Genomic DNA, 288358 nt, shown 5'->3' with positions numbered 1-288358 from the left:
TTTATCAAGCATGCTGCACCTGAGAAAAGCTGAATCAGTATTAATTAATTATTCTGTTAACACCTGTGACTCATGCATCCCCAGCAAGAGAGAAAGCAGAAATTGGAGTGACATCTGTGACCAGTAGCAGTGGAGGGAATAAGGCAAAGGAAGTGGTCTCATCCTTACTTTACAGGTGGGGGAAACTGAGGCACAGAGTGATTTGCCCAGAGTTAAACAGGGCAAATGTGTGGCAGCGTAAAGAATCAAACCCAGATCTCCTAAGCCTTCATCCAGCACCTTAAGCACAAGCTCATGCTTCGTCTTTTACAGTTGGGATAGTTTTGGGGAATGTGGACGCCAGTCAGAGAACTGGACTAAAGCCATCAACTTATTTTACATAGGCCACCGATCACTCTCAGTATAGGTTTACAAATGGCGACCTACTAATGAATGATGCCAAAGCCTGTGCCCCTGATCCAGCTGACCTCCCTGATCATTTTGATTTCTGAGGTCTCCCACTGCCATTATGGGCACACAAAATATTTTTGGACTCATCTAGTGCAATCAGAGGATACTGACTCCCGCTACATGGTAATGGAATTCCTGTAGCCTTGCATATTATATCCCACTGAGCCCCAGAAGAGGTGGGGATGATTCACATTCTTACAATGAGCATGGTAGGAAGGAATAAGTATCTGTTACTTGGAATCAAGCATGATTGCGACAGCTCACATTAAGTTCATGCAAGCAAAATTGATCTCGGAGTCACTCCATGCCTGCCAGTGACATTTGGCTGAAAGCTTGGACCACGCTGCTCTCCATACAGTAAAAGGAGGTCACTTATTGCCAGGGCCTACTGGGTTTCATTGTGTTCGTGCTACTCGTGATGAGCTGCCCGTGTGGGCACACTGTGAATTACAGAACTGAGCTGCACAAATGAATATCGGTGATGGCTAGTGGCTGGGGGAGAGGGGATCAGCAATGGGCTATAAAGCTTTGCTCTTCTGAGGCCTGGTCTACCCTTAAAACTTAAAACTGGCCTAGTTATGTCAGTCAGGGGCCTGAAAAAACCCACATCCCTGACCAGTGTGACTAGGCTGAGAAAGCCCCCAGTGTAGATGCAGCTCCGCTGACAGAACCGGGCATAACTCATGTTGTTTGGGGAGGTGGTGTTCCTATCCCCGCTCCTCCCCCCTCCCCAACGCCTCCTGCATGCCGCTGAGCAGCTGACCGCAGCGGGCGGGAGGTGCTGGGAGGGAGGGGGAGGAGCTGATCGGCGGGAGCTGAGCACCCCCTGTTTTCTTCCCGTGGTTGCTCCAGCCCCAGAGCACCCACGGAGTCAGCGCCTCTGTCTACAGCACTATCTTATAGGTGGGACCTCTACTTCAGGATCAGTGGCTTTGGAGTGTAGCTTGGCACACACGCCTCTGAAAGGGCAAGAGACTCCAGCCTCGTCTACACATGAAAGTGAGGTCGGCATCGCTTCGGTGCGCACAATTTACCCCCCTGAGCACCGTAGCGGTGGTGACCTCACCCCGCAGCATAGATGTGGCTGGGTCTGATAACGTAGACATGGTGTAAAGTTTGTGCCTTTCACCCACAGGGTGACTGTAGGGTAGTGGGTGGTCTCATCAGCCAGGCAAGGGAAATTAAGTTCCATGCATTAGGTCTTTAGTCAAGGCCCTTTCCTCAGGGCTTGTTTTATTATCCACAAGCATAGGTGTTGACTTCTGCTGGCACCAGTGGGTGCTCGACCCCACTGTGCCCCCGGCCCTGCCCCAACTCTACCCCTGCCCCGCCCCCATTCTAACCCCTTCTCCAAAGTCCCCGCCCCAACTCCGCCCCCTCCCTGCCCCTATTCCAACCCCTTCCCCAAATCCCTGCCCCGGCCTCGCCTCTTCCCTGCCTCCTCCCCTGAGCGCACCGCGTTCCTCCTCTGCCCCCCTCCCTTCCGAAGCTTGTTACGCCGCGAAACAGCTGTTTTGCGGCAGAAAATGCTGGGAGGAGAAGCGGGGACACGGTGCACTCAGGGGAGGAGGCGGAGGTGAGGTGGGGTGGGGAAGAGGGCTTGGCTGCTGGTGGCTGCAGAGAACCCACCAATTTTTTCCCGTGGGTGCTCCAGTGCCAGAGCACCCACGGAGTTGGCGCCTATGTCCACAAGATGGTCACAAAAACAAATCAACTGAGAAACCCTGGGCAAGAATCTCCAGAGGCTTCAGGCAACCAGGAGAAGAGAAGACACATCCTTCCCCATTGACCCAGCTTCCCTTTTCCTTTATACTCTGCCCCAAGCAGTGCCTTTACCTTGCCACATTGACATTTCCAAGAAGGGAGCATCCTTTCTCCTAGCACTGCCCTGTAGCAGCAGCACTGGTCCACTTGAGACTTCTACCCCAGCGCTACCAACTGAGCGCTACCAAAGATGACCAGGTTTATACTTCTGAGCCTGGCTTGTGCACTGAGTTTCTTGGAACCCTTCTTGGATCACCACGCCAAACACCCTGCATCAGCAAAGGATACTAGATGCTCTTCTGCAAGAGATGCTTTAGTCAGACAAGATATTGGGGTCGATACAGAGGCAGCAGGGCTGCATTTCTATGGCCTGTGTTATGCCAGTTGTTAGACTAGACAAACTGATGGTATTTCTGGCCTTCGTCTATTCCATTTAGCTCTCAATAGTTCCTGCAGAGTAAATCATCAAGGAAAAGGAGCCAGAAGTAGGAAAGAATCACTAAAAATGAATCACTAAAAAAATTGGGTGAAATGTTTGTAAAGAGCATGAGGGAGAAATCACATAGCGGAAAGGACATTGGGCCTTCAAAGATGGGCGTTCCATGCTGTTAAAATACTGGGTAATATCCCTGGTCCTGCCTGAGGGTGGGCAAATTTGAACTCTTGAGTATTGGTGACAATATGATGGAGGTCTATAAAAATCATGCCTGGTGTGGAGAAAGTGAATAAGGAAATATCCTCCTTTGCATAAGCCAATAATCAGAGATCTCCCAATGAAGCAGGTTTAGAACAAAAAAGGAAGTATTTATTCACACAACACACAGTCAACCTGTGGAACTCTTTGCCAGAGGATGTTGTGAAGGCCAAGACTATAACAGGGTTCAAAAAATAATTAGATAAGGAGGATGAAGGGTAAATCCATCAATGGCTATTAGCCAGGATGGGCAGGGATGCAACCCCCTGCTCTGAGTGTCCCTAGCTTCTGACTGCCAGAAGCTGGGCATGGATGACAGGGGATGGATCACTTGATGATTGTTTGTTCCGTTCATTCCCTCTGAAGCACCTGGCATTGGTCACTGTTGGAAGACAGGATGCTGAGCTAGATGGACAATTAATCTGACCCAGTATGGCCGTTCTTATGTTCTTATTCGGAAGAATAGGGCTGAGAAATTTTGACATTTTGAAAAATTGTCTCATTCTACTTTGGGTTGAGATGGCAAAATGTCAATTTTTCACTAATCAAAAATAATAATAATAATAATAAAAAAAATATTTCAGGGACAATTGAAACGTTTCATTTTGATCATTTCTAAACATTTCATTATGGTCATGACCATTGTAAAGCTTTTAAAGGGTAAATTAAGCTAAATGTCTAAACAAAATGTCATTCTGAAACAAAAAATCTGAAACTTGTTTGTTTTGAAAATGTCAGAACGGGACTTGCAGACAATTTCAAAACTTGGTTCTCAAAATTTTTTTCAAGTTGGGAAATTTGCCCAAACCAGTCCTGTTTCACTAACGAGTTCAGCTTAGGAGAATCTGCATTTTTCAGTGAAGAAAAAATGTTTCATAGAAAAATTCCTAACCAGCTCTAATGAGAAAGTCCCCAGGGAGCATGTGCAATTGTAAATTGGCAATGCTCCACTGCGTTAATTGAACTGAATTGCCTTATAGAGCCAAGACTCAGGTCCCAGGTCTTGATTTGTGGAGGGTTCAACATCAGTCCCATGGAGTGTTTTTCTTAACAACACATACGTCTATGGGATGCGTGCTGTGCCCTTAGAGCACATGGTGTTTCTAGCAAAGAACCTTGGCTGATGTCACAAATGTTGGGAGGTTCTGAGGGAAGAGTTCGCTGCCGATGGAAGATCAGCAGCACAATGACCCGGGCTTACAGAGGGAAAACAGAAAAGATTGTAAGGAAAAACAAGCACTCTCGGAAAACAGGAGGCCAGCGTTGTGGGCTGTTAAAGACCATACAGCGCCCAGCTAATCCAGAAGAGAAAACACATGCTGACCTCACTCAGGCACTGAGAATCCCAAATCACTGATTACTGCAAATCGCTTCTGATTTCACCGCCAGAAGCAGAAAGAAAATGAAATTCGTCTCTGCAGTGTCTTCAAAGCAACTGTGAACCCGATCCAGCTCCCACTGAAGCCAATGGAGTTGGGATTTGGGCCATATGTTTGTGGAGTGTTTCTAAAAGAGTCACTCGGTGGAAAACACATTTGTGGCTTGATATCTGAGTTGGTCCAGAAAATGGTATCTGAAAAGCTGCATCTGCCTTATAATTTACTCCACACCATTGTAAGAATTGATTCTGCCAGTCTTCCTTTGCTTCACCAGTATATACAATGTATCCTGGGACAGCATCTTCCTCGGATGTCTTTGCTCTGTTATGTTGCTGGAGAGGGTTAGGCCAGGGGTATCCAGATTACCTCTGGCGTATGTATCTTACCTGTGCTGGCAGGGAAGGATGGAAGGAGAACAGTAAAGCAAAAGGTTTCAGAGTAGCAGCCGTGTTAGTCAGTAAAGCGAAAGCATTCCATACTGAGAGAGAGAGTATGGAATGCTCTGCCCACGAAGTGGTCGGCAGCATTGGGAGGAGAGCTGCAAAGAGCCATGTGAGGCTGGTTCTACACCATTGCCACCCCTGGTGAGGTTTAGAGCAGCCTCAGTTCTCCAGCTATGCCCACTCCCTCCAGGCCGCACCCCTAATGCTCAGTCAAGCCTTCAGCGCACCCCGAGGAGGGGATGGTGTGGAGCAGGCTCTGTAGCACTCAAGAATTGCCCCAGGTCAGCTGCAGCTCCCAGCTGACCGGTTACACAGGCTTTCTGGCCTCTCTGCACCATCAAAACGGTGCAAAGGGCCAGGGTGGGACTGAAGATCTAGCCTCATGTTTTTACTAGAGCTGGTCCAAAAACTTTGAAATTTTTGAATGAAAAAGGGACATATATTTTTCCACTAAAAATATTGAAAAAAGCCCTTTGCCCCTTCCTCCCCCGGCCCCCAACTAGTTCTAGTTTTTGCATCAGTTCCAGGAACCTACGTTCAGCCAAAAAAAATTATGTTTAACAGCTGCCTGGAGTAGCTTGAAGAATACGCTGGAAAGTATCTCTGGGATATTCCAGAGCTGATCAATAAATGCCAGTCATATCAGGTTTGAAATGAAATTCTTAGTGAAATAATTCATGCAATGAAGGTAACAGGCACATGTGCTGGAGGTCAGACTAGGTGATCAAGATGGTCCCTTCTGGCCTTGAAGTCCAGGTGATTTTCAATGGTGGATTCTCTTTAGATTTTACGTGTACAAGGAACAGTGTTACAAGTACTTAAGTGCCCTTGCACAGAGAACTCTACATTATACGTAATAATTTTTTTCTCTTGGTTCTCTTTGGCTTTTCTCTGTGTTAACTGCAAGACCATTCTTCCGCTTGCTATTAAGACAAGGCTAGGAGATCTGGGTTCTGTTGCCCAGCTGCACCATAGACTTCATATGGGACCTTGGGTGAGTCTCTTAAGCTCTAAGATATAAGATATCTAAAATAGAACTTAAGGGATATTTAGGTTATTGGTTTCAACGGGAGTTGGAATAGAAATCAATGGGAGTTAAATGTCTAAACGCTTTTGCAAATTCCACCCTCTGGGTCCTGGCCTCCCCATCTGTAAAATGAGGGTGGTAATTCCATGCTTTGGAGGGGTGTTCGAGGTGCCCAGATACTGCAGTGATGAGCATAGAAAAAGCCTATAAATAAATATAAGCTGAATCATCAGAGATGGCCAGGGCTAGAGATGAGACCCTGGATGGGGTGAGCTGGTGGTCTGGTACTGAGAAGTCTCCTCCTCGGGTGCATAGCCGGTGGGTCTTGCTCAGGAGCTAACTGATCGCCGTATGCAGGCTTGGGAAGGAATTTTCCCTTACGTCATATTGGCAGGGATCTTGGGAAGTTTTTGCCTTCTTCTGCAGCATGGGGGTGTGGATCTGCTGCTGGGATCATATGGGTGTATCTCACTTAATCAACATCCGGCCATTGCAGGGGCCTCGGGCATTGGTGCACCTCGGTCCGTCCTGTTCTCTGGGGGTGGAGTTGATCTCCTGAGGGCTGTAATGCTTTGGTATGATTCTGGTGGTTGGGCTGGGTGTGGAGGTGCTGCGGGCCTGTGAGGAGGTCAGACTAGATGGGCTGGTGGTCCCTTCTGGTCTTGAACTCCATGACAAAATACGATTGACATTCCTCGGTGAGTTCTCTACCCACAATGGAACTTGGGCTGCTCCAAACTCTGGTCCCGCAATGGGGAGCACCCCAAGTTCTGTGTGAACTAGAATGCATGTCATTGAACGGGAGGTGAGCAGCAGCAGCCTGCTTGGGCCAGGCATCAGCGAGGCCGCAGAGAGTCCTAGTCACTATGGTCCCAAAGCGCTGAAACAGGTACTTTAAGACTCAGCATATGACTCGTCCCATCACACACTTAAGTCCCTGTTGACTACAGCCCGTGCTGAGCTGCATGGAAGCCTAGAGCCTGAAACGGCAGGACAGCTGGGAAAAGCTTGCTCGCTGTTCCTGCGTGTGCCAGTACTTTGCTGGGCATGAACAGAGATGTCACTCCCCAGGGCTGACTTCTCCCCAGGGCTAATGTCTCCAGTCCACTGAGCCCTGTCCCTCGCCAATTCACCAAAAGAAATACGTCACTTTTAATTAGCAGTGAGATAATTAAGTGATTCACAATCGACAGCTTCCCCTTGATTTTCAGGAACTGCTTCTGCCCTGGGCTGATTTCCCAGTGAACCACGTGTGCCTCTGAGGACAGAATTTGCACTTTTTGTTCCTGTCCGTTTAGCCTCCTGAACGGATCGAAATGCGCCACTCCGCAGTTGGAAGCTCCCGAAGGGTAGATGTCAAAAGGGGTATTTCAAACTGGTCAGCTGAGGAGCAGCAGTTAGTCCAATTTCTTACGTGGGCGGCAGTTTGCCTACCTTGCTCCATGCACTTCAATACTGATGTCACGGGGTGCTCACCTCTTGAGTGCCTTCTAGTGGCTGGGTATGGTACCGCAATCCTTTTCTCTGCTCCTAGCGTCCCCTACAGGTTGCTGACCTTGCTAAGTGGGTCTTCAGTGGCTCAACCCTCCGGCCAAGTCACACAGTCAAAATGAATAAACCCCTTCTGGGATTACAAAGAGTTCAACAAACTGTCAGCCCTCAGCAGGGTCTCTGGCCCTTTTAAATCCCGCCCTTTATTCAGGCTTCTTGTCCCCTTCTTGGAGCTCAGCCCACTTTGCCAGTGGCTGGAGAGGGAACCTGGGGCCATGCACTACTCCAGGACCCAGCCCCGGGACCCTATAAACAGTAGTGGCGTACTGCTTCTTTTAACTAGTGGTTGCTACATTCCCTGGACTTCTTCCCACTTGTTTTTTTTTGGGTATGTCTACACTGCAATGTCAGTCCAGGGTCAGAGGGACTCAAGTCAGATGACCTGTGTTAGGGAACCCTGGGCTTGAGTGTTTACATTTTGTTTTAACCCTAGGTTAAATGTTCTGACCTGTGCTCGAATCTAGGGCTCCAGCATCCACACTGCAGTGTGGAGACCCTAGTCAAGGTAACCATATCCCAGCCTCCCTAGTGCCCCCCCCCCCAAATCAGGTTGCTCTAGCCCTAGGAACGTGGTGCACTGTGGGAAAACTTTCCTGGTTGCCCTGCATGTTATCAGGAAGCAGCTCGGTTTGCAAAAGGCTTGATCAGTTCACTGTCCACAGCAAACCCAGGAGGCTGTCTTGTTATCTGGGGTTTTCTGAACCCAAAGCTCTTGGTAACTTTACTCTTTGAGAGGTGGTGTCAGGAAATACATCAATGGGGGCACAGCACATCTGTCTGATATGTGGTTGGCATAAACAACACAGACAAGAGTGCGTTCACTGAAAGCCTTTACTTTATTCATTTCTAGCACCTCCACAAGAGTGTTTTTACTTAAAGCTTTTACTTTATTTAGTTTCAAGCACTTACGTCCCCAGCAGGTTAATAGCACATCCCCAAAATCAATAATTACCGAAGTCTGGAGTGGTCTTTGAGTGCGTAGTGAGGCGTAGTGGCCACCCACTGAGCTAGAGGGGGAGGGGCCCCTCTCTGCTCCCTAGTGGGTGGAGCCAGTCTGGGCCCACCCCTCATGCTGGAAGCTAAGGGATGGGACACGAAGTATAAGAGGCAGGGCCCCTACCCCGGTTGAGCTTGAGCCAGGGAAGGAGAGAGACGTCCCAAGCCTGCTGCAGGGCCCAGGCTCTGTTACTGAGCTGAGGAACACCCTGATCCCAGAGGAAGCCAAGAGCAGAGAGGAGCAACCAGGATTGCTGGTGGCTGAATACCCCGACGAGACAGAGGACCCGTGGACTGTGGAGCCCCTTGCTCAGAGTGTGATAGGAAGTAGCCCAGGGAAACCAGACTTTGGTCTGGTTTTGCCGCAGAGCCTGAGTCAGCGTGTTTCAGTGGGATCCCCGCTGACGCAGTGGCCGAGCCCTCTACCACTGTCAGGGCCCTGGGCTGGGATCTGGTCGAGTAGAGTGGGCTCAGGTCCCTCTACCCACTGCGGCTGCCCCACCCCTGGGGTGGCTGCCTATCCCCCTGAGTCCCAGAGCCCTGCATTCATCTGCCATCTGCCTGAGCCAGGAGGTCAGATGAAAGACTGCCTATGGCTCTGCCCTGCCTGAGTGCCTGATCTCTTTAGACTGTTTGCTGCTCTTCCCTGCCTGAGGGCCAGAGGTCCCTAGACTGCTTTACTGCTCTGTCCTGCCTAAGCATCAGAGCTACCTAGACTGCTTTGTTGGTCTGCCCTGCCCAGGGGTCACAGCTGCCTAGAATGCTTTGCTGTGCTGCCCTACCTGCAAAAGGGGCCTTGGGCTCTGGCACTTGATTTGCTAATTCCCCGATACTGGGCGGTGCCCCAATGACGTAGTGAAGTGGAGGGTCCTCCCACTGAGCCAGAGGGGATGGGTCGATCGCTAACCCACTACAGAGTGATACAACAACAGCTTTCTGGTGGCCAGTCTGCCGTTGGGGACCCTAAGATGTGTCCACGAAGTGTCCAACTAACCCAGAGCTTTTCCCCTATTTAAGTGCCACATAGCTTGTCAATCACCAATAATCGTTGAGCAAGCAGTTTGTTAAGCATGACGTTTCAAGCTGGTAGTTAAACAGATGTGTTTTTGCAGAGTCTGCAGTCTCCTGGTCCCTGACAAATACTCATCAGAAATCAACTATAGATAGACTTCCTGTATTTCAAAACCACATGCTTCTGCAGCTTAAAGGAAAGCCCAGCAGACGGTGCAGGGTCATGCTCAATTATCATGGTAACCCCCTTCTGGCCTGTCTAGTTATGCTACGGCTGCTACAAAGGCCTACTAGCTTGGCTGCTTTTGGCCAGAAGCAAAATAATTGATATTGCAGTTACTGGCGGTGGTCTAAAAACATTCGGCATCGTGCTGTTGTCAGAATCTCCCCTATCACTCTGACGGTGTGCATGCAGATTGGTGATCAGAACACAGTGGGTTAACCCTGACCTGCTGCCATTTGCCAGGGGTGGGGGGGCAGGCTTCCATTGTCACTAGAATGGATTGCAGATTGTTGGGATAGAGAGGGCCAAGGAAGTTGTCCCATGGACAGGCCTGCTGATGGGGGGTAGGGGACGGGAGGGAGCAAAGGGGGCAATTGCCCAGGTTCAAGCACAGGTTTACACTGCAGTGTAGACACACCCTGTACCTCCATCCAACTTAGGGCTAGAGCTCTCAGGGCCTCTCACTCTCACTTTGGCAAATGCAGCCAGCTGAGCTCCTTTGACTAGAGCAGAGCATCCTTCCTTGCCCCTCTGACCCCAGCCAGGAACTGACCAGCTGAGCTGCTGGGCCTTCATTTAGCTGAGCCTGCTGGGCTCAGATTGGCTACTTCCACGAGGTCTGTCTAGGCAGGCCTGGACAACCCACCTCCACTGCTCCTTCCTGGGGCGGGGTGTAGTAGGGCCTCCAACGGGGTCCATGAAGGTCCGGGTACACCCCGTCACCACTGGTTTTATAGACCAAGTCCTAGACGGAGCGCAAGCCATGCATAGCAAGTGGAGTGCTCTGTTTATATGGTCTTCGCATTCACTTAGCAGCAATAGATGGGATCTGCTTTTCTTGCTGTTACTGTGAGCAGAGAACAACGCTTTAACCAGTGCGGAGGAGGTGGAAAGGTAGGAGGAGAACTCATGATCTCTCTGTAATGGCCTTCACGCCGAAATGGAGATATATGACTCAGAATGCCCATTAAGCACAAACAGGCCCATGGTTTATTGATTGCAGCCCGTCGCATGAGCGACCGTCTGCTGGTAATGCAATACCAGTGTACATTATTACATCATAACAACAATAAACAGCGATGCAAACACCAGGGGGAACAAAATCAAATGCAGCAGCTGCAGCGGGAATGGTGTGCATTTGTTGTACATCAAACCTTCTTTATCATATAAGCAGTGGTGAGCTGGAGCTGGTTCGCACCGGTTCGCGCGAACCGGTTGTTAAATTTGGAAGCCGGTTTAGAACCGGTTGTTCAAGGGGTGGGGAAACTCCGGCGGGACGGACAGGATGTGGCCCGCGGGACCGTCCTGTCCGTCCCGCCTGAGCTCTCGGCTGGGGAGGCTCCCGTGTGAATTTTTCTGACCCGGCGGCACTCCGAGCCTTCGGCGGCATTTCGGCGGCGGGTCCTTTAGTGCCGCCAAAGACCCAGAGGGACTGAAGGACGTGCCGCCGAAGTGCTGCTGAAGACCCGGAGCGAGTGAAGGAACCGGTTCTTGAGCTTCTGGCAGCTCATCACTGCATATGAGCCTTGTGGAGTCAGCGTCTCAGTTATTTGGAAACCAGTGCAGACAATGGAGAGAGGCCATTTTGCAGCAGCTGAAGATCTGTCCCTAAACTGTTAATGCATGTTTAATTGTCTGTGCAGATTTTAATGGAACGAATCACAAAGGCTTTGACTCCAGTAAAAGGCATGGGATGCCTTGGATCTAATCAAGTAATTGCATGTAATTGCAGGTAATTTATACAGAAGTCTCATGGCTAGAGAGGTTAGCTGCAAATGTCCTGCCTTTTAAAAGGGCTTCCAATCAAGCAGAATTGGAGTCATCAGTATTTTTGCAGAGCTGTTTGCTTAATAGCTAGGAAGGGGCTGGGCTCTGGAATAAGGTCCTTGTGATGAACTAAGAACAACAAGCATCTTGAGTCAGGGCGGTGCTGCAAACAAAAGCAGAGCTGTGATTATTTTTCTCAGAAGCTGGCTTTCTTGGTGTAAAATTCTGGCAAAGAGAAGGCACAGGTCTTTTTCACCTCCATATAGCTAGTCAAGCTCATTCTTTATCCCCCCACACCCTCGCCCCCCCGGTCCCTGGAGGCAAAGACTCAGTCTTGTCTCCTCTATGTTTCTACACCACGAGAGCTATGTCAGTTTTAAAAGGCATGGTTTTACATGGAAGGTATAGCCAAAACCAGGCAAAATATAGAGGAAGGGCTTGTCTGTGTAACCCTTCTACCAGGTGGAGCCGGGTTCAATATCTAGGGGTTCCTTTTCAATAATACAACACAGAGCTGGTTTGAGTAACCTGGGAAAATTATACACCACCCTTGAGTGCCTTGGAGACGCAATACTGCCCCACTCGCAAGCGCAGAGTCTGAGTGTAGAAAAGAAACTTCTAATGAAAGGAGGGAAGTCACCCGACATTAATTAGGGAAAATGCCACAAGCAGGATTCATAAACCTAAAACTGTGAGCAGGACGCCCACCCCAGAGTGGGTGGGGCGGAGCCTTCTGCCTCATGTTCTTGAGTTTTACAGCCAACAGTTCCTTTTCTGTGCCCCTCTCTGCTCCCTCACCATACCCCACTCACGGCCGTTGACCTTGGTCAGAGAAGACCCAAGGTTCTGAGGCACATTTGAGTGAGTTCACCTCCCACCGGCGGAAGAAGGCATCTCGCGTGCTCCACCATCTGAGCACTTGCACTGGTTGGCCATCCTGCGAGCTGCTGTTCCTCGCTGCCTGGCCGCCTCGCCAGCTGCTGTTTCTCTCCACTGGCTGCCCTGCCCACCGCTGTTCCTCTCCATTGGCCACCTCACCAGCCACCGTTCCACTCACTGCCTCGCTAGCCACTTGCTTATTGGTCCACTGGCGGCCCTTGCCAGACGTTCGTCAGTCACCTTCTGCTGCTACCTACCTCTCTGCTGTGACCTCTGCAGGACAGTCTCTTAAGGGTCCACCCAACTCTTAGTGATTGTCAGCTCTTAGTGAGCACTTAACAGAACAAAAGACTCCTAATGGAGGCTACTTAGCTGTATCTTTGAACAGTGGGGAGGAACAGGTTAAACCAGACCAGGGACCCTTAGGGGGAGTCCACACTTCCTGGCAGGGACACCTTTCCCCACCCCTCTTCCTTTCACAGGGGTCTGGCATTTGAGTACCTGGCTTAGCGAGTACCCGTCAGCTGAGAGTGACCCCCTCAGCTGGGACAGGTTAAGCACAATTCTGCTCCCCTTTACTCATACAATAAAGATAACAACATTGATAACAACACATCACGACCCCTGCACTCAGTACTAAAGTGATTTGTACCCGCCAAAGTTGATCACTGTGAGCAACACAGCTTCTGTCTGCTGGATACTTAGGTAGAGTAGCTGTGTTCATGTAAATACAATTTGTTCCTGAACTCTCTCCCCATCCCTAGCTAGTTGTCAGGGAGGAGCTCTTTCAGACTCTGCTTACGTCTACACTGAGTGTATTGCACTACTGCAGCTGCACTGATGTAGCTGCACCAGTAGAAACCCCTAGTGTAGACGCCCTGTACTGATGTAAAAAGTGACCTAGGGGTGTGTCTACACTGCAGTCCAAGGTGTGATTGCAGCCCAGGTAGGCACACCCGCACTAGCTTTGATCTAGCTAACTCGCTAAAATAGCAGGGAAGATGTGTCTGCGCGGACTGCAGCCTGGGCTGTACAAGCCCATCCAGAGCCGTGGGTATGTTGCTAGCCCGTGTGGCCACGTCTGCATTGCTATATGTAGCAGGGTTAGCTAGATTAAAGCGAGCGGAGGTATGCATTCGCCCCTCGCATTGCAGCGTACACATCCCCAGAAACGGGTGCAGCTTACTCCGGCTTTTAGCTACGTCGGAATTCCGCAGCTCCCCCGTCACAAACTTCCCAAGGGGAGAAAGGATGAAGAGACTGGATGAGGTTACGCTTTTAAATAGTATTATCCTCCTATCCGAATATGGATTTTCCCCGTTGGCCTTCCTTGCAGCTTTTCAGCACTGGAAGATCACAGCGAATATCCGTATTCTGGGTTACCTGAGCCTGCAAATCAGTCCTCAGGCTGTACTGGTCCGGCCTGTCTGTCAGCCATGCCTCTCCATGCGCTCTGAAAGCCGCTGGGGCGTCTGCGGCTTGTTGCTGTCTCTGGAAAACCAAAGGCAGTGATTTCAATACTCGGGTATTATAAAAGATCTGAAATGATATCCCGAGTGAGCGGCCTGGTTTACAATTAGAATGACTGGGGAGACTGAGTGGGGATGGTTCATTCATTATTTATCCCCACGAGGCCATTAATTGTATGCGCGCTGCCTGGGCCTTAGCAACGCGGGCTCTTTGCTGCTCTGAGGGAATGCTAAACCGCCGTCCCTGGGAGCCCACTGAACTCCTTGTCCTTCTTTGATCGGGGTCTGATCCAGTTCTCACTGAAGACACTGAAAGGCTCCCAGGGGAGGCCTGTTGGATCAGGCGCATATGATGAACATAGGTTCACCCTCGGGTCTGGTGCTTACCCCTCCCCATTCAATTTCTCCTGTTCCAACCTGCAGCGGTTGCTCCAAATCTCTGTCGTGCATGCCCTAGGATTCGGTGCTGCCTTACCAGCTGCACGGCAGGGTTAGTAGTGCAAACAGGCCCTGCAGAGTAGGAGCGTGTAATAGATGTAGGCTTTGGTGCTCCACTACTTGGGCCTTGTGGTTTGCTCCACTTCCTTTCATGCTCCCTCTGTTTGGAAGGGTCTCCCTGACCCCATGTGCTATGCAAGCTATTTCTCCTCCTCCAAATCCCTCCTCAAAACCCACTTTGCTCTCATATTTTCTCCACAAATGATCCACACCATCACGCACCAGCCGTATTCCATTCATCCTCATTTACACTAGAAAAGAAACCGGGACTAGCATGCTGCAAACGTCATGTGGATAAGCCATCTGAGAAGTTTTGTGGAAGCCTCCTTCTCTTTCCCCTGCCCTTATTACCACCTCCCCTTGCATCATGTGTTATCCTAATTAATGAAAAGCAAAGAATTGGGAGCGTTGCAAGGTTCTGCCATCCACTCGGTCAGCCTGAGGCACTTGAAAATGTGGGGTACACCTGATAATGAAATTCTAGGCTTTAGAGCAAGCCCTGCTCCATTGTGGGGGAGAAGGGCATGATCCAAAGTCCATTGAAGTCAATGAAAAGACTTTCACTGCTTTTCCCTCTTACCCTAAGAGTGTTCCCAGCTGACAGAGAAGTAGCAGCTACACACCAGAGCTCAACACAGAATTCAGCACTGGTGCTTCGTATCACAGCTTTCCAGCTATCTACCATGTAGCACATCCTGTTCTGAAAGGTCCATATTTCAAGATGACTTTTAATCATGTGTTTGTTTTTACCCAAGTTCTTCACAGTCATGAGGCCCTCTTTAAATTAATCCAAAAGCTTATTCATAGTTACAGTGTTCCAGACCATGTAACTCCTGGTCAGACATTCATTTCAGTGTGGCTGGGGACATTTTCTTCAAATGTTAAGCCAATATTAGAGAAAGACTGACGTTTCTTTTGACACTAGGCTCCCACCACAGGCAATGTTCCTTCAGTAGCTGGATGGTTGATGCCAGTAGAAAGCTTAGAAATAATAAGAGCATGATCATTTAAACACCATTTCCTTCTGAAAGGTCCTAAAAGCACTTTGCAAAGTGGGGCATGCTGCAACCACTCCCGGGGTGAACTGTGGCATTCTTCAGTGTGCAGCAACACTACACGACAATGGAGGAAAGGAACTGAAGATGCATCAAGCAGCCAATTGAAATGAGGGGAATATTTTAAGCAGGCCAGCCATAATTACCCACATTGGAATTTAGGCAGGGTGAGCACTCTTGCAATAGTGCCAGGAGAACTTTAATAGACATAAGTGGTCAGGACCTTTGTTTTGCATCTCAGCCCAAAGGAAGATCCATCCTGTGGCATATTCTCCTGACTCAGTGACCATCAGGGGTAACCCAGAAGAGGGAAGTATCACCTACTGACTTACCAGCATCATCATCTTGCATCACCTAAAGCGGGGGCTCCATCAAACTGCAGATGAAGGGCCACTTGGCTTAGTTTGTAAGAGCTGGATCATGGCACAAGGTCGCATAAAATATCAGGATTGGAAGGGTCCTCAGGAGGTCATCTAGAACAACCCCCTGCTCAAAGAAGGACCCATCCCCAATTTTTGCCCCAGTTTCCTAAATGGCCCCCTCAAGGATTGAACTCATAACCTTGGGTTTAGCAGGCTAATGCTCAAACCACTGAGCTATTCCTCCCCCCCAGGCAGCTAATCTTTTAGGGAACTGAGCAGACTGTAAGACCTCTTGAGTAATGAAAACCTTTTGCCTGCCAGAGATTTATGCTGGCGTACAGGACGCAAGGCATGTTACAAGTGTATAGAATGGATACAGAAGAACTGATGGTTTCAAGTAGAAAAGAGTATATTTGGCTGTATATTCAGTGCTAATCTTGTTCTCTGCAGGAAAGCTGGCAGGCTGGTGTATGTCCTTGTCATAATAATTACTCAGCAGCATGCATGAGGCACTGCCTTTTTGTCTTCATTTTTGAATGCTTCCTTGAGCACGAAAGAGCAATTAATCTTTTGACTCCTGGTTTTGCATTTAACAACCTGCAGATCATGTCACTCTGAGTCTATTCCTGCAAATCTTTTCTGGAAGATATGTTGCAAATGGCACTACTGCTTCAACAGATGCCGACAATATGTCAGGTAGCAAGAACTGGCTGTCAAAGCAGAAAATCATCCACTGCCTTAGTGCATTACACATCAGCTTGAGCAGAGAGTCTGATTATAGTTGACATTGTGATTAATTGAGGGAATGGGCCTCTGGCCCGTGTGTGGTTTGTTGCTGAAGGAGGAGCCTGGTGGGGAACAATTGGGTTAGGAGAGGAAATCTGGGATTTTCAAAGAACCAGGGACAGGGGTGCCCGAACAGGGTGGGCCAGGGAGCCTCGGAAGGAAAGGGCAGTGCAAGGGTGGGGGTTTTGGGGAGAAGGGGTGGCGTGGGACTGGGTCCTCGGGGGAAGAGGTGGGGTGGAGGTGGGGTCTTAGGGGAAGGGGCAGTGCGAGGGCGGGGCCTCAGAGGGAATGGGCGGTGTGAGGGTGGGGCCACAGGGGAATGGGTGGCACAAGGGCATGGGATCAGGGGGCAGGGGTGACATGGGGGTGGGGCCTTGGGGGAGTGGCATGGTGGGGGGGCGGGGCCACAGTTAAGGCACCTGTGGACCCCCCACTTTTAGGGTGCTTCTGCCACTCCTGACCAGGGATCTTAAGGATAGACAAAGAGGGGAGAAAAATCTGACCCACTGCTATTGTAACAGTAATATTATGTACAATAATTGTGCGAGGTGCTTAGGCTGTGAACTGTAGATGCCAAGCTTTCTGGGACAGAGACAGTGTTTTGGGTACAGTATTTGTACAGCGCTTAGCACAATGGAGTCCCAATGCAGGACTGAGGCTCAGACACCACAAGACAAATAATACGAGTTGTGGGAGTCAGCCCGTGCCCTGGAGAGCTTCCAGTGTATAGAGATGAGACAGAACAAGGGTGTATTGTCATCTGTGTCACAGATGAAGTAAAGCCTTAATCACAAGGCCACCTCTTCCTCTGTTAGGCTGTGAGATAGACATCCAAGGAAGCAGGTGTAAGCCCTGTCCCTTTAAACAGGACGGAGCCCTGGAGAATGTACTGTAGGGAACTATCCATTACTAGCAGGTGGATGGAAAAGATGGGACCTCGCCAGTGTTTTCCACCTCTTGTGCTAGATTCACCATCCCTTTATACCAGTTTTACACCACTAAAATCAGTGTAGTTACACTGGCAAAGACGTGTAACAGAACAGAGAATGGGAGCCCTAATCTATAGGGCAACGTCTACACTGGCAACTGGACCCAGGTACAGAGCCGTGCGTATGCCCCATACCCGCACTGCGCGCCCACATATGTTGTGCTGGAAGTGGGTAAACGCACTGTCACCGGGTATACCCATGTCCACGCTGCCTTTTTCTTTTTTTGGTATGTGAGGTTAGCACTAGCGTTTCAGGGGCAGTATCCCGGAGTTCTGTGTGTGACAGGAGACAGTCTAGGATCCGTCTTGCTGTGTCTCGGGGGTACTGCATTTACTGAACCTAGAACACACAGTGTAACGCGGACCATTGTTAAAAAAGGAACTGTGAGTGAAAACAGAGCTGATCAGACACCCCAGAGACAGTTAAAACTTCACTGCCCAGGGCCCTGTCTTTTTCGCCTTGATTTCCCCTTCCCCTGCACAAGGGGGAACAGCTGCGGAAAACATTTCGGGGGACAAACAGGGGCTTCTCCTGCATGAGGCTTGGGGTCCATGCACATGCTGGCCTGCAGGCACAATCTCAGGCTCATTCCCCTCCTGCACAGTCACAGGGCTCCCCCTGGGAGGGGGTTTCAGGTGCCAGTGCAGGGTGCAGTGGCCCAAGTCCTGCAGCCTACCCCTACCATGGGGGGCCGGGGCTGAGTTCTCCACCTCAGCATCGTGGTGAGCTGCAGATCCAGGAAGAGGAGGAGCCGGAGGAGGAGGTGATACTGGCAATGGCTACTGCAGCAGGCGGGACCCGAATCCGTTCCACCACTCGTATCCGGGACTGCAACAGGGTCCCTTTGGGCAAGCTCCCGGTTTTTCACACCTGCTATCTGGTCACGCTAGCTCAGGGATTCTTAAACTTCATTGCACTGCAACCCCCTTCTGATAACAAAAATTACTACATGACCCCAGGAGGGGGGCCCAAAGCCTGAGCCCGCCTGAGCCCCACTGCCCTGGTTGTGGGGGCCAAAGCCCGAGCCCCACTGCCCAAAGTGGGGGGCCAAAGCTGAAGCCCAAGGGCTACAGCCCGAGGCGGGCGGTGGGGGGCTGTAACCTGAGCCCTCTGTCTCTGGCTTTGGCCCCGGCTGGTGGGGCTCAGGCTTTGACTTTGGCTCCGAGCCCCAGCAATTCTAAGCCAGCCCTGGTGACCCCATTAAAATGGGGTCCTGACCCACTTTGGGATCCCGACCCACAGTTTGAGAACCACTGCCCTAGCTGCTTTGGGCAGAGGTGCAGGATAATGTGCTTCTCCAGCAGGGCCTTCTCCTCTGGATCTGCCATAGCCTCCTCTTCAGTGGTCCCCAGTGCCTCCGTGCCCTGGCCTTTATTGGCCTCCCGCCGGAGGATAAGGCAGGTGGGGATGAGGCTGGTGGGGATGCATCACCTCAGGCTCTGTCCTGGCGCCTGTGGAGAGCATCTGGTGCAGCTGCGTGAAGAACGGGCATGTTGGAGGACCATCCTGGAGTGACTGCTGCAGTCTTTTGTCCTTTGTTACCAGAGCCTCAGGTGCCTTGTCCATTCCCAGCCCTGGGCCAGAGAGTGGTGATTGCCTGCCTGCCCCAGCCTCTCCAAAACTTCCCGGTCCAGAGGTAAGTTCCTGGTGCTGCAGGAGAAGTCATGGAGGACGGTGAACTCCAACCACACTTTTGTCAGGACTGGGGTGGGCTCGGCTGACTGGGTGGCTGCTCTCAGAGCATGTTCCATGTTCACGTCTGCTGGTGAGAAGGGTGCAGTGGCAAACTGTGGTGAAGTGGTGAGCGCCGCTCACTCCTGTGAATGAAAACGGGCGGACAGGGACCTTTAAAGATTTGGATAAGGGTCAGGCAGGAAAGGGTTTGGAGCATTGTGGAATGGGGCTGGAGGGCTATTGAACTGGGGGCATGGTACACGTGTCTTAACCGTGTCCTCACGTGGGGACCGTGCCAGTCCGAGGCAAGTTCATACCCACACCCTTCAGGCATGCTAGCATTCTCGTCCCATACAGACCTTGAAACCCACGTTCCTGGGGTTTAGATGTGGATGGTAGGGGAGTTCTGGCACAACCATGCATTTGGTCCTGTATCTAGTTGCCAGTGCAGATGCGGCCTGAAGTGTGGAATCTGCCCCGGGGCAGAGGGGCCAGCCCAAGGTCCAGGCACTACCTAAGTCCCACTGCTTTGAGGGCATAAGGTGTGGCCACCCAAGAAAGAAGCCGAGAAACTGAATGGGAGACTGGCAGGATTCCACATCCCAAAGCCTCTCACGCAGTCCTCCGCCAGCTAGAAGACATTGGCCAGTCAAGGTGAAGGCATGGACACCAGCTTTTCATAACCCCCCCGATGAATAATGCAAAATGCATGAAGGTGAGATGAAGGGAGAGTTAATTTTGTTGCAGGAATGAAAAGTAGGCACAGCCATTTCTTGTAATAACATCCCTCAGGTGCTTACTGTATGACACGGGGGAATTAATGATTCATCAGATTCTTTAAATGAAGTCTTCCCACCGTCATTTATCTGAGCACCTCAAACGGTGGTGTGGAATTCTGTAATTTGATTCTTGTTTTTTTTTTTGGCAAAGGCACATTTTATAATTAAATAGAATAAAAAATGACCCCCTTGGAAAAATCATATCCCACCCCCTGTTTGGTGATTACAAATGAAACTGATCTCCCCTTATGAGTTATTAATACTAACACCTAGCTCTTCTGATGTTCTTGTCGTCAGCAGATCTCAAAGTGCTTTAGAAAGTGTATTTTACAGATGGGGAAACTGAGGCACAGAGAGGGGAAGTGACTTGTCCAAGGTCACCCAGAAGGCCAGTGGCAGAGCTGGGAATAAAACCAAGTCTCCCAAGGCCATGCATTGCTTTATCCACTAGATCGCACTGACCATTAGAAGTGGCTGGTTGTGCAGTTAACCACTGGGATGGTAATTTCCTCCACATTTGTAATAAAGGTCTTGTATTTGACAGGTGACTTCGAGGTCACAATAATGTAGGCATTTAATTGATCCATTATTCCTCAGCCAGGTACAGCTTCACTTGTTTGTATTAATTCTGTAAAATCCCATTCACCCGCTCACTCGAAGCAAGTAACTCATTTTTGGATGGCTGAGTGAGATATCGTTACTTTTTTCCCACTGTAGTTGTTACCATGGTAAGAGATTTATTTATTTATTTTTTAACATCTGGCTCGGTAAATTGTCCATGCTTCATAGGATTTATTTATTCATATGATGGAGGTGTCCAATGTGTACTCAACATGGTACAAGCGCAAGGGGTGGTGCCATGGGGTAGCAACTCAGCTTGTGTAAACGGTTGTTGCTCAGTTGACTTCAATGGCCATTACATTATCTGGCTCATGGTATGAGGTTTAGAAAGGGCTGTGATCTTGGCCAACGCACTGGGGCGTTGAACCAGGGACCTCCAGCGCTAAAAGGCTTAAGCTAAAAGGCACTATACAAGGGGGACTTGTAACACCCATTCTCCAGTGGGTGACACATGTATTATAAAGAATAGCGGGATTGATTCTCCTTTCACTGACACCGGTTTTACATATAGAATCATAGAATATCAGGGTTGGAAGGGACCTCAGGAGGTCATCTAGTCCAACCCCCTGCTCAAAGCAGGACCAGTCCCCAACTAATGATAACATATGCATGATTCCAGGGATATGCATATATATATGTATGCATGATATGCATGATTCCAGGGATTTTCAAAGGAGTTACTCCAGATCTACATGAGTGTAAACCAGTGGAGAACCCACCTTACCAAGTGTATTGTCATGAGTAATAGCAGTGGTAGTAGTTATCAGTGGTTCACAGTCAAGCTAGAAGGGCCAGGGCTTAGGGGAGGGCGACAGGGGTGATTGCCCAGGGTGCTGTAGACAGGGGGGTGCCACAGTGTTTAATTTGTAGTGAAAGCGGTGGAATTAGGCAGTGGCAGGGCGGCCGGAGACTGGCGGCTGCTGGCTGGGTGCCCAGCTCTAAAGGCCAGCGGCAGTGCAGAAGGAAGCATGGAATGACTGGTGTGGTACTATCCCCTTCCTTCTGCGCTGCTGCTGGTGGCAGCTGGGTGGCTGGAGAGCGGCGGCTGCTGGCCAGGAGCCCAGAGGTGCTGGGGCTTCACAAATTAAGTACTGGGGCACCGGGGTCAAGAGGCGAGGAGTGGGGGCAGGCCTGGAAAAGCTGCAGAAGGGAGCTCAGGGCAATGGCAGGGGGAGGTAGCGGGGACTAGGGGGGATGGGTCGGGAGGCATCAGGGACTGGGAGGAGTGGGTGGGGAGCCCTGGGAGGCAGTGAGGGTCAGGAGTGATGGGTGGGGAGGCAGCAGGGGTCAGGGGAGCCAAAATACCAGTTCTCCCAGGGCACCCTTTTCCCTAAGGCTGGCCCTGGAAGGGCATATTAAGTGAGGTCCCACAAGGATCATCCTGCATCCGGTTCTCTTCAATACCTTCATCAATTATTTAGATAATGGCACAGAGAATACACTTATAACATTTGAGGATGATACCAAGCTGAGAGGAGTTGCAAATGCTTTAGAGGTTAGGGTTAAATTTCAAAATGGTCTGGACAAATTGGAGGAAATAGGATGAAATTCAATAAGGACAAATGCAAAGTACTCCACTTCGGAAGGAACAACCAGTTGCACACATACAAATTGGGAAATGACTGCCTAGGAAGGAGTACTGCCGAAAGGAATCTGGGGGGTCATAGTGGATCACAAGCTAAATATGAGTCAACAGTGTAACACTGTTGCAAAAGAAGCGAACATCCTTCTGGGCTGTATTAGCAGGAGTGCTGTAAGCAAGACACGAGAAGTAATTCTTCCACTTTGCTCTGAGCTGATAAGATCTCAGCTGGAGTATTGTGTCCAGTTCTGAGCGCCACATTTCAGGAAAGATGTGGACAAATTGGAGAAAGTCCAGAGGAGAGCAACAAAAATGATGAAAGGTCTAGAAAACATGACCTATGAGGGAAGATTGAAAAAATTGGGTTTGTTTAGTCTGGAGAAGAGAGGACCGAGGGGGGACATGATAGCACTCTTCAAGTACATAAAAGGTTGTTACAAGGAGGAGAGTGAAAAATTGTTCTCCTTAACCTCTGAGGAGAGGACGAGAAGCAGTGGGCTTAAATTGCAGCAAGGGTGGTTTAGGTTGGACATTAGGAAAAACTTCCTTACTGTCAGGGTGGTTAAGCACTGGAACAAATTGCCAAGGGGGGTTGTGGGATCTCTATCATTGGAGGTTTTTAAGAACAGGTTAGACAGTGGTCCAGTTATTACTTAGTCCTGCCTTGAGTGCAGGGGACTGGACTCGATGACCTTCCAGTCCTACACATCTGTGATTCTGTGATTGTAGGTCAGATCCTCACCTGGTGTCAGTCAAGGAAGCTCCACTGAACTCACTGGGTAAGTAAGGCCTGAGGATATATCCACACAGAAGAATCTGTGCTTGGCTAGCTGCTTGGGCTAGCTTGACCCCACCTAGCCCGAGGAACAGTGTAAGTCTGGCCTGGGCCCTGGGCACCCACTCCACTTGTCAGCCCGTGCGGTGTTGGCTTAACTACTATTGTTACCCGTGCTCGCTGGATTCACGCTAACCTGTGCGCAGCTTCGGCTATATAGACATACCCGGAGTCTCTTCGCGCTTACGCTGATGTAAATCGGGAGGTACCTGTGTGGATTGGGCCCGTTGTGTTTTATAGCAGTAAAACAAGGTGCAATTCAGCCCCTTTGCAAAGGGCTCAGCACAAGGGTCTGAAGAGGTGCGGGGGAGGGGACGCGGGCTGTGGTTCGGGTGTTCGGCTGGGACTTGGGAGAGCTGAGTTCAATTCTCGGCTATGCCCTCTGCCCCTTCGGGCATGTTGCTTGGGCCTGAATGCCCAAAAGGAGGTGGGTGTTGTGATGCTTTCAGGCATCTGGGAGCATCCCTGTGATGCACGAAGCCTGAGGCACGTGTCTAGGCTCCTCTACGCTGCATGGGGAGAGAGAGAGCAGGGCCTTAGGCTGCAGGCCACAAAAGCCAGCGTGCTAGGAGAGAGCCGCACGCGCCAGCCAAGGGGAGGTGCTCACCAGAGGGGGATGCACTAAGCGCCGCCCCTCTCAGGCTGCTAGATGCCTGTATCTGCTTGGGAATCACAGCCAGGAGCCTTCTCTGGAATGAGGTGCCCAGTGGCGCTGTAGCGAGCAGGCGAGAGACTCTGTAGTTGGGTGCTTAGAGCACTCACCCAGGATCCACTCCCCCGGCTCCAGGGACTCTTTAGTTATCGAGCCACAGCGTACCCGCTTCCATGGGAGAGACTGAGGGATTCCCCGCATCAAAGTATTCCCTAGCCCAAAGGCGCGAGCACTCAGCTGAGAGGTGGCACATCCCAGTTCAAATCCCTTCTTGCCCTCAGGTGGACGCAGAGACTTGAACCAAGGGTCTCCGACATCCCCGGTGAGACCCTAACCACAGGGCTAAAAGTTATGAGCGAGATCTACCCTCCCCCTTCTTGTGAGATCTTGCAGGAAGGGCCCAATTACATGGGTGGTCTCTGAGCACACCTACCGGATCCGGAGGTGGCCAAACACCCATCCTCCCCGGGTTTGTGATTCGCTCTGCGGCTCGGGCGGGAGACAGGTGGCCAGACACACACCCTGCGGCTGCTCAGAGGGGAGGGGGTGTGGGGAACTTTTACTGTGAAAATGTAGGCTGCATCCCTGCTCCTCCGCCTACCTCCCAGCGCTTCCCCCCGGCTGCCGCAAAACAGCTGTTTGGCGGCATGCTGGGAGGGAGGGGAAGGACCGGGAACGTGGTGCGCTCGGGGGGGGGGGGGGCGAGGAGAAGAAGGGGCAGGGAGTGAGGGGAGCTTGGCTGCCAGTGGGTGCAGAGCACCCACTAATTTTTTCCCATGGGTGCTCCAGCCCCGGAGCACCCATGGAGTCGGCGCCTATGGCCAGCGCTATCTGACAGACAAGACCCAGCAGGGAAGAGTCGGAGCCAGGGTGGGGATTTGGGGAAGGGGTTGGAATAGGGGCGGGGCAGGGATGGGAAGAGGCGGGGCAGGGGTGGGGCTGCATGGATGGGGTGGGGTGGGGGCGGGGCCGGGGGCAGAGTGGGGGTTGAGCACCCAGGGGAAAGCGGGGAAGTCGGCGCCCATGGCGCAGGGCTTTGAGGAAGGATGTCCCAGTGGCTAGTGCACAAGCTGGGGACTTCCTGTGGTCCATTCCATGCCCAACTAACTTGGGCAAGTCTTTAGGGTTCATCTACACTGCAGTCGGGAGGTGTGAATGCAGTGTCCGGCGGTAGCCCTGAGCTAGCTGGCTAAAAATAGCAATGAAGCTGCAGTGGCCAGGGGCTGCAAGCCCACCCAAGACCCTCAGTACATACTTGTGTGGCTAGTCCTCGCTGCCACAGCTTCCAGGCTGTTTGGAGCTAGCTAGGTCAAAGCTAGCTGGGGCCTGCCTACCTGTGCAATCGCACCTCCTGGTTGCAGTTCTCCAGAACATAATATGGGGATAGGAGCTTATCTTGGGAGTGGGGGAGAACACTGGTTGGGAATAAAGGTTTATTTCAGAGAGAACGCTGCACATCAAGGCTCCTGGGTCTGGCATCCACTAATTTTACTGGGCTTTGGATCAGTTCCCAACAGGGGTCTGTAGAATCACCTAAATCCTCAGTGCAGAAAATATTCCCTTACTTGCAATTGCCCCTGGAGATAAAGAGCTTCCGTTTTATTTTACAGTCAAGGCTGCAGGGTAAATATCCTGCCTCGGCCATCTGCGTATGCTGAGTCATCTTAAATTATGGGCCAAGCGGGAACTCGGGGACACCCAAAACGTAAAGTTACCATCGGTCCTTGTGGAATGTGACTGCTCTGCTGAGTCAGCAGATTCCGCTGGCTTCTGCGAGAGGTGAGGTCCGCAGAATTCGTTACTTTCCAAGCTGAAGTTGCTACATCCAGTGTGTTAAAAAAACCGTTGAATGAATCTGGAGCTGTGACAGCTCTGGCACCTACCGTCCTCTATCCAGGCCTGATCCCAAGCCTGTTGCAATCAACAGGAGACTTTCCACTTATACCACTGACAGACCATGGTTGTCGGTGGGCAGGATTGAACTTGGGACCTCTGGAGCTTGGTGCATGAGCCTCTGCCGCATGAGCTAAAAACCAACTGGCTGTTAGCTCAGGCTGTAGAGCAGACTCATTTTATCTCTCTCTCTAAGTGGTCTCGGTGCCACTAGATGGGACAGAACCCCACACCCAGAAGGTGTGGGGGGTGACACACTGACATCAGTGGGCTGTGGATCAGGCCCTTTATCCACACCCCTACCCTGCTCTGCCAACGTTCATCAGCTTGAATCCAGAGGGAGCCCACGAGCTCTCCGCCAGGAGAGCTGCCAACGCTGGTGCCAGTGTGTGAAATGGATGCCTGCCCGCTCAGCAGCGGTCTTACTGTACATGACCCACCAAATGATGTGTACACTGGGGCTTTGCCGTTCATGGCCAAATTCAAGCCAGCGTCCTGGAGATGAATAATATTTGTATCCTTTCGGGCCATCAGGGCTCTCACAGTGCACTGAGAGTGCCCAACCTAGATTAGGGCCCCATGGCACCAGGGGCTGTACGAGTGCACAGTGGGAGACAGTCCCTGTCCTGAACAATCCCAGCATCCCATCTTCCACCAGGCCTAAACGGAAAAGTGGGGGGATGGGGATAAAAAAAATCTTTCCCTGGTGCCTATTCAGGGCTCAGAGTAGGTGAGGATCACAAGAATCCACCCATCTCCAGGCTGAATGGAGGAGGTGACAATTCTCCCATGGTGCCCCATCCTTCCCTCCTGTCTCTCGTCCTCAGGTGTGTGTGTGTGTGTACAGATACTGTCCATGCACACGCCACTTCCCCATCAGCCTGGGAGCGTACGTGTGTGGGGGTGAAGTTCCCAGCGTCCCATCCACAGTCAGGCCTGGAATGGCGGGGGGGCTACATACATGTGCCAGTATCATAAGGAAGCAAGATAAGGCAATTATTTGCCCTTTGCAGGCTCCCTTGACTGCCCTGTTTCTCTTCCAAGCCTCTCTTCAGTCAGCCTGCAGTGCAGAAACTCCGAAGGCACAAAGGGGAGTCAGGTGCCCAACTCCAAAGTCACTCTTTGTGGGAATTAGATTCCCTAACTGCCCTTTGTACCTTTGAATAGGATTTATTTGTGCATGGCAGGAAAACTGAAAGAAAAGAGGCATTAAGTGAAAGTATTTGCAAAATAGGGTGAGGAAATATATATACATTTCTGCAAAGGGTGCTGTTTATAAATCTCTTTGGCCATGTAAGGTGTTAGATAAATCCTAAGAATTATTCTGATGCTGCTGCACTTTGCTCCGAGGGGACCAATCTCTTGGGATCTAGTTGAACAGATGGATAAATGACAGTCCCTTTGCTCTCAGCCAAGCTAATAAGGGAGATGAGGGATTGCGGGGGTTGTAACATGCATACATTAGTGTATACTGTTTACCAGGAAGGAGGAAATGAATAATTCCCGAGAATATAACTTAATCAGGTATGTTTGTAAAAGGAAGATGTCCATTTAATTGTGTTTGATTCAAAGGGTAATGCAATCAAATGCTAATGTGGACTGGTAGTTTGTCACCTGCTGTAAACTGGTTACCTGAACAGGGGTCAAAAAAGCCTTTCACACGAAATGGCGACTTTTCTATCAAACAAGGCACCTTTCCCTGGGAGTGTGTCTCCTGATGGGATGAGACCGGATTTGTTTAAGACAAGTTAATCTTTCACTTCTCAGGAAGGCTAGAATTTAGAGCTAGTCTAAAGAGAGCGGGTCTGATTCTGATCTGAGTCACACTGGTGTCAATGGGGGGGTAACCCTACTGAAGATTGTGGGAACAGCACCGGCCTTAAATGGGCGGCAGGTCAGAATGGGGTTTGCTGATCATCATCTTCCTTTAGGTTTACAGTCCTTCTTTGAGGCTGCCTGTTGCCATGCCCTTGCCAGATGGAGATACTCTTTTCTCTCTCGCCTGTGATTTGCCAGAGAATGCCCTCCTTTGTTTGAAACTGATCCAGTTATTGGTGTTGTGGAGGCTACTACCTGTCAGTGCTTTCACAGGGTATGGGTCTGACCATTAAGGTGACTGATTGTTGAGTCAGCAGCCCAGAGCAGGCCAGGTCTCCTGCTGGAATGGTGCACCAACAATTCTAAGATCCCATCATGGCCACAAATGAGGGGTCAGATGTCCCAAGTGGGTACAAGCTGCCATTAGAAGTGACAGGAATATAAATTCTTGCTGCTGGAGGATGTTTATAGGACAATAGCACTGATTCCCCATTTTATGAAGCAGTAAACTTGTTCTTAAATAGATTAACAGTGAAACCAGTGTGACCCTAAGAACCCCTCAATGCCAACTGGCAAGGGGGGTTACAGGCATGTTCAGATCCTGGTATGAACATTCTGGTTCACCAGAGAATACCCTACCGGGTCGTGAATGAAAGCCAGAGTCAGGCTGATCATTAGTATTGTTGGGAAATGTATGTATCGGATGTACGGAGTTATATGTGTATACTGAAAAAAGGTTCCTAAAGTCTGTATCAAGGCAGAGTTGACAAACAGGTTTCCTGCCAGATAAAAGAGGTTTATCCATCCATCTTTCTCAGCCCATGTGCAAATGAAGCATTGGAAGCCAACATAATGGAAGCCATATTTACATATGAAGTCAACGGGAGGAGCGGGGTGGGGGGACGGTTGGGAGTCAGCAGGTAGGCACATACTGGAGAATAAGCTACAGTGATCCTCTTGGCTCTAGGGACAAACAATGAATTTTAGGGGTATAAGGAGAAGGCAAGGAAAATACCCTTTTATCCTGCACCTAGGAAGTAAATGGACAGCGTGTTTATGTTAATGACAACAGGATCTCAGTGGATAAGGGGCTGGACACTACAGGGGAATGGACTGGGGTGTACCTGTTGTTAACCTGCAAGGCAAAGACAGGGCTGGCATTGCCCAGAGGTGTGATCACAGGCTGAAGGCATCAGGGAGCAGACATATAGTTAAGCACAAGCATCTCTCTCTTTTGCTGGAGGCAGGGGGACTCGCAATCCCGAGTACCCCAAGAAATGTCACAACCAGAGGACCAAATTATTGCTCAGAAAACAGGACACCTCTCTGTCCGTCTGTCTGTCTGTCTGTCTTCAACAAGCTGAGGCTTCACATTGGGTGAAATGGTCCTCTTCATAGAAAGCAATGTCAGCCCTTCTGTTTATCAGAGAAACATCAACCCAGACAATATTCCAGGGACATACGGGGTCATTTTGCAAAGTTTAATTAGAGCTCAATTTGAAAGAGCAAAAGCAAAATTACACCCCGCGTTCACTCTTCCCGAAAACAGGTCAGCATCCTTCTGATAAAGTTTGCATAAGGAGGGAATGAGTCATCTTAGCAAGTTGGTGCACTTCCCGGTGCAGGGCCAATGGACTAGAAGTTGTTTATTTTGGTTAGCAATTAGCATGAGAACAAGAGACTTCGTACTGTAGGCGTAGCTCCTTAAGCATTTGATCCAGCTACCTTGTGCTATTTAAACCATCCAGACTTATTAGTATGTGGCAGAGAAGGATTTCAACTGATGATAGCTCAGGAAATAAAAGCCAAGATTTTCCAAAGTGACGATTGAGTTTGGTTGCCCAGCTCCAGACACCTTAAAGGGGCCTGTTTTTCAGGAAGTGCTGAGCACCCACCTGCCCTTTGAGAATCAGACCCCGCTGAGGTATCTCAGTCTAAGCAGCCAGAATCGAGGCACCCAAAATCATTGGTCGCTTTGGGAAAGCTCGGTCTTTCACAAATCACACTGGTGTCCTCATTGACTCTGGATGTATCCAGTCATGTCACTCCCTTTTCCCAAAGGCCACTCCCCTATCCAGTCACGGCTGAGCTCTGCCCTTGAGCCCTGCTCCCAAGATCATGTCAAGGGAAGATCCAAGCATGCACAGCATGGAATTTTCATCACCTTGAGGAGCAAGGGGTAATTTCCCTGGTTGTTGGTGGTTGCGGGGTTTTTTTGTGCTACAATTTGAGCTTTATCATCTTCTTTCAGAGTAGGAGAAATGTTCTTGGCATTTGGAGTCGTCAAATCACTTTTGCAACAATCCCCTACAAAACCTGTGCATTGCTTCTTTCATTCCTTTGCCGTCCACGTGATCCTTTTCTGAAGGAAAGTGCCGTTCTGTACCCGGAGCCCACAGGAAATAAAACCAGAATTCAGCCCTCGTGCTGGTATCCCAGCTCCGTGTTCTAGTCGCAGCTTGTCGTGAGGTGGTGTGGCCTCCCTCTGAGCCAGAGCGGGAGGAACCAGGTTCAGCGCCTTGCTGGGTGGAGCCAGGCTGGGCTAGCCCCTCCCACCAGAAGTTGAGGGGCGGGGCAGGAAGTACAAAAGGCAGAGTCTCCAGCTCAGTTGGAGCCGAGCTGGGGAAGGAGACAGACGTATCTTGCTCACTGCAGGCCTCTGACTTTGCTGCCGAACCTGGCAGCGCCCGAGTCCATGGAGGAGCTGCTGGGACTGCCACTGGCTGTATCCCCCGGCGGGAACAGAGGACACCCATGGAGCCGAGATACTGAATGAAGGGGTAGTAGGAAGTAGCCCAGGGACACTAGACGATAGTCTGGCTGTGTCGTTGCCTGAATCCAGGTCAGCGTGTTTCGGCCGGATCCCCGCTGACCCAGTGGCAGAACACTCCACCACTATTAGGGCGGCAGTAGCTCGCCAAACAGCCCAATCCTGAGAAGTGTTGAGTACAACTATGTGAAAATCAGATTTTGTTTTAGTTTGCTGGCAATTCAGAAAAATCAGGGGTGAGAAAATATTTTGGCTGGAACCAAAAATGAAACTTTTCGGTGAATTGAAAGTAAAAAAAAACCCCTCAATTTGAACTGGGTCAAAGGAAACGGTCCCTTTGACCTGAAACAAAATGTTTAGTTTTCGTTTCAAGCATTTTTTTTTGTTTTCTAATTGTTTATTCATAAAAAAAGAAGGAAAGTTCAAAAAAAAAAATCCTTGCCAGGCAAGAAACCAAAAAGTTTTGGTTTTGAAAATGTCAAAAGGAAACATTTTGATTTTTTCAGATTTTCTTTTTTTTTTAAATTTTTTGGCTGAAACAATTCAGCGAAACAGCACACGTTTGTGAAATGCTTTGGTGTCACGGCATCTGCAGTTTTCGCCCCAAAAGAGTTTCAGCCAGAAAATTTCCCCCAGGTTTAGTGTTGAGCACCTGCTTTGAGGTGGTGAGTGGCCTTGGCTGGCAAGATCGGGCCCTTACGGAGCACATGGGCATGTGAATTACAATGCCTGAGGTGAAGTTGGTCTTGTTAAACGAACAAGATAAAATCCATGTATCAGATCCACAGCTCAAATCCAGAGCTGCACTGATTTACACCTGCTAAGGTTTTGGCCCAATACCTTAAAATAAATCCTTGCTTCTGTTATTTAGAATATGACATGAGATCATGACATCTGAACCAGTGGTAAAAAAATCAAATTTTCTTTTCACCACTGGTACTGCTTGCATATCACTCAGCGGGGATGATGGGAAAAAAGAGATCGCATTTCAGACACAATGAAGTCCCTTTGCACAGAAATGTAAGCGTGCAATTGCTTGCACATTTTTCTTTCTTGCAAGAACTCCTCCATGGAACTGACCAGGTTTTTGAAACAGCCAAGACTTCAGAGTTTACATGAGACATATTAAATGGTACAACAGGAGGGCTGGAGTTTCGGTTGACTCTCGCCCTCAGGCACAACTGGATAAAGTCAATAAAGCTGTTAGTTCTCATTGAAAGCTCTCAGCAACCTGGACACACGGCAACCAATGGCATCTTCAGTGGGTCAGTGGTATATAGGGTGACCAGAGAGCAAGTGTGAAAAATCGGGACAGGGGGTGGGGAGAAACAGGACCCTATATAAGAAAAAACCCCAAATATCGGGACTGTCCCTATAAAATCGGGACATCTGGTCACCCTAGTGGTATAATAAAATGCACTCTTGGGCTGCAGCTCCACACATCTGAGTGTCCTCCACATCCTTAACTCATTCATCGACAGGCTACGGATACACCTTCCTAATGACCAACACGTGCAGTTGCCTTAACTGACCCTCCTGTGGCTGTCGGTCTGAATTCCACCAGGACCAGCTCGTCCTTCAAGGAAAGTTGTTTTTTCTGTATGGAGATCTTTTGGATGGGACGTTAACAATGGAGGTCTGCTGTGCTCTGTACGGGCCATGTGTCACTGTCTATAAGCCATGGGGCTTGCCGACGTACCTTTGGGTAAAACAGATTTTTCTCTTATTACAGCTGCACTTGAGGTCTCAGCCAGGACCAGGGCCCCATTGTGGTAGGTGCTGTACCAAAGTGTTGACTTTCCTCATCTGTCTCATTCACATAGATTGTATCATTTATGCTCTTTGTACAACCGGAGAACTGAGGCACAGAGAAATTAAGTGACCTGCTCAAAGTTACACAGGAAATCTGTGGCAGAACCAAGAAGTGAATCCAGATCGTTGAAGGTCAGCCCATCATCTTAATCTCAAGATCATCTCCCAGTCTTGCACAGTGTATGATGCATCCGCTGACACGGTCTACCACGGAGGGGGGGGGAGGGGGGGCTGCGTTTCAGTGTTGGGGGTGAATTCAGTTTGTGGAGCACTTTAAAGTTAACCAGCTGAGTTTACCCCGGCAGCACTTCTCTCGATGAAACTACCCTACCGATGACCGTATTCTGCAAAATCCCATATCCCCGGGGCTTGACTGACTCACCCTCAACATGCCATACATCCCAAATCTCAGTTGTGCCCCTGAAATGCAATAAAGCGGCTTTTCCTGTTCTGAAGCTCACTGTTTTTTATAAAGGCCACAAAACAACAGCAGCAATAACAATACCGAATAAACACCCTCCAGCGTTATGATCTGACTCAGTTGATGTAGTTACTTATCCTAGCTGACTGAAAACCTTTCCAGAGGTTGGAAGTGCATGACAGATGCCCATAAGGTTTCCTAATGTATAAGCAAACCAGGCAGCCTCAGCCAGAAGTTGAGATGCCCGATAAAATGGGATTTTACTTGTCACTGGCCAGCTGACCCTGAAGAGGAAGGATGGTCTCGTGGTTAAAGGCGGTAGCCTAGGAATTAGGATAACCAGGTTCAATCTCTGCTCCTCCACAGACTTCATGTCTGATCTGGGCATGTTCAAGGATATGTCTACACTGCAGATCTCAAGCTCACTCAACCCCACAGGCTTGAGAGCCCAAGCCGCAACCACCACTCTCCCAGCTGCAGTGTAGACAGACCCTTAACTCTTTGTGCCTCAGTTCCGTCTGTATAATGGGTATGGTGAGGATAAACACAGTCAAGCTTGTGAGGTGCTCCGACGTGATGGCGGCCATATAAAAGTACCTCACATACATATATTGATTTTCCTCTGTCTACAGTCTACATTCTTTTGGCCAGATCCTCAGCTGGTGTAAACTGACATAGCTCAGTTGAAATCAGCCTGGCAGTACTGATTCAAACCAGCTCAGGATCCGTGGCCAAGCCTATTTTTCTGTTGCTGCGAAGTTTAATTTTTCTTGTGTGCCTGATCCTGAGAATTGCTGCCTGGCAGCCCTCCCATTAGCTGGTCCTCCTGCTGCATTACATTTACAGTCTGGGCTTTTCTCTGGCTTGCTTTTATTTCTGTTGTCCCCCTGCAGGCTGGAGTGGAGAGGCAGGTGCCACTAAGACCAAACGCGAAGCGTAGTGCTCTGTAAGCAGCAGAAGCCACATCTGCATGACCCATCCCACCTGGCTTGCAACAATACAGGGTCACAAAAGAGTAGGGCTGTGGGGGGGAATGGGCACATCTGAGCAGACATGTTCTTGAGTAGCATGTTCCTGAGGTCCTTTTAGGCATGCACTCCGGCCTTATCTGTCCAGTAGGCCAGATCCTCAGAGTTATTGAGGGGCCTTGCTCCTATTGAAATCAATGGGTGATAGGCACCTAAATATCTTTGAAGGTGTGGGCCAAATAACTTTGTGGCTGCTCTGTAGCTCTGTCATTAATGCAGGTCCATATTGCACTTATAGTCCGCAAACCCGCACTCGTGTATCTTGTCACCTTCTAACACCCACTTCTCTAGAAGATAACTGCCTAATAATGCTGCCTGCTAATGGATTTACCCTGTTAGCTCTGGTGATAGGGATCTGCGCTGCATTGCTGACAGACTTGGATTCAAGCCGTGAATTAATTTTATTTTGTAATCTGCAAAAATGTTTGCAAACGTGTGTGTTTGAGTGTGTGTCTGTGTGAGTGAGAGTATGTAAGTGCATGAGTGTGCGAGTGAGTGTGCATGTGAGAGAGGGAGCATGCGTGTGAGTGTATGCGTGTGTGTGAGTGAGTGAATGTGTGTGTGTAAGAATGAGTGTGTGTGTGTGTGTGTGAATGTGTGTGTAAGTGTGAATGTATGTGTGTGAAAGAGAGCATGTATGACTGTGTGTGTGAGAGTGAATGTGTGTGTGTGTGAGAGTGAATGTGTGTGTGTGAGTGAGTGTATATGTGAGAGTGAGTGCGTGAGTCAAATTTTTCTCTTCCTTCAGTATTTCCCAACCAGCTTTATTCTGTTCATCACACCCTGCCCTAAACAGCTTCTTTATGATTCCAAGAATTCCCGCTGCCAGATTCTCACCTGGTTCAGATCAGTGCAGCTCCACTGACTTAGATGGAAATAAATCAGTTCATGCCAGCTGGGGCTCTAGTCCCCAATTCCTAAAGTTAAAACCACAGTTTCTAGCGGTGCAAGAGTTCAACTATCAATTAAATTATTTGAAACAAATGGGTTTTCCTTCTGGCTTTCCTGCCTGTGGGAAATGCAATGTGGCTAAGTGCTGATAAGTTTCAGCTCTGTGAGGAGGAGGATGGCCAGTTGATGAGTTGCTGGCTGATCAACAAGCCCTTTTGCATGGCAGTTACTCTACAACTAGGAGCTGATGCGACAGAGGCTCAGCTGGTGTAAACTAGGGACAGTGCAGCTGCTCCGTCCTGCACCAGCTGAGGATCAAAACCCAAATGAGACATTGCTGGCGTACTATGACCGTATCTTGTTTTAAGGAGAGAACTGGATACACCTCCTGTTTGTTTGGACATCACGCAGTGCAGTCTGAGCACCGGGTGAATGTCTCCCTTTTGCAGTCATCAGGCCTGAGCTGCCCTTCAGTCCAGCTAAGTGGGTCTTTAATCATGCATTATTCTTGTCCTGGCCCTCTACATGGGATGAACCCCACCTGGGGAAGTTTGAACCCAAGATGCAGTGTGTGAACCCTGTAGCCAGCCTGAAAAGGAAATTGTCAGGAGTAAAAAGCCGTGGTGAGGGGACGATTATGCTTCATTCCTTGACTGCCAGCTTAGACCAGGCTAGGGGCCAGATCCTGTGGAGAGGTGTAGCCCCACGGGCTGTACTGGAGAAAGATTGACTTACAACAGCTGAGGACCTGGGCCTAAGTCTTAGGCAGACCCTGGGCCTGGTTCTCCTCTCACGTCACACCGGTGTGAATCAGGAGTAGCTCCCCTGCAGTCTGAGGAATTACCCCGGGGTAAAGCCGGCAGGGGTGAGAGACCATATTACGAAGCAGAGATCTGGTTACATCCTGCCCCCAGCAATGCCCCTTAGTGCTTCTGGGGGCATGTGTGCACAGGAACCATAAAGCTCCTCTCAGTAGGCAGCTAAAGATTCTCCTGGCTTGGGGGAATCTCTGGGTGTTGCCACATAAGGAGCACGTCAGGAGCCATTAGGGCAGGGGTGGGCAAACTTTTTGGCCTGAGGGCCACATCAGGGTTCCGAAACTGTATGGAGGGCCCGGTAGGGAAGGCTGTGTCTCCCCAAACAGCCTGGCCCCTGCCCCCTATCTGCCCCCTCCCATTTCCCGCCCCCTGACTGCCCCCCTCAGAACCCTCAACCCTGCTCCTTGTCCCCTGACTGCCCCCCCAGAACCCCACCCCCTATCCAACACCCCCTGCTCCCTGTCTCCTGACTGCCCCCCCCACCCAGAACCTCCGCGCCATCCAACCGCCTCCTGCTCCCTGTCCCCTGACTGCCCCGACCCCTATCCACACCCCCACCCCCTTACAGGCCTCCTGGGACTCCCATGCCCTATTCAACCCCCCCTGTTTCCTGTCCCCTGATGCCCCCCCCCGAACCTCCACACCATCCAACTGCCCCCTGCTCCCTGTCCCCTGACTGCCCCCCCAGGACTCCCTGCCCCTTATCCAACCCCCCCTGCTCCCCACCCCCTTCCCATGCCACTCAGAGAAGCAGGACTGGCAGCTGCGCCACCCAGCTGGAGCCAGCCACACCACTGCACTGCCCGGCAGGAGCTTGCAGCCCCGCTGCCCAGAGCACTGATGGCACGGTGAACTGAGGCTGCGGGGGGGGGGGACGGGGACGGGGGGGACGGGGGGGCAGCGGGGGAGGGGCCGGGGGCGAGCCTCCTCGGCCGGGAGCTCAGGGGCTGGGCAGGACGGGTCCCGCAGGCCGGATGTGGCCCGCGAGCCGTAGTTTGCCCACCTCTGGATTAGGGTGTATGTGGGAGGAACATGACTGGACCACTCCTGCAATCCTGCCATCCCCAAGCTCCTTTGGGGGTCATTACTGTCTGGAAGAAATTAGAACATCTCTCATGGCTTGGGCTCACTCAAACAGCCCTCTGCAGCCCCGGGAGAATGCGCACAGGGAGATCACTGGAGATCCTAGAGCCCTACCGGTCAATAAAGAATCTCCTCCACAGCCACTACAAACTCGTATAAGGTGCATAATAAACCAGCCTCTGGGCGGGGGGAGTAGGCAGATCGTTCAACAAGGAAACGGGTGGCGGTTGCAGGATTCCATTGTGCGTCGTTGGCAGCTGTGGGTCTGCGGAGCTATTGCCAAGTCGGATGCGTGTCGCCGGAACAGGAAGACTGTTACTGCTCTAAGACTCTGGAGTACGTCTGGTTTACACTACCGCAGAACTCCCCAGAACGGGAAAGAGAAAAGAAAGAAGGAAGGCTGGGAAATCATCGGTGCGTAAGGCCTACAAACCCCTACAAATACAGGGGGGAATGGCTGCAGCACTTGGGACTATTTCACCATTTACGGTGTAACACCAAATTTGGGAAGAATGCTGCGAAATATTATCTTATTTTCTCACTGCTAATGGTATTGCAGATGCCGGTCAGCAGAAAGCTATCATGCTCAGCAGGGTGGCGGGCAAGATTTACACTTTACTGAGAAGCCTGGTAACCCCTGAAAAGCCTGGAGATTAAACTTTTGATAAGCCAGTCAATCTTTTAAAAACCCATTTCAACCCACCACCCAGTGAAACAGCAGAATGATTTAAGTTTAACTCTAGGTCAAGGAAATCCAGGAAGACTATAGGGGAATTTGGGCATAATTGACTCAGCTCTCTCGAGATTGTAATTACCGTGGGACTCTGACACAAATGCTTAGAGACAGATTAGTTTGTGGCATTAATGATGACAAAATGCGAAGGCGATTGCTGTCTGAACCACAATTAACATTTGCAACAGCTCTGAAATTGGCCCAGGCTGGGGAATCTGCAAATAGAAATGTACAGGAGTTACAAACACAACCAACAGGAGCCTGGATGTACGAGATGGAAGTAACACACAGGAAACACAAGGTACTGTGCAAGGCAGCCTGGGAAACATTAGCTCGCAGAGAATGTTGTCAAACACATGGTCGGCAGATTTTAGAATGAAAAATGTCACATTTGCAGATTGACTGGGCACATTCAAAGAGTGTGTCGAACCAGAACCAGGAAAGCGGACACCCCCCCATCATTAAAAACAGCCTCATAGCCATGCTACCTTTCATGTACTCGAGGAGGAAAGTAGTGAAAAAGAGGAGGGGGAAGTAGCTTATAGCATAACAGAAACAAATATTCCTCAAGTAGGTCCCATTCATATTGGGCTGACTGTACATGGAAAAAATGTACGATTTGAGCTCGACACGGGATGTAGCGTGAGTGTTATGAGCCAAGAAGTGTACGACACCATGTGGAATGGTAGTGAACCACCTCCATTGCAGAAACGTAGGATAAAATTAAAACTATGCTCTGGAGAAGTAGTAAAGATACTGAAAGCCACCGATATGAAGGTTTGCCACTGAAGCCAAGCTGCAGGCACTGGCCCTAAACTGCTTGGTAGAGGGTGGTTGGCTTTCCCTGGATTGGAAAGGTCACCTGAAATCAGAAGATGATCTAGTTCTGGAAACTCTTTTAAGTACACAGAAGATGATCTGGGCCCTTTAAAAGCTGCTACTACTAAAATTTATGCAAACCCAAATGTCACACCTTGTTATTTCAGACCCAGATCTGTATGCTGGGCCACGAAACAAATAGAGGGAATTGAGTTAAAAAAAACTACAGACAACTGGAATTATTGCACCTGTGAAGTTTTCTGAACGGGCTGCACCAGTGTTGCAGTCGGATCGCTCCGTACACATACGTGGGGACTATAAATGGACTGTAAATAGGGTTTCACAATTAGAACAGTGCCCAGTTCCAAAAACCTGAGGATCTGTCTGCAGTTTTAGCAGGGGGCCAATTGTTCACAAAGTTAGACACGAGCTCTGCCACCCAACAGACCATCCAGGAAGAAGATTCCACGCAGTATGTCACCATAAACAAAGGACTGTTAAAATATAATCGGTTGCCTTATGGTGTGTCCTCAGCACCTGCTGGTTTCCAAAGAACCATGGAGGGCGATTGAGTCCGTGAATTCTTCGTGTGGGAGTATATCTGGATGCTGTAGTAATCACAGGTACCACAGATAGAGAACATCTACAATGTTTAGCAGAAGTGTGAAGCAGGGCAAAGGAAGCAAGTCTGGGCCTAAAATGGGATAAGTGTTCCTTCCTGGCTCATAAAGTGATGTACGTGGGATATAAGCGGATTTCCAGGGATGACAATCAATGAGAGATGAAGTGAAAGTCATTCAGGATGCCCCGGCACCTAGGAACGTTTCAGAGCTGAGGACTTACTTCGGCTTGCTGAATCCTACCGTACATTTGTACCAAATTTATCCACACTTCTACTGCCTCTAGGTATGTTACTTAACAAGGGGATTAAATGGTATTGGAGATCAGCTCAGGAACAAGCATTTCAGGAGTCTAAACTATTGCTGCAGTCCGCAGAAGTCCTCATCCACTATCAAGCTGACAAAGAACTGACCTTGACTTGTGATGCATTCATTGCCTTATAGACCTGGAGCTGTTTTAACTCACCGGATGGAGGATGGGTCAGAGAAAACAACTGCATTTGTATCCCAGTCTGATGGGCAGTGACATTAAGACCCTATGACTATACCATTGTACACAAAGTGGGTAAGAAGTTGGGAAATGAAGATGCTAGATGCTTTAAGTCGTTTGCTTTCACTGGAAACATACGAAAGAGACAAAAGTGAAGAGACCGTATTACTAATGGACTATCTTGATAAACCTCCAGTGACAGCCTTACAGGTAAAATCACAAACGGGTAACTTGCAAAAGTTAGAGACTTTGTGCTAAGGGGATGTTGATCAGGAGCTTGCACCTTATTATATGCAACACCGTGAACTTAGTGTGCAAGATGGGTGTGTATTATGGGGAGTAGGGCTCATCTTTCCAAAGCAAGGACAGGAAGTAATAATGGATGACCACCTGGAGTTACATGTGCTGGCCAAAGATGGATACTGATATTGAAAGTAAGGTACAATCCTGTCCTATCTGCCAAGAGAGTCACAAATCTTCTACAGTGGCTCCACTTCATACTTGGGAGTGGCCGGAGAAGCTCTGGAGGAGAGCAGGTACTGATTATGCTGGACCATTCCTGAAAAAATGTTTTTAGTGCTAATGGACGCACATTCCAAATGGGTAGAGGTCGACCCCAGGAATACGTCCACTAGCGAAGCCACCATAAAAAAATTAAGGACCAATTTTAGTAGCCATGGCTTACCTAAAATGCTTGTGTCAGATAATGGAATTATCTTCTACTAGTGTGGAATTCCAAAGATTTATGAAGCAAAACAGCAACACGTTACATCCACACCTTACCATCAATCATCAAATGGGTGAGCTGAATGGGCAATTCAGTCATTTAAAGAGGGTACTAAAGAATATCTGGAGGTACCATAGATACTTTCATACCTTGTTATCTGCTTAATTGTTGGATAACACCACTGTCTGCCACAGGCTTGTCCCCTTCATTAATAGGAAGGAAACTAAAGACAAGGTTAGACCTTAAGCATCCATACTGAATGGGAGAAATGCAGCAAAACCAGCAGAAGCAATAGCAGGAACATGACCAATACGCAAAGGAACATAGTTTTACTTTTGGAGAAGCTGTTTATACGAAACCCTTTTTGGTCCAAATTGGATGCCAGCTACCTTTCAAGATATTACAGGAACAGTCTCCTACGTGGAAATTCTGGGAGATGACAGGGTAGTGCACCGACATGTGGATCAGCAGAGAAAAATGATTGGTGTTAACTCTGGAGATGTTAGTACAGCAATGGTGGAATTATCACCTGAGAATGCCAATTAGGGTCAGCACACCAGTTTCTGGAAGTCTGGAGGGGCAGCCGCTGGACACAACATTAACTGTTACCAATGGACCTCACAGACAGACTGTTCAAATTACCACATGGTAGAATGACAGGTTTGAACCAATGGTCGGAATTACCTTCTGCAGCAGTTGAATTGAGGCTTTCTATACGGCAGAAATGTCCATCTACATATTTAAAAGCTTATACAGTGTAACAGGGACTGAATGCCTATTTATTCATTATTTTTATGTGCAATTTGAAATGCATTACTAATCATTATTGTTTGGTTTGTAGGTTGTGTAGTAAATCCTTAAAAAGTGGGAACCGTTATAATGTGTATAATAAACCAGCCACTAGGGGGAGTAGGAGGGTAGTTAAATAAGGAAACGTGTGGCCGTTGTGCATTGTTGGCAACTGTGGAAGGTGTGGGTCTGTGGCACTATGACAAGTCATATGCGTGTTGCCTGCATAAAAAGACTGTTAATACTCTAAGAAGTTGGAGTACGTCTGGTTCACCCTACAACACAAAGGCATCCTGTGTTTTCTTTAACACAAGCAAATTTTCAGGGGCTTGGGCGTCTCCTCTCCGCCATGCCTGCATGTATAGTTTGACAGTTGCGCCCAATTATTCCACTATTGCCACTGTAATGAGCTCTCTCCTGCCATCTAGTGATGAACTGGAGAAAAAGAACTCATGAGCAGACCTTATTTGCATAGACACCCCTACTTTGCCAAGTAGTGAATTTTGGCCATTTGGGGTTAAAATTCACCTAGGTCTAGGATTCAGGGGTAACAAGATGTTGTTATCTTTATTATGTGAATAAAGGGCATCAGAACTGTACTTCATCTTCATCATCATCATCATCATCATCATGTTCTGAGGCGGGTTGTATGGAATGAAGGCAGTTTGGACATGTCAGACTGTCTCATTCGCCAGCATTCTGCACTACAAAGTAGTGTTGAAAGTACACAGCTCTGCTAAATCTTGAGTTTGGTTTTGGTGTTGTGTTTTGATGATTTCCAGACTGTATTTAAGCTCCTGAAGGTGTTCCTGGCTTTATTGATTTTGTTCCGGATGTCCTGGCTTGTTCCACCATCCTAGTTGATGGTTCTGCCCAAGTATGTGAATGTTTCTACACTGTTGAGAACATATTCCTCTATCTGTACTGGCGATGGTGAGGCAATATTAAAAGTCATGATCTCTGTCTTATTGCAGTGGCTTTTCAGTCCAGTTTGCTGGCTGAATGAGTTGAGTCGAGTTATCCTAATGGAAGGGTCACCATAACTTAACTTACTTAGAAGGGGGCGAGGTACCATTCCAAAAATGTGCCTTCTTACTTGGGATTGAACCAGGATCTTCTGTGCTCAAGGCATGAGCTGCTGCAGTTTGAGCTAACTCACCTCAGCTGAGACTGTGACACATTCAGATCTGCTGTGGATCAGGGACCTGTAATGCATACTGACCAGTGAGATACATAAACACCACTATGCTGTCTGTTATTCATTTAAATGTAACATTGGGTGCGGGAGGCCTCTTCCTGGATGTACTGGGGTGGAGACACTGCTTTACTCCAGAGCTGATACTTGCAGTCTCAGAGCCTAGAACGGTCATTTTCAGGAAGGGGGAGGCATGTGAGTCTTTATTGAAGAAACTTGAAGGAATTCACTCACAAGCAAAAGTTTCAGGACAGTGGGATTAGTGGTTTCTCTGGAGGATTTTTAAATCTGCTTCTCAAGAAGGATGTTGATAAACTGGAGAGGGTGCAGAGCACAGCCATGGGAATGATTAAAGGAGTAGAAAGCCTGCCTTATAGTGATAGATTCAGAGAGCTCAACTTATTAAGTTTAACAAAGAGGAGGTTAAGGGGTGACGATCACAATCTATTGTCTCCACATGGGGAACAAATACCTACTAATGGGCTCTTCAGTCTAGCGGAGAAAGGTCTAACACCATCCATTGGTTGGAAGTTGAAGATAGAGAAATTCAGACTGGAAATAAGGTGTAAATTTTTAATGGTGAAAGTAATTAACCACTGGAATAATTTACCAATGGTTGTGGGGATTCTGCATGAATGACAATTTTTAACTCAAGATTGGATGTTTTTTCCTAAAAGCTCTGCTCTAGGAATTATTTTGGGGCAGTTCTCTGGCCTGCGTTATGCAGGAGACCGGACTCAATGATCACAATGGTCCCTTCTGGCCTTGGAATGGATGAACTCCTGTGTGCAGTAGGTGTTGTCAGATGGGGAAACTGAGGCACAGAGCACTGCTGTAACTTACCTCGAGTCACGCGGCGAGTGGGGGTCAGAGCAGGGGACCAGAACCCGAGTACCTTTGAGCTGTTCAGCTAACAGCTGAGGTATGGAGCGTTGCCAGAGCTGCAGCCTTTCGGAACAAGCGCAGGTGGATTTCTGAGACATTCCGGCTTCTCCTGGGCTAGGAGGATTCTGGGAGGGGACAGAGCAGCGGTTAATTAACTGCAGTGTGAGCTGAGCTACAGTGCTGGGGGCTGCTTCCTGAACAGTTTGGGGGCAGCTAGTCTATCAGATTTCAAGTGCCAGAGATGCTTTATGCAGGACATGCTGGGACAGACACTTTCCTTGGGGTTAGTCTGTCAGCCCAGGGGGCTAGCAGAGAGGTGTGGGGGGAATTCCAGATCGGCAGAGGTGTAATAACAGAATAACTGGCTTTCACAGTCTCTGAGCCTCATGACCCTGCCAATCAGGCCCTAACACTAGAGAAGGCTCACAAAATATTTAAAGGGAAACTACCCCAATTCCTGTTCACTACTCAGAGTTGTGCCTATCAGACGAGGGGCCTGATTCTGGGACTAACTCCCCTGAAGCCAGTGTTCGACTGGTGTAAGTGCGAGCAGAATGGGACCCCTTCACGCTCTACACGCCCATTGGGTGCAGAGAACTGCCTGCGACCTGTAGCTCACTATAACCTCTCTGCCCTCTGGGATGGCAATTTTTTCATGCTTGCTATCATTACCGGAGGTGGGAGCTGGCAATGGGAGGTGCTAGAAGGTGGGAATCATCCCACTGCCTTTCGGAAGTGTGACAATGTGGGAATTTTCAGTAATATTTTTCTATGCCTAGGCCTGCCTCAGTTTCCCTTTGTACATTGCACTGCTATCCAGTGGGTGCAAAAGGGCTAACATGGCCCCTGGAAGAGTACAGGAGGCATGTGTGTGTCACCTTGCTGTCTGGGGGGAATGAACGCAGTCATTAAAGAACTCAAACTAACCCAAATCAACAGAGCGTCCAGCAGGACAAAGAGATGCTCTGAAGACTGAGCAATGAACACCGAACAGCAGGAAACCCTGGCGGGTGGAACTGGGAATGGAGCTGGAGAACAAGGTGTTGGGTGACTGGAGAAAGGGGGTGTTTTTGGAGAAACTCAGGAGCCACAACCGAGGGAAACAAGAGAGGGAGCTGGAGATGGAATCACTCACAGGTTGGTTGGTCATCATGGCACTAGTTTGACCAAGATGGACTATGGCTGCTGCCTCACTGTGCTAACCTAAGGACTTCTAGATTGCGTAGCCCGCTGATTAATAGGTAGTTCCTTTGTTTGGAGAGGCTGCCTGGCGTTGCTATAAATACTTCCCGAGAGTGCCGAGCCCTGAAGGTGGACAGTACAAGCCCCCTGCAGGACTCTGGCTGGACTGGATTCATGGCAGGGAGCCCTGGAGAGAGACAGAGATAGCTGGTGCGGGAGGCCCAGTCTAGGAGTTGAGTCGTGGAGGCCACGGGCCTGCCCCTGTGGAACTGTGTGGGTCCTTGGGGCCTGGCCCACTAAAGGGGTCCAGGGACTGGTGACAGGCTGGGGCCTAGACTGGGCCCTGTGAGTCCATGACAGGATTTACAAGGGCGCTTTGCTCATTGTGGAATGATTGCGCTTGTCATACAGATATAAGCTAATGAAAGGTCCCAAATCCCGGGCAACGGGCAAACTCCTCATTGTTACAAGAGGGGTAAGATCAGGGCCACCTCACTGAGTGGGGATTTTCAAAGGCATAAACGCCAGTTAGGTGCCAATGGGAGTTGGGCACCAGATCCTCAAAGGTATTTAAACACCTAATTCCTAAGCATCCTAAATACCTTTGTGGACCTGGGCCTTAACTCCTAAATGCAGGGGCTCAGGGCCTGGCTATCTGCAATGTTTGCTCTAGGGGAGGTGAAAGGATGGTCTTATGGCTCACGCACAAGATGGAGTGACTTTGGTGGACCTGCAGCTGTCTGCTAGGGAGCTGAACGTGGGCCACGTGACACAAAGGGGTGGAAAGCACCATGGGCCAGGGCCGATTTGGTTTGTTTTCATATTTTGTAACCCTACAATAATACTGCTATGTGCCTTCCATCTGAAGAGCTCAAATCACTGGCTAATTAAGCCCAACTAAGACTTCGATGGCATGCAGTAATGCAGGAGCTGCTATTGTCTGTGTGTCTGTACAGTGCTTAGCATGATTTAATTGACCGCTAGGTGCCCCTGCAATATAGATTTAAAATAACAATAATCAGTGACTCGCTTCTTTACGGGAATCCCCTCATCAGACGTTTTCCAGAACAGGAAAATGCCTGGCAGGGATGGTCTAGTTTATTTAGCTGTGCCTAAGCACAGCGGGATGAACTACTTGAGGTCCCTTCCAGCCCTACATAGGGTGAGCAGAGGTGGGGCAGGCATCTGAATGTACATTGAGGGACATTTCAGTATGGGCTCTAGAATTTGGCTCGGTGGCTAGTCCCATGGAAGGAGATGGGCCCGTTTGCAGCGATGATGCCTCTGGGGTACTCAGTCTGGCACTCCACCTGCCAGTTTCCAGAGAGCAGTCTTTGGTCCACCTAGTGCCGAGACTGCAAACCTTCTGACTCCGGTCCTTCCCCATCCCATAGCTCCCTTTATCTGATGCATCTTGCTTTCTGAGCCAATGGCCTTACCTGTGCTGTGGCAGGCGGGAAATGAACATAGGATTTCACTGGAGTATCTTGTTTGATCAGTAACTAGCCATCATTCTGGGCATCCTGGCAAACTCTCAGAGGGCACAGATTCATGGCTATATTTATAGGGGAAGACTCCAGCTTGCATAAAGCCACATAGCTCCATGGCAGTCAATGAAGCTATGCCAAATGGCACCAGCTGAGGACTGGGCCCGTGCCATGCCTTCCACCCACAAGGACCACACCTGCTTTTCAAACTAGCCATGCTGTAAGCTGGCCCAGGCCATTTCTTTCCGGGAGCCCGGTGAACAGCAGGAGACTCTGTTAAATACCTGGGAGCTTGCTAATTGTACCATGAGGTTGAAAGGAAGCACTCCAGGCCCTCAGACGTTAGACATATCCCCTTGGCACATGCCCAGGAAACACTCCCAGCTCTATTGAATTGAAAAGAGCTCTTTGCAGGGGCTGGCAGGGGAACAAAAGTTTGCAAGTGTAACATGATGTCCCCGGTTGCGTTGTCGGCAGAGGGAACCAAAGCTGGGATCTCTGGCTCTAAAGGCATGACTATCTCTTATGCCTGAGCTAAATGCTATAGACCAAGATGTCGGTGGCCTGGCCTAGTGAGCAGAGCAGGAGTCAGGGCTAGTAGGCGGAGCAGGCATTCAGGTTGGGGAATGAAGTCCAGGGTCAGCGCCAGAGTCAACTGCCAATTAATTACCAGAGCCAGGGGGTGAGCCAGAGTCAGAACGAGGAATCGAAGCTGAGGGTCAGAGCCGAGGTCATATCCCAAATGTCGGAGTCAGGGTCAGAAGTCGGAGGCTGGAGTGGGAGCCAGGACTGGTAACTGGTGATTGGTAAGGCTACCTTTTAATCACAGGTATTTTTAGTAAAAGACCTGGACAGGTCACAGGCAGTAAACAAAAATTCATGGCCCATGACCTGTCCATGACTTGTACTATATAGCCCTGACTAAATCTTGGGGGAGGCAGGGGCAGCTGGGGGGTGCTGCGAGTGCTCATGGGAGGGCGGCCCAGGGATGCTGCAGGTGCTAGGGGGGGCAGTCTGGGGGGCGTCACAGGTGCTGGGGGGAGCAGCCTGGGTTTGCAGATGACACTAAGCTGGGGCGAGAGGTAGATACGCTGGAGGGTAGGGATAGGGTCCGGAGTGACCCAGACAAATTGGAGGATTGGGCCAAAAGAAATCTGAAGAGTCCAATAAGGACAAGTGCAGAGTCCTGTACTTAGGATAGAAGAATCCCATGCACCGCTACAGGCTGGGGACCGAATGGCTCAGCAGCAGTTCTGCAGAAAAGGACCTAGGGGTTACAGTGGACGAGAAGCTATGAGTCAACAGTGTGCCCTTGTTGCCAAGCACGGCAACGGCATATTGGGCTGCATTAGTAGGAGCATAGCCAGCAGATGGAGGGACGTGATTATTCCCCTCTATTTGACACTGGTGAGGCCTCACCTGGAGTATTGCATCCAGTTTTGGGACCCCCACTACACAAAGGATGTGGACAAATTGGAGAGAGTTCAGCGGAGGGTAACAAACATGATTGGGGGCTGGGGAACATGACTTATGAGGAGAGGCTGAGGGAACTGGGCTTATTTAGTCTGCAGAAGAGAAGAATGAGGGGGGATTTGGTAGCAGCCTTCAACTACCTGAAGGGGGCGGTTCCAAAGAGGATGGAGCTTGGCTGTTCTCAGGGGTGGCAGATGACAGAACAAGGAGCCATGGTCTCAAGTTGCAGTGGGGGAGGTCTAGGTTGGATATTAGGAAACACTATTTCACTAGGAGGGTGATGAAGCACTGGAATGGGTTACCTAGGGCGGTGGTGGAATCTCCATCCTTAAAGGTTTTTAAGGCCTGGCTTGACGAAGCCCTGGCTGCGATGGTTTAGTTGATGTTGGTCCTGCTTTGAGCAGGGGGTTGGACTAGATGACCTCCTGAGGTCTCTTCCAACCCTAATCTTCTATGATTCTATGGGTTCATTATTTGTCTTACCTTAGTGCCTAAATGGATTTAGGCCTCACTGTGCAAGATGCTGTACATACACACAACAACAGACTGTTTCTAACCCAAAGAACTTGCAATCTAAACAGTCAGGACAAACAAAGTATAGGAGGGGAAACCGAGGTACAGAGAAAGGATGTGACTAATGTTCTGATGACTTATCTAAGATTGTACAGTTGGTTATAGGAATAGAACCTAGCTGTCTTGAGTCCCAGTTCAGTACCTTATCCACTAGATCGGGGTGGCCAAACTTACTGACCCTCAGAACCACATATGATCATCTTCAGAAGTTCTAGAGCTGCAAAACACTCACAGCCTGCCCTGTGGGGTTGCGCCTGTCGGGTTTGGGGCTTCATCCCTGTGGGGCGGCGCATGCCAGGGCTTGGGGGAAGCCTTCCGGAGGGGTGCACCTGGCTGAAGCCCCGAGCTCTGGCACCTCCCCGCCCCCTGTGGGGCTAAAGCCCCAAGAGCCCCTTCCTGCAGGGCAGAAGCCCCTAGCTTCACCACCCTGTTGGAGGGCAGAAGCCCCGAGCTCCCTCACCCAGTCTGGTAGATGGAGAATGGGGGCAGAGTTCAGGGGGTTCCCTGAGCTTCACTTTAACCGTAAAAGAGCCATATGCAGCTTGTGAACCGCAGTTTGGCCATGCCTGCACTGGATCCTGCTGCCGAGAAAGAAGGGGCTACGAAAGTGGATAGCCGGGAGTAAAAACCCCAAACCATTTGGCTGCTGCCTGACATCCCTATAAAGTTACCGGTTTATTATCCCACTGGTGGAGTCCTTCTAATCTTATCACCAGCGTGTAAATCACGTTTCTAGCTGCATTGGCTTCATCTAGAGTGCCCAAGCGCAAAGGGCAGCCTGCTTGGCATTTGTGCCTCCCGTAACAGTCAGGCCTAGAGTTACAGAGGCACGTTCAGCTCTCAGGCAAGGGATTCCCAAAGTAAAGAGCAAGGGCTAAAAATAAGCCGAGCGGTAACATGATTGCAACATGCTGCCCACCACCAAGCTGGGGCCTTGCGCTGCTGCGAATCCAGCAGCTTGGGAGAACTGGATGATCATTTTGTTATGATTTTGACGTATAATATCAATGTTTATCGTTAAGCATATTTTTCTATTGAAACGTTCGCAGTTTTCGAAAATTAGGGCGGGGGTCATCAGACAATGGGGGTGGGTCAGACAATAATGATTTTGGGTAAGTAAATGTTGATTTCAAAAAGCGAAAGCTTTCTCACCGTTAAACACGCATGGGCAGCCTCGCCTGTCAAACCAGACAAAGTAAACCTCCTTCAATCCAACGCTAATCAATTCTCGAGCTGCATTTTCTTTTCTTTGCCTATCTGCAAATTTCAGTTACCCTTGAGAGAAATGCTTTTTGGGCAGTCTGTGTGCGAATGGTGAAACTGACGTTCGCTGACATTTACCAACAAAAAGCTAATCCCGTCAACCCTACTAATAAATTACTCACTGGGCTTGGATTGTTTGGCCCCTGTGGCTGGATTTAGTTTTCTGGCGGGAAGTTCATGCTTATACTATCCCCACTTTTTTCCAGTGCTTCCTGCAGTGGCCATTAACCACAACAGGGCAACTCATTAGTCTTCTGCTCAGATATCATGTTGATGGGGAACCCTCTCGATATCAAGCTCGCTGGCTAGATAGGCTCCTCCGACTCCACCTTTATATTCATCTGGCATTTATTGACCCACGGGAGTGACCCCTTTACACCACCATCCACCCCTTTTGGGGGAGCTGCCCTATAGCCCTGGTGCCCCCTCCTGATCCTCATCTGTGGGGTCTCAGGGATGGAACAGTCTGCCATGCCCCCATCCTTCTTTCAGCAGCAGCAGCAGTGTGTGTGTGTGTGTGTGTGTGTGTGTGTGTGTGTGAGACTTCATTCTCTGCTCCTGCCTTCCTTGTACACAGCCGTGATCAGGGGCCCGGATGTGCCACTGAGCTGCACCTTGCTCATTGCTTACACCTGGGCACAGGGCTGGCCTTAGGGAAAATGGCAGCCTGGGAGAATGGGGGGAGCTCCCTGTACAGAGGCCCCTTCCCCGCTGCCTGGGAGCGATGTGGGCAGGACATGGGGGGGGGGCGGAGTTTCCTGCAGCCGGGGGAGGTTCCCAGAGGAGGTCTCACCGGGCCCCCGGCGTGGCCCCTGCAGGGGAAGAGGAAGCCCCATCCCTCCCCAGCCCGGCTGGGACTAGCAGATGGAGCCTGGCTAGAATCCCCCAGGCTCAGCACTCAGGAGTTAAAGGGGCCTTGGGCTGGCTGTGTGTGTGTGTGGGTGGGGGGGAGTTGACCACGGTGCCCCGGGCAGTCGCCCACTCGTAAGGCAAGCACTGCCTGGGCAAGGCGAGTGCCAAGTGGCTGTAAAACACTCCCCTCAGTGCGACCGGACCGCTCTGATCTGGTAGCATTTTGTGCTCATTTTGCAGTGGTGTGAATGACAGCACAAGGTGCCAGGTAGCCGGGGGTGAGGGGGAGGGGGAAGGAGTTGGGGCGGGGGAATCAGGCCTGCTTTGTTCATGGGCTTTGCTGGCCGAACTCCCTTGACATCGATGGCCAGCGGCGCAACCGACACTCCCAGCCCCAACGTTTCCAAAAGCGGCTCCCGATTTGGCGTGCCTGACCCGAGACACCTTTGGCCACAGAGCTCCTGACCGGCCATCTCCCTCTAGTGCCGCCTTTTACCCCCCTGTTCAGTGAGCACACAAGGGGTTTAAAAGGCTCCCCCATCACGCGGTACTGTTTTTTGCACCCGCTTTGGGCCGGGGAAAATCCACGACGCAAGGTGCGGCACGAGGAAGAATCAGTCCCTGCATGTGTACACCGCTGTGTCTGACTGAGTGGCACGCGTGGGTGCCTGTGGGTCCAGCTCTGCACGTGGGGATCCGTGCGCAGCACAGCGGAGGTGTCGGTGAAGGCGTTTCGAGGCCTGCGCTTGTGCAGCCGTGTGGCCCCGTGTTTCACGCTGCGTGCACAGGTCGGCATGTGCCTGGGATCGGGGGATGCTAGCAGGGCGTGCGAGCGGCACGGAGTGCCTGAGTACCTGCACGTAGCTGTACTGACCGAGCCCAGCGTCTCTTCAGCTCGGCTGGGACGTCCCTGAGCCACCGGGGAGGATTCAGTCCGGGAAACCACAGCTTGTAAAATAAACGTCTGCATTTTACAACACGGCCAGAGTCAACCGAGAAACCAAGTTGGGGGACCAGGGCGAGCAGAGCTTGTCCTCTGGGTTATTTTATTTCCTTGGGTTCCTGCAGGGAGGTGGGTTCTCCAGCCTCCGCTGCCTGTTTACAACACATAATTTGAATTCATCTGCTCTTCCCAAAGCCTCAAGCCTATCCTCAGCTTCAACCCTAACCAGCCGAAGGCCTGGGAGAGAAAGGAACTATTGAGAACGGAGACCTGCAAGTGGCATATGAGATCAATTTGGGTTTGTTTGGCCGAGCTGCAAACACATCACTGGCTCTCAATGGCACTATCGCCTGCTGCTGCATAGACACCCCCCGCCCCGATATCTAAGATAACGTGTGAGAGCTGCAGAAAACCCCCAGCACTGGCCCCTTATCCCCAGCAATTTGGGAGGAGGAGGGAGAAAGGGGCTGCTGGGCTCAGGGAAGATGGGGATGCAAACTGTGAACCTCGGTGGGCTGGCTTTGTTTCAATTGTCACGACTGGCAATAAGATGCTGGCTGGGTCTTATTGTATTTGACGGCACTGACCCTTTAAGGCTCGTTGTGGAGTGGGAGGAGTTAAAGCGGAGGCAGGTTTGCTTGCCCCATCTTCATGTCCAGATGCTGGGTGGTACCATTGAGAGAGAAGGGGCGGGAAGGGGAAGCGTGGGCAGGACCTAGCAGGGTTAGGAGCACTGCTTGGAGGGGATGTAGAATTTATCCTGTTTGGATCAGTCCGTTGAATCTGGCACCATGCTTCCAGCAATAGTGCCAGAGCCCTCTCCAGCATGCACGTGGCAATTCTCCACGGGACGCGGGCGGGTTCCTTCTAACCCTCAAGGCCGTCAAGCTAACGTGACGGGCCACCGTCTTGGCCAGCACCAGAGACTGAGCTCCGTCTATTTCCTTTGCCCAAGGTCTGATTGTACCGACCTTGGGGCTCATTAAAGAACAAACCAGGGAGTGAGAAAAGAGCAAAGCTTTACTAAAACAAACTGGAGAGCATCTCTGGTGACCTGCTGCCACGCAGCCATGCGGCGTGCCCAACCCCCGCCGCCAGGCCACATCTCCAAATTCCCACGCTCACCACACAGTCCCTGAGGAGGGAGTGTCTCCAAATCGCAATCTTTCATAAACGGGCCTCGACAATGATTAAGAGGTGATTTGATCACACTCAGCAAGGACTAGGGTGACCAGATGTCCCGATTTTATAGGGACAGTCCCGATATTTGGGGTTTTGTCTTATATAGGCGCCTATTACCCCCCACCCCCTGTCCCGATTTTTCACACTTGCTGTCTGGTCACCCTAGCAAGGACCGACATGGGGAAGAGATTTCTGAGAGCCGGTAGCCCTATAGTCTAGCAGGGAAAGGCATGCCGAGATCCAAAGATTGGAAGCTGAAGCTAGACACATTCCTACGAAACTAATGTGCAGATTTTTAACAGGTAAAGTAACTAACCATGGGGGAAACCATACAGTACGAGGAATGCAGTGGAGTGTCCATTGCTTGCAGATTTTAAAGCAAGACAGGGTCTCTTTCAGACAGATATGCTCTAGCTCAGCAGCTCTCAACCTTTCCAGACGACTGTCCCCCTTTCAGGAGTCTGATTTGTCTTGCGGACCCCCAAGATTCATCTCACTTAAAAACGACTTGCTTACAAAATCAGTCACAAAAATACAACTGCCACAGCACACGATTATTGAAAAATAGCTGAATTATTTTTGCCATATAACTATAAAATAAATCAGTTGGAATATAAACATTGTATTTACAGTTCAGTGTCATCGGCTAACCCTTGATTTACATTTCAGTGTATAGTATATAGAGCAGTATAAACAAGTCATTGTCTGTATGAAATTTTAGTTTGTATTGACTTCACTAGTGCTTTTTATGTAGCCTGTTGTAAACTCGGCAACTATCTAGATGAGTTGATGTACCCCCTGGAAGACCTCTGCGTACCCCCAGGGGTACGTGTACCCCTGGCTGAGAACCATTGCACTAGCTCAGACAAAAGTTATGGGCTTGATACAAGAATAACTGGGTGAGGTTCTATGGCCTGTGTGATGTAAGAGGCTGGAGAGGATGGTCATAAGGGTCCCTTCCGGCCTTAAAATCTATGCACTAAGGACCTCCAGAGTGAAGAACGTGAGTCTTTACAGCTAGGCCCTACAGCTGGGCGCTGTAACAGATCAGGCACACAGAGGGATGCATAACAAACTCTGACAAGTGGGTAACACTGAAAGTGTGAGGTTGGATCACCCTCATTTTATCTTGATTAGCAACGAAGGTGAATATTACTGGCTTACAGAGTAAACAAAGAGGAGTCCAGTGGCACCTTAAAGACTAACAGATTTATTTGTGCATAAGCTTTTGTAGGTAAAAACCCCACTTCTTCAAATGCATCTAAGAGTACTAAGTGATCAAGTGGGGAAGTCCAAAGATGGCCTGACCAAGCAACAAGGAATTAGGTGCTCAGGAAACTTTGTATCCATCTACTCTAGGAAAGGGACCCCTTGCTGACAGACATTGTGGTCTCCTTTGCTCACCCTTGGCGGGTGTTGGAAAGGGTGTAGCTGCGAGCATGGATATCACAAAACTATTTTCAGCCCCACTGAAGCATGGTAGAGCCCTGATCTGTAATGGTGTAACAAAGCCATGTGATGGTGGCAAGAGCCACAGCTGATATGCAATCCTCTCATACACCACCCTGCTCCGATGACCCAGGGCCCTTGCCCCTAACGCTGTCACATGCTCCACTTGGTTTCCTTCCCCTGCTCAAATCAACAATTCCCCCCCATACCACTAATTCCCTCTCCCCACTCCTGGACTGTTTTCAAATAGCACCACCAAGGTAGCTAGAGAGATGCCCTCTAGAGTCTAGAGGCCGTCAGCTGTACCGAGAGGTAGACAGCATGTTGCTTTCATGCAAAGGATAACCAGAACTTGTCTTTGACAATTAAATAAAATTATTTGACAATTAAATAAATTGGAAAGAGTCCAGCGAAGGGCAACGAAAATGATTAGGGGTCTGGAACACATGTCTTATGAGGAGAGGCTGAGGGAACTGGGATTGTTTAGTCTGCAGAAGAGAATAATGAGGGGGGATTTGATAGCTGCTTTCAACTACCTGAGAGGTGGTTCCAGAGAGGATGGTTCTAGACTATTCTCAGTGGTAGAAGAGGACAGGACAAGGAGTAATGGTCTCAAGTTGCAGTGAGGGAGGTTTAGGTTGGATATTAGGAAAAATTTTTTTCACTAGGAGGATGGTGAAACACTGGAATGCGTTACCTAGGGAGGTGGTAGAATCTCCTTCCTTAGAAGTTTTTAAGGTCAGGCTTGACAAAGCCCTGGCTGGGATGATTTAATTGGGGATTGGTCCTGCTTTGAGCAGGGGGTTGGACTAGATGACCTCCTGAGGTCCCTTCCAACCCTGATATTCTATGATTCTATGATTCTATGAATCTCTCTTTGCTCAAATATCACATGACCCAGTGTCCGGCGCCTGCTGCAGTCTGCATGTCCCTGATCTGCCTCTGCAGTCCAGAGCCCCAGCTACCTAAATAGAGGATGATGTGGGGCCCTGGAGACATACACAGGTAGTACCCTGGAAGCACAGGTTGATGAAACCTTGGAAGCCCGAAGAGACAAGAGAGCTCGTTTGGTGTTGACAGCCCCAAGTGTTCAAAAATCACAAGTCAGCCCCCACCTCCTAAAACCATGAGATTCAAATAATAATAATAATTAATAATAAATAAATACGTACATACGTTTGGGGATCTTTATATTTCCCATCAGTTTTGATGTGGACACCACACGCTGGGAGGAGCAAGCCACCAACTGACCCCAATGACACCACATCCTCCATCAGGCACTGGTCCACTTTGAGGAGAAGCACCTTGCCTCAAAGTGAAAAGAGAGAGAGAAGGAAGTGAAAAGAAAGAACTTTCTCCCAGCAGGCAGCTGACCCATCAGGAAATGTCTGTACCTACAGCGGGTGGATCTGTGGTTCCCGGATCGGACTTCTGAGACATCTCCGGACCCATATGTAAATCTGTGGGAGAGATCATCCTCGAATCGAGGGCTCGCCGATGATGATGATGTAGGTCACTTTTTCCAGCTTTTCTCTGCAGCCATGAGGGTTAGAAATATACTATTGATTTTCAGCGACAGCTGGGATTTGCTCATGATCAAAACACTGCAGGAATTGAGGCCTTGGGGAAAAACGCCAAATATCATGAGGCTTGCACTAAATGTGTGAGAGGTGGGAAGCCTGCGTGTTTAAGGACAGCAAAGAGATACTCCAGGGAGCGCCCTCCGGTGAGAGAGATCTGAAGCCCAAGAACATCACCCCAGAACTAGTCCTGAGAGATGCAGCGAATCTAATGTCAATTTAGTTACTTTTTATTTATTTTATTTTTTTTTGGTAAACTTCTATCTCGTGGCAGGAAGCCAGGCAACCCTAATCTGCATAGTTGGGAAAACATGGTTTCATTGCATTCTAAGTCTTTTCCCTTGACAAAAGAGTCCAGGATCTTCAGAAAAGAGGGCTCAGGTTTCTGCAAAAACTCCTCTAAACATCTGGAATGTTTCAAACGGGTTTATGAACACAAAGCCTTCCCTGGGTCCCCCGCTCCCCTGGAACAATGGTTGGAGGTTTCACCTTCCTTTGGATTTGGTTCAGATGCGCCTGCATGCTCCTTTCCCCTCCTCCTGAGTCTCGCTCTGAGATTTTGGGTTCACATGAACCTTCACGGGTAGCAGAAGCCACCAAATTTCACCTGGACAGCCATGAATCATGCCGGGATCCCTTCAAGCTGGGCCCAAGTTTGCTCACACGTTGCTAGTGAGCACGACTGACAATTGAGCAATGGAGCACTGAGGTTTTGTGCCTCTGGAATCCTCCCACCTATCGTCAGTGATATCCCGTCATGCTTGATTTTACATTCTCTGGATTAGTGTCAAATAGCCCTGCCTGGGTCGAACTGACTCTCAGGGTCCTGTCCCAGGATGCACTGGGCTCAGTGTAAAACCAGTGTTTGGATTCTTCCATCATTCTGAAGTCCTGGAGCCTGATTCTCCGTAGCTCGAGTCACGATTCACTCCCCACATGGGTCATCGGCAGGGTTTGAACCTGGGACCTTCAACAGTGCCGCGCAAAGAAAGTACGCTAAAAGAATAACTCCACTACCCCACAGCAGTAGTAGGTTGTTATCCCCCTGGTGCCAGACACACAAGCTGGGGTGGCGTGTTACACTTGCACATTGCACTGTCCTGTACCCCTGTGCAAGTGGGTGTAAAGGGCGACCAGCTCAGAATGGCACCAACTACTCCGCAGGAATGTAGTGACAACACAGGGCACAAGGCTGTGGAGGAGCAGGCCCTCAGGTAGCAATCTGGAGGGGAGTTTCCAGGACATCATAGTCTTGCTCCTTGGGAAGCACAGGGGCTTTCCCGTGAGGATGCTGCCCACTACAGCAGAACAGGAGGAAGATACCAGACTGATGGGGCCTCTAAGCTATCAGCGTAGATGGATACAAAGTTAGCTGATCTGGCCCCTGTCATCCTGGTGTCTGAACACCTCCCATCCTTATCCTCACTGAGGCTGGGCAGTGCTATTGTCCCCATGGTACAGGTGGGGATCTGAGACATCAAGAGGCTAAGGGACTGGCCCAGGGTTACACAGGATGTTGGTGGCAGAGCAGGAATGGAAGCTGGGTCTCCCATTGTGCAGGCTAGCGCTCTAACCACTGGACCATCCTTCCTCTCTGCTGCAAGCCAGGAGATGGGTGGGCAGTGAACAGGGTCTTCCCCGCTCTTTCACTTTATAACATTAAGGGCTATTGCCAGATGCCAGCAAAGCTTTAAACGCTGTCATGGACAGCTACGATGTTCTTTCTCTGCCTTCTCCCTTCCCCCATGATTGCTAATATCTATGGCACACCCGTATGAACCAGATCCTCAGGTAGTGTGAATGGGAGCAATTCCATTGAATCAGTGGAGCAGCACCCCTTTTATGCCAGCCAAAGATGTGTCCTTGCTCCTTAATAAATCAACCGTGTCCCCAGGCTTGATACACTTCGCTCTTTGGACCCAACGCCCCAGCTGGTATAAATCAGCTGCATCGATTGCACTGGCGCGACGCTGATTTACGCTGCTGAGGCTCTGGCCCACTGGCGTTTGATTTAAACCGTTGGTTGGCCGGTTGAGCCTTATGTTAACAGATGACGCTTGGCATTTCAGAGGGGCCCTCCTGTCTCGTGCTCCCGATGACACATTTCGTAGGCTAATTTATTCCATCTTGTGCCCCGCCGGGGTGTTCTTTTCCTTCTCTGATCTCAGCTCCATTGTGGAAACATTTCCAGGCCTCCAGGAGATGTCCCGTGTGACGTAACGCCTGCTCTGCCTTATCCCCGTCCCCAGCAGTGCTTCCCACTGACCATTATTCCCTGAGCTCTTGCTGTGTTTATTGCCAGGTGGCTGCCAAAATGTCAGGAAGGGCTGGGCGGCGGGTTGGACCATATGCCCATACGAGCCTCCCCATACACTTCGAAACTGGCTAAGCCTACCTTGTGGTGGGACTATTTGACCTCCAACGCGGAGGGAGAGCCTATGAAGGAGCCTGCCCATTGATCCATGATTGGTCACTCCCTCAGAGAGAGGAGGGGCCAGCTAAATAGAGAGAGCGAGGGGTGGGGTTAGGTTGTTGGGGTCCGGGTGCACAGGAGTAAGTGAAGTGACTCAACCGTGTCCTCCCAGTACGGGTGGGCAGGGCATGGGCGGGACCTCGGTTTCACCTCCGCTCATTGGACAAAGTGTCTGAGCCTGTCCAGTGGGGTTGTGTCATTTGTTGCTGATATCGGCTATTGGGAAATGACCCCCCACCCTGTGGGAGCCAGGAGGAAGCCGGAGAAGAATTGTGTGTCAGTGGGGTGAATGAGTCTCATGGCAGCTACCACGCCAATGCTTGCTCAGGGCCATGTCCAACGACACAGTGTAGCCCTCAGTCAACATGTTTAATAGACCCTCTTGCACGACTAGTTTCCATCTTTTCCTTACCTTAGGTAAAGCCAGCGGTCTACTTAGAAGGCCATCTTTCCAGCAGAGCAGCTCATAACCTTATCCTCACAATGCCTAGCCAGGCAGTGAGTAAGGTTATGTCCATTTTCTAGATGGGGAAACTGAGGCACGGTGCGGGGAAGTGACAATCTCACCACTAGTAAGTCAAAAGCTTTGTCTTCTGCAGCTCTGGCTAGCTGAAAACTAGCCTTCCAGTATCCTGCTGGCTTCCTGCCTCTTTCCATAGCTCAAAGAAGCCTCTCTCGCTCGCCGAGTGTAACTGTTCTTCTGCTGTTTACTTTTGTGAGTTTGTTTCTAAACTCTTCAGAGCTTTTTGTTCTGTGATTTGCATGAAAGAGACAGGTTGGACAAACACCTGTCAGGGATGGTCTAGGTTTAATTGGTCCTGCCTCAGTGCAGGATGACTTCTCAGCCTGACGTTCACTGTACCAAGAAAATAAGTGTTTGTGTAACTTTTTTGTAATTATATGTTTACTTGCAGTACATTATTAAGCCACTAGGTGTCTCTGTGTAGTGCATGGAGTTCTGGGCAGGGCATGGTCCATGGTAAACAATACAGATGTGGTTGGCACACAAGCTGTGTGGAAACCTGTTTGTGGCTGCAGTTGCCTCCTATGTAAAGAGGTCACTGATTCTATGTATGTATCTAGATATTGCAGGTACTTATATGGCTCCCATGCCCATATTACCTGAACACCTCAAAAGATTTACTGTGTTTAGCCTCATATTCCTTCTGTGAGATAGGAAAGTACTATTAGACCCATTTTGCAGAAGCACACAGAGGCCAAGCCAGGTCTACACGAGGAACACTTTGCTGGTTTACTATTCTGGCAAAGCACTCGCTGGGCTGTGTCAGTAAAGCTTTAGTCTAGCACCCCGGAGTGAAATTGGCACTAGTGGTATAACCGTGCCTACACCGGGACCTTTTGCCTTAATCAAACCCCAGACTGATGTAGCTTTATAGCGCAGACCTCGGCCATGCAGGCCGTCTGCGTCCAAACAGGAAATTGACGCATGTCCTAGCTGGCACCCTACCCTGGGATCCACTCTTCTCCCATCTATAATAAATGCTTTCTTTCTGCCGTTGGGTTGCAGTTCATTGATGTGGTTATCCTGGAGTAATGACTGGTTCTTTCCCAGTGGCTCTGGACAGCGCTCTCCAGACAAGCTGTGAAATCCTGGCCGTCATTAAACTAGCCGGCCATACTCTGCCTCGCAAGCCAATATGTATTCATTTTTGGCATGTAGCACAGGGTTTATGAACCAATCCTTTCCTTGCTTTCTGCCTACGGCTACGTACGCCAGTTTAGTTGAAGAAGTTGGTTGCAGCTGCAGTGGGGAAGTCATTCTTCATGCTTTCTAAAATGATCCCTTAGAAGGAAGGATGGTTCAGTGGTTGGGGCACTAGCATCGAACTTGTGAGAACTGGGGTTGACTCTGCTCTGCTACAGGCTTCTTGTGTGACCCAGGGCAAGTCACTTAAGGTATGTCTACACTTCAATTAAAGAAAGCCCCTATGATGCCGAGTCTCAGAGCCCAGCTCAGTTGATTGGGGCTTGGGCTGTGGGGCTAAAAATTGCAGTGCAGACATTTGTGCTGGGGCAGGAGCCTGGGCTCTGAGGACTCCCCACCCCGCCACCCACCCCCCGCCACAACCGCGAGGTTTTAGAGGCCAATTATAAACATCTACACTTTAAGTTTTCGTCCTGCTGCCCGAGTCATCTGACCCAGGCCAGCCATGGCCATGCTGTGAGTCTTTTATATACCCACTGAGGTCCAGATCCTCAAAGGTATACTCCTATGGGAGTTAGGCACCTAAATATCTTTGGGGATCTATGCCTCAGTTTCTCTGTGCCTCCGTTCCCCATATATAAACTGGGGAATGATAGCGCTTCCCTACCTCATAAATATATTCATGAGTGTAAGATGCTCAGACACAATGGTGATGGGGACATATAAATGCCTAAAATAGATGTGTTGAATAGCATTATTGGTGGAGAATTACTGTAATGTTCCACTCCATAGGTAGCTGCATTTTAGAAGCTGATGAGTGATCCATTACATGCCATTCGTAAAATAATTTGGGATACACCTGCTGCTTCAGATAAATAACCCATCATGGCTCCATCCAGGGCTTCTCCTACAAAGAATTTATATGGTAGTAGATATAAAAGACAGCTGTTTGCACTTGGCAAGCATAAACCCATCTACTTTTCCAAGGGATAGCATTTCCAAACAGACATAGTTTGGGGTTTATTTTTTTGTATTTCACAAAGGTTGGCTGGCTACAGCAGAGCTCAATTTTCCACGACAGATGACGGTGCTTTGGGAGCTAATATTCCGTGTTAATCTCTTTGGTGTCCAGGCAAATGGAGCGCACAGAAATGGAAAAACTCGCCACAGAGCATTTCTACGGAGAGTGAAAACACAAATGTTTTGGAACCTTCAGTCGCGAGGTAGGTGGTGAGCTGAGATTACCGTTTATTGTGCAAAAAAGAAAGGCCTGTTTTTACTGCTCCCCAATAACTTTCTTGTATGTCCATTTTGTACACCTATTGTGGTTTGACACAACCCAAGATTGTGAGCTCTATGGACCAGGAGGGTCTTGTTAATCACTGTTCTGTATAGCATCTAGCACAATGGGGCCCGACACTGGATTTGGGCCACTATACACTATCCAAAAAAAAAGAAGTCATCAGCAGGATGAAATGGGAGTCATCACTTCAAAGGAGTGTAAGGAACTGGCAAGTGTTTACATGTGCACTGCCCTCTATTGGATAGAATCAGGACTGTTCAGTTGTGGGTCATAGGTCCTATACTGTGAATGGCTAAAGGAGAGTCCCCTTGAACCCAAGAAGTAGGGAAGTGCTATACAAAAGTGATGTGTATATAGTATGTACACACACACACACACACACACACGGTTAATATGATGCATGCCACCTATTGTCACATGATTACGTAGCATTGTTCACAAGTGAGCAGGCTCAGTAGAGTTATTGTGATACACAGCAACCGGCTTGCTAAGTCCAGCTCTTCTGCGAGGCCGGTGCATTTGGTGCAGGAGACCCTGGGTTCTAGCACTGCCCGTGTTTAAGGGGGAGGGGGTGGCTGCAGACCCAGTAAAAGGAATAAAATTAGCATAGAACCAGGTTGCTGAGGGGCACACTTTAAGCAAATAGATTTCTAGATTCCAAGGCCAGATGGGACCATTGTGAGCATCTAGTCTGACCTTCTGTACAACACAGGCCAGAGACCTGCCCCACAATAATTCCTAGGGCAGAGCTTTCAGAATAAACATCCAAGCATGGTTTAAAAATGGTCGGTGATGGAGAATCCACCGCCACCCTCAGTAACTTGTTCCAATAGTTAATTGCTCTCACTGTTAAAAATGTGTGCATTATTTCCAGTCTGAAGGTATGTAGTTTAAACTTCCAGCCCTTGAACTGTTCCAGCTCCGTGTTATCAAAGCTGCTACCCTTCCCTCCACCCCCCTGCTTTTTTCAAACCACTTTGAGACCTACTGTGGTCATCGTGAAGGTCCAAGTGGCTGCAGTGAAGACAGAGGAGGCCACAGGCTTGCTGGATCTGACCCTGGACATGACAGAATGGGTTGCAAGTCTGGTGCTATTTGGTGTTTTTCTTGAAGTCCCAGCTCCTGGAGTCATGCTGTTACGGAAGTACGAGTTCTCATTTAAAACAATGGTAAGCTGTCACAGTTGCACAGATACAGCCCTCCAAGGAGAGAAGTTGGGGGGGGGGGATCTCCTGAGCTCTCTTCCAACTCTAATCTTCTATGATTCTATGATGCTTCCAGCAGCCATGTGACTTGCATGCCGCTTGCAAGTTGCTTGTAAGTTACAAGTGGGGAAAAAAACCCCAACTGGGCACATCGCAACCAGCAACTGACAAGCCAGTAGAAAAACTGGCCAGCTGGCAACTGTAGCCAGATGTTAACAAGTTCAACAATTTAGAATTGGCTAATAGCCTACACATTAAAAAAAAACACATATCTGTGGGCTGACTAGCAGGCCACCCTCCTTTGCCAGCCCTGGTGTGGTCGTGGAGGCTGAATTTCTCCTCTATGCTGGGCATGGATTGAGCATCTCCCCTTCCTGCACTCCATGTTGAGGGATTAGAGGGTTCTCCTGTGGGTATAGAATCATAGAATCATAGAAGATTAGGGTTGGAAGAGAGCTCAGGAGGTCATCTAGTCCAACCCCCTGCTCAAAGCAGGACCAACCCCAACTAAATCATCCCAGCCAGGGCTTTGTCAAGCCGGGCCTTAAAAACCCCTAGGGCTGGAGATTCCACCACCTCCCTCGGTAACCCATTCCAGTGCTTCATCACCCTCCTAGTGAAATACTGTTTCCTAATATCCAACCTAGACCTCCCCCTCACTGCAACTTGAGACCATGGCTCCTTGTTCTGTCAACATGAGGGGAACGGCAGGGATTGAACGGGGAACCCCTCGAGGTGAATGCATGCACTAGTACAGTTTGTGCTAATGCACTGGGGGCGTACAGTATCGTAACAGACGCTCAGCCTCTGTGGAGCAGACACACAGAGTCCCTGTAATACACACTGGACAGTGGGTTTCAGTAGCTCCCGTCTGGGCTGGCACCTCATAGTGTCCTGACTGTTTAAAGCCTGCTCAGCGTGGCGTTTTGGCTGTTGTGTTTTTGTGTCAGCAGCAATGCCCTGTGGCCCTCAACACAGCTGCCTCTCCGGCCTCCTAGCCAATAGGCCACAGCAAAGCAGCTGAGTTAAGTGGCCAGAGCAATGCATCAGGCTGCTTTGAGCAGGGGGTTGGCCTAGATGACCTCCTGAGGTCCCTTCCAACCATGATAGTCTATGATTCTATGATTGTGGTGCAGGGTCAGGAATGGAGGTGAAAAAGACAAGAGGGAAAACACTCCACCTGTGCGATTTGCTGTTGCCTCGCTGTTCCCCGGTGTGCTTCCCACTCACAGATGTGGAAGGATCTGGAAGGTCTGCCCTATGCTTGTGCACAATCACTAGAGCACCAGAGCCTCACTGAACTCTCCTGGACACCAATGGGAGTAAGAAGACACTGACATCCCTTTGGGGCTCAGGGCCTATGTGTCTCGCTGTGCTGGGTGAGTGAGTGTCAGGGAATATGCTTAGGGCCCAGCTATACAAGGGCTGTGTTTGTGGCTGGGCTCAGCTTGGGGGGTGCACAAGGTGGCACGAGCTTCTCCCTTGCCTCTGTCCCCGGCACAATCCCACAGCAGGCCCTGAGCGGAATGAAGTCAGTTCCCATGGAACCAGCTGCAGGTTAGCAAGCCTTGTGCGGAACGGGCACAATCCGTCTGCTTCATTAGGACACCTGCGTGTGATTGACACGGCACTCAAAGAATGGTACCCAGGGTGAGCCTTAGAGGCAGATCTTGGTTCATCTCCCTGTGCCCCATACCAGCTCAGCATAACAAATTTGCATTAGCAACCCTTTCAGACCCCTTTGGAATCTAGGGCTGTCAACTTTGAAGTATTTAAAAACCGGACACTCCAGCAGGAGTGTGGGAACCATCCCTTCCCCGCCCCTTCCTCTGAGACCCCGCCCTTGCCCCGCCCCTTCCCTGCAGGCCTCACCTGTGCCCCGCCTCTTTCCCCCTGAGACCCTGTCCTTGCCCCACCTCTTCCCTTGAGACCCTACCCTGGCCCCGCCCCATCCCGGCAGGCCTCACCCGTGCCCCGCCTCTTCCCTCAAGGCCCTACTCCTGCCCTGCCCCTCCCCCTGAGGCCCTCCCCCCATTCGCTCCTCTTTTCCCCTGCCCCCATCGGTCGCTGCTCTTGCCCTCTCTCCCTGACCTCTGCCCAGGTCGGGGAGGGATTCACCTGCTGAGCCAGGGCAGGGAGCTGCAGCCACCCGACGCAGGTAGGAGGTGGCCCCGGCTAAGTAGGGGCTGGCGCGGTTGATGACTTGGCGCCTCTCCGCTTCCCCTGCCTGCAGTAACCGGACTTCAGGTGTCCGGTCAGTAGATACGATCGGACACTGTCAGATCCCCTTTTCGACCGGACTTTCCAGTCAAAAACCAGGCACCTGGCCACCCTGTGCCGTTTGGAGGCGTGCCTCCACGGGCTGATGCTGCAGGAGCACAAGCTGGCGCAGAATGCCATTGCCACTGGATTCCTCTGGTGCGATGTCATCTCAACGCAGTTCGGGGGGGGTGGGGGTGGTGGAAAGCCTCTTTGTTTAGATTGTCAGGTCTCTGGGGTAGAGAGACTTTTACTGTGTTTGTACAGCACCTTGCACAACGGGGCCCTGATTACAGTTGGGGTCTCTGGGAATGTCCATAATATAAATATAATCATTTGAGGCCAGACTTGCATAACAGTGAACTCTAGATGGGCAGGAAGGAAGGCATAACATTTTGAGTCCCTAACGGATGTCTCTTGTCGATCAGGAATTCCAGCAAATTGGGACAAAGGCCTGCGAAGCAGGGCACCCCCCCCATCAATTGGATGCTACAGAGTTTGCGTGTGTTACTCACATAGACTAGCATTCGCTCATCTCGAGTTAGGTCTTTTACACTAAGCGTTTGAAGCGTTCCAGAGACGCCACTCTGCATTGTTCGCTCCCGGCTTACTGAAGGCATGGCATAATTCTGAATGGAAAGAGACACCTACAGGATATTGAGAACATAAGAATATCAGCTGGTATGAGTGCATCTTTCAAAATAGCCACTGCAGCCACATGAGGAGAATAATAGAAGCAAGAGGCACTGCTACATAGAAGGGCTGACCGTGGGAAGGGAAGACAAGGCGGGATCTCCTCGTTTCAGCCTATTACTGCAACTGCACTTCTTCACCTTGGTTTTGTCCATTTCCACCAACCGTTGCCTTCGCTGGGGGAATTCAGGGCCTGGATCCTGAGGGATGCTGGGCATCCCCCAGCTCCAATTAAGTCAACAGAAATTGCTTGGGTGCAAATCCCCAAAGGCACTTAGGCTCCTAACTTCCATTCTGGACCTTGCTGCTCTAAGGGTAAGCATGGAGCAAGTTGCGAGGGTGTGTTGTGGATTGTTCTTCTGCTCAACATGCTGAGTTGGGCAGTGTTGTGGATTCTTCCATTGAGCACTGTCAGGGTGGTTTTCTGGTGGAAATACAGACAAGCTAGGTCTTCCAGTGGGACTCCAAAGGTCCTTGCAAGCATGGAAGCCTACTGTCCAAAGGCAGCTGTCCTCTGTGGACCTCTGTAGTATGTTATCTCATTCTTATATTGAAGTTGTCATATTGAATCAGATGACTGGTCTATTTAGTATCCAGCCTCCTTTTGGCAAGGACCAGAACCCAGCACTTCAGAAAATTCATCCCTCATGCACCTAACCAATTATGTGGGGTTCTGTCTCTGCTTGGTGTGGACACCGAAAAGTCTGGGGAGCTTTGCACAGAAGCAAGGATTTGTCCAAGTGTCCTTGGTCAAAACTGTCCCCATTTGTCACCATTAGGAGCTGCAGGAACTCAGCAATTTTGAAAATCAAGCAAACAACTCCATGTATATCCACCTATATAAGTTGCCTGGTTTTCAGAAAAGCCAAGGGCCCAGAGCTCCCACTGAAGCCAACGGCAATTTAGCCCGACTAAAGACTTCTGGAGTTTTCTCGATACATTAGCATACCAACTGTCATCCTGAAAGCATCACTGAAATACAGCCACTTCTGGGGTGGAGTGTCACAGCCAACCAGCGCACACAGCACACTGTTAAACAGTGGCGGAAGGGAACAGTTTTGCCCAACACTTGTTCCTACACAAAACTCAATGGTGCATCATATGGAATGTCCTGGCACATGCAGGGGCAGATTCTTAGCTGGTATAAACGGCATTGCCGTGTTGGAGTCAATAGAGCTACACTGATTTGCACCAGCAGGAGAATCTGGACTGTAGTTTCTTGTTTTGCATGCACATTTAGGCAGATGGAATATGTAGCACTGGTCCACCCAACAGGGTTCAAAAAAGAACTAGATAAGTTCATGGAGGATAGGGCCATCAATGGCTATTAGCCAGGGTGGGCAGGGAGGATGTCCCTGGTTTCTGTTTTCCAGAAGCTGGGAATGGGTGACGGGGGATGGATCACTTGATGATGACCTGTTCTGTTCATTCCCTCTGGGGCACCTGGCATAGGCCACTGTCAGAAGACAGGATACTGGGCTAGGTGGACCTTTGCTCTGACCCAGTATGGTTGCTCTTATGTTCGTATGGACTGGCAGGCTCGAATACACAAGTATCTTCAGGGTTGAGGGAGAGAGAGGCACACAAACAAAGATCCTTAAATGTTCACAAAATCAATAAAGATTTCTTTTTATTTTAATTCCCTTTTTTTTACATACACCTGTGGTTTTTTTCATTTTCCTGTCATTATTTTGGTCCATACAGAAAAGTAAAGGTGGAGGAATGTAAACCATATGCATTATTGAAGACATCACAATGCAGTGTCTCAATAGTACATAGAAATAAATCACAGTTTTGTCCTTTATATTTCCCCTGCCCCTTTTATGTGAAATGTGATCTAAAAAACAACACACAATGCAAGAGCTCCTTGGTCAATGTCCGCCCCTTTCCCTCCCGCTCCAATCAGAAAAAGGAGCCAGCGTTTGGAGAGGAGGACATTGCAGGCTTATGGGAGTCAGGATCCTCTCTAGTGCCCATATCAGGTCGCCGATGGCCACCCTCCACTGTTGGCTTAGCATGGAGTTGCTGAGAAGTAGCAATGGGTTTTAGCAGCAGGTAAATAACCTCCCGTCCGTTTCGCTTAGCTCACCAGAAAGACAAGCAAGTGTCCTGGTGCTTCTGTAGACTGGGGCCAGGGCAATGTGCCCTGGCATCTGCATTTCTGCTGTAGCTTCTTGTGTGTGCACATGTATATGGACCCAAATCCTCAACTGGCATAAACTGGCAAGCCCCAAGTCAGTGGGGCCAGGCTGATTTATACCAGTTGCAGATTTGGCCTATTGTGCTATTCTTTCCCTTTATTAGGACCCTCACTGGGGGAACTAAGCCACCGAATGACTTGTATCTTACCACACACCCCTAGCTCCCCATTCCACATGCCCCGTGACCTGAAACATTGCTCGTTTGGTATGGATGGTCACTGTCTTCGTTTCAGAGGAGGTGGGCCCACTTCTACAGGAAACCAATGGACAGGAACAAAACCATGTATTCAACCCACTTTCTTCCCAAACACTCTCCCATTCAGATGGCCCCCCTTATCCAGAATCACCTGTCTACTAATTGCCCCTGATTGCCACAACTAGAGATCTGACCTCTCCGAAGTTCTGTCTCTGAAACCCCATTTCAGACAAACGAGGCTGTACTATAGTCAACACTTGCCCTCCCGCTCTGCTTTCTGGGCTACTTCAAAGCTTGTGTTAATTATTTTTCCAAAGCAGGGGAGGTTAGGGGAGATTGTTCATTGGAATAATGATACTGAGCCTTTTACCTCTTCAAAAACAAAAGCGTGACATCCCCCTCACTGAAGTCAATGGGAGCCTCACCATTGAATTCAGTGGGGCCAGGAGTTCATTTGAAATTGACTTCAGTGGAACTATGCTGAGAGCTACCAGTTGAGAATCTGGCCTTAAATTATTGACCGTCACGCAGTCCCAGAGAGGTGGAGGGGTAAGCAGTCACCAGAGCTCAGAGGGGGGTTAAATAGGAGAACAAGAACCCCTAATTCCTGGATTTCTCTCTTTGTGCTCAGACCGCTGCAGGGGACATCTTTCTTATCTGTGCTGGAGGACAGAAAGGAAGGTTGAAAAAAGTGATCTCTGCCTTTGCGGGGGAAGGGAGAGAGAAAGAAGAACAGATATTGTCAAAGAAGCCATTTGATCTCGGAGTGAGGCCTCTGTTCAGAACAGAAGTCACTCATGTGCTCACGTCCATCTCTATTCAGAACAGCATTTAAACATGTGCGTAGAGTTAGGCCCTTGCAGAAGTGTCGTGTTGGTATGTTCTCCAGAACTGGTGCCAGAATTATATTCCTCTCTGGTCCCTGATGCTATTCATTGAAGTGGACTCTTGTTTAAACTTTATTCACTGCAGCATTTTCACTTGCTCATGTTTCCTCAAGCTAGAGCCAGATTCGAAGCTGAAGCTCATGCGACCGCATTAAACGGAATTGCACGGTTAATTGGGGCTAAATTTGTTCCGCTATGTTCTTAGAAGCACTGGCTTTGGCTCCAATACAAATGCAAGAGCTTAACCTCCAGAGGCTAGCACTGTTTCTTCTTCTTAAAAAAAACAACCCACCCCAAACATCAGCTGATCCAGTTATCACAGAGCAAGGGGTCCCACCTATAGCTGTAGTAAGTAGAAATCAAAGTGGCTAGGCCAATCCCTAATTATTTGCAGAGAATGTTCATAGGTAGGAATAAAGGCATTGGATTAGCAGCATGAAACAGAATTCTCTATGAGCCTCCAACAGAAGGCTTGACTCTGATCTCTTTTACATGGTGTAATTCAATGACTTCAGTGGAGTTACTCCTGGCGTACAGCAGTGGCTGAAAGATCAGAGACAGGCCCTTTTTCTAACTGGCCCTGGCGACCAATTATGAATGGCCAGTTGTCTCAATGTATTACTTCTATTCCATCCACTGTTGAGAACTCTCTTCTGCTCAAGAAAGATCGGACAGCCAGGCATCATGCAGAAATTAGAATAATAATGACACTGAAAGTAACCCGGTGAAATAAATACATAATTACTTATCAGCCTGGCTCAGTGAAAATAAATGTTTAATTACTATCTGTTCCTGAGAACAGTATTTGCCTAATAAATCCACCCTTCCAAAAGCAAGAGACCAATTTGGCACTGCGGTACTTCAGTTTTTCACTGATGTAATGCCACAGAAATCATTGGGAAACTGGAATACTGCCATGCTGAATTAAGCCCATTATGGCTCCTTTCAGATACTCTGAATTGGCTTTGTATTAAAGCTGTAGAATGGGCTTCTAGCCAAAGCATGAATCTGAGTCCAGATAAAAAATATTATTGCATGAAAAACTAACCTCTAAAATTCTCAGCCAGATGAACCTCCATCCATCCATCCATCCATCCATCCATCCATCCATCCAGAGAAGGGATTTAGTTAGTTAGTGAAGGTATTTAGCAGTATTTTCTAAACAATGCCACCTGATTGGGAGACCCCTTTGATATCATTGGCTTTTAATAGATAGTTGTAAAGTTAATTCATTTGGGGGTGAGGGGTCAATTGCAACCCATTACCAATGTCTGTGACTCAGACTTTTGTCTCGAGTTGTTGTTTCTAATCAAATTGAGACAGAAATTCTTATGAGTTGCTTTGAGCCCAGAAGCTGTTCCTGTGAAATGGAGTTGGGTGGGTCTTAGTCAAATTTTAATGGACAGGTGTCTCCATCCAAACTGGCCTTTTTGGCATTTCCAATGGAGACACCAAGGATCAAATGGGCCATAAAGACCAGACTTGCCTCTCAGAACTTTTAGGCAAACGTCCATTAAGGGAAAAGATAAGAAGGCAACCCTAAGCTACTTCTCTCTTGTCAATGAAGCCCACGTCAAAGCCAGGCTTGTGTGTCTTTCACCAGGATTTTATGAATTGGTGCAGATGAGCTACGTTTTAGTCTCTCTTGTTCTGTCACATGGGTTTATAGCAACTCAGCCATGATTTCCTTTTCTGCTGCAGCCTTAACTAAGAGCTCTGCCCACTAGCCAAAGCTCTAGTTTTGATGTTGAGGGAGGTCAGAAAATGGGTTTCACGGCATGGTGATAGGCCAGTGAACTTTTATAAAGATGGCAGGATTTGCTGTTTTGGAAACAGGATGTTCTTTCAGGCCAACCATATTTGCTGTCCAATAGGGCCAACCTTTTAATTTCACAACAATATAAAAGCTGCCACACAGTCCAGATCACTGAATAGGGATAGACGTGTTCTTTCCTTTTATTCATGCAGTTTACGAACCATCATGTTTTCCAGGCAAACCAAAAGGCCACGGCCATTCCTACAGGACATTATTTAGAGGGTCTTTTGCAGACTCAGCTCCTTGGCAATTTACTACATTTCTCATTTCAAGACACCCTAGAAGAATAGGCTACAAACCCCACTCGGTGTGGAGAGATGTAGTAAAAGCTTTACAAGCTCAGTAGCTTGATGCGGATTTTGTGTGGGTCCTTCACTCACTCGCTACAACATGGCAACCCCTCAGAAATAACAGCAAAATTAAAAAGTCAAATGGCAATACGGTTCCAGCACAGGTCTCATCTAGGAATGTCTAGTCTCCAAGACACACCACTGGGCGCAATACAATCTCTCACCCAGAGGGTGTAGTTAGATAGAGCTGGCATGGTGAAGACCTAAGCCAACATCCTACGAAATGTTTTACCCACCTGCCAGGCAATTACAAGTTGCAGATGGCAGCATGTTACCCCCACTTACAGAGGATTAGAAATCCAAGAGATGGACACTGAAGCCTTCTGGCTCCCCGCAGAGTGGTTTAAATTGGAAGAGACTGCTCCGATTGTCATTTGCTTCCATCAGAGCTCAGATAGGCCAAGACTCAGAAGAGGAGATGGGGAAGAGATGGATTTGGCTCTGTGTTTGCTTAGAGAATCGGCAGTTCAGTGAACATTATAATTAATAATTTTAATTTTGCTTAACCCCTTTTGGCTTTATTCCCTTGCCTGAGGAGGACATCCCCCTCAGTTGTCAGAGTTATGTACTTCTGACACCTTATTCTCATTTACCCTAACTGAGCACTGGCATCAAAGACGACACAAAGTACAGGACAATGGAGAATCAGGCTCCAAATAATTTATATACTCTCCTTCCTAATGCTTCCTGGCATCTACTTTCAGTTCATCGGGCACCATCAGCCCACCCTGAAAGAGATGCCAGGTGAATGGAAACATGGTCTTCACATAATGCACTAGAGACAGCAAACTTGATGGAGGAAAAAACCTTGATTTATCCAGATGGACAAAAAGAAGCAGCCCAGAGCTAAGTGCACTGAATTGTGCAAGAACCTCCAGACTCCATGACTGCAACACACATGAAACACCTAGGTCATGAGCTAAACTGTAGCACTGGGCATTCAGCTCACACGCTTTCGTTCCAAAGCATGGGCTTCTGCTCAACGAGCTACAGACACAACCAGATGTGAAACTCATGAACACTCCAGCCGGTAGAGGGCAGAGCTGGGCACAGAGCAGTTTCACGTATTACTCCAACATACGCTCTAGGGGCTGACTCATACAGTGCTTTTTCTTTTTTCACACATTGCTTTCTCAGGAGAAACTTCCATTGTTCGGAACAGGAGTTTTGGCTGAGGAAGGGCCAGAACGACCCGTTTACTCTCGTTGAGTTGTATTGGTTGAAGCCACGGACTCATTCTTGGTGTCGCTGAGTAAAGGTATCAGAAGTTACAGCTGGTTAAAAGAACCCACAAAGACATTTTTTCCCCTTAATTTTTGAAATTTCCAAATTTTAAATTATTTCAGTCATCTCTCGGCAAAAAACAAGAGAATGCATTTTTACAAACATTTCATCACATTTTTTCCCCCGATACTTTTTTAAATCGAAAACTGTTGCCAAAAATTTTGAAATTCTGATTTCCATCAACGCTATCAAAAACTGCCCCAAGAACGGACTGGGTAAGGACTACAAGATCTGGCTCTAAAAAAGTAAGAACTCCAGGAAGACGAGATGAGACAAAGTGGAGGAATAGGGAAAAAAGACACCATCTCTCAGGAACAAAGATGAAACAAGTTTATAGGGCGTCTACAAACACATGCACGCAGAGCAGAGACGATAGGAGATTACCCACATAGAACACACCTTCTGCCTTCCAAGAATCACAAGGAAGGGGAAGAGCAACATCTCTGTGTATTTCAGAGAGGAGGTAGATTAAACCGTGAAGAGCTCAGATTGCATGGCTGTTGATGGGAGGGAAGGGAGTAGGGAGCCAAGTGGAAACAAGAGCAAAGCTTTTGGACATGAGATTGAAGAGAACCCTGAAGGGGCTCAATGCTGCAGATCATTTTTCAACACGGTTAAGCCGACAAATAAGACATCACAGAACAGACATCAGGGAGGAGTGCAAGCTGGCTCAGATAAAAAGGAGGACAACTGTCCCATCCTTGGAACCATCCTAGAATTGAACTCTAGAAAAAGCTTATTTTTCTTTTCGTGGTTCTGAAGCCCTTAAGTATTTCCCCCCTTGCATCCACTATTTGACCCGAACTAGAGATGGTGACGGCACAAGGAAGAATATTGTTGCAGTGCTAGTGGTGGTCACCAGAAACGCCAGAGAAGAACAAGCCTTTTCACCAGATTATCAGCCCAGTTTGTATGGACTCAAATTCAGACCCTCACTGCAGATTAATTTGGCCAATAATCCAACCATGATATCTCCAAAGTGGATCACAATGCTTAATTTTGGAGGCTTCTTCCCCTCTTCCCCTTTGCAAGATACTATAGGCTCCATCCAAAGCACACCTCCCACTGACTTCATTCATCATTGTATCAGGCCCTAAAGACTCCACCCTCAGTTCTCTGCAACTCTTGCTTTCAGCACAGGTAGGATTTGAATAGTATTCAACAACAATACAGTATGATTTGCTTTAAAACCAGAGAAATTCCATTTTTTATGTTCTTAATTCTTACATGCAATTCTGTTCATGCATATGAACACTCAAAGGAAAAAAATTACCTATCATTACATACAATTTGTGTTGGAAATGATTAAGAATAGATTTCCCTCCCCATCTCCATGTAATTTTTGGTCATGTTTAGCAACTGACAGCAGGTTCTGGTCATTAAATCCAGTGACAATTTTACGTTTATTTATTATACACGTTGTCTTTACAAATAAATTAATTTCATAGCTCTCGTTAATTACTTGAACTTTGCGAAATGATTTCCAAACCCGTTATTAATCTCGAGCTGTCTTCAGCAAACACGAGTAAATCATGAATCACCAGTAAGGAAACGTTGCTAAGTAATTTCTTTCTTTGAGTGATACAGTCACAAGGGTCAAGCGTCCACTTGGTAGGTTTTAAGCACAACACATGTCCATTGGGGATTGGAGGGGGGCAGATTGAAAGGGTCCATGCAAGGGTTGGCAAGCCAGAGCCAGCATACTTAATGCATCTCTCTCTTGAATTGGGATTACACGTTGGCAGCTCGACTCAATGGGATGCTAAATAACTCAAGTGTACACATGCTGACAGCTGACTGGCAATAACTTCCGCTTCCTCCAGAGGATATGCCAGCATATATGGCTAAGATGCAAGCAGTGAGCGCTTCAGACTGACCCAGATTTATGCAATGCTGGCTTGCTCTCAGTGCCAGACTTTCACTCAGTCCATCCATTTTTCCTCGCAAGATTACTTAATTTCTGCATAGTATTATTAAAAAAACAAACCCCACAACCAAACCGATTCACCCTTTGGAGACCTGACATTTCAATAGCTGCCATTTGGTGGTAAATTGCTAAGAATATTTGGACTTATTCTAACCACACAAAACAAAAACAAACATCAAAAATAAATATTGTCACCTTCCAACATTTATACCTGAAATGGGGAGTACAGTTCCTTCAGAGCCCTACGGGGGGCGCCCTCTTGGTCACCACAGTCCACATCCCAGGTTCCGATCTGAAGCCCAGCAAAGGCAATGGGAGTCTTTCCATGGGCTTGGTTGGGCTTTGGATCATGTCTTAACCTGAGAGGTGGTACAAAGGCAGGTGCAGGACACTTGAGGTCGAGTCAAGGTACCAGCTGCTCTTCTCAGGGCCCCCAACAGACTCCATCAAGACAGGAGCTTTGGGAATGAAGGTCTTAAGCCCTGAGAGGAGCAGCGGATTCATTAGTCCATCTCCGGTGGCATGGATACGTCTCTGAGCCACCAGTCAGTGGGCTTCACCAGCTCAGCTCTGAAAGAGCGGGACAGAGAGTTGATTATCCGATAGGTGCACCCTTGGGTCCCCATAGGATCATTGCACCCAGCCATGACACCTCTTTCTGACTATGTTTTGACTGCAGCCAGATGATTCCTATATGGGGCCAACAGGATTCACGTACTGGAAGCACTTCCAAAATGTACTATTATGGGCTGGATCAAGGCTTGAGAAACCACAGCTCACCTGGGGGCACTGGGAGCCCAAGAAGGAATTTAGCCTGCCTCAGCCATATTTCCCCCTGAGAGACTCTGAGGATGCACACACTGGAATGGCAGCTGTCATTATCACCTCATGGCTCTAAATCATGGCATCTACAGAGACACAAGGCAATAAGCTCAGCTGGTGTGAAATGGCTTGAAGGAAGCTATGCCAATTTTCAGCAGCCAAAGGTCTAGCCCCTGGATTTTACCACTTGACTTCTTCTTGGCAGGTAAGTCAGATAAAAGTACCACGTGTGGTGGAACATGACCACCACCTACTTCCATGGTGACAGCAGGACATCAACAGAATCCACCAGCAAGGGAAACGGTAGATTGTGAAAATATTTCCCTGATCCCTATTTCTGCCAGTCATGCAGACTCTATTTTACAGTTTTCCCTTTTTGGCCAATCACTGTGATGTCCGGACCCTCGGTCTCAATAGGTAGTTTCAACCACCTCAGAGGAGCTACAACCGTACAACCATTTCCACCAGCTGAGGATCTGGCCCACCGTATGTGTGTGTGTTCTAGATGGTCAAACCACAAAAACTCTGGCAAGTTCGGCAATGCATCCAGAAGTCTGGAATTCCAAAGTATCCAAATGCCTTAGCTCTGCAAAACTGGCCTGCGCATCTCATGAGAACAGGCGGTCTTGTCCAACTCCAGCTCCTTCCTGCTCCTGGCTGAGATGGGAATACCGCTACAACAGTCCCTCTCAGGACAGGTTGGCCTGTCCAGACCCAACAGGAAGTAGGAAATGCAGAGGTGAGAACAAAAAATAATTTAAAGATTTTTTTAAAAAAGTCAATTTTCCTGAAATTCCAAAAAGAAAAGAAAGAAAGAAAAGGTTTGAGTTGGCTTTACGCATGCACGCACACACACCAAGGCAGCCACAAACTTTCCTTTCCATCTCTACCCACTTAGAAGCCGACAGAATGGGCTTTTTTCTAAGCTTGGACAAGCTAATACATTGCATTCTGATACTTGCATTTTAATCCTAGGATTGTACTGGCTTCTCTCTTGTTACTTGGGCTCTGGGTAGGAGCACGGGAAGCCCGTTATGCACTCGCATCCAGTAGCTGTGAGTCATTTACCACAAAAGCATGCTGCATCATCAAGGAATCAGAAATAAGACCGCTCCGGGAGGGAACTTGCACACAATAACCCCAGGGGGGTTGGGTTTTATAACGAAGGGGCAAAACCATCAAACACCAGAGCTGTCCATGCTGTGTTCTTGAACTGTCAGACATGGCCAGTGGGACATGGCCAGTCTGGTGTGGGTGATTGGAGAGTGGCTAGATTTCTTCAAAATGAATGAGAAAACCAAACCCAACCAAGCAGTGATGGCAACACCCTGGGGCAGCTTGAACCACTGAAAGAAAATGGCATGTCACATTCCTCACCAGACCGTCTCATTTCACTTGGTTGAATTCCCTGGATCTTTGTGCTGTGGACACTCTCCGAGAGGCGAAACTACAGAGTACCATTTGTACATCCCCTTGTAAACTCTGAATATCCCCGTTGTTCAACAGGTCACAAGGACCGCGGGTCTGGAGAAGACTGCCTTCATTCACACCTTGGAGACTAGACCACTACGTAAATGCGTGTGATCAACAGCTGGCCACATCTGTGGTCCACTTTTCCCATATAACTTGACCTCTTGTTCCACAGAACAGAGAAACTGTATGAAAACCCTTGGCATCTGATTTGTGGCCTGGCATTCTTTTGCCCTCTAAATGCTCTCTGGGAGATGTCTTCTTCTTCTTCTTCTTCTTCTTCTTCCTTTACATCACTGTCTCTCTTTCTTCTTCAACAAGTACCGTTGGTCTGTCTCCATCATAAAGTCCAGAGCCATTCAGGTACTCCTCTTCTTTGTTGTACTGCTCTGGCCCAGAAGAAGGCATGGAGTTTTCGGAAATTGAGCCATTTTTGACATAGCCTGGCAAATTTCGGTGTCCGTTGAGGGCACCCGGAACAAGTCTCGTATTGAGATGCAGGGCAAGTGCCCCTCTGGTGGTTACATTAGTTATGCTGGTATGGGAGACCATGGGTCCATAACTATATGTCGTGCTCCCACTTCGTGCTTTCCTTTTAAAGTCAAGGGCTAAAGTCCACCTGCTCCATGACTTCTTTATTTCGGCTTGAACCTGAAGAGGTGGAGAGAAAAGAGAGGGAAGATCATGAGTGAGGAATAAAGGGATGACGCTGGTGACTGGGCTGCAGAAGGAGGTAGTGTAGATAGAGATGATGGCTGGGGGATTACTAGTAGTAATGGGATGCAAATGGGGACAAAGGGATAGTTATGCTGGATATCATGAACCACCCCTTAGTGGCAGGATAAATGAGACTGTGGAATGGTCTGCTGAGGGAAATGGTGGAAGTCCCGCTGGTTGCACCATGTACCACTCGACTGGGCCAAGTGGCAGCCTGGGATGGACTGGAAGGCCTGTTAGGTCTTTCCCATCTCTTAGGTGGCACAGCTCCCCTGACTTCAATGGACTTTGGTGGACATACACTTATTTACACCACCTAAGGATCTGGCCCCATTACGTGTCCCTAACTGATTGGTGCTCTCTCTCCTTCACTTTATCTCTTACTGCTGTGGAAGACGCGTGACCTTCCCCTCCAGATTTCCCTTCCCAGCTGTCTATCTGGATTCCTCTCTGAGCCGTAAGCAACCAAACCACTGCCTGCTAGCTAAAATGCCGAAAGGCTCAGTCCCAAAAGAAGCTACCTTACCTTACTGCAAACTCTTTTCAAATAGTATAGTAAACTTCTGATATATTAGGATCATTCAAATCGTTTGTTCTCCATATCCAAGCCTATCCCCCCCCCAAAAAACCTGGCCAATCAACCAACCAGCCAACAACACCCAGCCCTTAATTTAGAGCCAGCATCGGTAACACACAGTGCAGTAATCAGTGGTCCCATCTGACCTTGGAATCTCTTAATCTTGAGTGAATGTTTTTACCATGCCACATGGCAGTTGCTATCAGGCCATGATGAATGTTTCTCCATTAGGCTTTCTGAGCTAGGCCACTAGTTTTGTTCTTTGCCTCGGGTCCCATTGCAGCATTAGTATTTAAATTAAGCACTTGGTCTGGACTAATATGGAGATTTAGGATGGCAGAAAGTCATTATCCAGATTGAAACATGGCCAGGACGCCTGCGTTAACACCTCTACTCTCCAGAAACAAACGTCCTTGGATTTTGAATGGCTACAAGTTGGCAAGGCCTGGGTTTTGTACCCTCTCCAAAGAGTGGCAATATCAACAGTAAAACTGGAGAGATGATCTACAAGAAGAACGAGCGATCTGCAAAATATGCCTTATCATGACAGATTGCGGGAGCTCAGTCTATAGGTAGTTTATCAAAGAGAATGTGAAGAAGCAAGCTGATCATGGTCTGTTAAATACTGACACAGGGAGAAGGTATTGGGTAGCAGAAGGCTCTTTAATCTAGCAAAACAAGATCTAATGCCTGGAAGGTGAAGTCAGCAACGTTCCAACTGGAAACAATATGGCCATTTTTGACACAGACAGTAATTAACCGTTGGAGTAGCTCACCGAGGGATGGAGTGGATTCTTGTCATTTGGAGTTTTTCCATTGAAACTGGATGTCTTTCTAAATGATTACGCTCTATTTCCAACACAAGCTACTGGGCTTGATGTAAGAATCACTGGGTAAGGTTCACTGGCCTGTGTTATGCTGCAGATGATGACAGTGGTCCATTCTGGCCTTAATCCCTATGCATTTTACCAGAGGGTAAAATAGCAGCCTGGTGATTCAACTCCACCTGAGCGCTCCCTGCTGCTCCAAGAAGAACTACAAACAACAATCCCCCAGAGTGGGCATTGCTGACGATGCAGGACAAGAGTGTGAGTGACCAGAAGGATTAGAGGCTGGTGAAGTAACTCAACATTAACAAGTAGTGGGCTACATTTCAAGGGCAAGGTCACAGTGGCACTTATATAGGCCTGTGTAGAGGGCAGAACAGCTTCTCCCAGAAGCTGTGGGAAGACTGGGCCCGGGCAGACACAATCTCACCTGGTCCATGAAGGACAAGAAGCAATGGGCTTAAACTGCAGCAAGGGCGGTTTCGGTTGGACGTTAGGAAAAACTACCTGACTGTCAGGGTGGTTAAGCACTAGAACAAATTGCCTAGGGAGGTTGTGGGATGTTCGTCACTGCAGGGTTTTTAAGAGCTGGTTAGACAAACACCTGTCAGGGATGGTCTAGTTATTATGTAGCCCTGCCTTGAATGCAGTAAACTGGACTAGAAGACCTCTCACAAGGTCCCTTTCAGTCCTACACTTCTATGATTCTGAGGGTACGTCTACACTACCTAGTGATTGATCCCCGATCGCTCTGCCATCGACTCCTGTACTCCACCACGGCGAGAGGTGGAAGTGGAGTCGACGCGGGAGCGGCGGCAGTCGACCCTGGAACGTGAGGACGCGAGGTAAGTCAACCTAAGATACGTCGATTTCAGCTATGCTATTCTCGTAGCTGAAGTTGCGTATCTTAGGTCGATCCCCCCCACTAGTGTAGACCAGGCCTTAGAGTGCCTACTTTGCTCCAGTCATTCGGATGGACCCGACAGCTCACCCTAATGTACCGCCCCCCCTGTGCTGAAAGAGTGGGGCCCTGGCCTCCCTGCCTCCAAGAATCTGCAAGCGGGGAGGAAGCGAGCGGATCTGGAGTTCCCCAAAGCACAGAGATTGCTGCTGTGGGAGGCTCTTCCATCTGGGCTGCCAATAATCTTCCCCTAAATGGCTCAGATGGTATAGGCCTGATTCTCCACCATCTTGTCCCTGGTGCTCTCATTTACCCTGGTGCAGAGGGGGTGCAAAACGTTACCGGATCAGAACAGTCATGATTTAGACCCAGTTTGAATGAATTCTCATTTGGCAGCATTTTAGATCCACTTTGCCCAGGGGGAAATGACTATGAAAGGCGCAAAGCAGTGGAGACATTTCTATACCAAGGGTCTAAGTCTCTGCTTGCCTAACTCCATTGACCTCAGTAGAGTTAACCCCAGGAGGACTAGCTGACTGTAGATATTTGGACTCTATTTCTAATGAAATAGGATCATTAAGAACCAAAGACACTCACCTCTCCATTGCAAAAACAGTATATGATGGCAACCAAGAATCCCTGGAAAGAAGATGAAACAACACATTAACATTTATCCTGCTGCATCTCAATGTCTATTCACTGACACCGTGGCCCAGATCCACATAGTTTCACTGATGGCCATGGAGCAACACCAGCTTACCCCAGCTAAAAACCAGTGCAAACCAGGAAAACTCCTATTGTCTAGCAGCCTACAAGAAACAGGTGACCATTAATGACTGTCCTCCAGGCTACCAGCTAACCCGCATTTAACGCATCCTATGTGCACTGGCTGGTTGGCGCATCTGTTCTGGGCTGTGGCAGAAAATGAACATTTGTTTCCTGTTGCAGATGTCCTGTAAAGGCTTTGGAAGAGCAGCTGCTCACCACTGTCCCAGGTCATTTTCCTGCCCTGGGAAAATTTTTCAAGCTTTCAGAAATGTTCCTGGTTCGCATCAGGATGAACCCAAAACCTTTAGAAATTTTTTGCAGAAAAACCTAGAGCTCTAAGAAGATCCCCTAGCTCAAGTGATTAGGGCCCTTTGCGGGGAGGTAGAAGTCCCACGTTCAAATCCTTACTATGAACCAGGCAGAGCAGGGACTTGCACCTCAGTCTGCTAGGTCCCAGGCGAGTGGTCTAATCGCTGCGTCTATGGACTACTCTGGGGTGGAGCTTTCTCACACTTGCTTGTTGGAGCTGTTCCACTTTGTATAAATAAATATTTGGGGGGAGGTGGGGAGAGACTGACTGCATAGCCCAGTGTTCGGACAGTCAGTTGGGATGTGGGAAATCCAGGATCAGATGAGATAAGAACCCAGTTTTGGGACCCAGTCATGCATTCCCTTTGCACCCAAATGGGAGTTCTGGGTGTGCAAAGAACGAAAGGCCAGGTCCTCCCATTTCAGGTCCCGTCTGAATCTGCACTTCCCCGCCCTTTGGATCCAGAGTTTGTCTGAGCCCAGCTCTACCTTCCCAGCTTCATGTCAGCCATGCTAGTCAGTCACTTAAGATTTTAAACTATGGGTCAGTAGGTTGTCCTTAAGGGAGGGCTGTGCAGTGGGCATGTAACACAATTTTCATCATACGGCTGCACTCATTTTGGCTAAAAGATCCCAATCCTGCACTCAGATCTGCATTATGCCCCTGCTTATCCTCGACTTCAGTGGGCTGCTGCAGTTCATGTTAGCGGATCTGTTTGTAGGACTAGGATAAGCTACTTTGAGGCCAACTGGTTTAAATCCATGCAGCTCTCTTGACCTATCCCAGCTGAGGATCTAACCTGGATCTCAAGGGCTTTTGGTCGACAAATGACCATAAAACGATAAAATTATTTGCCTGACACGTTGTCCCAAAGTACCTTAACACGGTTTGCAAATACATACTTCACCCAGCACCAAAGTAGAGCCATTAAGTCTTGGGAGTGTAACTTGGCACCTACTAAAAATCCTTTCCCCCAAAACAGAACACATTTGATGTCCATCTTCCGTCCCACCGAACACCACTACTTTGCTCTTAAAATGCCCAGAAAGTTTAACAGGGTACATTACCTGGAAAGAGTTGAACAGCATTTCATAGTGCATTTGAACTTGCCAAAGAATCCCTGACACCTCTGTATATGGCAAAGCCATGAAAACTATATAGTGAACTCCAAACAGAGGCATAAGGACAAGGGTAGATTTCAGCAGCTTCCTGTAGGAACAGGAGAAGGAGAGAAACACATGGAGAAAATCAAGAGTCTGAATTATCCTTTGGGCCTCCTTAGGGTCTGGATTGAGGTGAGGTGGTGAAATGGTGCTGGGGGGAGAGGGAAGCTTGCACGGCTGCTGCCCATGATGTGCCTGATTGTGGATATCCAGTCTCCAGGCCCGTCAAGCCGGTACCTTCCACCAGCAGTAAAAATCCCTGGAAAGGAAGGATGGTGCTGCTCCATATCTAGGGCCAGACTGCCTATGCTCAGATGGGACAAGAAGGGAGACTTCCAAGACTGTGCCATGCTTGCATCCCCTGGGGCACTAGCATCCTTGGTGGGGGATGGAATGGAGATCAGCAGAGCTGGATGGATGCTGACCTCCCTGGTAGGGGCACAGGAGAGAGAATGCTACGCCATCCTATGGAATGGGGCAGCTTGTCTGCTATCACCTTGTGTTTCCCTGGGGTGGAATGTGCGCTGGAGGTCCCCTAGCCTAGATGGAGGTGCAACTCCACCTCAGCAGGAGCCTGTGCACCTTAGTTACAACCCAGACCCTAACATTTGGCTGGGTTCATCCCTTGAATCCCACTGACTGGAAATGATGCCAATCCAGGGATTGAAACAACTGCCAATGGTTACGGCAATTGCCAAATGGAGGCAATTAGCGAGGGGGCAGCGTTGCCAGGAGGCCTGGTGCTTTCGCTGTCCAATGACTGACAATCTCTGTGAGGATTAAAAAATCAAAAGAGCTGAGCCTGTCCAAGCCATAATTAATAGCAAGCCTCTCCAAGTGAGAAATAAACAAACAGATAAGTCTTGGCTGTGACATGGCAGCAGAACAAACCTTTGCATTTTGATGCCAAATTCCAGCCCCACTTTCCAATGAAACAGAATCATAGGACTGGAGGGACCTCGAGAGCTCATCAAGTCCAGTCCCCTGCACTCACATTAGGACTAAGTATTATCTCACTTTTGGATACTCTTCTGGGAGCAAGCCGGTAGGGGCGACCTTGGAACCCTGCTTTTCAGTGATATCGCCCTGAATTATTTTGCTCTCTCTCCTCTGGATGTTGTGTGCTGAATCATTTGAATTTGAGCCTACAAACGCCCTGGGAGTTCTCTAGCTGTGGAGGTCTCACAGCTCTTTACTTTCACAGTCAAACTTTGACTACATTGCAAATATGCTTCATTGTCAAGGGGAAAGGAACAGAAAAAAACCCAATCCCAAACAAACAAGAAAACCCAAGATGAAACTCCAAACTTCCTGTGAATAGTTGGGAATCTTTCTTCACTTGAGCAATCGCCAGTCAAGGTTTCGAAAACAAGGGAGGGAAAAAGTATAAAAAGGAAGGATGGGATTTTATGGTACAGCCTTTTGCTTTATGCCATTGGTTCAAAGTCAACCCAGGGCGGTAGTGATTGAAAATCATTATTATTAATTATTTGGGTCACGGTAAAGGACAGAGGCACTATGGTGGTGAGATCGGGACCCTATTGTGCTTGGCTCTGTGCAAACATAACATAAGAGACAGTCCCTGAACTCTAAATAGACAAGGCAGACAAAGAACGGAACTTCCCCAGCATCACACAGGAGAGCCAGGACTAGAACTGAGGTTTCCTGAGTAGTAGCCCAGAGCCTTAGCCACTGGGCCAGCCACTCTACCTACCCAACAGCTGTTGGTGGTCTCCTCAATAGATGGTGCAGGTGTCCATATCACAAATACCACTGTCATCGTTAGCCCTTGATGGCCATGCCAGCAGAGAGGCCATGAGCCAAACTGACTTTGGAGGCTGAACTCCCCTCAGCCTATCAGCTGGTCCCTCCAGGCTAGGATCTACCCTCTTTAAGGGAGCACTGAGAGGAGGCTTGCAATGCCCCTGGTATGCCACGCACTGCTGCTCCATTGGAACTCTAGCTGGCTCGGTGGAAAGCAGAAGGAGAAGGGCAGTGACTGAGGCTGCATGTGCGCTGTCCCTGCTCTGTAGGTGATTATGAGACTTTGATCTCCCAGGCTATCAAGCCCATCCCGTGCTTCTCACTGTCTCATGCCAGAAGGAAAAGGAGACTCACCTGTACTGTTGTCTCGTATCACACCTCCCTGCGTTTGTCTCCCGTAGCTTGGTTGCTAGGACTCGGATAATATTGATAAAAAGAATAAAATTTACCTGGAAAAGAGAGAGATTTTTTTTTAATCATAAAACCAAAACCTGCGGCGCTTCTGGATCAAGATGGCGCCTTTCCCCAGGGCCCTGTCCTCCCAGATGTTTCCAGAGAGCATCCTCAGCTCCTACTGGAGGAGGTGAAGGTACACAGCTCCTTCGCGAGCAGCTCAGCAATTTAGCAAGCTCAGGCCAACTGTGTCTAAGCTGAGTGCTCTCTGCTTGATCTTGTGCCATGGAGATAAGGAAGGGCCACCCCTTTTTTCTGGTCCCTAGCAGACCTCATCATGTCCAGCCTTGTTATTGTCTCATGGTGGTAACAGGCACGTGTGACAATATCTAGGCAGTTAAGGTGAAATTCACTCCTGAGCAAGGAGCCCACGCAACGGCCACGGCTCTATTTAAAAACCACGTGACTACAGGGAATTTTTCAACGGAAAATGCTGATTTGTCCAAACCAAAACTTTTCCTGGAAATGTATCGGTTTCAATGAAGCTTTCCCAGCTGCAGGATGGAACTTTTGATCAAAACTAAGGACAGAACCAAAACCATACCCCAGAATAGCCAATAGCTAGCCCCTCACCTGGGAGATGGAAGACCCAGGTTCAAGCTCCTACTCCACATTGGGACGAGCATGGAGGCAAAACCTGGTCTTCCCCATCCCACTCCAATGTCCTAACAATGAGGCTATAGAGTCGATTACTTTTTTTGTCCCAATGAACATGTAGTTATTTACATACAATAGAACAGCTCCAATAGGAGAGATCGAAAGAAAGCCTGACACCAGAGCCCAGCGGGGTAGGGCATTTGCCTGGAGTATGGAAGACCCACATTTAGGAAGTTCTCTTCTTCACCCCAATGCGAAAGAACAACAGATTTCAAAACCTGGGAATTGTTCACAAAGTGGAATTTTTGTTTTCCGGCCAGCCCTACTTCAGTGAGATTTGATGGGGCACTGGGGTGAATTTTGTCTTTCCACCATGCTCATCACTAGGGCCCTACCAATTTCAGGTCCTTTTTGGTCAATTTCACGGTCATGGAATCTTAAAAATCGTAAATTTCATGATTTCAGCTATTTAAATCTGAAATTTCAGGGTGTTGTAATTGTAGGGGTCCTGACCCAAAAAGGAGTTGTGTGTGAGTGTGTGTGTGTGGGGGGTGGGGGGTTTGTGGCACTGCTACCCTTACTTCTGCGCTGCTACTGGCACCAGTGCTGTCTTCAGAGCTGGGCAGCTGGAGAGCAGCAGCTGCTGGCCGGGAGCCCAGCTCTGAAGACAGAGCCACTGCCAGCCGCAGCGCAGAAGTAAGGATGGCCTGGTCTGGTATTGCCACCCTTACTTCTGCGCTGCTGCTGGCAGGGTGCTGCCTTCACAGCTGGGTGCCCAGCCAACATCTGCCGCTCTCCAGCTGCCCAGCTCTGAAGGCAGCCCAGAACTAAGAGTGGCAATACTGTGACCACCCTAAAATAACCTTGTGACCCCCCTGCAACTCCCTTTTGGGTCAGGACCCCCAATTTGAGAAATGCTGGTCTCCCCCGTGAAATCTGTATAGTACAGGGTAAAAACTCACAAAAGACCAGATTTCATGGTGGGAGACCAGATTTCACGGTCCATGACGTGTTTTTCATGACTGGGAATTTTGTAGGGCCCTGCTCATCACTGAGCATGTGAGTGCCTCAAAATGGCTGAGAGAACAGAGCCTTCCAAACAGGTGAATGAAATTCATCCTGAAGTCTGAGTGACTCTTTCCCTCCCCACACACCAGTCAGGTGCCTCTATATGAGGATTGAGGCCTGCTGGCAGGACACGGTGGAATGGAAGCAGCTTGCACAGCCTCTGCCCTTGCTGGACCTACTCTGTGCATAGGGGTTTTAGTCTCTGTGGCTGTCAAGCCAGCATCTTTCAACAGCCTTTAAAGCAAGTTCAAAGATAGATCACGAGAAATGTGGTGCGAAGGAAAAGCAATAGGGAAAGGGATAAAGTATCTCCATGGGCTAGGGCTCTGTGTGAAACTGGTCTACATTTTTCTGCAGAGTTTATTACTTGGGCATAGGGGCCCCAGCAGAGATCAGGGCCCCCTTGCGCTAGGGGCTGTGCAAAGGCACAGAATAAGAGGCAGTCTCTGCCCTGAAGAATATGCAATCTAAATAGATAGGACAGACTACAGAGGGAGGAACGGGAATCTTATTACTGCCATTTTACAGATGGATACACAAGGCACAGAGAGGTAACTGGCAAATCTTGGCCCCATAGAAATCAATGAGAGTTTTGCCATTGACTTCAACGGAGCCAGGATTTCACTCTTAAGTGACGGACCCAAGGTCACACAGAAAGTCTGGGCAGAGGCAGGAATTTCACTCAGAAATCTTGACTCCTAACTCAGCGACTACGCCACAAGGCCATCCTTTCTCTCCAGCTAACAATGGCCAAACCATTAGACCGTCTACGACTTGTGTTTGTTTCTTTGCAGTCCTTCACCAAACCTTGTATTTCCTGATGGCTACTGTATTGCCATAGAACCTGTGATCCCAATATGAAGGAAACAAGCAAGGTAATTCCTCTTGTTTTTCCTAAAACACCAGCAAAGCTTTGAAGGAAATGCAAACAACTGAATGACTTCTAAGTTACCAGTGCAGTGGAGCCCCTTAGAACCAGAACTGTCTGAGAGCTCATCCAGAAAATGCAAAACTTTGTCCAGAAACAGATGACAAGCCAGTGTGGAGGCTGAAAAAGCAGACAAGTGTGCAATAGGAACTCACACAGACTAAATGGAAACAACCCACAGAATATGTTTGCACGATAAATAGTTGCATTTGTAAATAGCCCTGTGGAACCTCATGAAAAAGCATTCTCTTTACAAGGAGAAACATCTATTCAGCCCTTTGTCGTCTACTAACTGGGCTTTAAATTAAATGCAATGGGGTTGCTGGCAATCAACCATTTGAACGATCTGAAGTGTGTCTTCCATCCTACAGTTTTATTTCAAATGATCATTGTGTGGTCTTGGCACTTTGCTCCTTCCAATGCACAGAAGGAACCACCAGAGCCAGTTGGAGAATTTCCGTCGATACAAAATTTTAACAAGGGAAGAAAATAAAAAATAATTTCCTCGATCAGCTCTGCTAATTACATTTACTTCAGAAGGTTCCATATGCAGAAGGCCTGAGTCTCCTCTCACCCACACTGCTCTGTCATGTGATCTGTAATTCAGAAGAATCAAGGCCATTTGGACTGATTCAAAGCTCTCTGAAGTCAGTGGAAAGACTCTTTAATGCAATATGCACAGAGAATTGTATGGATGCACAGAGGAGAACTAAAATGTGTGGGTAGAGAAAATCTCTCTCTTTATCATCTATCTGTCAGAAGACAGGGTGGAGGGGAAAAGTTGGGGAAAGAAAAAGGAGATCATTTATACAATACAAATTGAGACAGATTTCCCAGGATAACTAAGGCCCTAATCTTGCAAACACGAAAGAACCAACATTACTTCCTTCAGGTGAGTAATCCCATCTGTATAATGCTGACCATACCTGCCTCATAAGAGGTCTGGGTCATTCCTAGACCTTGATGTTTTCCATTCTATAACTCCGTCTGCTGCCCTCTGTGTGGGAGGCTGAGCTGCTCTCCTACTGATGCTTGGTTAATGACACCTGGAACCGATCAGCAGTGATTGTTCTGAGACTTGCTATTCCCCTCCTTTAACAAGCTGGGTCAGGGAGTAAATCCAGCATAAGCACTAATGGCAGTCAAAATGCAAAGGTTCAGTTTGCATGAGGACCCTACATTGGAAGGTTTAACTGGATCTTCTTTGGTGCAGATGCTTGGCAAGATCATCCTCTTCCTCTCCTGGGCTTTCCGGTACCATGTGGGCTGGAAACACCTTGATTCTTAGAGGACAGGAGCTCAGCACTGTCTGAAAATCAGGCCCCTTTATGACTTGTCAAGTCAACCCCCACAGAGTTGAGCCCCTACCCCAAAATCACTAGTCACTTTTGCAAATCCTGACCTATGTGTTTATTTTATTAAAAAGTTTGGGATCACAGGCTGAGTTTCTTTCTTCCAGCCGCCTAGTTTGGGCTCCCGTCCCCCTCGCCACCCCAAATCAAAATCCAGTACTCACCACAATAGCTACCAGGAGGGGCACCTGAAAAATCCATTGTAAATTGCTGGCACTCAAGTCCCAACACCTAGGAAGAGATTGGCACCACATCAGTAAATCCTCATCTGCCCAGGCAAATAGCCTCATTTTCCTGTTTGGAACTCAGTGCTGAAAACAGGAACCCTGCAATGCCCTATGCGTGTGTGGAACCAACCCAAGCCCAACCCGAGCCATCCCTTCCCCCTCCCATCAGCAATGATTGGCATCAAAACCAGCCTCCTTTTATCCCTACCGTCTGCTTTTAAAAGCCAATTATAAATGTATTTAAAATCTTAGGCCCAGATCCTCAAAGGTATTTAATGCTTAAGATGCATTGAGATCTGTGGCAGTTGGGCATTACTCTCGGCAGATTTCAGGGACTTGCTCTTTTTGCATCGTCAAGGCTGGTGTCCGATCCTCTTTGAACTGGAATTCTCCATCCCAGTCTGTAATGGCCAGGGTTCAGCAAGCCACAATGGGATTCATTTCCTTAGGCCAGGGCCTACACACAGAAGCTGCACGGATCTAACTAAAGGTGGGATTTTAAACCAGTACAAAGCCCTGTGTGGACAGACTTAAACTGGTTTAAAACTGGTTCCATCTTGTGCTTGCAAATTTACCCACACTAGTTGTTAATTACACAGGTCTAAATTAAAGTTAAGAGTGTCCACAGAGGGCTTTAACTCAATTGGCTTTAAAAATCAGACCTACAGTTAATGCTTTGTGTGTAGACGAGGCCCACGTAGATGCTGCGGTGGTAGAAGTTTCTGCCCTCGCTGAACCAGCAGTTGAACCAGCACAAGGCAGCTACTCTACACTCAGCCCCCTCACCCCCAAACCCACTGCCGATTTCAGCACAAGCTGAACATACTTAGCGCTGACTTCTGAAATTTGCAGGATGAAGCCCTCTGTTGAGAACAGCTGCATGTATCCCCTCCTTCTGCTCTGCCAACGAGCCTCAACCCTACCCTGCAGGAGGTTCATTCTCCTTGCCTAGCCAATCCTTGGCCTCTCTGCTTCGGCTGCCAATAGCGGGAGGGAGCACTGATTGAGGTGGTGGGTTTTCTGATGTGGTCACCTCCCCTCTGCTGGGAACTGGACGGAGGCCTCCAAAGATATTTGATATAGGCCACTGAGTGAGACCGTCCGATGGTAATCATGGCTTCACACGCTGCTGTGGACTGGATGTGCTCCAGCAATCAAGAAATGAAAGGGTCTGTAGCCCTCTATTGGCACCACACCACAGCAGTGGTTTTCACGTCCGGGGCCAGCGTCTGCTCTGTGCGGATGTTTGAGGAGAGCAAATAAAAGGGGTGGCGAAAGCCCCGACAAGAACGGAAGGTTTTTACACGGCGTGTGTTCGCAAATGCCCCGCGTCAAGGTGACGAGGGATATGTTGTCCTCTAATGAGCTGAGTGGTGATCTAAGTCACAGGCACTAGGGAGTGCGGTTAGGTTACGCTGTGCTTGTCGGATAGGCACGTACTGGTAGCAGGGTTTCAGATGTGGATGTATATCGTGCATGTAAACTATGCTGCACAGCTACTGTATCTGGGGCTACAGCCATCCCCCACCCGGTGCCCGGAGAGCCTCTGACTGAAAAGGTGGCAAATTCAGAAGTCAGCGCTAAGTATGTTCAGCTTGTGCTGAAATCGGCAGTGGGTTTGGGGGTGAGGGGGCTGAGTGTAGAGTAGCTGCCTTGTGCTGGTTCAACTGGCTAGTGTGTTAGACCAACACCTGTCCGGGATAATCTAGGTATGCCTAATCCTCAGCATGGGGGGATGGGTAAAATGACCTCTCAAGGTCGTTTTCAGCCCTGCATTTCTATTACTCTGTGTGCAGTACTGATCTCAAAAGGTTTCAATGTCTGTAGAGCAGTGGTGGGCAACCTGTGGCCCGCACGCGGCCCGTCAGGGTAATCAGGTTTACATTTGCACGGCCGCCCGCATCTCCCAGTGGCTGCGGTTCACCATTCCGGCCAATGGGAGCTGCAGTCAACAGGTTGCCCACCACTGCTGTGGAGGAAGGAGAAAAAGTACTAAATACGATGAAGAATGGTAAAGCAACTGGTGAAGACGAAATAAGTGCTGATATGTTCAATGCAGCTGGAGATACCAGAATCAAGTGGCTTCACAGGTTACTACGTGTTTGCTGAGATCAACCTAGGATATCCAATGAGCGGAGAACAAGATTGACTGTGCCTCTTTGGAGGGGTAAGGGTGATAAAAATGATCCAAACACCTATCAGGGGCATCACCCTGTTAAGACAGCCTCTTAAAGTCCTTGAGAGAGTTTTGGGAGGCCAGGTGGAGGTGCAAGGTTGAGGAAAACATAGGAGAGGCGCAACATGGCTTTGGGAAGGGAAGGAGTACTATGGACATAGTATTTGCATTGAGACGTAAGTTTGACAGCATGGTAAATGGAGGGCATAACTGCTATATAGCATTTATTGAGCTTGAGAAAGCATCCAGCAAATAAGAGGAAGTACTTTTTCACACGCTGCACAACTAATCTGTGGAACTCATTGCCATGGGATGTTGTGAGGGCCAAAAGTATATAACTGGGTTCAAAAAAGAACTGGATAAGTTCATGGAGGATAGGTCCATCAATGGCTATTAATCAAGATGGTCAGGGAAACAACCCCATGCTTGGAGTGATCCTAAACCTCTGATTACCAGAAGCTTGGAGGTGAAGATGGGGTGGATCACTCTATAATTGCTCTGTTCTGTACACTCCCCCTGAAGCTCTGATATGGGCCACTGTTGGAGACAGGATATTGGGCAAGGTGGACCATGGTGTGACCCGATATGGCAGCTCTTATGACTCGATTCTTCAGGGGTTGGTGTTCGGAGTATTGAGATGGGTGGGAGGGGAACTTTGAGAAGTGGAGATGATAGAGGAACTGTACTGAGGGTCAAGAGCTAAGAGGGTAACAAACATGGAATTTCAGAGATTTTTGAGGTGACAGGGGGATTGAGACAAGGTAGTGTGCGGAATCCGCTTCTCTTCATCCTAATTATGGAGTTAATTAGTCAGAGAATGAAGCCTGTGGAGACACAGAAAAAACTAATGTGTGCTGATGACCTCGCCCTTTTGGCTGACAGCAAAGAGGAAGTGGTAAATACGGTATCAGAGTGAGTTGAAGCCCCGCTCACCCAAATCTGTGGTTGAAGACCATGGTTTGAAGGTAAACACATAGAGAACAGAAGTTATGCAAGTAGGGAAAATGGGAGTAGAGCTGTCGATTAAAGTTTCTGGAGAGAAGCTGAATCAGAAGAAAGAAGCTGTGTGCTTGGGAAATACACATACTGCTGCTGGGGAACTGAACAGAAGAACTCAGTGTGCATGGGCGGCACTGAAAAAGACGGCAGGAGTATTGTGGGACCGGCAATTAAGTAACAAACTGAAAGGAGAAGCGGGTGCTGCCTATGTTTGTCCCTGCCTGCTCTATGGTTTGGAAACTGTGGGTCTTATGAAGCTGGAAGAAAGGATGATACAGATAGCAGAAAGTAATATGCTGAAGAGAACAGCAAGCAAGCGGAGGGTAGCGAGTACTCATGGAAGAAATTACAGAGAAAGTACTTGGGACTCTCAGTGACAGATAGGCTGGAGAGCACACATTTGATGAGGGTTGGACAACTGATAAGAATGGGAGGCAAACAACTAGCATAGAAAGCATGGGAGGAATGAGACAGTCAGAAAGGACATGGAAAATCAAGGATACGACGGAAAGACTGTCAAGAGAAGTTTGAAGATGAAAAGATTGTAACTCCAAGACCTACGAACCCACACCATGGACTGGAATGAGTGGTGAAGAACCATGGGTGCCTCCGACCCCGTGTAAATGGGAAAAGGAGTTGAGAAGTGAGTGAAGTGCAGTATTGACCTCTGCTGGATGGGATTGGAACTACTCAGATGTGTGTCATAAGCCGTGTAATGTACAAGCAAATGGATGATTCTCTTTTAGCTCAAGTGTTAGAGGTCTATGCTTGTGGAGTGCAATACCGACAGACCCCGGTCGTCACTGGGGGATTGAACCCGGGACCTCTGGAGCTAAATGCATGAGCCTCAAGCCACATGGCAATTAGCTAAGGTTGTAGCAAACATATTAATTTCTAAGTGGTCTTTGTGCCACTAGAAGGGACAGATCACCATATCCAGGAGGTGTGTGGGTTACACAAGAATCACAGTTCTATCCCTAAGCTTGATGCAGACTTCCAAGCGGTCCCAATGTGCCAGGTGTGAAGTTGTAGGTGACCACAAATTGGTTAAATTATTTAAAACTAAAGACAAGCCAGGAGAGTTACAACAGAACTACAGAATTTCATCCCCTGCTCGGTGCATTTCCTGCCTTCATTTTAAGATTGCTTCAGATCTGCAGCCTTATCTAGTCCCCAACCCTCCCCCGGGGTCCATAATTCATCCACAAACCTCTCGGTTCCAAAAATGCGGCAAGGACATAACACAAGAACAGGAGAAAAACAACACAGAATCCAACCAAGACTTACTCTGTGTCTGCTAGATTGGCCCTCACACTGGCCCACACTGTGACAATTACAGCAGGGAGTCCTGAAAACAAGAAAGTACTCATCAGTACATACAATGTATAGCAAACTCAGTCTATTGTAAGCCAACTGCAGAGAGCTAGAGCTGGCGTGAGGGACTTTATTTAGAGGACTCCCCCATGGTTCAGGTATAGTTTGGAGCCCAAGGGCTCAATCCTGGTTTCACCTCCAACCTCAGGGAACCACAGATCTGGAAACAGACATAGACCCATATTCCAAGTCTTGGTCCTATCCAGAACACCAAATACAAATACCTCGGAGTTCTGGGGAAGTTTGGATCCAGAGACACAAATGACTCAGGACGATTATTATTTATATTACAGTAGCAATGATCTTACTAGAGGCCTTAACTGAGATTGTGATTCCATTGTGTTGGGCGCTGTACATACCTATAAGAAGAGACAGCCCCTGCCCCAGAGAACTCACAGTCTAACTTGGCAAGAAGGAAAAATGGCAGGAGACGAGTGACTTGCCAAGGGTCACGCAGCAGGACGGTGATGGGACCAGAACTCCTGATTTTCAACCCACTGTACCACACTACCTCTCGGGATAGAAAACATCCTAACCTTTACATATCCATTGCACACCTACCCAAGATGGCTGCTGGCAATACTCTCAGACAGTGACAACCTCTCTACCTTCTACTGCTTCTGAGGCTCTGGAGACCTTCTCAAAAGTTTGGGAAGTAGGGCAGATCAGTTTGGATATTCATTTTTGTTTATAGCCCTGTGGCACGCAGAGTCAGATAGGATTGCAGCCTGGAGTTGGGGAGAGTATCTGTGCTGCCATTTTGGGTTACAGGTCATCTGGAGGCACTAGGCTCTGTGTGGCTACATAGTTCACATAGCCCTCTCACTGCTTCCTGTTGAAACTGGATTCAGCAGAAATCCTATGGGAGAGAGCATCTTTGTGATAGTTCCAGGCTGATCTCCAAACCCAGGAGATAAATAGAGCTAGCTGAAAACTTTCCAGTAGAACCGTTTCAAGTTGGAACATGTTGATTCGACAAAAAATGAAACGCATTGCAGGAACATATTGAAGTGATCAAAACTTCTTTCCGCATTAGAGTTTTGACTTTTATGTTCATATAATACATAATCAAAATGATAAAGTCAAAACAAAATATTTTTGGAATATATAATTTTGCAAAAGTGCTGAGGTTTTGACTTTTTGTCCCGATTCAGGACAAAAATCTCAGCATTTCCTATGGGACATAAATTCCCAACTTTGACCAGTTCTGGAGAGAAGTATTAACTATGGAAATTAGGGGGCTGGGAGATTTTGCTGGGCAAGTCATTCAGATCACCAGGGTTCCTTCCTCTAATTTGATGCATCTTGACATTTTACCCATCGTGATTTGATCACCGGTTTGATCAAAGAAAGAGCTTTTTCTCAACTAGGATGGAGAAGAAGCTTCTTCCATCTGCCTCATGAATTAACGAAAGTTAAGACAACCCTGGGAAAATATGTTTAAAGCATAACGGCCAAATTCATCTCTGGTGTGACCACGCTTATTTCAGTGGGTTTATACCTGGCATTACACCCTGTAGGAGCTAAGACAATATTAAATAGAATATATTCTTTTTTTGAGTCCAATTCTAATTTCTTTATGCACCCAAATCCCCCATGGACTTCCCTGAAAATGCAGGATGGGGCCTACAAGAGCTTCCACAAATGGTAGTAAAATAGCCCCTTTCAGAAAACAAAGAGGATGGTTATTAATAATATAAACTCTGTGTAGATTCTATGCTCTGTGGGGCCCAATTCAGGAAAGTCCTTCTGTCTGTGTTTAACTTTAAGCCCATTGCAGCTCCATTGAAGTCCATGGGACGTTAAACATGTGCTTAATTTGGTGCTAAGTGCTAGGTGCTAAGTGCTAGGTGCTAAGGACTTTCCTGAATGGGGTGTGGGGCAGAGACTAAGGGCTTGGCTACACTTGCGAGTTACAGCGCATTAAAGGAGCCCCGGGCGCACTAGCTCACTCCCCGTCCACACTGGCGAGGCACGCAGAGCGCTCTGACTCCGCGGCTGGTCCGCTCCTGGTACTCCACCTCGGCGAGTGGAATAACGTTTTGTGCGCCCCCGCTGGAGCGCTGCGGCGCCAGTGTGGACGCCCTGGTCTGTTAGCGTGCTCTGATCGGCCTACGACCTTGTCTACATTTGCCTGTGCTTGCGGCAGCATGCAGGGTCCATGGAGCTACACGCCACAGGGAGAGGCAGGCTGTGTCCGCACGCACCGGGGCGGGTCGCTACAGACAGTGGGGAAAGGCTCGGGAAATGGGGAGGCGGCGGGGAAAGGCTCCGGCAGTGGGGAGGCAGCAGGACACTACACGGCTAGTCCTAGCAATGCAGACAGGGCAGGCAGCGTTTGGGTGTGCAGAGAGCTGGTTGACATTTTTCAAACACAATATTTTTAAACAAAAAAGATGATCTTTTCTCAATATCAGCAATTTTCATCTATCTAATCTGTCTATCAACCCCCATACACCCCCTCTATCTATCTATCTACCTACCCCCATACACTCCCTCTCTCTCTCTCTACCCCATACAATCTATATCTATCTATCTACCCCCATACACCCCCTCTATCTATCTACTTACCCCCATACACCCCCTCTATCTATCTATCTACCTACCCCCATACACTCCCTCTCTCTCTCTCTACCCCATACAATCTATATCTATCTACCTACCCCCATACACCCCCTTTATCTACCTATCTACCTACCTCCATACACGCCCTCTCTCTCTCTACCCCCATACACTCTATCTACCTACCCCCATACACTCCCTCTCTCTCTCTCTACCCCAATCTATATCTATCTATCTATCCCCATACACCCCCTCTATCTATCTATCTACCTACCCCCATACACTCCCTCTCTCTCTCTCTCTCTACCCCCATACACTCTATCTATCTATCTATCCCCATACACTCCCTCTATCTATCTATCTACCCCCATACACTCCCTCTCTCTCTCTCTCTCTACCCCCATACACCCCCTCTATCTATCTATCTATCTCCATACACCCCTTCTATCTATTTGTCTATCTATCTATCTTTAAATTTTCAATTTTTCAGAAAAAAACCCTGGAAAACAAAAAAACTAGGGTTTTTAATTACTTTTCATTTTCTCCCCTTCTTCCCCATTCTTTCTGAATGGCAAAATGGAAAAAGAAAAAGGGGAGGGAGAGGGAAAGGGGGGAAAAAAGAGAAAATTGTGGGATTGGGGGGAAGAGAAAGTGAAAAATTTAAAAAGCAAATAAGTTTGAAAACAAACATGTTCAAAACAGGAGAATGTTGATTCAAAATCGGACACATTTTGAAATTAGTTTCCTTTTCAAATGTGTAAAATGAAAATTACTTTGACAAAATTTTGTATCCCCCCCCCTTTTTTTTTGACCATCTCTATTTTACATTGGTGTAACGGGAACAGAATTTGGCCTTGCAGGTTCTTTCCAAAGGCCACAGCTATTTGTACAAATTATTTAAAAGAAAAAAAGAAATCTATGCTATAAAGAACTTGCTGGAGGATTCTCTGCTCCTTGAAGTCTTTAAACCACGATTTGAGGACTTCAATAGCACAGACATAGGTGAGAGGTTTTTTGCAGGAGTGGTGGGTGAAATTCTGTGGCCTGCATTGTGCAGGAGGTCAGACGAGATGATCATAATGGTCCCTTCTGACCTAAATATCTATGAATCTATGAATCTATAAGAACCTCGGCCCTTGGGTTCCCTACAGTATCTCTTTAACTCCACTTTCCTCTGGGTCTCTACTGGCCTCTCCCACCAGTAGTTATTATGGTCATCATGTGGATGCCCAATTTGAGATCCCTTGGGACTGATTTCAAGTGGAGCCAAGCTCCCACAGCTCCCAGGAACATCAATGGGAGCGGTGGGTGCTCTGCCTACTCTAAAAACCAGGCACAATGTCAGGACCCAGAATTAGAAGACACTCTCAAAAACTTGGCCGTATGTGTAAGCCTGCAGATGGCGCTGGCAGTGAACGTCACAACGGATGAACTGTTCTTGCATTTGGCAAACCAGCCAAGAAAGGGCAAGCCTCACAAAAGCAATTTGGTCTCCCTCATGCACTCGTGCACCTGTCCACCCACACCCCAGCCCTGCATGTGAAGCCACAGGTAGAGTCCCCCAGGGTGGCGATGCTGTAATTGACTTCTACAGTATCCACATTGTATGCGCTGTGCATGTCCAATCAATACACACAGTGTGTACAATGCAGGTTCTATAAAGTCAGGTCTCGCCCCTTGAGCTGGAAAAAGTGCAAACATCTCAGGCTAGGCAAAAATCCTTCCCCTCAGCCCTATTCCAACACACACGCGCGCGCACACACACACACACACACTTCTTCTAATGCCCCGAGTCCTGCATGATGAAGAGCTAAGAATCCTGACTCCACCTGCAGTTCAGAAAGGGAGACTTCATTGGAGTGCCGGGATGAACTGTATCTGTTCATAGGCCTACAGGGGCATCTCTATTCCATGCTATTGTGCTGTCTTCTGAGTGATCTGTAACACCAAACCATGCATGGTCAGCAAAGGGCAGATTATGCGCCCCTCACTGAAGTCTGGCTTGTGTAATGCCAGCAGACCCCAGCTGTTGGCAGGCAGGATCAAACCTGGGACCTCTGGAGCTAAATGCATGAGCCGCTACTGCATGAGCTAAAAGCCATCTGCCTTTTCGCTAAGGCTGTAGAGCAAACTCAGTCTCGCTCTCTAAGTGATCTCGCTGCCACTACATGGGCCAGAACTCCACACCCGGGAAGTGTGTGGGTTACACTTGCTCATGCAAGGAGCCCATTGGGAGGAAGTGCTACTCAGCGTGAGTAAGGGTTGCCCTAAAGATCTTGTGTCTCTACTAGTTGGAGTGTTAACCGTAGTGTTCTGGGCTATAATACAATAATTGCATTCAACCTGCGGAAAAGAGCCCCTCTTCCCTGTCCTCTGCTCCAGTGGCTGGAGTAGTTATTCTTCATTTCCCTGCCTACAAGCAGTTGAGTAACATCACTTGCACAGAAGAGATGCTCAAGGCTGCTCTAAGTTGTGCCAGACCTTTCTGCATTTAGCTTGCAATCACTTTGGGAGCAGGGATAGTCTCTCACTAGGTGTATGTACAGCACCTAGCACAATGGGATTCTGATGCCAGTTGGTGCCTCTCTGTACTCCTCTAATAGCAATAACTCTCTGTCTATTTTAGGTTTCCCTATCACACTCACCCCCATAGTGTCTAATTGCCATGAGGTCCAGCTACCAGGGACAATTAAAATGTGAATAAAATACAATTGAGATAGTCTGATTTTCTACAGTTATTGGTCATACTCCTCAGACTTCCTTCATATAGCAGCTGCAGAGAACCTGAAGCTTGTTGGTGAATTTATTGACACTAGTAAAATCTTTTCCCGCCCTAGATGTCTGTAAGAAACAAGTTCCTTCTCTCACCTTTGTATCCTCTTCAATACAAGAAGGGTCTACTGAACAGAGGTGAGTGAAATTTTTCAGCAGAAACTTTTTTGCAGTGAAAAATGGGGATTTGGGTTAATAAAACTTTTTGCAAATTCATGCTGAATTCACCAAATTGTTTCAGATGAAAAAACCCCCGACAAATTCCTCCACAAATCTATCCATTGTAATATTTTTTTAACTTGACACGACTTTCCGTTTTGAAATTTCCTTCAGTTTAATTTTAAAACAGTACAAAATAAATTTTAAAAAGGAAGCTTAAAACCAAAAGAAAACATTTGGTTTCAGGCTGAATGAAACATTCTGTGCGACCCAAAATGAATTTTTTTTTCATCTTTTTGATTTGCTGAAAATTTTCCAAAAAAATCTCATTTTCAGGTCAACCCCAAACAATTTTTTTTACTCTAGTTTTTGGAACTGCTAGTGAACTGAAAAACCAACTATTCCAGGTCCACTGTTGACAACAACTTACGCCAGCTGAGGCTCTGGACTGTAAAGTCTCCTCCAGATAAATCCTTGGATCTAACATCAGAGAGCAAATTGGTGTTTTGGTTCCTTCAGCATAAATTGATTTATGGTGAAAGGCTTGGGTTTTCCTAGAAATCTCCAGGGCATTACAAATCCTTAGATGTTTGTTGTTATATAAGCAAAGGATCTCAGCTCTTGGGGCAAACTTCTCCCTTCTGTACCTATGGGAACATGGTAGTTATTTATCACTGGTTCTACGTTGGTCTTCACTGTGGTATGGGCATGATCCAATGCCCGCTGTATTGAATTGGAGTCTATCCATTGACTTCAGAGGGCACTGGACTAGGGCCGCCTTCTGAATGCCCAAAAGTTATCAAAGCCATGTGTATATATATATATATATATTTTATCATGCTAATCCAAATAAAGCAAAACCAAATGCAACTGGAGGAAATCATCCGTTCTCATTTCAGAGGAATTTAATTAAACAGCCACAAATGTTTGGAGTCAAATGGATAATTGGTGTTGTGACAGGTGTGCCTTTAGCATTGTGAACTGCTCAATAAGCTGATTATACTTTGGCAGTGATCGGAAACGTTAATGAAAGGATCCGATGCCTGTTTGACTGGGGATATTTTGGCTACTTGGGCATTATTAGCAATGTTGCTTTGTGCTAAACGTGTGGCATTATTTCTGCTGTATTGCCCCTATTTCTAGGATTTGCACTAGGAAATCATTTCTCAGGCCTGTTCTGTACCAAGCATTTCATTTTAATACTAAGCGGCAGCGCACATTCGATGCAATTCTCGCCGAAGTAAAACAGACACAAGACTAAATTAGTAAGGTCCCTCTGTTACTCCAGTACTCTGAAGAGTTTTTAAATATGTGAGTCCAAAAAATTCTGAGTCTAACTGCAGCTGGAAGAGGAATTGTCCTATAGCGGATGTTTGGAAATCCCACTAGTCAATGCATCATTTCTTCAGCTTTCACTAAGGAAAGCCAGGCTTTCATAGCCTCTGCAACGCTGACATCTCTGGGACCCCTGGATCTTAAGACACAATCCACTACCACCCGAGCTCAAAGGTCAAAGCTCAGTAGCAAAGCTGTAGCGGGCTCAACAACTGCTATGTGGCTTAGCCACCACTAGTGCGGGACAGAGTGCCACACCGCGTGGCTGTGACATACCCGTTACACCTTAAATGTTGACTAGCTAGCTAGTTGGGAGATCCACTAGTATAGAAACCGTAGGTGGAAATGACCAATTACATACAGTGCCAAGGCAAGATTGAGGCCTGCAGTATATTCTCCAGGGCTTGGTCCAGTACATTTTTTTAAAACAAGGTCTCTGCTGTTTCGCTTGAGAAACTCGGATACCACCTTCGGGAAGCTTTCCCTGCTGTGTTTCTTTGCTCATATACCGCACCCCATTAGGTCTCATTATACCTGTGAGCACAGTCTTAAACATCCCCTCTTCTCCCTCGGTGTTTCCACCGACCAGATGCTTGCAGGCAGTTCTCATGCTGCCCTCAAACGATCTGCACCTCATTAATCCCTGCCTTGTCTCACCGAGCCAGTGGCAGTGCCAGAGGGGAACAAAAGCACATTCTCTTCTTAAACACTTGTGTGTAAACAGCCTTCCACTAATGGCTTGCCCTCACCTCTTCCCTCCCTCCCTGCTCCAAGAAAAGATCCAGGCATAAAAAAAAATCGCTTCCCCACAAATTGCAGGTTTCCATTTGTGCGCTCAGACACTCGAGAAATCCGGTGGCAGGAGAGTCTGAGGCCAGAGGAAGGAAATCAGAGTGTAGGACTCCCCCATGAACCAACACCCTGAGCCCTGGCTGCACGTCTCGTTTATACAACCATTTCTCCAGATGCTGACAGTCTCAAGGGAACCTGGCCCAGCCGGTGTCACACTCATGCCGACTTACACTGGCTGAGGATCTGGCCCCTGTATCTCTAAGGGCAGAGAATTATTTAAAAGAGTGAAATCAGCTGCAGCGCTCCATTCCAGGAACACCCCTGGACTGCTCTGCACGGGATCAGTCTAAATATTATCTTCAGGGACTCGGTCCTGCCACAGGGGAAGAAGGCATTGCCTGGGACAGGATCTGGGGAGCCCATGTAGGAGGAGTGGAACCTTTGTATGCTGCAGATTGCACTTTAGGGTGGTTCCCTGTGCATTGCTACACGGCGGGGATTAAGGGGATGGGGCGAGTCAGAGGAGGGATTGGTGGATCAGCTACTGTATGGATCCAGAGGCCCTCATGGAGGGAGGCAGACTGGAGGACTGTCCACGGAGCATCCCCACTGCAGCTTCATGTCCTGATGAGGACTCCTGTGCATGCTGGGGAGATAGTTTGTGGACAAGGGCAGATAATAAGGCCTTCAAGGGTGATGTTTCAAGCAACACCTCCCAGCCCTGTAACTCTGTCTCCATCTGCTCTTTGACCTGCACACACACACACACACACACACACACACACACACACACACACACACACACACACACACACACACACACACACACACACACACAGAGTCAGCTTAGAAAGCCCCAAGAGCAGCGGCGACTCACCCCAGCCAAACAGCGTGAAGCCCCAAAGATACTTCTTCTCAGAGAAAAAGGCCATGAAGATGAGGCTGTGGAGATAGAGCCCTTCCACCAGGATCCAGTAGTAATTGGTCGCCAGGAAGTAGAGGAAGAAGGTGACGACTACCTTACAGCCCATCTGGAATGAGGGCAGAGGGAGAAAGGGAGGTTAAAAACGCGGTGTGAACCTGAAGCAGTGGTAGTTATGAGCTAGCGAGAGCTTGAAAACAAGCTGGAGAAGAAAAAGGCTACCGTGCAAATTGGAGAGGGCTCTCCAGGGGGCGTTTTACGGGCGGCAGCTTGCTTCTGTGGCTAAGGCCCTGGCCTGGGACTGAGGGTTCTAGACCCACCTCTACCGCTCATTTGGCCTCACTTTTAGACTGTAAGCTCTTCAGGGCAGACACCATTGCGACATGCTTGCACAGCACCTAGCTCAAGTGACTGCAGTTGAGACCTCTAGGCACTATTCTAATAAAAATAATGATAAGGAGGAACATCTTATAGGGCTTGATCCTCAGATGGTGTAACGGCATTAACCCGAGGGCAGCTATGCTGATTTACACCAGCTGAGGATCCGGCCCATAAGGTTTACTGTAGGAAGGAAGTCAGTTCATGAAATCTGGTATAAGATGAACTCTCTATGGAAGAGCCAAGGGGTATTTGACATGGTTGGGTAGTTAGTCCCATTGGGATGTCCTGAGCAGGGTCTCATTTTGAGCTAGTGGGTTGGATCTGGTGTCATTGGAGCTACTATGGATTTATCCCAGTGTAAGGGCAGATATGACCTAGTGTTTAGCTCCTGACTCTTCAGGAGAATGTGGGCAAGAAGAGAAACGTGTGCCCCCACTTCGGGCTGCAATACACTTGCTAGAGGAGAGAGGTCCTGAGATCTGCCCCATGGAATTTACCATTCGCCTGTGCGCCTCACCAAGAGCACTCAAAGCCCTGGGTTAGGGCTACTCATTATTTTCGAGTGCCAGCTCATTGCTATTATGGACAATTCTTTCTTCCGTGCCATCAAAATGGGATTCTAGACCCCAGCATCTGCTGCTGTTTGCACGTGCTGGTTCTGGGTGTCAGCATTCTGGGAGATCATTGATTCAGCCAGTGACTCAGGAACCCATAGATATATTCCTGTGACAGGGGCACCTTGCACACACAGGGTGCGTGGGGCGGGGAGCATTGGACAGATGTTAAACAAGCAGCCGGTGGGCACCAGCACATCCGGCAAGTGAGCTGCAGGTCTGCAGCTGCTCTAGATGGTGCACAGAAGCAGCAGGTGTGCAGCAGAGAGCAGTCAGTACGTGCACTGCTGTCGGCCCAGACTGCACGGGCAGCAGGTGGCACATTCGTTCACTGCACACACGGTGAGCATCAGCTCATTGCACACAGAGGGAGCAGACGCACAGCGGGAGACTGCACGTTTGCAGGAGCCAGCGGGAGCCGGGCTCAGTCCTGGTGCGGGCAGACGCAGCTCCACTGAAGTCAAAGGGAGCTGCACCCACGTCCATCAAGGTTGCATTTAGCACAGGGTGAGCGGCAACGGACAGCCAGAGATCACACCTCCAGAACCAGCCGGTGCACAGCCACAGATTACACAGATAGACGCAGAAGGGCTCGGCACCCCGGTGCAGGGCCAGATTCTCAAAAGAACTCCGGTTTTCCAAAGCGCTCAGCCACTCTCCTTAGAACAAGGGGAGCAGAGTGCATTCGAAAACCCAGCCCCAGTTGTGGAAGCTGGGAACTTTGGAAAGTCTGAGACCCCCCGATTCAGTGCTTATTCCATCACTGTTCTGCAAAACGCTGAAGGCCATGAAGACAGTGGGACTTAGGCTGTACTCTCAGACTTTCAGGCCAGAAGGGGCTATTGGGATGCTCAAATCTGACCTCCTGAATAACACAGGGAGAATTCCACCCGGAACTTGAGTGCTTTGCTGAATCAGTACGGATTGCTGCATCCACGCCTGGGAAAACCTAGCCCTAAACAGGCAAGTCAGCTGAGTCAGATTTAACCCTGGGATTGCTATAATTAAATATATAACGTTAACAAGAATCAGTGCTGTCCCAGCCTTACTGCACAGTGGTATCCATAGCGTCGTCGCTATGGAGCGATGATTCCTCATCCCAAGCACAGGGGGACGACCACAGCAATTAGGGTTGCCAGGCGTCCGGTTTTCGACCGGAAAGTTCGGTCGAAAAGGGAACCTGGCAGTGTCCGGTCAGCATTGCTGACCGACACTAAACGTCCGGTTACCCGCAATAACCGGCCTCCGCCACCGCAGGGCAGGAAGCGCAGCAGCTGGAGCCTGGAGGAACTGCTTTCTGCTTAGCTGTGGCTGGCTGGCTGGCACTTGGCTGGCTCCAGTCTTTCTGGCAAATAAGTTGGGGTGTGTGTGTCTGGGGGGGGGTGAATCCTGTCGGCCCCCACCTGCCCTTCTATGCCCCCAATTTCCCCACCCTGGCCCTCTGCTCCAGGGACCCCTCCCCACCCCTCCACGCATCGATGGGCAGGCGCTGCGTCAACTCCTCCCAGCCCAGCTCTGCAGGCGGCAGGTGAGTCCTGGGGGGGAGCGAGCAGAGGGGTGGAGCCTGGGAAAGAGGCAGGACCGGGGGCGGAGTCTCGGGGAAGGGGCAGGGTATCTAGTTTTCAGCGGTTAGAAAGTTGGTAATCCTAACAGGAATATAGATACCACATTGCAGTAACTGGTGAGTGCAATGCTGACCCCTGTCCATTGCCCTGTCGTCCCCTCCCCGCTGATGCAGGATTGTTCCTGACAGTGGATTTTCTAGGGCTTCGTGCAGTCCCTTTTTAAATGACTCCTGCAACTGACCTTGTGACTAGGGCTGGTCAAAAACTTATCGTCAAAACATTTTTCTGTCGAAAAATGCTATTTCGGTTACATTGATTTTTTTTTAATGCAAAATTGAATCCATTAGAATCAGATTTCACATTGAAAAAGTTTGGAAAAAAATCATTGTGAAAATGACAGAACACCTCGTTTAGACATTTTCAGCCCAGAAAGTTTCCATTTCTCTTTTCAAAGTGACTTTTAGTTCAAAATTTACTCTATTTTATGGTTTTTAAAATTAAAAATGTTGGAAATTGAAACAAAACATTTTGACTGACCTACAATGAACCTTTCTGGGGACTTCTGTTTTGTGAAAATGTCCAAATTTTGGCTTTTTGTCCCAATTTGGGAAGCTTCCCCCCTCCCCCAAAATCTCGAAATTTTTTGCAGGATGGACAATCCATTTTCTGACCTGCTCTACTTATATCCTGTCCTCCTGGGGCAGTGGATATAGACCCTGCCTCTTGCTCAGACAATATTATAAAGTGAACAATGTAGCCCCAGGATGGCTGGCACAGAATTGCGTAGCTCATGTCCTCTTCTGTAGCTAAAAAGAGGAATTTTCAGTGTGCAGAGCTGTCAATCTGGCAAATTTCACCAGCCAGAAAAATAATTTTCTGTTAAAGACAACAAGTGAAAAAATATATAAAGAAGATAAATTAAAAAAAAATCGCATTCAAATGATACTTTCTATATTCTTCGAAAATTATCAGCTACCTACACTTTAACAGCCCAAGGCAATAATTACGGAGCTCCCACTTTGTCTGGAAAAAAAGTAATATATTAATCATTGCTAAACCCTTTAGGTACTTGTTTGCTTTTGCAGTTCACTAAATAGAAAACATCTCTTTCTGGTTATCTATGACATAAAATTTCTTGATGAATGCAGCAAAGTACATGTATTCTTTGCAAACTCTGAGTGTTTTCCTTTTAGTTGATGTAGGCTAGTGCAGAGCTAATGCAACAGCTGGCATCTTGACTAATACAAGGAATCAAATTGAAGATTTTCTGAATTAAACATGTATCACTAAAGCTTGAGGTAAAGAGGCATGGTCTGTAATAGACCCACATCCTCTGCAAATGGGGGACACGTAACAAAAGCTACGAAAATAATGGATTTGTCAGTTCAGGGGCTGAACCGAAAAATCTGGAAAAAAATCCAGTTTGATTTAAACCAAAACCTTTTTTTTTTTGGTGAAAGCATTGAATGTTTCAGATGATTCAAAGCAATTTTTTGGGGGGAAAAGGTTTTTTTTTTGATTCAGCCATTAGGTGCGTGTGTTTTAACTGGCCAAATTTGAAACTGAAATGCGGTTTGGAATCAAAAAGTCAAGCTGAAATGTTTGGAATCTTCTAAAAAATTTTCTCCAACCAAAATCATTTGTCAGATTCAACCAGATTTTAGCAAATAGTTTGTGGGCCCGAAAAAAAAGCATTTTTTTGGTGCAAAAGAAAATCAAAAAATTTTTTGGCCCAGCTCCTCACATGGTGTTCACCAGGCTATGCTAACGTGTGAAGTGGCGTTACTGGTTCTGAAATAGCCCTCGGCCGTTTCAACACAACTGGGGAGCAGGGGAAGGGCTCTTCAAACTGGCAGATATGTGGCCACAGGAATAACCCAGTTTGCCATTTCAGGGCCAGTTCCTACATATAAATTGGCACAACTCCACCAACTTCCACTGGGCGAGGATCTAGCTCATAGAGTACAAAACCTTCAGGCCTGTGACCATCCCTTAGCACATTGTGGATTCTACCAGAAACGTATCAATCAATAATAGGAATAAACTACAATGGGAACAGTCAATTACGGTGAACGTCAGCCTGTAGAGGTGACAATGGAATCCATCTCCAAGTCTCTGCCACAGGAGTGTCAGAGGGCCTAGAAACGGCCGCTGAGTGATGTCTGCATGGTTTGTACCGAGAAGAGCTGCCGAGCGGGAAATCATTGACTGATGTACTCTGGGGGGAGTTGTTCATGTTGGGAAACTGATGTACTGACATATCTGGTGGAACAGAGGCACGGAAATTGTTCAAAAAGGGAGTCTCTCCACAGCCACTCGGGGTATATTTACACACCCAGTGGCAGCCCACGGCAGCAAGCCTCTAAGCCCAGGTTGACAGACCTGGGCACGTGGTTCGGGGCTAAAAGAGCTATGTAGACGGACTGGAGCTCAGCCTCTGAAACCCCGAGCACCAGCCAGAGCTGCCACATCTCTAGGGCTCAGTAAGATGAGCCCCACCAGCCCAAGTCTGTCAATGTGGACTCGCAGGCTCGCTTCCGTGGGCTGTGCAAATGTTCCCTTTATACAACAGGGTCCTGACGTTGTTCTTTAAAGAGGAGGTGCCCATCTTTCCACATAACGGTGCTGGGAATGGCCCTAAACCCTAGCTCTGATGTTACCTGGGACGACTGCGGGTGAAGAACTTGCATTGGTCGGGCAGACCAGAAGGTTCTCTTGGGTCATTGCTTATAGACCGTGGGCTGGATTCAAGCCAGGTACTAGGGAAGAGGGGATGCGGAAGACGTTGTGGTTTACTAGGTGGGGAAGAGGGGTCAGATGTCTCAGTCTCCCATTGGGGAAGAGGCAGGAAGTGGATAAGGCCCCAGATCACCAGCGTTCCCAGGGTGAGCCACACAAGAGGGAGAGGTAAGACGTAACCGGCCATACAGCAGTACTCACAAACTGCGACTTATCCGCTGGGGGGGCCTCGGTGATGGACATGAGATCTTCTTCAGACAGATGCTCCATCTCCTCCAGAGCTGACCCGGAGTACAGGACTGCGTCCTTCACAAAGATGCTGACTGCTCTCAGCATGAAGGAGACAAACAGGTGCATGTGGATGTAGTTCCTTGTGCAGTGTAAACGCCTGGAAGGGGAAAGGGGGAGACACAGGATTGGAACGGTTTAGATGTCCAACTGGGCCTAGTCAAGCTCAGCTGTGCTTCCTAATGGCACAGTGGGGTCAAACGATTCGGCACAGTGCTGATACCCCAGCACACCTCCTCTCAGGAATGCTGTGCCCCTGCAGTGACCCAAGGCTACAGCCACAGCCCCACTCCAGTGCAAATTCACCCCTGGCGTAACCCAGGGGATTGGTTGGAGGTTGAACAAAAGCCACAGAGGCAGCTGACCTAGCAGTCGGGTGGGATAGGGTGCCCCAGCAAGAATAAAATATGGGGGATGGGTTTGAAGGTCCCTGAGATGTCACACTCAATTATACACCCTGCAAATAAGATGTAAAATTAAGGCCCAAGATCTTGTGGTCATTTGTGGCACGGGGTTGTTAGTCCCTATGTTAATAATTATATCCTATCTGGCTAGATTCCCTCTTCAGCTTCAATTAGATATAATGTTCTACTTCACTTCCTGTTGTGTAGTGTTTCTGGGCACTGTTAAACAGCTGCTGAGCTCCACACCAGAGGTGGCGGCATTGCAGTGACAGGTGAAGTGATACTGAATACAGATTGTAAAGAACTTTGAGATCCATTACACTGTAGCAGTGTAAGATGTGATATTGTTTGTTTAGCTAGCACTCAGAGAGCCTCTGAGTTTGCATCCTTTGAAATCCCCAGCTCTAATGATATGAAGAAGACAAAGAATCTAGGTCTGTTGTTAAGATTATGGATTTTAATGGGGGCAAGGGTGTCTTAAGACAATCTCAATTACAGTTCCTTGGTATTTTCCTCTATTTAAAGCCTTTAGGCCCCCTATGATACAAAGAGTGCTCAATGGATTTGTACAGGTCTGAGTAAGAGCAGGATTTGTTCCTGTAACTGAAATTTAATTAATGAGTCTCTTGCTGACATGTGAGCCAGAATAGAATCCAGCTCACTCCTGTGTAGTTGTGTTGGCTCTCCAGGGCAAAGAGAGCTGGCTGGGAAATGGATTTGCCGTCCTGTGAAAAAAATTGAGATTTTGAAAACAAAAAGATCATCCCAAATCATCCCCCATTAGGACAAAATGCCAAAATTTCAACAACTAAAATTGCTAAATCACACTATAAAAAAAAATTGTTCTGAGGCAAATCAACAATTTTATGTTCATCCTTTTGAAATGGTTGAAGAATACCAAGTTTAATACCAAAACAGAGTAAATTTCAACCCCCCAAGTGGTGCTTTTTTCAACTCTTTGTTCTGAACATGTCGAAGGGGGAGGTCTGATGTTTTCAAATGGTTTCCCCCCCCCCAATCTTTTTTCCCAAAATGAAATGTCGAAGTAGATACAATTTTGCGAGAAAATTTGGCTTCATCAAAACAGCATTTTCCAGCAGAAACCTTGTTTCAGCCAAAACATTTTGACCAGCTCTAATAAATAAAGTGTATTTTTGCTCCCTATAGCAAGTCAATCTATCTCTGGGTGACTAGAGAGAACATTTCTCCTAAGCAAGAGGAAGCTGTTTTTACAGTCACTTCTCTGAGCACAGCCGCTCTCTATCAGTGATCAACAGAAGGAAGCATGAGACAGCGCAAGACCTGAGCTTAATCAGAATTTCCATTCAATGGGCCAGAGGTACAGCATTAAATGTTTTAACAAGCTATCCAGGTCTCCGAAAAGAAACAAAGCATCTATCCTGGAAAAGACCCAAAGGAATGGGAGATTCATGGCCATGTAGGGGCTGCACTATGGGTCTCAGAATAGCTCATGTAAATGTCATCACAGTCCCAAAGCAGTCTGAGCTTGTCGTGTTGCACTGGTCTGTGTGAGTGTCTGATCTATGCGTATGGGGCTCCCTTTGTTGTCTAGGCTAATAAAACTGCCTTCCTTCAGCACATATACTAAAATTGGAACGATACAGAGAAGATTGCATGGCCCCTGAGCAAGGATGACACGCAAATTCGTAAAGCGTTTCGTTTCCCAGAGAGCGGCCTGTGTGTTTTTAGAGTCAAAGGTCCCATGTGCAATTCCCAGTACTGCACATCCATGGTTTAGCCCAGGCTAGTTCTGTGCTGTCTGGGAGACTGTCTGCAGCCGTACCACTGCTGTTATCGGTGTGGAGAGGTTACTCCCACCGCTGCTGGCTGACACTGCCTGTCATGATCACAGCCCACTAAGTCGTCAGTGACAACCCAAGGGGTGGCCCAGAATCAGAACTCGGGATTTCTGGGTTCCCTGCCAGAGCCAGCTCTGGGTGCAGGTTACAGCAGTCTGTTGGCTGCTCTAAATTACACCCGCTGGCTGTGGTCCTCAAAGGATGGGGATGGTACAGGTTCCTCACCCAGATGAGGTTGCAGGAAGATGGACCAATTTCAGGGGCAGGTAAAGGTAGCGGCCACTTCTAAGGAGCGCCAGACTGCTGTGCCACTCAGCTTGATTTCATTATTTGTTTTTGCTCTGCTGTGATTGGCCAGTTTTGCTCCAATAATTAGCCAGCCACTTAGTTTCGCTCCGCCCCATGAGCGCGGGAGTACCAAAAACATTTTTCATCCTGGCCAGCAAAACGGCTCAGGCCTCTCCTGGCAGGGACAAGGTGTAGGATCCAGCTCTGTTGGCTCTATGCCCCCCACCCTGGGAGAATTCCTACCTCGGTGCTTATAGTCTATTTCTGCTTCCTGTACACCACAAGGGGACCAGAGAATCAGCGCCATTGCTTCCATGTGCTCCGTTCAGCTTGTAACCCTTTCTCCAAACAGAGGCATTAGATTCTGAGCTCTGTCTGCCTGCTGGATTACGTCAGCATCTGGAGGGGTTCTACCTAACCCCAAGAGGTGTGTTTGCATGGCACCACACACAACCCAACCAGCAAATAGTAAAACAACCCCTGTGTCTGATAGATGAAACACACACAAAAAAGGAGGAGCTTTGTTATTGACAAAAACCTAAGTCTCCTCCAGTCTCCTCCAGGTGACCTGTGTGATTAAACTGATACCCCCACAAAAGGAAAAACAGAGCCGCCTACCTGAAGTATCCCAGGATAAGGACAGCAACTGTCAGGGATCCCAGAGAGATGGAGTATCCAACAGTATAAATCAAATAGAGGCGATAAAAGACCTCCTGCAGCACAAATAATGGGGGGGAAACAGTGCCAAATTAGAATGAATTCTGCTTTATTGTAACCCAACAATGCTAGCAGCATAAAGAGTCAGGCTCTTGTATCTGCCGAGAACAGAAACCCAAAGGGCAAAGAAGCAGTGGCTGCTTATGGGAACGGGATATCATGTGGTCTTCTGAGTACATGGACAGCATGCGAAGTGCTACACCTATTTCCTAGTGAACGAAGGTTACCGTGAATTTTGCAGGAGAGTCATGATTTATGTGGGTGTGTCAAATTGAACTTATGCAGCATCTTTCATCCCCAAAGATCCCAAAGCGCGTTGCAAACTGTTGGCCAAATCCTGACGTCCTTTGTTGGCTCTTGCTCAGGCAAAACTCCCGTTGATTTCATTACGATATTTGCCTGACTAAGGATGTGTAGGATTTAGCCCACAGGATATGCAGCACCACTGATGTGCAACTGTAACACCTACAGACCTGGTCGTCGGTGGGCGGGATTGAACCGGAGACCTCTGGAGCTTGGTGCGTGAGTCCCTACTGCATGAGCTAAAAGCCGACTGGCTGCTAGGTAAGGCTGTAGAGCAGACTCATTTTATCTCTCTCTCTAAGTGGTCTTGGTGCCACTAGATGGGACACAACACCCAGGAGGTGTGTGGGTTACGTACTTCCCCCAGCTGAGAGAGCGCATCCCGAGCTTCAGAGTCTTCTCAGCTGAAATCGCGGACAAGCCCCTAATTATAACGCCGACAGACCCTGGTCATCGGCAGGCAGGATTGAACTGGGGATATCGGGAGCTTTGTGCATGAGCCTCTACAGCATGAGCTAAAAGCTGGCTGTTAGCTAAGGCTGTAGAGCAGACTCATTTTATCTCTCTAAGTGGTCTCGGTACCACTAGATGGGACACACCATCACACCCAGAAGGTGTGCGGGTTACACAACCGGCTCTGGGGTGGAGGGCATCAGCACATAACACATAGATGCGAGGAGGAGAAATTTGGCCCAGGGATGCAAAGAGAAAGCACCTGTGTTAGGATAAAGATATGCAGGCCTGTCTGCAAAAGCCTGTACTTTAAGAATTTAGGGGTATTCTTATCACTTGGCTAGTTCTAGAGGTATAAAAGAAAGAATCAAAATCACTGTCTGCTGGTGTAAGGGCCTTCTCTTACTGTGACAGTTTGAGGCCCTGTTCTTAGGCTAAGGCCTTTGGCTAAGCAGCAGAGGCAGCCATAAGCCAGGAAGCGAACAGTCACATCCTCACATTCCAAACTAGTCACATTGAAAAAAGGTGCTATTGGGCTGTTAGGAATACAATCCTGTCCTGAATACAATCCTGTCCTGATAATTCCTATCACCTCCAGAGAAAGGGAAGTGCCTAGAAAATGTAAAAGGAAACTTAGTTTGATAGCATCCTGTCTGGCAAGAACTCACTTATCAATAGCTGGGATGTGAAATCCTCACTTCTGTATTGTTTTGTCATTAGAGTTCCAACTTTGCTATTGTTTGTCTGTATAATCTCTGTCTGGTTCTGTGATTGTTTCTGTCTGCTGTATAATTAATTTTGCTGGGTGTAATCTAATTAAGGTGGTGGGATATAATTGGTTAGCTAATCATGTTACAATATGTTAGGATAGGTTAGTTAAATTTCAGTAGAATGATTGGTTAAGGTATAGCTAAGAATATTACTATATAAATTAGGGGCAAACAGGAAGTAAGTTGGGATTCGAAAATAAGGAAAAAGGAACTTGTATTTAAGCTTGCTGGAAGTTCACCCCAATAAACATCGAATTGTTTGCACCTTCGGACTTCGGGTATTGTTGCTCTCTGTTCGTGCGAGAAGGACCAGGGAAGTGGGAGAGTGAAGGAATAAGCTCTCTAACAACCTGTTCTTCCAGAAGTGCCTAAGGATCTTTATTGTTCATGCAAGACTTTGTTTTGAAAAGTCTCCTCAGAAAGGCCTCCTCACTTTAGACTGCATGGATCTCTAGAGATCAATCTTGCATTAAGGGTACAGACTAGACACGTAAGAGGTCTTTTTCACCTCCAATTTCTAAGTCACAGCTTCAAGGAACCTTCTATTGCAGGGAGTCTTCCCTTAAAAGCTGGGGGCTTATCTCCATTCTCCCAAGGAAGGAACATATCTGTTGCAGGTTTGAATATCAGCTTTAGCAGGGTTAAAACATCTACCAACATGGCAGATCATCATTTCGTCTTCTGAAGGGAGAAATAAACTCAGGAAGAAATCAACCAATTCAGCATCTTTCTTCCTCCTCCCTTCCCACCCCGGAGTTTCAGTAACATTAGTAACGCTGGGCTCAGAATGACAGTTCTGATTTTGATCTGGGGCTAGAAATGCCACACTAGAATGCTAACCTCAAGCCCTATTACATCAGAATACCCAGCTCTGGGAACATTTCCTTGTGGTTTCCTCTGGTGGAGTGCTGGGCTTGCCAATGTTCTTTTTTTGTTTTTCAAGCAGTGGTTGCAGCAGGCAAGCCGTACAAGCAGACTGCACAATTCGAAAGAGCAGGCTCCGTACGGGCCCTAACTTGCTTCTCCCCAGTGAAGCTGGGTATCCTAGCTGTGCTGAAACATGTGCTTGCATCCACCGCAATGGCTTGTGCTCCAAGACGGGATCATGGTGGCGAAGAATTACTACGCCAAGCAAGCGGACCAAAATCCTTTCTCCTTCCCCATTCAGAATTTTAACCGGAAACACCCACATCCCTATCAAACAATGGCTACATTGTAGCAGCTCTGAGTGTGCTACCGAAAGGGACCTTCTGATTGGCCAGTAGATGTTTTAAAGCGCATGGTTAATTTTTCTCTTTAACAACATGGGGGCCTCCTTTGAAATGATGGTGACCCAGAGGAGCCGAACACACACACATGCATGCGTGCACACACACACACACACATACACGCATGGTTGCACACACACATAAACATGTACACACACTTGCAAGCCTAGGAAACAAAATGAAGTTCAGGTAACACAGCGGCATCATGGGAAAACAGATTGCTAGGCTCACAGACATATAGGAAGAGACCTGTTGGATCACGGGAGCCATTCCCTTGCTGGGCAAAATACAGTCCCCTGACCGAGTGTTGAACAGTGTGGATGGGGAGGGATTTGTGTGTTGGTGAGGGGCGGGGATACACTGCCCCAGAGGCAGCTCCCAGAAGCACTCTCACTGATTTAAGACAGACGCTCCCAGGATGCTGCTCGGCGTGGCCTATGAAAGAATGCAGTGCACTGTTCCCCTCCAGCTCTCCCGGCTGGGGGAGAGGATGGTGTGTCCCCATCCTTTGCTCCTCCCCATCCCATCACTGGCTTGCAGCAGTCCTTGTCGGGTGGAGAGATTTTGAGCCCCCCCCCCATTCACAGCGTAGCCCAAATCCCACTTCAGTTTGCTACCCACTAGGCCATCCTTCCCCTCTGTACAATACACCAGGCTCTTTCCCTGGTGCTCACTCTGTCCAACTCTGAACACACTGTTAATAGATCAGCTCAGCGTTGCTAACCCCAGCCGCCTGACACTCACGAGTCATGTCCCCCCAAATCACGAGACTGGTTTAAAAAAAATCACAAGGGTTTTAAAAATAATAAATGTGAGGTTCTGTTTAGTTGCCTCCTGGTTTGAGCCTTCCTGTTTTCAAGCTCTTCTCCACAACCATCACGGCTACAAACTTAGCCTTTTTCCAAAATAAAAGCCAAGATTCTCACCTAATCACCTGACTCCAGGAGCTGGAGCTTTCAGAAAAGCCCCAGATATTGTGATCAAACTGCAATGGTCTGGGAAAGGCCAGCTCTCGAGGACAGTAGATCACAGCCCAGAGCTCAAGCAGTGGCTTGCATTGTGGCATTTGTTCTGGCATTTATTTGGCCACGAAAGTGGTTTCACATCCATGGTTATGTTCCTGCACCCGGGCCATGCCATGTTTGTCTTCGCTTAGGCCACAAAACAGATGTTACTCTCCTCCCTCGCCTAAGAGCTAGGTGGTGATGGGGGGATGGAGATCAGGTGGGTGAGGGAACCATCGTGTCCCCCCGGGCCACACTGGTGCGATTGTTTCAAATTAAACTCTGCCTTGGTCATGCCTAATTAGCATGCTGCTGCGGGCACTGCCAAAGCAAGCCTGCCTCGGCCAGTGCCCACATGGAGAAAGGGTTGGGTACCTTGTCATCACCCAGACAACTGTCTTCCAAGGTGGCATAGCAAAGGCCAGAGGGCATTGGGTGTGTATTCAAACGGGGCGGACAGATCCCAGGCTGCTGGGTTTGATGGGCTCCTGTCCGCTTCCTCCAGCAGCAATGCATCCTGCTGTGTGTTATCCCGGGAGGGGGAGATGTGGAATTGCGGCACGCCGTGGCCCCATCTCTACCTGCCCCCCAGCCACTGCCTCCACCAGCTCCTGCCAATGCCTGATCTTCTTTCCAGCAAACGAGCCCTAATGTAGCCCTGTACCTGGGCTCTGTCCTCTGGCAAGAGAGGATGAGCATGGCTCTACCCATGAGATCTTCCCGCCACTGAGCTGTGCCAGGCATGGCTGTACCTTGGGGCCATCCCCCCAGGAGAAAGTCAGGGCTCTTCCCCTGGTGCCAGCTGACACTGCTCCTCCTTGAGCCATGCAAAGTGCTTCCAGTCTGGGCCCTGCCTCTCCTGCCTGGCCTGGGAGCCATTCCTTCCACAGCAGTCTCCTACCACCCAGTGCCAAGCCATGCTGGTGCGGCCCATGCCAAAGCCACAGTCATGTCTCTTCTCTTCCGGGAGGTAACCTGCACAAGCTCGACTCCTGGGCAGTGCATGGGGAGAGGTGGGATCAAGGCTCTGCCCACTCGGAGTAACTGCTTTGCCGAGGCTGCTTTCCCCACTGCCCCGCAACCCGCCACGTGGGAGTCTGAGGATGTCTCACACCACTTTATGCTCCTGGACCGTGCATAACACTGGGCACAATGAAGAGACACCAAGCCACTAAACATCACCACCCACTGTGCCCTGTCTTCCAATGGAACACCAGGAGCAGGCATCTGGAGCATCTGGTGCGGGACAGACAGGGGAGGACATTTGCAGACCGGACTAGTGATCCAGGAGGCCTTATTTTTTGGATGCCCAACGGCAGTTGCCGTGAAGAGGCCTGATGCTCAAAGGGCAGGTGCTCAGTGCTTTCTGAAGCAGCCCCTTCGAGGCGCCTCAATCCAGGGCCCTACAATGACAAGTCACTGGTGTGAATTTAGGCCAGGATCATCCTATATCCGCCTGTGAGATATTCAGCTACAGGCTGAGACTGAGGAACGATTCCACCTGGCCACGCCCTTAGACAGCTCTCCAAGGGATCGGTCAAGAAGAGGAAATGGCTCCAAGCGTCTTTAACAAGTTGTGTAAGATGGGATGATTATTATAAGGGGCGAGCTCAAAAAGGGTTTACTGGCCCATATATCTGCAGACTCAGTTAAAGCTGTTGATTCAGACGTTGTTAATTACATGCTTAAAACTAGTGAGGACTGCATTTGACTGCCACAAATGCCAACCCATGCCAGAGAAATGCTGTCACCATTCCTAGCCTTTGTTTTAATATTTAAAAAAAAAAGACACTTAATTGGCCCATGGGGACATTTTCAAAGAGCAGCTAATTGCCCAACTCCCACAGACAGTCCATGGGAGTTGGGAACTGCCTCTCGCCCCCCAGTCTTGAGACCCCTCAGGCTCCATGGATTTGGATTGGAGTTGTGCATACTTGGCACCTCCCAAATCAGACCATCTGCTACATAGGGATTTAGGAACCAGTCCGTCAGTTTGCTATAAACTAGCATAACTCCACTGCTTTCCATGAAGCTACAGTGACTGACATTAGCTGGGGATCTGGCCCCCAAAGTGTCTGTTTTAGGGGCCCAAGTTTGAACATTTTGGCCCCTTGCGTGTCAGTCCCCTGATCCGTCAAATGGGGAGACAGTCCCTCTTCACAGGGGTAAGGCTTAATTTGCTAGCACTCGTTAAGTACTTTGAGATGCTCAGAAGAAACTTTAGTATACAAATAATAGTGATTCAATTGTTCACATGGGCTATTGAGGTTCCATTTATACATGCTTAATAAATAATAACAGTACATAAGAACAGCCATACTGGGTTAGACCAATGGTCCACCTAGCCCAGTATCCTGTCTTCCGAAGGTGGCCAGTGTCAGATGCTTCAGAGGCAATTTATGAAGTGATCCCCTGTGGTCCAGTCCCAGTATCTGGCAGTCAGAGATTTAGGGACACCCAAAGCATGGGGCTGTGTCCCTGACCATCTTGGCTAATAGCCATAGATGGACCTATCCTCCGTGAACTTATCTAATTCTTTTTTGAACTCAGTTATACTTTTGGCCTTCACAACATCCCCTGGCAATGAGTTCCGCACACAGCTCTTACACAGCACTTTCCCTCCATAAATCTCAAAGCACTTTGCAAACCTGGTCAGTATCATTATTCCCATTTTACAGATGAGCAAACTGAGGCCTGGAGCAGGGAAGTGACTTGCTCAGGGTCACCCAGCAGGCCAGTGACAGAAATGGGAGTAGAACCCCGGTCTCCTGAGTCCCACTCTCTATCCACTGGGCCACACTGCCTCTCCCATGATCAACAGATGTTCCAGACACAAGCAGCTTGTGTTATAGACCATCAGCACATCAGTAGAAGGTGTTATAGTGGCCAAATGACATGTAGAGAGCTGTTGGACTGAATTGATTAACCATTTATTAAAACATCTATTCATCAGGTATTAACCGTGTACAACCAGCACTGGAATATAAAGTGTGGCCGTTAAATCTGTAACACCTATGTATTAGTACCTCTACTTCAGCCACTTCATAGGCCATACAAATCACGCCTTTGTTGAGAAGATACCAAGGAGCTGCAAAGCTCTGGGCTGGAAAACAACTTTGCTTTAAACAATGAGGTATAGATAAAGCAACCCTTGTATGCTCTCTGCTTTTCCCATCGGGCCTGGCATGGGACTCCGATTTCCTTGGGAGCAGAGAAGCCACCACGTTATAAACAAGCGGCAGTGGATGAAGACAAGATTGGCCGGGTTATGGTTATGCCCTCTGATGGGCCACGTGGCTGGGATGGTGTTTCCAGGCAGAACTGAACCCATGTTCCCAGCCCGCACTGTTTCCCTTTCAGTGGGTCTAAGTCACACTTCTCCCCAGTCTCATCCCTGAAAACGGGAGGGTTTGTCCTTCCTGAACAAGCCATGCCTAGGATTAACAGCATTAGCGGAGAAGGGAATCTGGCAGGACACAAGGCCCGTTTGCTTTTGGTTACTGGGTGGAAGATCCCTGCATTGCTGTCAACGAGCCCCCATGTGAAAGTGACCATGTGCCAGGTGCCATTGCTCTCCACCCAGGCGAAACTGAAAGTGATCATGTGCTACCTACTGCTGCCACCCCCCTGAGTGAAAGTGAACGTTCCTATCTCCAAGGCGATACTGTCATGCCCCAGGGCGAACGCGCCAGTGCTGGAGTTGCTACCAATGCACGCTGGCGTGAAAGGGAAAGTGCCCATATCCAAGGCGCTACGGATGGGCACCAGCGTGAAAGTGAGAGTGCCCCAGGTAAGACCAGCACCCGGGGCCAAGAGAAAGCATCTGACGTGCTAGCCATGCCCAGCCTGACATGAGGCCGTGGGACCTCAGAGATGGGTCTGTCTTGCCGTTAACAAAGAAACAAACAGATTGCACCAGAGCGAGCCCAGGTTCTCTGACCACACTGGGTGCCTCGAGGGACTAGTGCCAGCTGAGCTATGACCCTGACTCCCCAAGTTCCTTGAAACGCCAGAGGGAAAGTAAACAAAATGGAGCCGGATGGCCAGGGTGCTTGGGCTGGAAGCCAGAGATCTCTCAGACCGTTGGGCTGGAGGCTGGCTGTCCTTCTGAGCAGGCTGCCTGTGACGAGAGACACATACATCCTGGTTCAGCTCCTCTGCGGCTCCTTTATGGCCACCAGCTGGATGAAGGGCAGGGTTATCTCAGCTCTTAAAGACAGAGCGTTAGCATAAGGAGACACGAGCTCACTGAGCCTGGGAAGCTTTCAGCACAGCCACAGAGGGCACCCTGAAATCCCTTCGGACCTCCATGATCATGCCGCTAGGACACCTCTTTAAGAAGCTCCCTCCTCTCACTTGCCAAACTCCCGGGACCCCTTCTTCCTATGGGCCTGTCAAAAAGTTCCTGTAGGTTTTTCTACCAGATGGTGGAAGTCCCTGGCCATGCCCAGTTATCTACATGGGGTGGCTTATAGTCAATTTCTAACTCCTTGCGAATGGGACCCCGCCCTTTGCAGGCCCTCTTACATCTCTTCTGATGGGGGATTGAAAGGAAAATAAATGTTCCAATGCATCCGAAAACAACGTCTTCGCGGAGCCAACTCAAAGGGGGAAAGCAGCAATACCTTCTTACTTCGGGGCAGTCTGCCGTTTTCTAGGCGTCCTTCCAGCAGGGTAGCTGACTTGGGCTCACCGTGGAAGTTGGCTGCACTTCCCGTACGGTTGGAGATCTCCTGGATGGAGACCAGCGGCTGCAGGAGTCGTTCCAGCCGTTTCCTGCTCGGGGTGATCGCTCTCCCCACAGCTCACTGCAGTTTCCTCCTTTTTAAATGCCTCCTCCCTACCATACAGGATTGACAGGGCCGGAGAGGTGGGGCAAGCCCAGCACACGGGGCCTCTCTGGCCCCTTCCTCAGCAGCGTGGAGTCTACATGCTCCTTCACGGATCTGCCCTATCCCAGGAGATCTGTCCTCATCCCGAGTTGGCCGTTCCCAGCACATTAGTGAGGCATGCGGGGAAACTTTATCTGCAGCCGGTGGCAGCCCACTCCCTGATCTGCAGCTAAACAGAGGACATCAGTCTCGGGGCTGTCAATCCAGCACCTTTCACCAGCACCAGCACTCTGATTCCCCTTGGAAACAGTGCTGAAGCAATTGCTTCACTGGGTAGTTAGGAGCTGTTAATCCTCCCGGCATTGATTGCTTTAGCACACTTTGCTAATTAAAAAAAAAAATCAGATCCTTCACAGCTCTAAGTGAGATAATCCTATTTGTATCATCCCAGGCAAGGGAAAGAGACACAAACCTTCTCCACCCCCCTCTGTATGCTGCTTTGGCCAGCCATATCATTACCCCGTGGTAGCTAAAATGAGAACACAGAGAACCTAAACAAATACCTATCTATAGAGAGAGAGAGACAGGGAGGTTTTTCCAACACTTTCTAGTGTTTGGTTCCCATTGGCTATGTTTGTCCATCTGTTTCTCTCTAACTCTCCCAACAACCTCAGCGGACGATTGCTGGTTAAGTGCAGCTGTTACCGACGACACAAAAATGCTCTTCTCCCAGTGGGAAAAAAAAATAATAATAGAAAACACGACTCTCTTTGTAGAGGGGACGAATCTGTCTTGGCAGAATCCATCTGCCTGACCTCTATACTTAGAGAACCAGTCGAAGCAGGCTTTACTGTTACCAGTTCTGCAGACTCAATGGAGGGCGTGAAAGACGGGAGGACTATATTGCCATTGTGACATTCTGTACCTTGGGGGAGCACCCTGTAACCCCCATGTTCCTCATTTATATACAATTGTGATCTTGCATATAAAGGAGGCTGTGTGAGGTATCAGGGGGAAGGTTATGATCTGCTGAAAGTCATTTTTCGACCCATATATGCATATCATTAATGCACATGAAGTTATAAGAATCGTGTTGTATGGTTGTCATTAAAACATGCTGTAAACTGGGGAATCAGCCAGATATTAGCTCCCCAGAGGCAACAGCAAGGAAAGTAACCAACGCCTGGGTGGGGTGTCAGACAATGCATCAACAGCTATTGTCCAGCAAGGGAGCTACAATTCAATGACTCACCTGCATGAGGCCACACCAGAGGAATTGCTCAACCTTGCTTGGAGACTCAGCAATGCCCCCCAGACATGCCTGGATGTGTATTCCCCAAGCACATGGGACAGGGTATAAAACAGAACACAGGTCCCCATGCTTGGCCCTTCACCTGCCCCCAACCATGCTGCAAGCAACAAGGACACTGAGAAGACTTAAGCAGAGGAGACTGGCCCAGATTTCAAAGGTGACATCTGTGTACTATGAACTGCAATATCCAGTGGGGTGAGAAAAACTGCTTAGTCTAGTAGTTGCCCAGTCTAATTGGGTTGAGAGTTTAGATTGCATGCTTATATTTTCTTTTCTTTTGACAGGTTTCAGAGTAGCAGCCGTGTTAGTCTGTATTCGCAAAAAGAAAAGGAGTACTTGTGGCACCTTAGAGACTAACCAATTTATGTGAGCATAAGCTTGAAGTGAGCTGTAGCTCACGAAAGCTTATGCTCACATAAATTGGTTAGTCTCTAAGGTGCCACAAGTACTCCTTTTCTCTTTTCTTTTGGTAACTAACTCTGACTTTTTGCCTATCACTTATAATTACTTAAAATCTATCTTTTGTAGTCAATACATTTAACTGTTTATCTTTACCAGTGAGTTTGCCTGAAGTGTTTGGTAATCTGCTCAGGTCTGCAAAGGCTGGTGTATATCCACTTTCCATTGATGAAGTGGTGAACCAATTAATACATTTGCATTGCCCATCTTGAACAGTTCAAGACTGTATATTGCTGAGGCACAGTGCTGGGAGATGGGGGGATTTGGCTGGTGCCTTTCCTTGTGCAATTCATGAGTGGCTCTGGGAGCATTTATGCAGTCTAGCTGGGCGTGGGGCTTCACATGCGGTTGTGCTGAGTGATAATAGCACCTGGAGGGGTTTGCTGCTGGTCACTATCAAGGCATTGTGAGAGACAGGCTAAAGAGAGTTCAGGGGGCACAGGGGTCCCACAGTCCCAGGCTGCACCCCGGGGATCCTGTCACAGCAGTCTTATAATCCCCACTCTCCGCCAGCAGAGAAAAAGAATAATAATAATAAATTTTGTTTGCAGTGTTATTGTAGGCATGCTGGTCCCAGGATACGAGAAAGACCATGTGGGTGAGGTAATAGCTTCTATTGGACCAACTTCTATCAGTGAAAGAGACAAGCTTTCAAGCTTACCCAGAGAAGTGATCTGAAGAAGAGCTCTGTGTAAGCTTGAGAGACCGTCTTTACCACCCCACACTGGAACCCATACAGGGTATCATTAAACGGTTACAACCCATACTCAACGGGGACCACATCCTGAAAGAAATCTTTCCCAATCCCCCTCTTCTGGCCTTCAAACAGACTCCCAAACCTCATCATCAGAAGCAAGCTCCCCACAGACCAGAACCCACCAACTCAAAGCAGCGCCAGATCCTGCCAGAACAACGGACGCAAAATCTGCAGCCATACTTCCATTACTACCATGATCAATATCCCCTAAACAGACCTTTCAAGATCCCTGGGTGCTACACATACCTATCACAACATGTGCTGTACCTCAGCCAGTGGGCTGAATGCCCCAATAACACCTGTGTGGGTGAAACCAGACCATCATTACGCTCTCGAAGGAACTCACACAGGGAAAACGCTCCAAGACAAAAACTCCGCCTCACCCGTGGGCAAACACTTTTCACAAAACAAGCCCTCCGCATCTAAACACTCTCAGTCCTCATCCTCAAAGGAAACCCTCACGGCACCTTCAGAAGATAAGCCTGGGAGCATCAATTCATGCCTTTGCTAGACGCAAAAAATCATGGTCTTGAAAAAGACACAGGATTTATGGCTTATTAGAACAGCCTGTAACCTACTAGCCCTCCTTTTTTTGGTCCTCTGACTGCAGAGGGGTCTGAGCATGTTACCTACTTATGCTAAACAATCTGTTCCACCTTGTGTGGAACATACCTGCATACCTTTCCCAGCCCTGAAGATGAGCTCTGTGTAGCTCACAAGCTGGTCTCTTTCCACCAACAGAAGCTGGGCCAATAAAAGTTATTACCTCACCCACCTTGTTTCTCTGCAAGAGGCAGACTTTGAACTAATAGACCCAGCTAGCCAGGCAATCCTGACCGGTCCCTTTCTTCTGATCCGAGCAGAGTGACCTGTTTTACTCCTCATTAGGCAGAGCCACACTCCACCCTGGTCAATTCCACCTCCATAGGCCCAGGGTGTGAAATCAATAGGAAAAAAAAATATGGGTTGTATGCACAGACTGGGCCATTTGGGTGCTAAAGTTTGCCTCAGGCCTTTCCCACGGTTCGCTGATACTTTGGAATTAAACACTGCCAGTGCAATAACAGACAATTTACAAAATACACAGCTGCGCTTCACCCCAGGGAATTGCCACATGGCAGAGGCCGCTGCCTGGAAGCTGTAGCAACTTCACACATATAGATGGTAAACGGTGTGATGACCCACTTCCCCATATCCGCTCTCAGTGTGGCAGTTCTCAGCTGTGTACTCAAAGCTCTGACTCTGCAGGGAGGAAAGGGAAGTGGCTGTACTATTGCGAGGAATGAGGGCATAGCATCTACACCCTGGGCCTCTTCCCAAGAGAATGTTAATGGGGGCTGGGGGGAAGGCTGGCTGAGTGGTTAGCACAGTCACTGAGGCATTCACAGATGCAGGTTCAATTCCCTGCCCTGCTACTGTCTCGCTGTGTGATTTTGGACTGACTTCTTTGTGCCTCAGTTTCCCCTCTCTAAAACAGGGAGGACAGCACCTGCCTACCTCATAGGAGTAGCATTAAAGATTGTGAGGTGTTCAAATACTATGGTAACTGGGGGTGGGCCCACAATACATGCCTTAATTAGATTCTCCAGTTCTCTCTTTATTCTGGTGAGGTCATGCAGTCTATTTCCCTGCCAGCGCAGGATTGTTCCCTAAAATATAGTACATCCTCCTGCCTAGTTTTGAATGCATAGGCGAGGGGAGAAGCCACTCCTAATACTGGTGATAGCAAGCACCTGGGAGAGAAAAGGGAGGAGGCTACCTACATCTTGCAGATTTCTTCTGCATAACATCTCTAACATTTCGCTTGCACAAAGCCATCACTCCATATCTGACCTGTCAGTCCCCATCCTCAAAGGAAACCTGCACAACACTTTCCAAAGACCAGCTTGGGAGCTTAAATTCATTACTTTGCTAGACACTAAAAATCCGGAACTGAACAGAGACACTGGATTTATGACTTATGACAAGCATCTGTAATCCACTACCCACCGCTTTTTGTCCTATGATAGAGGTGTAAATGGGCCACTCTACCTCGAATGGTCCCTTACAACACATGGTAATTACTAATGCCACCTTCCATTTTGCTGTGACTCTGGGAGCAACTTTCCCAGACCTGCAGAGCGCTGTGGCTCCAAAGCTCAGAAGCTGACATCCTTCTCCTTGCAACATCCTTCTCCTTGGTCATGACAAACACCCTGCTCAGACCCAGTCCAAATGCTGCTACAAAGATCATTCTCTTAGCCCGTCTCTTTGACCATGTCAGCCCTCTCTCTGCATCCCTCCCCTGCCTTCCCCTTCTCGATCAATCAACTGCCTCTCTTCAGGCCTCTTGAATCCAGTCTGAACCAAGCTATGCAATTCCCCCCAGGGTGGAGTACTTCTCTGGAGTTCTTTACCTGTCCCGGGACCTGCAGTAATTACCCCGCACTGATTTTAGTTTCTGGGGAAAGCTGGTAACTCTCCTCCCGCACAGACCTAGAATACAGTCCCTAACTCACAAGGAGATTTATAACATGGAAGCATAGAATCACAGAAATGTAGAGCAGGAAGGGACCTCGAGAGGTCATCATGTCCAGCCCCCCGCGCTGAAGCAGGACCAAGTAAACCTAGACCATCCCTGACAGGTTTGTCCAACCTGTTTTTAAAAACCTCCAGTGATGGGGATTCCACAACCTCCCTTGGAAGCCTGTTCCAGAGTTTAACCACCGTTAGAGTTAGAAAGTTTTTCCTAATATCGAACCTAAGTCTCCCTTCCTGCAGATTAAGCCATCACTTCTTGTCCTACCTTCAGTGAATATGAAAAATAACCGATCACCGGCCTCTTTATAACAGCCCTTAATATAATTTAAATCTGTTATCAGTCCCTGTTTCAGTCTTCTTTTCTCACTAAACATGCCACGCTTTTTTAACCTTTCCTCAGAGGTCAGGTTTTCTAAACCGTTGATCATTTTTGTTGCTCTCCTCTGGACTTTCTCCTATTTGTTCACATCTTTCCTAAAGTGTGGCGCCTGGAATTGGACACAGTTCTGCAGCTGAGGCTGCACCAGGCCTGAGCAGAGCGGGACAATCACCTCCCGTGTTTTACGTACGACACTCCTGTTAATACAGCCCAGAATGATATCAGCCTTTTTCACAACTGCATCACATTGTTGGCTCATATTCCGTTTATGATCCACTATAAACCCCAGATTCTTTCCAGCTGTACCTCCGTCTACCCAGTTACTCCCCACTTTGTGTGGTCCATTTGACTTTTCCTTCCTAAGGGTGGTACTTTGCACTTGTCTTCATTGAATTTCATCTTGTTGATTTCAGCGCAATTCGCCAATTTGTCCAGGTCATTTTGACTTCTAATGTCCTCCCAAGTGCCTGCAACGTGTCCCAGCCTAGTGTCACCTGCAAATTTTATAAGCGTACTCTCCACTCCATTATCCAAGTCATTAATGAAAACATTGAATAGTATCCAGGACTGACCCCTGGGGGGGCGTGGGGGGGCAGATCCCTGCCCATAGGTGGTGATGGTCTCCACTAGAATGGAACGAGCCCCCCCAGAAGTGTTTCAGAGTATCAGCCGTGTTAGTCTGTATTCGCAAAAAGAAAAGGAGTACTTGTGGCACCTTAGAGACTAACAAATTTATTTGAGCATAAGCTTTCGTGAGCTACAGCTCACTTCATTGGATGCATTCAGTGGAAAATACAGTGGGGAGATTTATATACACAGAGAACATGAAACAATGGGTGTTACCATACACACTGTAATGAGAGAAACCTTTTGTAGTGATAATCAAGGTGGGCCATTTCCAGCAGTTGACAAGAACGTCTGAGGAATGGTGGGGGGTGGGCGGGAATAAATATGGGGAAATAGTTTTACTTTGTGTAATGACCCATCCACTCCCAGTCTCTATTCAAGCCTAAGTTAATGGTATCCAGTTTGCAAATTAATTCCAATTTAGCAGTCTTTCATTGGAGTCTGTTTTTGAAGTTTTTTTGTTGAAGAATTGCAACTTTTAGGTCTGTAATTGCGTGACCAGAGAGATTGAAGTGTTCTCCAACTGGTTTATGAATGTTATAATTCTTGATGTCTGATTTGTGTCCATTTATTCTTTTACGTAGCGACTGTCCAGTTTGACCAATGTACATGGCAGAGGGGCATTGCTAGCACATGGTGGCATCTATCACATTGGTGGATATGCAGGTGAACGAGCCTCTGATAGCGTGGCTGATGTGATCAGGTGTGGTTATCGGCTTTTAGCGTCTTAAGAAATTTCACATAGTGCCCTCCAGCTTCCCCCCGACCCCCGCAGACCCTTGTGAAAATGGATCAGGCCACTTTGAGGGGCGCATGACAAATATCTGACCGTCTTGAAAAACAGCCCCCCCCGCCCCCTTGATGTGAAGCAATTTCCCACTGAAACAAATGGGAAAGGTTTAATTGGGACCTACAAACATTGGGAATCTTTCCAGCATCAGGGTACCACCTGTTTAAGAACAGAAGGCTCTGTTGGCTAGTTCTGATCAGATCCCGCCCTGTTCCCAGTTTCCAGACAAGCATGGCATACCGTCTCCCTGGTTTCATTGGTGAGGAACTTGGCGCATTCACTGTAATTCGCCCAGGTGCGGTTGTTGCCTGGCACCAGCTCCCAGCTCCCATTCACGTCACACCGCCGATAGGCGTGGCCTAACAAAAGGAACGAGAAAACAGACAACATGACGCTTAGCGGATTGCAGTCCTGCAGAACAGAAGAAGTATCTTTCCCGATGCTTCAACCACAGAATTTACCCACCTGTCCTTATAACTCAGCTACCCATAATCAGCCTGCCCTTATCTGCTCTCTCTGCGGCTTGTCATGGAGCCACGGGGGAGCAGGGGGTTGTTTCAGATCAGCTTAGCCCAGAAGATCTCCCACCGCAGCTGACCTTTGAAACCCAGCCATTTGTTCTACACAGAAATGCTCAGATTTAAAGGGGCACCCATCAAACAGTGTAGGTCAAAATACGGGGTGTAAAAAAAGAAAGACAGAAAAATGGTTTTCAAAATCCAATAGCATGGAAACATGTGCATGGTTGTTAAAAAAAAAGTCATTGAAAAGCAATGGGCTTGTTCAAGTGGATCTTTCTACGTCTCTAGCCCTTATCACTTCTTATGTATGATCTTAGTGCCTTCCAATCAGAAACAGATTTTTTTTCCCTTTGTCACACCTCTGTTACCAAGAGGGAACTCAGATACAGCACAGAATAAGCGATTTACCCAAGGTCAGCCAGAGTGCCTGTGGCAAATCCAGGAATAAAACCCAGTGCTCCTGTGCCCCACTCCAGTGCTCATCCACTTAGACCATCGTTCTTTCCCTTCTGTGTATCATAAAGGGGTCTTTAAGTGGTTCTGCAGAAAATCCTCCCTGGCAGCTGCAGTTCTGGCATAAGGTTTCTACACTGGTCCAGCTCCCAGTCTGGGCCACAGTGGGCCTGTGGGAGGGTTGTGGATGTAGTCTACTACACGATGGCTAGTCTCTGCTTCCTGGGATCTCTGGGAAGCATGCATAAGTTAGAGCAGCCTTGAGGCTGCTCTTATTTGCACCAGGGTCCAAGCAGACTCCTGCATAGCCCAGAATGGGGGGAGCATAAAAATGGTTTTACCCACCAACTCCGGTCCTGCATGCAGCTCAGGTACAGAGCAACTGAGAAACAGGCACAAGGATTTTTTGTTTATTAAAAAAATTAGACACAGTATAGCCATATTGTGGTCTCGGCTCCACCAGTGCGGTGACTTTGTAATGCGGAATGAGAGCGGAGCAGCCAGACCAATGTCACAGGGTCACTGCCCTCAGGAGTTGGAGTGGAGCCGCCATCGGTGACAACAGTGGGAATTTTCTGTAATACTTTCACGCTCTGTCTATAGGATCCCGCACCCATACGCTTTGCATCACTACCTTTGGGGTGGGGTGAGAATTAATTGTCCTTGCACCATCGACGATCAGGGCAAAGAGTTTGAGCCACTAAGGCTGACTGGGCTGGAATCAACACATTTGAGTGGCAGGCCCTACCACGTCAATGGGAACCTCAGTGACTGAAGATGAACTCTGAGAGCCAGTTGCTTTTCTCCACTTCCCTGCACGGAAGCAGAACAAAAAGCCCCGAGCTGAAGAACCAGGGTTTGAAGGTGTCAGGTGCCTGTAATGAGAACAGGTTCTCTCAACACAGGGGCTCTGAGTCAGATACAAAGGGATGCAGAGCCGAGATGGATTCTGCAGCAGTCTGGCTTGGTGGAGCTCTGGCTTCAGCCAGTATGAACTCCACCTTCACCTCTGCTTCTCAATGCGAACCTAAGTGCTTCCAGATGCTGTAGTCCAGTGGGCTGTGAAAATCTGCAAATACTGACGTGCATTGATCCCTGAAAGGGGAAGAAAGTCCCTGACCGGGAGTCTGCCCAGATGCTGACACCAGGATTGCTAGACCCCAAAGACCCAGTCTAGGAGGTGTTGAGACCATCAGGGGGAGGGACAGCTCAGTGGTTTGAGCATTGGCCTGCTAAACCCAGGGTTGTGAGCTCAATCCTTGAGGGGGCCATTTAGGGATCTGGGGCAAAAAAACTTGGGGATTGGTCCTGCTTTGAGCAGGGGGTTGGACTAGATGACCTCCTGAGGTCCCTTCCAACCCTGATATTCTATGATTCACCCTTATGGCGACATGGGACCACCTGAGGCACTGATGGGTGACTCCCAGGATACTGTTTAAGGGCCGGGGTAGAAACCTGGGACACCGGTCAAGAAGGGAAAGTCTCCCTAGGCCAACGACCGCCTGTCTAGTCCTCAGCTGCATCCCTCCCCACTGCAGGCTGGAAGGTTCCCTTGGCATTTGGGAAGGAGCTTTATTACCTTTGTGATTGAAGTCATAGATGTACTCAGGACACGGCATGGCCACCACTTTGCCCGGCACGCCTTCGGGCCAGCAGCCAATGCCGTCCCACTCGGGCAGACAGAAACCATCTGCGGGAGAAAAGCGAAAACATGAGAAGTCACTGAGCCTGCACCGACATAGTCCCCTGGCACCCTCAGAACTGTAGTGTGCCGGCTGCCTCCCGGACGTACACGGCGTGGAGAGGGCCTTCTCCCAGCTTGAATTAAGTTCAGGCCACTAATCAATGCTTTTGGCCCAACCAGCCATTCGGGGAACCTGCTGTATGCCGGGTAGTTAATAGAAAGAGCGCCCTCTACTGGCAGATAAGAATAAGTGGCCTGGTCAAGAACAGCAGTTCTCAATCCGCGGCCCAGCTGTGTGCTAAATAAATTCAAAATTTGCCGCTCTGGTCTGGCGAGGGACAGGGCTGGCTGAGGGGGAGACAGCATCTTGCAGCCTGCATGAGCGGCTCCTGCCAGCAGTGGGCTGGTGAGTGATGCAGGGGGGCAGGGGGTGGGAGAGTGGGTCTGTGGGTAGGTTGCGGGGGGGCTCTGGGCAGTGAGGGGCGCTGGGAACTGGAGTTTTGCCGGGGTGCTGCAGCACCCCCAGGTTTTAGGTAGGGCTCCGCTCCTGGGGTCGGGTTCAGCTGCTGGCTGCCTGGCCCCATGGGGGGCGGGGGAGGAGTCCCGCTGCCCGGCCCCGCTGCCGGTTCCGGGGTCCAGCTGCCCAGTCCCACACGGTGGGTCCGGGTCCCAGCTGCCAGGCCCAGTGTCCAGGGCTCTGCTCCTGGCCCTGCTCTGGGCAGGGGCGCTGGGCATAGGGGACTGTGGGGAGCTTTGGGGGGGGGGGTGCTGCGGTTCTCAACCTGCGGCCCACAATGATAAACAGGTTGAGAACCACTGGTCAAGAAGTTAGTAGGCTCAATAAAGCTGCTGTTGTTATGCTCAGCAATTGGCTTCTAGTGCGCAGCTCCTGACACCTGCCAGCGGCGGTGGCATAGATACAACCCAGCCCGGCTTTGGTTCTTTTCAGAGGGACATGGTCCAGATAAAGGGGGCTGCTGTCCAGGTGTTCCCTGTGGGGATTCCCATGACTTTGGAAGCCACTTCCCATGTTGGTCTGAAATAGTCCTTTAAGGCCTGGGGGACAGCTCGCCTCGTCACCCAGGGGTTTGAAAACGGGGCAGGGGAGAGAGATTAGAAAGGGTGGGGAATTTAGCCGTCAGAAAGGGGGACCTGAACTGCTCAGCTGCTGCGTTTAGACACAGCAACTCCAAATAGCTCAGTTACACCAGCCGCTGGTGGTAAGTTACACCGAGTTATAGTGCTGCCCAGCAGATACGTTTGAGCATTAATTTGGTTGTAAGATTGAGGGCAACTAGAGCATATAGACAGGTGCCTTGTTCTAGCAGGGAAATCCAGAGAAATAGTATTTATACTAAAAATGCTTTGGGGAGTTCCTCACATCTGTCTGCTGGTATCAGTTTACCCAGGCTTTCTAGAAACGGGTGGCTGGGTATTAGGGTTCCTTTAGGCCAGCCCCATTCCCAGTTAAGTCAGCGGGAGTTTGGTCATCGCTTCCAATGAGGAAAGATCGGGTCCAGTTTTTGGAAAAAACTAAATTTTATACACCTCACGCTCCATAATCTACAGTTAAAGTCTATCATCCTGCGGCCATCGTAAAGGATTCAGTGGACATCTATATGGATGGAGGAGGGGTAGTTAAAAAAAAGGGAGGGGGGGCACATCAAGACATTCCTCCCCCCCCCTTTTTTGGAATTTATTTTGAAAACTCAATTCTGACCCTTCATCTCAATGTTCATCCTGTTTTTTTTGTTTTGAAATTTCTCAAACCTTGAAACAATCTGACCAGCTCTAATGGTGAGACTATCCAGAGCTACAGTAGCAAGGGTTGGAAAAGAACAAAACAACACAACTCCCTCCACAGTTCTGGAAGGACTCTGGGCCCAGACCTTCAAAGATATTTCAGTGCCTCAATACCTTTGAGGATCTGGACCACAAATCCTCATGCTTCAGGCCAGAAGCCAAGCTATAGGCTAATGGGGGCCGGGAAAAAACTTTGCTTGGAGGTAGGTGATCACAGAACTGCTTACGGCTGGGTTCTTACACCTTCCTCCGAAGCAGCTGGAACTGACCACTGCCAGAGACAGGACACATCACTAGGAGGACAACTGGTCTGCTCTGGTGTAGCACTTTCTAGGTTCTTTTATTTCTAATCACCTGTTGGTACAAACAACACCTGATGAAGCCAAGTGCTGTCCATGCTCAGAACTGCTGAGCCTCTCCTCTGATGAGCGTGACTGCCGTGGTAACTGACCTGGGCTATCGCTATACCACAGCACCTGCACCGATGCATCTGTGCTGCTGTCGTGCAGCTACTGCAGATGCCCTAAGCGGATGGGAGAGAGCGAGCTCGTCGGCTTAATTATTCCAGCCCCCGTGAGTGGCGGTAACTATGTCGGTGGGAGAAGCTCTCCCGCTGACCTTGCACTGTCCACACCAGCGCTTAGGTCGGTGTAATTTACGTCACTCAGGGGGCTGACTTATTCTCACCCCTAAGGGACATAACTTGTGCTGCCTTAAGATGGAGTGTATACATGGCTCTAGTTTTCAGCATTCCTTTGAAAGTAGGGAAGAAACCCCTTCAGACTCGCCTAGTCTATCCAAAACTGGCTTGCAGCAATATATGGTATGTAAGGACTCAAGCCTCCAAAGTGCTGAGCTCTCTGCGCCAATCCAACAAAGTGCTTAAACACATGCTTAATTTTAAGTACTTGAGTAGTCCCATTAACTTCCGTGGGATTATGTTCATGCTTATAATTAAGCACTTGCTTAAATACTTTGCTGGAAGGGACCAGCTGGGCCAGACCACTCAGAACCTTTCAGGATCATGCCCCAAGAACCCATTTGAAAGGAAAACAAATGCAGACAGACACACAGACAGGCCCCACTCTGTTTCAATTTCAGAGTTGCAGCAGGCAGCTTTCCCCTCTTTAGCAATTACCGCACTGAAGACTGATACTCCCAGCAGAGCTAGATTCTCAGCGCTACATACAGTGTCTGGTCTAAAGGCACTCTACAGGAATGAAAACAGAATGAAATAAAGCACCTTCTCCTCATCTGTGATAGCATTCCATTATGAAAGACACAACAAATGTTCCAAGATCACAGAGATGACGTTCTTCCATTAACATCAAAGCTAGGCCATCAACCGTCTTTCAGTCATTCAAGCAATTTATTCTTTGGAATGCATACGCTTTCATATGATTAAAGAAGAACTCAGGATTCCTTTAAAAAAATAGCTTCAATAATTTTCTCCCCTTTGGGTTTAGGGATGACAGAGCCTGATTCAATATGCTGGTAATTTAGGGCATACAATGACATACAATTTAACTATTGATTTCTTATATTTAATTTAGTGCTGATGAAAGATGGCAGATTGGCAGCAATAGGAAACTGAAGTCGCAGCATAGAGTGAGCCGGTGTCTCCAGCACTGGCATGACATGCAGAAAGCAGAGATCTACATCCCATTGGGCCAAGTTAAAGACAGAATGGGTATATATACCCAATTTCCATGAGCTGTACCTAGGCTTGGCAGAATTAGCTTTTTCATAGAATATCAGGGTTGGAAGGGACCTCAGGAGGTCATCTAGTCCAACCCCCTGCTCAAAGCAGAACCAATCCCCAATTTTTCCCCCGGATCCCTAAATGGCCCCCTCAAGGATTGAACTCACAACCCTAGGTTTAGCAGGCCAATGCTCAAACCACTGAGCTATCCCTCCCCCCATCAGTAAATGTTGATTTCACCATACACACAAAAACCAACTAAAAAAATGTTTCCGTCACCAATAATCAAAATGTACAGATAGGCAGAATTTGCAGAAAAATGCTGCTCATTGATGTTTGGTTGAAGCATATTTACTTTGCATATTGTGACATGTGGTATTGACAATTTGTGCTGTACCGGTTATAAAGCTTTCACGGTTTTGGCTCTCAGTGTCTGCTGCCATTAAATAATGATTGTGTCTGCCCCCTTTAATGTCCCGGAACTGTGAAAACTGAAATTGATGGCAAGAGGAAAAAACAGCTGAACACCCCACTGTGAAAACTGAAATTAAAAAAAGTTTGAAAATGCTTTACAATAAACACAGAAATTATTCACTGAAATGATAAAAAATTAAAAATCAAATTCTGCCAAGCCTGGTTGTGCTGCACTTTCTCTTCTAACATTTGTCTTCAGCGGTAGCCCCTCACTTTGTGCATGGAAAGGAAACTAGTGCTTCTGAACTAGCAAAGTGGGCAATTATTTCCCATCGAGCGTGTTCAACAGAAATGCTGGAGACTGATGAGGCTAATGCACAGTAATCAGACTATTGAACTGGGAGTCAGGACTCCTGGGTTCCGTAGCCTCTGACTTGCTGCAATTTTGAATCAAGTAACTGAGACACCAAGGCCCAGATGCAACAAAAGGTATTTAGGCTCCTAAGGCCCATTGGTTTCAGTGGACATTAGGGATCTAAATACCTGTGTGGATCTGGGCCCAAACCAGCTGCCGTTGAAATCAGTGGAAAGATTCCTGCTGACTTTCATGGAAGCTGGATCACACCTTAACTATCTCTATGCCTCTGTTTGTCCATCTGTGACATGGATACAATAATACTTTGGTCCCGCACTGAGGTTTAGTGTTTGGGAAGCTGTGTTTATGAAGGGATTTGAGACTTTTGAACGAACAGTACTAAATAGTGCAAAGAATTTTCATCATCTTTAGAATCTGTCAAAATTAATGGAAAGTTGAATTCAACTTATTGACTCAACTCTACACTTATCGACAACAGGAAGTGCATGAATACACTCAGGAAATATTTTTAAAACAGAAACATCAAACATGCCTGACCTGAGTAACTGGATGATGTTATTATTGGAACCTTTGCCTTACCTGTCCCCATTAGACTTTTGTTCGTTGAATACCTGAGTCTGTCTCAGGTGACATTTAAGAGCAGTTTCTGACCCTCACTAAAGAACATAAGAATGGCCCTACTGGGTCAGACCTAAGCTCCATCTAGCCCAGGATCCTGTCTTCCAACAGTGGCCAGTGCCAGGTGCCCCAGAAGAAATGAACAGAACAGGTCATCATCAAGTAATCCATCTCCTGTCGCTCATTCCCAGCTTCTGGCAAACAGAGGCTAGGGAAACTTTTGCTTTATTGTGGCTTTGTTGTGCAGACGAAACGTGCTATATAAGAGCTAGGTATTATTAATTATTATTGTTGTTGTTGTTTTGTAAAGCAATTAACACAAGAGCTGGGTAAAAAAAAATGGATGAAAAAAATTCACAAAATGTTTCAAAAGTTGTTTTCATTTTCCAAGGTTCAAAAGGGACCATTTTTGGGTCTGTGTTTTTTTCTACCACTTTCACCTCCGCATTTGTTTTATCATTATAATAATTTTTTTGTTTTCCCTCCCTCTTCTTCCTTCCTCTTTTACCCGTCATTTAAAAATGATTTTCAAAAAAAGATGGAAAAGAGGGAATAAACTGAAAAATGATAAATCACAGACATTGAAAAACATTAAAAAATCGTAAGCCGACAATTTTTCATGACAAGTTTTTTTTTTTTTTTTTTTTTTTTTTTTTAAATAGAGACCATTTCTCAGCCGGAGAATTTTTCATTAGAAAGTTTCAACTGGCTGCTTTTGGGCATTGCAAAAAATACATGCTCGTTTCTCCTAAGACATCTCATTTTCCTGAGCCACTGTATAATACTAAATACAGATAACTGGAGGGGATCAGCTTTATTGTAACTGACCAGATAAAAGCTTATGAGGATTTTTCTTTTCAACAAAGAGAATGTAGGTTTAGGACTGCAACAAGCTGCTTGCATCACTCGGAGTGGCAGTGTAGAGAGGGAGTAAGAATATATCTGAGTACCTACACCTGCAAGCATGTTATGTTAGTGTCAGAGGGCCTAAAAGGAGCTTTTCCCGGAATAAACAGTAGGACACAATTAAAATGTAACTCACAACAAACTGTATAACCTCCAGAGACGACAGGAATAACTATACGGGGTATATATGTTAGACATATAAACCACACGCCTCCTGGGTGTGGTGCTCTGTCCCATCTAGTGGCACCAAGACCACTTAGAGATTAATGAGTCTGCTACAGCCACGGCTAACAGGCATGTAGTAAAGACTCATTTTAGCTCATGTAGTAGAGACTCATGCACTGAGCTTCAGAAATCCCCGGTTTGATCCTGCCTGCCCACAACCGGAATCTGTTGATGTTACGTATATATATATATGGGCAGGTACCTAGACCCAGACCCATATGTATATATGCGCACATATATACATACACTGAATGTGGGCCATGTCAGCTAGTGACAAATCAGTGCAGCTCCATTAACTCCAACAGATCTATGCCAATTTGCACCCGCTGCGGATTGTTTGAATGAGGGAGGCAGGGAATTTGGTTAAAGATTCATGTGGTAACATGAAGAACAGGAGGACTTGTGGCACCTTAGAGACTAACCAATTTATTTGAGCATAAGCTTTCGTGAGCTACAGCTCACTTCATCGGATGCATACTGTGGAAACTGCAGAAGACATTATATATACAGAGACCATGAAAGGAAGATGATGTCTGTCTGTATCTGTACAAGTTTTTTCATGAAGCTGATAGATTTCCACTCCATACGGCTAAATGCAGTGCCTTGCATAATGACAGGTAAGGTGCCACAAGTCCTCCTTTTCTTTTTGCGAATACAGACTAACACGGCTGTTACTCTGAAACCTGTGGTAACATGGTGTCACAGAACATTTCTCTGCTGAAAAAAACACCTTTCCCCCAGCCACCTGGAAGTCAGGCAGGAAGACAACTCCAGGGGACGTGCAGGAACTGCTGGGTTGGAGCTTTACACACCCTGTAAAAACGATAAACAAACAGGCTGAGTAAACACTGAGCCCCGACACCTGCTTTTCCACAGGGTGTGTGTGGGCGGAGGGGTTCTGACAGCTTTGCTGATGCTTCCCATTCTGGGCGCTAGACCGGGGGTGGGAAGATGCGGATGCGTGAGGATGCTGTGCTATCTTTGGGGACGTTGGCTCCTTCTCATACCTGACCCTGGTGTCTGGCTCTTTCCCTGCCTCACCTGAGCAAGGGCTAGTAGCCTTATCTACTTACCTTATCTAGGGTATATGTGGATCAGCGATCTCTACTGGATCACATGGCAAACACGTTAGCACTAGGGGCTGCTCCAGCTAATTAGCTCGAAGGACAGGGACCCGAGGTTCAGGAGTAAGAAATCCCAGGCTCTATCCTGCCTCAGCTCTTGGGAGCTCATCAGTAACCTCTGTGGCCGATCCAGGTGTGTAGCTGATCCAGCCAGAACTCCCAGTGTGTCTTCCCTCCAAAGGAGGATACCAAATACATAGAATCAGGCCAGTGGTCCATAAGTGGCCAGGACCGAGGCTTCAAAGAAGGTGCAAAAGAACCCAACCGTGAGCAGATGTGGGACAATCTGCCCCCACGGCAGGTCTCATCCTTGTTTCTAACAGCCAGAGAGTGGCTGAAGGTCACTTAGGGAGACAAGAATTGAACCCGTCCAGTTCCTTAACCAAAGCCCTCGCCACTACTCCTAGAATGAGGCTTTGTCAATGCGCAGGCCTCCTTCCAGCCGTGCCAGGGAAACAACAGCCCATTGGACAGGCTCATGAGCTGCCCTGCCAACGCACAGTGACCTGACAGAAGGGGACAAGGCAGCGATGGCCTCCGACAACTCAGACTGTTTTCCCAAGAGAGTCGTGCAGCTTCCAAGATGCTGCCTTTTGCCTACAGAAAGGTTTCCGTGTCTCCCCCATTTCCCTCCTGTCCTATGAGCAGAGCGTTACGTTGTTTTCAGTCCTCTCTCCGCTCCAGAAGGCTCGTCCCAGCACTGCCAGGGTCGACGCCGCCCTCCTCCAGCTCTCCTGGCTTTCCAAATCACTCCTCCAGCCCACAGCAGCACCTTGTCCATTGCCCCTGCCGCAATAACAAGTCAAAGCAGGCACTCAATAAAGAGACACCCAGCAGGGAGAGGTAGATGTGGGGCTCCAGAGACTCTGCTTTTCGTCTGCCTGATCTGCGTTTGGGTGCGTTTTGGAGGTGCGTCAGCCCGGAACATTTCCCTCAGAGCTTATTAATGGGAAGCCCTAAGAAGAGGCTGGGGACAGGCCTTGCATGAATTTTTATACCTCCCTGTTTGCCCCTGTGCGCTTAATTCTTGCCTGACCAACTCTCCTTGAGCCCAGTTCCGGACCTCACCTTGCTGTGCCAGGGCACCTCAACCCCGACCCGCAGCCATCCTTGAGCCTTGCTCAGCGCCCCTCAGTCCTAACCTGAAATGCTCTCTGCTCTACCTGCCTTGGCCAGTGCACCCACAAACAGCCTTCCCTGAACCCTTCAGCAAAGCCACTCCCCTCCCACTGGCCTGCCTCAGTTTCCCTGCTGCTTCTCATCAGTCTCCCTCTGGCTAAGATACTCTGACCCCCTGGCTAAGAAGTAAGCAGAAACCAACCAAACCCAAACTAGCCCTTCACTTCTTGGGTGCAGAGAGCCATATACAGTCCTTGCCCTTCCCAAGCCACAGATCCTTCTCTAGGCCCAGGCAACCTTCACCCCTTGGTCACATGAATTCACAACAGTCCCTTCACCCCAGGGACATCAGCTCAATGCCTCAAGGTAGCTCAGCAGAGGCACAGAGAAGCTCAGGCCCTCTCTCTACCACAAGCTCTAGTCCTGAACCCCTAAACAGTGAAGTAGCCACCTCCTCCAGCCTCACGTATTCCACTTGATATTTCCTGCTCTCCTTGGGCTGCTTCCTTCCATGGCTGCCCTGCCTTTCAGCCCTCCTTCCCCAGCCCTTCCTGGTTCTTTGTCCCTGGAAGCCCCCTTCCCATCAGATGCTATCCAGAGCCCCTCCTCCCGAGAGCCCCTCCATTCCCAGCACCTACCCTCCCCAAACCTGCCTCTGCAGTGAGAAAAGCAGCTTCCTTTTATACCCCTCCGTCTCCCAGCAGGCCTTGCTCTCTGGCCTACAACACTGGACTACAAGTCCCAGAATTCCCTTGATCGGGAAAAAGGGAATGAGGTGCAGCTAGGACTTGAACTGCCTCTGAAAGGGCCAGCTCACCCTGTGGCCAATGCACAATGCATCTCTCCTTCCCGTCCCGGGCTCTGCCCACGGACGTCAGCGCTGCCCTGCCACTCGCCCTTCTCCTCCGCCGGTAGCAAGGCACCTCCTTCCAGGCGAGCCACATACTGCTCTAATCCCAATCCCTCAAAATCAACCCTGACCGCTGGGTACGAGGAAGGCCGGCACAGCACTCGCCTGCCCTCTGCCTTGCTCTATCAGTCTCAATAAACAATGCGTTCCCACAGAGTCCGCTGTCCATTAGCGGTGCTCTTTTGCCTCTGAATTAGCCACAGCGCTTTCCTTCGATACTATCTCTGAGTCTGCGGCCATTAAAGGGTGCTTGATTCCACCTGGCAGCCAAAGGCTGGGAAAAAACTTGCCACTCCTTTACCGGACGAAGGCCCCGGCCTGGCCAAACTCACAGCATTCAGCTGAGCAGAAGACTGCTGCCTGCCCTGCCCCTCGAGTCCCACGCTTGTCACGTCTGCCTCGTAACATCGCATTGCTCTGTCCTGGGCGGGAGGAAGTGACATTGTGATGACGCGACGTCATCATGCCCTGAAGTGTGGATGTGGTGCTACGAAGATGCAAAAGGGGCCTCCTCGGAGTCTAACGCACTCGTCATGCTTGATTGGCATCACGTGACCCTGAGATTTTATTTGTGTCAGACAGGAACTAGCTGGTGGGAGACTGCATGGTTCTGGGAATCGGGCAGGGGCTACATAGCCTTTTACCAATTTTTGGCTGGTTCCCATCCTGCCCAAGTCAGTTGTTGCCCATATTGGTTACCATCTGCCTGTTTGGTGGCCTATGTGCAATGAATTTGGTAGCTCTGAGAGACCAGCATACAGCATATTGAACTTGCCACAAACCTCAGGAGAGAAAGGCAGAGAGCCTAAGGACAGAAAGGCAGAGGCCAGGAATTTTAATTTGGATGCTGAGAGTCAGGCACCCAAGAAGTGGTGTGATTTGCTGACCTGAATCTGAGCATCCTTCAGCTAAGGTCAATAGGAATTCTAGGTGCTCACCACTTCCGAAAACAAGGTCAGTTATTGAGGTCCCCTTCCAGGCACGTATGTCTGAAGATTTTTGAATTCCCCTTTCACCTGGCCCTCTAGCTCAGAGCCTCGGTAGATGGGGTGCAGTGGTGACACACAAGAGGTTCAGCTGTCCTAGGCCAGCGCCCTTAGACCACACCACACTCTCACCAGAGAGCAGAGCCAATACTAAATACACACACGCACAGTTTTGAAAAGAGAAGGCGCTCGGGGATTTGTAAATTCACAACCTAACAGCAAGAGGTTAGCAGGCCCTGACTAAGTCATGCTGCATGTACAGTTGCGAGGCAGTGGGGGTGGTAACAAAGCAGAAGTCAGGACCCCCAGGTTCTATTCGAGTCTCTACTATGTGACCTTGGTCAAGTCACTTCACCCTACTCACCCTTTGTCCGTTTTGGCTACTTAGACTGTTGGCTCTTTGGGGCAGGGCCTGTCTCTTACTATTTGTATGTACAGCACCTAGCACAATCGGGCCTCTAAGGATGACACTGGAATTGTGATTTATTACAACAATCTGTAACCACTGACTCCTCTTTTTGCACTATGACTGCAGAGGTGTTAATAGGCCATTCTACCTTGAATGGTCCCTTAAAAAATGGACTAACTACTTATTTTCAACAATAGGGTTGTCAACTTTCTAAATGCTGGTATCCAGACCCGCCCCCCCCCCGAGACCCCGCCCATGCTCCACTTCTTCCCCCCAAGGTCCCGCCCCGTTTTGCCTCTTCCCTTGAGGCCCCACCCCTTCTCTTCTTTTCCCCCCAGGCTCCACCCCCTTCTCTGCCTCTTCCCCCAAGGCCCTGCCCCTGCTCCATCTCTTCCCTCAAGGCCCCACCCCGTCTCTCTCTCCTCTCCTCTTCTCTACCCCCCCGTTGGTCACTGGATCTTCTCCATCTCCCTCCCCACCCCCAGCTGGGCTCCCTCTGTGCCAGGGCTGGGACGGGACCTGCTGCTGCCTGACAAGGAGCTGGCCAGCAGGTAGGAGGCAGCTCCGGCAGAGCAGGGGCTGGCAAGGGTTAATGACCTGGTGCCTCTCTCTGTCCTGCGGTGACCTGGCTTTTGCATTTTGCTGTGATTCCCAGAGTACCTCTCCCAGCCCTGAAGAAGAGCTCTGTGTAGCTTGGAAGCTTGTCTCTCTCACCAACAGAAGGTGGTCCACTGTGGGACAGGGAGGCACCGCTGAACCCAGAACAGCCAGGGAGGAAGGGGGTCTTTGTGAAGAAGCCCTCAGGAAGCTGACCGCAGAGAGACAATTGCACACTGAAGCCTTCACGTTTCCGCTGCTCATCCCGTATCATAAGGGGGCATCCACTGAGGAATATGCTCACTTGCCTTCTAGATTTCCTACCCCACCCCCCTCCGTTCTTTGTGCAAGCATTGCATACATGTGGAGAACACATTAAAACCATCTGCGCGGCTGCTTGGCAGTGGGAAATATGCAAACAAGGGCTCGAGGTGTTTATCTGGGGTATGGAATATAAATCAGCCCGAGTTATTCTGGCACCGTGCTAGGCACCAGGGAGACCGCATCTGGAATACGGTGTCCAATTGTGGTCACTCTATTACGGGAAGGACATTCAGCGGATTGGAAACAGGCAGGGAGGAGCAACCCAAAAAAATGACCCAGGCCTTAGGGAGGGGGTCCGGGTGGGCTGTGCGTCTGTACGGGGGTGTTTGTCTGGGCCTGCAGCTGCATTGCCAGCTGTGTGTGTCTGGGAATAGGTGTCTGTTTGAAGGGGGGGAACTGTGCGGATGAGTGTACTTGGGCACATGTCTGGGCTGGCTCTGTGTTTGCACTGAGTGCTAAGGGAGAGGGCGGTCTGCTTTGGTGAGTGTGTGTGACAGTATATCCGGGCGAGCGTACGTGTGAGCGCGCTCACACCTGTGTCTCTGGACATGTGCCAGTCTTTGCCTGTGTCGGCGTCTTTCTGCGTGCTGCAGAGCCTAGCACGCTGGGAAAAAAGCCTCACCCGTGTTGTTCAGTCTGGCAACTTTATGCTTTCTAGTGAATCACGTACATCACAGGGGAGCGCAGATCACATAAAACCTCCTAAACACGATGTCCCTTCCCGGCTCACCCTTCTCTTGGGAGCTCATCCGTGCTCAGGCAGGCAGGCTGGGTCCTCCCCCCATTGCCTACCTGCCCCTGCAGCAGCGTCCCTCATCTTAATCTGGTGCAAGATGGCTCACTTTTCCCAGTTCCCCATGGGAGTCCTTTTATAGACTCCTGCTGAGGTCATCTGCTTCCTTTGTTCTCCGCCTGGTAACCTTCCATTACTTCCAAGCCCTGCTCCCTTCGGACAAAAGGAGGAAGTGTCTTCTTTCAACTAGGGCAAATCCATTGTCCCAAGGTGTCTTACATTGAATAGGCGATCGTTGAATGCTGATCACCCACCATTGCCACTGGGTTGGCAGACACCCAACACATCCCTCAGGGTGGAGCCACATACATGTCGGCTTCCCATGATACAGTGATTTCATGAAACCATTTCATAAAATCATCCCCAGTTCGGAAGTGGGTCAGACAGAACCCCCAACTCGTCACAGCGCATCCCTCCATCGAGCTGTAATGGCGTTTGTGTCTCTTGGTCCATGCCGGTGTGCGGGAATACACGTCTGTGTCAGCGGGTGTATCTGTGAGCACAGCTGTATGTGTGCCAGGGGGCCAGCGTGGGCCTGTGCCCGCGTCTCCTGGGGCGTAACACTGTGTGCGTTGCCATCTGGGGCTCTCCGTCAGCCTGGCGCGAGCATGTCGGCCTTTGCATGCACGTGTCCTGGCTGGCTGCCTCCATGGCTGGAGTACAAAGTGCCAGGCAGTGGGTGAATTGTGCTCAATGGGCCACGTGTCTCTGCCCAAAAGGACCTGCAGGTCGCAGGCGAAAGTGAGCACAGCCTAACACAGAAGGCCGTGAAGAGAGCAGGTGACCACATGGTGCAAATCAGTTTGAGAGAGAACAAGAGGGTCAGTGGATTATGGGACTAAAAGTAGGATTATGGGCTCTGAGACCTGGCGAAGGGGGTGGGTCTCAGAGCCCGTGAGCAGGAGCATCCATGCTTGCTATTTTAGCCCTGAAGCGCAAGCACCGTGAGCCCAAGCCTGCAGACCCAGGGTCTGATACTTGCTGCTGTGGGTTATTATTATTTTTTGGAATGCAGACACACCCTTAATGCCCCAGTTCATGCCGCCCCAGTCCTCTACACCTGGAATCCTGTTCATGCTCTCCCATGACTCTAGCCTCTCCTCCTTCCAGTGTCTCTTTAAAACAAAGTTCACCCAGGAGGCGTAAACCTTGGAGAGCTGCTAGCCGATCAGCAAAACGACTGTTGTTAATAATCACAGCACGGCCTATGGTTAAACATCAGGGCTCACCCACGAGCTTTCACTGCGCCCCACCTCTCGTCTATCTGGTGCCCATTTAGGGCTACTCTAGCGGCTAAGGATTTGCAGAATTGGGCTTCTAAGCCCTGATCCTGCGCTTGCGGTGGGTGGGCAGACCCCGGCCCCGCCCATTACATCCTGCATCATCGGGGCCTCAGGTGGTAAATGCTTTTGAGAGGGGACCTTGCGGTCACATTTTCATTATGCCGCCATGCACACGGATGCCACTGTGCCGTAAATAAATAATAGTGTAATGTATTGGTGAACATCACTGCTCATTCATCTGGCCCCAGCACCTCACACCCTTTAGTGCATTCATTCTCACAACATCCCTGTGAGGCAGGGCTGTGCGATGATCCCCATTTTAGAAGAGGGAAACTGAGGCACAGAGCGAGCAAGGGAGTCTGGGTAGGGAACTGACTCCACCGCGTATAAATCTCAGGTTAAAAACCTTCCCACCAGGCTATCCTTCCAGCTGCTCTTAACTCCTATCTACGGACCTCTGGTGTGTTCTGCTACTGGCCATTCCTTTTTCTTATGGCTTATTTTCACCTGAGTTTAATTTCTTTATTATTACTACAGTAGCATATAGGACGAGTCCTGGATCAGGACCCCCTGGTGCTACGCACTGTACAAACACAGAACAAAGAGATGGCCCCGGCCCCAAAGAGTCTGTGATCTGCGTGAATGCAACACCGGGTGAATGCAACAAATGGATCCTTAACTAAGCTGCCCCTACCTAGAATAACCTGGGTATGTCAATGTGCCTTTGTTGTTCTGCTGTGGGGGTTCTGTTGTGACGCTTCCCTTATTACTTATGAATGTCTTGATACAAAGGAGGGTCTTTGCATTGACTTCTAGAGGTCTTTGGATCAAGGCCCTCCCATGCTAAGATCATGGAGGACGCAAAGGCTGGCTGGGATAAACACAACCAAGAGGAGGGATAAATAAAAGCTGGCAGGACTTTTAAATCTGTGATTCTGAGGCCTGATAGTGAGCAGTGCTGGGAGCCTACATCTCCCATTGACTTCAAGGGGAGTTGAGGGCTCTCAGCATCTCCTAGGAGGTGCCCTGCACCCGGCAGGATGGAGCATGCTTGATAGGAAAGCCACAACTCCGGGTTGTTTCATTGCTAAGAAAGCGTGGGCATGGGGAGGGGGCCCCTAGGGACAATGGAGCCGTAATTCAGGCAGCCAACACACATACCTTGGATAAACAGTCATGGTTTCTTGACTAAAAATAACCTCATCTCCCTAGCAAATAAGAGGCTTATTTATTAAAAAACCAAGCCATTGCAAGGCAAACTGCAACACCTAGCACTCCGGGATCACCAGTGGCCTCGGCTAATTACAGGCTTGTGTAAAAATCTCTCTCCCTCTGCAAAATGTCCCTTCTGGTTTTCCAATGCAGGGCAAGACAGGCTTTTAATTCATGGGGGGGAAAAATGTTTGATGACTCGTAGCTGGGGATTTCGCTTCATCCTCTTCCAGGTTTGCCTTTGGGGTGGCATCGGCTTAGCCACCATTGCAGAAATATAATATTTATGTACATATAAAAGAAATTTTAAGGGTTTCCTGTTCCGACTGAATGGCTTTCATCTGGAGGCTAAATTAAAAAAAATAAATAAATAAAATCGAAACTGAAAAAGAAAGCAAGCTGCATACTTGTGGGTATGGTTGTACGGGTTTTTTTTTCTTTCTGTTTGTTTGTTGGGTCTTCCTCCCTTGATGCCCAAGCCAAGAACTGCACATAAGAAACCTACACGCAGAGAAGAGCCGCATGGAAACACAGTGGGAATAATCCCACACCTCTGCTTAGACCCTGTCCGTATTCAGCATCATCCCAATTCAACGTGAAACTGGTTTATAAACCGATGCACCCATGAGCGGCAGGTGAACCCCACTTCAGGGAGGCTAGCCTGCTGGCCTCACCTCTTCTGCCTGAGGCCCTGCCCACTGCAGCCCTCCTACCAGCCGCGGCCGGAGCCGTCACAGCTGTGCTAGCCTGAGCCACCCCGGCAGGCCCGACCCCTGCTGGCTGACCCATGCTGTCGTGGCGGGCCGGATTCCTGGGCCAACTTGAGCCACCCCAGCTGGCCCAATCCCCGCTGGCTGGCCCGAGCCACTCCTGGCTGCCTCAGCCCCTGGCCACTGGCCGAGCCCTGAACTCCAGGCTGCGGCTGGAACTGAGCCCCGCCGGCTTCAGGGTTGCAGGGCAGAGTGTGGATGTGGCCACAGCTTGGGTGAGGGAAGACTTAGCCTTCCCTGGCCTATGATACCCACTGCCCCTGGATGCAACCCCTACCCCCAGTGGGGACACTCTGACTTTGATTTAAACCTGGTTTATATTAGTTTAGTTTATGTCACTTTTATAGTGATCTTAAACCTGTTTCCAGCTGACATATGCTAACCTGAAATAAGCCACTTTAAAGCATCTCCACTGAGGCTGGCACTGGTTTCACTACATCGGTTTAAAAATCCACCTTCAGTTAAACGGGTGCAACTTTTTGGTGTAGACAAGGCCTAAAGATGTCATGTTAAACCAGTTTAGCTAAGACAATGCCACTTTAGGCTTGTCTACACTTGAAGTGCTCCAGTATAGATACTACATACAGCTATGGGGGAGGGGTTCTCCTACTGGCATCAGTAATCCAGCTCTCCGTGAGGCGGTAGCTAGGTCGATGGGGAATTAAGTCAGTTTAACTACATTGCTCAGGGGTGTGGATTTTTCACACCCCTGAGTGACATCGCTGGGTCGACCTAATGTTTTAGTGTAGACCAGACCTTTGTATGTAGACACTCTTAGGCCTGGTCTACACTGAAAAGTTACATCAGCATAGCTATGGTGGGAAAAAACCACACCCCTGACACAGTGAGATGGGGTGTTCACCCCACACTTGCCCTGAAGGGGTTAATATAACCAAGTAGCTAAGTTAATATAACCAAGGCTAAGTAGGGGGCCAATTAACCAGACAGGCCCCATCTGAGGGGAATAAAGTGGCTAGGTAATCTCCTGACTGAATGAGGGAGCCCTGCTGAGGAGGAACTGGGTTTATAAAGGCAGGAAGCTGAAGCAGAGAGGGCAGCAGGCTGCAGTTACTCCCTGGGAGGAGGGAGTTCTGAGGCTGACAAACCCAGAGATGCGGGGAGAGTCAGAAGGTAAGGAAAGGCTCTGGGAAAAGGCAGCCAGGCTCAGGAGGCTGCAGACCTTGGCTGCTGACTAGAGAGTCCCCGAGCTGGAACCCGGAGTAGGGGATGGACCCGGGTTCCCCTGCCAGCCACTGGGGAGGTGGCACAGGCTGGGCAGGGAATGGGAAGACTGCCTGAGCCCGTTTGTTAGAAGAGACTTTGATACCCTGGAAAGGAGAAACACACAAAGTGACCTGGCTGGAGGGCCAAGTCCTGAAGAAGGAGCAGAAGGCGGCCCCCTGACCTGGAAGGAGCTAATCCCCAGAGCAGCCTGGAGGGGCGCCCCTAGCCGTGAGTGGACCCTGTGATACACAGTTACGCCAACCTAACCCCCAGTGTGGATGCAGCGATGTTGACAGAATAACGCTTTCATTGACTCTCACTAGGTTCGTGCGGGGAGGTGGTGTTCCGACACGGAGCGAGACCACCCTTCAGTTGACGCAGGCTGTGTCTACACTAGGGGGCTATGCTGTGCTGGTATAGTCTCTGTAGTGCAGACATACCCTGATACTTGTTTATACCTGGTTTACCTGTCAGCTGGGCTTCAGGTTTAAGGTTTAAACTGACTTACATCTGTCCACAAGGGCTCAACTAAATGGATTTAAACCAGTGTAAGTTTCTGGGTAGACAAGGTAGCACCACCCCACAAGAGGAGTATAAGCGCAGCTGTCCTGCAGGCTCCCTCCAGGTCCCTCCGAGGCGCTGTGCCTCAGAGACAGAATGCCTTCAGCGGCAGGCTGTCCTTTTGTACCCACCCTCCGATTGCAGTCATGGCTCATGGAGGACACAAGGCCCTCCGGTAACAAAGCAAACATCACGGAATGTGTCTAATGCACCAAAGCAAACGGAAAGGGCCTGACTGGCTCTTCATAGCAGGGATGCCGAGATCCAGCTGGCAGCGGGTCAGAAGTGGACTCGCACCTTTCTGCCCTCTGCGCTGCTTTTTCCATGGCATTCACCAGCATCGCCTTTGAACCTCTCTTGAGCTTTCCCCTTCTAATCAGGCTGGGAACCTGCTGGCCTGAAAGTCTATGAGTCGATGTTCTTCCCTGAACCTGATTTAAGGCGATGGTGATGTGTGCCTTTCCCTAGAACACTGAATCCTAGTTTCAGGGGCACTCATCAATTTTCCAGGGCCACCGTTCGGGGCTAAGGCCACACAAAGGTCCTCCCTGGCATGGAAAGGAAGCCAGACGTGGTAAAGCATGGAAGGGGTTGAGAGAGAGATACGTAGCCACATACCCTATGTCCTTTTGCTGCCGCTAACATACACACATGCTGCCCACCTGCCTTCGCCCACCACAGAGAAGGGATGAGAAACACAAAGCAAGTTCTTCAAGAGGAGCTGCCCTGGAACCTGTTGCTCTTTGGCTTCATCCTGTGTTGCAAAGCACACTTGCATATGTGCCTAGTTACGCAGGCTGGAGAGGAGACGCTGATGTGGATTTAATGGAGACAAGTCAATAAAACCAGAAAAGGGAAGGAGAAAATGCCAAATGGAACAGACCAAAGAATGAGCGGTTCCAGCTTTTAGAGGGTCGTGCTTGCGAAGCCTAGGTCTCAATTCAAGATACTTATCTCTCCCGGGGAAGGGCTAATGAAATCCATGCGTAGACGGGATCACACTTTCCAATCAGAGAGCCAGTTCTCTTCTGTGTATCTCCATGACGTCTCTGGGACTGAGCTGTGCAAGCTAAGAAAAAACCCGTGCACAGTGTTTGCAGAAGTCCTCCACTTCAAACCTTGCTCTCAGTCATTTCTTTCAGGGCAATTTCTAAGCAGCTGTGCAGAATTCACAGCTCCCTCCAGCTTCTTTTTCCCCCTTGATGATTTCATGTTAGTGACAAAGGGGAAAAAGCATTAACACTAGGCTACGTCTACACTACAGAGCCTATGCCGGCATAGCCCCCTAGTGTAGACACAGCATACATTGACAGTTTTCCTGCCCGCATAGGAACGCCACCTCTCCAAACAACATCTACACTCTTCTGTTAGCATAGCTGCGTCTACACTGGGGGATTTGCTGCCATAGCTATATTGGTGAGGGGGTGTGTTTTTTTTCACACCCCCGACTGACATAGCTATACTGGTTTAGGTATTAAGCAAAGACCGAGCCCAAGTGTCTGGAAGATAATGGGGCAGATCTCAGGGATGAGACCCAGTCAAAATCTGAGGGCCAAACCACACCCCACCAGGACCAAACTACAGAGAACTTGGGCTGCAGATCAGGACTGCGACGCTTGTCTCTGCTTCGGCAATGGCCAGACCAAACCCCATTATCTCAACACCTTCAGACTTCCCAGGGGTTCGTAGCTTCCAGAGGAACTGCGTAGCTCAGGTCCATCTCTCATCAATAGTCACATTTGCCTAAGTGAGCCAAGGAAGGGGCGGGGCAGTGAATTATAGAGCAAGAGTGTGGTGGTGTCCGTCGACGTGTTTCCGCCGAGGCAATAGAACTACACTGATTTACACCAGTGGAGATCTGGCCCATAAAGTAGGCTTGACTAATAGGGGACAGGAGGAATTTTAGACATTTGCAGGACGTTATAATGCAGGGGTCTCAGATCTGTTTGACCAGCTTCAGAATCAGATTGGTTTCTTGAATCTCATGATACCGACAGCCTGAGGTTTCAGTTCACAAGGACACGTACAAACCTTTTCCTCCACCTGGGCTTGCATCCCTGGAGGTTTACCTTGAATTCCAGGAGAACAGGAAGCATGGTTTTGTGGTTAAGGCACTAGAATGAAACTCAGGTGATGAGAATTCAGTTCTCGGCTCTGCTACCGACTCTCCTGTGTGTCCTGGGGTGGGGCACTGAATCACTCTGTGCCTCAGGTCCCCTTCTGGTAAAGGGGGAGAGCACTGGTGTCCAGACTCGTGGTATTCGATGTTTTCATCCCAACATCACAAAACCCGAAATCATTAGGGACTTCCAAAAAATTAGGCCACTAACTACATGGGGTGGTGTAAACTCAGAACCCAGAGGAAACAAACAGGCAGCCACATATGGCCAAAGGCAGAATGAAGGTGCCTAGGCCAGATTGTGTTTGATACTCCCAACCCTTAACTCCATCCCATTCCGAGCGATTTAACACTGAAAATCACTGTGGACAATCACTTCCTCCTGATGCTGTCATGGGCCTCCCTTGATGACAGACAGAGCAAGGAGAGGACAGAGGGAGGCGAAAAGAAAGCAAGAGGAGGAAAGAAGAGCTGCTCAAAAAATGGGATAACATTTTCACAAAACAGCCTCCCTTCTTATTATCATCAAAATTCAAAGTTTCAGTGAAAAATTCTGTCGATGGTTCAAAACCTGCAAATATTTGACCAGCTCGAGAGGAGAGTTTAGTTATCAGCCCCTTAGGTACGACGGTAACAAACTCTATAGGAAAATCTAGGCAGAGCTAGATAGATAGATAGATAGATAGAGGGTGTGTATGGAGATAGATAGATTAGATTAGATTAGATAGAGGGGGTGTGTGGAGATAGATAGAGAGATAGATAGATAGATGATAGAATGGGACTTAGGCCAGGTCTACACTAAAAGGCTATGTTGACCCAGCTATGTCACACAGGGGTGTGAAAAGTCCACCCCCCATTGCAACATAGTTAAGCCTATCTAACCCCCAGTGTAGACAGCGCTAGGGCGATGGAGGAATTCTTCCGCTAATCTGGGTACTGCCTCTTGGAGAGGTGGATTAACGACAGCGAAAGGCCCAGGTAACATCTACCCTGAAGCACTCCAGAGGCGCAGTGGCTGCACTGCAGCTGTGATGATGTACTGTTTTACATGTAGACAAGCCCCTAGGCTCATTAGCCATTTAGGTGCTTTTGAGCAAACGTCCCACCGTCCCCAGATGGAAACCCACCCCAGGGATTCCTTTCTCTCCCTCTGCTTGGCGCCCGGATCCGGCAGCCCCTCGTGAAAGTGCTTTCGCCCTGACGGTGCACGGATGCTCTTTAGCTGAGCACAAGCCACAGTAAAAGCGGCAAAACGAACTTTATCACCTGCTAAAGGCAAGCGAAGTGAGTCCATTCGAGGACACATTGGAGTCAGCTGTCAGGCCAGGCTGTTGGGAGGGGCAGCTCTTCTCCTGCAGCCAGACCAGAGAGGGGAATGACTCAGTTTCTCGTTGCCTCTTAAAGGGGGACTATATATCAGCCTCTGCAAAGGAGCATTGTCCTCCCAAAGCTATTTTTTGCAAGCAAGACTCAATAGCATCCTTGTTTGCAGCCCTGCTGGGTCACCTATCCCAGAGGCTGCTGCCCACATGCCACCTTCCGACATCACAGTCATTCCGAGGGCGGCAAAGGGGGGACAAACTAGCTGATGAGGGGATGGTTAATCACAAGATCGGGGAGGCCTGGCACAAAGGGATTCATAGAGAACAAATGGCAGTGCCCCATGTCCAGCATCTCTGTCTCAGCACGACCCCAGTGCGCACACCCTGCCCCACCAACCACTGCGCCATCAGGCCAGCAGCAAAGCCAATATCTCCTGTCTCCCAGTTCAGTGCTCTCTCCACTGGATCATGCTGCCTTTCAAACTTATGGGAACCTTTTGACTATCCAAAGACTGGATTATGTCCTTTCTGGATTGACCGGGGTTGTTGCCTTGCACACAAGTGTTTGCCAGAAGCTGGGAATGGGCAACAGGGGATGGATCACTTATCACACAATCATAGAATATCAGGGTTGGAAGGGACCTCAGGAGGTCATCTAGTCCAACCCCCTGCTCAAAGCACGACCAATCCCCAACTAAATCATCCCAGCCAGGGCTTTGTCAAGCCGGGCCTTAAAAACTTCTAAGGAAGGAGATTCCCCCACCTCCCTAGGTAACGCGTTCCAGTGCTTCCCCGCCCTGAAATAGTTTTTCCTGATGATGACCTGTTCTGTTCATTCCCTCTGGGGCACCTGGCACTGGCCACTGTCAGAAGACAGGATCCCGGGCTAGATGGACCTTTGATCTGACCCAGTAGGGCCGTTCTTATGTTCTTAAGGGCCGTTGATTGAAAAGACAACAGTGCTAAGCACAACTAAGGCTGCAGGTCGGGCCCCCACCCCCAGTTAACCAACCCCTCTGCTTGGCTGCAAGTTTCAGGAGGCCTTTGACTAATCAGATTCCAGTGCATCGCTCTGACAAAGAGAACTGCGCACCGCTCATGCTTTGAGCCTCTGGTGAGGTAGCAGGTCATAGACTGAGCACCTCCATCTGGCTGACAAGCGCCCTTGCTGCAGGATGTGCACCCTTGGCAGCGTTGCTGCAAACTGAACACAGACAACGGGAGTCCTTTACAATAAAGAAGAGAAGGAGCCGACAAACCTGCTGAATGCAAAGGCGGCTGCTTCCGCAAGCAGTTCCTTTCCCTCGGGTTAACAGACCGGAGGCTCCGGCCTTTCATTCCACAGTTCCTGATAGAAAGTGCCTCAACCCATCCATCTGATCAGACCCTCCTCGAGCTTGCAAAGGGAGCTCTCGATTGTCACATCTGTTCTAGATGACTGGAGCGCTTTTCTAGACTGGCAGATGTTTCCCAGGAAAGCTTTCTGTACACTGTAAAGCCTGTCCATTGTAAACTCTTTTTCTAGACTTTGGGAGGGAGAGGCTGTCTTGTTTAGTCCCTCTTAATTGTTATGACTATTACTCATATTACCAGCGCACCAAGGAGCTCTAGTCATGAGCTAGGCACTGTACAAACACAACAAAGACAGTCCCTGCCCCGGAGAGCTAACAATCTAAGACAAGAGGCAACAGGTCGCTGCAGACAGGTGGGAGACGACAAGGGAACAGTGAGACAGGACGGGTCAGCACGGTAGGCCGTGGGCTCCGCACACCAGCAGTCTGGTGGGGGTTAGACAGTGAGTGTTGGGCAATGGGAGGTCCATGCACAGGGCAGTGGTCTCATGGTAGGAGGTTAAAAGTCTGCTGCAATAATCTTAAAATAGCAATTCAATGCATTAAGATTCCACCAAATGCAATGGTCTCCTGAGCACCTGGGTAAAGCAGGTGTGCTGTTTAACAAGGTGTTAACTGGGCAGCACGGGGGGAGGGGACCCAGAACGACGAGGTTCAGAGAATGGGGGTTGGGGATTTTGCTGATGGAAAGGTGGAGGCCTGAAATAAAGAGTGAGCTGGATTTTTATGTCTCCGTGCCACAGGGGGATGCCCAGAAGGCAAGATGTCTGGATGCATCTGCTCCTGAACCACTCCTTGCTCTCAGGTGCTGAAGGCTTTTGCCAGCAAGTGATCTCGGGGCGGTAGCTCTGCAGCACTGCAAGGTGTGTGTGGGGGGGGCGTGTCCTTTTGTGTGATATGGGAGGGCTAGATCCTCCGAACCCCATGTGTGGTTGGAGCGCGATGGGGGGCCAGGCAGCTTGTGCAGCGCTAGCTGGGTGGGACGCTGCCTTAGCACACAGCCACCGCTCCAATAATTCACAGCTGTGAACTCCAGGCCGGCCATAGATGTAGTCACTCACATGAGAGTGTTTTCTCCCCGCCCCCTCCTGCCATCTGGCAGCAGTTAGCTGCCTGAAATAGAAAGCGAGTGGAAAAGAGATGCTGATCCAAGCCAGGCCCCTTCGCCGGGGACAGCACATGTGCGACTTGCCTGCGCTCAGCTCCCACGCCCAGCCGCCGCTGCGGACACTCACCGTGCACCTTGACTTTCAGGTGGCGCTCGCACTTGGACTTGGCTTTTACCAGCAGGAAGATCTGCTCCTCTTTGGTGATGACATCGTCAGCATCCACCTGCAGGGAGACAGAGGCACACGGTCCGTCAGCGGCCAGAGACGGAGCAGCGAGCTAGAATAGGCTGCCCCGGGGACTGTCGCTCTGCGCATCCCTGGTGCCCCTCACCAGAGCCTCCCAAAGGGATCTGCTCTCAGAGGCCCTGTTACACTCCCCTCACTGCTCTGATTGTGAGTCAGGTCGCTGTGGAGAGGGATGAGGCTTTTCCCTGCTGTGAGCAAGTGCTCGGAGTCCTGCGTCCTTGCCCCCATCTTCTCCAGCTGGCTGGGCATGCAGAGGGAGCGAGCTGCTCCACCAAAAGAGGTGGAGTAATTTACTTCCTCCCCAGAGCAAGACTGCAAGGCCAGAAGGGACCATCAGGATGATGTGGCCTGGCCTCCTGCAATAACGCAGTCCACGGCATTTCACCCCTAACTGTGGTGTGAGCGACAGCGTCTGATTTAGAGAGTCAGCCAGGCCCGTCTGCAAGCCATGGCCAATCCATCACTTCCCACCTCCCCACCCCCCGAGAGGTGAGCTGGGGAGGAGCCAAGCTGCAATCCCTGCTCTGCTCCGCTAGGCATCCGTCTTTAGTCAGGGCAGCTTGGACAGTTAGGGTGTTTTTGTCCGTGTAGACAGACCCGAGGTAGCTTTGATCTAGCTCGCTCTGGTAACAATCGCAGTGGTGCCCTGGCCCCCCCCTAGTGGAAATTCTAGTAGTGAGCAGAGATGGCCAACGCTGTTAACTAATATTGTGCTGTGCGGGTCAATATCTGTGCGAGGAGCTGAGAGGTAAAGAGCAAAGAACCCCTCTTTAGCTTCACTTACGGAGTCCACCACGGATCTGCATAGATGAAAGACATGGAATCACAGAAACGTAAAGCTGGAAGGGACCTCAAGAGGGCTTCTACTCTATCTCCCTGCACTGAGGCAGGACGAAGTAAACCTAGACCATCCCTGAGCCATCCTGTGTCCAACCTGTTCTTCCAAACGTCCGGTGACAGGGATTCCACAACCTCTTAGGTGACCCATTCCAGCACCAAGCATCTTAACTTCCGCAGTGGGCCTCTCCTTCCACCAGCAATCTAGCACATGTGCCAAGCCCTGCAGCTTTGTGCCCGCCGGACCGTCCCCAGAGGTTAAGGTTAACCATGTTAACCATGAGGTTCCTTCCACCTCATTTCATCTCAACCAATGTCGATAGGATCAGCTTGACAAACACTTCTCCCTCCCAGCCCATGGGAGTATTACACGTGCCGGGCTAGATTTCTTTTTCATAGGACATCAAGGTGAATTTGCCTAATTGAGCTTAAATGCTTGCCAGCCAGGGGCAATGGAGTCTTCCTAATACAGGGGCGGGGGGACAAAAGGCCCTGCCCCCTCTGTGGCCCTGCCCCTTCTCTTCCTCCAGAGCCACTGCCAAGCCAGAAGCTGAAGCCAGGCCGGGGAGCTCAGGCCCCGCCACCTGCCTGGGGGGGAAGGAGGGCAAGAGCAGTCCCCAGCCCATATCCCCGCCCCCCTGGGCCTCCTCCCCAGGGCAGGTGAAGGGTCTGCGGCTCCCCACATCTGCCCGCATGACCCTTACCCCGACCCAGCTCCAGCTTTCAGCCTGGCCTGGGGGCTGGGCCGAAGAGACACAGCTGGGCCGTGATAAGAACCGCAACTGGGCAGCTGTGGGGAGCCGCGGACCCTCCACCTGCCTGGGGTGGGTGGCCTGGGGGTTAGGGACACGGGCTGGGGACTGCTTTTGCCCCCAGCCCCCTCAGCAGGTGGAGGGTCCGCAGCTCCCCACAGCTGTCTGGGCTCCCTGGGCCACTCATACCCGGGCCGGGCTTCAGCTTCTGGGGGCAGGGCCTTGGGGGGAAGAGGAGGGGCAGGGGGCCGGGCTCATGGCAAAAAATGAGAGGGCCTTGGCCCCCCTGTTCTGACGCTCCTGTTGCCAGTACATTCCTTTTCCCTGAGGATCCTGACCTGCAGCAGCCGTGCAGCGTTCAGAGCTTGAGATTTCCCCAGCAGCGGAAAGGAAGAGGAGGTGGAAGTAACGCACGTGAGCTTACGGAAAGTCTCAGCTGGCGAAACGGGCGAGGATTCTACGGCCCGAGGATCTGCATTCACCCGCACGTAGCACAGCGTGCAAAGCGGGGAGGTGCCGTTCCACCACATACATCCTATCCAAGGATGGGGAGGGGGTAGTGGGAGGATCAGTGAATTAGAGACAAGTCAGCTAAGGGGGGATTTTCAAAGGAGCTGAAGGGGCATCTGTGCGTTTAAGAGGCTGGTCATTGGCTTAGGACTTGGGAGGTCTGGGTTCAAGTCCCTCCCCTGCCACAGACTACCTGCGAGACCTTGGGCAAGTCCCTTAGCCTCTCTGTGCCTCTGTACGATGGGGATAATAACACAGCCCTGCCTCACATGGGAGCTGTGAGTGTAAGTACATTAAAGCTTGTGAGATGCTGAGATCCTGCAGTAACAGGGCCTGTGTAAGTGCCTTGGATAGACTAGGCTGCTTTGAAAATCCCATCTTAAACAGCACGGGGCAGAGGACACACAGTTGAGCAGTTCTGATCCCATCCAGCAGAAGAACACCAGCCCATCCACCATGTCTGCTCTACAGTCTATTAGACTCCTATCCCAGCCACCTACGACATCCTGCTTCCTCACCGGTCCCTAGATATAGTTATTCTTACATCATAATTAGAGTCCACATTGATCCATTCTGAGACGCCATGTGCAACTGTCTCGAGATCTTGCGGAGAGACCACGGAGAGCTACACACACACAGAAAGGGAGGGATTTCTAGGGCAGGACACCAAAGTCTGTAGCACGGAGGGAGGAAGCTAGAGGAAGCTATTAAAAAAAATCCCATTGAGTAATACTTAAATACAGGAACACAGATAAATATAACACCAGGGAACAGCTGAGCTGGGATTCCAGCCTTCTAACCCCTCCCACTCCCCCATACTTCAAAATACCAATGGAGTTAAAAATATAGAGGGCTCCTGCCCCTTTAAATCCCACAACCTGCCCCCATTCATGCTGTGCTATTCCAGCTTCCTCAGGCAGGCCCTGGGCCACATGGCACCTGCCTCAATCAACATCCCATCCAAAATCCAAGAACAAACATTGACAGCCGGCTGCCGGGCTGCCAGCTCCTGCCCCCGAAGTCCGGAGGGCTCAGGAAACCGAGCTTGTAAACTTTGCACACGGGAGGCTGGGTTCCTCCTACGTGTGCCAGCTGCAGAGCCTGACCCAGCCCAGCCTGCAGCATCCTGGCTACCCGGAGTAGCCCCTTCCCTTTGGGCCCTGTTGCCAGAGTCCCCTTGGGGCAGAGCGGAGCTGTGATTTGAATCCAGGAAGCAGTCTGCACCCGGCTTCCCACCCCAACGCTCATTTTCATGTGAGCAAAACCAAAGATTGTCTTCCTGCCATTCAGCCAGGCTCCTGCATCCTCTGCCCGCATGTGCATCCCCCAGAAGGGCTGCCCCCTGCTGGAGACAGTGTGGAAGCCTTCCCACTTGGGGTGAGGGGGGTGAACAAGCACCATTAGAACTGCTGGGGGCAGGAGAGGTGCGGGACCTGGAGAGGCACAAGCAAGCAGGAGATCAGGATGGGGATGTGTCATGGCATCTTTCAGGGGGCTGTGTAAATGCAAAGCAAGCCACAGCCCGTGCCCCAAAAGCTTCCAGTCTAAGGCTACGTCTGCACAGCAGCTGGGAAGGGTGAATCCTGGTCCGGACAGACGTACAAGCACTAGCTCAAGCAGAGCTGGCACCTAAAAAGTTCAGGGTCGGGGGGAGCCGCTTGGCCTAGCTGCCTGCATACGTTTGGCCTTGGGTGAGTCCCTTTCCCTGGCTGGGAATTTTTCAGCAAACTGTTTTCCCATGGATTCATCAAAACCAAAACCGTGCATGGGAAAGGGTCGGTTTTGAGGAATTTCCCAGCTTGAAAACGTGAGGGAGGAAGGGGGGGGGGGGAGTTCTGCCATTGTCAAAACACGTCATTTCGACGTCTTCTAAACGAAAAGTCCCCGTTTCCCCATCTGAAATGACTTTTCGTTCAGAAGTCTGAGCTAATGATAGAAACAAATCTTTAAAAAAAATAAATAAAAAATGGTTGAAATAGAAATGAATTGTTTCAAAATGACCAAATGAAACATTTCGCCTGATCCAAACCGAAACAAAAAAATTCCGTTTGTTGGCTCCTGAACAGTTTTGAGATTTTGACATTTTTGTCCTGATTAGGGATGGGAAAATCCTTCAAAATCTCAAATATTTTCCCAGGATGGGGAAACCATTTCTCGCCCAGTTCTACCTCGTTGTCTATTCAGACAAGCGGGAAATGCCTCTTATTACGTGTTTGTACAGCACCGAGCACCGTGGGGCCCGGATCTCAGTTGCGGTATCAGGCGCTACTGCAATCTAAATAGTAAAGCACGCACAGGCTTTTAGACACATCGGTTTGGAAGCTGAGCGTGAGCCACAGTCTGGCCATACATAATGTATGACACAGAATCTTCCCTTTCAATAGAGCATTTCCATCAGATTCAGGATGATGGAGGATGGTAGGGGAGAATAAACATAAATACATAAATAGATGTTTATCCCATATGCAAGGACGGGAGAAAAGCAGAAAGGCCCATGAACTGCCAGGGGCCTCAACATGTAGATCAAATGTACCCCGGGTAGTTCTTTAATTCTACAGTGATGGGACAGACAAGGCAAGAGAGACCAGATTAGAGAGGATAACATCCACAATAAAATCCTTCCTCAAAAGTGGCAGAGGCTATCAAAACAGCCTTAACGTGAATGCAAAGTAAAGGCATCTCTTTCCAGGTGGTTGGCTAGTCTGCATCTAAAGCGTCGTTACCTGGGAAACATAATCACCCTGGGTCAGGTACTGCTCTCAGTTACGCCTGGGTAAGCCCAAAGTGACTCCAGCGAAACTGGTGGCGTTACACCAGAATCTGGCCCTGTATGTTTGAAATTCTCTGTACCTGTTCCTAGTGTCCCTTTAGTTGATGATTTAAATGGGGTGGGAGACACACAAATCTAATTTGCTTCTCGCTGCTTAAGAGGGTTGCTTATTTATTTATTGTCTTCTCTCTGATTAGTATTATTTGTTGTATTTAGTGTCTTAGAGGCCCCATTCGAGATCAGCGTCCCGCTGTGCTGGGCACTGCATGTATCATAGCAAGACACAGTCCCTGCCCAGAAGAACTTACAGTCTAAATAGACAAGACATAAACATGAAACTCTATTATCCCCCTTTCGCAGAAGGGGAACTAAGGCACAGTTAAGTGACTCGCCCACAGTCACACAGGAAGCCTGCAGCAGAGCTGGGAACTGAATGCAGATTTTCTACATCCCAGCCCCAGTCTTGCCAACCCCAAGCTTTCAAAAATCATGCATCAGGCCCCCCCAAAATCATGAGATTGCTTCAAAAATTGAGATTAAAAAAAAGACATTGGGCATTTATTTGATATGCCTTTGGGGGTTGATCCCATAGGGTGTACCAAGGTCACATTTTTCAGCTTTTCTCCACTACCACAAAAGCTAGAAACATACTTTTTTTCCCAGAATGATAGCTGAGATTCTCAGGGAATCACATGACTCCAGAAGCTGGGGCTTTAAGGCAAACACCAACTATTGTGAAACACCTAGTAAATATACAAGTGTTGACCACACTGCGGTCCAGTGCCTCACCACAAAACCATCCATGCCTTCCATTTGGATCGTGAAACTAAATTGCTGACTTTCTCCTGCTATTTGGTTGTCACTTTCACTTCCTGGTTCTCTTGTACTTGGACAACATGCTTTCAGCATGGCAGCAGAAGATCGAAATAAAGAACCAGACCTGTTTTCATTGCAATCCGATCAAATCTATGGCAACATACGTATGCAGTCACCGTGGGTTTAGTGAGACTTCCTTTATGATGAGCATTCCTAAATTCTGGTCCAAAAATATTTGAGAATGGCCCTGCTAAAGAGATTAGTAGCCAGTAGGACAAAATTTTCAAATCGGAGTGCCCCTAAAGTTAGACACCTACATAAAATTAATAGACTATTTAGGTTCATTGACTATAAAGCCAGAAGAAACCATAGTGATCACCCAGTCGGACTTCCTGTATAGCACAGGCCATAAGACTTCCCCAAATTAATTCCTGTTTGAACGGGAGCAGACCTTTTCGATCCAATCTTGATTTTAAAATTGGCAGTGGTGGAGAATCCCCACGGCCCTGGGTCAAGTGTCCCAGTGGTTAATGACCTTCACGGTTAAAGACAAGCGGCTTCATTTTCAGAAGTGCTGCGGTTTGGGCCATAAGGATTCTTACTAAAGTCTGCAAAGGGGCCACTGGTCTGGAGCGGCCTCTGTTCTGGCTGCCCAATTTGAGACCCCTGAGGCCTGACTTTCAGAGGGGCTGAGCAATCCCGGCCACACCTGAGGTCGATGGGAGCTGCAGGGGATCAGCCCGGGCCCCTCCAAGCAACAGGCCTAAGGAGTGTCACTCTGGGCACCCAAAACTGTTGGGCTTTGGGTCACTTTGGGTGCCCCCCATCCCATCCTGCTGGCATGCGCTGTGCCTCAGTTCCCCATCTGTAAAACGGGGGACAGGGTGGGGGGATTCTGGGAGGGTTCTTTCGCCCCAGCAAAGACCTACCACTAGAGAGAGAAGCAATGGTTACCAAAATGCAACCAGCTCGACCAGCCGTAAGCCAGTGCAGTACAGCAATGCAGTGCAGTGCAGGAGGTGCATGGCCTTCTCCCCATCTCTTGGCCGAGGTACATGGGCGTTGAGTTTAACTGACGACTAACAGCCAGTCACACACAGGGCATTTCCTGTGGGTAGCACTGAGCCAAACGCAGAGTCACATTCGATCACGAACATGCTGCTGCTACCACAGCTCCATATTGGCCCATGCCAGGACCGAACTGGGCACCTCCAGGGCTAAAAGCAAAAAGCCTTCCAGGTTGAGCTCAGTTTGTGACAAACTCTCATCCTCTGTGGAGCGGGCACAGATGGGGAGGCCCAACACACAAAGCCGTCAGATACACTGGGACAGCCATATACACGCAGTAGTACCCAGCTCTTTTCATCAGCAGATTTCAACATGCTTTTACAACCAAGGTCAGTATCACGATCTTCTTTTTACAACAGGGAAACTGAGGCACAAAGCAGGTCCAAGGTTACCCAACGGGTCAGAGCTAGGCATAGAACCCAAGTTTCCTGAGTCCGGGGAAGCTAATGATCCAACCAGTGAACCAAATTTGGGGATGAATCCTGGTCACCTGCCACCTGAGGCACGTTGCGCATACGCTAAGAAGAAGAAAGGAAAGACCCCAACCCCCTCGCCTTGTCTAAACCACAGAACTGCACCAACCGCAGCCACTTGATGACCACTATCTGCTGGCACAGCTGCCCCAGTGCAACCCCGGAGGAGCGATGGGCTAACCCCTGATAAGCCATGATTTGCACCAACATATCTTAACCCAGTTCTCGTCAGCCCAAAGCTTCCGATCGCCAGTGGTGGACACACACTGACTATCCTTAAGAAGCCATCCAGAGATCCAGCCGGGCGGCAGGTGATCTGCAAGGGCGCTAGGCCTTTAGGGATTCGGCTCCTGACAGGTGTAAGTCGCATGGCTGCAAATAGCAGTGCCACCCGCCTACACAAGGGATGTGCGCCCAGTGCAACTGCACGTGGCCTGGATGCAAGTGGAGGTTTGCAGAACCGGGAGCTTGAGTGGTGCTGAGAGCTTTGCAGGAGTCCAGCTCTAGCCCTGTGGACCTCAGGAGCTTGGCTGCAGTTCAGGCAACCTCAGGGGACAATATGGGCCTCCAGTTCACCAGGTGAGTTTAGGGACTAATGTTTGCACTTCACTCCCCCCGCAAAAACATCCTTCGCCCCCCGCCCAAGCGCAGACCCTCCTGCACTCAGGATGAGAGCAAAGCCAAGGATGACTCGCGGTAGTGCGGGAGGGGATGGGACTGGGCAGCTCGCATGGCTCCGAACAGCTTGCAATCAAGATGACATCTGCTGGTAATTTTTTTCCCCGTCAATGGTTTTTACCTCTTGGCTTCACGTCACCTCCTTTTGCCAAAAAAACGTTGCTTGCAGGGAAGGCTCGAGGAACCGTTTTGGGATTAGCAAAATGCAGAATGGCACAGCGGGCAGAGGGCTCGGCGGAGGAGGGCTCGGTAGTGATTCTATCCAGAGCCTGGAAAATAAAAAGGTTTTCCTTGCCCCCAGAGGAGGCCACAGGGTAATTATGATAATGTTTTCTGGTATTTCCATTTCATTGGCCGATCTCCCAGCCACTAAAGTAAACCCAAAGTCTCAGCGGAGAGGTCATATTCATCCTTGTTTATGGGACTCATTTTCAGAAATAACACTATCCTTTTTGTGAAGCTGCCCTGGCAGTGGGTCAAAAAAAGAGCCAAGAGCAAGTAGATTCCTGGTTAAGGTTTAAAACGTTGCGACGGCTTACTTTACCGATGCAAGGGGCTGTGGGGGACGTGCTGTCTGGACCATGACTAATTGTTTTCCTGGGGCAGAGGGGGAAATTAAACAATTTGTGCTGATAGTTACCAAAAAAACCACCCCAGAGGTGGATCCGATCGGAGTGAGAATGTGGCAGGCTAGCCAATGTGACGGAGCCCAGGTGTGCATCGTGGGTGCAGAAATGTCACCACGGGTCAGGTTCTAAGTGCCTTATCAAAAGCTCACTGAGGCCAACGGCAGCTTTTCCAGTGACTTCAGATCAGGTGCTATCCCCACGCCGGGTCGAAATGCCGCCTTCCTGCGTGTTGAATGCAAATCCGGGCCAGTTTCTGCGGTCCCGGAGACCTGGCTGGCTCCAACGAAGCCAGAGGTCATGAGCTATCCGGTGTGGAGGAGCCTGATAAGGTCTGCCGCTCGGATGGCAGGGCGTGGCGGGAGAGTTCATCAGCAAACCAAGCCCGGTGAGGCCCTTTGCTGCTCTGTGTTGGAGCAGCTGGGCGGAGGACGCAATGGAGAAGGAGAATTGGAACATCAGCTCAGGGCTGGTGTCTCTTGCTGGAGCAGACACTGCCCAGAGCACTGCAGCAGCAGAGGTCACCGGCAGCGTATCAGGAGCTCCTACATCCCCAAGGGCTACTGTCAGCGGCGCTGGAGGGGTTCACCGTTTCCAAGCTGCTTTGTGTTTGCGTTTAGATCTGGGGCCAGCAGCGTCAGCTGGTGTAAACCAGCATAACTTCCGTGATGCTAATTGACCAGGGCGGATTGACACCAGCTGAGGATCTAGGCCCTGCTTGGTAAAGAGGGAACTGGGTGAAGCCCGCGGCATGTGGACCAGGGCTGATTATACCGTCCCTGCACGTCTGCATCTCCCACTGAAGCCGATGGAAGCGCTCTCCTGGCGCCCAGGTGCACTGGACTTGTCGTTCGCTGTCTCACGCCCTGTCCACTTTTGCAGGCACGTGTCTGTCCCGTGCAACCTGTTCTCTGCATCCCTCAAGATTAAACACGGCCGTATTCTCCAGTGATACAGAGCATGGCAGCTTATGTACCACGGCGGGGACTGAAGGAGGGTGGCTTTGTGTTAAAGGCAGTGGATGACATCTTGGGGACTGGTTCAAACCCTACCTCTGCCACAGACACCGTGCAGCTGATTGGCTGGGCCAACTGCATCAACCAGTTCCATCATTGGCTGCAGGTGAGAGGTACCCTCCCCCAGCCCCAGCCCATCCAATCAGTAAAGACATGCAGTGACTCCATGTGTTCTACTCTTAACAAATGATTGTAGAAATGAACTTGTATTCACTCAGCAGCAGAACTAGCCAGGAATTCCCCCCCGCCCATGAAAAATGTCAGGGGCAGTGGGGGGGTGGGTGAAGAATTTTGGCTTCAGGGGAAAATGTTTTTCTGTTTTCCAACAAAACATTTATCAAAAATGGACATTTCCTGCAGAAGTTTCCAGTTTGATGGAAAAGCCATTTTGTCCACCCTCCCACCCCAAAAATTGAGATGGACATTTTTTGACCACCTCTAACTCAGCAGGTCTGCTTCTGGTGGGTACTCAATCACAACTGCTGACATGAGTCACGAAGAGGGGTTTGTAACTTGTGTGAGCCCTGCGGAGCTAAGGGAGAGGGAACCCGCTGAGTAGCACCTAGAATCCCAACCAAGATCGGGGTCCCATTGGCATAGACTTGATCCACACTCATAGTGGGAGACAGAGGCTATGTCTGCACCACAGCTTATGTCGGCATCACTTGTGCTGCTCAGGGGTGTGAATAAATCATAGGGGTGTGAATAAACCACTCGCCTGTGCAACCTAAGTCACACCGACATAAGCACCAGTGTGGACAGTGCTCTGTCGGAGAAGAGAAGAGAAGAGAACAGAAGAGAAGAGAACGTCTCCTGCTGACACAGTTACCGCCGTGCGCGGAGGTGGTTTTATTATGATGACAGGAGAGATCTCTCCCCTCGGCATAGAGCGTCTTCACCAGACACACTGCGGTGGCACTGCTGCAGTGCTGTAGGTGTAGACAAGCCCTGATTCCCTGCATAGAAAAGAGAGCGGTGGTGAAATGTCTTGTCCGAGGTCCCCCAGCAGATCAGCAGTAGAGTCAGAACTAGAGCCCACATCTCCTGACTCGTAGCCCAGTGCTCTAGTCACTGGAGCAGGCCCCTTTTCTTGCTGCCGGTCCACTAAGCTCCAAAGCAAGCCCATTGATGTTTGGGAACAATGGGGGAGCACCCAGGACAAATTTACTCTTGGCAACCTTTATTACTAGGGACCCTGCACCTGAAGGAGATGACCCAGCTTGACTCTCAGCTCCCAGGTTGAAGCTGCAGGGTAGGAGGTTCTTAAAACGTAGCCCTCTTTTTGCTTGTAAACTGAACTCACTGGGCATGTAGAAAGATATAAACATGGTGCCATTCATAGATTCAGACTCAGAGCCCAGAAGGGACCACTGTGGTAATACAGTCTGAGCTCCGTCACACAGGCCATAGGACCGCCCTGTGTTAATTCCTGCTTCAAGTGCAAGTGCTCTGCTTGACTCGAGCAGATCTGCTAGGAAAACACTCCATCATGACTTAACAATGTCCAGCGATGGAGAATCCTCTACAATACAACCCTTGATAGGACTTACATATCAGAGTGCAAATTGCCAGACTGGATCAGACCAGTGGCTCATCCTGTTTTGGAGAGTGACCAGTACCTGATGCTTCATGAGATGCAAATAATAATAAATCTGGGGTCCTTTTTATTTGCTTTGTGGCTTTTGAACCTTTAGAGTTTTTGCCACTTTTTCTTCTGCACAGGTGGGGCTAGAAAGTTACTTTTGGTTTTAAATACAAGCTGAAAATCTCGCTTAATCACCTGACTCCAGAAGCTGGGGCTTCACAAAAAATATATCCCAAGATGTGCGGTAAAATCACAGGAGCTGTCAACACTGGGTGGGAAATTTTAGCTGCTGCGTGGGGTCCACCCCCACCACTCTTTCTTTCTTTCTTCCTTTCTTTCTTTCTTTCTTCATCCAAGTCTCAGCAAGGAAAGCCAAGCAAAATAATAAACCTGGTAGCATTTGTTGTGAACACAAACCGATCGGCGGGGCGTGAGGTGGGATCAGCTAGTCCACCTCACGTGATTGTGTTTTCAGTGCACGGGCAGTAGTTCCATCATAAAGAACACGGTTTGAGATCTATTTCCTGTCAGGTTCATGCTGGAAAGAGTTTAAAATAAATAAAGCAGGCATGCCAGTTGGCCCGGCTGGAGCTGCAGTAGCTAAGTAGCCACCACGCTGCCAGGAGTGAAGGGCAAGGGGGTCTGGGAGCTGAGCGGTGGCCCACGCAGGGAGGAGTGGGGGACAAAGGCGAGAGAGCAACGGGGAAAAAATCCTGGCCCCAGACTCTGTCCTTGCCCATGGGAGAGGTCAAGGGGCCGGAGAGGGCCCTTGAGGCAAAGCTGGATTGTCTGCACTGAGCGCATCAGCATGAAAATGATTCCTGACAGTTATTCCCTGCCTTAGCAAGAGTACGGCTGCTTCCGTGGCATGCTTCTGAGGCCACGGGTGCTCTTTCTGATCTGGGTTTGTGCCCACTGGGGTCCTGCGCCGGGATCGGGGCTCCAAGGTGCTGCAGCAATACAAATCAATAACAGGAATGATCTCGCCATGGCCGAGAGGCTTCTCTGCCCCTTCCAGCACTGCGTGGGGGGCGGAAGGGGGGCTAGGGCAGGACATATGACCCATGGCTCTCTGTCCTTGCACGTGCTTATTTTTCTCCCCTCTATGCCACTGGTGGAGGGGCTGGGAGGGGAGTCATTACAAGAGGAAGGGGGAGAATGTCATTTAAAGGCTAGGGATGTAAAGGATGGGATAGGACAGGGAGAAGAAGAAACGGGGGGCGAAGGAGGAGGGGAAAGAATTGGAAAGGAAAGGAAGGGTGAGGCGGTTGGTGGAAAGGAAGAGGGGAATGGTGGGAGGTGTGTGGTGACAGTGCACTCACCTCCCAGCCCTGCACACCTGGCCCCCCAGCTGAAAAGCACATGGGAATTTGGTGGTTTCATCCCACGCTCTAGACCACATCCTCAATCCCTCACCTGATCCTGCACAGATGGCTGCCTCTGCTCCAGCAAGAGGACTCAGGGGGCTGCACTCTGGCACAGGGGCTGCAGGAGGCAGAATGTACAATGTAGCTCCTTGGAGACATCGCAGCCGAGGCAGCAAATCCTGCCCTGACTTGGTACCGCACCACATTTTGATTAAAAAAACTAGAATGATAGAAACATGGCACATGATAAATGGATTAAAAACTGGCTAACTGATAGGTCTCAAAATGGGGAAACACCATGGAGCAGGTGTGTTTCCAGTGGGGTCCCACAGGGATCCGTTCTTGGCTCTAGGCCATTTAATATTTTTAATCACTGTTCTGGATGAAAACATAAAATCATCACTGACAAAGCTTGCAGGTAGCACAAACATTGGGGGAGTGCTAAATAATGAAGAGCGCAGGTTATTGGGCCTGAGAGATCTGGATCGCTTGGTAAACTTGGCACAAGCAAACAAGAAGCGTGTTAATACAGCTCAGTGCAAATGTATATATCTGGGAACTAAGAATGCAGGCCATCTTTACAAGATGGGGGACTCTACCCTGGGAAGCAGTGTCTCTAAAAATGATGTGGGGGTCATGGGGGATAATCAGCTGAACATGAGCTCCCAGTGTGACTCTGTGACCAAAGAGCATAATCAGGGGAATCTTGAGTGTGAGTAGAGAGAATATTTTATCTCTGTATTTGGCACTGGTGTAACCGCTGCTGGAATCCTGGGTCCAGTTCTGATGCCCGCAATTCAAGAAGGATGTTGATAAATGGCAGAAGGTTCAGAGAAGAGTCACAAGAATGATAAAGGCTTAGAAAACCTGCCTTACAGTGACAGACTCAAATAGCTCCATCTATTTAGCTTAAGAAAAAGAAAGCTAAGGGATGTCATGATTGCGGCCTGGAAGTATCTGCATGGGGAAAAAATATTTAACAATGGAGTCGTCAGTCTCGCAGAGAAAGATATACCGCAATCCAGTGGCTTGAAGTTGAAGCTAGACAAATTCAGACTGGAAATAAGGCTTAAATGTTTCACAGTGATGGTAATTAGCCACTGGTACAATTTACCAAGGGTCATTGACAATTTTGAAGTTGAGACTGGATGTTTTTCTAACAAATCTGTTCTGGGAATTATTTTGGGGCAGGTCTCTGGCCTGTGTTGTACGGGAGGTCAGACGAGATGATCACAGTGGTCCATTCTGGCCTTGGAAAATATGAATCTCTGCTCTGCCTGGGGTTTTGTTGTGTTGTAAAAAGGATCTGCTGGGTTTTATTTGCCAGATTCTGCTTCACCTCCCACACAACTGTCCAAGGCATTCCAAACAGCTGATGTGCTGAGACCACCCTCATCTGGGATTCTAATCTGATGCCATCTCTTCTGAGCCATCTACCCCAGGGACGGAGGGGAGCTGGCACTGTTTTTCCTCAAGTAAGTATCGCACTGGTGAAAAGTGCGGGATTTACAGTTCTGGAAACTGGAGTCAGCCTGGGCAGTTAGAAGCAGAGGGAGCTATGGGGAAGGATGTGTGTATGCGGGGGGGGGGGGGTGACCCTAGTGATAACAGATGGTCTTGTGATAAAGGCATTGGGTTACAGCTCAGGAGATTTGGATGCTGCTCCTGGCTGTGTCACAGACTCTTGGGCAAGTCATTTAATCTGTCCATGCCTCAATTTCCCACCCGTACAAGGAGGATACAAACACTGCCCTTGTCTATAAGGACTGCACGCTCTTTGGGGCTGTCTCTCACTATACGTACAGTGCTTAGCACAATGGTATTACAAATCTCAATTTGGGTATCTCGATGCTACTTTAATCTGAATAATACATACAGAAGAAGATGCAAAGGAAGTCGTGGTGAAACATGGGCACACAAGCCCTGCCTTGACCATGCTGCTAATATGTGGATTTAATATCCATCCAAGTTTTCATCTTGTGCTTATTGTACCCTGATCATTACTGGCCTAGCGAACTGGGTGGGAGGGGAAAGCTGTACATGTGATATATACTCATTTCAGTCAGGCTTTTGACATAGTCCCACATGACATTCGCATAAGCAAGCCAGGGAAATGTGGTCTAGAATGAAATTACTATGAGGTAGGTGCAAAACTGGTTGAAAGACCGTACGGAAAGAGTAGTTATCAATGGTTCTCTGTCCATTTGGGAGGATGTATCTAGTAAAGTCCTGCAGGGGTCCATCCTGGATCCGGCACTATTCAATGTTTCCATTAGTGACTTTGATACTGGAGTGGAGAGTATGCTGATAAAATTTGCAGATGACACCCGGCTGAGAGGGGTTCCAAGCACTTTGGAGGGCAGGATTAGAATTCAAAAGGACCTTGACAAATTGGAGAACTGGTCTGAAATCAAGAAAATGAAATTCAATAAAGACAAGTACAAAGTACTATCCGGAGGAAGGAAAAATCAAATGCACAGCTACAAAATGCGGAATAACTGGTTAAGTGGCAGCACTGCTGAAAAGACTCCAGGGGTTATAGTTGGTCCTAAATTGAATATTAGTTAACAATACGATGCAGTTACAAAAAAGGCTAATATCATTCTGGGGTATAGTAACAGGAGTGTCCTGTCTAAGACATGGGAGGTGATTGTCCAGCTCTGCTCAGGACTGGTGCAGCCTCAGCTGGAGAACTGAGTCCAATTCTGAGCACCACATGTTAGGAAAGATGTGGACCAACTGGAGAGAGTCCAGAGGAGAACAACAAAAATGATCAAAGGTTTGGAAAAAACGTGACCTCGAAGGAAATGGTGAAAGAACTGGGCATCTTTAGTCTAGAGAAGAGACAACTGAGGGAGGACAGGCAACAATCTTCAATGACGTAAAAGGCTGTTATAAAGAGGGCAGTGATCAATTGTCCTCCATGTCCACCGAGGGTAGGACAAGATGTAACAGGCTCAATCTTCAGCAAGGGAGATTTAGGTTAGACATTATGAAAATCTTTCTAAGTATAAGGGGAGTTAAGCACTGGCACATGTTACTACGGGAGGTTGTGGGATCCCCGTCCCTGGAGGTTTTTAAGAACAGGTTGGACAAACCTGTCAGGGATGGTCTAGGTTTACTTGGTCCTGCCTCAGCATAGAGGGCTGGACTACATGACCTCTGGAGGCCCCTTCCAGCCCTACGTTTCTATGATTCTCTCCGAGGGCCTGATCAATCTGCAGTTTGATGAGGCATGTGTAATCCATGCCAGCTTGGTATGGTGCTGTGTCCCACTCTAGTGGCAGGTAGGCCAGCTAGAGATTGATGAGCCGGCTACAGCCTTCACTAAAAGACACCTGTCTCACACACTAGAGGCTCATGCACTGAGGTCCCAGCTTTGATCCTGGCCGCCGCCAATCGGCATCTGTCAGCGTTACACATGCACATTCTTCCAGCCTATGCAGCCAACAGGGCAAAATGGCATTTGTGTCCAGCGATCTGCAATACAGCGGGTGGCCGTGTTTCAGGCTGCACGAATGGCTGGCAAACAAGCGAGAGTGACAGACACACAGCCTAAGGCTTATGAATGAAGGACAGCAGCAAAAGCGAGTGGCTGGACGAGTGCCCTGCAATTCCTCGCTCCGCCCCTTAGCTGGCAAACTCACCTGTTGAATGACCAAGGGGACTCACCCACCCTGTTGTTGGTGCTAACTAATTAACTACCCACTGCATGGGGATATGCAGTTTGATCCCATCGGGCCACACCAGTGGCTGATTACACTCATAGCCCAAGGCCCGAGAAAGGGGTAACTTACTAGCTGCAACTCTGCCTTTGGGGCAACTAATCCACCAGGGGGCATCAGCCAGGAGCAATCGCTGTGCTAAGGAAAGCACATGGAATGCAACTGGCCCCTCAGCAGGGTACCAGGGATGAGGTGCAGGGGTTGGGGTGGGGAGCATGAGCAAGGCTCCTCATACTCTCCAGCTCCTCCCCACAAATTGTGCACCCCTACCAGGCCAGATTGACAGCTGGTATCAATGCAGCTCCATCGAGAGGCCTGTTGACATCAGCTCAGGCCTGGTCTCCTTGGGGAGCTGAGGCAGTAAAAAGAGAGCAGTGGCATGCACGCAGGAAGACACTTGGTAAGCTCCTCGCTCTCAGGCACCTGGATACGATCTGCACAGATGCAACCCAGTTGATTGGTCTTCTTGCCACGCTAGTGCCTTCAAATCTTGGTGACGCTGAGCTTTGTGACTGGCAAACAGTGTTTATCAAAGTGCATAAATGTTTTACAGCCTTCATCGCGCATTGCTTGGCCACGGACTCAGGACAAGTTGCATCGGAACATCTGCTCGACCCGCCTAGGAGTGATGCACTCAGAGAGAAATTGCCTGCGTTTCTGATTACATCCAAGGAGGTGCTAAGCTGTGCAATGAGCAGCTTGCAGCTGACAAAAACTCAACACAGCTTCTCACCGGCCCTGCCAAAGCAGACAGGTTTTCTCTGCGTTTACACGATGGATTTGTTGTATAGAGACCATGCAGTCATGCATCAGCTTTAGTAACATTCAGGACTCATGTATAACCCACTGGCAAGGGCATGACGCATCTTCCCATTGTGGCGGACTGGCTAGAGGATAACAGCCTACTACTGCCACATGTGGAGGGAAAAATTTCTTTAGCTCAAGCACTGTAAGTCTGCACCGTGTGTCTGAAAGGTCCAAGCCTGGAGAGTGAACTCCTCAGGTTAAAGTAATTCCGGTCTAGATCACGATGCAGTTAGTAACATCTGTTTGAACAGCCAGGATGTTTCCACAAGCACTTGACTCCTGACATTGACAAGAGTAGGAAACATGACCGAGACCGCTGCATGACCTTTAGTTGTTGAGATTCCCTTTGTTGGTTTCTGAAGTCTGACTGTTTTTCACTGGCTGATCCATCAGGAGCACCATAAAAGGAGGTGAAGGTTGGTCTGACACTGCAGATTTGTATTTGTCTTGGCTGATGCAGCTATTTCTCTCTTATCTTTGAAAGATGATACGAGTGAGTACCCCGAAAGGCTCTGTGTTGGGCCCCATTTCCTAGAACACACGCTCCATGCTTAGTTACAATATTCTTTTTCTTTTAAAGCAGATGTTCCTCAGCTTTATTGGCCTCATAAACTCCTGTCTCCGGAGACCGTTTTGCAGCTATCAGGGTTACGAGGGAATGGATTCTATTTATTTTATTTTGACTTTTTATTGCTCTTTTGCGGGAACCAAATGGGAGGTGGAGCTTACTGGGCTCCAGAGAGCAGTCACAAGAGGGAACATGCAGCTCCCTCCCCTTCCAAACACCGGGAAGATGACGTGAACACTTTGAAACTCCAGTACGCAAACTTGGACTTTTCAGGCCTCATTTTGACTTGTCGCTCCCAATAGGTTTGCAATCTTTGAAGAAATGTCTGATTCCACGTACGCTTAGGGGCGATGTCATCAAAGAGGAGGATACAAGCACAAGGTTCCCAATGGCTTTTAATGACTCAGTCACCCTCGCTCTGAAAATGAACCTTCCTCTGATGTCTCTTCCCCAGTGCTGCAATGCTTTAGGCCCTGGCTCACTGCCCCGCTTGCCTCGATCCCCCTCTCAGCGCCAGGCAACCCTTTCAGTTGTAGTTCAGTCTTTACCTCTAAACACCAGGAGCTGCTGTCATGTAGGATAGCTGAGTGTATTCTGCTTTGTAAACTGAGCCATCTAAACAAACATAGCCTGCATTTGCATGAGCCCCAGGTGTCCTCCTGCCACGGGAGGAGCAAGAGAAAGCAGTGCTATGTTAAATCAGTGGACTAGATCCTTGGAAAGAGAAGCAACATTTCCCCATGTCTGTAGTTAAGGGGCTGGGTGGGGGGGTGGATTTAAAGCGCAATATGCCCTGTGGGCGTCCTGTTGGAATGACAAGTTGAACAGCCTTTAGCTGGCTACTGGGACTGGCCAGGAGGCAAACGCGTCTGTTTCACAGCTCACCACTCCTGAGGGCTTGAAACCATGTCAATTTCAAATTAAAGATTCCGGACAGGGTGTCTAAATGAAAGCCATTAAAGAAAGCAGGCATAAGAAATGCTTCTTATTAAAGTCATGATTTCTGAGGAGTAATAACAGGAGGCCAGATTCTGATCGCTTTAATCTCGCTAAGGTGACCCAAACACCATAGTGTGTTACTATCCCCATTTTACAGATCGAGAACCGAGGCACAGAGAATCTCAGTGACTCACCCACAGTCCTGCAGAAAGTCTGTGGCACAGGATGGTGTTGAACCCAACCTCTAAGAGCACAGACTTGCGTCCTAACCACTTGACTATCCTGCCTCTCTTCCCTGCAGGCACCCCTCTTTCCCGGTGCCTCCTTCTCAAGGTTCACCTGGCCTGCTTATCAAGTCTTTGACCCAGTGTTGGAGTTCATTCTCTGCTTGAGGCAAGGTTACTAGGAGTCCTTGCTCAGAAGCAGCACCCAGAGCCAATGCAAAAGTCTTGTCATACCCCCTATATAAAGATTATCGTCCCCTCATTACCTCTCCCACGGTCCTGTCCCCAAATCTAGCATTTCACCGGCCACTTTGCTCACCATTTTCCTTAGGCATCTCCTCACCTGGCCAGGGGATTGACTTTTGATTGATGTATCTATTGTTCTGGGCTATAGGAGTGAGATTTTATCCTCTGGCTGGGGGGGGGGCGGGGGGGGGGGGCTCTATCTCAGCTGATCACAGAGGTAGTATGGATTTATCCATTTTCCCTTGCCATGAAATATCCCTTATTGGCAGACCCCAGGCCCTCCATTACAGTGGTCTCACGGGGGCAGGGTAATGCGCTGCACAATCTCTAGTACAATGGAGGGGAGGGGCTTGATCTCTGACTCAGATCTTTAGGTGCTATCATAAAAATAACAGACCCCTTTGTCTGCAGCACCAGCAGAGAAGCCAAAGACTGAATAGGTCATGGGGGCCGAACTCCTATCTCATCCTTAGGGGTGCACCTCAGGTCAGGATTGTGCTCTAGCAGGTAGCAGGTAGTCTAGCCTTGTGGCTATAGCCTTGGCTATCTACTCAGGAGACTTGTGTTCAAGTCTGATCTTGGCTGCTGGATGAGCCTGGGCAATCCACTTCCATCTATAATGCCCAGAGAATGGTACTGACCTTGTTTGTAAAGTGCTTTGCGGTAGAAAGATGAGACGTGCTAGACATTACTAAGTGTCAGCGGGGTAGCTGGGTTAGTCTGTATCCACAAAAACAACGAGGAGTCCGGGGCACCTTAAAGACTAACAGATTTATTTGGGCATAAGCTTTTGTGGGTAAAAAACCCACTTCTTCAGATGCATGGAGTGAAAATTACAGATACAGGCATAGATCTATATTGGCACATGAAGAGAAGGGAGTTACCGTACAGGTAGAGAACCATTGTTGACAAGGTCAGTTCAGTCAGGGTGGACGTGGGCCACTCCCAATAATTGATGCGGAGGTGTCAATACCAAGAGAGGGAAAATTGCTTTTGTAGTGAGCCGGCCACTCCCAGTCCCATTCACCCACGAAAGCTTACGCCCCAATAAAACCAGACTCCTCGTTGTTTTTAGCTGAGGTAATAGAGCATCGTGGGCATAGCTCGCAGCAATGCGGCATATGTTCTCAGGGTAACAGGTGCACCTCTGCCCCCCAGCCTGTCACTTGCAATTGGCTGACTTTAAAAAGAAACAATGCAAAACAACGGCGCACGCATTGGTACACGAAACCTGCCGGAGCACAGAGACGTTTTCAGAGATCCCAAGGTCGTTAGGGCCCACGGTGACCATTTACTCTGAGCTCCTGAGTAATGCAAGCCAGAGAACTTCCCCAAGGAATTCCCGTGGGAACTAGAGCATGTCTTTGCGGGGGAAACACCAATCTTGATTTTAAAATGGCCACTGATGGACAATCCACCACGTCCCTTGGTATATTGGTCTAATGGTCACATAACCTCACTGTTAAAAATGTATGCATTATTTCCCGTCTGAATTTGTCTAGCCTCAGCTTCCGGCCACTGGACCTCGTTAGATCTTTGTCTGCTTGACTGAAGATCCCAATATCAAATTTCTGTCCCCCATGAAGTTTTCACTTTGCGCCTCCCCCCGCTTATTTCACATTTCAGTTATCTGCACAAGACGGCAATGGGCTTGAGATGGGCTTGAGATCAGGGGTGTGCGCAGGAATAAAAAGATCAGGGGTGTGCGCAGGAATAAAAATCTGGGTGTGCGCAGGAATAAAAAGATCAGGGGTGTGCGCAGGAATAAAAATCTGCACAAGACGGCAATGGGCTTGAGATGGGCTTGAGATCAGGGGTGTGCGCAGGAATAAAAATGTGTCTGGCACATTCTGTGCCCCCGCCTCGGCCCTGGGGCAGGAGGAGCTTGCTCCCCTCCCCCCGCCGTGGCCCCAGGGCCAGAGCAACTGCCAGCTCCTACCACGGCCCCGGGGGCTGGAGGAGTTCTGTGCCCTCACTGATTATTATTGGGGGAGCTGTGCCCCTGCTTGCCCCCCTTGTTTGAGATGGAAGGCCTCTCGCTCCCCTTCCTTATTTCCCCACTGAGACATCGGGGTAGCAAAGTGCTGAAATGCTTCCCGTCGTGCAGTGACTCACCACAAGAAGTGGGCTTTTCTTTTTTTTTTCTTTTTTAATTTGTTTCCCTTGGAGGCAGGCGGCCAAGCGGATTGAATTTCAGCAACACCCCGTGTTCTGAAACACTCGACGCCGGCAAACGTGCAAAGCTCTCAGGTGCTGCCATGGCCCCTCTGAGAAGAATGCAAGGCTCTATCCAGCCAAGTGGCTGGTCCAGAGGGGGCTTGGGGAGGGACGTGCACAAACTCTGGGCAGGAGCTGGACGCACCGCTCCTTTGATGAGCAGGGTTGGGACCAGATACTTAGCAGGTGTCGCTCCATTGACCTCAATAGGGCTAGGCTGGTTTACACCCGCTGTAGAGCTGGTCCAAGTTCGTAATGATTACAGAGGGGTGAAATGCAAGCGCTCGCACTCTGGGGTAGGGAATTACACGCTGCTTCCTGAAATTTCCCTGTAGCTTCAAATGGAACCGGCCTTGTTCTATATTTCCTGTCGCAAACCAGGGCAGGGGGTTGGACCGTGCCGTTATAACAGCGGCTGTCACCCCAGAGATGACTGCATTTCAGTGTCGTGTGAAGTCCAGCAGCAAGCCATATGTATGTGGAGCGGGGCCTGTGCGTGGTGCTACGTACGTTCATAGAGGAGTCCTGGGGGAAAATGGTGGCTAGAAAGGACTTCTGCCCTTTTCAGCGGTGACTGCCCCTCTCTGCTCTGCTTTTTGCATCACGCGGGTGACACCCACCCTTGTTATTTTCTTGATTTCCCCCCTGCTCCGATACCAGCAACGTGCATTGCAGCTATCGGTTGCAACCGCCAGGGGGCAGATTTTCACACAGACCATTAACACCAATGCAGGCCGTGAAGCTGAAGACATGGCCCCTTATTATCTCTGTACACGGGGCTGAAATTAACCAGTTTGCCAGGTGCCTGCTGCCTGTCGGGCTATACCTCTCCCATAGGCAGAACACTGTTTGCTCACTCAGGCAGCTGTCTTCACCCATGCGGGCAAAACAAACGTTTCTCACCTCTGGCTCAAATAAATGCCCCATATACGACGTATAAAATAGATGTGATGGGCCAGATTCATCCCTGGTGTAACTCTACTGAAGCCAATGGAGTTACACCAGGAATAAATTTAGTTCAATATGTATCAAATTGGCTGGGCTAAATGTCACAGACAATTTACTGTACGAACTAAGACTTCATAGTTTTGATCTTGCTGCATACACCCTGTTGGAAATCGATTCTACCAGCGGAGCTAGAACTCTGATCCTAGGCTCCAAAGACACAGAACCCTACCACCCAAACGACAGAAGAATCCCTCCTAGCAGTATAGGGTGTATGACACACAGTTGAGCAGTTCCAGTTCCCTCCAGTAGAAGGCAGTCCTACACAGACACGCGCTAGCCTGTCAGCATAGTGTGAAACGCCAGTCTATAGATTAACTACTTTAGTACCAGCATGTTGCTTTTGTTTAAGGCCAACTACACCACAAAGTGTAATTACAAGTGCATCCTCCCCGAATAACTACTACCAACAAAAGACAATAAAACGTTCCTAGATAAGGTTGCTACATACATAACAGGCCTGACATAAAACCATAAAAAGCAAGGAACTGAGAACTCAAGCCAGTAAATGGCATATGCCTTCTACTCTTTTGCCCCAAAGCGCACACCGACCTCGCCATTCACCCCAGCTACCGTACACCACAGATCACGCTCCACAACCTTAACTCTGTCCCCAGGGATGCCAGCTTTTCCAAACTACCAGCCCTGAACAACCAAGACTGGCCCTTTTGCACACAACTGCCTTTACCACACTACCCTCTGCCAGTGTTAATAATTGGTGTGATTGTTGGGTGAAGGGTCGTGCAGAAAGTTGCCATCTCTTTGGCTTCATCGAGTGTCCCTTTGTTCCTATGTTACGTGTCAGCCTACGGGTAGGCATTCATAAGGAGGAACAATTTGATTTAGTTCCCACTGCAGATGAAATAATCCCTGTCTGTGTAAATGTCTGTTTAGAGCTGGTTGGAAAGTTCGGGATGAAAGTTGTTTTTGTCAAAAAAATTCCGATTCGTCGCAACCATTCATGAAACAAGCTCCAGTTTCATAGAATCTCCAGCCTGGGACATTTTTGAAGGGGAAAAATAAAAAGAATGCTCAAAATTGCTAAATTGGCCCATTTGGACATTTTCTAAATGAAAAGTTTAGAGGGTGTTTTTCGTCAAAATGACTTTTTGTTTAGAAATTTAACTCCGTTTATACTGAAAACAAAAGTTTTACGAAAGAAAAAAGATCGCAGTGGGAATGAAGCGTTTCAAAATGAGCAAAATGAAACATGTTACTCGATCAACTGAGGGTTTTTAGGTGTCTTGGTTCACGACCATTTCTGAGATTTTGACGCTTTGTTTCGTTTTGGGATTTTTTTTTTTTTTTTGAAATCTAGAAGATTCTTGCAGGATGGGAAAACAGCCTGGTGCCCAGCCCTGTATTTACCTACAGCAGACAGGCAAGGCAAGAATGCTGCGGCACTCCTGTACTTGTTAGCATCCTTTCCTAATTCACTGTGAGTAGCCCGTTGAAATCAATACTCTTTGTGGAGTAAGGCTGTACTCAAGTACGTGAGGACAAGTGGCAGAATATAACATACGCTGGAGGATAGGGATAGGATAGAGGGACCTAGACAAATTAGAGGATTGGGCCAAAAGAAATCTGATGAGGTTCAACAAGGACAAACGCAGAGTTCTGCACTTAGGACGGAAGAATCCCATGCACCGCTACAGACTAGGGACTGAATGGCTCAGCAGCAGTTCTGCAGAAAAGGACCTAGGGGTTACTGGAGAAGTTGGATATGAGTCAACAGTGTGCCCTTGTTGCCAAGAAGGCCAATGGCATTTTGGGATGTATAAGTAGGGGCATTGCCAGCAGATCGAGGGACGTGATCATTCCCCTCTATTCGGCATTGGTGAGGCCTCATCTGGAGTACTGTGTCCAGTGTTGGGCCCCACTCTACAAGAAAGATGTGGAAAAATTGGAAAGAGTCCAGCAGAGGGCAACGAAAATGATTAGGGGACTGGAGCACATGACTTATGAGGAGCGGCTGAGGGAACTGGAGATGTTTAGTCTGCAGAAGACAAGAATAAGGGGGGATTTGATAGCTGCTTTCAACTACCTGAAAGGGGGTTCCAAAGAGGATGGCTCTAGACTGTTCTCAGTGGTAGCAGATGACAGAACAAGGAGTAATGGTCTCAAGTTGCAGTGGGGGAGGTTTAGGTTGGATATTAGGAAAAACTTTTTCACTAGGAGGGTGGGGAAGCACTGGAATGCATTACCTAGGGAGGTGGTGGAATCTCCTTCCTTATAGGTTTTTAAGGTCAGGCTTGACAAAGCCCTGGCTGGGATGATTTAGTTGGGGATTGGTCCTGCTTTGAGCAGGGGGTTGGACTAGATACTTCCTGAGGTCCCTTCCAACCCTGATATTCTATGGTTCTACGATTCTAACCCTAAAACAGGGTTCATTGTTCATTCAGTGGTGAGCGCAAAGGTCCAGATTCTGATCCCCTTCCTCACACTGAGTAGTGTCTTACTCCAAGAACTGTTCCATTGATTTCAGCGGGGTGACTCATGGAGTAAAGGCACTGATCAGCATGAGGAAGCATATCAGATTAAACAGAAGACTCTGAAGGCCTTCTGCTGCCTTAGGCAAAACTTCAGTGTGCTGCTCTACCCCCCCCCCCCCCCCCCGCTCCCCAACCACTCAAATTTGGCCCGGCCTCCCCTCTGTCACAACGGAAGGGCAGCTGGGCCAAATCTGAGTGAGCGGCATTGCGACCTGGTGCATGGGGTTGCAACGCCACTCAAATTTGGCCTGGCCATCACCCCAGCATGACAGAGGGACAGTTGGGCCAGATCTGCCACCCTAGCTGCCTAGTTTGCCTATAGCTAGAGCAACCCCTTGCGATTGACTATCAGCTTTTCGGGGAAGGGACAGTCATTTATGATGTGTTGGTACAGCACCTAGCACAGTGGAGGCCGTTTAGGGGCTGCTGCAATATAACCAGTGTTCGCAACAACACACCTTTCTATTGATGGTACTTATCTAACCCCCATCACTGTAGTGTCTGAGCACCTCACGGCTTCAATGAATATCTCCTCCCCACCTCCCTGTAAAGGAGGGGAGTGAGGGGAGTGCTACTATCCCCATTGTACAGGTGGGGGAGCACAGCCAGAGGGGGGGACTTGTCCCACTTTACACGGGATTGTCTGTGGTGGAGCAAGAACTGACCTTGGGTTTCCCCACAGTCCAGTGCTCTAACCACTGGCCCCTCCTCCCTCTCAGTCTGGTTGTGTGTGCCAAAGACCCACAATGAGAGGGGCACAAAAATTATTTGTACTGGAACCCGTGGGCTTCGTTCCTTTGATGCACGGGACTCTGTCACCTCAGCGCCAGGATTCTAGATGCCGGTTCAATTCCCTGTCATGGCAGGAGTATCATGTATTGGTGACACCTCGGTCTCTCCAGCTCTCTGCCTGTGGCACACAACAGTTGAGTCTCCTGAGGGCCATAGTGCTTTGGTCTAACTACAATCTTTGGACTTAACCTAGGGGTAACTGTGAGAAATTGAATGGCCTGTGTTGTACAACAGGTCAGACGAAGATGATCTCTTCTGGCCTTAAATGCCATTCAGCTATTTTCGACGTAAATCATTTTCAACCTTAAAATCAAAGGGATGCCACCTTTGTGTGGAATGCAGGGAATTTTGGGACATCCTTCATCAGACTGTCCTGGAGGGAGATGTAGTTCCAAGACCCCAAACCATGGCAGCTGAATAGCTGCTCACTGACCTGAAAGCTAACACAGGATTGTCGCACATTTTAATCGGTCCTAAAAAGAGTTATGGGAAACAATTGCCAGACCTCAGAGAGAGATGAGAGTGACAAATGGTTTGGTGGCTGTGATTGCCTCTCAAAAGAGAGGAAATTTGTAGGGACACCTGTTTAATACTGTGAAAAGTGGTAACGAGCGTTAAGCGGAGCATGTCGGCAAGTGGGGATTTTTTTATGCAGAGAAGGCAGACTTTTGGTCAAAAAACTGGAAACCCCCAAACCGAAAATTTTCAGTTTTCCAATGAAACATCATCATACAAATGTCTGGGTACTAGGTTTTCGACAAAACATCAACATTTAATTTTGCTTTGTTTTGTTTTGTTTTTACACAAAGTCAAAATTTTCCTCAAGAAAAAACAAAGTATTTTCTAAAGCTTTTTCAAGGAAAAGCCAAAATTTCCCATGGAAACCACACCCTTTCTGTGAAAACTTTAGGTTAGCCAAAATCCCCATTTTTCCATCCAAAACCAGTTTCGATGGAAAACTTTCAACCCGCCCTAGAGTGCAATATCAGCTGTGTCCGCTGAAGATCATCCAACCCTGGATTTAGTATGAATCGATTTTAATAAAACAAAATGTATGAGCTTTTGTGTGTCCCGCAAAAAAATACGGGGGAAAGATAAAAGTAGAATGTAGCTTTCTGCCTTGGGCTACCGTGAATGCTAATTAATTTGGGCTTTTGTTAAACAAAAAGTCAGTTTTCTGATAAAACTTTTTGACTGTGTTTAATGGGGGTTCTAAGGGCTTATCTACATGAGGAATTATTCCGGAGTAGCTATTCCTGATTAACTTCATGTGTGGACACTCCGGTTCAGCAATAAGAGTGCCTTATTCCAAGTTATCTGAATCCACACGGCTAATTCAGAATAAAGCATTCTTATTCCAGAATAAGAACACCTACATATGGAGTTAATCGGGGAAAGTTAATCTGCTTTATATTCACACCCTACTTTACTCTGGATTAATTTTCATGTGTAGACAAGGTCTAAATGACTAACAGCTCCTACAGAAGAGTAACACATTTCCTTCATTACTGTCTTGATCTAGAACTGAACTGGTTGAAAGATACTGACAGTCCATTACCAGCTGCCTAGACCAACCCTCACCCACCAGTATCCTCTTAACAACAGATGAGTGCCCCCAGGGCAGGCTAAATTGTCTGTTTCCTCTTTGGCATGTCTGATACTAATCCTCTAGCTATTCTGGCAGTGAGCTCAGATTTAGTGGAAAGAGATTGCTGACAATGCAAAGACCTTTCTGAATTCATGAATCAAACAAAACTCTCAAGGCTGGACACGGGAGGCACAGCTGCTGCTGTACCTCCCAGCACAGCCTGCAGGTGGATGTCAGACAAGCACCAGAGTATCAGACTGTCTCAATCTTTTATTATCCCCCAGACACAGAATACAATAATCCTGAACTGTAGCCTCATCGGCTTCTCTCCGACACACCAGCTGAAGGCACCAGCTCTCGGCCTGTCCTTCTCAGGATTGCTGTAACTCTGGACTAACTAACTAAACTCAATTGATTTACATTGAGGTGACTTAGAGCTGAATTTGACTCATGTGATTTGATTCTGACCTCAACCAGGGCTGGATTATTCCACAGGTCTCGGCGTCCCAGTTCTTGGAGCCACATGACAGCATCAGAAAATCTGCCTTCGCTTAAAAACAGAACAATGTTTCCAGCTCTCACAGTTGCAAAGAAAATGCTTGAAAACACACGCCGAGTGCAGCCAATTTGGCAGCGTGTGCCTGAGTCTGCAGAGAGCCTGAAACAGTAACTATGAGAGAGAAGTGAAATGCCCCATTCATTGTTACTGGGTTGTTAACTCTGAAGTCTGCAGCTCTGGGGATCCCCCAGGACACCTTCCCCAGAGGGGATGCCTGTACGTGTGGAAAGCCCATATAGCTCTGCTAGGGTGTGGCTGGGGGCTGTGGGGTCCCGACTCACAAATGGATAAGTGAGGGCTGAATCCTTCCTCCTTTGGAACAGACTCCTGGAAGCCAGGAAAGGGCTTGCGGAGGAGGCTGGGTCTGGTAGAGGGCCCCTCAGCAAAGAGTTCTTGTGCAGGTGGCCCGTGCCACTGTCTCCCCCCAAGAAAATGTAGGACCCAAGGCGCAGGAGAAGCCAGGCCATGGTGAAAGGGTGTGGCCACGGCCTGGAGGCAGAGATGCTGGGTGTGTGCATGGCCCTGGATTGCCTGGATCCAGCTCCAGGCCGTAGTCCTGACTGCCATCAGCGCAAGCAAAATCTGAACCAGGCACCTTGTCCACAAGCAGGGGGGGAGGGGTGCGCCAAAGGACTTGGGGAGACAGAAAGGGGCTGGCAGAGGGAGACTGTTCCAAGCACAAAGGGGGTGTGTGAAGAGGAGCGCAAAGCCACGCATGAGGGAAGGGGAGAGGGCACAGAGAAGTGACGATGAGGGAGGGGCAGCTGGATCGGGTAAGACAAGAGGTGTATCCCAGGGCGAGCGGACAGCGAGGGAAGGTCTAGCTAATGAAACCAGCAACGTTATCTCAGGCAGCACCCCAAAGCCATGGGCTCTCTTTCTCCCCAACTGGTTTCAGATTTTAAGAAGATTTGTAGCTATGGTCCAAAATGGTCAGATATTGGGCGTAATGCGACTTCCGCTCTTCTCTTTCGTCTCTGCCTTGTCTATTTAGATTGCAGGGATTGCCTCTGACTTTGCGTATGTGCGTACAGCGCTGAGCACAATGGGGCCCGGATCTTGGCTGGGGCCTCGATAACAAATAACAAATGAGCCGGGGATGTGCTCCGGTTAGCTTCTCGTTGATTTCAATGGGAGGTTTGCCTGCGAAAGGAGCGAGTGATCAAACAGCTCCTGTGGGTGAGGGCTGCGGCTTTCAGATTGGCAGAAGTTCAGCCTTTCGCTTGAAGGGCTGACGGTTTTTCCAGCACAGCTGCTCCAGGCTACACTATGACCATTGTATTTTTTTTTTTTGCCTTTCCAAGACATACTCCTTTACCATTGCAACAAGCTGTTGAACACTGTCACTGAGTGAGTACTGGATTGCCCAGAGAGCCCCAGGCAGCTACCTGACTTTGCAAGGGAAACAACATTTTGGCTAGTGATCCTTGCCCACAATCTGCTAGCCAGCACCGTAAACCATCCGATCATGTTAACCTGCTTCTGCCCAGAAGCTTGCATACTTCTGCTCTCTACTGCCAGTCTTCCTGACGTATCCACATTTGAAACTGGGCATGTAGCATCAGCCAGCAGCCAGCCATACACTGAAATGGATGCAACCAGTTAGCAGAGACCAGCGGCTGGATTCACTGGACCTGAGTCAGAGATTCCAAGGCCAGAAGGAACCATTGTGATCCTCTTGTCTGACCTCCTGTATAACACAGGTCAGAGAACTGCCCCAAAATATTTCCTAGAGCAGAGCTTTTAGGGAAAACACCCAATCTTGATTTGAAAACTGTCACAGCAGTGCCAAAGACAGAGGTAAAATCACCTCTCTACTCCTACTTGAGCTTCCCCTGTTTATGCTTCCAAGTATCGGATTAGCCCTTTTTGGCCAGTGTTGCACTGGGAGCTCATGTTCATTATCCACCACAACCCCAAATCATGATTAGAGGCACTGCTTCCCAGGTTAGAGTTCCCCATCTCAGTAACTCTGTTCATGCACTAGGGGCAGAGATGAAGGTGGCATGTGGTTAAGGTAGATTTCAACCATCTTCATGCTCCCTTTATTCTGGGTCCGTACAGGGGCGTATCGGAGGCTTGGTGTAATTTAGAGGCACCTCCAGGCTGCTCCAACTCATGCTCTGCTCTCATGGCTCCCTATGAAGCAGAGCCCAGGAGTGCATTCTAGCCATGCCCCCAACATGACCTCGGTCTGCTCCCTGCACCGGAGATGGGAACAGGGCCAGTGTAGAACCCTAACACCAAATCCACCCTAGCCAGGCCTTGTTCCAGAGCAAGTCGGGTTACATCAAGGTGCCGGTAAAGGTAAGCACTATGTCTCACCCTCTGCACCAAGCAGCTGTGATTCTGACACTCACTCCTTCACACAGAGCTATGTGGTGTGATGGAGAAGGGATGTGTCAGTGGAGACTAGGGTAAGGAGGTGGTTAGTTTCATGTTCCCACAGGAGAATAGCCTACTACTGCTGCCCTCTAAAGAAGCTATTCCTTTAGCCCGAGCAGTAGAGGCCTGCCCTTTGGCACAGATATGGTCTCAGGTTCAGTCCCAGCTGACGACCTTTGCTTCGGGGCCAATTACATTTCCAGGGCTGAGATTAGCACTGGGGTCTGTGTGGTACACACAGGTAGGGCACCTCCCCACTGACAGCTGAGCTGGTCTTTCCCCCTTTGGAAGTCACCCTTTGCAGATGGTGCCTTCTCCATCACACGGAGCCTTTAAATCAAGATTTGGATGCCTTTCTAAAAGATATGCTCTAGCTCAACCATAAGATACGGGCTTCGCACAGGAATCACTGGGTTAAATTCTATAACCTATGTTGTGCATGCCAGAAAAACCAGCACACCAGGCTGCATGAAATCCAGTTGCTTTGAACTCTAGTGGGGTGAGGCCTGTCAAGGGCTCACTTAAGTCCAGCACCTCTCAGAGCAAGTTCACTTCAGGTTTTACAGAAAACTAGTTAATGCTGAACTGAAAATAGCCATATGGGCTTTACAGTCCATAACAAAAACACTAGTCCTTCATGTGGACCAAGGCAAATACTGTCTAGGTTAGGATGCTGACTAGGCCAGGTTTCTTGTGTTAGGATAGGGACAGCAAGCCTTGCCTGTCATGGCTTCACCCAGAACTGGCCCCTAGTAGGGGTGGTCAGCCTTTTTATCTGGCCTGATGGGCCCTGATTGGCCTCTGCCTGCTCCCAGCCCTTCTAGGTGCCGGAGGACCAACTCTCGCTGGTTCTGTCTGCAGCTGATCGTGGGAGGCCTCTGTAGGCAACCTCTGGAGGTCTGAACTCACTGCTCTTCCCTTCCAGCAGGACACTTCTTAGGACTGGGTGTGCCAAGGTGGCAGGGCCTCCGCCAGTGGTCAGCAAACGCTTGGTACACCCCATCACAGGGCCCCATGGCTCTGCTCAGTATAAGAAAACACAAGCCAGTCTTCAGGTGTGGGGAAGGTGCCTTAATTCCACCCAGACCCTTTTAACCTGCAGTGATCTCTTCCAAACCCCAGGCTAGAAATCAGACCTAGCTCCTTCATCCCGATCTGGGGCAGGCTGGAGATTTGGGGTCTGATGGGAGCTCCAGGTAGATTGTGAGCAGTGGACTCAAAGCGGGAGCTGGGCAGCACAGTGAATGTATTCTCTGCAATTCTGGAGTGCACAGCATCATTAATAGCAAAAGGGGAGCTGACTCGCTGCCAGCGTCCCTAGCCGGTGCCAGGAAAGCAGCTCTGAGTACACAGCGAGTTGGCCCTTCTCCTGTCATTACATTAAATGCACTTTCCAGCTCGCTCTGAAGCAATAACATCATCGTCCTCGTTGTCCAAGTGAGGGCTTTCTGACTGTGCAAGAATCGGGGCCAAGAGCGATACAATATACTCGGTGGGTGATCGGCCACCAGCCACGGGCTTCTACCCCAGCAGAGTCCTCATGCAAAAACCAGGTCTTTCCTTTTCAGCTGCTGCTGGGGGAGCATTTGGCCAGTCATAGGCTGGAGGGATCAGGAGGTGACTTCTTTGCATAGGGAGGTAGCATGGCCTAGTGGATGGGGGACTGGATGGGGCTTCAAGAGATTTTGGTTTGGTTCCTGGCTCTGCTGTGTGACCTGGGGCAAATCCCTTCTCATCTCTGCTTCACCCATATAAAATGTTCCCCCACCTTTGAGATCTGCTAGATAAAAGTATTAAGTATTAGTGAAGGTTTTACACAGGCCACTCAGTGCTTAAGGTAACATAAGTTAGGTTCAAGTCAAGGGAGAGCTGCTTAAGACCTTAGCTCCCCACAGCGCCCCCTGGGGCAAGGACACAAGACAGGGGACTGAAGGGTGTCGGAACAGCAAAAGAGAAAGCATTAGCTGCCGACAACAGTCTGCAGCGTCACCTCCACATGCCCGTTACCACAATTGACACCAGCAAAAGAGGAAAGGGACAGATAGTTTATCTAGGATGCAAAGGAAGTCTAGTTATGTGGTTCTGCTGAAATTCAGGAACCCTAGATTGCCTTCATGCTCGTCGCAGATATGACCGGACCAGCGGCTTCCTCCATGGCAGCCTCTGAGCTAAAATGCCTCTCCTGTTTATTTGGTCAAGCTGGTGGGGTGCAGAGGCCACTGCTTGTCATTCTGACCAATACTGTCTCCTTGTACTCCCCCGTCTGTTTGTATCCACCTTTTGTCTCTTGTCTAATACTTACAATGTAAAGTGTTTGGGGGCAAAGACCGTCTTTCTGTTCTGGGTTTGTACAGCGCCTAGCGCCATGGGGTCTAGTCCATGACTGGTGCTCCAGAGTGCGACCACAAAACAAATCAGTAAATAAATCATCATTATCATTTTCTAAAACTTCAGAACTCATGCAGTGCTTGAGCCTTATCATTATCAGACCCTCTTGGCCCCTAAGAGCGGGGGGGGAAAACATCCAGGCCCCGCAGTTCTTTGCTCACCTGGATCCATAGGAATATGGCCAGTGTCACAAATTCTGGGTTCCATTCTCAGCTCTGCCAAGGACTTCTTGGGTGGCCTTGGGCAAGACCCTTAAACTGCTCTCTGCCTCAGTTTCCCTGTCTGAGGGAATAACCACACCTCGCAGGGGTGTAAGGAGGGGGATATTGTGAAGGTGACTGGGATCCATAGATGGAAGGCACTAGAGAAGGGCAAACACTGGCGCAGAAGGATGGGTAAAGCCCTGAATGGGACTTTGGAGACCTGGGTTTAATGCCTGGCCCTGCCACAGACAGCCTGTGTGGTGTTGGTGCTGCACCTGGCCCAACGGGGCCCTGACCTGACTGAGGGCCTTGGGTGCTATCGTGAGGCAAACACCAACCCTCTGACCTGAGTGCCCGTGTTAGAAAAATTACTTCCACTTGGGCAGCAGGCGAGAAAGGGTTGGTTCAGGTTCGGGGGAGCGGGGGTGGGGAGGAGCTGGGGAAGAGGTCGTTTTCTGTTAGCCAGACTGGTTAGCTCAGGCCTCGCGGTAACGACCCACTGATGCCACTTTGCGGGTGTTTCTGAAAGAGGCTATTGGGGGCCTTTCCATCCCCAACAGCTAGGCTGGCATTCTGGGCGGGTGTGGGCTGGTTAGCCCAGGGCCTCTGAAGCTAGCGTGAGGCCGCTGCTTCCGTTAGCTTTTGAATAAATAAACTCGTGCAAGGTGCGGGAGAGGGGGGAGGTAAAACGTGGCTTCGCTGATCTGGGAGTAGAGATTCAGGGCCTGATCCAAAGCACTGGGAGTCAGGGTTTGGCCTTCAGGACTTCTAAGGGGCTACACAATTCCAAACAATAAGGTCTGAATAGGGGGCCAGGAATAGGACTCAATGACACAGGAAGTCCCTTCCAATCCTATGTCCTGTAAACAGGAAACAAGTAGGAACCCCTTAAGAATTTCAGGTATATAAAGGATCATCTACCGTGGAAGCCACTGATTTACTGACCATATCGACAGCAAGCTGGATACGTCTCTCTTCACCATGCTTGAGTCGGCACAAGGGAGACACTGGGATACATCTGCACAACACAATCCCTTCCTCTTGGGTGAGATGAGAAATGACACCTGCTAGCTGCTATTCCTGGAAAGCAGTGCACAGCGCTCGGTAATACGACAGCTGTCCGTGAAAGCCAGGCAGCTCTCGAGTGCATTAACCCAGTTCCTTCCAGACTCTGAACGGCCCAAATGCTTTTGTTTAGGTAGGGAATATTGCCAGGGCTCTGGGAGACGAAGCAGTCCTCGACGTAGCCCAGCACTGCGCCTGGCATAAACAATCTTCACCCCAACCCAATGGAGATGGAGCAATTTCTCCTTTTCTCCCCCCAACTCTGTAGACCTTTGATGGGCAAAGACTCACTAATAGATCACATTGGTGGGATCTGCCTTTCCAGTCAGTTCCGTAGTAGCAGGAACAGCAAAGAATTCTCCCCATAAATTAGAAGCATGGTGGCACCACCAAATGTAGATGATCACGTGTCTACTACCGGTGACCGTCAAAACCTGCTTCTCAACAGCTACTGAAGTTATTCTTTGAGTTCTGGTGGTTGGAGCTTGTTTTTGGATACGGAAGGCGCTGGATTCTACCCCCTCCAGCATCCAAAGTGTCTTGACCTCAAGCGTATTACACACAGATAGCACCACCCGGAGAAGACAATGGGAAAAGAGTCGTCTAAACAAGCTCCAGGAGCTGCTCACAGCACAGGAGTTGCACTCAGCCTACAGATCCAAACTCAGATGCAAAAGCACGTCCTTTGTGTGCCGCCAGACACATCCATCGGCTAGGAACACAGCAGAGCCACATGCTGACGCTCATCCCATGTGCTACACTGCAGAAATCAATGAATCCTGTCGTAACTAAAGACTCATCCCATAAGAGAAATCAGAAATCAGCTGTTTCATGCGATCTCTGGTGAACCCAGGTTTTTACACTCACCTGGATGTTTCCCTTCCCTGCTCTTAAGGGCCAAGAGGGTCTGATAATGATAAGGCTCAAGCACTGCATGAGTTCTGAAGTTTTAGAAAATGATGATGATGATTTATTTACTGATTTGTATTGTGGTCGCACTTTGGAGCACCAGTCATGGACCAGACCCCATGGCGCTAGGCGCTGTACAAACCCAGAACAGTAAGACAGTCTTTGCCCCTGAACACTTTACATTGTAAGTATTAGACAAGAGACAAAAGGTGGATACAAACAGATGGGGGAGTACAAGGAGACAGTATTGGTCAGAATGACAGGCAGTGGCTTCTGCACCCCACCAGCTTAACCATTACCAAGCAGTTTGTAGGTATCACAGCACAAGAGAGTTTTAAGGAGGGATCTGCAGGAGGCCAATGAGGTGGCAAACACATTTCAGCCAGCGGGGTCTTTAAACGCTCTTCACTTCTGGTTTTCCTTTGAATATTTGCTAGTGGGGTGTGTGTCCGGTCACTTAAGTCACATGGCTGGATGCTGTCCCATGATTGGACGACGGAAACATTTTAAGCAAGGGAATGATGATGAATTACAAATCTCTTTTTGTGTTGCTTGCCCAGCTCAAGCTATGAACACTTGGGTTCATAACCCCTCCCACAGGTCATCCGTGGCTAGATTCCAGCTCAGACGAACACTGTGAGCTGCCTACACTTTCTGTAGTTACCATTGGGTATAGCAGTGGCTTTCAACCTTTTCAGACTTCTGTACCCCTTTCAGGAGTCCGATTTGTCTTGCATACCCCCAAGTTTCACCTCACTTAAAAACTACTTGCTAACACAATCAGACATAAAAACACAAAAGTGTCCCAGCACACTGTTACTGAAAAATAGCTGACTTACTCATTTTTACCACATAATTATCAAATAAATCAATTGGAATATCACGATTGTACTTACATTTCAGTGTATAGTATATAGAGCAGTATAAACAAGTCATTGTCTGTATGAAATTTTAGTTTGTACAGACTTTGCTAGTGCTTTTTATGTAGCCAGTAGTAAACATAGGCAAATATCTAGAACAGTTGATGTACCCCCTGGAAGACCTCTGTGTACCCCCAGGGGTACATGTACCCCTAGCTGAGATTCAACTGGGGTATAGTATTCTTTTGCTCTTCCGATGAAGTGAGCTGTAGCTCACGAAAGCTCATGCTCAAATAAATTGGTTAGTCTCTAAGGTGCCACAAGTCCTCCTTTTCTTCTTGTGAATACAGACTAACACGGCTGTTACTCTGAAACCTATAAGTTGGGCTGGCACTGATGTCACATTAAACCCCAGAGGGGGCCGCATTTTACTAGTGGAAGGCATGACTCCATGTATATGCTGTTTATAAATTAGTGTGTCAGATGCTTTGGGAGCTGTAGGAAGGTGAAGTCTACACCCTGCTCCTTTCTCAGCACACACACAAAGGATATTGTTCAAACACACCCTCTCTACTTGCCTTTTCTCTAGCCTGCACTTGCAAACATAAACCCCAACATCCAAGTTCCTTCCTCCTGGTTAGGATCCCTTCCCATGGGATCTCCTGCCCTTCCTGCTAGCTTTCTCTTGCCTTAGGAGGATTGTCAGCATTTTACATTCCTGAGTAGCGCTGATGGGACACACATGGTCTGGTTAGGAGGGTGAGTCAGGGGAACAGCTCTTCACCTCCACACAGGCTCCTGCAGTTTGACATCAGGTTACGGGAGCCTTGGGGTTAAAAGGTTCCCTAGAAATGCCTCTCTGAGACATTCCTGAAGGTCTTAACACCCTCTCACCTGACTGCCAACAGCCTGGGCTTTCCGGCTTGTGAATCAGGTGGAAGCCGTGCAGCTGTGATGGGGAGGAGGTGGGGGGAGCGTCGGCGCCAAGCTGCTGTAGGCCCACAGCCGTCCAGCCTATTTTTATTGAACAGAGTCCTAAATCGGGGCCTAAGCAACGCTGTGGGCTCTGTAACTGTCTTTATTGGGCTGGAACATGGCGCTGTTTATTTGGTGGCCATAATTTGTGACTGTCAGGCAGCTGGCTGGCTCGCTGCCCTGAGGGAAGAGAGCCTCTCCTCTCACTGTTATGGGGCCGAAAATCATTTTGGCAACTTGTCAGATGAATGAAAGATGTCTTCCAAGATCGGGTGGCCCAGGGGACTGGGTTAGGTGAGATGGAGCCACCCCTGTCCAGGCCATTGGGCCATACTCTGCTGCAGTTACTAAGAGCCTTTACCGCTTCATGGCTGTTTGCTGCCCCATCAGAGATAGAGGAACGTAGGCATTGCTGGAATGGATCAGAGCTGAGATCCACCCATCTCCAGTAGTAGCCAGTACCGGCTGCTCCAGAGGAAGGTGAAAGAAACCCTGTAGTGCGATCATCTGTTTCCAGGACAGGTCTGCTAATCTTTAATAATTAGAGGTTGGTTTAAGCACTGAAGCATGATGGTTTATATCCCCTCAAAAACTCTATTTTTCTTTTAGTATTCATTTCTAACTCTGGATATTCCTGTTGTTGTATAAATGTCCAGTCCCTCTCTGAATCTTGCTACATTCTTGGCTTTAACAACCTCCTGTGGCAGTGAGTTCAACAGTCGAATTACGCACAGGGTAGAAAAAGTATTTTCTTTTACCCCTTTGGAATTTGCCTCCTTTCAGTTTCATGGAGTGTCCCCTTGTTCTTGCGTTCTGAAGCGGGGAGAATGGACGTTCCTGACTGACCTTCTCTAGATGATCCAATACCACCACTCAAGAACAAATATGCTTACGGATCTCTGAGCATTTCCTAGGGCCTGATCCAAAGTTCATTAAAGTCCACTGACTGGCTCCCATTGACATCACTTTGAATCAGGCCTCCACTGGCTCAAGGTATCTGTAAAAATTCACCCCAATTATCAGCTATGGTTGGCACCCTTGATCACAGCTTTATGAGAGAATGTAGAATGGACCATGGAATGACTGTCTGACTCCTAGAGGAGCCCCCTTAGGTCAGGGTTGAGGCACGTTGGTAGAGCATTTGGCACTGAATCATAGAATCATAGAATCTCAGGGTTGGAAGGGACCTCAGGAGGTCATCTAGTCCGACCCCCTGCTCAAAGCAGGACCAATCCCCAACTAATCCATAAGCAGGGCCCTACCAAATTCACGGCCATCTGGTCTCCCCTGTGAAATCTGGTCTTTTGTGTGCTTTTACCCTGTACTATACAGATTTCACGGGGGAGAGCAGCGTTTCTCAAATTGGGGGTCCTGACCAAAAGGGAGTTGCAGGGGGGTCACAAGGTTATTTCAGGGGGGTCAGGGTACTGCCACCCTGACTTCTGCGCTGCCTTCAGAGCTGGGCGGCCAGAGGGCAGCGGCTGTCGGCCGGGTGCCCAGCTCTGAAGGCGGCGCCCCGCCAGCAGCGGTGCAGAAGTGAGGGTGGCAATACCAGACCAGGCCACTCTTTACCTCTGCGCTGCTGCCTTCAGAGCTGGGCGGCCGGAGAGCGGCGGCTGCTGACCGAGGGCCCAGCTCTGCAGGCAGCAGCGGAGAGGTAAGGGTGGCAATACCAGACCAGCCCATCCTTACTTCTGCGCCGCTGCTGGAGGCGGCTCTGCCTTCAGAGCTGGGCTCCCGCCCAGCAGCCGCCGCTCTCCAGCCACCCCGTTCCGAAGGCAGCGTCGCCGTCAGCAGCAGCGCAGGAGTAAGGGTAGCAGCACTGCAACCCCCCCCCCAATAACTGTGTGCCCCTCCCCCAACTCCATTCTAGGTCAGGACCCCGACAATTACAACACTGTGAAATTCCAGATTTAAATAGCTCAAATCATGATATTTATGATTTTTAAAATCCTATGACTGTGAAATTGACCAAAATGGACCGTGAATTTGGTAGGGCCCTCGCCATAAGGCAACGCCAGTTTACACGGGCCCGTCAGCTTTAGTGGAGTTATTCCCGATTTAAACCTTTGTACAAGTGGGAAGAAAACCAGGCCCAAGAAGGTGGCCTTGAAAGACACAACGAATGGGGTAGGATGGATTGTTAGAGAGAAGGCACACAGAACCAGTTTCCCCAAAGAGAATGGGACAATGGTCACTGGCTCTCTCTGATCCAAATTCACGGGTGATGTAAACAGTGGTGTAAGTTACATAGTAGGCATAAGATGGTCAGAAAACAGGTGGAAGAGGCTGAGTAATGCAATTTGCTCCCATTTGGTGTTCAGCTGGTGTGCAAAATAAGTGTAAGGCTTTGGGTAACATTTTCAAAAGTGCCTAAGTGAGTTAGGAGCCTACCTTAGAGGACTGGATTAAATTGGGTTTCTAAGACACACGGGCGTGTTTCAAAATGTTACCCCTTGTCTCCAGTATCTTGCACAAATGTAGCTACGCTGATGTACCTTCAAACAATGCAAACTCCTAGCACAGGCATGCCACAGTCGTGTAAACCGTGATCCACAATTCACAGACGTGCAGTAATAACGGATGGACATGGGGGATCAAACCCCCAACACAGTGCATGACCCCACTTGGGGCGGGAAGGGTCATATCTTCTCCTGATACCCGAGGGGCCTGACTTTGTCTTCCCTTTGGCATAATTTGTTATCCCAGTGGTGTCATTGAACTGAACTGAAAGGTATGCGCAGCCAGTAACAGCCAAACAAGGTTCTCTCTCCACTGCAGAAGCCAGAGGGAATGTCACGGGTTAAACGTGGCCGTGGCCAGATCTCCGGAGACATCACCTTGGTCTCGGGCTGTTGCTTTCGCCTTCACAATGAGCCCCCGAGTGGCACTGCGGCTCTCCGCTCTTCCTTCTCAGTCTTACCAGAGCAAAGAACAGAACCATCCGCTAAGGGTGACAGGCCTGGGGGTGGGTGGCTCCTTCACAAGAACTAGAGAGAAAAGCTGCTTAACTCCCTTTCCAGTCTGGATTGGAAATTGGATTATTCAGATCTTGTAGCCGAGTTGGGCGGGAGGGGGCAGTACGATCTCATGGACTGGGCATGGGCGTGGAGTCAGAATAGCTGGGTGCTAGGCCCGTCTCAGACACTGCGGGTATGTCCTCACTGCAGAGCTTAGAGAGACATAGGGCTGGAAGGAACCTCTGGGTCATCTAGCTCCTGGCCCACAGGCTGAGGCAGGATTACGAATACCTAGACCACCCCTGACAGGTGTGGGACAATTAACCTGGGCTCTGACCCCGGTGTTAGCTCAACTCCCCTCCCCTCCACACACAAAAAAATCTCGAACGCAGCTTTGGAGGGACTTTACGCCCAGGCTAGTTGGCCTCGCTGGGGATGTAAGTTAGAGCCTGGGCTGGGCTAACCAAGGGGCTCAGAGCTGGTTGCCAATCCCCCGGGCGATCTTTACAGTGCAGACTCACCCTGCGCGACTCTGAGCACCCTTTTCTAGCCTCAGATTTGATTATATCCAGAAATGGAGACAACGAGTTGATATCGGGGGGGGGGGAATGGAGACAACGAGTTGATATCGGGGGGCGGGGGGGAGAGGGTCTTGCTAATGGCCCCTAGATCTGAATGGCTGGAGGCAGCCGCTTTAGAAATCGATCCCCACCAGAAAGCCCAGTCCAGAGCGGAGGGTGCTGCTGTACCTGCTCCGTGGCAGAAACAGGCATCTGGAGCAAGCCATTCACTCGCGGTGACCTCATTCCTAAAGCGAAACAGCCGGAGGCAGTGAGGTCTAGGGCTAAACACACAGGGCTAGGAGCCAGCCCGCCTGGGCTCTCCACCCAGTGCTGACACTGTCTTTCTGCGAGACCTTAGGTTCACAGATTTTAAAGCCAGAAGGACCCCTGCGATCTAGTCTGAATCCCTCCGCCGCCACCCCAATATTTTCTGGGTTTTCACTGCAACCCCCTACCCCCCACCTCCAACTTTCTAAAAGAACAAACTTTTTTTGTCATGCACATTTCTGTTGCATCAAAAAGCCACCGCCTATTGGCAAATAAAAAGTTACCCAGAGATTTTCTGACCAGATCTGACAGTGTAGCTCCCTCCTGCCGAAGGGTGCTGCAAAGATTAAAAATGGGTTTGTACAGCAAGGTACAATGAGAGTCACAGATGAAAAATGCTGATGATTATTTTTCACACCCAGCTGCCTCTTAGATCCTAGTTTTCCTTCTGCCACCTTGGTGTCCCACCGCTCAGTCTCCCAAGATCAGCAAACCAGCTAATCCCTGACTGAAGAGGGGTTTTTTGGGTCATAGTTCCAATGCATTAGGAAAACTAGCTCCATGTGCGAAGTTGGGATCAACTGGATAATTAGCAGATCGTTCTTCATGTACAAATGCTGTACACGAGAACATCAGAAATGATTAGGGATGGGGCAAAGAAATGTCATATCAGAAGACAGGGGCGGCACAGGGGATTCGGGGAAGCACTTTCATTCTTTTAACAAACATCTGCACAAATACCGCAAATAATTCCCAGAATCCTTTGTGGCCTTAAAGAAACACAGTCACATAAAGAAGTGTATTTTTGCATCGTGACTGGTTAAGGGCCCAACCTTGCAAGGTGATAGGTGCACTTAACTTCCATCGGAGTCAAGATCAGGCCCTAAATTATTGTGCTTTAAACTAGATTAACGCACATGCCCAGGCTCATCCCAGAGCAGCGTGGGAATGAGTGTGTAGCACGGAAGGAACTTTCCCCCACCCTTTCCATCCAACTGAACCCTCTAATCAATAGGGCCCACAGTCACCACTGAGTGGCACTTAGCCCATACACTCCTTGCCCTCTTTCCTCACCAAGCCAGCTGCTCTGACAACACCCGTTATTGTGGTTCCGAGGCGGCCAGCCCAGCATTGAGGTCAGACAACCAAGGATCTCAGAGGCACTCAGAGAGAAGCTGGAGCTGCTTCCCCTAGCACAGCGTACATGTCGCTGAGACATCAGGAGGTTTCTAAGCTCTCGTCTGGGGGGATGTCCAGCTCTCGGAAGAAGAAAGTCACTCTGGCTTTGCCAGCATTCATATAGACCATGCAAGGGCTGAAATAGAACTGCCCTAATTGAATCAGACTGTTTCCCATTTCCCTACAGCTCGGGGCCTTTTACCTACACGAACGCTCTTGTCTCCTAACTGATTTGCCATTTTGCTTTTTTAGTGATGATTTACCTCTGGTTTTCCTCTCTGGAGTCCTAGATCCAAACTCCACTGCCGCGTGGGCGCAGAGCAACCCACCCAAGTGTATGTGAATCACCTAGGGGAAAAAATCATGCTATCCACAAAGCAGCTGCTTTATATAGTGGCAGAATGGCAAGAGAAAGGAACAAGTATCAGCATTTGCTTGGCCTTGAAGGAGGCACCCGGCAGAATAAGCCAAGTGGCAAGAATCATAGAATCTCAGGGTTAGAAGGGACCTCGGGAGGTCATCTAGTCCAACCCGCTGCTCAAAGCAGGACCCCATCCCCAATTTTTTCCCCAGATCCCTAAATGGCCCCCTCAAGGATTGAACTCACAAGCCTGGGGTTAGCAAGCCAATGCTCAAACCACTGAGCTATCCCTCCCCCCACAAGAGCCAAGTAGCTTTTTGGTATATGGCCCGCAGTTGGTTCTAGTATCTGTCCTGTTCGAGACTTTCACCAGAGACGGATTAATATTTTCTCCCAGGTGAGCTGAACCAAGGTTTGTACTACAGTAATTGACCCTAGAAATGCAGCCTCTGGCCTGTCATATCAGACGAGGGGCCACATTCATCGCTGGGGTAACTCCCTTGACACTGCAAGGGTAGCTCCGTTTTTACGCTCATTTGATCCTTGGCTTCCCTGCCGCCGCTGCTAATGGTTTCCTGTTCGGAGGAGGGATTTTATTCCTCGGGGCTTCTCCACTGGGAACCGGATCGAGATCATGGACTCACTGAAATTCACCCACCAAACGGCAGGTATGTGGGAACACATGGGCCAGGCTCAGAACAGTAACACCAGGGAAAAAACAGGCCACATCCTCAGCTGGTGTAAATGAACAGATTCTAAAGCCAGCAGGGACCATTGTGATCCTCTAGTCTGACCCCCTGCATAACACAGGCCAGAGAACTGCCCCAAAATAAATTCTTAGAGCAGAGCTTTTAGAAAAACATCCCATCTAATTGAAAAATGGTCAGTGATGGAGAATCCACCACGACCCTTAGTAAATTGTTCCAATGGTTAATTACCCTCACAATTACGATTTACACCTTCTTTCCAGGTGTAAATTAGCAACACTCCTTTGACTTCAGTGGAGCTATGCTGATTTAAACAAGCTGAGGATCTGGCCTAGGGGTTCATCAACCCCTATACCTCTCATTCCAGGGTAGAGCACTGGAGTAGGACTTGGGAGACATGGGTTCTATTCCTGACTCTGCTACTGGCCTGCTGGCTGGCCTTGGGCAAGTCACTTTGCCATTCCGTGTCTCCGTTTCACCGATGTAAAAGGGGGCTAAGGACAGTGACTTCCTTTGTAAAGTACCTTGAGATCTACTGATGAAAAGTGCTGTATAAGAGCTAGGTAGTACTCTTGGGAGAGGGGAATGCAATGGGCCCCTCTCTCTACCACCTTGCACTGTGTGTAGACATTTACATAGCAGCATCTTGCCTCCACTTTGCCCAGGTGTGAGGAACTAATCCAATGCCCAGTGAAGTCAGCCAAATGTCTCCGACTGGCTTCCAAGGCACTCAGGCCCTATTGGATCAGGACTTAAAGGATGATGCAAGGTGCAAGGTGGAGGAGAATCAGACCCAGTGCCTGGGCACCCTCTCCACCTGCTGGTCTCTTTGCAGCGGAGCCAAAGTCATTTCAGGGCTGTCAGCATAGGCCAGCCACACAGGGAAAACGGGGGTTGCTGCTGGAAAGAAGTGCTCATTAAAATGAATGGGGCGAAGGTGGGTTTTCATGGATTCCATGGTGGAATCAGACCTTGGGCAAGTCACTTCATCTCTGTGCCTCAGTTCCCCATCTACCTGGGGATAATGATGCTTCTCCACCTCACAGAGGTGCTGTGAAGGTACAGCCATAGATACCTGGGAGGTGATCAAAGACTAGGGTGGGCCTGGGGGAAGGAGGATGGTCCTGTGGTAAGAGTACTGGACTGGGATCATGGAGATCTGGGGCATGGCTACAGATTCCCTATGTGACCGATAGCAAATCACTTCACGTCTCTGTGTATTAGTTCCTCACCTGCAAAAGAGATAATAATGCTTTTTAGGTACGTCTATTCTGCGATCACAGGGCGTGACTGCAGCTTGTGTAGCCACGTGGAAGCTAGCTTTGATCTTGGTACTGAAGCAGTCAAACCACACACGTATTTACCCAGGGTTCTGGAGGGGCTTGGACAGCCCGTGCAGAAATGTGCACTTCCCCAGCCGCACTACGGCACTACTCAAGCTAGTGATTAGTTCTTCGCCCCAATCCCCAGGTCAGATGACCGATTTGCACGTCAGGACCGCTATGGACCGCACCAGAGTTTCCTTTGGCTTCCATTAATCAGTCGCCCTCTGTGTGACAGGGACAACTGACTGAGGGTCAGGGTAGATTCTCCAGCACCGGCCATTATTAAATCAAGAGTGAACGTTTTTCTAAAAGCTCTGCCCTAGCAATTATTTTGGGACAGTTCTCTGGCCTGCATTGTACAGGAGGTCAGACTAGAGGATCACAATGGACCCTTTTGGCCTTGGAATCCATGAATCTACTCTGGTTAAACTGTAAGTACTTCTGGGGATTGTCTTTAATAATGCATTTTTTTGCAGCATCTAGCAGCATAGGGCCGTGATCTTTGCCAGGGCCTCTAGCAATATCAAATGATAAGACAGGGAGCGATCTCACTGAAATCACAGGGGACATGGACAGGAGATGGAACGCAATGAGCCGGTTGACTCTAGGGCGAAAACCTTGGCACAGAAATGCAGTGGGATCTTTCTAGACAACTGCTTATGATCTGGGTTTATGATGGTGTTACAGGTATTCTGAAGACAAGAGAAAAGGGAAAATTGGCCATTAAAAACTTAGACATTTAGGTCTCGGTGGCTTTGTAAAAAATCCCATCTCTTCTGTCTAGAACATTATTAATGTTTTTTTTTTTTTAACCTCTGTCAGGAGCCCTTGGATTCATTATTAATCAAGGGAGGACATTGCTTTTCTTAATGGAAATGTAATAAATGTAACTTGTCACCACCATCCCTAATGGCTTTTTTCCCCCCTGCCCTTGCCACGATGAATAAATACCTGCATTCAACTGCTTTAAACTGTTCTTAGTCTGGGGAGCATTGGGCAGTCCATTTCCCACGCATTTTGTGTTCGGGAAAACATAGCATTACATTGTCTGTCAGACGCATTCCTTGGAACAACTGTGCCTGACAAGGAGATACATCCGAGGGCCTCTGCTACCCCCCAAGAGCTCCCACCACACGACAACTGGATGTACAGAGCGATTTGGGGTCTTGAGCCAGACTCTATAATAGTGGGGTGTCCTTAATCAGGATGCAAGCTGCGTACGTTAGTGCCCTGGTCTCAGCTCTCAGTTTTCTCGGCACCCCGGATACAAGCTAAAAATCTGTGCTGGGTGAATTTGAGAAGCTCTGGAAGTTCAATTCAGAGAGGCAGGTCTCCCCTAAGCTGCAGCTGTCCGTCAGCAAAACCTCAACAGAAGTTGCACACAATCTTAAAAGGACTAGCAGATGAAGCTCTGGCTGGCTCAGGAGTTTGCTGAAGGCAGCTGGCTACAGCTGGCTGCATAGGAACAGCCTAGATACACCCCTGCACTGGGTGGGCGATGGCATAGAGCCAGCTCTGTTTACCCTACACCACCCGGGGACTCAAGCGCCATTGTGGGAATTCTTTACGGGCTGCATTAGGGCTCTGGTGGAGTCGAATGGGGAACCCACAAGAACTGCAGCCCCAGGTTTTAGCTCTCAGCTGAAGTCCTCTTGCGCACGGAGGCTTTAGTTCACCCATCTTGGCACTGGCCAGGCCCAGCGTACAAGATCTCTGCTGAAGCACCAGCCTCTGTTCTACAAACAGCTCTCATGCATCCTTTGCAGTCTACTGCAACACCCCCGGCACAATGGCACAACTTGGCCCGCTGTTGTCAGTCTCTGTTGACAGGCCGAGAGGCGTCCTGAGGATACAGGAGCAGATCCTCAGCTGGTGTAAATCCACTTAGCCCCGTTGAAGTCAGTGGAGTTACATGGGTGTGCACCAGCTGAGGATCTGCCACTGCGTGATTCATTCGATATACCTGTGCTGGCATAATTACGAGGTGCTACTGCATCCATTTACTACGATTCAGAGAGGGATTGGACATTCATACGAACGACAAGAAGACCCAGCATCAGGGGCTTGTTGGTGGACGGATCTGAACATGGCTGGTTGTGTGTTCCTGCAGCTGATGTGGTGGATTCTCTGTCAGCGGAAGTCTTTAAATCAAGACTGGATGGCTCAACCCTAAAATGTGGGCTTCTTGCAGAAATGACTGAGTGCATTTCCCTGGCTGGTGTGATGCGGGTCAGCCCAGATTATCACGAGGGTCCTTTCTGCCTATCTATGAATAGTTAATGCTAACCAAAAAGATCATTTGGAAGGGATATAAAACCTCATGCTAAAGGGTTTAAACCAACCTCTAATTATTAGGGATTAGAATGAGACCTTCATGGGAGGGAAGGGGGAAGGATTAACCCACACCTACCTATGGTGAGGTTTCTGGAACCTTCCTCCGAAGCAGCTGGTGTTAGCCATTACTGGAGACAGGATGCGAGACCAGATACACCACAAGTTGCCACCTATGTTCTTACTCTAATAATTGTATCACGTGAGACATGTCCTCTTACGAGTCCTGCAATGAGGCATCCAGTGCTGTTATCATGGTCTCATGACTCGCAGTCAGCTCCTCAATGGATACCAATGCCTAATTACCCAGTAACAAGAGGGGGAATGGCCACTGGAAGGACAGTCCAGACATGCAGCCTCTCTGCATAGAAGATGCCGTCTGTAAAGACAGTCACTGTCTCTAAAGAGGCCACATAACAGGACAAGGCCGGCATCTTAAGACAGAAACCAAATGTCTTTAGCAAATAAGCAAGGTCAACCCTAGAAGGACAGGCACATGGAGGAGGCAAGGGGAATAAAAATGCTGAAAGGCTTCCAGGTTTTCTTAACAATGACATTTCACTAGGTTTTATATGAGGCAAACACAGTTTGCCTAACGTTTACCCAGGGTCTGGCAAGTTGTGTTTAATACCTGAATGGAGATACTGCCATGCTTTCTGTTTTGCCCATGTAGTTAGAGAACAGATTGTCCTTCCCAGTGGGAAGGGAGAGTGGAAACTGATCACCAACCCACCTTGCTTCGTTCAGCCCAAGCAGATGTCCAAGGGCACTTAGCTTTCCAAGACAAAATGCTCTGGTGATTTGATCCACACTGGAAAATTTGGGCTTCTCTCAAAGAGTGAAGGGAAGGTTATGTTAATCAGATTGTGTTCTCAGCAGATTGTTCCAGCTGATGTCCCTGGTACATGTGGTTGGTATGTACCATGTTAACCAGTAGTGAAGACAAGGGTAAACACGGCTAAAGGGAGTTTACCCAAGTGACTGGAAGACCTTCTGCTGTACTGGAAGACCTTCTGCTGTACTGCTGTACCTTCTGCATTTCAATGAAGTTGCTAATTACCGTGTTTTAAAAATGTCTTAGGGTCAAACTCTGCTCTGAGCACATGCCCACAGCTCCTGTATACATCAAGTGAAACCAGGATACAAGAGTGGCCCCCTTAATCAAAACAAGATGGGGACTGATTTTGCTAAGGCTTTTCACACAGTCTCACATGACACTCTCATAATCAAACTAGGGAAATGTGGTCCACATTTCTATAAGGTGGGGGCAAAAGTGGTTGAAAGACTGTACTCAAAGAGTAGTAATTAATGTTTGCTGTCAAACTGGGAGGTTGTATCTAGTGGGGTTCCACAGGGGTCAGTCTGTACATTTCAACACTTTCATTAATGACTTGGACAATCGAGTGGAGAGGATGCTTATAAAATTTGCAGCTGACACCAAGCTGGGAGGGGTTCCGAGCACTTTGGAGGACAGGATTAAAATTCAAAATGACCGTGACAAATTGAAGAACTGGTCTGAAATCAACAAAATGAAATTCAATACAGATAAGTGCAAAGTATTATGATGAGGAAGGAAAAATCAAATGCACAGCCACATAATGGGGAATAATCAGTAAAGTGCTGGCATTGCTGAAGAGAACCTGGGGGTCAGAGTGGATCACAGATTGAATGAGGCTCAACAATGTGATGCAGCTGTGAAAAAGGCGAATATCATTCTGGGGTGTATTAACAGGAGGGTCATATGTAAGACACAGGAGGTCATTGTCCTGCTCTACTCAGCACTGGTGAAGCCTCAGCTGGAGAACTGTGCCCAGTTCTGGGTGCTGCACTTTAAGAAAGATGTGGATAAATTGGTGAGAGTCCAGAGGAGAGCTACAAAAATGATCAAAGGTTTAGAAAACCTGACCTCTGAGGAAAGGTTCAAAAATCTGGGCGTTTAGTCTTGAGAACGGAAGACTGAGCTGGGGGGACCTGATAGTCTTCAAATATGTTAAGGGCTGTTATAAAGAGGATGGGGATCAATTGTTACCCATGTCCCCTGAAGGTAGGACAAGAAACAATCGGCTTAATCTGCAGCAAGGGAGATTTAGGTTAGACATTAGGAAAAATTTTCTAATGGCAATAGTTAAGCACTGGGACAGGTTATCAAGGGAGACTGTGGGATCTCTTTCACTGGAAATTTTAAGAACAGGTTAGACAAACACCTGTCAGGGCTGGTCTAGGTTTACTTGGTCCTTTCTCAGGATGTGGGTTGGTCGAGGTGACCTCTTGAGGTCCCTTCCACCCTACATTTCTACGATTCTATAAGACCATGCAGCCGTGGCTTCTGGCTGAGACAGCGAGGGGGTGGAGTCTATTTTCGGAAGGGGAGACAGCATTTCCAACTGTCTGAGTCCTAACCAGGCCAAGAATAACCCACGGAAGTGTCCAAAAATAAAAAGTGGAGGGGCAGGGCAGGGCAACAGGGGAAAGAGGAGGAGGAGAAAAGAGAAGAGGGTCTGGGGATGGGGACAGAAAAGAGATGGGAGAAATGAGGAGAAAGTAAGGGGAGGGGGCAGTGTGGTCTAGTGGATAAAGCACTAGGATTAGAACTCAGGGTTTTAATGACCATTAAGCAAGTCCCTTCCCCCTCTCCAGGCCTGTTTCCCCACCCTTTGTCTTCCTTGCCTTTTCATGTACGTCTACGCTGGAGCTGGAGGCGTGATTTCTGGAGGGAGACCTGACAGAGCTGGCACGCTAAAAATAGCCGTGTGGCCACAGCGGCTCAGGCTAGCTGCCCCGAGTGCAACCCCACCTGAGAGCCTACGTACATCCCCAGGGCAGCTAGCCCGAGCGGCCACCAAGGCCTCGCTTCTACTTCAGAACAGCAGCTCAATCAGAGCTAGTGCGGGTACGGCCGCCGGAGGTGGGAATAGCACCTCCAGCTCCAGAGTACTTCGATTGTAAGCGCTCTGGAGCAGAGAAGGGCCGGACAGCACCCGGAGCAATGGAAGCCTGATCTGTAATAATAATAAGATGATGAGGAGGAGAGGGAGTGGATGAAGCAGGGAGGAAAGAGACAAGAGGGGATGGTTGTACACAGTGTTGCTGGAGCTGTGTCGACCCCAGGATGTTAGAGAGACAAGGTGGGTGAGGTAACAGCTTTTAGTGGACCGGCATCTGTTGGTGAGAGAGACCAGCTTTCGGGCTTACGCAGAGCTGGTCAGGTCTCTCACCGACAGCAGTCAGTCCAATAACAGTTATTATCTCCCCCACCTCATCTCTCAAGTGGGGATACGGGCAGAGAAAGTATTTTTGCCAACATGCCCGGAGAGTGGAGTGCTCCAGCGTCCTTCGAAACTGAAGAGGGAGCCTGGATTTGTCACAGCTCTGCCCTTTCTGGTTTCATTTAGCCATGAAATGCTCAAGTGTGTGTGTGTGTGTGTAAGGAGGGGTGGGGCTGCCGATCATCCTTAATCCTCTATTTTTCTCAATTGAAAGCAAATGGAAGCTCTCCGCTTTCCATTCACTGGTTTTATGGCAGTTTGAAATTAGACCAGGGATGCGCTTGCTCACCAACACCATCTATCTTGGGCTAATTACACAGGCAACGCTAATTGCAGGAGCTGACATACAGACGGACCACAGCATTCCTTTGCCGTGTTTCAAGGGAAACGTATAGGGACACGCTCTCTCTCAGAGACATTATCCTCCCGAAATGATAATTAGAGGCTTGCAAAGGAATGGGAGCTGGCAAGGAGGCCGCGTTCCAGCCTCTGGAGCGGATCTGGGTCTGTAGCGTGGCTGGAAAAGTACAACACCAAAGCCAGGCTCGAGTCGAGAGGGAGACAAAAATAAGCCAGCGAATTCGGAGTGAGGTGAGGGCGGAGGGCAGGGCTGCGAAGTGACAGGTTTTTGAGCTTCCCACTCCTTGGCAGGGAAGTTATCATGAAGGAATCTGCCTGTTGACCTCTCTCGTGTAGCTCACGGCTAATGAAAACAATTGGCAAAGGAATGACACCATTGCAATGCTGCAAGCCAGCACACTGGACCATTCCTGGCTCTGCCCTGACCTACTGCATGACCCTAGGCAAGTCACTCCACCTCCTAAGCCATGTTTCCACTACAAAATAATGTTGACCACACCGTCAACCGCAGTTACTAAATCACTTGACTGAACCCGTCAAAACCTGGTGTCGCTGGTGTGCATCCTCACTAGGAGCACTTGTGTCAACATGAGAAGTAATTCTTCCATTCTAGGTCACACTGGTTAGGCCGCAGCTGGAGGACTGAGTCCAGTTCTGGGCGCCACGTTTCAGGAAAGATGTGGACAAATTGGAGAAAGTCCACAGAAGAGCAACAAAAATGATTAAAGGTCTATGAGGGAAGATTTAAAAAATTGGGTTTGTTTGGTCTGGAGAAGAGAAGACTGAGGGGGGACATGGTAACAGTTTTCAAATACATAAAAGGTTGTTACAAGGAGGAGGGGGAAAATGTTCTCGTTAACCTCTGAGGATAGGACAAGAAGCAATGGGCTTAAACTGCAGCAAGGGCGATTTAGGTTGGACATTAGAAAAAATGGAATAAATTGTCTAGGGGGGCTGTGGAATCTCCATCATTAGAGATTTTTAAGAGCAGGTTAGACAAACACCTGTCAGGAATGGTCTAGATAATACATAGTCCTGCCATGAGTGCAGGGGACTGGACTAGATGGACCTCTCAAGGTCCTTTCCAGTTCTATGAGTGTATGATTCTATGACTGTATGATTGTACTGTCAATGTGGGACATTTTGGGAAAGCTTCTGAAAGCCAGTAACAGTTGACGTAAGCAATGTGGTGTCTACACTGATACCCGTGTTGACCTAACTATATCGACGGTGACTCAACGCCGCTTGGGGAGGTGGAGAGAGACACATACGCGATGGGAGTCAAATTGAAGTGATGACACTTCCGCAGCTGGGTTGAAGCAAAGCCCGTGATGTCAGCCTCCATCACCTGCTTGTTGCATTTTCAAAGAAGCCCCTTTGGGCTTCCTCCCCATGCTGCCCCAAATGCCGGAAGGTGCTCCACGGGAATATCTGAAAAACTAACTGTCATAAATATAAAGGGAAAGGTGAACACCTTTAAAATCTCTCCTGGCCAGAGGAAAACCCCTTTCACCTGTAAAGGGTTAAGAAGCTAGGATAAGCTTGCTGGCACCTGACCAAAATGACCAATGAGGAGACAAGATACTATCAAAAGCTGGAGGGGGGAGAAACAAAGGTTGTCTCTGACTGTGTGATGCTTTTGCCGGGAACAGAAAAGGAGAACTTAGTAAGTAATTTAGCTAGATATGCGTTAGATTCTATTTTGTTTAAATGGCTGATAAAATAAGCTGTGCTGAATGGAATGTATATTCCTGTTTTTGTGTCTTTTTGTAACTTAAGGTTTTGCCTAGAGGGATTCTCTATGTTTTGAATCTAATTACCTTGTAAGGTATTTACCATCCTGATTTTACAGAGGTGATTCTTTTACTTTTTCTTCAATTAAAATTCTTCTTTTAAGAACCTGATTGCTTTTTCATTGTTCTTAAGATCCAAGGGTTTGGGTCTGTGTTCACCGACGCAAATTGGTGAGGATTTTTATCAAGCCTTCCCCAGGAAAGGGGGTGTAGGGTTTGGGAGGATTTTGGGGAGAAAGACGTTTCCAAGCGGGCTCTTTCCCAGTTATATATTTGTTAGACGCTTGGTGGTGACAGCAATAAAGTCCAAAGGCAAAAGGTAAAATAGTTTTATCTTGGGGAAGTTTTAACCTAAGCTGGTAAAAATAAGCTTAGGGTTTTTTTTCATGCAGGTCCCCACATCTGTACCCTACAGTTCAGAGTGGGGAAGGAACCTTGACACTAACTCATTGTCCTCTTTCCAATCCCTCCCCATCATTCTCCATTGGCGTGACCCCTGCAAAACACTTGACACCAGCCAGGCTGCTGGTGTGCAGAGAACACTGTGCTCCCCCATCTGTCTGTATCCAGCTGTTGTCTCTTGTCCTATACTCAGATTGGAAGCTCTTTGTGTTTGTACCTAGCACAATGGTGTTTTGACAGGTTCGGTCACAGAGACCCCCTTGGGACTGTCACCTGATGTGCTGACCTCTGAGCCTGTTTTACCTGCCAGCTTGGGACTTCAGAACCCTGCCTTGTTGAGCTAGACACACTAGCCTGCTGCAACACAGACTCAGACAAGCTGCAGGCTTTAAGTGAAAACTGCTCAGCAGGTTACCTATCTCCAGCACCCAGACACCCAGTTCCCAATGAGATCCAAACCCCAAATAAATCCATTTTACTCTGTATAAATCTTATACAGGGTAAATTCATGAATTGTCTGCCCTCTGTAACACTGATAGAGAGATTTGCACAGCTGTTTGCTACCCCAGGTTTATTAATAGACAAAAATGATTTTATTAAGTATAAAAAGTAGGATTTAAGTGGTTTCAAGTAATAATAGACAGAACAAAGTAAGTCACCAAGCAAAATAAAACAAAACATGCAAGTCTAAGCCTAATACATTACGAAACTGATTACAGGTAATATCTTACCCTCAGAGATGTTCCAATAAGCTTCTTTCACAGACTAGATGCCTTCCTAGTCTGGGCCCAATTCTTTCCCCTGGTACAGTCCTTGTTAGTTCCAGCAGACATCTTAGGTGGCAAGCAGGGGCTTTCTCATGGCTGGGACCACTTTGTCCTGCTCCACCCCCTTTTATAGCTTTGGCACAAGGCAGGAATCCTTTGTCTCTCTGAGTGCCCACCCCTCCTTCTAAATGGAAAAGTACCAGATTTGAGATGGATTCCAGTGTCAGGTGACATGGTCACATGTCCCTGTGAGACCTCATTCTTCATTACCCGGGGCTGGCCCACACATACACAGGCAGGCTTGCAGGTAAACAAACTCATTCATGGGCCATTGATTCTGAAGCACCCGTAATGGCTTCCACTTAATATGGTTACATCAGTAACACAAGTTTATGTCTTATTTTTCTAATTCCAGACCTAGAAATAATACATGCAAACCAATAGGATGAACATATGCCGTAGATTACAAGCTTTCTAATTATACCTTACAAGGGGTATTTAGTGTAAAGCATATTCCAGTTATGTCATATTCATAAGCATATTTCCATAAAGCATATGGAGTCACAGGGTCTGGGTCCATGACTCGGGCTCGTAGGTGCTATGATACCACAAACAATAAATAATAATAATCTAGGACCTGCAGCTATCACAGTGGGATACTAACACCAAACCCAGCCCAGAATGCCATTTAGGATGGAAAGTACTAGGGTTTATCCTCCTTTACCCTATATGAGGACTCAACAGGGCCATCTAAACTTTGCCCAAGCAAGGGCTGCCTGCCAGGAGCTACAGTTCACCGTATCTGTGTTTAACAGAGGGCTGCCCTCCCTAAAACCCCTGAAGAATAACTCTTCCCTGGACCTGACAGATTGAGTCCAACTCTGTTTCCTGTGGTCGTACCAAAAGTGCAGGACTCAAGGAGACCACAGCTCCCAACATGCCCTGCTGCTCGGTTCACAATAGAGGATTCTGCGCCACGAGCAGCACCACTGTATCACCGATAGGAACATAGGATGTAGGACTTGGGGGGAGGGATAGCTCGGTGGTTTGAGCATTGGCCTGCTAAACCCAGGGTTGTGAGTTCAATCCTTGAGGGGGCCATTTAGGGATCTGGGACAAAAATTGGGGATTGGTCCTGCTTTAAGCAGGGGGTTGGACTAGATGACCTCCTGAGGTCCCTTCCAACCCTGATATTCTATGATTCTATGACTTTAATTGTAAACAGGGAATCGTCATCAAGCAGGTGTGTTTCCAGTGGGGTCTTGTGCGGATCCGTCCTTGGCCCTAGGCCAAGCCTCTGTTTGCCAGAAGCTGGGAATGGGTGACAGGGCATGGATCACTTGATGATTACCTGTTCTGTTCATTCCCTCTGGGGCACCTGGCATTGGCCACTGTTGGAAGACAGGATACTGGTCTAGATGGGCTTTTGGTCTGACTCAGTATGGCTGTTCTTATGTTAGGCTATTTAACATTTTTATCACTGACCTGAGAAGACAAATACCCTACCAATCAAGTTTGCCGATGACACACAAATTGGGGGCGTGGTAAATAACGAAGAGGACAGGTCACTGACGCCACGTGATCTAGATCACTTGGTAAACCGGGTGCAAGCAAACAATATGAATTTTAATATGGCTAAATGTAAATGTCACATCTGGGAACAAAGAATGCAGGCCATCTTTATGGGACAGGGGACTCTATCCTGGGAAGCAGGGACTCTAAAAACAATTTGGGGGTCGGGGGTGGATTACCCGCTGAACATGAGCTCCCAGTGTGACACTGTGGTCAGAAGAGCTAACAAGATCCAGGGATGCCTAAACTGGGGCCTCTCAAGTAGGAGCAGAGAGGTTATTTACCTCCTTGTTTGGCACTGGTGCGCTGGTATCCTGTGTTCCGTTCTGGTGTGCACAATCCAAGAAGGAGTTTGATAAATTGGCCAGAGTTCAGAGATGAATCAAGAGAATGATTAAAGGGTTATAAAACCTGCCTTATAGTGATACACTCAAGCAGCTCCATCTATTTAGCTTAAGAAGGAGAAGGTTAAAGGGTGACTTGATTACTGTCTAAAAGTATGTACACAGGGAACAAATATTTAATAATGGGCTCTTCAGTCTAGCAGAGAAAGGTTTCACATGATCTAATGACTGCAGATTGAAGCTAGACACAATCAGTCTAGAAATGAGGTGTAAATTTTTAACAGTGAGGGTAATTAACCATTGGAGCAATTTCCCAAGGGTCCGGGTGGATTCTCCATCACTGACAATTTTTCAATCAAGATTGGATGTTTCTCTAAAAGATCTGCTATAGGGATTATTCTGGGGCAGTTCCCTGGCCTGTGTTATACAGGAGGTCAAACTAGAGGATCACCATGGTCCCTTCTGGCCTTGGGAATTTATGACTCTACGAAGGGATCTCTTGGATCATCTAGTCCAGTCCCCTGCTGTCTCGGGCATATAATCCCATTCATCGCTTTACCAAGCTCCATTTTCATCCTCGTTAGTTTGTTCTCCCCCCTCTGCTCCTACTGGGAGGCTACTCCAGAGCACAGCAAAGCGCCTCTGCCCAGCAATAGGATCAAAGACGAGTTCCCCCTTCTGCACCTCTGTTCACACCACCACTCCTGTGTCTGACAGGCCCACAGTGTGGCAGCTCTAGCTGTTTGCTGCCACCTATGGCCAAGACGTCATAATTCAGGGAGCAGCTAGAAGCACGGGACAGGGCCTGATTCGGATCTCATTCGCCTCTGTGTGAGTGCAGAGGGAGGCCGGCGAGGGGAGAATCAGTCCCAGGGGAGCCGAATCTGAATGGAGCCCAAAGGACCTTCTCCATAAACCAGCCAAAGGAGGAAGCCAGTTCTGCCTCCATGGCTCGGCTGCTGGATGGAGTTAAACACATGCAGCTTTGCTCAGGGGCTTGTTTCAGAGGGACGGAGATTCTGCAATCCGGCTAGCTCTGTGGGAGGGGGGCACCGTTAATCGCTCCCAAATGCTAAGAGCAGGAGTAATGCGCGGTGACAGGCTGGCTGTGGATACGCAAGAGAAACACCCCTCTCAATAGAAGAGCCCTTCAGACAAAATCTCTCCCAGCCGTTTTGCTCTCTCTCTCTCTCTCTCTCTCGCTTGCTCGCTCGCTGTTCAGAGCCAACGAGGGCCTGGGAGTTTGGAACAAACTGCTGCTTTGCATCGACCTTTTTGTGAGCACTGTGTTGAGTTTCCACCCTGGCAATAAGAAGGCGCTTCTATCCAGCTGCCTTTCATCGCAGGATCTCAAAGCACTTTACAAAGGAGGCTCAGTCTCACAATACCCATTTTGCAGCCTGAGAAACTGAGGCACGGGGAGGGGAAGCGATGTACAGAAGGGAGGTGGCCAAGCTAGGGAGCATCTGGAGAGTTCATTGCTGAAAGGCTGGCCTGGGAGCCTCAATGTGCCTAGTCCGCATCAGGGGACTAAGGGGAAAGGGTCTGTTTGCAGTACAGGGAGACTTGCAGGGGTATGAAGTGGCAGCTGATCTCTATGGGCAGGTCTCTGCTGAGAGAATCTGTCTCTACTGCAAAAGAAGGCTGTGTCTGAACTCGGGGTAGCGAACCCACCTTAACTAACTCAGGTGCAAATCGCGGGGAAGGCACAGCATCGTGGGTTAGCCGCTCACGTTCAATCCTGGATGCATGAGAGGCTTTCGCTCAGGCTGGCTTGTCTTTGCTGCTGTTTGAGCCTGAGTTAGCTAACCCAAGTGAAGAATGGATCTTTTTTGAACCTGTGGACATACCCCATGTGACTTGTCCATGGTCAGGCAGGAAACCACACCACTGGCCCACCCGTCGTCTGTAAGTGATCACATTAAGTACAAGCAAAGGCACTGACTCCATGGGTGTTCTGGAAGCTTCCTAGAAGTTTGTGTCTGTCAGGGGAGGGAGGGGGGGCCACCGGCGCCCGGACTGTGGTGCCGTCCCCTGCGCTGCCCCGCAGCCCCACTCGCCACTCGGCCTCCTCCGCCCAAGGCCCTGCCCAGGCGCCAACCCCACTCCGCGCTGAGGCCCCACTCCCGCTCCCCCTCTTCCCGCCCCCGTTCTGCCTCTTCCCACGAGGGACCCTCCCCGCCCACTCCTTTCCACCCCCTTCCCCAAGGCCCCCCGCCCTCTGTTTGCTGCTCTCCCCTCCCCCCCCGACCCCCCACCCTCTGCTTGCTGCTCTCGGGTCCCTCCCCCCGCTCACTAAGATACCCATGATAGAGACATGTTCAATAACTAGAATATGAAAGACGTGGATAAATATGCTGAGAATAGCCTCCCCTGTAAGGACAAGGTACCAGAGAATCACGTTGCTTGTGCATCCCCTCCCGTCAACCCACTTTGGAAAGGGTAGAGACACTCTGTAGTATACGTCACCCAGCACAGACCATGCCATATGAAAGAGCAGAAAGCATCACGCCTAGGGCCGACCAGAAAATAAAAATGCCATTTTGTGGCAAATCTCAAGGTTTCGATATTTCGATATTCTGCCTCAGAACAAACCTTTGAAAAACCAGCTGTAACCACAAATGTCATGTCAGACCTGGTGACCTGAAACCACATGGCTATTTCCTGTAGGTGAAGAAGAACTGTAACAGTGTGTGATCTTTAAGCGACACAGATGGTAAATTGGAAAAAAAAAATCCTTCCTGTTTAATACAAAACTGAGAAAGGACTAAAGTCTCTCCACTTCATTCTGGCAGCGTAAAAGACAGGGGCCTGGCAAGGGGGCATGGGCGCACACCCACTTCAAAGTCCCTTTGCCCTGTCAGCATGGTATAATGGGGCTTGAGTGTCAATGACAATCAAGCCCTAAATGTTTATTTTGAGCTGCAGACAGTGCAAGATGCTGGGCAGGGAGGCAAGTGACTGCATGTCCCAACCCACAAGGCTCCTGGAGGCCTGTTCAGCCCCTGCTGTAACTTAGAGCAGCCTCAGGGCTGTTCAAACTTATGCTGACTGGTACTGATGCAGAAGAGGCCATTACATAAGCAAGGGGCCACTGGAAAGCAACAGTGATTTGACCATGCCCCCTTCACATTCCCTACACTGGGAGAGAGGGTGGTATAGAGGGAGAATCTCCTACACCTTGGGAATCCTTGAGTGCCCTGTTACAGCAGCGTCACGGCTCTGACTAGTCCAACTTTCCAGCTATGGCCTCAGGGCAGAAATTTCAAAGAGCAAATGAACTGGGAAGTCACTCCCCCGATCAGATCGATGCAGATTTGGGTAGCCTTCCCGCAGTAAACAATACGATCAGGGCTGGCCCTAGACCAAATGGCACCCCAGACAAGGAGCGTCTTTGGCACCCCTCCCTCCATTTGTTACATTTTTGAATACCTTATTTTTTATTGCATTTGTAGCCCATTTCACGACTTTGATACAAGATTTGCATGCATGATTTATCCCTGTCATATAAGATGATACATTTGCACACTAGGATCTGTATTTATTCATGCTGTCTATAAGCAAATTTTAATAAATCGTTTCCTCTAAGCTTATAGAAACTTTTTAATTTTAAGGGTTTTTCATTTTAGGAGATCAGTGAAAAATGAATCCACATACGGAATACCTGAAAACTGTTACTTCAAACATTCGATTTTCCCTTTTGTCGCGAACAACAAAAACAGCACCCCAAGCCTGGCGCCCCCCAGCCCAACCCCCAGGTGGTCGCCTGCCCCTAAACTCGGGCCTGAATCTGACCGAAGGCCAAGGGAAGTGCTCATACAGGGAGATGAACAGTGAGCGTTGCTTTACATTTCTGTGGCACTTTTCATCTGAGGAAATGAAAGAGGTTTATTGGCTATGTAATTAATTAAAACATCACACAACAAGCTTGCGAGAGAAGAGCACGTGCGTTGTATTTGCTCTTCTGCTGCCCAGACATACAGGCTGTAGCTAAGCACAAGATTACCGATAAAGCCTATACCCCTGAAGGGAGCAGACGTCACTATTAGTACCAGTCCTGCTGCTGGGCTGATAAATAGGAAAGTAACTTAAGGTCTGTGTTTGTACAGCGCCTAGCACGATGGGGTCCTGCTCCGTCACACAAATAATTAATGAAATGAAAAGGCTGTGCTGAAAACATTTCCCTTAACAGCAAAGGGGGCAGGGCGTCCGGTGTGTGTGCATGCCGTGTGGCTGTGTATTGGATGCACATGTGCGATGTGTACACGCGTGTGTAGGCATAGCATGGAGCACATGCATGAGTTTGTGTTGGGCGTATTTTGCAATGGGTGTGGATTGTGTGTGTGTATTTTATAGCATGTGCGGTTTGTGCAGGCATGTACCATGTGTGGTTAGTGTCTGTGCGTGTGTAGTGAGTAGAGAGCAAAGCGTGGGCACTGAATGTGTGCATTTAACGTGGGCATATGGGCACGGTATATTTGCCTGAAAGCAGAATTTTGCAATATCAAAAATACAACAAACAGGTCACGTGCTGTGAGAAAACAAGGCTGCGTAACCTTATGTCGTGTAGCCCTGGTGCCCCTTTGCTCTCTGGCCTCTTCCTCTGACATCATATCTTCTCGCAGGCCACATCTAACGTGCCCCACCATTCTGCCACTGGCCTATCTCAGCACCGGGGCCAGGATCCTATTGCTGGATCAGCTCTTTGGGGTCAAGCCTGTCTTTAATCTTTCTCTCCAGCTCTGAGGCTGCCTGGTTGTACAGCACCTATGGCTGTCTGTTTGTACAGCACTTAGCACAATGGGGGGGAGGCGTGCTACGATCATACAAATAATAAGTAATAACAACAACACGTGGAAGGAAATAAAGCCAGCTAGAGAGAAAAGGCAAGCAAAGAGTTAAATGTAAGGAGCCTTTAATGAGTTCATGCAGGGATTACTATTTTTAAAGGATTAAAACCATTTGACGGCCTTTTCCCTTTAAAATTTCAATTCCACGTTGGAACCCCTTCCCGAATCTCCCCCTACCTTCCCCCACCGTGCAAGCACAACGGTACGGCACTCAGACGCAGGGGTGAACCATTTGGCTGAGCCAGCTTCCCTCCGATGCATGGCTGAGCGCTCTCCCTCCCCGCCTCAACCCAGCCATCACATGAAGCCAATAAAATGGCCTAATGCAGCAGGAATGCTTTTGTGCTTCCAGGGCTGTTTATAGATACAGCTTGCTGCAACTCCCAGATAAACTTTTTGCGCTCACCCGTGATCCGAAGCTATAAACAAACCGCCGTCACCCTCCGATGTGGCGAGGGCTGCCTGCATCTCGTCCGGAGATGCCAACAGGCCACAGTTGGCCAAGATCAGCCTGGAGCTTGGAAATCCATCCTAGGTCATTTAGGAGCCCCTCTCCTTGCTGTTCAGGCATCTGTGCCTTGCAGTCCCCACCTTTCCTGTACCTGCTGCCTTTGAGGTCTTAACTGTGCTGGAGATGCAGCCCCAATTCCTGCCATCAGTGTAGCTGCGACCGGGTCTGGATTAATACATAAGCCTGTGCGCAGGGCTCCCTTGCCTCCTGGGGCCACGTCAGCATCTCCGCTTTCATTTTCAAACAAATTCACATTTCTAGCTCCGGTGGTTAGGAGGTAAAGCATGACCCAAGTGGAAAAATAATGTAAAGTGACATCTGCCTGAGTCTGCAGAGAGCCTGAAATTATAGGAATGAGTGGCGATTCAGCCGAGTCATCTCAGTGGGGTGTTAACTCCAAGACCTGCTGCTCTGGGGGACCCTGGTAACCCCACCCCAACAGAGGGCTCTGTCCATGTTGAAGGATTAGGGGGAAATGGGCGAAGCCCAGCTACTCACCCACCCAAGCAGATACACCCCATCTGCTGGGGTAAGTCCTAGGGCTCTCCCCATCTTTGGCAAAGTCCAGGCCACTGTCTATCATGGTGGATTTTGCAAAGGTTTTTCAAAACAGTCCCCAAAGCTAACAATGTGGGTAGTTCCTCACACAGAAGCATGGACAGCCCAGTGCTTACCAGCAACTCTACAATAACAAAGCAGCGTAGACAGCCCAGTGCTTACCAGCAACTCTACAATAGCAAAGCAGCGTAGACAGCCCAGTGCTTACCAGCAACCCTACAATAACAAAGCAGCGTAGACAGCCCAGTGCTTACCAGCAACCCTACAATAACAAAGCAGTGTAGACAGCCCAGTGCTTACCAGCAACCCTACAATAATAAAGCAGCATGGGTGGCTCAGCATTCCCAAGCAGCCCTACAATAACAAAGCAGTGTGTGATTGTTTTTCCCTGGGGATGGGGAAGGGAAAGAGAATGCTACTTAAGGAAAAAGATTCAGGGCTTCCCAGGTGCTGTTGCACAATGAATGTAAAATAAATATTTTCACCGTGTCCCTTAAACGAAGGTGAGGGCCTTGGCCTTATTAAGCATTAGTTACATCACAGGCTGCAGCACTGGCAGGGACTAGAGATATGAAATGGGAAACACACCGATTGATTTGCCTGCCCCACACCTCTGCCTGCCCCAGCCCTATTATCACCCCCCACCAGAGGTGCCACTGAACATCATATGCTCACGAGCCCAGTAGGGGCAACGAGGTGGAGTGATCGAGCCGGGTATTAATAACCGGCCTGAGGTAGAAGAAAAACCAGTGGGTCTGTGCCCTGGGATAATTGCAATGGTGCACGGCGCACCGTGGTCTGGCACATGGCATATGTAGTGAATGGAGCAAGAGGCAGCGCACCTGGCGGATGGACCCTTTTTTACTAGGTGTGATGACTCAGAGACACGTCGGTCACACCGGGAGAGGCTCCGAGAGGAAGGGTAGCCCAGTGGATAGGGTGCAAGGAGGAGGCTTGAGTGCAGTTCCCTGCTCTGACACAGACTTCCCGTGGGACCTTGGGCAAGTCACTTAGGGCCAGACTTTTAAAGGTATTTAGGTGCCTAACTCCCATCTGGGCCTTAGTTTCTTGGTGCCTCAGTTTCCCATCTGCACATTGGGGATAATAGCACTGCCCTGCCTGTTGTGAGAATTGCCAGGTGGTCAGAGACTAAGGTGACAGGGCCCATATAAGGACCTGGGGTAGGTCAACAGAAGCCGTGCCACTGCGTTCATGAGCACCTATCTGGAAGTGGAGTTGGTGAGTCAGCAGGGGGCGCTCTTCTCTATGACGCCATGCTGAGCTTCCTGCCCTGGCAGGGTCCTGCGCTTGCAGAGGTGCTGTCTTTCAGAGGAGTTGTGTGCAACCCATAAAACTCCCTGCGGCTGGATTCTCGTTTACACTCAGGCTCAGATCATCTCTGTGTCCCTGGTGGAGGGCACGTCGCACGCGCCCAGAAATGCACGTGCCATGTCCACGTCTATGCATGTAGGAGTGCGGGCATGCTACTGAGCGCGTCCACCTCCTGTGGAATATGTGTTCCTGTTTCTGCCCATCTGTGCCAGCGCATATACCCATCTGCGTGTGTGCCTCTCCACGTGAGGATGGGCACAGCTGTGTGAGTGCATGCCCACCTGGGTGCGTCCTTTCGTGTCCGGGAGCGCACACCCCTGTCTGTGCAAACATGCCTGTGAATGTATGTCTGAGTGCACACCCTGTCTGTGTGAGCATGTCTGTGCAAGCATGTGCGAGTGCACACACCTGTCTGTGCAAACATCTGTGCAAGTCGTGTGAGTGCACACACCTGTCTGTGCAAACATGCCTGTGAATGTATGTATGAGTGCACGCCCCTGTCTGTGTGAGCATGTCTGTGCAAGTATGTGCGAGTGCACACACCTGTCTGTGCAAACGTCTATGCAAACATCTGTGCAAGTCGTGTGAGTGCACACACCTGTCTGTGCAAACATGCCTGTGAATGTATGTGAGTGCACCCCCTGTCTGTGTGAGCATGTCTGTGCAAGCATGTGTGAGTGCACACCCCTGTCTGTGCAAACATCTGTGCAAGTCGTGTGAGTGCACACACCTGTCTGTGCAAACATGCCTGTGAATGTATGTATGAGTGCACCCCCTGTCTGTGTGAGCATGTCTGTGCAAGCATGTGTGAGTGCACACCCCTGTCTGTGCAAACATGCCTGTGAATGTATGTCTGAGTGCACGCCCTGTCTGTGTGAGCATGTCTGTGCAAGCATGTGCGAGTGCACACACCTGTCTGTGCAAACATCTGTGCAAGTCGTGTGAGTGCACACACCTGTCTGTGCAAACATGCCTGTGAATGTATGTATGAGTGCACGCCCCTGTCTGTGTGAGCATGTCTGTGCAAGTATGTGCGAGTGCACACACCTGTCTGTGCAAACGTCTATGCAAACATCTGTGCAAGTTGTGTGAGTGCACACACCTGTCTGTGCAAACATGCCTGTGAATGTATGTGAGTGCACCCCCTGTCTGTGTGAGCATGTCTGTGCAAGCATGTGTGAGTGCACACCCCTGTCTGTGCAAACATGCCTGTGAATGTATGTCTGAGTGCACGCCCTGTCTGTGTGAGCATGTCTGTGCAAGCATGTGCGAGTGCACACACCTGTCTGTGCAAATATCTGTGCAAGTCGTGTGAGTGCACACACCTGTCTGTGCAAACATGCCTGTGAATGTATGTATGAGTGCACGCCCCTGTCTGTGTGAGCATGTCTGTGCAAGTATGTGCGAGTGCACACACCTGTCTGTGCAAACGTCTATGCAAACATCTGTGCAAGTTGTGTGAGTGCACACACCTGTCTGTGCAAACATGCCTGTGAATGTATGTGAGTGCACCCCCTGTCTGTGTGAGCATGTCTGTGCAAGCATGTGTGAGTGCACACACCTGTCTGTGCAAACATGCCTGTGAATGTATGTATGAGTGCACACCCCGTCTGTGTGAGCATGTCTGTGCAAGCATGTGCGAGTGCACACACCTGTCTGTGCAAACACCTGTGCAAGTCGTGTGAGTGCACACACCTGTCTGTGCAAACATGCCTGTGAATGTATGTATGAGTGCACGCCCCCATCTGCGTGAGCATGTCTGTGCAAGTATGTGTGAGTGCACACACCTGTCGGTGCAAACATCTGTGCAAGTCGTGTGAGTGCACACCTCTGTCTGTGCAAGCTTGCCTGTGCAAACATGTGCAAGTGCACACGCCTGTCTGTGCAAACATGTCTTTGCAAGTGCGGGTGAGTGCACACGCCTGTCTGTGGGAGCATATGTTAACGTGCACGCCTGTCTGTGCAGGCGCGTGCCCCCCGACGCCTGTCCCAGTGTTCTCCTGCCATTTGGCCTGGAAGCGTGCGACGGGTGAGTGAGCGTGTGTGCTTTTCTCTCTTTCTCCCCCCGCCTCTCCCCTCCACAGTCAATAGAAAGCTTTTCCAGTGTAGACGGCCACCACAAATGGCCCAGGAATTCTCAATGCAGCTGTTTGTTCTGGCACCGTTGCAGCCAGGTCTTGAAGTTTTTAAGTCAGTTGAACCACATAAACTTTCCTTTCGGGGTCAGATTTCAGAGGTATGCGACTGGGGATGCCCCCACTGAATGTTTCCAGAGCCCGCCCCCGCCCCTCTCCAAAGATTGCCATCATTCCTGAGCGAGGGAGAGGGGAAACCTAAGACGCCATCGCAGGAGGGAAAGCGCAGTGGCCATAAAAGTGATTTACGATGCTGCGAGATCCCATTACGCGGCTGTCTGTAACAATGCTCCCATTGTCACACCAGTGATGGTCACAGCACCGAACCACTGGGCCAAGCCCTGAGGGCTTTACTCACAGCAAGGTCTCCTGGACCTAGGAGATAGGCTGATTTCTGCCTGCCACAAGGAATAACAAACCGCCAGGATGCCGAATGGCCGGTGGCTGCGTTTACTGATGCCCGGTGCGCTGTTTCCCATCTGTAAAATGAGGAAGAGGATCAAGCCCTTTGAGATCTGTGGATGAAACGTGCCAGATGAGAGCTAGGGATTCTTATCGCTCGCACCTGCAACGCAGAGCAAATGGGATCCAGCGCGTTGTTATTAATCACGGTAGTGTCTAGAGGCCCCGTGCGAGATGGAGGCCCCGCCGCACCAGGCGTTGTATGGACACATGGTGCAAAACAAGCTGTAATCAGGACAAAACTCCCTGCTTTCCAGGGTGCAGGATTTGGCTTTAACAATCCCGCCTCCACCAAGCCGCTCCAAGCTTTCTCCCTCGACTTCATTCTTTACGCATATAATTCAAACCAGCAGATACCATCTGTTTAATATTAGCATTTATGTTTCTATCGCAGCAGCGCCTAACGGGCTCTAGCAGGAGCAGGGCCCTGTTGTGCTGGGCGCTGCACAGACCCACAGCGAGAGACCGCCCCTGCCCCCCAAAAGATTTACAACCCCCCAATGGGGAAAGAACCCCTGTTCGGGACAGCAGCTGGGCACATATTCAAAGGCAGGTCTGTGCATAAGTGCAGGGATGGACCTAGGCACATGTCTAAGTGTTTTCCAGAATCGGGACCTCAGCAGACAAAGGGAGTATTAACATCCCCATTTTACAGGAGGGAAACTGAGGCACGGGGTGATCAGGTGACTTGCCTGAAGTTGTAGGCAGAGCAGGGACTTGAATTCCAATCTCCTGAGCCTCAGACACGGAGGAGACAAAAATGCCCACGTTATTTCACATTGTCAGAGAGACAAAGAGCAGAGACAAGCCTGGAGCATCTCTGAAGGCTCTGCCGGGCTGCGCCCCAACAGTGGACAGTTCTGAAATGCATGCTTATTTCATGACATGCTGGGTCCACAGTGAATCCAGCCTCTGGACTGGGAGCTTCTGCTTGAACTGCTAGGTCTGCTCAGGGCCAGCAACCCACGGGTGCTGACTTTCCTGTCTGCAAGAAAACATTGTCATGGGGATACCGAAGTTGTGTTCAATTCAGAAATCATAATGGGCCCTCCAATCAACGAGCTCCCTTTTAAAACCTCCTCTCCCCTAATGCTGCCTTTCCATTACGGGCCTCCGAGGATCTGAGAGACCAGATCAATCCGGCATCATGAATGTTTTCCCGAGTCCCCAAAGAGACTCTTGTGAATGGATCAGACTCCTGTCGCCGGATAACAAGGCCCTGCCGTCAGAGATGCCCAGACAAAGCCCTCGAGACGCTGGGAAAGCAGCAGGGGACTGGATGTCTATTTATTGTATGGAGCCATGGAGAGGAGGAAGCTGGAGTGGCTCTGCAGGCCTGCAGAGGGACAATGGCTCACTAGGGACCAGATCCAACTCCCAGACTTTAAGGCCGGAAGGAGCTGTTGTGAGCTAGTCTGACTTCCCGCGGAATACAAGCCAGGGAATCTCACCCAGCAATCCCTGCGTCTAGGCCATAATTTCCACTGAATCGAGTGACGTTTTGGATCAGGTCCTATCTGTTACCCTCACCAGCTTCTTCCATTGTGATGGGCTGAGAAAACCAGCCTGCTGCCGTTATTCAGGGCGCAATCCCTCCCTCCACCAAGCGTGTCCCATAGACCCAACACCTTGGGATCTAAAGCTGAGAGTCGCCCTTGCGCAGAGGCCCATGCATTGTTTCAGCCCTGCTTAAGCCTGGCATTTAAGTGGCGGGAGATTTTGAGAGACCCAATCAGCAGTTGACGGAAAGAGTTGCACAAGCAGAAAGTGTTTGCAGTGCACAATTACAGGAAGTTTTATTGGACCTCCCAAAGCCAGGAATTCTGCTATGTATTCTTGAGCCCGCTCTACTGGGACTTTATCTATTAACTGCATGTGCCCCTTGTCACAGACCCTGATACACCGCTGACTGGGAATTTTCCGACAGAACGGTTTTTGGTTGACACCAAAACTTTTCACGGGTACATACCGGTTTCAATTAAATGTTTTTCGGGAAAGGTTTCTCTGGTCCAGGTTGGAATTTCAGGTCAAAACTGGAGAGAGAGAGCCCCCCATCTCTGAATAGCCAATAGTTCCCTCAAGTAACCAATATGTAAGGTCCCACTAGACAGGGATTCACTGGGGAGCCCGGTAGAGAAGGAACTGGAACCTGGATCTCCCAGGTCCCATGTGAGTGCCCTTATTGGCTCGTCTGGAGTGGGGGAGGGCCATGTCTCTCTCTTCTCTCTTTCTTCCTCCCGCCACCCCATAAAAAACTTTGAAACGTCCCAGTGTCATCCTGATGCAGAACAGGAAGAAAACCATTCCCCACCCAGCTGTCCTTTTGCTGTTCCTCCACTCAGGAGTGATTTTCAGATTCCCAGCCCAGAAGGGACCATTGCGATCATCTGGTTTGACCTCCTGGATAATGCCAGCTGGAGAACTGCCCCAAAATAATTCCTAGGGCAGATATTTTAGAAAAAACCTCCACTCTTGATTGAAAAATTGCCACTGATGGAGAATCCACCCTGACTCTTGGCAAATTGTGCCAATGGATAATTACGCTCACCGTTAAAAATGGATGCCTTATTTTCAGTCTGAATTTGTCTAGCACAACCTGTACCTAGTGAATAGCAAACTAAACACTTCACATGGCTTGTAACAAATTCCGCTTGAGTAAGGTCACTTCTCATCGGATGGAGAATTCCCAGCTTTGGACTGTTTTTTTCTCTCCGGGCAGTAGATGGGAAGGCCGGTTGTTGCAAAGCTGTCGACAGTCTGAATTTTACAAGGACCCGGATTATGGAAAGCCCTTGTCCCTGGGATGTTTCAAACAGTCCTGAGACCTAGAAGTTGCACGTCTCCTGCAGGGTGATTTCCATTGAGCAACACTGTAACAAAACCATGCACTTCCTTCCTGCAAGCCCAGTGGAATTATACGGCATCAGGGTCATGTGTATTTATTCCGTCAGCTGTTAAGGATGCCATCAGCATCGCTAGTCTGTCCTATTCAAATACTTTGTTTCTTTCAGGAGGTTTAAACTATACAATTAAATATAAAAAGAAGGAAGGGTTTGATCCATCCTGCCACTTGGGAACACGTCCTCCTAAGCTGGGCAAAATGATCCCAATGTAAAGCAGCCACGTTTTGTTAGTGGATAATAACAGGAGTAACAAACAAGTAACAATACACCTTTAAAATGGGGTTTTAGAATGGAAGTGTTCGATGGGGGGGGGGCGTTAGCAGTAGTATAAAAATGCATGCACAGCCTATCTGTACATTTTGGTTCCAGATAGACAGACAGACAGACAGACAGACAGACAGTCAAAACCGTAATAGCCTCATTTTTCAAAAATGACTAATGACTTGGGGGCTAAACCAAAATCACCTTGAAAGGGCCTGATTCTCAAAGCGTGTGTGCTCGGCACTTTCGAAAATCGGGGTCCTTTACGTGCCTCGAGCTGAACCCCCAAATCGTTAGTCACTTTAAGAGATTTCAGCCAGTATGGTTCAACTGCCTGAGCTAGCCCAATTTCCCTGGGCCAGGTCTCTAAAAAAATTTTAAATGCAGCTCTGAAAAGTAGAATACCCGGTATAGATCTAAAGCACACTGTGAAACAGTACAAATGCAAGCAAACCCAACGAAGATCATAGGGACAGACTCACTGGTGAGTTCTAGTTGGTTTGCCCTGCTCCGGTGATGCAAAGCAGCTGTCAATTTGATTTAATCCATTTAACAACTGTCTTGCATCATCCAACTGGCACAAACCAGCCGGAGCATACTGGGGGGGATTGGCCCCACAGATTGCACCCAGGACACTGAAGGAACGTCTCTAAGATATAGACACGCTATACAACAGCATGGCGGCTACAAGCTGTGAATAAAAAATGCACGGAACTGAGGCCAGCTGCGGAGAATGTAATTACACAGTTAAACGCGGAGGCCACTGACAGTTTCATAACAAATGGAAAGCGATCTTGCTGGAGGCTAATTACTTTTGTTCTGCTTGAGAAAGGAAGGTTCCTTGACAGCTCAGATGTCTTCTTTTAGAGAGAAGCACTCAGGAGACAGGAGAGTCAACTGGGTAAATAACAACAACTTACTGTCTGTTTATACAGCTCTTTCTGTCCTAAAGGGATTCCCACATTATACAGGAATGTAAGAATTGCCAGACTGGATCAGACCACTAGGCCAGCTGGTCCAATATTCTGCTCTGACAGGGGCCAATAGCCTCTGCTTCAGAGGAATGTGCAAGAAACCCTGCAATATGCAGTTATGGAATACTCTTCCATGAAGGAAAATTTCTTCCTGACCCCTATTAATCAGAGGTTGGTTTAGGCCCTGAAGCATGAAGGTATTTTTCCCTTTCAAAACTATTTTTAAAAAATCATTACTACTATAAAGCTGGATAATCTCATTATCTATATCAGCATCCAAATCGTTTCTGAATTGTAAGCTCTTGGTGTCAATGAAAACTTGTGGCAATGAATTCCACAGGCTAAGCATGTGGTGCATGGAGTCACTTCACTGAAATGCACCCACCTCTTGGGTGTGGTGCAGCAGTCACGTTCACTGCCAAACAGCACATGAAGGAGATATTTTGGACATTTGGACAAAGGATAACCTAGAAAATACTTACTGATGTAAAAGTTTCATGAACTTTTTAACAGAAACTCAGAGCAGGCAGGAAAGGACCAACACAGTAACATTGCATGAACTCCACAGAGCTCCCTGGAAAAGCTGGGGCCCGAGTCAATGCTAACAGGACTCAAGATCTAGGTGTTTCATACCCGACGCTTCAACCACCAAACCACATCTCCAGTTTGCAGTGCTCCCTGTCTAGGGATCTCCCAGTCCAACAAGAACCATTCTGTTCACACCTGATTTGCAGCACAGGGAGAGCGGATGGGGAAAGTTTCTCCTGGGATCCATTCCCCATGGAGGTGAGTGGATGTCAGATCACTGGGCTAGATTCTCATTTACACAAAGGCACTTTTACCCTGCTCTGTCAGTGTAAAGGAGCCTTAAAGGGGCTGTAAATGTAGCCTGTCAATGAGAATCAGGCGCATTTGTATTTACTGGATATTTACCATCCATCTTGTTTCCTTCATAAATAGAAATGAAGCGCCTCCCGTGAAATGTCTCCAGCAGAAACGTGTTCACATCTAGGTTTTGGGAAAGGTGGGGGTTCTAATCTGGGTCCCGATCTGGCACCAGGATCCTTTCACACACTGTGGATCCCAGTGAAGTCAATGGAGCTCCACACAGATCCTATTGCAGGATCAGGGCTTTCAACGTAATCGATTATTTGTATTACACTGAGAGGCAATCTGGATGCTACCGTGCTAGGCACTGTACAAACACATGGGGAGACACGGACCCTGCCTCAAGATCTTCCTGGCTGAGGGTACTTCCACACAGCGTATGAAAGCATGATCGTAACATGGGGAGGGCTGCCCATGTTAGCTTTGACCTAGCTAGCTAGGGAAACAGTAGCAATGGAGATGCTGGGGACAGGCTGAGCTGCCCAAACAAAATAAGCAGTGTCAGAACGGAACGCCATCTCCGAACGTGTGGACAGGGCACTGGGCTGGGAGCCAGGAGAGGTGGGTGCGTGTCCCAGCTTGGTCACTGACCTGCTGAGTGATCTTGGGGTAAGGTGCTTCCCCCTCGCTGAACCAGGACAGCCCCTGAACATTTAAAGTAATAGCTCACAATTTTAGCACATTTTCCAGTACAGGCAGACTGGACCATGAACCCCTTGCCCATGCTGGGGAAACTGAGGCACGGTGCCAACCAGTGACTTGCCTGCAGTCACCCAGCAGAAGCACTTTCTGGTCTGGATTTGCCTCCTTTTAAGGGCGAGGGTAGCCAGCCACTCAACAGCACTGCCAGTTCTCCTTAAAGCCCCAGCTCCTGTGATTAGCTGTGAGAATCTCAGCTTCCATTAAAATAAAACAGGCAATGTCTTGCCCCCATGGCTGTGGAGAAAAGCTTGAAACTGGGACCCCGACAGCCTCAGCAAACAGCAGGCAAAAAAAAAAAAAAAAAAAAAAAAGAACCTTCCATTCATTCCTTTTTAAAACCTCATGAGTTTGAAGCCCAGCTTGGGATTTTTGACTCATGATTTACCAATGCATGTAGCTGGCGAGACTGACTCAGTCTGGTTTGCTGGGTGACCCCAGGCAAGTCACTGGCTGACCTTGTGCCTCAGTTTCCCCACCTGTAAAATGTGGATAATGATCCCAATCTCCTTCGACGCAGGTCTTTGCTACACGGCTGGCAGGAGACGACAGGGTCAGGGTGGGAAATACACGCAACACTGCGGCGTCCACAATTTGTGTGACTTCTCAGGAATTAAAAGCCCACCCATCGAGTCCAGGCCTCTCGCCGTGGACTGTACTGCTGCCTATGGCATTTTGCCCAGTGTTCTAGCCATTCCCCTGGGACATCTCTTCCCAGTGTAACAGGTCAGATCAGCCCAATTTTTCTTTTGCCATTTCCCTTCCATCCCACATATCTCTACCCCCTCGGCTCCATCCTGTAGCCTTTTTCCATCCCCCAAGAGCAACTTGATCATTACAGCCTCAGTCACTTTCCCTTTAGATCAGGCCAACCCAACGAACAGGTAAGAAGGGATGAAAGCAAAAGCTCTGGGAGAGAGCGCAGGGGATGCATCTCTCCTGAGCTGGCCTGCCCTGGACTCCCTGCAGAAACCACTGCCTCTCTCTTGGCAGACAGCAGAGTCCTTATGGGGCAGTGCATGGGGGCGGTGAGGGGGGACCCTCCAAAAGGCCTAACAGTTGCACAGACGAATACATCACAGGCGACGTCTCGCACAGACAAGCCCGAATCTGCCCCACGAGCCAAAAGAAAAAATGAAAAGGGCCGGGGCGTTAAAGAGGAAATTAGGTGCCCAACACCTACTAAAAGCCAATGGGATTTGGGTACCTCACTCCCGTGGGTGTCTTTGAAAAACAGAGGCAGATGTTTGCAGGGATCTCCAGAAACACAGTAGATGGAGCCTCACGAATCACAGGGACGCAGAACAAGACGGAAGGGCCTGCCTCATTCTCTTTCCCAGTGCGATAGGATTTCAAGTGTTTCTCCTCCCCAGCCCCGTGCCTTTCCCGTCCCAACCTCTCCTCCCCCTTTAATATCATTCACTTCACATCCAGTGCTCCTTTGCCAGCTATTTTGGGCAGCGAGCAGTCCTGGGCAGCTCCCTACAGCTGAGGCGCGAGAAAGGAGAGTGGAAAAGCAGCAAAGTGGGGTTAGGCTCCCTGCTCGCATCCCACACAGGCAGCTGGGAAATATCTTGAGATTTTTTTTTTTACTGCTGCTAGAGCCGGCATCTAACCCCTTTACCTGTCCCTCCTCCTCTCACCCCTGGCCCCCCTGCAAAGAGGCAGATGGGAGCTTTAATGAGCAGTGTGCGGTACTGTGACTCTGGAGGTATTTAACTCTGCCGGCGTGCAACAAACCACAGGTATCTGACCCTGTCCCGAGCCCCGGAACGTTGATTGATGTCCTGATTCACAGGCCGCGTTCTGTAAACATGGCGGATCGGGCCAGCAGAATTTGGGCCACAGCCTCAGATGTGGCCAACGCTGCCCCCCACCCGGCTCTCCCTTCCTCCCCTCCCCCCTTCTCCTCTTTAAGAGGATCTGTTCCAAAAAATCTGGGCTGAGCCCAGCATGGGGAGGAGAGCGCCGGGCTCTGCTTGCCGAGCTGCAGCTGCAACAAGGCCACCACTGTGCGGATGGCACATTAAACCCTCCGTGTGCTGCGGACAGCCGGGAGATGACGTCTTCCCAGCGCGGCCAGGCAGCCCCGTCATCCGCGCTGCTCCAGTGAGGGGACGCAGGGTAAACCCGAGGCTGGGAGATGCCGGACAGACGGATAGGTTAAGGGCCGGCAGAGCTCAGAGCCAGATGGGCAGGAGAAGGTATATCGGAGAAGGATTGAACCGGGCCAGGCCCGGGGAAAGGACGCAGCACACCCGTCCTGTGCATCGGACAGGGCTTGGAGTGTGGGCTAGCGGCCGAGGAGCCAGGAGTCGTCAGTTTTGGTCTGATTTGCCACAGATTTGCGGCTGGACCATGTGCAAGTCCCTGCATCCTCTGTTTGTAAAATGTGGGGGGTGGGGGTGGGAAGTTGAAATAAAGATGGAGTATGGGGGGGGCACAACTTCCCCTTTCTATTAAAGGCAGCAGCTCCTTCTCATCTCCCCTGTGTGACTGAGCAGCTCCCCCTCCTGGGTGAGCAATGCTGCCCCACAACTCCCCCTCCTCAGCTGAGTCAATAATTCCCCCCTCCTCTTTCAGTCTATTGGGAATAACACCATTCCCTCTCCCAAAGCTGTCTCCTCTCCCAGTGCAGACCCGTTTCAGAATCGAGTCCTGAGCACACACTGGGAATGAAAACGACACTGGCCCGAGGTCCTGCACCAGTAGCCCTAGTAGCCGATGGCAGTGAGAGATCAAAAACCTGGTATCTTATGGAGTGTCTTTGCTAGCACGCTCCTTACACCCTGGAAAGTCAAGGAAGTCACCTTTCCTGTGGTTTCTGCATTTGTTTTTTAGTCCTGGTGATTTAGGCAAAGGATGGGACCTTAAAGTCACACCATGCCAACTGCTACCTTGCTTTGCTTTGCCTCTCTCCTTTAAAGGCAGACACGACTATAGTGGCTGAGAACCACTGGAAACCGATACAGTCGCTCAGAGGTGTCAAACTAGTCCCCATCCATGGGCTAGATCTGTCCCATCTGACGTGCCCCACACGACATGCACAGATTGTGCAGCATCTCACTTTCATTCAGAAGACACAGTATGATTCTCGCTCACGCGGTGTTGGGATTTCTCTCAAGACCGTAACCTCCCAGCTCCCAAGAACTCAGCCCAACTCTGGATTCGTCACTCAAGTTTCTTTACCGGCATGCACTAAGACTACACACAGCTGATCAGACTCACATCCGGGGGTGAGTCCAGGGCGTATCACAAATCCAATATGAAGTCCTTTAGATACTAGTTTACCCCTGCACGGATGCATGTGTCTTCCAGTCCGTGTTACATCATGCACTTTCTGATTGGCCAGCTTATTTTCAGGACCAATCCCTGTACCTATCATGCTTTGTTCCCGTGCCACACATACACAGCATATTTCAATTTTGTTAATTTTGTTTGTTAATATTTGAGTATGTTAATTTTCTCCCTGTATTTTGTTAGTTTCCTCCCTGTCTGCTTATCTTCCTTCCACACATTCTTAGCCACTGCTGCTGCCAATATTATTTCTTGCACCTGGTTTTACACCACTTCTCTCTTTGGCTACTGGGTCCACTACCAAAAAGTTACATTGACAATTTATCTTTTCCCTGGTCCTGGATTACTGGGGCTCATTCATACCATACACACGGCTATGAAGGAAACCTTGCAAAATGAGAACCAGAGTGCAGACTGATGCAGCACATTGTGCCTGAATCTTCAGGCAGCCTGAGATAATAGCTCGGAGAGGTGTGAACTCCTTCACTCTGCCACTCATTCATCTCAAAGTTGTGTTAACTCTAAGAATGTCACTGAAGTGTCTGTGCTGACTCCTAGTTCATTATGGATAGAATGGGGAAGGTGGTGGAAGGAAAACCCAAAGGGAGCCGGAATTGGGAGCTGCTGCAGAGGAACGAACAGAGGAGGCCTACAAAGACTGGGAAATAGAGGAAGAAGGAAGAGAAGCAAAGGGGGCAAACAGCAGTGATCCTACAAGGGAGTGGATTTCCTCGGTGCAGGATGCTGAATGGCACTGAACAAACACTAAATAATGAAGTCTGGGGAGTTCAAAGGCTCCTAAGGGTGTTAGGTGCCATGATGCCATGGGAGATGGTCACTTAACTCCATTAGACCCTTTGGACAATCCCACTGTGATGTGGCTTCTGCCCCACACTAGCAGAAAAGGGGTTAAAAGCAGCCCTAGGGAGGCTGCACAGGAGGCAGCTAATCAGCAAAGGGCTGAGGGGAGCAACCAATCAGGGCAAAGCAGGCCCACATAAAAAGGGAGCTGCAGGGCAGAGGAGGGCAGTTCTCTGTTGGGAGCCCAGGAAGGAAGGACTGGATCCCTGAAGGGCTGAGAGAACTGCCAGCACCGTGGACAGAGCAGTGCTGCCAACAGAGGCCAAGGGAGCAAGAAACTGCTCCTGGCTGGCTGTTGGGGGTTGCAGACTGAGGCCCTGATGTAAGGGCAAGGAGGGTACTGGAGCCACGTGGGAAGTGGTTTGACCGTGGACTGCAGTCTGCCACTGAAGGGAGTGACTGGACAGCAGACTGCAGATTCCCCCGGAAGGGCGGAGAACAGAGTGTGGCACAACTGGAGGGCAGTGTCATGAAGAGGATGCCGCAGTCCCGGGAGCGGGCGAGACACCACCAGCAGAGGGCACAGTGCTAATTCCCTGCACAGCCAGCAGGAGGTGCTGCAGTGGTGAGTTGCGCCCCATGACACTCACCCTAAAGGTTCAATATAAAGGCCATCGCCCACCCTTTGCAAACCTCCCCACGACGTTGGTGGATTGAAGGGGAGTACCGAATCCTAAATGTATGTTGCTGCCCAGGGGTGGGGATTTAAACTGGAGTTTATCCCTGTGCACAGAATGAGTTTGTCACCGCTGCGGCAGGTGGATACTCTAATGCAGGTGGCTGGTCAGATACCGCCTCCCAATGCCGTGCAGGAAGTGACGTGTGCTGGCACACGTGTGTGTGTATGTGAAACAAAATCCTTAATCAGAAGGATTATCCAATATCTCACCCAGTGTCAGGGATGGAAGCACCATGTGCCAGGCTCCCCGGGACCCTCTGGCTGCTTTGCCTCACACCTGCAAAGCAAAGCAGCCAGGAGCCCAGTTTCGGTGGTAGTGTGTTCAGGGTTGCATCGCTGGAGCTTGCCGTCAAATCTGCCCTGTGACAGGATCGATCCATTTGTTTGAAGGAGGAGTGAGCACGTCTACATGTGGGCCCTGCACCAGGCATAGCGAGGGAAAAGTCTGACCCCGATGTCTGTACAGACAGCTTCACTTCTTGCCACAAACCCATGCACGGGCTGGCTGCTCGTGGTTTGGCCTGTCTTCACTCAGCCATGGGTTAGGCAACTATTCGTGCGACGAATGGAGTGAGTAAGAAGAAGGGGCGTGTGTTCATGCACAGGACATGGAGCAGGACCCCACTGTGATAGGCACTGTATAAACACAGACCAAAAAGGCAGACCCCGCCCCAAAGAGTTGGCAATCTAAGTATAAGGCATGCAAAGTCCTATTGGACTCGGTGGGCCTATTCGTGCAGAAAGGCACCACGGAGCATGAGGGGATCACAATCTGGCCTTCTGTCGTTAAACGCCCTGACCCAGAGAAGATCCAGTAGGCTGTGAAGTGATCTCCCAAGGAAACACTGGCCTGTCCCTTGTGACTATTAGCCCTCGGTTGGCCAGGCCGCTTGGGAGCGTGTGGCAGGGGAGTGAGATGTGTCGGCCAGCAGATGGACTGGAGGATTTGACAGGTCTCCTCCTGCTCTGTCCTATGCAATCCAGTTGCAACATGACCACGGTAATGCTGCCCTGGCCCCGGAGAAGAAGCGGAAGTGTTTCGACATCCTGCAGGGCCCTTGCTTGCAGGTCCTGTCCGACACAGAATAGGCGGTAGCACCCCTGTTGTGGTGCATTCTCATTCTGCATGCACCCACCCTGCAGTGCCCCCTGGAGCTACAGCAGTTCAGAAGAACAACAGGCAGAAGGGCAGATCTACTGGGGACGCTGGGCCTAAAGAACTCGTGCAGTCCAGTTACCCACTACTGTGCACGATGGATGTGCAAATCTCCTGAGTCACGTTCTCTAACCCCAGGGCCAGTGTTGCACGGGGAGAACAGGGCCCTAGAATACGTGGGGCTAGGAATGAGAGGGATGGGGGTTGTGAGGGAAGGGGCCAGCCCAACAAAGCCACAAGTAGGCTAGGTAGCACCGTAGCAAGGAGAGCCAGCCACACCCAGACGAGCTGACATGGTTAGGCTGTCCTGACACAAGTCTGGTTATGTCACATGGCTAGCTGGAAGCGAAATGTTTGTTTGTTCCTTCGTTTGGCCAGAGATCTGCTTATTTGACTGTTCTTAGGACCCTTATCTTCCTTACACCGGAGACATGCTGACTCAGTTCCACCAGCCAAGCCAGAGAACTTGCCCGCATTGACCCCTATGTGGAACCCTGCTGTGCACGCAGACCTGTTAATAAACAGGCTGATCGGGGGGCTAGATCCTCAGCTGCTGTAAACTGACGGGGCTCCATCAGCTTCATTTACACCAGCTGAGGAGCTGGGCCCAAAAGCCTGATTCGTGCCAACCGTGGGGTAAATCAGGAGCAACCCCTGCGAAGTCCATGGGCCCGATTGTTTATGGTTTTCACAGATGCTTGTGCAAAATGGGTGTGAAATGCTATCTGTTGAGAATGGCAGCCTTTCACACACCCTCTGCAGAGGGGACACAAGATGCAAGGCCCTGTGGAGAATCAGAGCGTAAAATCGCCAGGGGAAAATCGGTGTAGGCAAGCTGAGAGTCAGGCCGTACATTTCAGACCCTGGTGCCGCGTTCAGTGATCACCCAGCGCTTAAGGTGCGGCAAGAGGTCTGGTTTACCCTGTGTCCGGTTCCAGCTGGCCGTGCATAATGCCAGCAAGAGCTTCACTGCTCTCAGTGTCTCTTAGGATAAGTTGCCGTCCGTAAAGGGGGGCCCGACTTCTAAGCAGGGCTTGGAGACGAGCGTAATTAAGAGCTGACTTGAATCTGCACTGAGCCCCCACCATTTCTGAAGTCTGAAACCTTCTTTATGTCTGCTGGCCCCGTTCTCAACATCCGGTCTCTATCTAGATCGGATGGAGGCGTAGCCAAAATGCCACAAAGAAGGCAGCTCTCACCTGAGTGCATGCAGGAAGTAGCGTGACTTTCATAAGTAGGGCAACCCAAAGAAAAGCCAGCCAGCCAACCACAAGAAAGCTAACCCAAGCACAGCAGAGTGAAGTTCAGATAAACATCCTAAACATTGAGATGCTTATCTGACCTGGATCTTCAACCCTTCCCACAGTCATCATCCCTCGGTGCAAGGCAGACCCAGGAGCTCAGGAACAAATCTGCAAAATGGAGCGATGCTGATTTACTCTCGCTGGGGATCTGGCCTCACTGACAGCTGAGGATCTGGCCCCGGGACCTTTGTGGTTTCTAACATGAGGTTACGGCAAGTCATGGAGAGAGAATATGATCTCGGGAATGAAAAAAAAAACCACACAATTATGGTGTGTGGCAAAAGGCAGATGGAGAAACAGTCATGACTGGAAATGAAGCGACAATGAAGCGGATGCCCTGCCATGGAACCGTACAATGAGATGCTTCTAGCTTAGTTGAGCAATGCTAAAGCGTGACTCAGGGTAGTAGGAATACAGAAGTCGTGCTGGGTCTAATCCTGAAATCTTTATCCAGCTGAGTAAAAATGAGGAAAGACCGCAAGCCCCACCTGGTACAGTTGGGATGTGGCAAATCCCTGACTGGACCTTGATTCGGACCCAAATCTGATGAGAGGGATGGAGGCTGGAATAGCTTGGGCACATGGGAAAGGGATGTGATGCTGACATGGCTGCCCTGATGAGTTCAGCGCTGGATGTGCCTCTCTGGGTTGTATGCTAACATAACGCCATCTGCATTACTCCCAATCCACACCTGTCAAGGTTCCTTCCCCACTCTGAACTCTAGGGTACAGATGTGGGGACCTGCATGAAAGACCCCCTAAGCTTATTCTTACCAGCTTAGGGTAAAAACTTCCCCAAGGTACAGACTTTGCCTTGTCCTTGAACAGTATGCTGCCACCACCAAGTGTGTTAAACAAAGAACAGGGAAAGAGCCCACTTGGAGACGTCTTCCCCCAAAATATCCCTCCAAGCCCTACACCTCCTTTCCTGGGGAAGGCTTGATAAGAATCCTCACCAATTTGAACAGGTGAATACAGACCCAAACCCTTGGATCTTAAGAACAATGAAAAAGCAATCAGGTTTTCAAAAGAAGAATTTTAATTAAAGAAAAGGTAAAAGAATCACCTCTGTAAAATCAGAATGGTAAATACCTTACAGGGTAATCAGATTCAAAACATAGAGAATCCCTCCAGAATCCATCCCTCCACAAAAAGACACAAAAACAGGAATACACATTCCCTCCAGCACAGCTTATTTTACCAGCCATTAAACAAAAGGAAATCGAACGCATTTCTAGCTAGATTACTTACTAACTTAACAGGAGTTGTAAGGCTGCATTCCTGATCTGTTCCCGGCAAAAGCATCACACAGACAGACAGACCCTTTGTTCCCCCTGCCCTCCAGATTTGAAAGTATCTTGTCTCCTCATTGGTCATTTGGTCATTTTGGCCAGCAAGGTTATCCTAGCTTCTTAACCCTTTACAGGTGAAAGGGTTTTGCCTCTGGCCAGGAGGGATTTTATAGCACTGTATACAGACAGGTGGTTATCCTTCCCTTTATTTTTATGACAACACTGGTGGGAGAATCTGACCCTTCTCTTCTCCAAAGCAGCCCATGAGGCAGGGACACTTTGCTTTGAACCAGGGATACCAGAACATGGAGACCAGGGGGCCATGGCCCCATCACTTTTTACCAGCCATAAGGGAAAGCGACAGTGGGAGGAGGCAGAGAGGAGCAAGTGGAGGGCGGGGTCTTGCGAGAAGAGGTGGTGTGGGGGCGGAGCCTTGGGGGAAGGAGCACCCTGAGGGCGGGGCCTCAGAGGAAGGAGTGATGCAGGGGGCTAGGCCACAGTTCAGGTACCAGTGGGGCCCCCCCCACACTTTTAGGGAGCTTCTTTGCTCCTGCTTTGAACAAAGGACTGGAAAACTCTCCTGGGTCTTTGAGTCCATCCCCTGCTGTCACAGGCACCCCCGTCCTATAATCTCCTTCGTAAATACATCAAGCTCCACCTTCCAGCTATTTAGATTGTTTTGCCCCCCACTATTCCCAGGGGGAGGCTATTCCCGAAACCTCCCACCTCTGACCAGGAGAAACCTTGTGCTCATTTCCAGTCTCAATTTATTCTTGGCCTGGTTATCCCCATTTGTTCTTGTGCCAACACTGGCCTTTAGCTTCAATACCTCTTCTCCCATCCTCTTGATTACAAGAGCTGATGTATTTAGATGCTTTGAAACATTGTGGGCTTGTCTACATGGAGAGCTACTGCCCAGTAAGCCGGAGCGTGAATCAACAGCGCACCAGTTTGCCGCACGCGAAGGACTGATCACCGCACTACACAGTCAGGTTGACATAAGGCAATTTAGGTCGACCTAATTATGTCAGTGTACACAGTGTGGCCTTGTCCTGCCACGGTAAGCACCCTCCGACACCGACAAAATAACTCCGTCTTCACAAGAGCCCTGCTGGAGCTGTGAAACCGACAAGAAATCTGGACCGCTAGAGCCTGGCTGCCCCCAGCTCCCTGCTCCCAGCCGGGGGACTGCCCAGAGGTTCCCCACTCAGGGAGGTGAGAAGTCCAGGCAGCTGTCCCCCCGTTCGCAGCTGGGAGAGAGAAGCCAAGCTGAGCTGAGAGCCCTGGCTTTCAGCCCCCCACACTGCCTCTCTTCAGTGAGGACGCGCACCACCGACAGAAAGCGGGTAGGGTGGACATCAGTAATTACTGCAGTGGCTGTAAGTTGACTGAACACTGATCGACTTAGGGCTGTCGTGTAGACATCCCCTAACTCACCATAAGGACACTGCTTAAAGCCCCAAAGTGCAGTAACACTCCACGTCGACAAGTCCTAGGACAAGAGATTGGATTGTCCCAAGATCAGACGACTCAACACCTGCCATGGGAAAGCAAGCAGAGGCATTCTTGAGGCGGGCCAAGATAACCTGCAAAGGTTCCCAGAGCGCCCCAGGGAGTCTAATAATAACTCTGCCCTTTTGAAGCCCTTTTCAATTGAGGATCTCCAAGCACTTTGTGAACATTAATTGACTTAAGCCTCACACACCCCGGTGCTAGCTATTAATAGGGCCCTACCAAATCCGTGGCCATGAAAAACGTCACAGACCACGAAATCTGGTCTCCCCTGAGAAATCTGGTCTTTTGTGCAGTTTTACCCTTTGCCAGTGGTTCTCAACCAGGGGTACACGGAGGTCTTCCAGGGGGCACATTAACTCATCTCCACTAAAATTTCATGCAGACAGTGACTTGTTTATACCGCTCTATACACTGAAACGTAAGGGCAATATTTATATGCCAATTGATTTATTTTATAATTATATATTAAGAGTGAGAAAATCAGCAATTTTTCAGTAACAGTGTGCTGTGACACTTTACTGTTTTCATGTCTGATTGTGTTAGTAAGCACTTTTTAAGTGAGGTGAGAGCGGCGGCTGCTGGCCGAGGGCCCAGCTCTGAAGGCATCAGCACAGACGTACGGTTGCAATCCCATCCGAGGCCACCCTTCCTTCCGCGCTGCAGCCGCTCTGCCTTCAGAGCTGGGCTCCCGGCCAGCAGCCGCTGCTCTCCGGCTGCTCAGCTCTGAAGGCAGCGTCGCCCCCAGCAGCAGCGCAGAAGGAAGGGTGGCAGTACCACAACCCTCCCGACAATAACCTTGCAAACCTCCCGACTCCCTTTTGGGTCAGGGCTGCTACTGTTACGACACCATGAAATTTCAGACTGAAATGTCTGAAATCATGAAATTTACGATTTTAAAAATTTTATTGACCAAAATGGACCACGAATTTGGTAGCCCCCTATCTATTAATAAGCCCGTGCAACATATGCGAATACAGTGAGGTGCTTTGTTTCCCTCTAGGGGTTAGATCACAGATACCGATTTATGAGTCAGGACTCGGTGATTTACCGCAAGCCAAAGCAGAGGCTCTGTCCCTGGACCCAGAGGCCCTGGCTTCATTCCCCACAAATGATCGATCCGCAGGCATCCTTGCACCCACTTTACACTCAGAGAGGTTTAAGTGACTTGTCCAAAGACACCCCCCACCCCGCCCCAGGAAAGCAGCCTTCGGACCTAACCATCCTGCCGCAGAGCAGCCATTTTAGAACCGGCGAGCCAAACGCGCACAACCCGGGGAACGACGGCAGAATGTGCAGCTCGAAGGAAGCCTGGGAGAAATCAGTTCTCCAGAGGCGAACAGTCTTGGTAATCTGAGAGCTCTTGATAAGCAGGCAACATCGATTGCCCTGATTGTGTCCTCTGAGCGTCTCTTAGAACGCCCAGCTTTTATCATCCCCCTCTTCTGTGCTGTCTTGTTACTGCGCTGAGCGGCCTCTCTGATTGCTAACTATGGCATAGATCTGCTGGGCAATGTGGTTTTATTGATCCCGCTCTTAAAGCCCTGCTAGGACAAACAAGACATTCATTTTCATTGTAGAGGTGCGAGGGGTCTGGCCATAGGCACCAGCATCCTCATTTCCCCAGGGATTCTCGACCCCTGCTCCGCCCCAGGCCCTGCTCCCACACCACCCCTTCCCCCAAGGCCCCTCATCCCACCCCTGCCCCGTAGGGTTGCCAACCATCCAGGACTGTCCTGGAGTCTCCAGAATTAAAGATCAATCTTTAATTAAAGCTTATGTCATATGATGAAACCTCCAGGAATGAGTCCAACCAAAACTGGCAACCCTAATGCCCCACCTCTTCCCGCCCCCTCCCCCAGTGCGCCCTCTCCTCCCCAGCGCCTCCTGCATGATACTGAACAGCTGATCTGCGGCAGGTGGGAGGCACTTGGGGGGCAGGGAAGGAGCTGAGCTGTGGGGCTGCTGGTGGATGCTGAGCACTCACTTTTTCCCCGTGGGTGCTCCAGCCCAGGAGCATCCACAGAGTCAGCACCTATGGGGCTGGCTATCCAGAGCCAGGATCCAAAGCCACTTTGAGTCTAGCAATCACCTTCCTACAAAACAAAGGGGATTTTGTCCCTCATATCAAAGGAAGGAGCTGGGTATCGATGGAGGAAGCAGGGGATTGTGGGCAAGAGGAGGCAGGATATTGGGAACGAATCGGAAGCCCACTGAAGTTGTTCCATTGACTTCCCTGGGCTTTGGATCTGGCCCATTGTGGATCTTCTGGGTTTTTTTTCCTCCTTTCACTATCGGGAGGGTTGTTAATGTCTGGCCCAGAGGGTGAGGCAGGGTAGGAAGTCACTGATGCATTCCGATGGCTTTGGGGTAGGAATCAGCCCTGTGGTGTGCTCACGAATGGCAAAGGCAGGTAATTACATGAAGGACAGCACTGTGATATGCAGAGTGGATATGCATGCGCCAGGAGATCCCAAAAAGCTTTGCGTTGGCTCAGAAGGCTGGTGTGGCCGATGGTTTTGCAAAGTACTTTGAAACCAGCAGTACTGGGTTTCCTTAGGAGAGATGGGCCAAGCTGGAATCTGGGTTCAGTTTCCAAACCCCAAAACTTGCCACGGGGAATGCTGGGGTTTGGGTTAGGCCTATCTCCAATCAAGCTGTCTATCTAAGCATTTACACCATAAGCATCACTGACATAGCTCCATGACTTAATGCGCAGAGGTGGGAATTCATGTGCCAGAGCATCCTGATTGCTGTAACTCAAGGCGTTTTCCATTCTCTTCCTTCTAACCCCCGTAACTGATGCTTTGGAATCGTCATGCTTTGCACATTCAGGGTGCCATTCATTGGAGGATCCCATGGCCCTTTTGGAAAGTTTATTAATTAAGCCTCAGTGTGAGGAGCTGTCAGAACAAGATTGTCATGCCCATTTCACAGATGGAGATGTTGAGGCAGAGAGATAGAGGTTAAGTGACTCGCCTGAGGTCACAAAGCAAGTCAGTGGCAGAGTTAGAAATAGATTCCCTGCTTCCCAGTTCCCCGCTCTCACCCATCAGCCTTGGCTAGCTAAACTGAACTATCGTCCATTTGTGCCTCGCTGTTCTCCCAAGATACTGAGTTCTCACACCTACTGCCTGGGGCCGGTCCTTACAAATACCCCCCTTGCCTGGGCTGGATTGTGTGTGCACCTAACCAATCTATGTATTAACCAATCTATGCCAACATACAGATATTTAGGCTCTGATCCAGAGGCCAGTGAAGGCGACAGAAGCTTTTCTGTGGACTCCAATGAACTTTGGAACAGGCCTTTAAACGGATGATGTTTAGCTTGTTTTCATTCCTCAAACCTACAGTTAAAAACATAGATAGATAGAGTGTATGGAGAGAGAGAGAATTTAAATACATGATTAGTAGGGTGTGTGTGAAAAGGGGTTAAGATAACATCAAGGAACCCGGATAAGTTACAATACCAGGACATCCATGGGAAAAGCCTTCTGGCAAGTTAAAGATACTGCTTAGTGCTGACTTAGCAATTCATATCTTTAACCTGTTTCACAAACACTGACTCATCTCTGGGTAATTTTCAGATACAAATCGGGTATTAAAGAGCTGGCCTTACCTGGTATGCTACTGACACCAGAGATCATTACAATGGGAAGAATTTAAACAATCAAATGCAGCTTGGGCATTATCTGCTGTTTGGTTCTGCATTTCAATCAGCTTAGAAGGTGAAACTAGAGAGGTCAGTTTATGGTCAATTTCTCCTTTGTTCTCGTGTGTGTGTGTGTGTGTGTGTGTGTGTGTGTGTGTTAGTGCCCAGACATGGAACAAACACACTGCACAGGCCCCACAGTCAGTGGGGATTTTCAGGACCAGAAGCCAGTGGATCAGGTACTGGACCGGGAGCCTTGAAAAAGAACTGTTCCCAGCTGTGATCTTCAGCAAGTCACTTTGCCACCCTGTGAGTCTGGGTACATCCCAACAGTAGCCAGGGGTGTATTTCCCAACTCGGGCAGACATACATGCCCTAGCTCTGCTCAAGCTAGCACCTAAAAATAGCATCAAAAAGAAAAGGAGGACTTGTGGCACCTTAGAGACTAACAAATTTATTTGAGCATAAGCTTTTGTGAGCTACAGCTCACTTCATCGGATGCATCCGCTGTAGCTCACGAAAGCTTATGCTCAAATAAATTGGTTAGTCTCTAAGGTGCCACAAGACCTCCTGTTCTTTTTGTGGATACAGACTAACACGGCTGCTACTCTGAAACCTAAAAATAGCATCATCACAGTGGCTCAGGCTAAGCCAGGGGATTGGTGGGATTGTACTCAGCCAGCTAGCCCGAGCTGCCATTCGCACTGCCACGGCCACACTGCTTTGGCTGATAAGTGCTTTGAGATCTCCCGAGGCAAGCTGCCCATTGTTCTCTGCTGGCCCCCTGCATGGGAATGAGGGAGCTGGTGAGTGCGGCGGGGGAGGAGGTGAGCTCTGAGGCTGAACAAAAGACACCAGGCTCCTGCGCCCGTTTTTAGCACTGTGTGTTGTGCCACATTTAAAGCTGCAGTAAGAGTGAGGCTGGAGTGTTTTGGCTCCGGAAAACACCTAGGGAAAAGAGGGTAGATTCAGCCCAGACACTCACCTGTGCATGTGGAAGGAGCCTTTTCCAGCATCACCCCAGCAGAGCCATGAGGGAGCAGCGGAGAGACCCCCCCCCCACACACACACAGTGGGTTGAGGTCTGGAAGAGGTCAGGGTCCCCAAGAAGATGAAGACATCCCACTATGACAAACTGGGCAATTTCCCCTCTCAGAGCTGTTGTTTCAGGCTCTCTGCAGACTCAGGTTGCGTCTGCGTGGCAGGCAGAGGTGTGGCTGCAGCATGCGTCGGCACCCCCCAAGCTAGCTTTGCTCCAGCGAGCTCCCCTAGCCATCGCGTTGTAACTGCAGCAACCTGCTCTAGCTGCTCGAGCATGCCCCGAGTCCGGGGCGGATTGGTACAGCCCGTGCCGTGCCCCGTTGCTGCTGCGGCTTCACTGCTCTTGTTATCAGAGCGAGCTAGATCAAAGCCAGCTGCGGTATGCCCAGACGTGCGGCAGCCTCACCGCTGACTGTGGCCCAGACACACCCTCCGGCAGACGTCACCGGGTCCGTTGCACTCAGGTCACGTTTTCAAGTTTGCGGTGGGACCGCGAGGGCTAGAAAGGTACGAACGCTGAGATTCTGACCTTGTCACGGGACTCCAGAAGCCAGGAGCTTATGCACCCACCCCATAGTGCCTACGCTTCAACGTGGAATGCCTTTCCTCTCAGTTCTGTCCTTTCCCTACACACTCTAGGCACGGACCTCTAGTTCCCGAGCCTCACTCTGACCCTGGTGCAGAACGTCCCTTCTCATCTCTATCCGTGCCCATCACCGTGTTATTTACACCCACGTGTGACCTAGTCTTTCTGGGTCCGTATCTGTGCATTTGTGTTCACCATAGTTATTCCCCTTCCCCTTCGTGATCAAGACATCCCGGGACACCTAACTTGGACTTCAGAGGCTAGTTATCCACAAGAAGGGCTGTTAAGAGACATGGGAAGTTAAAGAGATGCTGGTGAATAGCCTCCCTCTAATCCTTTCCACAGTCTACGCTAGATTCCCTGTCCCATGTTGGCAGTGACATGTGCGAGTGTCTCGGTATTGTTCCTGAGCACACGGTGGGCAGCGTCTGTGCTAGGTTTGGATGTGAAAACGTGTGTGAGCGTGACAGTGTGTGTGCGTGTGTGTGAAATATAAAGCGTGCCCCTGGGAACTGGCTTTGAAAACTGGCACCTGAATGTATGTGAGCGTGAAAAAGCGAGCCCTCAGTTACACGTGAAGCTGGCACCAGTTTAAAATCAAATTGATTTTTAAATCAATGTAGTTAAACTAGTGCAAGTCCCTACATGGACAACCTCAAATCTCTTTAGACCCCGTTTATGTCTAGTTAGCATAAGTCGGTGACGTTTGTGTGCAGGTGAGAATGTCCGTATCTGTGTGAGAGGGTAGAAGTGTGAAGGCCAATGAGTGAGTGTGTGTGTGTGTATGTCGGGCCAGATCCTCAGCTGGTGTAAATCAGCACACTGCCATCAAACTCCAACAGAGCTTTGCTGATTTACATGTGCTGAGGATCTAACCCAGCGGGTGTGTACGAGAGGGAAGCAAAGTGTTTGAAGGAGGAGCAACCCAGATGCATTATGGGGGGCATCAATACAAAGAAATCTGTGGAGAAATAAATTCGGTGATGCTGCTGTCAGGAAATCTAAAAAGGAATGAACTGTCGTCAGTTTCCAGCAGTGAAATCTCACAAGGGCTTTCTCCTTATATTTTCTGATAGAGGAATAAAGGTGGGCTGGCTCCAGGACCATTACTAGCATGCAGTATCCCTGCTGTGCAAGAAACATAGGGTTGAATCTCTGACCTACCACCTGGCTGTCCCAGGAGCGTAGAAGGACGCTGCTTAGGATGTATAAGTTAGCTGTAAAATAACATGCTTCAGCCTTAAGCTAGATGTAGTTAGTATTTATTATTCGTATTGTGGTCGCACCAATCACAAACCAGGGTCCCATTGTGCTGGGTGCTGTGTAAATACAGAACAAAGACAGCCTCTGCCCTGACGAGTTTAGCTTAATTTATTCTCTTACCAACAGCCCACTGATTCTGAAGTTCTTTAGCAATGTTTAAGGCCGGAATTTTCAAAAGGGGCTAGTATTTTGGGTGCCCGGTCAGAGAAACTTTGAGAGGATCCTGACCTTCAGAAAACTCACCTCCTGGAAATCAGGCCCTTTCAGAGGCCTCGAGTGGGTACCCGGAAATTAAAGCACCCCCAAACCAAAACATGCTAAGGCCTACCCCCTTAGTATATATAAGGCCTGATGCAAAATCCGTTGAAGTTAAGTGGAGTCTTTGCAATGACTTGAAAAGAAAGGGCTCGGATTACGTGTATGCAGGATAAATAAATTCCTATTCCCTAGCAGAGCAATTGAGAGGCTGAGTTAAATTCTGCCTTTAGTTACACCTGCGTGTCCTCAAGGATAGCAGTGGTGACGACCAAGTGGGTCTGAGAGCAGAACGTGGGGCATTGCTGTCATCCGTCGCCGGCCCCATATAGTATTCTGCCCAAATTGTATTCCGTGAATTCCATTCTGCTAGCTAAGCCCTGCCTGCAGGCTCAACTGGATAAAAGATTCATCTTCGCTTGCTGCCTTTTAGTAGGTGTTACTGTGCATTGCTCAAGAACTGCCACGTTCCGCCCCAGAGGTGGCTGCACATCAGCCGAGGATTCATTCATTTGCTGCTTGATGTCTTTGATGGAAGTTGCAACATAAAAGTAAGTCTTTATTATAATAGCTCTCAAGAGCCGGCTCATGGTCTTGAATATTCCAGCCTGAAGGATTCAAATTGCTGAGTATGAGTTGTGTTCCAGTAAACAAGACGATATTAAGTGTTTCAGGAGGGAATTCCTTCTTCCCTGCTCTGAACATTTTTAAATAGGGTTTTGATTGATCCTGGTGAATTGTTTCCTTAATACTTCACTTGCCCTAATGAACCTATCTAGGTTTTGTGATTATTATTCCTCCTATTTATTATTTGCATTGCAGTCGCACAAAGCGACCCAGTTTCGCCCCTGTCACGATTTGAGTGGATACAGAAACCTTTCTGCCTATGCAGAGAAGCAGCCTACCCAAAATGGAGATCTCTGTTTTTTTCTCTTTTTGATCGTGTCCATTTCAGAGGGTAAATGCAGGGCAGAGGGATCAGTGTTCAAGAGGCTTCCCAGTACTAGTGGGGATGAGGAAACTACATAGTCAACGAGGAGATAAATACTCTGCGGGAGGGGTTCGCCCATCACTGTAGTTAATCCACCTCCCTGAGAGGTGGTAGCTAAACTGACAGAAGAGTTCTTCCCTCCACCTACCACTGTCTACACAGGGATTTAGGTTGGCTTAACTACATAGCTCAGGGGGTGTGGTTTTTTCACATACACCCCTCCGAGAGATGTAGATGGGTCAGTCTAATTCTCTAATGTAGACCAGCCGTATGTGAGAGGAGAGTCAGGCCTGATCTACACTTAAATTTTATACCGACATAGCTAAATCGGTCAGGATTGTGAAAAAAATCCCACCCATTAGTGACAGAGCTATGCCAGTAAACCCCGCAGTGTGGACGTAACTACGCTGAGTGTGTCTACACTAGGGTGCCATGCGGCTGTAGCTTTGCTGGTACCGTCTCTGTAGTGTAGACGTGGCCTCTTAATAAGGACACATGCTCACAAGGGGCAGCTTTAAATTTGCCTCTGTTGGAGACATAAAATCGGAGAATCACAGGACTGGAAGGGACCTCGAGAAGTCATCTAGTCCAGTCCCCTGCACCCAAGGCAGGACTAAGTATTCTCTAAAACCAGACTGTACAATTCATTAATAATACTCCCAAGCTCCTGTGTTAATTCATAGGGTCAAATCCTGATTCCACTGAAGTCAGAAATTGCTTTGCCACTGACTTCAATGGGACTAGGATTTTGTGATAAGATATGGAAGCCAGACAGTACCATTAGGATCATCTTCTGACCTCTGCATAATGCAGGCCACAGTGGCGTGCAATAGTGTAGTACTTTTAATCAGCGTTGCCAACACGGAGGGTCCAAAAATCACAAGTCAGGTCCCCCACCATGGGAGATCAGCTTAAAAATCACGAGATTTTTGAAGAATAAGACATCTGGGATTCTTTTATGTGCCGTTGGGGGTTGCTAATTCCAGCTTTTCTCCTCAACCACCAGGGTCAGAAACTTTTTTTTTTAAATGAAAGCGGAGAGTCAGGACTCCAGGAGCCAGACATTTAAGAAAAACATCAAATATCACAAGGCTTGCGACAAAGTTTGGAGAATTGGCATCTCTGGGCAGTGGCTGGCTTTGTTTTGGTTGTGTGTGCAGCTCTTAGCACACTGGGGGTCCTAAGCTTTGACCAGGGTTTCTTGAAACCACCACAGCATAAACAACAATGTTGATCTCTCAGAGCACATTGCCACCGGATGTTATTGCTGTAGCGAGTCAAAAACCAACAACAAAGCCCTGATCTGTCGGTTGGGGAAGGGTGGATGTGAAATGTGCAGATCTCTGTGTAACAGCTCACGCCCAGCACTCGTTTGCAGCTCGACATCCTCGTCACACAGTCATTTGTCCCTTGCACTCTTCTCACTCTAAGGGCAGCAACACATAGGCCAAATGTAGCTTGTTCAGGTCGGATTTGCCATGGGAACTCGGAACGTCTTGGCTTGTAAGTCACACCCTGCACAATAGTCTAGCGCCGAGGCTTGTTTGCTTTGTATTTTGTGGTTCAGTATTTATAGTTCAGGGATATCTGTTAATCCCAAAGTACAATAACAAAATTTTTATCTTTCATAAATATACTATGGTTGGACCAGCGGTCTCCCAAGTGTGAAAAAAAAGAGAACATTTCAGACATTGTTTTACACACTTCAGGGCTGCCTTTTTAATGAAGTTGGACAGCTGAGCATTACAGCTTCTCTAGATGTGATTTTTTGGACAGTGTATGGGGACGGAATATGATGATCCGTTCCTTCTAGCTGTAAATTATTTAAGGAAGAAGGCAATCAGTCAACTCTATGATTACTATTGGCATTACCATAATGCCTAGGTTCCACAGTCTTAAACCAGGAATCCATTACGCTAGGCCCTGTACAAACCCAAAACAAAAAGAGAGTCCTTGCCCAGAGATCTTGTAATTTAAGTAATTTAGCCTTTCCTGTTGCCAAATTCCACAAAGACATGGCTCGAATCAGAAAAGAAAAGAGGTAAAAACAACACCTCCTTAAATCAGGCTGCCCTAGATACACTGAGTCCTAGCTGATTTGTGCACAAACAGACAGATTCCCCGCTGGTGTCTATCGTCTGGGAATCTGGTCCAGAAACTCCTGCAAATCACGAAGCACCCTAAAATAAAAAAAAGCTATGGCAGGGCAAGAGTCTGTCCTGCCAGGCACCTCAGCTAAATTGGCAACTTTTACTTCTGATTTTTTAGCGATGCTGACAACACGAGGGGCCCAAAGAGCATGACGAGATTTTCCAATCTCAGGGACCCTGGTGCTGACAGTTACAAAAACGATTGAGCTGCTCTGCCATGCAGCCAGGCGAGAGATTATAAATGTGGAATGCAGCAACAGTGGCTTTTGACAGAGCATCTCTTCTGATGATAAATGCACTTAAAGCACCCAGGTTAAAAGAGAGAGAAGGGGAAACAGTTGGAAAAAATCCCCGGGCTTTTTTTATTGTGATGGTTTTTGGGGAAGTCTTCTCGCAGGTTGTTTAAAACTCCCCTTTAGGATTAAAATGTAGTGTTTGAGGTCTCCACCTGTCCTGTGCTCTAGTCAGTGACATCCCTCACACAGCGGTTCTGGTGCATGCAACGTTTCTATTACAAACCCCTAATTTTCAGGACTTTGCAGCTCAGACCAAACCGTCTCCCTCCATATGGAGACGTATGACTGTCCCGCAAAGTTCATAAACTTTATCTCCACCACGCAGGCACAAACGCACCAGCCTGTATGAACCCAGCAGAAGGGCCAACTCCTGGTCTTATTTACACTGGCGTAAAACAGGAATAACTCCACTGACAACAGTGCAGTTTCTCTGGGTTTATGCCAGTGGGACCAAGAGCAGAATTCCACCCGAAAAGCCTTATTTTGCACAGACAGTAAAAGATTAGAATCCAGACCTCTGATGGTCCCGCCACCTCATTAAAGTCACCAGGTCTGATTCTGATGTCACCTGCATCCGTTTTACACTGCTGCAACTCCATTGCAGGGTTACTCCTGAGAGACACCCATGTCAATAAGTGGAGAATCAGGCGCAGTGGAGTTGCAGCAGGATAATGAGAGAGGAGTATTTAACCCTGAGAGCCCTGTCTCTTACCTTACACCGCACGCTAGATTTCATGCCATTGCCTTGCAATTGAGGCTGAAAGATCCTATCCGTATGCAACGTTAAAGCTAATTGAAAAGCAGTTCAGGCAGACAAGACGTTGCCCGTCACATGTAGGTGCTGAAGAACGTACTGTATAGCCCTTTACAGCCCTAATTTCGATCTCCCCTGCATTCACTCTTTCATGGTCTAACTCAGGGGCTCTCAAACTTCATTGCACTGGGACCCCTTTCTGAGAACAAAAATTACTACACGACCCCAGGAGGGGAGACTGAAGCCTGATCCCACCAAGCTCCGCTGTCCCAGGCAGGGGACACACCAAAGCCAAAGCCCAAGGGCTTCAGTGGGGCTCCAGCTTCGGCTTCCGTCCTAGGTCCCGGCAAGTCTAACACCAGCCCTGATGACCTCATTAAAATGGGGTCGCAATCCACTTTGGGGTCCCGACCCACCGTTTGAGAACGACTGGTCTAACTCAAAGTTTCAGGGGATGGGTTAGCGATCTAAGCATTGGGTTTAAAATACCTGGGGCCATGCACTGATCTCCGCTTCCATGGGATAAATCCCAGTGAAGTCAAAGTGATCAGAACCTAGTCCCTGGATTCTCCAGAGCCACGGCTTCAAATCCTGGGCGTTCAATGTAGCCCCTTGTCCTTCAGAAACTGATAAACCGAGTTCGCTGGCTGGGAGTCTGTTAACCAAGGTCCCATCTGCTGGGCATGGACATTAAAGGTCACATGCCACTTTTAGCAAAGATCTGTCCCAGAGTCTGTGGCCAAAATATCTCTTGCCCCGAATCCGTTGCTGTTATGCCGTGTGATCACCGCCAGACACCCCAGAGGTGGCTGCGTTTCAGTGATTCCTGCCTGAGAATAGTCTATTAAACATACTGGAATCCTTTAGCTTCTATCTAGCCACATATATGGCCCCTATCACTGCCGTGTTGGAGCAATGAAAGACACTCTGTCAATGCAAGCTGCTAATATCACACAGCACTGTCCGTGTTCGTTTTCCGAGTAGGTTAAAAATCGGGCCCCCGACAGAGATAAAGTTCGGCTCTGTGTTGCAGGTTGCCGTTCAGCAACACGACGTGCCTTTAACACTCAGGATCCTAACCCCTGTGTTCCTCCTAAGTAGGAGGTGAGAGGAATAAAGAATTTCTTCCCAGTCAATGGATTATAAGGGCAGTTTTGAAGTCCCTCAGGCAACTTTCTTAGCTGTCTTTGCCGAAGTGTTTTAAGAGCAGCTGAGGTGTTTTGAACCTGCAGCTCCGCATGCGCCTGATTGAAATGAATGGAATTACACCAGAGTGACACTGGAGTAACACAGCAGTGAATCTGGCCCTCTGCATGCAACTAGAGTGAACGATGACAATGCTAAGAGCCAGCCAGAGTGCAGATCCCCCTGAAAGGACAGCGGATCTGATGTCTCTTGCACTTACGCAAGTGTCTCCGTTCACTTCAGTGGACTTATTCTTGATATACACCAGCACGTGAGCAGAATCAAACTTTGAGTACCAGCACAATCAACAACAGTCCCATGCCAGAATCTCTGTCTCTGGGCAATGCTGCAGAGTTAATCCCAGAGTATATGAACTGAAGTTGTCTGTTTGCTGGGGTTTCTCTCTAGCTCCGGTCTCTGTCAATGAATAATTCACTGGTAAAATAGCCATTAAAAAGCCACAAGAACTCAGACAGCCTGTTTGCTCGTTAACCCTGGATCACAAGGCTTTTGCAGCGCATGGGTAGCAGAATCAGTGTGTGTCAGTGTGGTGGGGAGCAGGGGAGGCTTGAAATGGCCAGCACAGCATATCCTCCTGCCCATGCTCGCTCCCAGCGTTTGTGGCAACACAGATGTAGCAGATTCAAGTCACCATACTCCATCAACACCCGCCGGGGGCCCCTATTGAAGTCAATGGGAGTTTTGCTGTTGACTTCAATTGGAGCAGGTCTGAGAAATGTGATGTTAGCAGGTGGCACATATTTAACTATAGTCATATAACCCCAAGCGGGCTGGAAGTCACAGACAATGCTGGCTTTTGGTCTGTTCAACATCAGACCCAGGCAGGGGTGCTGGAACAATTTTTATAGTGGAGGTGCCACTGTAAACCCTGTATATGATGGAAACCACTTCAAGTCAGGGGGTGCAGTGAACCCCTAGTTCCAGCATCTATAGACCCGGGGAGAAGAAACATGATCAGACATCAGCTGTTTCAATCCCACGCATTCTCTGCAATGGTGCACTGATTTTCTTTCAAATACGGCTAAGTTCCTATCCCTCAAGAGGCAGAGATGGGCGAGTCTAGGGATAGTCTGAATGTCTGTGGTGCTGGTTGGTTTTTCTTGTTTCACTCACAGCCATTGCATGGGCAACACACCAACAACACAACACACCAACAAAATATAAAGCTACGTTATGCAGAACCTTCTGCCGCACCCCCGAGCAATGGGTCCAAGTCCTTAACACAGGCAAAACTCCCCAGTGAATTTCAACAGGCATTTTTTTTGAGTGAGGGCCAGGGGACTAAATCCCATTCTAAGCAATGTTCATTGTCTGCATCTAAAGCGGACATGACCGTAGGCAGTCACCTCAGACCTCCTTACCCATTTGCCCAGCATCAAACATGATCAGCAATAACAATGCCAGGGCGAGGAAGACGCATGTAATAGCCTTGTACCTAGTGGCTGACGGAGCACACAGTGTGGTTTTTGATGTACAAAACCTGATGCCTTGTGACATTTAGCTTCGTCCATAAGGATGAGCAGAGCAAGTAGCCTTTGGCTGTACCACCCTGAGACATAAACCTCTTTTTTGTTCCACTCAGGAAGATAGTTGTCTTTATAGAGATTAGCTCCTCCTGTAAGAGCCGTCTCACCATACAAAATCGCTCTATATAATATGTGTACACACTCACAGACAGAACACACTCTTAGATGATATAGGGTTAATACTACTTTCATTCCCCTGAGTATAAACCATGTGCCATCCATGCGCTGACGTTCTGGACTGCAAAGCGGATCCAGTATTCTACTGTACAGTCACTCCCAGAGTAGAAAGCAACTGTTTGCTGAAATTAAGCTTGAACATGATTAAATTAAGACTAACATTGTCATCCGGAACAGTGGACAAACATTTTGTCCCCATTAATAGGATGCTTTTCGGTAGTGGGTGGAGTGGGGCTGATCCTAGAATTATTTCCAGTAGCTGGCTCAAATCAGTGTCAAAGTAATTTGGAAATGGGTAATGAAAATTCTTCCGAAAGTACAGTCACTTTAATTTCATCTGGCGTAGCCGCTCTTGGACTAACAGCAGCAAGGACTCAGTGCAAAAGATCTGCCAGCAAAATCAACCATTCGTCTAAAAAGCCAGCGCTTTGCTGTTTCTAAATCCTGATACAGTAAATTACTCATCAAGGAAACAGCCTCAGCTAAAGGAAACAATTGCTCGAGAATGTGTCGGAGAAAGATTTAACAACTTACCAGAGCATAGACAGAACTCAACACCGAGCAGCAGAGGATCAAACCCAGGCTGTGATAAACCAAATATGATCCCATATCCAAGAGACTTATTGCAGCATCCACGATCTCTAAGGGAAGTAAGAAGGACGAAGGATCTTCCAGTGATCCAGTCGTAGATGATTTTTTTTCTTTTCTTTTTCTTGACTTCCCAGGTTTTTTTTTTATTTGCTTGTTTGTTTCCACAGTTTTAGCCAGAGAGGCACATGACAAGAAACCCCAGTCCTTTGCTTCGCTTTCTCATGGCTGGAAATCTCTGCAGTTTCAGAAATGTAGGGAAAAAGTCCATGTGAAGGGAGCACCAACACCCAGTTCAGTCAGAGCAGCAGTTCCTGGTGCTGTTTGTTTTGTGTGTGCATCTGTCTCAGAGCAGAAAAATCACATCCATATGTCAAAACTGCTATTCTGCTTCCTTTTTATGAGGCAGAGGGAAGTTCAAATAATTTCTTTGTCAAAGGCAAACACACAGCAAGAGAGAGAGAGAAGTGGGAAGGGGTGGGGGGAGCTTTTAACCACCGCTTTATTTTTAGATCTAGTAATTTTATCTTTTAGGTGGGGGGGGGGGGTTGAAAAAAAAAACTTTTTTTAAGCAAGCAAACAAATCAGAAAGTCACAATTTTTTTTTTAAAGTTGGAAATATTTTCACTTAGCAATTACGTTAGGCAAACAGGAGTGCTGCTGGGTATTTTTGCTTGTATATTTCAGGGCAGCTCAGCTCCACAAGAGGTTTATTCTGTCAGCCTTCCCTGGATGCAATGTGTTTTCGTTACAAATACGGGGTTTTTTTTTTTTTTTTTTTTTTTGCCTTTCTCTCTCTCTCTCTCTCACTGTCTGTCTCAAAGGATCTGCAGTTTCAAAAAGCCAGTTGGGTATGGGCTGAAGAGCTGCTCTTTCCCCCCCTCTTAAATAGTTTATTTTAGATGTTGCAGTAAAAACTCTTTTCACTTACTCCATGACATTTTCCAAAATCTGCGCTTTTCCATTTGCACACACACACACACGCTTCTTGCCCTGTCCTCAACCAAGAATCAAATCACCCCAGCCCAGTAAAGTCAAAGTTGCTGCTTTTCTCTCTCCCGCTTGCTGCCGCTGCTGTTGCTTTAGACTACTTAGGAAATGAACATGCGGACGGTCTGTTTACTTCCACCCAGACAAGAGGGGATTTAAAAAAAGGAAAAGGAGAAGGGCCGTACACTTTTCACCGGGGAGAATCGACCAGCTTCCCAGGGTAGACTAAGTTTGTACTGTTGCCTTCAAAACACACCGACCCTGCCGCTTCAACCAACACACACTCACACACAAGACAAGACAATCGGGAGATTAGAACTTCCTTTTTTTCCACCCGCCCTGTACTAAAATCCTCCCCCCAACCAACCCGCACCGATGAAATTTACCAGCTTGTTAGTTTCACTGCAGGAACGTGACTCCGAGCTGTCTGTCAGTTTCATTCATAAAGCTGCAAGAAAAGGCACCGTCTTCCCCTGAGCAAAGGGTCGAGGTTTGGTTAGGAGTCTAGGACAGAGAGCGGAGCAGCTCTTCTTTTATACTGGGGGTGGGTTTTTTTGGGGGGGTGGTGGTGAGTTAAATAATAACGAAATAATGCCCCCCGATTTAATTTTGTTGCTGGGGATAGATAGATAGATATATTTGTAACTTGGAGAATCAAATCATTTGATGGGTTTTATTTTATTTTTGCAGAAGCAGCAGGCTTCTGCCAGGGGTGGTGATTTTTGTTTTGTTTTGTTTTTTTTGAAAGGGGTGATAGTTGCAAGAAAATAGCGATCTAGATCTTTGGAGAGCAGGAGGGGAAAGCCTCAGATTTTCGCAGAGTGGAGCTGTGTGCGTTTCTCTTTTATTTTTTGGAGAGGGAAAAATCTCTAGGGTTGCTCTGCCCGTCTAGGTATATATAGCTCCCCGTGGCTGTGAATGGGTGCCTTCAGCTCGTTTATGAAAAGGGTCTCTTTCCCTGCAAAGGTAGAGCAGGGCTTCCTGTGTATGTGAGAGAGAGAGACATAATCCTGCTCTTGATGCAAACTCTTCCTCTCTCTGCTCCCCCTCTGTGCCCGCCTGAGTAGATCTCAGGGAATGTGTGTGGTTTTGGAGCAAAGAGGCAGGTATAAGAACCAGCATGGGCAGGATCCCATTGGCTAGTGGCAGCCACCATGTGACCCTCAGACCGTGAACCACAGGGCTAGCTGTCCACACCTCCCCCCCCACTCCACCCCCCCCCCCCCCAGCAGCCAGTCCTCCCCGCTAGTCTCAGCTCATGCCTGATAGGGGGGTTTCTTTCAGAAGGGCTGCACGGGAACCACATGGCCCCGCGTATAAAATGCAATGCGGGCCGGGGGCTTGGCATGGCTGGAAACAGAAACAGATCTTCTAGGGTAATATCCCCCCCCCCCCCCCGCCCCTGGGAGATCAGGGAGATTTTGCAAAATTTGGAGGCGAGCAAAGGGGTGGGCTCGGAGGAGGGGGTGGCTGCCTTTGAAAACCGGCTCCTTGGAAAGGGGGAGCAGGATATTTTTGAGTGGGTTGGGGTTTTATTATTATTAATTATTATTATTATCCCCTCCCCCCCAGTTCAGAAGTTTGCGCCTGGGGCGGGAAGGGGGCTATTGACGGGGCCGAGGATCGGCCCGGGGAAGCGGGGGGGGGGGCTGTTTAAAGGGGGGCTGAGAAAGAGCAGGATCCGAGCCCGGGTGGCTGGCAAGCTGCGCTTTGACTGTAAAAAGCCCACCGCGCCAGCCCGCTTTCTGTCCCCGCTGGAAGGGGGAGAGCGGGAGCTCTTTGCCCCGAGCTTTCCGGCAGCTCCCGGCCTGGGTCGGTCCGCTCGCTGCGCCTTCGCAGGGAACCCACAAACCCAGGGCAGCAGGCCGCGGTTCCCCCGGGAGGGGGATTTAAACTGTGCAGTGGCCCGCAGGCTACATTGCTCCTCGGGCCCGCTAGGAAGCGCTTCAGGGCTGTGAAGGGAGGGAGCTGCGCAGGGCCGATCGAGGCGAATGGGTGACTTACGCTTTTCTCCAGGCTCTGCACATTTGCACAAGTCCCGCTACTGCCGCCGGATCATTTCCCCTCCCCAGCATTGCATACTCAGCCGGGCTCTGGGTGTGGATCGCAGCATCACAGAAGATCAGGGCTGGAAGGGAACCTCAGGAGGTCATGAGACCAATCCCCAAATTTTGTCCCAGATCCCTAAATGGCCCCCTCAAGGATTGAACTCACAACCCTGGGCTTAGCAGGCCAATGCTTAAACCACTGAGCTATCCCTCTCCCCTGCCAAAGCAAGGCCAACACCCACTGTCTTTGCTGGGTCATCACCATGCCGCTGGGAGGTACTGCAGGCCTATTAGCCCCACATCACAGATGAGGAACAGTTCCACAAAAGTCTTTAGGCTCCTCAATCCCTTTGAAATCCATGGGAGCCTAAGTACCTTTGAAAATCTGGGCTTAAGTGACTTCCCCCAGGTTACACAGGAAGCTTCAGGCAGAGCAGAAAGTTGAACCTGGCTCTCTGTAGTCTCCAGCTAACACCAGGACCAACCTTCCTGTCCTGTGCATTTGTGGTCTGGGTCCAACTTGACAGTCTATGCTGGGGTGACTGTGTCTGTCAGTGTGTGCGGTTCTGATTCGCTCCACTGAGGGGATTTACCCCGCTGGTGTAAATGAGGAAACAATGAGGCTCTGAGTGTGTTTGTACATGTATGCGCACCACCAAGGAAGGTGCTGCAAGACGAAAAGCAATCCTTTCCATTTTATTGTTCTGAACAGACCTCTGGGATTTGTACTAAGTGCAGAATTTCTGTGGCATTTAAGCATAAAAACCCACCCAACCAAACAACAGGAATAAAGGGGAAGATCCTCAGCTGGTGTAAATTACTAAGGATCTGGCCCAAATATGTTTCACATCAATAGGCCTCCTGACCCGCTTTCCTATTCTTGGGCCGACATTCACACAAGCTTTGGAAAATAAAACAATCGCTCGTCCTCCAGTTTCTTCCTTGCCCTTGGATGGTGGTTTCTTTTTTCACAGAAACGAAGGTTCCATCTTAGAAAAAGTATTTTCTGCTGCTCCTCTGCCGATGTCACTGTGATGGCGTGTGGATTGTACCCACATCTCCCCTGCATACTGCTTAATGCAGCCCCAGGCTTTATTGATCTGTGGGGGAAATCACTAGTAGCCACTGGCCTGACATAAACAAGCTTGTCAATTGCATTGTAAACCAGAAGTGTTGCAAGACTTATTCCCAGAAATGGAGTCAAATAACAAAACCTCAATGAGCTAAGTGGGAGAGTTGGACTATTTTGCTTTGTTTTCACTTGGCTATTGGTAGTTGTGGCTTATGTGCAAAGCCAGGGCCAGAATACACAGGGTGGGCCTTGGCTTTGCCAAAATTTACCACCACGAACAAACAGGAAAGTAGCTGAGCCTTGTAACTGTATTCTTAAGTCTTGCATATAAATTCAGGGAGTCCTGAGGAGTTGGTGTTTTCGTATAGAAAATGAGAGTGTTCATAATGGGAGAGAGCGGGGAAGAACCCTTGTATTTAGGGCCCGATCTTGTTCACAAATGTCCCGTTGACTTCAATGGCCGCTGGACCGAGCCCTGGTTGAGGATATTGTGTAGACCTGTTTCGTTACCGCATGTTGCACATAAAACCTACAACAGAGGGAAATTTGCACATGCCCAGTAAGTAAAATTTGCACATGCCCAGAGTCAGTAGAAACATTTCCCAGGTGTGAATGACAATGGAAGGTGAAAAAAAAAAGGGGGAGGGGGAGAATGAAACAGCTGGTGTAAATCTGAAGGGACTCCACTGATTTCATGACTGTTACTCCAGATTTACACTGGTGTAACTAAAGGGAGAATTTGACTCTGAGGGCCTGAGATATTTATATGGCCCCCATCCCCACATGACACGGAGCATCTCACGCTTTTCAATGTGTTCGTTTTGTAACACCCCTGTGAAGTGCAACGATCCACATTGTACAGATGGGAAAACAGAAGCATAGACAGACTAAGGCTCAGATCCTCAAGGTATCTGAAACCAGTGGGAGCATCGGAGCTTAAGTGGCTTGCCTAGGGCGTACAGGAAGCCTGTGGCAGGATCAGTGATTGAACCTGGGTTCCCAAGCTAGCACCCTAACCAGCCTTCACCTCTCTCTACTCTGCTACACCGGTGTAATGTCATTAAAGCTAATAGAGTGAGGCTGGTTTAGACCACATGGAGCTCTGGGTCTTCAACATCAGAAGACAGAACAAGGAGCAAGGGTCTCAAGTTGCAGTGAGGGAGGTCTAGGTTGGATATTCGGAATCACTATTTCACTAGGAGGGTGGGGAAGCACTGGAATGGGTTACCTAGGGAAGTGGTGGAATCTCCATCCTTAGAGGTTTTTAAGGCCTGGCTTGACAAAGCCCTGGCTGGGATGATTTAGTTGGGGGTTGGTCCTGCTTTGAGCAGGGGGTTGGACTAGATGACTTCCTGAGGTCCCTTCCATCCCTGATATTCTATGATTCTATGATCAGTGGAGTTACACCGGTGTGATGGAGCAGAGAATAAGTACTCTTCTCTGTAGCGTGTTAGATATATAACCTCCAAATCCGGTGAAGGCTGTGACTAATAACACAATGGCGCTGCAGCAGAGGAGCTGATCTAGATGGTCTGGGAGAGACCCAGCCACACACCGTCTTCTTGTGCAGATGAATCTTCTTAACTGAGGCCCACGCTGGTGGGAAGGGAAACAGAGCTCTGAAGTGGTCAGCTGGAATATCAGAGGCTTAGCCGAGCACATCATGCTGGGAGCTGCTCACTTTTATGGCCCAGGCTGCTTGAAAAATAGCCACCAATAAAAAGCCATAAAGCTTTGAAACACCGATGAAATTGTGTTCAAGAGCGGCTTTTCTCAGCCAAAGGGCACTGACAAAGAGGGGTGGCATATTTTATTCTCTCTCAGCAGCTTCCAGATCAAATTGACTCCATTTGCAAATCTAAAAAGGGTATTTTCCTAATTGCTGTGCTTTCGTCTGCCTCTCTCGTGAACACCAGCCAGAAACATTCTGCGGGAGGACCTGAGAGGTGAGTTTTTTCAGTGATCCCCCGGAAGAAAAAAATCCATCTGGATCTCTTCGATATTCCTATCAAGACCTGAAGGGATCATTAGATCATCCAGTCTGACCTACTATTGTACTGTAATACAGGACACAGAATTTCAGCTAGTCAGTGCTGCACTGAGCCTAGTAACTTGTGTTTGGCTAAAGCCCAAGTTCTAGAAAAGCACCCAGTTTGATTTGAAAACATCAAGAGACAGAGAATCCATCAATTCCCGGGGGTGTTTGTTCCATAAGAATGGCCCTGCGGGGTCAGACCAAATGGTCCATCTACCCCAGTATCCTGTCTTCTGAAAGTGCCAGATGCTTCAGAGGGAATGAACAAAACAGGACAATGTATCAAGTGATCCATCCTCTGTTGTCCAGTCCCAGCTTCTGATAGTCAGATTTCAATGGTTGATCACCCGCACTGTTAAAAAATTGTGTCTTATTTCTAATTTGAGTTTGTTTGGCTTTAATTTCCAGCCACTGGGTCTTGTTAGACCTTTCTCTGCTAGATTAGGTACCATTTAGTATCTGGTATTTTCTCCCTGTGAAGGTTGTTAGACACTATAATCAAATCATCTCTCAGCCATCTCTCTGACGGGCAAGACAGGCTGAACTTTTCAAATCTCTCACTGTAAAAGTATTTATTTTCCGCAGCACTCAAATTAGTTTTGTGGCTTTTCTCTGTGCCGTCTCCAATTTTTCAATATCCTTTTAAAATTCTGAGCACCGGAACCGGATTTAATGCTCCAGTGTCGGTCTTTCTGTGGTTGTGAGTGATAGGAAGAAGGGGGATACAACTGGATCTGCTGGTTGAAAAACACAAATGATTTTTTCCTGAGAAATTGAGGGGGGGGGGGCGGGAAGGAGTCATTTGCCAAAAGCATTTCCTGAAAAAACGTTCCAGTTTTCAAACTGCTGATTTTTGTGGTGGTTTCTGATTCTTCAAAACAACAGGAAATTTCAAGCATCATGAACATTTTTCATCATTTTTCATTGGAAATATGTTTTGCCAAAAAAAAAAAAGAAAAGAGGATCAACCAGCTGTTCTCTGCCGTGATTGCTTCATCTCCAGCCAGGTGCCCCTGACCTGGGGTAGGGCTGTGCTCACCGGATCACAAACACCCTTAAAGGGGAGCTTGACTCATTCAGTAGCCACCTCTGAGCATAAAACAGGACAAAAAGCTGCAGGGCCAGGAATGGAGGGAAGCAAACAGGTGTGAGTACTGTGGGTTAACACCTAGTTAACTACTGGCCTGGGGCCCTACAGTTCCACCTGCCCTGCTGTGGAGAATGCATTCCACTGGACAACACTGAGCCCCTGTGGCAAGATACCCGCTCCCTGCAGGAGAGGGGGAATTGTAAGGCTCCTGCAGGATAATTCAGCAGCTAGGGGCCAGATCCTCCACTGGTGTCAATTGGTGTTGCTCTGCAGAAGTCAATGGAGTAAGGCCAGTTTACACCAGCTGAGGATCTGACCCTAGGTGGGCCATTTCTCCCTTTGCAGAAAGCCCTGGTATGTACTGAATGGCAGAGGTGACCTATCCCTGCAGAGGAGGCCAGGTGCCACTGCTGGAAAGCACCTTTGTTCCTCCTCTTTCAACAGAAGCTGCGGAAGCCCTGTGCCAGACCGTCCTGCTGAGACTTCCGCTCCGGCCACCTCAAACCTTCATCCAGCCCTAAATTGACAGCTGGGGAGAGAAAAAGCAGAGGTGCCTCTTGTGTGGATCCCGTTGTTTGCTCCCACAAAGCAAGGGACTAAACACACGGTGCCCTTATCTTGATCTCCCCCTTCATTTTGTACCTTCTATAGAATCAGTGCCAGAAGATCAACATGCAAAGCGGGACCTGGGAGAAGGTATGGTGGCCTTCCAGACTCCAGGAATGTTCCATGCAAACCGAGATCCTCATCAGAGAGCGGCTCCTCTAGAACGAAGTACCCTGAAAGACACGGAAGCAAAATCCCTGGGTGAAATCCACACCCCGCTTAAACAGCTGTTGGCAAACAACAGTCAGGCTAGCCATCCCATCAGCCGCAAACCTGCAGCTCGAGTGCTAGCAACAGACAGCCCTGGTGACCAAGGCAGCAGCTGCAGCCAGCAGCTTCCCATCCACGGGGAGTGGAGGGCACTGGGGCATTGCCTACAGGTGAACAAAATCCTCATGTTGCTATTTTTCTTTGTGAACCATATTTAGCTTGTCCTTTACCTTCATTAGCACTGGCAGTGTATGTGGCCAAGGGTCACTGGGGCACAGGTGTGTGTTCCACTCTCCGGAACTGATGGACTTTGTCTCCATCCGGTTGTATTTTCATAACCTTTAGAGTCCAGGGGCATCGATGTAGGTGTTTCCCAATCCTTCATTTCATTGGCAACCTGGAAAATGCCAGCGTTTGACTAAACATCTCAGCACAATGCCTCAGCAGATACGCTTTGCTAAACACCCGGGTCTGAACCCTGAGCTCAGCTATGCTGGTGATAATCCAGAGTGACTCTGCTGAGCCATTGGAGTCACTCTGGATTTACAGCCATGTAACTGAGATCAGAATCCAGCCCCAGAGTATGATCTGTCAATCACCAGACTAATCAGCCCTCCTGTCCAAAGGAAACCACAGGTTCCCCTCTCCCTGATACGAGATGGCAGGACGCACAAACCATTAAAATCCTCAGGAGCTTTAAGTCATCTCACCATTCCCCTGGTCCCCAGGGGAGCCAGTTTGGCCCCTCAGGTAACAGAGCAGACTGAAGGTTGCTCTAAGTTACACTGGCATGCGATGATAGTCTAAGGGCCGTGACGCTGGCCAGAGGTCACCAGAATGTGGCATGCTCAGGCCACACCTCCTGGGCAGGGGAGACCAAAAAGGGGCATCAGAAGGCAGGCAAAGCTATATCTATGCCACGACCTGAGGGTTTTCCCATGGCAGGGAGCCCTCTAGAATGGCCTGGGATCTGTCCCACAATTGTTTTCTAGTCACACAGAGGCAGGGCCGAAGGGTACTTTGAGTTTAGCTTGTTCACATTTCCTCCCACCTCCGAGGGTCATTCTTGATTTATGAACTCCAGTCTTTAAAGCTAGATTCCAAGTAAAGAAAAGTTTCCCTCATCCCCTCCCCCTCCTCCCCCCCCCCCCGCCCCGCTGTTAATCATAGGTCAGCTGTGTTTAATGATTCACGTGCCTACAGTGCATTACCAAATAGCCAGGGAGCCCTCACAGGGGCCCTCTAAGAGGCAAAGAGATGCAGACAGAGGTACATCACAAAAGAAGTGGGAGCAGGAAGAGGTGGAGTGAGGGCGGGGCACGCTTGGGGAAGGGGTGGGAAGAGGCAGAGTGCGGGGGGCGCAGAAAGAGGCGGGGCAGGGTGGGGCTTTGGGGAAAGGGTTGGAGTGGGTCCGGGCCTGGGGTGGAGCAGGGAGTTGAGCACCCCCGGGGAAATCAGAAAGTCGGCACCTGTGCCCCTCACCCCCGGGTGAATCGAGAGCTTCCCAACCAGAGGGCCCTGGATAACTTTGCCTGAGCATTGCGGCACTTAGATGCTTCTCTGACCCCATCCGAACTGAAAACGACATCACAATAAACAACTCAGCTGTTGCAACTTCCCCACTGTACAAGACTGGCTTCGTACATTGCAGCAGTTCTTAATCACAAATGCGTTCTTGTGTGACGGGACCCAGAACTCGCAAACTCCACAACTCATGTTCTCAGAGTTGATTCAACCGTGTGCAGTCGCCTGTCTTTTTAATTTTAATTCAGACAAGAAGGATGGGTAGGTGGCAATGGGAAATAGATGATCTTATCGCTGCCTCCAGGAAGAACCCTTGCTGAGTCATTCGGGGAGCAATGAGGGATATTTTTACAACTGCTGAGCATGTAACTCAGTACTTGCTATCATAAACAGTCATATAGCGTCTGTCCTTGCAAAGCACTATCTGTCTCCGATGAACTTGTTATATCAGGTGCATGGAGAGGGGAGTACATGAGTCTGCCATGCAGTCTCAGAACGGTATCATCTGGCCCTGGGCGAGGCTCCTAGGCAGTTCACAGTTCAGTTCCGATCAGTGCTCAAAGGTGACAGTTTGAATCTGCAGAATATCCCCGGCAATCTTAAAAGGCATAGATTGCGTGAGATTGTTCCAGCAATCTACCTGGGCTGGAAATAATGCAAAAGCAGCCCCTCCCAGGGTGGAGTATTTCACACAATCCCACTGATATACAGGGGCATTGGCCTTTACATTGAAAGCAGCAGAAGTAGTTTTGGCTGTACATTTTCCCGCATGTAGTGGGCTATTTGCTGGTAAATGGCGAATTCAGTGGGATGGCAGGGGGTGGAAATCAGGGCTCAATTTGGCCTTGACCTATGAACTCCTAGTTTATCTCTTTTAATATTTTCATGCTTTGAGCATCTAGCCTGAACCCAGCTCTAAACATTGGCAGATTCTGGATTCTGACCTGGCCCCTCACTCTATAGGCCCAAGCAAAGCCCTCTTTTCAAGCACCCCTGAACTCTAGGAAAACTCTGAACCTTTGGCTACAATGGGAGCTCATCTCCGCCCTCTGGGAATTTGACCATGAACTTCAGCGGTCTCAAGCCCTTGCAAATCAGGCCCATCTGCAATCTCTAGGCTACTGCATTGAATCCAGCTTTGGTTTGGCATCACAGAGAGAGAGAGGAAGGGGTAAAGATTTGAGACCTGTCTGCTGGCCTGTGCATATAAAAAGTCAGTTTTTATAATGAGTACTCTAAGCTCAATACCCTTTACATTTGCCAAATATCCTCACAAACTGATGGCTTTTTAAAGTCACCCTTTCCTTGGTGTGACTAGAATCCATGGTGCCAAAATCTTTTTGTTGTCAGTCGTCGACAAATTCTGTGGACTATTTGATTATTTCAGGTAACGTGTGATTACGGGCCATTTTCTCATTGTCCTCCTACATACACCATGGAGATAAAGGATTCTGTAGCAGACTGGCATAAAGAAATAAAAGCACGAGCATTCAGAGACTAGAACAGAGACTCTCAAATCCCAGCTGATTCAACAGTATCAGGGGTAAACTCCTTCCTTCCTTCTGATCTATCAGTCTTATCCACGTATTTCCTTTAAATTTAATTCATTAAGTTTCATAGAGTTTAAGGGCAGAAAGAATCATTAGATCATCTAGTCTGATGTCCTGTATCTCACAGGCCGTTACATTTTACCCGGATGCCATAATATACCTTTGATTTCAGAAAAGCTTTTGATACAGTCCCACATGATGTTCTCATAAGAAAACTAGGGGAATGTGGTCTAATTATTCTAAAGTAGGTGCACAACTGTACTCCAAGAGTGGTTATCAGCGGTTCACTGTCGAACTGGGAGGATCCATCTAATAGAGTCCCACTGGGGTCAGTCCTGGGTCTGGTAGCATTCAGCATTAATGACTTGGATAATGCAGTGGAGAGTATGCTTTCAAAATTTACCGATGACACTAAGCTGGGAGGGGCTGCAAGCACTTTGTAGGACTATAACAGGGTTCAAAAAAGAACTAGATAAATTCATGGAGGAGAGGTCCATCAATGGATATTAGCCAGGATGGTCCAGGGATGGTGTCCCTAGCCTCTGTTCGCCAGAAGCTGGGAATGGGTGATAGGGGATGGATCACTTGATGATGACCTGTTCTGTTCATTCCCTCGGGGGCCCTTGGCATTGGCCACGGTCGGAAGACAGGATACTGGGCTAGATGGATCTTTGGTCTGACCCCGTATGGCCGTTCTTATGATCAGAATTCAAAATAATCTTGCTAAATGGGAGAAGTGGTCTGAAGGCAACAAGATGAAATTCAATAAAGACAAGTGCAAAGTGTTCCGTGTAGGAAGGAAAAATCAAATGCAAAAGTACAAAATGGGGAGTAATTGGTTGGGGGTAGCACTGCTGAAAAGGATCTCTGGGTTGCAGTGGATCCTTAACTGAATATGAGCCAACAACATGATGCAGCTGTGAAAGGGGCTTATTCCGGGGTGTATTAACAGAAGTGATGTATGTAAGACGCAGGCGGTAACTGTCCTGCTCTACTCAGCACTGGTGAGACCTCACGAGTGTCCAGTTTTGGGTGCCGCACTTTCAGATGTGGACAAATTGGAGAGACCAGAGGAGAGCAACAGAAACAATACAAGATTTTGAACACCCGACCAATGAGGAAAGGTTAAAAACCAGGGTATGTTTGGTCTTGAGAAACGAAGACTGAGGGGGGAACCTGATAACAGTCCTCAAATATGTTAAGGGCCATTATAAAGAGATCTGTGATGAATAGTTCTTCATGGCCACTGAAGGTAGAACAAGTAGTATTTGGCTTAATCAGCAGCAAGGGAAATTTAGATTAGATATTAGGAAAATCTTTCTAACTATAGGGATAATTAAGCACTGGAACAAGTTATCAAGGGAGGTTCTGAAATCCCCGTCATTGGAGGTTTCAGAACAGGTTGGACAAACACCTGTCACATTTAGGTGTACTTGGCCCTGCCTCAGCACAGCAGGATGAACGAGGTGACCTCTCAAGGTCCCTTCCAGCCCTGCATGTCTATGATTCTATATTAAGCCCAGAGATTTTTAGACTAAACCATTTCAGTCCTCAGGAGAGCAAAAGGTGTGTCAGAGGGAGACACCGAGGTGCATAGGTGGCTTGTGAAAATATTCTTGTGGGGGCTGAGTGAAACGGTCAGCCCCCAACCCCTCCCTGGCATGTGTAGGCAGGGCGGGGGGTCAGGGGAATCGCCGTCTCTCTCTTGGCCTGGTGTGGAGGGGAGACTCCCTGTGGGGGTGAGAGCAAGCCTGCCCCACTCTCATCCCACCATGGAGCTGGGCCCAGGTCCCCACTCTGGCCCATTGTGTTGCCACATACAGGTTTGGTGGGCTCCTCTGAAGGGGGGGCCCTACCCATCTGACCCTCCCCCCCGCCCCACCCCCCAAGAAGTCATGGAGAGGTGGGGAGAAAGCCCTGTCATCAGCATCCCATCTTCACTTTGGAGTGTTATGTGGGACTGGTGACCTAACGGGGTGAGGGGCCCAGTGGGCGAGTCATAGGGGACTGGAGTAATGGGAGGGACACGGGGATTGGTGCAGCCAGGAGTTGGGGGTGTTTGGGCTGATCTGTAGGGTAGATGGATGTGGCTGTTGGGGGCAGCAGAAGGGCCCGGGGGGCGGTAAGGGGTGGTGGAGTGGCAGGGGGCAGAGGGTAGTGGGGAGAACATAGTTTGGGGCTGGGGAGGTTTTGAGAGGGGAGCTGTCTCACTCCCTCCCATGCCGGCCCCCGCCCCAGCTCTGCTTGCATTGGGGAGGGAGGGACTGGCCACCGCTGCCCATGGGACCGTGACAGGGCTGGCTGGGTGCTGGTCACACTCAGGATGGACTTTGCCTACAGCACCATACTTGAGCCCCGAAGCCTCACCTTGCTGCCTTGCTCCAGTGACTCTCTCTGCTCATCCTCCTTTGGTTGCTGCCAACGGTGCATGGGTGGTGGTTGGGGGGGGGATGAACCCCTGTATAGCCCTAGCTACCTGCCACCTATGGTGAGTGTCCTGGTGCCTGAGGCCCCTGCAATGACAGGGAACAGATGAGGTGAAATCTACCCAGGTGAGCTCCGCCCCATGCTGCAGAGGAAGGCAAAAAACCTCCAGTGTCCCTGCCAACCTGCCCGGGGCAAAATTCCAACCTGACCCCCATCACTTTGACCCTGAACATGGGAGCAAGACACACCAGGCAGGCACCTAGACAGAAGGTTCTCTGCATCACCTCAGAGCACTGATATACCGTCCAGTGTCCCACCTCCAGCTATAGCCAATCTCTTCTTCCAAGGAAAGCAACCCCCCCCCCCGCCCCTCCTGAACACAGCTAGCCACTGGTGTATGGGGGGAGGGATCCCTTCCTGACCCCTACAGGTGAAGCCCTGAAGCATGAGATTGAAGTATAGTCATGACCTTGCTGCACATGTTAGGAGTCACGTATATTATGGAAGGAAATGCAGCCAGCTATGGGAGCTAAATTTTGAAACCCAGTTTGCATCAGAAGCTTGGTGCAACCACATCCTGGTGCTTGCTCCATTCTGCTGCAACAGAGGGAGTGAAATATATGGTCTCATCTCCCCCGTTAGAGGAGGGGCTGGTTATGAGGACTCCTTGCCAGCCTCAGAACTGGGGGGCAGGGGGTGGGGGGAGAAACGGCAGAGCTCCCTGTGCTCTGGCTATCCGCAGCTGGCAGGCAGCTCCTTGGGGAGCCATTAGCAACTGGTGGGTGCTGCTGTAAATGCTGCTGAGGCCAGAGTAAAACCAATCTGCAGCCCTGCCCCCAGTGCCCAGAAAAGTTTTATACAGTTTCATGGATTCACACAGTGCAAGAAGCAATTGGGCCAAACTACCTTATTGAAAATAACTCCACGAGCCTGTTTAAAAGACACCCCAGGCCCGACGGCTCGTGCCCTCAAAGACCCAGCTTCAGCTCTTAGCCGATTACCACCCTAAGCTGGGGAAGGGGGAGGTGGACTGTTTGGCAGCCCCCCTCCCCCTTTTCTGGCTGTTGAGGGGCTCTGGAGAGATCACCCATAAAGACACCTGCCAAGGGTCAGTTTTAAAAGTGGGCAGGGTGGGAATCCTTGGGAGAAAATGACGGGATGAAACATAACAAGCGAAAGATCAGTTTCCAACGTGAATGATCCTGGCTCGCAGGCCACTGGCTGGCTCTGGAGAATGGTGGTGGGCTTAGCGTCCCACATAGTTGGTTCAAAGCTGGCCTCGGCTCGTAGTGCCTGTCTGCCAGCCTCTGTGAAATAAGCAGGTGGATTTGAGCCGGGTCTCTCCGAGCAGCTGACTGCCTCACAAGGAAAACCAGCAGCCCTGTTGTTGCGCCCTTAACAAAGATGGGACAGCATTGGGGTGGTCGTGCTCTGCTGAAGCAGCACCGCCCTGGTGTTAGCCACAAACCAGCAGCAAAGAGAAGAGTTTGTTCTCCCGTGTTGTTATTCCAGGCCCTTTCCCCAGCCTTAAATCCACCTAAAACAAGAAATCCCCAGTGGCACTGTTGCCACAGGACCACGTTGCTGCCGGTCAGCATTGGCTCAGTTACTTTGTTATCTTGGGTGCATTCAGGCTTCAGTGGCTTTCTTATCAGACAGTCTTTATTTTCCCTGGGATCTCATCCCGGGATAACCCTTTAGTATTTGCTGGGCTTGGGAGGCGGGGTGGGGGGCAGTTCTGAAATCTTCATATCAGACGCAGCATGCAACTGGCCTGGAAAAGTCCAATCCCGCCTCCTCCCCAATCGGCAGCAGACTGTCCTCCTCCTCTGCTCCTACTCACACTTATTAACCCACAATTGTTTTCCATTTTGAAATCCAGTTTATTCACAAGTCAGAGCCTGGAGCAGCCCTGGAAGCAATGCCTTAAAAACCACTGTCTTATTTCCGTTGAGCGGCTGCCTCTGTTGCTAGGAGTTGGTGCGTGTGGAGCACTAAATCAACTGGGATAGGTTTATATCTATGCATTTAAGGCCAGTGTTTGCATTTCACTGTGTCATTCAGCCCCCTTCAATGGTAGGAGATGGGGCTCGATTTATGACAGGGAGGGAGTGTTGACTGGAATAGCAGGGGAAAGAGACTTGATGAGCCTGGAAGTTCTTTCCAGTCTCGTGTTCCTATAGAACTTGTGATGGGACGTTATAATTTTGAGTGGCTTTTCTGTGTAAGATTCCCCTGTTTTTATTTTACCAGCCAGCAAACAGAAATCAGAGAAGGCTGATTTTAGGGAGCTGCTGGATGGTTCAAGTTTAGAACTGATAAAAAAAAAAGAAAAGAAAAAAAAACTTTGCTAAAACTTTTGAAGTTGTTTCCCTTGTGCAGGGCTCAAAACCGAACAACCCCCGTTCCCCACTATTTTTTTGAAACCCTGCTTCCCCATGCCCCCGCAAACCCTTCCTGCCACTAACAAGCAATAAAATGATGTCCATGTGTGTGTAGGTGTGTGCATGTTTTTTAATCTTTTTCCTTTCAGACACTGAGGAACCTTGCCACAGTTGAGGAGGTTTCGAAAAGCAGAAGTGGAAAAAGGAGGCCGTGAAAGACTTCCGACTCCTTTGCCATTATTCATGGCATTGCAGCCACTGGGGAAATGGGGCTGGGGGTAGGAGAAAGGAAGAAAGGGGTAAGAAAACCCAACCCCCCAACATTCCAAAGCTCAACACTGAAAATTTTTGGTTTTGACAATGAAACCAAAAGCTGCCTCCCCCATTTAAGTTGCTGGTTTAGAAAGGATGCCATTTCCCCCTCCAGTTTGAGTGAAAAACTATCACCCCACTCTGGAGATGGACATGACACCTGGCACAGTGAGGGTGCTAGCTTCCATTCAGCTTGGGGGGGAGTAGCAGGTGAAAGGGTGGGTTTTCCTGAGAGAGAGCATGGCCTTGTTTTTAAGGCAGTGAGACTCGTGAGATCTGGGTTCAAGCCCTGGCTCTGCCACAGACTTCCTGTCTGACCTTGGGCAAGTCATTTAGGCCCAGATCCTCACTGGGATGTAAACACAGGCACAATACTTTGTTTAAATTGTAATCTCTTTCAACAGGGACTATGTATCTGAACAGCGAGGAACCAAACAGGCCTGCAATCTTGCTTAGGGCGTCTAGGTGCTACTCAACAATTGGTGCTATCAATAAGAACCCATTGGCTGTTCAGTGTCTGTCTCGTCTCAATCCAGGGCCTAGTACATATATTTCAAGTTTATTAATATAGTGGCTTAGGCTATGGGCCTCACGGGTGTTTAGCTGCCTGATTTCAGTGGGAGTTAGGCACCTAGATCTCTCTGGACCTGGACCTTAGCCTTAGGCCATAGTGTTCAACACAATAAAGGGTATGTCTGTGCTGCAAAAAAAAAAAAAGATACACCCCACAGCAGCGAGTCTCAGAGCCTGGGTCTGTGGACTCAGGCTTGCCAGGCTTCTGCTACAGCACTACAGATAGACATGTAACCCCTCTGCCAGGTGGAGCCAGCAGCAACCAGGGCCAGGTTCAATATCTAGGGGTTCCTTCCCATTGACACAACACAGCACTGGCTCAAGCCCCCACCCAGTGACCTGGGAAAATTTACACACCACCCCTGGGCGCCTCTGAGAGGCAATACTGCCCCACTCGCAAGCACAGAGTCTGAGTGTAGAAAAGAAACTTTTAATAAAAGGAGGTAAGTAACTCGGTGTTAATTTGGGAAAACACCACAAACAGGGTTCATAAACACAAATCATGAGCAAAAGACCCACCCCCAAGTAGGTTGGGCGGCACCCTTTTCCCTTTCGGTTCTTAAGTCCAGCAACCCAAAAGTCCCTTTCACATGCCCGACTCTTGTCTGCACCCCACTCACAGTTGCTGCCCTTGGTCAGTGCAGGCCCAGAGTCTAGAGGTGATCTGCAGAGTTCACCTCCTACCCTGGGGGGGGGGGGGGGGAGAGGGAGGGGGTTAAAGAGGCACCTTACTTGCTCCGCTGGCCACTTACAGGCCACCTGCTCACTACTCCCACCGCGCCCCTCCACCAGCCACCCAGCTGGCTGCTTATCACACCTCTCTGTGCTGCCCTTCTGGCCACTTATTTGCCAGCTGGCTGTCAGTCACCATCTGCCACAACCTCTGCACATCTGTCTCTCAGTGATTTGAGCTCTTAGCAGGCAGGGCAGAAACACAGTCCTACCCCAACTGGTTTCAGCTCTCATTAAGCAATTAAAATAACAAAGAGATTCCTAATGAACCCTATTTAGCTCTATTATTTGAACAGTTGGGAAGAACAAGTTAAGCCAGTCTAGAGAGGACCCCTGGAAAGAGGGTTATGCAACCTCCTGACAAGGACCCCTGTCCCCACCCCTCTTACTTTCACAGGGCCATGTCCTCTCTGCTAAGGGTGACCCTCCCATTTGGAACAGGTTAAGCACCGTCCTGCTTCCCTGTATTCCCACAATAATTACAACATTGGTAACCATATTTCAGTATCCCTGCATTTAGTACTAATTTGATTTGTGACCCAACACTAGCCAAGGTGATTACAATGAGCAAAACACCGCTCCATCTGCTGAATATCTAAGCAAAGCAGGAGCAAACTGTATTTACATAACCACACCCAGAGTCTCTCCCCTTCCCAGCTAGCTGCCGGGGAAGCATTCACTCAGACCCTGCTTACAGACATGTCGATATTTCTGGTCAGGCTCTGAAACCCGGGGGTGGGGAGGGTGGGTTTCAGAGCCCAGACTCTCAGAGCCCAGCCTCCAGCGCGAATGGGAACGTCTAGCGTGGCTTTTTTAGCGCCATAGCATGAGCCCGAGTCTGCGGGCCCGGGCTGTGAGATGTGCTACCACTTTTTTATTTATTTATTTTTATTTTTTTTTGCAGTGTAGATGTACCCACTTGTCAGAACAGTTGCTGTGTTAAAATCAGCACAGCTCAGTACAGTGAAAATACAAAAGTTACACATGAAAAAAGCAGCCCTCCCTCCGGGATCAACATTAAAGTCACAAGCCCTGCATCAACACGCAGAAATTAAAACAGAAGTTAGAAATACATCACCCAGCAGATAAGACTTGGATCAAGCACGGCCGAGATGCCAGCATCTATTGATAAGATTTATGCAATGTACCTGAATTGCTTAACATGTTCCCTGGGAAAAATCTGGTAGTAGCAGACACTCTGTCCTGGAGCCCAGCATTGCACTCAATTACCTGTGAACGCGAAGATGACAACGGTGCACGGGGATGCTGTGAAGGCACGCAGACCAGTGGCAGAAAAGAGACTGCATCAGCTGGAAAAAGCAACCTCGACAGACGTGCAAGTTCAAGAAGTTTCAATTTATATCAGGGCCGGCTGGCCTGAGTAGCTAAGGGATGCTCAGGCAGTGACAAGAGACTACTTTGTGGTCTGTGGACAATGAAGCAAGTCAAATGGACTCCTGATTAAAGGCGATTGCATCAGAATTCCAAAACCAAATGGGAAGAGAAATCCTAAACCTCATTCACGAAGGACATGGATTCACTAAATGCCATGAAGGGGCCATCCGCTCAGTTTGGTGGCCAGCCATCAGTAAGAGCATAAATCTGCATGTGGTCATTGCAGAACTAACAGTCCAGACCAGCACAACACCCCTACCAGACAGACCTTGGAAAAGAATAGCTGCAGATGTATGTGAATTCAGAGGACACCATTACCTGGATGTAGTGGAGTATTTTTCCAGGTCTATAAACATAATGTACTTGAAAGACATAACATGTTGCAGTGTTATCAAGAAACCGAAGTGTACTTTTGCTCACTTCACTATTCCAGAACAACCAGTGATGGAAAACGGACCACAATTTACTGCAGCAGAATTTAAGTCGTTCCAAACGAAATATTATTTGGATCATATTCCCAGCAGCCCACATTCCGCACAAGTGAATGGAGAGGCTAAGAGAGCTGGAGAGACAGCCAAGAAAGTCTTACAGCAGGAAGATCCATTCCTTGTTCTTCTGAGTTACAGATCAACACCAATAGCCGCTACTGGATGTAGTCCAGTACAACTCCTGATGGGAAGACAACTCAGAACTACTGTTCCAGCTTTGGAAAAGAACCTATTGCCAAAGTGGCTAGATAGGAAGAGAGTCAACAAATCGGATAAAAAGGCAAAAAGAGCCTACAGACACTTTGACAATAGACGTCACTTAGAGAACTGCCGGATCTAGAACCTGATGACTGTGTTTATATCAAATTGGATGAAGAAAAAGGGTGGACAACTCCAGCTCTTTCTCCAGAAACAGAATTCAAAGATCTAGACTGACAGTGGAGGGTTCAACAGAAACCATCAACATCTGAAATTTGTTCCTCAGAAAGAACTAACAGAGCAAATTCTACCAGTGGTGGCTGCAGAACAAGGTGGCAGTGACTCAGAGATTCCAAACCAACCATAGCCAGTCATTGCAACTTATGGACAGCCAGATGACCACGTCATTGTGCATTCAGGTGGTGTAATTAGAAAAGCAGTATGATTCAGAGACACTTAGACTGATATGTACTGAACTTCAAAGATCGCGTGATAGTGTATATTTGTAAATGAAATGGTAGGAATGTAGAACTTGGGGGAGGGATAGCTCAGTGGTTTGAGCATTGGCCTGCTTAAACCCAGGGTTGTGAGTTTAGTCCTTGAGGGGGCCATTTAGGGATCTGGGGCAAAAACTGGGGATTGGTCCTGCTTTGAGCAGGGGGTTGGACTAGGTGACCTCCTGAGGTCCCTTCCAGCCCTGATATTCTGTGAATAAACTTAAAAGGGAGGATGTAATGGAATATTAAACTCTATTATGCCGTTCAGCCACTAGGTGGTACTGTGTGAGAAATACTTTATTTAGAGGTTTCAGAGTAACAGCCGTGTTAGTCTGTATTCGTAAAAAGAAAAAAGAAAAGGAGGACTTGTGGCACCTTAGAGACTAACCAGTTTATTTGAGCATGAGCTTTCGTGAGCTACAGCTCACTTCATCGGATGCATTATTTAGAACAACCTTAGCCATACCTGGCAGGATGCTATGAGGAACACATCTGGTGTGTATCTTGTTCAGAAGTAAGTTCTGTAGCCAGTCTATATCTGATACAGAAGCCTGACCTGCTAGAATCTACCATGTACAAGAAGTACACGACACATTATTTCATTTAGGTCATAAGCAGCCTCTCTTTGACTTACTTTGGAGTTGTTTTTGCAGCTGTATGGTCAACACGTGTTTGCTTTATAGCAAGTATTCAACTTTGTGCAGCTCCTAATAGAGGGTTTTCCTCATGAGAAGAACAAAACACCACGACAGTTAGTACATGTAGGTGGTGCCAGGGAGAGTCCTGAAGGAAGACGGAAATGTGCTAGGACAGAGATCAAGCAGAAGAGACTTCCCAAGGTTCTGTTCCTTGTGACAGTTCTCCACCTTTTGCCTATCCAAAAACTCCATTCCAGGGCAAACAGCAGGTCCAAGTCCACTGTTCTCAGGCACTGCAATGGGCAGCCAGCCATCACTCCCCTAATAATACTTAGCACTTCTGCAACGCCTTCTGCCTCGCCACCCCAAAGCAATTCGCAGACTTTGATGAGTTGAACCTCACAACTCATCTATCATTATTCCCACATTACAGAAAGAGAAACCGAGGCACAGCGAGATGAATTAACCCAGCGTCTCCCAATGTGGAACCCAGGACTCCCAACTCCCAGGTCTCTCCCCTGCTCTGACCATTAGTCCATCTTGAGAGGTGGTGGGGCTGAGTATCGATTTTAAAAGCAAAACTTAGCTAGCCACCAGATGCCACTGTTGCCCAAAAGAAGTGCACAGGTATATGTATTTCCCTGGCTGGAAAAGAAGGGGACCATAATGATTGTAGCTCAGCCCTGGTCACCTGGGTTTGTGTGTGTGTGACTTCATGACTATAAATCATTGGGGGATATTGACATTCCACCCAACATTCTGAAAGAGATCAGGCCTGTGCATGACGTCCCAAAGGTCCCACACCTGCATCCCTGCTCCTTTCCAATAATTCTGTTCCCCCCATGGGTACTCAGGAAGAATTGGTGTCTCATTCTGGCTGAGCATTTGGAACCTAAAGGCAGTGGCCTGCCATCCTACCGCAAGATTGCACCTTGCTCAGGCTTCTGTGGGGAAAACCAGATCCAGAAGCTGAAGTATTTCCTCGTGCAATCACTACTTCTATAGTATATTGAATGAGAGTCTTTCAGTCATATTGGGGTGAAAAAAAAAGAAAGCAGCAGTATTTGGTCAGAGAGAAAGAAAATTGCAGAATATGTTCCCGAAAGTTCAGGAGCTCTTCTGATCTTGAAGACTAGCACAGCTCTCCAGTCCAGCTGTGAAATCTGGAGCTGTTCTCGATCCAAGTGATCAAAGTTCAAGAATGTTCAGACGCGACAAGGCTGATCCTTGGCGGGTGTAAACTGGTGTCACTCCATTGACTTTGGCTGAGCTGCACTGATGGACACCTGCTGAAGATCTGGTCTTTATGGTTTGGTTCAGGCGGTCTCCAGTTGTAATGTTACTTCTGCCACCAACGTCCTCTGAACTGTCAGATCGGATCAAACCAAATAAAATAAGCCAACCACTCCCTCTGCTAGGATAAATCGGGTGGGGTGGGGGTGGGGGGGAGGGGGGTGGAGATTCATTGCTTTCAATGGATCTCCACCAATATGCAGCCGCAGAGGAATCAGGCCTTTAAAATATAAATACCCGGCGACAACCTGCTCACAAGACCCACTCTGTTTTACCACATGTAGAAACTATGTCACAAGACTTTCCTACAAACAAAAGCCTCCGTGAATTGAGTATTGGATTGGCAGCTGGGGAGATTGGGGAACCATACACATAGACTCTGGAAAACCTCCCATCCATGTCCACTGGCTTTCCTCTGGGCTGGGGAAAGAACATTCTGAGAAGTCTGGCTTACATTCTGTTCTGACAAGGTTGACCTTGAATAGCATTCGCTTAGGGAGGGGCTTATCCATCAGCTTTGGGCAGCTGAGGAGAAACTGAAAAGATTGGGACTGTTTCTCTTAAGGAGGGGTTGATGGAGAGAGGACATGATAGAGGGAATCTCAAGGAGGAGTGGAGAGGTTATTTTACCCCTGTATTTGCAATGATTGCAGCCGCAGCTGGAATACTGTGTCCGGTTCTGGTGTCCACAGTTCAGGAGGATGTTGACAAACAGGAGATAGTTCAGAGAAGAGCCACAAGAATGGTTCAAAGGATTAGAAAACAAGTTTTATAGTGATAAGCACAAGGAGCTCAATGTATTTAGCTTAAAAAAAGAGAAGGTTAAGGGGTGACTTGATCACAGTTTATGGGGGAACAAATATTTGATAATGGATCTTCAGTCTAGTAGACAAAGGCCTAACATGATCCAATGGCTAGAAGTTGTAGCTAGACAAATTCACACTAGAAATAAAGCGTAAATTTGTTAATGGTGAGGGTAATTAACCGATTGGGACAATTTACCAAAGTTTGTGATGGATTCTCCATCTCTGGCAACTTTTCAATCAAGATTGGAGGTTTTTCTAAGAGATCTGCTCTAAGAATTACTTTGGGGAAGTTCTCTGGCCTGTGTTATACAGGAGATCAGATGAGATGATCACAGTGACCCCTTCTGACCTTTGAATCTACACTGATTAATTGTTTCCCAGGAGGTAAATTGTGCTCTTCTACATAGCCTCTAACAGGAGACAGCCAATGAAATTGAATGGCAACAAATTAAAGACTGGTATAAGATATAAAACCTTCCAGGATTACCCTTTGGCACAAGATACCATAAAGAAATCAGACCAAGATTAAACATTCTCATGGATCCACAGTCCTGTTAGATGGGATACATGATATACACTCTCATGCTTCAGGGCATAAGCCAAGCAATAAATGACAGGGAGCAGAAACTTGCCCATATTCAGGTTATATGTGATTGTTCACTATGGGGGTTCTTGTACCTTTCTCTGAAGCACCTTGTTGTAGCCACTTTCAGAGATGGGATACTGGACTGGATGGACCTTGGGTCTTAACTCATGTGGCAATTCCTTGTGAACCTAGATATCCTGTTTTTGGCACTGATAACACAGACAACTTCTCCCCTGGTTATTGGTAGGAGGGTACGGCTTGGGAAGTGGATTATTCCCCAGGTTAAAAGCCATCTGCCTGTCCTTTGGGGGATGAGACACTTTAATCCACACCTCTGGAACCCAATTTGTGCCAGTTCCCTTCTTACTTTTTATTTGCCCCTAGCCAGGAACTGCCATGTTACCCTGCTTGTCTAGCAGGCTATATCATTCAGGGCTCCGGTCATGATCAAATGACCACTGGAGTCAGTGAGCATCTTTCTGCTGGAGATCAGATTTTGCCTCTGATCCACAAAGGGTCACAGAGGGACCGAGTTCCACCAATGTCACCCCCAAATGATATAACAGCCTCCTCTGGAATTATTTGTATCCCAGTGTCACCTAGGGTTATGTCTACACTGCAATACCACACCCACGGCTGGGCTGTATCCACTGACTTGGGCTCATTCTGAGAGACTATACAATTGTAGTGTAGACACTCGGGTTCAGCTGGAACCTGGGCTCTGGGACCCCACAATGGGGGAGGTCCCAGAGCCCAGGCTCTGGCTCAAACCTGAACATCTACACTGCAATTTTATAGCCCTGCAACCTGAGCCAGCTGACACGGGCCAGCTGTGGGTGCTGTATTACCCCAGAAGTCCCCACTAAGATCAGAGCCCCATTGTGGTAGGTGCTGTACAAACATGTAGTGAAAGAGTCCCCGCCCTGAAAACAGACATGACAGACGAAGGGTAGGAGAAGGAAACCATTGTACCCACTCCCCCCTCCCCGTAACAGATGGGGACAAAGATCAAGTGGGAAAGAAAGGGATGGAACCCCAATTTCCTGAGCCTCACGCCCATGCCTTCACCCCAGGTCCATCCTCTCTCTTTCCATTGCAGCCAGTCAAGATTATACTTGCTGCTTTGGACAAACAGTTCTGGTTCCCGGTTTTATCCTTCCGATAAGCATCTCTGACCCCAAACTGTCTTCTCTTCATTCTAGTCTACCAGCCATTCCTTTGCATGTTAATTGTCCTAGCTGGAGGTGTCAATTGGAATTCAACTTTGTTTTCTGCCTGCAAAGAGACAAAGCTCATAATTCCCTCTCTTGAGGGTTTAGAAAAATATGAGTTTTGGAGAAAGGCGTAGGGTCTCCTGCTGTAATGCACCGACCGCTTGTGATCACTCATGCAGCCAATCACATTTATGTTAGGAGTACTTTGTAGCCAAACACCTCACACCCTTTAATCCACAAAACACCCCTGTGAAGTAGGGAAGCCCTATCCTCATTTTACACATGGGTAGCTGAGACACGGAAATTTTATGTGACTTCTCCAAGAAGTCTGTGGCAAAGCAAAAATTTACACCCAGGCCTCCTAGGGCGGTGAAAAGCAACTGCCCAAACCACTGTACCATCCTTCCTTTGCTATTATGTTGTGGAGTAGGAATGAAAGCTGAGCAGAATGTCTGCAGTGAAACCAGGCATAACCAGTGTTTATTACATGCTTTAATGGGACTGTGGATGTGCTCATCCAGGAGACTAATCTTTCTGTGTTGTGATGGTGAGTTCCTCAGGTTAGCCATGGAAAATTCTGGGTTTCTCTCCCCCAAGTTTTAAGTAGGTTGTCGTTCAATTTCATTGGATGGACAGCCTCTTGTTAAGGGCTAAGTAACCTGGCTCACATTTTGAAGCAATCCCTGGTCTGATTTACTGGCTTTGGTGGTGAAACTCAGAATGTTGAATTCAAAAGGCAGGCTGGTTAAACTCCTGCAGATCAAAGGCTGAGAGCACTCCTGGGAACGGAAACCATATACCAGGAGTTTGAAAAGTGACTAGTGATTTTTGGCTTCCTTGGTTGTTGGATGCCCAACTTGAGGCGTTCAGAATCACTGGCCGAAGTTGCTTTTGGACTTCTTAGCCATTGGCCCCAGTAATGTCTCAGAACAGAACCAATTTTACTCCAGGATTTGTTAGCTGTTTCCAAAGAAGCCACTCCACAATTCTTCCAAGCAGCATTCCAGGTACTCCTCCCATTTTGCATCTCTAAGATACACTTTCTCAGTGGAGTTCAGATTTATGTTCCTCTTACAATGGCTTTGCAGGAATGACACAGCTTCCCCTGCAGTTCTACCACTCCACTTAACAGGCCATCAGGATGTCTCTGCCTGCCAGAGAGGCTGTTTCTAAGGAAACCCTATTTTCAAGCATGCTAAAGAGACCAGCACTCACTCTCTTTTAGCTCTGGGTGCACCCTGATCTCTTTCATAGAATATCAGGGTTGGAAGGGACCTCAGGAGGTCATCTAGTCCAACCCCCTGCTCAAAGCAGGACCAATCCCCAAGTTTTCCCCAGATCTCTAAATGGCCCCCTCAAGGATTGAACTCACAACCCTGGGTTTAGCAGGCCAATCCTCAAACCACTGAGCTATCCCTCCCCTCTCTTTCAGCAGCAAGGACGGTTAAGGTGCTAACTTGGGATTTTAGGCTGCTGGGTTCAAGTCTCTTTTCTGCCAGAAGCTTTCAGTGTGACCTCGGGCAAGTCATTTAACTTCGGTGCCTCTGTTCTCCGTGTGTAGAATAGGGATAAGAAACCTTCCGTACCTCCCACTGGCATTGTGAGGATGATTATGTGGAAGACTGCCTGGTGCTTAGGTACTAGAGTAATGGGGGACATCTAAGTACCCAAGACAGATAGAGGGGATCACTTCCAGCACTCAGTCTCTGATTGACATCGGCTCCCTGTGATGAAAGTCATGATGAGAAAGTCTCTGGCTCAGATGCCCCATTAGGGGAACAAAAGAGGCGCAATCAGAAGAGAGCACTTTGGATGAGATCCGGGTCTATGGACTGAACAGGGACAGCACGGACATTGGTAGCGTGGACACCATCAGCCCAACACACACATACACACACACACACGGTGCCTGGGCGGTGTGATCCAGCCTATCCCAGTGGAATCCAGTGGTATCCAGCCCTATTATTTCCAAAGGGGGCGGGGACCCAGGCGGGGACCCACCCCAGATACTTTAATTATTCCCCTTATAGAAACCTATGCCAAAAACCAGGTTTTCCTGCCGCCTTAATGTGACTTCAAGAGAGGTGTGTCCCGCATCACTATTAGTTGCCTCTGAGATGCTGCCTCGCATGCCAGGTTGTCTGAATCTCCCTGCATGAGGCGTCCCTTACTAGTCTCCTCCCCATCCCCCATGGTGATCGGGTTTGTGACAGGGTGCTCTACTCAACGCAGGTGGTGCTCCCTCCTGGCCGTTCTGGGGATTAGCTCTGTGTGGCCGACACCACTTCGTGCGGTTGCGCTCTGTCTCGTTCTCCCCGCGGGAACTGCAGCCTCTGCTTCGTACCTCAGCCGTCCGGCCAGGTCACTGTGTGGTTTCCCCTTCCGGGGATGCGTATCAAAGTCCCTGCTCACCAGCCGCCTCAGGCAGTCCTCCCATTCACTGCCTCAGGGGCTGCTCCCTCAGTGGCTGGTTGGGGAACCTGCGCCCGCCCTCTTCTCCGGGTTCTGGCTCAGGGACTTTCCAAACAGGAGCCAAGGTGTGGTTCCCTCCTGCATCTCACCGCCTTCCCCCAAGCTTCTTCCTTTCCTCCTGGCCCTCCTCACTCCTCTGGGTTTGCCAGCCTCTCAACTCCCTCCTTCCAGGCCTAGTTCTCCCAGATTGCAGCCTAATTGGTTGATTGGGCCCATTTGGCCCAATGCAGCTCTTGCAAGGCTAGTGTGGGGAGTACTCCCCATCGCAGGGTTGATAGTTAAAAAAACCACAGGCAATAGCTCAGGGAGCTCCAGCTGGGAATCAATCCCCCTCCCCGCCCCCCCAGAACAAAAGCGACAATAACACTGAGCACATACCAGGCATTTAGGAGCCAATAATATTTACACCACCCCATGTGATGTAATTATCTCATAGGAATGAGAAATTTAGAGATTTTGAGGCTTCAATCTGAAATCGAAACAAACACATTCGAGTATGGCAGCATGCAGGGGTGGCACCCGAACCGGCTTGGCTCCGCTCAGTAGCAATCCAGGCAATAATTCTAGGTTTATCATCAAGGCATTTTAGTGCCTGTCGTTCCAGATTAGATAAAGCTGGCTTGTAAAAGGGCACCACGTTTGTTTTCCTTTTGCCTCTCATGGTGCTGCCAGAGCTGAGGGACGTTTTTAACCGCCAAGGCATAGAAAACGGAGTGATTTTCCTCAGGCTTCCATAGAAAAGCTAGAAACTGAACCCAGCTGGCCTGAGACCCAGGTCATTGTTGAAACCACAAGATCATCTTCTCTCTCTCCCCTGTACAACTCAACTGTCTTCAGTTTATGCCCTCGTGACACCATATAACCGTCAAATGATTTGCATGGGTGTGTATTTGATTAGGATTTAGTAGACAATTCTGATTGTATATCAGGGGATAGATCTAGCTCATTCCCTCCTCGCTGCATTGGCCTAACTGGGCCAATAGGAGCAAAAATGTCTTACTTCTTTTGCAGCTAACACCCTCAGTGATGGGTCTGAATACACACCAGAAGTGGGTCTGTTGAGGAAGGTGCCAGCTTTGCAGTCACTTTCCGGGTAGAACTATTCTTCAGCATAACCCACTATCTTATTTACATGGTGTTGACCTCTGCAACACACCGAGCGGATGTTTGCATTGAGGTGTCAAGAGCTGCGACAGGTCTCTGTTTGTACTGGCTGCAGAACAGCTAGAGCCCAGCAGCCCCGGGGTGAGTAGTTCAGATTGTACCATCTAATTGGTTTGAGGAAGGATGGTCTTTTAAAGGTGCTGGACCCAGGAGATTTGTCATCAATTCCCAGCTCCACCACAGACTTCCTCTGGACATTCGCAACTCACTTGATCTCTGTGGCTCAGGTCCCCTCTGTGAAACAGGGATAATGCTACAATCGCAATAAACGAGACAGACAAAAGGAAGCCCTTCAGAGTAGAGAAACTCTTCCTATATACACACAGAATGGAACCCTGAGCTTGGTTAAGGCCTCTGTGTGCTGCGATAACATGTCTCCCAGTGTGTTTTCCAGCTTTGTTTGATCTTTCTGAAGTTCCTCGCCATTCTCTCTAGATTCAATGAACAAATAATTGTGAGTCCTCAGCAAACTCCGCCACATCATGAACTTTCTTTCCCTACTTCCAAACTCCAGTCCAGTTATCATTTACTGTAGTGTAAAAAGTACCTCAGCGGATTCTGAGAAACAACAGGAAGTTAGCGTGAATAGGGACTCCCCTCCCCGCAGCTTATTTGAAACATTGGTCTGGGAATCTTGTGCCATTCAATTTTTCCCAAGAGATTTCTAATACTTGGCCAGAAGTACTCATGACAATTTCTTGGTACTTTGGGTCTTGGCTGAAATCACATTGTAGAGGCAGGTCATTAAAAGTGAACTATAGGGTGGAGAGAGACTGGAAGTTTCAGGTGGGTTATTTTTAGGGTGACCAGATGTCCCAATTTTATAGGGTCAGTCCCGATATTTGGGGCTTTTTCTTATATAGGCTCCTATTACCCCCTACCCTCTGTCCCGATTTTTCACACTTGCTGTCTGGTCACCCTAGTTATTTTATCCTTGTTGATTAGCTCATCTCTAGTTTTCTTTTTATCGCATAGTGCTAAACTAGGGTTTGTCCACACACATTCTCAGTGAGCCGTGCTGCAGTAGCTGACTACAGCTTCCTCTGCTTTCAAAATAAACCAGTTTTACTGAACTTTTGGACAGATGTTTTTAAAAAAAGAGATCTGTTGCAAAAAGAGCAAGGGTAAATGAGAGCTGGAATGAAACTGACGAATGCAATTCAGCAAGGCAGTTGCACCGCACCAGATCCATTTATAGGGGGAAATAAATGACAGAACACGATGTATATATTTCACTGTCTGCATTTGACTCTCTTTTCTAGGTGTCTATATGATGCCCCCCCCACCGTTACTACTTTAGAATTCGGAGCACCTTTCAAGTACTTGTAGATTACATTTCTGTGAGGTGGTGATATATTGTACCCATTTTGTAGATGGGGAACTGCGACAGAAGCTAAGTAACTTGGCCAAGTTGTTGGTGGCAAGCCTGGAACTGAACTCAGTTTTCCCAGGAGAGATGACTTTGTGGTTAAAGCACTGACCTCAAACTCAGGGAATTAGGGATAACACTGTTGCATTTATTAAAGTGCATTCAGTGCCAGTGAAGAGCGCGAGAGGCAGATATCTTTTGCTTATCCAAAGAACAGGTTCTGCCATGCAGTTGTCCTGCAGAATCTTGCCAGTCTATTTCAGCCCTAAACTTGCAGTGAACACTGGGTTTTGAGAGGAGACACAGAGCAACATTCAAACACCACGTTCATCTGCAGGGACTGAACCTTGGGCCCCTAGCACCAAAAGCCAAAGCACTGGTTTGAGTTAAAGGAATGATTTCATGAGCTGCCAGTAGACAGGCGACTCTTTTCCAGGCTGGGGTCCACCACTAGTGGGAGACATGATCCCATGCACATGATGCACATGTGAAAACGGATGTTCTGGTGAGGATGCCAATAAGACTGCTAAGTGACGGCGGGTTTTATGAGATGGTCCAGACCTATTTGATAGGATGTGTCCAAGTCCCAACTCCTTTCAGAGAAGCCTTTGGACCATTTTCAGATGGCAATGAGTTGCCATCATCAGCTGAAGACCAAAAGCTTCCACTTCAGATACCAAGTCCCAGAGCCATTCTATCGCTTCGAGACAATGGGCCACATATCCTGGTCAGCTGAAGTCATTAGGGCCTCTGTCATTGCCCTCAATGGGACCAGGACCCAGCCCGTCTTGCGTTCCATCTTCTGGAATGCTATTTTTGTTCCAGGAGTAGGATCTAGTAAAGCTTATTTTGCAATGCAGAGATGCTCTGTTACCTCACCAGCACCACGCTGAAAGCTCCTCTGCTAAAATATAAGTTCTGATCCTCAAAGGGTGTAAGTCAGTGCGTCTCCACTTATTTCAGCAGAGCTATGCTTACTTACACCAGCTGAGCCCTGGCCCATAAATGTAGTAACAGGCTGTCTTCATACAGTTCCCAGAGAGGCCCTTTACTTGAGTATCCAAAATGGAAACCTCCAGGTGCTGGCTACTCTGTGAGTAATAATACTAAGCTTATACATAACACTTGTCATCAGTAGATCTGAGTGGTCAATTATGTGCTCCTTAGGGATCTGCTTTGGATGAGCATTATAGAAGTGCAAAGTATTATGAATACAGAGAAAGAGATCTTGGAGTCATTGTGGATAGCTCTATGAAAACATCCACTCAATGTGCAGCAGCAGTCAAAAAAGCGAACAGTGTGGTGGGAATCATTAGGAAAGGGATTGATAATAAGACAGAAAATATCATCTTGCCTCTATATAAATCCACGGTACGCCCACGTCTTGACTACTGTGTGCAGATGTGGTTGCCCCATCTCAATAAAGATACATTGGAATTGAAAAGGTTCAGAAAAGGGCAACAAAAATGATTAAGGGCATGAAGCAGCTTCCATATGAGGCGAGATTAATAAGACTGGGACTTTTTAGCTTGGAAAAGAGATGACAAGGGGGGGATATGATGGAGGTCTATAAAATCATGACTGGTGTGGAGAAAGTAAATAAGGAAGTGTTATTTACTCCTTCTCCTAACACAAATGAAATTAATAGGCAGCAGGTTTAAAACAAATGAAAGGAAGTTCTTCTTCACACAACACACAGTCAACCTGTGGAACTCTTTGCCAGAGGATGTTGTGAAGGCCAAGACTATAACAGGGTTCACAAAAGAACTAGATACATTCATGGAGGACAGGTCCATCAATGGCTATTAGCCAGGATGGGCAGGGATGGTGTCCCTAGCCTCTGTTTGCCAGAAGCTGGGAATGGGCACCAGGGGATGGATCCCTTGATGATGACCTGTTCTGTTCATTCCTGCTGGAGCATCTGGCCTTGGCCACTGTCAGCAGACAGGATACCGGGCTAGATGGACCTTTGGTCTGACCCAGTATAGCCGTTCTTATGTTCTTATGTTCAGAGACATTTTCCATTACATCTCTTCATTTAGAAGTCCTTCAATAGTCGTTAAAAAAAATAGCAGGACACTTGCTGTTGTGGAATTCATCTACTTCTTCTGCTTGATCCAGACCTGAAGACACTGTATGCTTTTAACTCCCCAGGAACACTTACTGAAGTCCCAAAGGGAGGATTCTGACTTCAGATGGGGAGAAGCAGCCAGCTCCTGGCTCCCTGCAAATGCCCTGGTGATGGCAGTGATAAGGAAACGCAGTGTACTACCTAGACAGACTGTTTTTGAATCAGAAAGCTTGTCCAGAGTGTTCCATGAGATGTCAGCAGTTCCTTAACTGAGCTTGGCCTGCAGATATCCAAGCGAGTGGAACGAATCCATTTCCATTGGGGTAAATCAGTCGGGGAATTGCTGAGCTGCTGACCCGTGCATTGGCTCGGCTGCCGGAGGCATGTGCTTCATTGCCATACAGAGGGTAGAGTCCATGCTCAGGAGTGCGGCTGGGAAAGGAAGCACAAGGTCTCGCTTGAGTGGCAGAGCACAGGAAACGGAGTTGCCAAGCTCAAGGCTTGGAAGAAAACAGTCAATCCAATGGATCAGGTAGTGGACTGAGACAAAAGAGACCTAGTTTTTGTCCTGGCTTTGACCCTGACTTTCTGAATGACCTGGGGCAAGTCATGTCACCTTTCTGTGCCTCCATTTTCCCATCTGTAAAAGGGCCATAATGTTACCTTCCTTTGAAAGGAAGGATAGTTTAGGGCTTAGGGCACTAGCCTGGGGCATGAAAGACAAGGGTCAATTGCCCACTCCTCCACAGACTTCCTGTGAGACTTTGGACAAGTCACTTAATCTCCCTGCCTCACTTCCCCATTGGGGTTGTGAGGATGACTCCATTATAGATTGTGAGGTACCCCAGAATTACGGTGATGGGAGCTGTTGAAATACCACCATTGCAATACTGGTGTGACTGGGAGGAGAATCAGTATGGCTATTTAGCACAGGAAGTGACCCATACCTGATTTAACCAAAAATGCAGGGAATTCAATTGCAAGAAGACAGAAAGCATCAGGATTAAACTTGGACACTGGCTTGCTCCCTTCTCTGCCTCACTACTCTTGCAAGAAGTGACGTTCAACTTCTTAATGACCATCCATGGTCACGGCCTGGGTTTGGACATCGAACGTGGACTCTGACTGATGGAAGAGCACCATCAACTGGATCACTGACTCCCACTTCCTGCGGCACCTAAGCTAAGTCTCCCATCCAAGTCCTGAACCAGCCTTGACACTGCTTAGCCTATGACAATTACTGTCTGCTTAAACCTACACAACCGAAAGCTTTGACAGTGACTTCAGTGGACCTGGATCAGGACCGCAGAGCCCAGCCCCAGTGTCACAACTTAACTGCAGGCAGCATCTACTTTACCAAGTTGGACGCAAAGCCCTAAATAAATTCTGACATTCCGGTTCTTGCACAAGCTGTCATGGGGGTTTGTTTGATATTGTTGCCAGAGTGTCCTCACGGGCCAGCCCTGGAAGCTCTCGAGAGGATTAAACCCTTTAAAAAAGTTACACTCAAGAACTGCATTGCTTAATTGGAAAACTGGCACCCGGCTTCATTAGTGGCCTGAGAGGAGATTCCTACATTCAGAGATTCCAAGGCCAGAAGGGACCATTGCAATCATCTAGTCTGACCTCCTGCATAACACAGGCCGTAGATGAATTTCTAATTTCCCCATTTAAATCTGCAAGAGCTAAAAAGAATGGATGAGATCGTTATGGAAATTATGCTCTTCGACCTGCAGATGAAGGGGACTCTCCCAAACGAAAGTACATTGGCTGCCCCTGCAGCCAACAGCCAAAGAAGCCAATGAATAAGCAACTTGACCTCTAGGCCTCAGGCCAGATCCTTTGCTGGGGTAAATCAGCATTGCTCCATCGAAGTCAGAGGAGGATTGCTTTACACCTGTTCAGATCTGACCCCTCTCCTTGATTGCACGGAGCACGTTGGAGAAAACAGAAAGACCATCTCTTATGCCTGACCAATAACATTCAGGATCTGATCCTCCCACTGCAACATCTGACTCACAATTCCTTTCACAATTCCAGTATGAGAGAAGACAGCTGGGCTGATCCTCCCAGACCACGCTGTGGGAATCGAGGGCGCTCACCTCCTTGCCACACAGGACCTCACAGCGCATGACTTCAAAGCAGAGGAAAGACCAGAAGTGTGATTTGGAAACTTGTATTATCAAAGGGAAATTTCATTAGCCATGCAGTGCTGCTTAACTGGCTCTATTTATAGCCCAGAGTGAGTCAAATATGAGGAGTTGGAAAATATTCTTAAACGGGAAATAACTAAAATTGTGGCCCAAAAAAAAAAAAAAAAAAAAAAGTGTTCTAAAGACTGGTTCCCTCCTGTTCTGCTCCTTTATTCTTATGCTTGGCTAAGTAACATTGTTGAAATGTCCTGAAGCCGACTTCCGCTCTCTCCTCATTCTACAAACAGCCTTTACAGGGTGCAATATGCCGTTGTGGGGTGCAGTTCACTGCCTTTATGGACACAATGCCTGGCAGCAGAACAGGAAATGTTCTGCCTCCCACTAGTGGCCAAGGTAAGCAAGGATAAGAACATGTGACTTACTCACAACTAGAGCTGGCAGAAAAACAGGAAATGCTCTGAGGAAGATTTCAAACTTGTTTCCATTTCACAGGGTTCAAAACGGACCTATTTTCCATTTCTCGTGGAAGTTGGTTATGTTCATGGCACACAAACAGAAATATCAGAGGATTTGTTTTTAGATGTCTGGTAGGTTGCAACATAGTGCGACTTTATTACTTAAAATCCAGAACTCTAACACATAAGAGCCCAAACCAGAGAGACAAAGCAGGCTGCTCCATAAGGTAGAGAGGCATAACTCACTCCCTTGCTGTAGGCTGTCTCCTTGCAGACTGACTGCTGGAGCAAAGTCCCAGATCACATGCTTCCCCACAGAGCCCCCTCCCCTGCCAACAGGACCAGAAAAAGCCCCTAACAATTTAAAATGAGAGCTTACAATTTTAACACAGTTTTCAACACACCAGTTTTCATGGCATTTTTATCTTTTTTTAAAATCACGATCCACTGTCTACTGCCAAGCTCTACGATACAACTGCATTTGCTCCAACCCCTCAGACAGAGACAAACACCTACAAGATCTCTGTCAAGTGTTCTTACAGCTACAATACCCACCTGCTGAAGTGAAGAAACAGATGGACAGAGCCAGAAGAGTACCCAGAAGTCACTTACTACAGGACAGGCCCAACAAAGAAAGTAACAGAACGCCACTAGCCGTCACCTTCAGCCCCCAACTAAAACCTCTCCAACGCATCATCACAGATCTACAACCTACCCTGAAGGATGACCCATCACTCTCACAGATCTTGGGAGACAGGCCAGTCCTTGCTTACAGACAGCCCCCCAGCCTGAAGCAAATACTCACCAGCAATCACACACCACACAACAGAACCACGAACCCAGGAACCTATCCTTGCAACAAAGCCCATTGCCAACAGTGTCCACATATCTATTCAGGGGACACCATCATAGGGCCTAATCACATCAGCCACACTATCAGAGGCTCGTTCACCTGCACATCTACCAATGTGATATATGCCACCATGTGCCACCAATGCCCCTCTGCCATGTACATTGGCCACACCGGACAGTCTCTACATAAAAGAATAAATGGACACAAATCAGATGTCAAGAATTATAACATTCAAAACCAGTCAGAGAACACTTCAATCTCTCTGGTCACTCGATTACAGACCTAAAAGTCACAATATTACAACAAAAAAACTTCAAAAAGAGACTCCAACAAGAGACTGCTGAATTGGAATTAATTTGCAAACTGGACACCATTACATTAGGCTTGAATAAAGACTGGGAGTGGATGCGTCATTACACAAAGTAAAACTATTTCTCCATGTTTATTCCCCCCCACCCCCACACTGTTCCTCACACGTTCTTGTCAACTGCTGGAAGTGGCCCATCTTGATTATCACTACAAAAGGTTTTTTTTCTCTCCTGCTGGTAATAGCTCACCTTAACAGATCACTCTCGTTATAGTATGTATGATAACACCTGTTGTTTCATGTTCTCTGTGTATATAAAATCGTCCTACTGTATTTTCCACTGCATGCATCTGATGAAGTGAGCTGTAGCCCACGAAAGCTTATGCTCAAATAAATTTGTTAGTCTCTAAGGTGCGACAAGTCCACCTTTTCTTTTTGCAGATACAAACTAACACGCTGCTACTCAGAAACTTGATCAAAGATGTTTTCAGTAAACAAAAATGTCAATAGCTATTTTGAACACTATTTTGATTTCAAAAATATTCATGATGTTGTGGCAGTCTCTGCAAAAACGGCAAGGTTTCAAAGATGTCAATATCTTTTCATGAAAATGTCCTTTTTCTAAAAGGACATTTTTGCTGGAACAAACATTTTGTACGGACAATTTCTACCAGCTGTCCTCACAAGTACGAAGTTACTTCATTAAGTGAAATGGGAGAGTCACTGGCTTCTGTGCTGGTGGTCCTGGGTTCTTCAGAGGTTGATAGCTTTGGTGACGTATGTATTTGCTGACAGACTTGTTATTGTGGCACAGTCTGTCTATTCCCAGGGACTTTGATTGGCAAACGTGTTGCAGATCTGTAGGCAGGTCTCCAGTTCAGCCAATCTGATGTACCATATTGCTTTTTTCTTTTCCGGAATCTAAACTTTCATTTGTTCTAAAGACAAACAAGAAGTCAGTTTCTCATTGTTACACTTGGTTCAATGTTTTTGAAGTTAATGATTGCAGGGACATCGGCCTGCTTTTCCAAAATCTGAATTGGTAACTCTGAGAGGTATGTATTCTGCTCCGTCCATCTCAGTGAGTACTAACTTACACAGCCAAAGCTGACAAAAGTATTAACTATCTCGTTGCTCAAAGCATGAGAAAGAATTATATTAGAATGATCTGAACAATTTACTATGAATGACAGCTGATTTTGGTACCACTAGTGAGTGGGCTTGGGATAGTAAGGCAACTTTTGCCCACCCCACAATCATGGACCCAAACCTAAAGGGCCTAGTGGAGCCCAGTAGGGTATCTCAGGCCCCCAAAGAGAAGCAAAGCTCAACACGTCCAGTGGGGAAGCCAAACATGAGCTGATGGATGGATTTGGAGCCCAAAGAACATGCATGATCATATTTTTTTCACTTTAGTTGTGATTAGTGTCTTGTGTGGGTGGAGTTTATTTTGTGGGTGGAGCTAGGAAGAGTGCCATAATTTCCTCTATCCCCACCCTCCGCCAACCTGGTTGTAAGATCCATTATTTTAGAGATAGAGTGTCTTGGGGACCAAATTTAGTGAGTACCCTCAACTGCCGGTGAAGTCCATACTAGTTGAGAATACTCATCTCCTTCCAGATATGGACCTTTACTGCATGCATCTATTATGTCTGGAGTTCAGATTCAAGAAGTATTATGGCCAGGCATTATCCGCTTGGCAACTTGTCATATGCCACCTGCCGCATTTAGCACACAACCACTATACAATGTAGTGTAACTGGCAATACTTGCATAGGCCAAGGACTGGAATAACAGGGTTTGATGCAGGGACTGAGATGCATTGGTGGAGTTGGGAGGGAGCAGGACTGGAATAATCATAGAAATATAGAATCATAGGACTGGAAGGGACCTCAAGAGGTCATCTAGGCCAGTCCCCTGCACCCAAGGCAGGACTGCATAATAGCTAGACCATTCCTGACAGATGTTTGTCCAACCTGTTCTTAAAAACCTCCAGTGATGGAGACTCCACAACCTCCCTAGGCAATTTATTCCAGTGCTTAACCACCCTGACAGTTAGGAAGTTTTTTCTAATGTCCAACCTAAACCTCCCTTGCTGCAATTTAAGCCCATTGCTTCTTGTCCTATCCTCAGAGCTTAACAAGAACAATTTTTTCCTTCCTCCTCGTAACAACCTTTTATGTTCTTGAAGAGTGCTATCATGTCCCCTCTCAGTCTTCTCTTCTCCAGACTAAACAAACCCATTTTTTTCAATCTTCCATCATAGGTCATCATCTTCTAGACCTTTCATCATTTTTGATGTTCTTCTCTGGACTTTCTCCAATTTGTCCACATTGTTCCTGAAATGTGGCACCCGGAACTGGACACCATACTCCAGCTGAGACCTTATCAGCACAGAGTAGAGCGGAACGAGGCATGTTGGCAGAGCAGAAGGAGTTAAGAACAGAAGGAGGTGGTGTCATAGATCAGGATTAAGGTGCACAGGCATAGCCATATGGGGAGCTTGACCAGCCCAGGACTGGCTCAAGCCACTCATTCATTCATCTAGATTTTTTGAGGGGTGAAGATCTCGTGCCCAGCTCTGCCCTTACTCATGTGGGTATAACTCCCATTCAGTTACACCCCTGCAAGTAAGGCAGAATTGGGCCCCTAGTATCTACAATTGGCTGCTGCTAAGAGAAGAAACAGGATCCTGTGGTTAAGGCATGGGCCTGGAGCTGAGTTCAATTCACAGGTCTGCCACGGTCTCTCTGTGTGACCCTGGGTAGGTCACAATCTTTGTGCCTTAATCCCTCACTTGTAAGAAGGGCATAATGATTCATCGCTAGGCCCATTGGGGTTGAGAGCTGTTTGGGTGAGGAACTGCCACTTGCTATTTGGGTGGACAGCACCTAGCCCAATGGGGCCCTGATCTCAGTGATGCCCTCTTGCTGTGACTGCAATAGAAATCTACACGCTTGTCTTTAGGCCAGATTCTGCCCCCAGGAAGTTGTAGCAACTCCCAGCTGAAGTCAGTGGGATCACAATGGTGAAAAGGAGAGTAAAATTTGGCTCTTAAATTTGAGTGCAACAAAAGAGATAAGAAAAATTGTCCTGCCTCGATCTCCTCATTCAGGTAAAGCAAAGCAATGGCAGAAAACTTCAGGTTTCTACTCAAAACTAAGTGAAACACAAACAACATTGAAAAAGCCTATTCATTCTCTAAATACTATTGTAATTTCCTTCCCTACTTTCCATTCGTTAAGCAAATATCAATGTTCCCCTTACATCCTGCTTTATCTTCTGGCATTGTTATACAGGCCTTGAAATTAGAACTCCACAGAGCAGCCTATTGCTGGGAACAAGCGCAAATGATAAAGTTATAAAGGCAACATGAGAATTTGCTCTTTTAAAACTCTTATTAAATTTGAAATGAAAGGATAGGAACAACTGACAATACACAACAAACAAATGGACTGAAAGGATACTGTATGCTGACTCATGCTAGACAAAGGTCTAAATTAGAGCTAGTCAGAAATTCTCCAGTGGAATGGTTTTCCCTCGAAGACCAGAGTGTTTTTTGGCAGTGGTTTGATTTTAATGAAGATGTAATGGAAGTCAGGCAGGAATCCAGTAAAAACCTGCCTGTTTTCCTGCCAGCCCACCTGGTAAACAATTTCAAAGTGAAATGCCAAACGAGTTGTTCATATTTGTTCTAAATACATTTTTTGATTCTGTTTGGCAGAATATGTCTAAATGGTAGGTGTTTGTTCCAAATCGGAATAAAGCCATATTTCGAAATTCCAATATCTCCACGCAATGGAACCACTGTCCTCTGCACAATTCTAGTCTTAGTCACGTTAGAGTAGTTGAAAAACATAAGCTTTTTTGGGTGACACCTGCTGTCCTCTGTAACCAATGATTTTAGTTTATTGTTCATGTATTGTATGAAGTTATGATTAACTAACATGTTATGTCAAATATAATCATTGTATGCTAAATAGAGTTAAACTGTAGGGTTATAGAAGTCTAAGATTGATCAGTATGTAGAGGCAGGGTGACCATATGTCCCATTTTTAAAGGGACAGTCCCGCTTTTTGGAACTTTTTCTTATATAGACGCCTATTACCCTCCACCCCGTCCCTTTTTTCCCACAGTTGCTATCCGGTCACCCTATGTAGAGGGAATAATCATGTATTAGGTATCTAAGTAAGTAGGGTTGAAATGCAAGGCCTACCGGCTAAGGCCTGCAAGATTTTAGCTTAGCCATACTAAGCCATAAAGTTAAGAACTGCTGATATAAGTGAAAAGAAATGAGGAGTACTTGTGGCACCTTAGAGACTAACAAGGACTCCTCGTTCTTTTTGCTGATACAGACGAACACGGCTACCGCTCTGAAACCTGATATAAGTGAGCGACCAAAGAATAACCCGATGCCCTAAGATTACGGGAAAAGATGTGCCAGTGGGTGATATTGTGAAAAATTAGCAGTCTAAGTAATTTTTTTGCTTACAAGATACCCGTTAATCATATTTTTCTGACACATGCCCTAACCGCAGAGCTCACTATGTGCAGAAATGCCAATGACGTATAGTCAGAATCACATTATAAAAGGGGGTGCCTAGATTAGAAAAATTGAGCTCCCTCTGGGAGACTCCAGCAGAAACCATCCCTCTACTGATGATCAATCCATGAGAGACCCATCAGACCCTAACACTGTTGTTAAGGATGTGAGTATAACTATATTTGTAACTTATGCCTAGGTCTGTATAGAATTTCTCTATGCTTGGGTAATCATAACTTTAATTGTAACTTTAATAAAACTTGTAAAACAGACTGGAACTTGTGAATGGCTATGTGGTCTTCATGTGTTCCTTGGGACTCTAAATCTGAAGCAAATAGCAGAGGTGACTTTCACTCAGTTAAGCTTGAAACTGTAGTGGCCAGAGCTGAACCCACAGTGGTGTAATACCGCATTACAAAATTCACTTTAAATAAAATAAAAGGCTACATCTCTCTTTTTCCCAACCGGTACCTGGATGTCAAATATTCAGATCAGTGGAGATTTGGATGAGAAGGAGAGAAATGATCTAAAATGCTTGCCGAGCTAAGAGGGAGTTTTGGCGATTTGAGGATTGGATAAGTGTTGTGGGACAGGTAGCAGAAAGAGGCGCCTAGCCTAAGGGGGAGCAGACAGAAAAGGCCAGGTAGAAAAGCATTATAAAGGTGTGTGATTGGAGCCAGCTCAGTTCTGGCTTAGAAGCAGACAAAGCGTCTAAATGATTTGCCCCGAACCATCCGGCATGTCAAAAGGAGAGTCAGCACTGGAACTCAGAGCCAATTTTCTACACCCAATGCAGACGCAAGCCACTGCACCATGTTGCCCCTCTTAATCTTAGGCTCGTGTAATTGGAACTAGTCTCTTATCCCAGCGTCTGAGGGTACGTCTACACTGCAGGGGGGAACAGCAGCAGTGAGTCTCATCGTCTGGGTCAGCTGACTCGGGGGTTGTGCAACGGGCCTAAAAATGGCAGTGCAGATGGTTGGGCTCGGGCTTTGAAACCCAGCAAGAGGGGCTGGGTCTCAGAGTGCAGGCTCGGATGTCTACACTGTTTTTATTAGCCCCATAGCAGGAGCTTGAGTCAGCTGATTTGAGCACGAGGACTCGCCGCTGCGGGTCTATTTTTGCAGCTTGGACGTACCCTGAGCTGTCGACCCAACAGCTCTAGCACCAGTTGGGGTTCGGGTGCCACAATTCTCGCTTCACACCTGCGCAGTACAGTTCCATTTAAAGGCAGACTCTCATCGAAATAAATTTGGGGCAGGATGGTCCAATGGGTAGAGCACTGCACTCAGAGACCGGGGTTCTATTCTTGTGTCTGCCACTGGCCGGCTGCCCTGCCTTGGGTAAATCGCTTCACCTTTATTTCTCCTTCTACCCCGTCTATTTAGACTATTAGCACTTGAATAGTAGTAATAATAATTAATAAGGGGCAGGGATTCTCTCTCTTACTATGTGCTAGATGCTGTACAGACAGAACAAGTATCTCTGTTGGGGTCTCTCCACATGGCTGTACGGGCTAGTCTACAGCATGAGAGTTGCTCAGGAATAAGGGAAGGAGTGAGTTTAAAGCAGAATAGCTATTCTGGAGGGAAGCCACGAGCGGACAAGCCTTTGTACTATTAATAAACTCCTGCAGGTGCAAAGTTTCAAAGTGCACAGCCATCGCCCTGAAAATCAGATTCAAAATGCATCGTAATCATACCAACGGACAAGGCTCAGACCCAATTTCAGAACAGATGACGGGACGGTTACCTTTGAAGTGAGTTAAATTTAGAATTTGAAAAAAAACCTTCAGAGTTATTAAGAGGGGGGTGTGCAATTACTGATCAACCAAGTGATTTTATTACTCGAACCCTGGTCCCTCCACACCCTATTCCTCTATTGCTTGTGATGCTCAATCAGTGCCTAAAGGGGCATAGGACAAGGGTTACAACAACACGATCAAGGCCAGCCATTGACAGCCGATAAAAGGAATTATTGTCCACACAACATGTATTTGGCCAGTGGAACTCATTGCCATTGAGGCCAATAGCTTGGCAGGATTCAAAAAAGGAATGGCCCTTTAGAAGTCTAATGACAATATTCAGAGCTATAGTAGTTAGGATAAAAACCATGGCAGGTTTTGGAAGGGATATAAAGCCTCATGCTTCAGGGCTTAAGATAACCTCTCGCCATTGGGGATCAGGAAGAAACTGCAGGTTATCTCAGAAGAAATCTGTAGGGTGTTTATTGCACCTCCCTCTGAAGCAATTGGTGCCGACCACTGCCAGAGACAGAATACTGGCTAGAGTACAGGGTCTGAGCCAGTCCAGCAATTCCTATGTAGAAGTTCAGATTATGAACTCTTGGGGCAGGTCTTTGTATTCATGCCTGACAAACTTTGGGGGGCACTTTATAGACAGCAATAATAACAGGCAGTAGTTCCTTAAGTTTCTCTCTTGCTCTTTATTGGGATAAGATTTTCTACACCACACACCCCAAACTATTCCCACGGCTGCCATGGTACTAGGGTATATACCCCAGCTTGAGGGTGGGCATCATTGCCTTTACCAATCGCGCTGATGTTGATCAGCTCTCTTTCTCAAGTTCTTTTGTTTGGACTCATCGGGAAGAAGGCCTTGTCCACACACAAGTTGTACCTCTTCAATACCTCCCCCCGAGGTGTGGTTGCAGTATAAATATGCTTATGCATGGATAGCTTATTCCCACATCAGACAAGGAATACGCTATGCAGGTTAAAGCACTTTGACCCTGGTATAACTACATCCCTGCTAGGAAGGGGGAGCTGTACCAGTGTAACGGTAAATCCCTCTCTAAACAACAGTTGGTACAAAGCTATTACAAAGACTGGCCATATAGCAGGACTTTAAGATTGAGGTTAAACTCCTGGCCTCACGCAATGTCCCACTCACTGATTGGGGGGGGGGGGGGGTAACAGAGCCCTCGGCATGGAGGGGAAGGTGGGAATGGGGAGGCAGACAGAGCTCCTGCCATTGGGGAGAAGGGGAATGGGGGACATGGAGAGGGGAGTGGGACTGAGGGCTCAAACTGAGCTGCTGGCAAGGAGGAGGGAATGGGGACTGGGTGTGGGAAGAGGAGGAGGATTGGGGTCACACTGAGCCCCTGGCATGGTGAGGGAGGTTTGCAGGGAAATAGAGGGGATGAGAGGATGGCACACAGAGAGCTTGTGGGAGGCATGGAGGAAAGCAGGGCGCCCCTGCCCTGTGCAACAAGCTCTACCCAGAGAAACCACAAAGCACGCGCCCCCTAGTGATATAACTACACCATGGCGCACCAATGACATACCTCAATTCCAGCCCCTTATTCTTGTCAAAGTCCCAGCACCCAGGGAACTCCCAACACAGGGGAGGTAGGGGGCTTGGGTGTTAGGAATACACAGGATCTGCACTCTATCCTCCCTACGGCTGGGAGCGTTCCGACTAGGCTCATCTGGAAAGCCCTACGTTCACAGGTTCAAGGCTAGCAGGGACCAC

The 288358-nt window shown here is 48.8% G+C and overlaps 1 protein-coding gene, 1 long non-coding RNA gene and 1 other non-coding gene across 5 annotated transcripts; 2 read left to right on the top strand and 1 right to left on the bottom strand.

Moving 5' to 3' along the window:
- Positions 1-71063: 71063 nt before the first annotated feature.
- PTH1R (parathyroid hormone 1 receptor) lies at positions 71064-246983 on the bottom strand. Of its 3 annotated transcripts, none has more exons than XM_074946447.1 (14): positions 246186-246983; positions 244756-245150; positions 149890-149986; positions 126401-126511; positions 124088-124206; positions 108275-108369; positions 105058-105244; positions 99513-99666; positions 90929-90989; positions 86404-86470; positions 82196-82290; positions 79982-80123; positions 78434-78475; positions 71064-75465 (listed from the first exon to the last, which is right to left on the bottom strand). In XM_074946447.1, exons 2-14 carry the CDS (start codon positions 244828-244830, stop codon positions 75103-75105), a joined length of 1608 nt encoding a protein of 535 aa, XP_074802548.1. In that variant the 5' UTR covers positions 244831-245150; positions 246186-246983; the 3' UTR covers positions 71064-75102. The 3 variants fall into 3 exon arrangements, with proteins under 3 accessions (XP_074802548.1, XP_074802549.1, XP_074802547.1); XM_074946448.1 differs by having other exon boundaries at positions 244756-245047; XM_074946446.1 differs by lacking the exon at positions 246186-246983 and having other exon boundaries at positions 244756-245328.
- LOC141983568 (U6 spliceosomal RNA) lies at positions 107132-107235 on the top strand. Its single transcript, XR_012638407.1, has one exon. It is a non-coding gene; the product is annotated as a U6 spliceosomal RNA (small nuclear RNA).
- Positions 246984-247074: 91 nt separating the features above from the next.
- On the top strand, positions 247075-253860 carry LOC141981823 (uncharacterized). The gene is made up of 3 exons (XR_012637931.1): positions 247075-247175; positions 252489-252594; positions 252696-253860. It is a non-coding gene; the product is annotated as an uncharacterized LOC141981823 (long non-coding RNA).
- Positions 253861-288358: the final 34498 nt, after the last annotated feature.

Source organism: Natator depressus, chromosome 2, assembly GCF_965152275.1.
Source record: "Natator depressus isolate rNatDep1 chromosome 2, rNatDep2.hap1, whole genome shotgun sequence".
NCBI lineage: Eukaryota > Metazoa > Chordata > Testudines > Cheloniidae > Natator > Natator depressus.
This window is presented reverse-complemented; position numbering and strand designations above follow the sequence as displayed.

Excerpts from the sequence above, each read along its gene's own strand:
- PTH1R (XM_074946447.1), bottom strand. The coding sequence starts at position 244,830 with ATGGGATCATATTTGGTTTATCACAGCCTGGGTTTGATCCTCTGCTGC. Across the intron at positions 124,207-126,400 it reads CTATGACTTCAATCACAAAG|GCCACGCCTATCGGCGGTGT; the intron begins GTAATAAAGCTC and ends TCCTTTTGTTAG. Across the intron at positions 90,990-99,512 it reads CTTCACGCTGTTTGGCTGGG|GACTCCCTGCTGTAATTGTC; the intron begins GTGAGTCGCCGC and ends TCTTGTTTTCAG.